Source organism: Lepisosteus platostomus, chromosome 10, assembly GCF_059453375.1.
Source record: "Lepisosteus platostomus isolate fLepPlt1 chromosome 10, fLepPlt1.hap1, whole genome shotgun sequence".
Lineage (NCBI taxonomy): Eukaryota > Metazoa > Chordata > Actinopteri > Semionotiformes > Lepisosteidae > Lepisosteus > Lepisosteus platostomus.
Window position 1 is genome coordinate 48,737,642 of NC_142620.1, and position 288,358 is coordinate 49,025,999.

Below are 288,358 nucleotides of genomic sequence, written 5' to 3' on the forward strand. Positions count from 1 at the left end.
CAAAAAGACTGGTCCAGAGTAGAGCAAATAGATTAACAAGCTAAAATAACAGAATATTTTAAGTGTCTAACAAAAAAGACTATGAGAGGGCCAGATTCAAGGATCCAAAATCCTCACAGGCACTGATGAAGTCAGCCCAATGGCCTTCTTGAGGATCAACTACAGGATTGCATTACAACTGCAAACAATGCATTTACAACTGGGAATAGGAGTCACTTTCCTCTGGGTGCAATGGTTTTCTCCCACAGTCAAAAAAAAATGCCATCCAGGTTAATTGACATTTCTATGCCAGTTCTGGTTATATGTTTGCCCTACAATAAACTGGCATGGTAACTCCATGGTAAAACCTACCGTACTTTATATCTCTGGCTACAAAGCCAGCTTGTCTCACTGCAACCTTCTATGGACAAAGCTCTTACTGAAAATGGCGGGATGGATTGTAAGAAATCCCACCCATCATCCAACTAACACTTGTGTAATGTTTGGAAAAATGTATCCCACATCAGCTATTGAAAAGGCCTCACACAAAACACATCTACTGACTATAATTCTACTAAGCAACAGTTGGAAGATGTACAAATGGAGACAGAATTCTTCACTGCTGATTACACAAACCCTGACAGGTCTATAACATAGTAGTGCTTTCTATTTTGCTTGTATCGGAGAACAACAATATTGCATTGCTGATATGATTATATTATTTAATCCTTCTGCGTTCTGTTTTTTTTCTGTTTAACAAATCACTGTAAATACTATGATAACATGAGGATTAGATAGTTTCATGTATATGTGAGGATGGCACCTCTCAAGATGTCAGTAAAAGAGCACAGTTAACCTTCATAAATTCTATAAATAAATGTAAAGGTTAAAAGATAGGCTGACAATTCCCTGTGGTTTCCCTGAAACCACAAAGCTAGCTTGGGCATTAGACTATAACAGGATACAAATGTTATTCACTCGCCCCTTGTATTAAATAACAAAAAAAAATATCTATTTTTACAATCTACTAATACTTCTGTAGTAATTATGAAGACGTAATTAAGCCATAAAAAAGATAAACTGTTGTTATAATCAGAATTGGTGAAAGCCAGAGGCAATGTCTCTAGAAAGTACATCAAAAGGACCTGCAAAACGTGCAGATCCCATTCTCCTCTCCTTTCTGGAGTTGACTTGTAAATGCTTTAACAGTGCTCTAGCACACATTACCTTGCGTGGGTATGAAAGGAATGTGGACAGCGCAAATCTCCCGTAGGAAGTATGGCTTGAGCATCAAAACAGAATGAGAGAAGTTTTCTCCATGGGCACAAAAATGCTTGGATATGCAGAATTGCTAGGATATGTAATATGTAAGATTTGTAAACATGGGTGTTCTCCAGATGCTATGGAAAAAAAGTTTGTGATACAGTATGGTTGGATAAACTGGTTCAGTTATAACTTCTTTATCCTAAGAAGCCCACATAACACGTTTAAACACAACTACTCTTCAATTTTCATTTTCCTCTTCAAACAATGTGAATTCCCTCCCTAAAGGGTGACACTTTGTAAAGATTCTAAAGAGAATCTACCCACCATCCAGACCTACCCCTTAATTAGATAACGGAGATGACAATAGAGACAAGGTAAATAATTAATAAAATAGCTAGTAATGCGCAGGTAACCCTGAGTTCATTTTGTATTCCTAGGATGTACTCTATTATTACGCTATATAGTTCTGTTGCTGTGACTTCAGTGAGAAACTTCCTTCTTCCTTCTTCATCCTTGCTCAATGTTTAAAGGTATTTTATTTACAGCATTAATATTGCATGACCATAACACCTGAATCTGTCATTTAACAGTATATGTTAAATTCAAAACCTACATACACCAAGAAGACATGCCTACTTTTAATAATCTTTTAACACATAAAATTAATAATTTCTTTCACATCTGCTTTGAGGTCAGGTACATTATCCTTAAGGTTAAATCTTCATAAACTATTAATTTATCAGTAATGCCATGATAGCATTATAATTGGAAATCAGCAATGAAGAAATTGTGCAGAAATTAAATTAAATATATCTGATACACACAGAGACCTACACTGTACTGTAGAAATATGTAAGCTGCATAAAATGCTACCATAAATTTACAACACAGTAAAGTGACTTATAGCATTTGAAATTGCTTTTTGGCATATCTTTTATTTTCACAGAAACTTACATTTATAACTAAACATTTTTACTTAATTTTTCTTGTTTAGGTGTTAATCAGTAGCTTCTTTGGAACTGCTGAAACCAAGAGGGTGAAAAATGATTATTCTTCCACAGTATTCTGTTTCTAAAACAACATATACTCAATGGCTCCTACAAGTCATATACTTTAAAAAGCAAAAGTTGAACTGACAGATTACACCAGTGTTGCAGGGAGCTATCAATACATCTTTGTTACCTTGAACACGCCAAACTAGGGTAGAAAAATAACTTCCTAGTTAGATTCAACTCCATCACATAGTCACGTGAAAGTTTCATAGCCTCTAGGGTACTTAAAAATCATTAGCTCTCAGTTATAGTCTGAGATCAATTAAATTTATTCTCAATGCTTCTCCGAAGGGGGCTCATTTTGCAAAGGCACAAAGCTAACCAGAGCTGCTGGAAGATTAATTGCACTTAAATGCTAAGATCTTTTTTTTCCCCTTTCTGTGTTTATAGTCTTGGAACAGTCCTCATTCTAGCAGAGAGTAAACATTTAACTCATAATTACTTCCCCACAGACAAAATGGGACAGATAGAAAATAAATGATTTTCCCAGTGTTTAGGAAATTCACCATTTTTCACATTTTTACTTCAGAATGTGCATTTTGGCACAATGCAGGACTAATTGTAACTTTTATAAAGCAGATGTCACCTATATTTAAAGTTGTAAATACATCATGTAAAATGCAGGAAAACAAATCGTTAAAAAACTCCCCAAATTACTTTTATATAGTCTCTGTGTACTTTAAACAGATTTATATCACAACTAACTATAAAACAAAGTTTTGAAAGATACACTTTGGCAACCTAGTTTTTTGTTATGTTCAAAAACAGAACAGCAGATTGTGAATGTCATTTAAAATATTTGTTGTATGACATTTGTCAAAATAGATTGTATATGTGATATGTGTCAATAAAAAAAGGTACAAACACTGAGCAATTTCCTGTTTCCCTGCTCCTGGTAGGACTTAATTTGATAAAGACGGCAAACATCAGCAACAAAACTTTATTCATAACTATGTTCCAAAAGGTCCATTCTGCATATCCTCTGTCAATTAATAAGATCTCTTAAAGACAGTCACTCATACTGTAGCATCTGTTTTTGTAGTCTGTAAGGTTGTGTCCACACAGCTTGTGAAGTCTGTTTTAGGCTTTTCATCAACTATTATAAAACAGCCTGGCAAGAGTCCAACTGAGAGAGGAATGTCAGAGCAACCAAATGAAGGTGAGTCTAAAAGAAATATTCCTTGACAATAATTTCTGTATACTATACAGTGTATTTCCTCATTCTCTGTCTGTCAGGTGTGGGGTTTATAAACAGAAACATACTGAAACAAAGGATCTCTCAGCTTCCCAAGGGCTCCAACTTTTTAAGATGACTCTGAATCCACAATTGCCTTTGTGCTACAGATTAGTTATGGTAAGTTGAACACACATTAAATTGCCAGAGGTCGTATGGGCCTGTGGTAAGATTTCTTTCTACAGTATAACTCGTGGTCACATCAAAGCAGAGGAAATACATTGAGAGTTGACATAAGTTAGAATATAAATGTTTTGGTGTGTAACAGCACTGATTCTGCATGTCCATTAGAATAAAAATAATGCATTCTCTAATCACATACTAAACCGGAGATTTTAAATTTTAAATTTGTTGTGAGTTGTGTAGCTAATGAGTTTTTAGTTGTGTGAGTTAGAGTAAAATACAGGGTGAAACATCAATCAGTATGTAGGACTTGTCACTTAATTTTTCCATTTTATGCTGGCTAAGTTCATTACACAGTTATATTAGTACAGTATACTAAGTAATATTTTTCAATTAAAAATTACAGGCCCAAAAATTTCAAGTAAAACTAAAGAATTAAGGGTGTAAGGTTATTAGAAAGGAAATAATTAATCATAGATTACATTTCAAGTACTTAGGCAATATTTTTAATAGCTGAATTTTTTTGACATGACAACTCTTAAAAACAATAACAGAAATGAACAGAAGAGGCAGGAGAGGAAATAATTATAACACCCACTTGAAAAAAGGTCAGAGGTTAAGGTAAGGCTAGAGAGAAAATATCCCCTCCCATCTGTACATATTGAAATTACCTTCTTTTACCAGTTTTTGTTTTTGCTGCCTTTAAAAACTGAATGTCAACAACTAGTTGGGGTAAAATAAAAACTAGCACTTAAATGTTCTGATACAAATAGCAGGTTATCACTTGTAAAAAAAAAACAACACTTTGTTGCTGAGTCTCTCTCTCAGCTTAACTTACATCAAAGGCTATGACTCATATAAAGCTCACCCAAAGAGCTGTGAGCCTCTCCAATTATCTATAAATGTTGTCTGGGCTAAAAATGGTAATAATGTAGGACTTTAATGAAGCTTTGGAGGACCTAGTGATCATCTACACTTCCTAATCCCCTCATAACTGGGCTATGTTCATCAGCTTAAACATGATCACATCAGCAGATCAAATAAAAAAATGTTTATGACTTCTAAAGACCTTACAGTAATTTTCAACAGACTGAAAAAATAATCCTTCTCAAATGATGGCTACCAATCAGTACAGGCAACAAAGTATCACGTTCATCTGCAATAAGAGAAAAACAATTCAACTTGTGAGTCTGCTTCTCACATGAATCTGTTTTTAGAAGATTCTTAATCGAATAAGTATTCAATCATTTGGCTATGGAAACCCTAAATCAGTTCAGTATAATTTGATACCTCACAACATTAGTGCAATGGTATCTGTGGAAGTGCAATCAAAGACTAGGAACAAATTAAACCTTTTGGTCTAAATGTAAAAACGTTATGTCTGGCACGGCACAACATATCACCCAGCCAGCACGATGGTGGCAGCATCAGGTTATGGGGATATTTCTCTCAGCAGGGCTTGGAAAGCGTATTAGGATTGTGGGGGAAAATGTGTGGAGCAAAGAACAGGAGAGCTCTAGAGGAAAACCTGGGTGGAAAACTTATCCAAGAATATAAAAAATTGGGTCAAAAACTAATACTTCAGCAGAACATTGATCAGAAGCACAAGGCCAAAGCCACATTTAAGTGGTCTAAAGAGAAGTGAGTCACTCTAATGTCCTTGAGTCGAAATCCTGACTTGAATCCAACAGAACATTTATGGCAAGGCAGTTGCAGTCCATCAGCTATTCCTAATTAACTTGTCAGAACTGAAGTAGTTTTGCAACGAAGAATGGATGACATTGCACCAGCATTCTGATAATCCTACTTTCAATCAATATTGCCAAATTAAAGAACTTCTTCCTGTTCATCGGCCATCCATCCATTTTTAAACCGGTTTATCCAATGCAGGACTGCGGGGGAGCTGGAGCCTATCCTGGCAAGCAATGAATGCGAAGCAGGATACATCCTGGAGGAGACGCCAGTCTATTGTGACCTACTGTATACATAGACTTCAGATTTTATTTTTTTAATCTCTCCGCTATAAAAAACAGCTTCACAAAAAGACATTTATTTAATCTCGAAGTGTCTTATAGATATTTTTTTATGTCTTAAACAAAAAGCCTCTGTCCAATGCAGAAAAAAAATATATTAACAGGAAACTTTTCATTTGTATGGCACGTGATTGTGTTACAAAGTCCTGTGCAGGTACTTTTATTGCCATGGGTACACTGCTTTTAATTTATTCATTATTTCTGCAGTCTGCGGTCATGGGATATATACTAAAAAAGTAAACATTCTGTCTCGCAGTCTATTCTCTTCAAAAATATTAATGGAAATGGCCTGATCGTATTAGATGCATATTTTCGCAATACAGGAATAGATTACACATTCATACTTTTACAAAATGTATACTACAAGTGTACAGGGTGGGGCAGAAAGCATCAGTGCGTGATCTGTCATCTGCTCAGAAGGTGCCTCTGTCTTTTGAACTTTGGGGTTTACAGGCTGCAAGTCACCCACGATGTGAACCAATCAAACAAGCTTTTCAAATGTTTGTCTTTAAAAATGTACTGAAAGACAGAACCCAGGTTTTTCATATTCTGTCTCTTCTCTACCACCATACTCTAAAGTTTAAAAAATCACGATAAAAGTAAACGATTCTATACAACTATGCTTCGCTACAGAATATTATTTGACAATAATAATACCTGACAGAGCAGCTGGACTCCCTTTATAAAATCCCCAGCTATTACCTGATTATGATTTTGCTGGTCATGTTCATTTTAAGATTAAAAACATATTCTCGTCTTGTAACTTTAGAGTGTTTAAGGAAAAAAAACAATTAGGAATTTAGACGAATTATGGTGTAGTCAACAGTATGGTTTCTTGGTTGTCTACGTTTTGAGTCACAAATTGGCAAACAGAGACCTGCATTTAGCAGCCTCTCAGCAACACAGTTTTGTAGGAGAGGAAAAAAGACGGACATTCAAGTACAGTATATGTTACTAACGTAACACTAGCAAAGTTATTCATTATTTGGATTTACTATTTAGAGATAGCAATACATATTAAAATGAAATATACTCCACACCCCTATTTAGGAAGGGTTATGGGTCTTGAATGAACAGAACAACATTAGTATTCTCAAATGTGCCTGCACAGTGTTACTGTATCTTTCCCAGGACGTTTGAAACAGATACCCTATTTATTTGAATGTTTCTATGGCCTCAGGCATGATATATTCTTTGAGCTTCCTTGCAAATTAATACTCCATCAGGTTGCATGGTACAGACACCTGCAATACAATTCACACACAGCGGCTTTTCCCTTTTTTTCTTGAAAATGAAGTTTCTTTAGGCTTTACTAATACTCATACTTGAACATTTTTACTTTTCATTCAATTCTATGCCACTTCATATTGCATTTCATTCATAGTGTTAATGGTTTATAGTGTAGCAGTCTGATTCTTTGTTGTATTTTCTTGATTTAAAGAGAAAAGTTTTTTGAAGGCAAAAGAGAATTATAATAACAGTTACAGCATTTTTGTGCAACTCCATAAGATTTTACACTGTATGGGGTTACCGCGGGAGAAATTATATTTCCTTAGCCTTACTGAGCCAACAAAATTAACAATAACTTTAGATTTTGCTGGCTAGTATTCTCTGAAAGGATATACTGCATTTTTCAAGCATACATAAATTACTATAAATTGTTCTAAATAAGCCTAAAAGTCTTTTTAGGATTTATGTACTGCAATCACCAATCAACAACACCATTGTTGTGTTCTCAAGTGTTTCAAACTACAAAAGGCAAAAATAAATTAAGCTTAACCAGCACATCAGTAGCCACAGGCTACCAGATTCCTGAGAATTTCAGTGGTAGTGTATAATTGTACCTATGACCCAGGGGTCAGATTAGTCAATTGTCAGGATGTAGGAGTTCAACATGCATAAACAATGTGGAGCTCACAGAAACATAAAACTCTAAAACCAAGCGTATATAAATATGTTTTTTATTGGGTAAGGTAAACAACTATTCAATCTGAAGGTAACATTAACAAATAATAAGGCCAAAGAGCCTTCTTAAAGAATTTTCATTAGATTTCCATGATGATAAATACAGATTTATTTTGTGGATGCAAGACTTTGCAATTTTCCAGATTTTAAAAACAAGTTACTCCAATGAAGGAAACATGCTTCTTTGACAATCTAAACAATACATATAGATACCATATATGAAAATAATATGACATTATATTTGGCCATTTCCTTTAATCACACTCATATGGCAAATGCAATTTTAATTCTGATTTAGGGGTGCAAATCGCCAAAAAAAAAGACTTCAGTTTAAAGTCAAGGAACATATTAAGTGGGACAGAATAAAATAAATACTTGCTCACCCTAAAATATTGACAGTGTTATCAGGGTTGCACATGGATTGCAGGATTTGGCAACAGCTTTTGTTCATACCATTTGCAAACTGCTGCTGGACAAGCAATAGGCGAAAGAACAGAACGTATATGTTTCAAGGTTTCAACACACATGCTTCAACTTCAGTGGGTCTCCCCCAGTTGTTAATGGCAGCAATTCAAGTAACAGCAGGGCAAAAAAGGCAGGCAAGCAGGGAGCATTACATTCAAAGAGCTGAGCGAGTGACCGGTGAACTAATGGAGGAATGGTAAAACCATTATACTTTGAAATGAAAGGCTATTAGCTAAATGCCTTATGTGTCCAATTTTCATTTCATAAGTGAAGGTGAGAGAAAAACAATACACTAAATCACTAGAGAAAGACTTAAGTTGACATCTGTCATGCCATGACACAGATGTCACATGTCAGAAGTTGTAATAGACATTTACCACTGTCACAAAGAGTGCCTCTCAGAATGAGATTGCTTAATTCATAGGACAACATGTGGCACCCCAGGAGATCCCAGCATGCCCTTCCTTCAGAAAGCACAAATCCCACTCACTAGTGTGCAGTTCCATTTAGACAAGACCATCAGTCCACATAAGCAGCAAAATACTGAATGTATTCAACTCAATAACTGCAGAAATAAATTGAGAATACAAGCAATACAAAAACATCAAAGTGTATATGTTTTGCAGTTGGATTGATAACTACAGCACAGCATCTCTACATATTATGCTTTAAAGGATAGATTGTATGATGGACAATGAAAGTACCATTGAAGAGCAAGTAAACAAGGCTGTATATAACAAAGAGGCAAAGCACACAGAAATGTTATGATTTAAAGGTCAAACCAGTAAAATAAGTTCAAAAAGTATTTTTTTATATTGTTGGTTCAATACTTGTCTTTCAACTATTACTGAGTATCATTAAACTACAAAAATACCTTATTGTAAGAAAGAGTAATTATCCAGTTTCCTAGTAAAGAAAATAAATACACTGCAAATGAAAATTAAACTGACTGAAGAACTAAAGGGCGTTTTAAACTAATCTGTTTTAGATTATTTCAAATCCCAGTTATCACAGTCATAAAAAATCTAACTTTTATTGTAATTTGAATCCTTGTAGTATGTCTCCTCCAATAATATAAGAACAGTCTCTTATTTGTCTTATAGGTTTACAATTAAAGAAACGTTTACAATTTCAGTAAAACACACAATGAGGAATTGCAATAAACGTGCACCCAGCAGTTTCTTATTTTCTATTAGTTCAACTAATTCTTACAGTCATAAGTTAAACAAGTTTTCAATTTAAACGTATGATCCACTACAACAGCACATAGGTCACGTCAGTTCAGATAATGGATCTGATTTAACCTTAAGACTTCATTATGCCCATAATGATCACTCAGGCCTAATCCCTCGACGATTGTCCAGGTGACAGCACAACCATACAGATACATATCAATTTATCTGATAACAATAACGGAGAACCTAAATTCCCATTTGATATGCTGTCAAATTATTTCAGGGTTCATGTCTACATGACTAATGGTATCTTTGCGTTAAAAAATAAAACAACTTTAGACATTTAAAAGTCATTTGATAAATCCCACTGAAATTTTAATTCATGTTTACCTGTTAAACAGTGCCACCATGCGGTGATTACGACAGTGTCGAGTAAACAGAATTACATCGGCATATACGCGACTTGCAAAAGTATTAAATTCACCTATTTTAATTGTATTTATCACACGTGTCATTCTTAAAGCCTTCCAGATATGTTTCAGAGAGACTATAGTTATATACTTTTAAAGCAATGCAAATGAACAATTATTACCTTAGCAACAAAAAAGACGAGACGACGTTTTACATTAATACATTTGCTGCTGAATGTGGTTAATCATAGTTATTCTAACACAGCGTCGTGAAACTAATGCGCTAAAAAAACGCTAGTGGAATTCGCATTGCATAAATTCGCTATTAGCATTCATGAAACCTAAACTGAATTGTTGCAACAACATCGTAAAAATGATCCCAAAATACTTTTCTAGACCACTTTACAACAAGCCTACGTGTGGGCGACAGGCGCAGTCGTGGTACAAAGCAAAAATAACTGAACAATTAACGGTCATGAAAAAATAAATGTACATTTTGGTAAAAACACGTGTCCAAGGAATCGTGCACCGTTAAATCACTACCGTGTAGTCTTTACACGAGAGTAAATGGGGAGATTGATACAGGTACAGGTGGCCATTCAAAATCCTAAAAGCTATCACAACATTACAATCAAACGTCAAAATAAGATTAGGTCACTTTATTCGCCATATACAATTTCTTGCATTAGGAATTCGTCTTTTTCGCATACTCCAACTTGCTCTCCATGACAGAGAGAAGCTTGGGGTCAGAGCGCAGGGTCAGCCATTGAACAGCGCCCCTGGAGCAGTTGGGGTAAAGGGTCTTGCACAGGGTCCCAACGGAGTAGGATTCATCTGCCGGCTGTTTCATAACACTAGTGAAAAACCCACTATTGATAACGGTATATCATTCAGTCTTTAAAAATTACCTGAGGAAATAATCTAAAGAGAAAGTGCATTTAAGACTGAAAATAGAAACTGCTCCTTTGCACAAAGGCCGGGTAAACAGACTTGTCTCGAACAGGGAACCAGTCCTGTAATGTTGCAGCTGGCTCTTGGAGAACAGTCAACAGCACACGGACCACCACTTCTGTTCACAGCGCAGCATATACGTCGAAAATTTCCGAAATGATCCGGAGAACACCGACAACCGCTAGAGTTTATGTGCGGTTGTGTCACAAGAACCAGGAGCGTGTCACGCCAATAACAACACACGAAGGGCAAGGCAGACCCGGAAACTACGGCAGCCGAAAGGAGTCGGACCTCAGTGACTCTAGAGGAAAAAAAATGGCAGCTGCAGAAGGGGTCAGTGAAACCCAGAGCTCTGAAACGGAATCTCCGAAACTTTCCGATTTGCTAGATTACGGGTGGAAAGTGTTTGACGACGTGGACACCACGAACGAGCCCACCGGATCCCACCCAATCCAAGTAAAAGTCAAGCGTGGTATTATCCAGCTGGAGGAGGCTACGCGTATGGCCGCTCAACTCGACTTGTTCAGGTAGCTACTGAATTCAGCCCAAACATAAATTTGATCAACCCTGTCTGGTGAAGGCCTACCTATTACATTACAGATACCATTCAGCTATTATTAAAACTGCATAGCTTTAAATACGAATACGGGAACTGACACCACATGGGGATAAAACGTCTAGCCTTTCTGCTCTGATAAAAAAATGAAAATAAAATCCTGCGATGTGTTATGCAGTCTATTGGTTTGAGGTCTTGACATTGTGAGGTCCCGTTATATTATTCGTAACATTTAAAGGCGAAGCAAAGGCACTATCATAACCAGTAAAGACTGTTTTATAGGTGCGTTTAATTTTTAGAAAAGAGTTGACAAATTCCTTACGTGCCACGTTTATCAAACTTAAAAATGTTATTTTTTTGTTAACAGTCGGAATGAAGAGTTAGAAGAAATAGCGACAGCCGATCTAAAATACTTGTTGTTACCTGCGCTTCTTGGAGCTCTGACGATGAAGCAGGTGAATCTGGCAAAGCGACTGGAGCAAGTCCAGAAGGCTAGGGCTTACTTCGTGGATTTTCTCAAACGATGCAAAGAGTATGACATCATGAAGTTCGAGCTCCCGAACTCAGTCGAGAGCCCCGACGGGAATTCCAATGAAACATCCGAAGATTTGGGCAATGGGCCGCCGCCATCTTTTCATCCGCCTGACCTGATCGCCATGGCAACTCAGAGACAAGCCAAGATAGAAAGGTGATCATTGCACCGGGCAAGCTCAAGCATTAAAACTTATCCAATGATTGTTTAATTTGTGATACATTATTTTTCCGATTGTAACAAACTGAGTCTTAACTAGTCCCCATAGGTTTTCAAAGTAATTGCCTGCAACTTTTTCACCCTGCACCTCACAAATAGCAACCCAGTGAAGCTAAGCAGGTGTGTGTCTGGCCAGTACCTGGATTGGAGACCTCCTGGGAAAGCTAAGGTTGGTGCTGGAAGACATGTTAGTGGGGCTAGTAGGGAGCTCTCACCATGTGGTTTGTGTGGGTCCTAATACCCCAGTATATTGATGGGGTCACTATACTGTAAAAAGGTGCTGTCCTATGGATGAGACATAAAACCAAGGTCCCAACTCTCTGTGGTTGTTAAAAATCCCAGGGTATTTCTCGAAAAGAGTAAGGGTGTTAACCCCAGTGTCCTGGCCAAATTTCCCATTGGCCTTTACCAATCATGGCCTTCTAATAATCCCCATATATGAATTGGCTCCATCATTCTGTTCTCCTCCCCACTAATAGCTGGTGTGTGGTGAGCGTACTGGCACACTATGGCTGCCGTCACATCATCCAGGTGGGGATGCACACTGGTGGTGGAGGAGAAAAGAAAAGCGCTATATAAGTGTAAGCAATTATTATGAACTTTTTGGCTGTGGAGCCTTCTTTAGGATGCTGAAATGTGTTTCTTTCGTTCTCTTTTCAGCAAGGAATAAACCTTTACTTGTTCCTTTGCAGCCTACGCATGCTGATGCAACCACCTACTTGAATACAATCATAAACATCCTGTTTTATATATAACGTATAAACATATGGTAGTGTATTATACGAAGGTGGTGTACAAAATACCATAATTTGAGTTGCGTATAATCGTCGTATATTCAGCTATAATAAAATATCTGTACCCTCTGCTTTACCTTGAACATTTTTGAAAAACAGATATAAACAGAAGAAGGCAACTGAAATGAAGCTGTCAGAGATCAAAGCCGCAGTAGAGAGTGGGCAAGCAGAAGATGAAATTGTGCGAGACTTCTACCTCCTGAATGTTCGGAAATGGATTACCATTGCCGTAGAGGAGATTGAAAGCATTGATCAAGAGATGGAAATTTTAAAGAGAATGAATGTACTTAAGAAGGTATGGTTTTGGGATTCCGATTGAGCAACCAGGGGTACAATGGGCCTTCACTTCTGTGTGTTGGATTTTGGTAATATTGAATTAATTGTCTTTGTATGTTTAGCACTCTGCCGAACCACCACAACGACAGCAGCAGAGACCTCCAATGAAACCATTCATTCTTACAAAAGATGTAGCTCAAGCTAGGTAAGTGTATAAATATGATCAGTTTCTCTATTTTAAGTTTTTTCTTCAGGGTTTTCCTTAAAATAAGTAGATTACAAATGTAAAAACAGGCAACGGTATGAAGTTACATGATACAAGGAAGTATCACAGGAGCACATTAAGATTGGACAAGATGCCATTGATTTGGCCAAGAATGTATCCAAAAAAGGGTCTTGAGTTGTTTTTTAAGTGTCATTAATATTGATTTGAAGATTACCGTCAATCCACTGCTTCAGGTGCATTCTGGGTGTATCCATTATGCATTCCTGTTTTGAGAGCATAATGTGATAGAGTAGTTTTGAGATTATGCAGCCCTTAACAACTTGTTGCCAAGATGCTGTCATTCTTCAGATACAAACATCTTTTACCAGCAGGTCTTGCTGTGGCCAAATAATTTATTTTACAAGTTGGTGGACACTGAGCTACCCTTCAATTACACTAGATTGCATCCATTTGTAGAAATTGTACTTTCTGAAATAAGTATAACCAACCTGCATTTTACTAGTACAACAAGTAGTGGGTAGATGCAGTGATTTTATTATTTCACTATTTATTGTCTCTATACCTGCTATATTAGTAGGTTCTTTCTTGTGAGCTCCCATGTATTTTTAGCTTTGTTGTGTTTGTTTTTTCTGAAAAATAAAAGTTAAAAAACATTCTTATTTGATGGATTATTATCAGGATTACTCTTAAATACCTAGTGAGTAAATGTGGTTATGATAAAGACAATTTGCATCTCTATTGTTGCCGTTCATTTTTTATTTTAAGCAGTACTCCACCAAATTAACCGCTAACAAGGGTAATCAAGGAAATATCTTGAATGTTTTTAGAGTCTTTGGTGCGGGATATCCCAGCCTTCCTACCATGACTGTGAGTGACTGGTATGAACAGCATAGGAAACAAGGAATGCTTCCTGACCAGGGAATCCCCAGGAGTGCAGGTAAAGTTTGCTCTGTTGTGGGGACCTGCATTGAAATTCGAAATGAAGTCGAATAATCTAGTTCCCTAAACCTCTAGTCCCCTTGAAATTAAACATTGGATGTGCTAAAAGGTGTTTGACTGAAAGGAGGGTTAATGCTAAAATCGTTTAGAACTGAAAACATCTTTCTTAAATTCAGGCCATATTTTTTTTTAATTGGATCACTCTTTGATTTATACAACGTATCTCTCCAATGTCCGTTTTAAACACAATGAAGGCATTAATGTTTAACAAGACTCCTATATGCAGTCAGTTTTCATGGAGGTACAATATAGAGATCTACATGTATTCAAACGGATTAAAAATCACTTGGTACCAGTGTAAATCGCTCACAGAAGAATCCCCCAAATGGAAGAAGAGAAATGAAAAATCAGTTGTCTTCATCTTTTTAAATATGTTTCCTTGTTCACGAGTGTTAGAGACATGGACTGTCACTGTTGTAGGACATTAAAGCCTTTCTCCCTTCAGCTGACGTTGATAACGAGGAGCGTGAGAAGGAAGAGAAGGAGAGGCAGATTGAAAACGATGATGAGGAGGCGTTGCAGAAGGCACGTGACTGGGACAACTGGAAGGACACGCATAGGAGAGGCTATGGCAACCGTAAAAATATGGGCTGAAGCTCCAGGCCCTGCCACAGTCCACTCCAGTTTTGTGAATTGATGTGCAGTTTTCACTGTATTAACCTTGTGAGACGCAATGATAAACGCTTCAATTGAAATGGCTGACATTTCTCCCTGGCAAAAAGATGTCAAGAAATAGAACTTGCCGTTTCAAGTTGGGTTAGTGAATTGTTGAGAGAGGTTTATGTGGCTTTTTACTTTCTGTCACAGCTTTTACAGTCTGTGTATGAATTGACTATTGACTATGAATTGGAATGTTAACCCTGTTAACAAAGGGATTTTTTTAATGAGTATTCTTCCTCGGGACATCTGTCAACATGAGGAAGATGTGCTCTTTAAGCCAAAATAGCCTTGTTTAAGCAGGTTTACATGCCTTTTGATATTAAACATTTCCTGTTCCTTAATGTTTTGTTTCCTGGTAATCCAGCCCCCAGTAAAAATTCAGTGATTTGTTTTATATAAATGCTTAATTTATGCTACGCCATACCCAGAAACCCACCCGTTTAGTTAAAATTGAAATTGGGTTTGGTTTGTGTGAATTATCAGGTAAGTGTATAGTTAGCTATTGAGGTTGCCATAACAGAAAAAAACAGGATACAAATTATATGAGTCTTAGGAGGTCAAAAGTAGACTGGTAGGTCTACTCTATCTACTGTACAATTAAAACTTAAGATTTGTTTTTAATATTGTAGTGTTATTTCCAAGGAAAATTGGTAAGTGTGCAGTAACGAAACTAACAATCTGTAGGGTATTTTCAAGTTAAATTTCCATTATTTTTACAGTGAAAGAAAACACTACTCAACACTGACAGTGGGTTTAAACATTTAACTTAGTCTTAAAAACAGCAGCCACTGCATTTGACAGATTTTCTCAAGGTTTTGAAAAATGCACCCATCTCCTCTTCCAGTGAAATGCTGAAAGTAAAAAGCTGAAAACAGATTCTAAGCATCTTCCTGTATCTGAATTTTTGAATGACTGCTTAGGTGATTTCAACATATACAATATTTAACATAAAAAGTAAGGAATTGTGCATTTAATAATCGGTTAGTTCCTGCACAGGCAGCTGCTGTATTTTAAGTTTTGCAGGTAAATTTTGTGTAGATAAACTTTGAGAAGTAATTTTCTGCTTTATGTCATGCTGTTGTTCAGGTTTGGTATTTATGTAGGTTCAATCTTAAACACAGAACCAGTGCTATTCCAAGACATCTTGGTATGCAATGTTTTAATTATAGTGAGTGGCCTCTTTTTGTGTTTATATTACCTACCTGCAATATATTTGAGCCAAAAAAAGAAGTCTCTTTATTTTGTGATGAAACAAAAGCTACAGAATTTTGGACATTGTCAAAAGTTCTATAAATTGTTTCCTTTTGCTGAAACTTTTTTTTGGGTGTTTTACATTATATTGCTTAAATAAAGGTGTAAATCATGTCCCATTATTTTGTGGTATTTCAATTACTTTTTTAGAAGCTCATGGTTTGTCATTATTTCCACTAGTTTTGCATAGCAATAATTTTAATTCCAACACAGAAGCAGATCTGTTTTTTAAACTTGCAGTAATGAAAAAAGGTATGTTAATGTAAATTCCTGTAAGCAAAAGCTGAAGCATTTACGGTACCTCAGACTGGAAACCATTATGAAATCATTTTTACAAATGTTTATCAGAATTCTCTAAAAAAGGTTTTACAATATAAAGATTAAAACATTTATCCTTTGGAAAGTTGTAATGGCAATTTTACCAGATAATTTTAGCAGTACTGTATCCACTAGCGTTTCCATACAGATTTTAAGACAAGCTCAATGTTGCCATAAAAGGTGCTTTCTACAGTGTACCACGTCTTAACCAGTCAGATAAGCAGCAGAAAAGATGAATGAGAAAAAATTGCTCATAAATTCTTTTTTTAATAAAAATACACATATGTACAGAAACATTACAAACCAGAACAAACACAAAACTGAAAACTTGTAAAGTACATTTTTCAGGTATGTACTTCAGCGTTTTCAAACTGACTTCCTGAGGTTTCAAATAATAAAAAAAAAACTTCAATTGGAAACAAACTACAAATTACAAACTAAGAGTCCTGAGATAGGAGGTTACAATAGTGGTAAGATTAATTTCTGTGCATTGTGTTTATGGACTGAAACTTTACAATCATAAGTACCATCAAAGACAAGTGGAAGATGAAATACAGCACCTCCTAACAAGCAATTATGGCAAGAAGGAAGAACAGCTAAAGTCATCTACATCAAGCGCTTTTCTCAGTCCCTTTTCAATGCAAAAACATGTTTCTATTACAAGGTGTTCAATGAACTTTCAGCTTTTTGAAAGGCTAGCGTGAATGTATTCTTCTTCTTTCAAAGGATCTTCTTAAGCAATGTGAAACCAGTTCCCAGACCACACTACCTCAAGTGCCTGGAATGTACAAAATGTCTTTTAAAAGTAACAGTATTACTCTTTTATATTTCCTTTGTTATAATTCATCATGGTTTCCATCACCATTTGGTTTGACAAGTCTTCCTATGAGAAGAATGGAATTGGTCTTCTTGTCTTGGATTAAGAAAATGAATGGGTGATCTGCGTAGAACAGCTTGGGTGACCTCATCTCTTCTCGACCATAAATATCCTGGTCAAAGGGGTTGCCATCTGTATCCAGGTCAAAGGCAGTAGCATGAAGAAAGTTGGAGAGGTGCAGGTCTTTCTTCCCAGTCATTCCGGAGAAGTCAGCCTTGCTCTTATCAACAGCTTCAGCCAGACCCAGCTCCTGCAGGTGTTTCTGTTGAGATATAATAATTAAAATCCATTTAATCCCCAGTAAATCAGTCTGAGACACTGCCACCTTCTTACACTAAACGTCTGCTGAATACACACGAAGAGGTCTCTATACAAATCAGTATGGTTACCCTATTGAAAGACATATGGTTTATAACTAGTTTGCACTCAAGTAACAACTCAGTGGTAATTTAAAAAATGAAAAAGTAAATGTGTGTCACTGGCCACCTTCTATTAGATGTGTTCAATGTCAAGCTTACCTTAAGTTCATGGTTGACATCCACGTTTATTTTAGGAAGAGACACAGCCACAGCCCTCTCCTGAAGCTTGTTAGACCAGACACTGAGCTGCTCTTTGGTCAGCATCTTCTCTAGCCTCTCCAGAGGCTCCACGTGGAAAGGCATGATGATCATCATACTAGTTTGCCTGTGGCCAAGTGGCATCTCCACGATTTGCAACTGGTTGACTTCATCTTCGTAATATTTATAGAAGCCTGTATGAGAGAACATGCCGTTGTCAGAATTAAAATTATGTTTTTTTTCCCCCAGTTAAAACAAAAAAGGCAGCTCTTGAATGAAACACGGTGCAAAAATAAGAGGTATCTAGGATTTGCTACAACCAAGCAATACACAGCCACCAAGTTATAGTCAACTCGTAGTGGCAATGCTACTACATTTCACAAAATATTCTCTAATGGATACTTATAATCTAAATAATCTGTACATTACCAGATAATCAAAAAAACAGGCAGAAATTGGTGCGTTTTACATATTTGCATGAATCTCTGCACCGTTGTGGGACCCAAGAATGAAGACATTTATTTTAGTGTATTGATTTTTATTTTACAAATACAACTTTAGCTTTAAAGATGGCAATTTTACCTGTCCGATGCATCATTGGCACAGAAACTGAGTGGGTTTTGGACATCAGGAAACCTCTGTTATCGACCATCTTGTGGTGGAAGGCTTCACCCCAGTGAGCTGTCAAAATTAAAGAGCAAAACAGTAAATAAAGTAATTTCTGTGTCACACTTCTTGTATCTTGGAAGGTTTGTATATTTAACAATGGAAGAATACTTTAATCTATACTAAGCTTCAACTGGAGTAGTTATTTTTTAAAAACTCTTTCGAACAACCATTTACATATGTACTAAGTTCCCAGTGAAACATCCTCAAGTGCTTTGCAACTCAGTTATAGATGCACTTGAAACCTAAACATATGAAAACTGCATCACTACAGCTTCTATGCTACCAACTTTTTCTCCACCTAATATTACTTACGTTTGAAATGCATAGCGTTGACAAACATGGCTCCATCAGACCCAGGTAAATCTCTGGTGATTTCAGACAATCTGCCCCCTGTGTTTTCTGCAGCCCACTCATTGATAGACTTCAGGGCGTTCCTCTTGTCTCTGAAGTTGATCTTGGAGTGGTCATGCCGGTAGTGCTTCCTGCTCTTCTCCACAAACTCCTGTCTGAGTTCGGCCGACGTCGGCCCATAGAGGCGACTGCCGACCTTCCAGGTGGTATTGCGTGCAGTTTCATTGCTGACGTCGTTGAACAGCTCAGAGAAAGCTGGGTGGAGCTTGTCTTCGTGGAGGTTGACGCGCAGGAGAGACTTCACCTGACTGGCCGTTTTGTCCTTAGCACCAAGGCTCATCACCCCGAGGGAAGTGGCCACCACCACAGGCGAGAACAGAATGTTCTCCGACTTCAGAGAGGGGTCTTTCACCATGGTGTGGTACAGGTTCAGGCCGAGGTTGACAGTGCTCTCAGACAAAACCGAAGTGGGAGCTTTCAGGGCCACTGGCTCTGCCACCACTATGCCAATGAGAAAGCTTACTACTGCAGCCTTGAAAGCCATGGCTATTCTTGGAATTTAAGCGCTTACTACCTGTCAATTAAAAAAAGACAACAACAAAAGGATATATTTTACAATTCTGGCACTCCAAATTCAGTACTATTTATAGTAGAAAAATGTTAAAAGTTATTTTCTTACCACACTTTTTAAAATCTGCTCTTTTTCGGTAGCTCATCTTTAATTCAATACTTTGAACTGAATATGTACTTGAGAAGATATTCTGTGTTTTATCAGATTTTTTACTTATTTTCTCAAACTAAATATGTTCCAAATAGCAAAATTAAGTTCAACTTTAATTAGTAAAAACACTTCATATCCTGAAAATGCTTAAACACTTCTGACTAATTCTGTAACATATCCATTTTAACATGTTGACGGAAAATGTGAACTTCTGTGGTGAACAGATAGATGATATGGATGTAATGTGCACTAACGGAAAGAGTCTCCACTGTGGAGCCTTCTTCAGTTCTGTGATCTGCACTAACGTTCACGTGTATTGAATTTAAAATGTCTACTCATTTCCATTTTATCCACTTTATGCAATGAAATCTTTTCAATGCGACGAAAGTCTTAATCAAGTCCATTCTGAAAAACATAATCATTACATATAAAACAGTGGTTCGACAACACTCCATTCCTTCTTTGTAGGAGAACAGTAAGCACGATATACATCTTAGAATTTACATCAGTTCAAACACAGATCTGTTATTACTTTACTTTGTACTTCATTACAGCGTACTGATAAGTAGGTATGAGCCAGAGTATGAAAGCTAAATCCATTGTGTAAAGCAATGTTAAACTGTTTTTCACATCGCCATAATTATGGACCAGCGTCTCCCCATAATTACCAAAATTATGGAGACACTGGAATCGGCGTTATATTCTGAAATAAACAAACCTAGATTGGTACAAATCTGTCAAAATGGCACTACTGACCTCACTTTGCAAAGTGTTTCTAGTATTAAAAATCCTGCAGGCTTGACACTTTGCATTCATAATTGTCATTAAACTTTAAACAGCGACCGTTAGATCAATACTAATTGAAAAAAAATAAAATACTTATTCTGGTATAGCGTCTCTACTCTCAAAACACAACAGCACTTACCGTCCTAAATACGCGTTGTTTTGCGTAGTGTTTTAAACAATACAATACTTAATGTAGGAAAAGAAAGTTTCCGATTACCTTATTCTGAATATTTTGCAGAACCGCTGGTGCGAACTCTTCTGCGCCTCCAACCACACGAATCCTCTCTACACCCAGAGCTCTTCTGTGAGCAGCTCAACATCGGGACCAACTTTATACTGTAGCCCAGAGAAACTTCCAGAAGGAAGCCGGGACTTGGTGGACCACACGATCCGTTTACTTCTGAAATGCGAGCCGGGTGAAGGCAGGCACCTCCCAAAATGTCTTTATTTTGACTACAAGAGCTGATCTGACGCGACTCGTTGGATTATGTAACGGATAAAAGAAATTGTGGGAAGAGATTGCATCAGATTTTGGGTTGTCTGTTTTTTTAGTTATTCTCTTGCAGATATGAACTCTTTGATTTAAATTAAAAAAATCACGATGTGCTTAACCAGCAGATATAAGCACATCAGTGGTGCAATTGAATACTTCTAACACAGCTCCTGCTGTTATTCCATTCTGAAAAGCACGGTTAAAAACAGAGTAAAAAAACTGGTACTTAACTGATTATCAATATAAAAAAATGATTATTTTTTATTACCACCTTTCATACTTCAAGTGTACATCTTTCCATTGAGTATTACAAGGGCAGTTCATTTTAGTCATTAATTTTATTGAAAAACAACCTGGATTGAGGTAGATTTTAAATCCCGGTTTTGTATAATTTCAATCATACACTTACTACACGCTCAGTTATGGCACACTTTAAAGGAATTCTCTGACGAAATTCTCATTTTGAAAATTATTTCCAGGATACTGCATTGTGTGCACATCAATAATAAAAGGGCTAGTGGGCAGCTCTTTCTCAAAAAAATCAATAAAGATTCAAGTCTCGAAATGCACGGAGCATGCAAACATTTGATTACAATTCAGGCATTTAAGAAAAGGGTAAACTGAAAAAGTAGGGGGAAAAGTCGATTTTCTTTCTTAAATCTTAGTAACAAGAATGTATGCTATCTTTAAAGGGAAAACAACAACACTTCCTTTAAATCTCATTTGGAAATTGTCAATGGCAAGACAATCCAGGGTCCTCCTGCAAAACTGAATATGCCACGTCCACACAAGTGGGAGGAACGAGATTCCAGGTCTTTCTATAGAAAGCCTGCAAAATCCCCAAAATACTTCTTTGTGTGTCTTCTGATGGTTACAATTGTAAGTCTAGAAACTTCAGACTTTTACCTTGACGCGCCGTTACAACGGAAAAAAAAGAAAAAAGGAAAAGCGGATTTTTATTGAAAATGGTTGCTCTGATGAAAAATGTTCTTTTCAGATATAGTTCCCCTTAACATTCAAAAGCCAATTTGCAATGTACACTAGTCTCCTAATTTAAACGATAATGTAACGAACTGGAAACTATTTCGTATTAAAAGCCTGATTCTATGCATCCTGGTTTCGATAACCGCTAAGTCGTTAGACTGTCGCGTTTAAAAGCAAGATGCAAAACTGAGTTTTAGGTTAAAGCTCAGAAATAAATACGTTTATTTTAAAGAGAAATTTATTCAGTGAATATTCATTTTTATATGTTGCCAGTGCACCTTAGTTCTCTTCTCTTTGCTACTGATATGTATAATCTAGTTTTCGTGTTGTATAAACTACGAGATGCGCTCGAAAATACCTTTCTGCCTACTAAAAAATAACTTTTTTGTAAGTCTCTCCTGACTGAATAACTGGTTTCATAGGAGCTGGCGACGAAGCCAACTTCAGCCTCGTTCTGCTTTGTAAGTAAAATTTCCTTCCACATGAAGCGAAAATAGTCGCTTTCTTTATGGGGACCTCCGACCAGCCTTGGAGGTTCTCCAAGGTGGTTAAAAAATCCTAATTTAGTGTCTCTATACAAGGGGGCTGGAGGAATGAAATCTAAACTTAGGTGACTAACAACAACAACAACAACAAAAAGCCGTAAAACCGAAAACGGATTCAGGCCCTTTAATTGGTTATGATGTCCGAATGAAAAAAACGTTTTAAAAAAGCTATCAGAAAATGCAGCTGACTTTTTTATGAACAGGTAATCAATACATATCTAGTTTGTGCTGTGCCAAGTTTGGCTTCTTTTGAAGGATATGAAATAGCTTTGCCACGTGCCATTCATTACAGAAAAGCAGTACAGAACTCTTTATGCGATATTAAATTCCATATTAAATCTTGGTAGTTCCGCAAACAAGAAGAATCAGCAAATCTTGTTACTATGAAAGTGCATTGTAACAAGATAGTGCATTACTTCCAGTTTTCAGAAGATCAGGGAACATTTATTAACATGAATGTTATACCAGCTTTCAGTACTATTGTTCTGTATGGTTTATTAACCTAAGCAGAAACCCCACTGTTTTGAAAAGAGTAGTTTTAGCAACAGCCAATGTTAACTGAATCCGTCAGGGTTAAATAGTGGTTGAATAATACTGTAACTACTAAACTACAATAAATCACAGTTAAGCCTATTGAATGAAAGTAATGAAAAGGTTTGTGATGTTCTATACACAAGGAATTGACATACTATTCAACAAAAATCAATCACCGCAGGAAGAAAACACTGGAGTGTAACAATTTAGACCCATCTACTTTTCATTTCCCCCCTAACATTCATATTTGCAGCATTTGTTAGCTTTAAATTTATTTAGCTCAGCATCACATGGTTTATTACCGTCCATCAACTTTCTAACATCTATGTTACATTTTGAGCCGCAGGAGAGTCCCAGCCTATCCTGTTTTATCCTGACTAATTTGTTTTACAAACGAAATCAGAATCCCGCTATTTTTGATATTAGCAGTTCTTAAATCATTCAATTTAATCAATTAAGTGATACAATAATTGATACAAACCTTGAAGACATTCACAATATCAGAATCCAAATTATATCGGCTTTCCAATTGTATCCACCAGCTGTAAAGGGCGAAAAATTACTACTATTTGTTAAAACAGTTTTTAAATTTAAAAAGGGTTTTATTTCCTGTTTAAAATCGTTGTTAGGCTTATAATACAAATAGGCTTGAAAGCACACAGGTTAAATCCTGGTGTTTGAGAAAAGGCATACACAAGAGATAATCAGCTCCAGTCATCAACAGCTGCGTTTCTGTCACAGACCTTAATGATTTAATTGAAACAATTATACGGAAAAGTTTTCCGAGTGTTAATTTATCAAACCACTTACTTTCGGGGCCTATTGCAGAATCTTAAAGGGCAACGTGGAATGTCAGCCTATGGTAGGAAACACACTAAACACATAATAAACCAGTCTTAGAAATACACATTTTGACGATGACAGTACTTGTGAAGTACTGAGATTGTACACAGTTTTGAAGAGCTAGAGACTATCTACATAGAGTAATAATTCTTTGTAAATATATCGTTCTTTGATATAGCTAGCATCTTTTATTTATATGTCTTTTATGTACACTTCCAAAACAATAATAAAAATGTTAATCATCAAGTTTCGAAATAACCTATACAGTTAAAATTCTTAAAAAGATACCAGAAATAATTGTCACAGATCTTAGTATTATGAAGTAGTTAACTGGTTTAAAATACATACTCGCCTACTTTGTATTAAGTGAAGTTATGAGCAATATCGAAAAAGATGTTGACGAGACAATGGGCAGTACATATAGAAGTAACTAAACGCCGAGATGAGCTGAATTAAAATGCATAAATTTTACTTCATATTTGAGCGAAATTATTGGCGGATCGTTACAGAAAGCACGTGATAAACCGGAAGATGTTTTTTTTTACAAACCAGGCGTCGAACTGAACTGAATCCGGAAAAAAAACTCGCAAATTTTCTGAAACGTTAACTTAAGGTCTGAAAATGTTCTTTAAAGTTCACCCAGTCATAATTGGGTAGACTAATGCATTAAAGCACCTATTGCTGATAAACAGAATAACGCGATTTAAAGTGGTAAATTAGTGATCATTTTTGTCCTTGCGTATTTTGATCTTCACGTTTAACGTTACGTGTCTGGACAGGATTTTGCTCTTTGATTAATGATATGATTGTGTGAGGCATGTTTTTTTTTTTATTCTTAGAAATTATAAAATTGTAATTCAGTGTTTCCAGTAACCAGTAATCTCCGTGCTGTTAATAGTGGTCGTTTCATAAGTGAAACGCATATATGATCGGTACGCATATATGATTGATTTCCTTATTTATAATTTATGTATTGGTTTTGAGGAAGATGGCAAAGGGGACGTTTCCAGTGATACCTGTCATCGAGGAAGGAACCCTGTTTAAAAAAATGCTGGTTTTGGAAAATGCCCGAAATTTCCTGGAAACAGAGTTGAAGACTTTCACAGGACAGGTAGGCTATGTTTTATATTTTTATTTGTGTAACTGAAGTTTGTCAATTAATGCTGCTGTTATTTTGTTTTGATATTATTGTTTTTCACCTGCCAACGTCCATATCCTTGCATCTGTACAGTTGGCTTTGTGGGTGCAATCTGAGTAAAGTACTTTATCTTGGGGTACAGCAGTAGCTTCCCAACCAAAGAGTTGAATCCACAACTTTCTGGCCAAGTGTTAAAAGTCCTAAATGCTATATTTATTATTATTATTATTATTATTATTATTATTATTATTGAAAGGAGTCTATATGAGTTTTTAATTACCAATTAATAATATCAATTGACACACCTATGTGGTAAGTGATCACTGAGCTATGCCCTTTCTTGGTTTAACAAATTTCAGGTGAAAAAACACGTGGAAACCTTCCTGAATCTGTCTGAGGAAGATTCACTACAAGAGTATATGCAAATTGTAAAGAACCTAGATGAGGCATGCAACATTATCCAACAGCTTTCTGCTCTTTTTCTGGAACTCAAAGGCGGTAAATATGTAAATGAGATTAAATTGTGTACGGTAAGGTCTTACATAACACCATAACAAACCTTTGTAGACTATTTTCAAACTGTCTTTCAGATAACACTAATAGCAGCAGTGTTTTAAGAGGTACATTATGCCATAGAAATGCATGTGAGTAATGTTTTATTGGATGAATTTATTGAAGTACCATGGAACAGTTTAAATTGTACAATTACTATTACAGTCAAGTTAACAAATGTAATTTTCACCACTTTTGGTTTTCTAGCTATTGACCCAGAAAGTTGCTTGTCATTGATCCCTGCGAATCCAAAGCATCACGTTTTACCTGCATTGAAGGATTCATCTGCTGAGAAAGGCTTCATAATTTCAAATGTTTTGAAGTTTGGTCCCATTTTGAAAAATGCTCTAATGGCTACCTCAGTTGCTAATGCAGTGCAAACTTTAGGATCTACATTAGCTTTACAGCAGATGCAAAAGCTTCTTACTTCCCCCAAAGAGGCATCTTCCAATACATCAGCATACTATAACCTTGAGATAGAAGTCTACAGATCGCTTCCTGGGCACAAGAACCGCACTTACAGTGACAACGGCAATGTAAAACCTCAGGAGCCCCTACCTTTAAAAAAGTGTGACAAGGTAAAAAGCAACATTAAGGATCCCTGTCCGTCATCAAATGAGACAGTCCAATCAAATGTGCCTGCACATTTATTAGGTTGTGCTTTTGGAAATGGTTTCAAAGTACAGCATCAAAAGCAAACCTCATCTCAACTCATTAACTACCTGAGACTGATTTCCAAGAGTGGCAGTGTTTCGGAAGCTGACTCGTTTAACGGAGATAATATGACCAGTGGTACACCGCACTCTGCATCAGCTGCCTTTTGGATGCATGTGAGAGCTGGCCAAAAGGATATCAGTAGTTATCATCATACTCCAGAAGATAGCTATTCAGTGGCAACTGGATTGAAGGACAAAGCCTCTTCCACATTGGATTCTTCTTTCCCTGTCTTTAAGCTAAAAGGAAAAGGCACAGATGGCTTATTGACCTATAGCTGTATGGTTGCAACCCAGTCTGAGTTATGGGATGTTTGTGATATCTTTATTCAAGAAGAAAATGTTCCTGAATGTGTTGTGGAACAAAACCCCTCATTGCCTGCTGGAAGGCACAGTGAATCTCACTGCAAGGAAACTTACAACTCACAGCATTTAGGTTCCTCTGGAGCACTTTTGTCTTCTGTTGGGCTTGAAGCTTCTTCCAGGAACAAGCAGTGTGTTAGAATTCCAGAATTCAGGATCCGAAAGTTTGCTGAAATGGAGGTGACTGTTACTCACTTAGTTGATCCCGGCGACTTCTATATTCAGAATACAGGCACTGAACTGAAAGAACTATCACAAAAGTTAATGTAAGTTGTTTTTAGTTAATTTCATGCTAGGCCACATTATAGATTTAGGAATCGGAAACAAGCCCTGTTAATATGAACATTTAGTATTTTGAATTTAGAAGGTTATAAAACTAATTGTAAGCCAAACTATTTTCTTTTGTGTATCATTGGCATTCTTTCTATTAAGTGGGCCATTTGTTTGATATATGTATGAAAGAATAATCAAAAACCGCAAACTTGATTGAATAAGTGTTTAACTGTTGTTTAGTTTGTAGATTGTGAATGAGAATTTACACAATATTATTTAATCGGACTTGTTTTTAAATAATGTAGACGTATCTGTGCCGTATTTGGTTTGATCTTTCCAGTTAGATTCTATACTTCAGAATGCATCTCCTCTAAGAAAAAGCAGTAAACTCATATGTAATGTGTTGGTTTAAGGTGACCCCTCTTACTACCACTGGTCAAAGCTTTTTTTCAGTAAAAGTCTGCTATAGAATGTAATTTCTGAAGCCTGTATTGTCTTTACAATCAGCAGCAGTAGTATGAAGGGAAATTCATCATACTGACTGGTGTTGCAGTTTGGAAACATTAGGGACATGGCATGTGAAAGTACCCATTATCATCTCAGAACCTTCAGATCAAAGAGTAAATAAAGCCAGAAGCTTCTTGTTCCTGTTTTTATTCTTATAGCAGTCAAGAATGGGGTCAATCCTTTGTTCAGATGAAATGCATCCCAGATATTGGAACCTATGTTGTTGGCTGGTTGCCCAATCTGAAACTATGGTGCCGAGCTCTTGTGGTCAAAATATGTGGAATACAAGAAGGTAGTTTTTTTTTCTACTCATTCCTTTTGTTATTTATTTGCTTATCAGGCAGCACTATCCAGGGAGACTTGCAGTAAACTGATGAATTACAAACAACGCTAGGAAAGGCAAGAATCAAAACATTATATATTGTTTACAGAGTAGTGAAGAGAGCAGTGTGATTGTCGTGTGTAATGTTTATCATTAATAAGAACAATAAGTAAATTGCCTTTTCAGTTTAAGAATTGAACATATGGTGTAAGAGTGGCTGAACAATATAATTGCAAGTGGAAAGATTGTAGGCACTGCCTGAACCGGTGAGTTTTGAACAGGGGCACAAAAAATGTTCGATAATGCATTTCTGATTTCTGGTAGTTAGCTCCACTGCTGATTAATGGGAGTGGACAATAAATGGACTACAGAAGTAGAAGAACACAGAGAGGAAACAGAAAGGAAAAGAAAATGCAGAGAGGGAGAGCATGCAGTGACAGATGAGAAACTGAAATGTCTGGGAGCAGAGCTGTGGGGCAGACAGTTGGCAAGAACTGGGGTTGTGATTCGGATATCTGCTGTGCAGCAGTATAGTGCCAACTGAGGGACTGCAGCGATGGTGTGGCAATGGCAAAGCAAGACAGTGGGATAACAAGACCGCTCTTGAATTCGGGAGGGAGGTTGGCAAAGACATAGTTACAGGAGAATAGGCAGGACCAGTTCTTGGATAATAGATTTGCATCCAGGAGGAGATCTGGGTATCTGAAATGGAAACAAGTAGACGATTTGAATGTCATCAGCATAAAAAATATTAAAAGGTAAGAAAATTGATGAGAGGACCCAGGGGGCAGGTGTATAGAGGAAACCAAAGGGAATCGAGGGTAGTGCCCTGGGGATCACCAGAGGAGAAAGCCAGACCTGGTAAATGCGATAATGGTTAATAGGAGAATCAAGAGACAACAGTGCCCGAAGTTTCAAGGTCAGTAAGTGTTGATAGGAGACTAGAGTGATCAACAGTGCTGAAGGCAGCAGAAAGAGGAGAGGGAGACAGATCAAGCTGCCTGAAGAGAATTGTTAATGGGAGAGCGGTCCAGGTTCAGTCTGCTGAGTGAACAATCGACTGATGAGGTTCAAGCAGCAAGTACAGTAAGAGAAAAGAGAGCTGTTAAGGAGGGAGGAAACGTATGAAAGGAGGTCAGGGGCATCAGCCTAGAAGAGTTGGGTGGGGCCAGTATCCTGAGTGCAGGTGATTGTTTTCTTTGCTCCAGGGTCATGAAGGTATCTGAGTCCGCTAGGTGTGTGGAAGTGGGAGAACTAGTTAGAAACATAGGGATTTATTATAACATGGACAGTGTTTCTGAAATGTCTAATTCTTTGAATTGATTTTAATTAAAGAACCTTGCTTGATATTCTGTGTTTGTTTTGTAGAGGCAGACATTAGTCAGTCTCATGGGTGTCTTCAAAACATCAAAATAGAGCTGGTGAGAATTGATTATGGAGACAAGGTGTGCCTTGCACTCAGTGATATAAGGGAGCTCAGCCCAGAATTAGCTGCTTTCCCTAAGCAGGCCTTGTGTGTCTCCCTGGCAAATGTAAGTATTAAAAAAAAAACATAATATATTCCATAACTTTTCAAAAACTGTACATCAGTACAGTAGTTAGTTGTTTTTTGTGGACTGACGTTCCATCACACACACACAAAAAAAAAGAAAAAGTAGCATATCAGTGAGCATCAGTGTCTTAGATTGTCTGTATTTATATATTATGAGTGGAAAATAGTCTTGGCTACTATAACTGTTGGTCATCTGTTGTTGGGTGCTGTAGGTATCCCCAGTACATGGAGTGCAGTGGTCCTCTGAAGCAATCAGATGGTTTAAGGAGACAGTGGAAGACAAGATACTGTATGCTAGATTGTATCCCCAGGAGGACAAAGTGATGGCAGAGCTGTTTATGGAGAAAGGAAAACTTGAAGCCATGAGGTTTGTGTAAATCCAGCCACCATCACTTCACTTGCACAGGCCAGTGGCAAACAGTACTGATTCCTATTTTTTTCACAATAATGCACACGTTTTTCAGTGTCATCTGGAGCAAACAGTGTTTGTAGTCAACCTTAAATCGGGACTAAAACTGATCAAAAGTAAATGACTAAAAACAACAAAAACCCATTAAATGAAAATGATTTATGTTAAAAACATGCACATTCTTCATATGAGTGATGCATATACGTATTGCCACATAAAACTGAATGAACAAAGAAGACAAGAGCTCTAACTACATGTTTGCATTGAAGGGGTGCTTTTTAGTTAAAACTAATCGCAGGTGTTCAGAAATTAGAAACTTGGACTAAGGCTCTCTAGGCTGCAGGGATTAAAGAGATACTGGCTTTATTTATTATTTTCACCTGGCAGCTTCAAAAACCAAGGCTTCCTGTACATAGGGCTGTAGAAAAACATTGGGAATTTTAGTGTTTAGGAACTCAAATCTTTTGGTTTTTCTGTGGGAGAAGAGTGACACGTATTGGAGTGCTGTATCTTTTAAAGTTTTGAATACATACAAAAATATTAAAATGGACTAAACTGATCAAAAAGGAAAAGTGTGGTGCACACAGGCAATGGTAGCAGTACTAACTAAATGTGTTTATTTTATTTTAAGGTAGTATTCAGGGAAATATTAATGAGAAACATTCTTTGACGCTATGAATAAAAATATACCTCAATAAAATATTTCACTTTCGTTGTGTTTCAGGAGAGGGCCTTCTGTTTCATTGAGACTGGCTCATGCTGGTCATGCAAAACACTGTAAAATGAAAAATGTTCACCTTGGGAGACGTAAGTATTTACTCCCACACACCTCCAAGTAACCTTCCTGGACTTTACTTAGAGTACTCATAGGCTAAAACAGGCGTGTCCAGATTACGGCTCGCCACCGTTATGGAAACGGTCAGCGAGTTAATTTAGAACTATAATTAGATTTGGCCCGATTGTAAGTAAAAGATGCAGTTTCTATTTTGAACACTAGGTGCCGCCATCACGTAAAATCACATCTCAAAACTGATAAGCTACCCCCTCTCCTCCACTTTACCCTTTTCAAAACTTTAATTCTGTACATTAACGTTATCAAGCTTTTCAAAATGGCGGAACCAAAGAAACGAAAAATTAACAGCTAATGCAGGAGATTCCAGCCACGCTGGCAAAATGAATAGTTTTTCAGAGGCAAGATGGCAAGAACAGTGATTCTTCAGTCCAAGGCACAGCATCACTTTTCCCATTAGTAGAGTAGTGCATAAAATTTGTGAAATCTTACGGGTATATTAAAATGAGATAATATCATTATTTATATAGGTCATTTCATGCATACAGTACAAAATGCTTAAAAATCATCTCTTGGGGTAGTCCCCTAAATTTAAAGGCAATTTGGTTATTGGAATGCACTAACATCTGGTATTATTTGTTTATTTTTATTATTAGAGGTAATCTGTGGCCCGCCACTCCATATTTGTTTTCTCCATCTGTCCCCCCAATAAAAAAACTTTGGACACCCCTGGGCTAGATGATCTTTTGTGCTGTCCTTTCAATCTATTCAACACTAGGGGGCATCCTCTTATAATCTGAGTTTTAAGTCCATTACATTCACTTCTGCATGCAAATAATTGTTGTTTTTTTATTTTGCAGGGAGTTCCAATGGCCATAAAACCAAACTCTTGTCAGAATGGAAGAAAAACATAATTTCTGCTTACTTGCAAAATAGAAAGTAATAGATGTCAAGGTTGTAAAATAGTTCAGGGGAGGAACAGGTCATTCTTTTCTGAAGGTTTTACTGCAGTTTTTCATTTGAACATGGGTCTTAATAACCCAAGTCAGCTATTATTGACTTAAATGGACCAATTGAACAACTTCTTATAGCTCTCAAGGTCTGCTGTTTTAAGGAGTTCTAGAACTGCGTTCACACTGTCTCTCCAGGACCAAGACGTCCCATCTCTTTTCTTTTAAAGTTTCAAAGCAAAGTACAATAATTGCAGTCCTACTGTGCTGAAAATAAAGATCGTCTTGATTACTGGATAGCCCTTTACTTGATAGTTCTTATATCAGTAGGTGTGCATATTGCCATTTTCACCACATTCATTTTATCTTCGCTGTACTGACATATAAGTTCTCATAACTCTGTTTTGGCTTTATACTTACAACCCCAGTAGACCTGGAAGTTTATAATACAGGTTGTTGGGAATGAGCTGTAAACTCATTGGTCATGATAGTTTATTGACAGATTGCATGATTGCATTAGTGCCTTGTGTGTAATAACAGTTAACGCACTGTGAAAGTTTACCATTCTGGAAGCTTTGTGTGCTTGGAGAACTAACAGCTGTTATGTCAAATTGTTACTCGCAGCAAGTCTGTGTAAAAGAATAAATGTTAAAAATGTTGTCAGGTGTGTAAAGAAAAGCATTTGTTGTCATTGTTTGTACAGATGTATCAACAGACTTTTGAAGGGGATTAAATAGAGTTCCATGGATGTTTGTCACAATCCATGAATAACCACAGAGCTAAACCTAGGTGGCAGGTTTAGCTACATTGCCAGGGTAGGGTTGAGATACATTAGACAAGGCACTCTTTCCAGCAAACAGTTGTTGTATAATAGTTACTGTACAAATTACTTTTCCTGTCATTTCTAAAGTGCCTGCAGGCTTTTAGTGATGAGAGACATGATGGTCTTCCAGTCCACAGTAATTCTGTTGTTTTGGTTTGACAGAAAAAAATGGTTCTAATAGCAGTTTTCTTTCTGGGATTTTTAAAAAAAAGATCATAGAAAATTTGTATTACGAGTGTTTTAAATTTAGATCTGCCCCCTGTATGATTGTAAGATTTACCGAGTCATGAAATGTATTATGATCAGTTCTGCATTACTGAAAAATGATGGCTTGTTCAACTTTGGCATTTTTAACATCTACTTTTAGGCAGATTGAAGCCATTTAGCCATTTTTAATTTGGTTTCACGTTTTCTTTATTGTATTTTTATTGTACAAATACCTAGGCCTTGCTTTTAGAATGGCTCTATAACTGCGTGACACACCCTTGTAAGATTCCTGCTTTGTCATACTTAACTTACATTATTGCTAGGTAAAAACAGGAAAACAGCCTTTGATGCAGAAGAGTTAGAAATCACTTGGTCCCATATCGGACCTGTGAATTGTGATCCAATGGATGGCCTCTAACAACAGTCCAGTTATTGCTGTAGGCATTCAGCATTTAGAGTCTCATGCTAGAAATCAACAAGAAACGCACCCTGATGTTTTCAAAGCTCAACTGCCAAGGACGTTTTCACTGATGGAGCTGTTCATGGATGATACAGCTACAGTTTTTTGTTTTGGGTGAAAGTCCTTTTTTTCTGTTGAATCATGAACCTGTGTGCAACTCTGTTCTCTAGTTTCTTCACCACCTGATGGATTCAACATCTCCTCTCCTTTGCTCTCAGTGTTCTCCAGTCGGGGAGTGCACAATCATGAGGTCACAAAGTGTTCAGCTTATTGGGATTGATCTATTGTGTGGAAAAGGGTTGGATTCATGTAAATGTATTAATCATTTTGTCTGTATAATCTGACGTTTGGATCTTAAACTGAAATAAACAGCCAGAGGTTAGTTTGCTGGATGTGACATCACATGATTCCCCAGCTCTGCTTTTAGATCTTACAGACGTTTTGACATGAATGTAGAGCACATGCTTTTAATTTTCTTCAGCATGATGCTGTGAAAGTTCATGCTGTCATATGTAAAAATGTTGTTAATGTTTAACCCTGTTATTTTGAATTTGGGCTTGTTAAATGCTGTGCAGTGGCCATTCTCAATCAGATTAAACATATCATGATATATAACAGGTTCCTAATTCCTGACCTTGGGGTCTGGATTCCAGTGATATTTTGTCTTGCAGTGTGTCTAATGTGTATTATGATTGTCTCCTCAACAGTTGAAGCCTGTGGACAAAGGATAGATAGGTCCATTTAAACGTTAACTGGGTTGTTTTAACATTTCTTATTGGTAAAAAGATGTATGTAACATGGGGAGACACATGAGAATTCAAGGCTCAGAAATGTGAAGCCTTAGTGTAAAATATTGCCACGATATGTTTAGCCCAATATATCCTTCCATAGATTAGCATGATTGCTCAGTGGATAGCCCTGTGTTTGGTTCCGGATGTACTGTAAGTTGCTATCTTTGTGAAGCTTGTATGTTCTCCCCTCCATTTGCGTGGGTTTCCTCCATGTGCTCCGGTTTCCTCCCATAGTCCAAAAACATACTGGTAGGTTCATTGGCTTCCGGGAAAAATTGGCCATATGTGTAAGTTTGTGCATGCCCGTGTTTGTGTCTGTGTCTCTGCCCTGCGATGGACTGATGTTCCATTCACCCTGTCACCTTCCTTGCTCCTGTTCCTTGCCGATCACAGGGGAGCCGGAGCCTCTGAATTGGATTAAGTGGTTAAAAATGGATTCATATGAATACTTCCTGACCCACAGATTCCTGACAGAATCTTAAGCATAAATATCCCAACGATGTAAGATAAGATCACTTTATCAGCCATATACGATTTCTTGTATTAGGAATTTGTGTTTTTGCATACCCCAACTTGCTCTCCATGACACACACACACAAACAAACAAGGATAGAAGTTTGGGGTCAGAGCACAGGGTCAGCAATTTATACGGTGCCCTTGGAGAAGTTGGGGTTAAGGGCCTTGCTCAGGGGCCCAACGGAGTAGGATTCCTCTGCCGGTTGCAGGATACTTCCAGGCACAGATCCTCAGCCACAGAGCCACCACACCACACCGTGAACCACTTGAACGGGCATTGATTAAAAAAAGTTTTTTTTTCCTTATTTGAAATAGTTTGAAGATCTCTGTTTGAAATGCAACTTTCAGATAGTAAAGATATGATTCTTAAATTTGAGTTTAAATCTTTTGTTGTCCCTTTTTTGTCAATATTTGCAAGTTAATGTTAAATGTTATTTGACATGGAATGTGATAGATTTCTAGATTGGAAACTGCTTTACTCTGCATTTTGACTTAACCTGTGTGTCACCCTTTCCTGTTGTTGTTACCTGTCTTAGAATTAAGATGTTAAACGTGTTAGTTTGTGGAAACTATGGGCAAGCTGTAACTGAAATCAACTTTAAGCTTTTCCAGCCTACAATCCACATTGGGACATTTTTTTAGTTTTGAACGTTAAAATAGTCATTAGTGTTGTATACGAGAGAAACAGTTCTTAATAATAGAAAGGGAAATAATTTGCACCACAACAGAAAATAATAGTTTCCTTATAGATTCCAAAAAGGCAAATGTATTTCCTATTTCCCTGTCATTATAATGTTAGCAGTTGGTTTTGGAATCTGTTAACTTTATTTTATTATCTTTCCTGTGTGATTCAATCCTGTTTGTCAATAAGGGGTGAAACACCCTGGTACGTGCAAGCGGACCTACAGTATTCGTAACATTTGAGGACTTTAGTCAGATGAATGTGTTAATCAGTAATCTTCTAATAGAGTTTTGTCTGAAGTTTTTTCCTGCCTTGAAAGTATGATCCAGCTGTTTGAAGATTATATAGAGCTTTTTAAAATTAATTGTCACTACCACCTAGAGTTGTTAGTACATCTTTCCACTCAAAGACGTCCAAAATGTAATGCAGAATATACAGAATTCAAAAACGATAAAAATGCAGTTTACGTTGGAATTCTAGGACTGCTTGTATCTCTGTGAAGTCGCTAAACTGTGTTGGTCACAAACCCTTACTGCTGTTTTTTATAGTTAGCAGAAACACTAGTCTTTCGGTCTGCAAATTTAACCGGTACTTAATAGCAGAAGAATAAGGATAGTCCAATACTTTAAAAACTGCCAACTGCGATTAATAATATCCAGCATTTTGTCTAAGTCACGTTTTGCAGTCCGTTAACGAACAGTACTTTTGAAATCTAATATTCAATGTTCGTTTCATCTACACTGTATTTACAATCTTAAATTTCTGGATATTTTTAGAATGTAGTCGGCAATGCACCCATTTTTAAAAGGGAAAGGTAAAGGTTCATAAGCTTTACTTTCAGGGCTTTAGTGAAAATAGATGTTGTCTTCATATAATGGTCACAATATGCAATTCTCAAATCTCCGATTCTGTCGTCAGTGTTTGCGGCAAGGGTGTGTTAAATATAGACTAAAACATTTACAACGCATTCAGTATATGAAATGTATGGAGAAAACAAAGAGTTCAGAAGTAAACTTCATGTGCCGCCGCCAGTGATTTCATCAAGAATAATGTCGGGTACTGTACGGCCAATCAAAGCAACATTGTGATAGCTTTCCTGATCAAACAGCTTTTTGTGATCAAACAGTCTGTGTAAAGAGCTAAACACATTAAGGATAAACATTTGGTATCAAGTATCTAAAAGCTCCCTTTCATTTATACAATTCCTGTGTTGTAGTGGTTAAAGAAGCTGCCAGTATTGGATTAAAAAGTTGTAGTTACCACAATTTAAACCGTTTAAGAAATATCGATTTAAAGTGGGAGTTGATTGACTATTTATCATTAAAAGAATACGTTATCTTAACAAAACCTTATCCTAGTTATCGCAGCCATGCAAATAACTTTAGCTAAAGTTTAAATTGCCAGTCTTTACCAGAAGATGATTGGGTAGTAGCCACGGTTTTTTTTTTAACGAGATATGTCATGAGTTCATAGTCAAGGACAAACCTCTTGATAATAAAATGTGAACTCAGTGTAAGGGATTTCAGAACTCCTGAAGATCCAGCTCCGATTTGTGCTGCGGTGTGTTGTAAGTACAAACTGTATTTTTGTAACTTTTAAGTAGTCTAAGAACTTGGCTGTTTGTTTTCTTGTTACCTAATCCAGATGTTTCTTAACTACATCGTACATTTGTCATATGAACTCAAAATATTTAAGGCAAATTTCTGATCGGTAGGGTGCTTTAAACACTAATTATTTGTAAAGGTATATACGTTTTTAAAAGTGTGGGATGTAAAAAAATACTTGCATTAAATCGGATGTTTGAAACTTGAAATCTCAGCGTCTTCCTTCCTATGAGGGAAACTATTTAGAATATGTATTTTCGGTCAAGAAGGCACCCAAGACAAATATCCAGTCAGGTCAGTTTTTTTAAATAGCCGTCTGGCTAGGTCAACCGGTTGGTGCACTGGTTGCTTTCACGAAAAGATACTATATAAATTGAGCCACCGGTTTGGGCAGCAATACCATGGTATGGTTCTTTATTTTTTCTTGTTCTTATTTCTCTTATTCTTTTAATTTATTTTCACTTTGTTACTTTAGTTGTATTCTCATTTGGCTTTAAGAGTATCCAGAACATAATAGCATAATAGCCAGTAGCATGTAAATGCGAGCGTTATTATATAGGCCCTACGGGTACAGTATATTTTCAAATTGCATGTTTGATAGGAGGTGTTAGTCATGTTTCTTTAATGATCGATAGGCACCTGAATGTAAAACACAGGCCAGTGTTGGTGAATCTCCTTATAAGGTGGAGAAAAAAAATCCAATACTTATACTAAATGTAAATATGAATTGGAATAAACCACTATATAAATATATTTTTTATCTTATACTGTTTCCTTGTATAATAAGCTTTACTCAGTTGGATTCTGTTTTATTTGCAAGACATCATCACAAAACACAAAACCAAAATACCGTAATCGAAGCCAGGTATTCATAACCGATATTCATAGGACAGAATTCATTTATGAAAAATAAGAACATTTTTTTATTAAATAACGATATGCCTGTAGTTTCCACACAATAATATTCAGTATTTATATAATTATTGTTAATGGTGCATAATATATCTTTATTGATACATTTGTAATGGGTGCAGTTTATGATGTAAGCCTCATAAAAAGGAAAAGCATTTTAGAAATACCAATCTAACTTCTTAATGTCTTATCACTATAGAGTAATACAAAAAGATTAAAAGATTTTAGTACATTTTTTCCATTTATCTAAGAGCAAATTGTAACAATTTAAACATATATGTAACATGTCCAAGAAAGAAGGCCAGAAACAAACTAATTAATCAAGTTTAAACTGTTTTCTAGTGTGAGGAAAATTCAATTGGCTGTTTTTCAAACTAAATGAAAGCATAAAGACTGCATTGGGACATTCTCTGTTACAGGCAATAGATGAGTCTGTATTTTGTAATAAGATTATTACTTATTACAAAATAGTGATATTGCAAAATACCACTGCTAATCTAAATCATGTTGAATGCTGTAAAAGAATAATATAATAATGGACAGTATAACAATGTCAGCCTTTCTTTGGAATGTGGAAAAAGTGTAACTCCTGCTCTTGTTTCTTTACTCTGTGAACTAATTTGACTTAAATTGAGTCATCTTTGGTGGGATCACCCAAAGATAAGGGTCAACACAAATTGCAACATTCCTTATTTCCAGCACTGCTACACCTATGTTATCAAATCAGTATGTTGCATTTTTAGATCAAAGGCCAGTACCACAAGCTGACCTAACATGGCAATACAGATGTAGAGTAAGTGGATACCATGCATGAAGGGAATGTTTTTGTGATTTTTTTAATACTGCTAGAATTGAAGGTTTGCTGGTTCTGAGACACTTTTGCTAGACTACACCTATGATGGGTTTCATGATGGCCTTCCAATTAAGCCCTGATACTGTAAAACATGCAGACTTAACTACTAGCTTTTAGAAATAAACCATTAAACAAAATAAACCATTCCCTACAGAAAGAATTGGGACATAATACCCTCTTATAAAGTTCAGAGTGATAGCATAATATTTAATTAGTACTCACAATTAACTCCATCATTTTGAACATATTTCTAACAGACTACGTCAAAATAGCAAAAATGCCTATTTGAGAATGAAATCTGCCTCCGGAGTTTGCGTGATTAGCACCCAAAATCTCACAAAGCAAACTGCTTTCTCCTACTTTTTATTACCGCCTCATTTGTTTTGCGTCGACTGTAAATCTTTGTATTAGCTTCCTCAAATGGGGGTGGTGGAAACAGTCGCTTGAATAAACTCACAAATAGTTTGCAGCCAACGACGCAAGCTGGATGATAGTGATGAGAATAATGTTTATTGTTGCAGACGCACATTTGAAGTCACAAGGAGAAAGGACTTCATTAGAGGCATGAAGATTGTGCTTGTTCCAGGCACTGTACTGTGTTGCCTGGAGGGCTTGTAGTTATACGCTTACTATAACCTTAGACACATATGGCATAATTAAAACATGAATCACTAAGTGTAACAAAACAAATAATTGATGTATGTTTCAGGATTAAAGTGTTAATAGCATAAAATGCAACTTTCTTTTGGAATGCCAGGGGTTCTATTCATTTTCTTTGTCTTCCAAGACAAGTTTTAAAGAATTTAGATTTCATGACATATGGTAACATATGACATATGGTAACTACAGGAAAAGGTTCCTTCTGAGCCATATTAGTGAAATCCTCCATTTCATCTTCCCCTTGACAATTAAGCAACTGGTCAGTTGATTGAAGAAGATTGGATGATGTCTTGCTAATGAAAGAGTTAAGACGTGCACACAAGAAGGAGTGGTAGGTTAAAATGAAGTCATTGGGTTCTGACGTCTTGTTTCAAAGGTTCACTGATTTAATGTGATGGCACTACCTAGTGCTTGTGATAGTTACCCATATTGTATGCCTTTGAATAATTAAAAACTCATGGTACAAGATAAGAAACAAATCTATGAGAACTTTCCAATTTTTTGGCGTGGCTTTTTTGATTCAAGTTTACGTCAGACACACCCTTTATCTCCCTTGTTCCATGAAAAACAATAAATAATAGGGGGAAAGCTTTTTTGTGTCCACACAGATTCTTTCTTTTGCGGAGGGTAGGCGGAAATCAAGGCGTTTGATCTGAATTCTAAAGAGTCTTGTTAGCTTCATAAAGGCCACCATTGTATGTAAATAGTTTATATAAGAGCATATGACTGCTACAGTGCAGGGTAGTGTCTAGTGTCAGGGAATTCATTTGCAATTTCCAAAGACATGGTGTTCTAGTGAACCGATCCTTTCACTGACAAGCTTACACTGATGTTAATCCAACTGTTTAAGGACTTGTTTGTGCACAGACCCACCTGAAGGTAAATGTATTTTTTTCATTTTTAAACAGGAAGAAAAATACTTTTTTTATTAGTTCTAATCCCTTTTGATAAGAAGCTAAGAAATAATATATACTGTTTTAAATAAATTAGATTTGACTCAATTTATATATTTACTTTTCTGTTTGGCAGACAGAGTTTTAGCTAATTAGTCCTGTGTGTAACAAAACTGTGGAAAATTAAATATTACAGTATAAGGTGTATTTTCCAGGCTATCACATCCTGAAGGTTGTAATTGATTTTGATGTGTTGTTCATCTTGTTGTCATAAGCATTTCTACTCATGAGCAATCAATATGTTTTCATATCTGAAGGAACCTAAAGTTCATCTGCAGGATCCTTTGGACTTTATCATTGTGGTGTAATACATATTTGCTTTAACTGTATTGCTTTACCTCTCATCCCCAGCAGGCTGGTATTACCTGCTGATAATGTGTTTTTACAATGGTCATTAACTTTTTTTAATGGAGAAAGGCTACTGTGCTTGAAACAATAAGAGGTTTGGCCCAGGGCGGGAGCACATTTCAGTCTTATTATTCATTCCACCCTAAACTAAACCACCTCATTCATGATTATTCCATCCATGAAAATTCTACGTCTTGAACTGTCAATATTAATTTTCATAAGATCGTTTTTATTCACTTTGAAGCCCAGAGGTTCTATAAGACCAAAAGTGAGGACTCATCTAGAAGACTGACAGTACCAGGAGAACCTCTTAAACACTTTTGGGCCCATGTTTACAATCTAAACTGCAGTGAACCTATAGTCCAATTACAAAACTGCAAACAGTCATCAACTATTCACATTTACTTAGAATTTTGTCTTCTATCCCCCAAGGTGGTTATGATGAGAAGATGAAAGCACAATGTTCGGAATGTAGTTTGGTCCATATATCCAGTTAGGGCACTTTCCAGTCATTCATCCAGAGCCTGGTTGCTTCTCCACTGCATCTGTGATACCCAGAGTGGGGCAACAATATAAAAAATGCTACTCGGTAGTCACGCTGCTTCGCAACACTTTTCTGATTGGGTATGAAAGGTGAAATGTGATCCTTCGCTGTCGAAGGCAGTCTCTTTCCCCAGTGAAGTAGACTTGACGCTACTGGTGAACTCCCATTTCGGTGGACACTCCTATGTGTCCACTAGATTCCAGCAGGTCAACATTGTTCACTGATTTGGATGCTTATGACACCTACTACTGAGCCTGGTAAACTAGGGGGGGAAAATCCTTGGAGGGTGATAAATGGATGATGGAAATAGCTTAAAGTCTGCAATAAGATGTTTTCAAAGTTCTTTAAAATTACAGAAACTCTCATAGAATGCTTCTTTGCAAGGCTGGTAGAGTTTGATAGCTAGTTTTCTAGTACTGGAAATCTTAGCAAAGACTTTTTCTCACTTGTGGGAGGCAAAGCAAAGAATGGAGTTTTTCTAATCAGGTATTGACAAATTTAAAATGGTTTTAATTAACTAATTTATTTATAAATATGTTTAGAAAGTTTCTTGTGATTTTAGTGTTTGTGAATTGTGTATTCTATTTCAACAGTACTGTTGAAAATATCCTCAGGGAAACTATGTTTTAATAATAGCACTGCTACAACATGTGGCACAATTGGCAGTGTGTTTGTTAGGCAGCTGTTGTACGACCATTGCGAAAGGATAGTTGAGAAACGAGGTAATGAGGTAATCTAACTTCATCTAGTTTTGTTAATCTCACAGTATTTAAGGGAACAAAAGAAAAACTGCCACTAGTAAATCCAATCTGGACTAATAATAATAATATATATATTTTCATCTGTACATCGACATCTCATAACCTTCTCCTACCTCTTCATTTTCAGACCTGGAACCAAAAATGAATTGGGCGTCTTTTTATGCCGTTATAAGCGGTGTAAATAGGCATTCCACTGGAATTGGTCGCATCTGGCTCTCCGTCCTTTTCATCTTCCGAATCATGGTCCTTGTGGTAGCCGCAGAAAGCGTCTGGGGAGACGAGAAGTCAGGATTCACCTGCAACACCCAGCAGCCGGGTTGCAACAGCGTCTGCTACGACCAGTTCTTCCCCATATCCCACATCCGTCTCTGGGCGCTTCAGCTCATCCTGGTGTCTACTCCTGCCTTGCTGGTAGCTATGCACGTCGCCCACCGACGGCATATCGATAAGAAGATCCTTAAGCTGTCCGGGCGTGGCAGTAACAAAGAGCTGGAGCAGATCAAATCTCAGAAGATGAAAATCACAGGAGCTCTTTGGTGGACCTACATGATCAGCGTGATTTTCCGAATCCTCTTCGAAGCTGCTTTCATGTACATATTCTACCTGATCTACCCAGGTTACAAGATGTTCCGGCTGGTCAAGTGCGACTCCTACCCCTGTCCCAACACGGTGGACTGTTTTGTGTCCAGACCTACAGAGAAGACCATCTTTACTATCTTCATGCTGGCTGTCTCAGGAGTCTGTATTCTTCTCAACATTGCAGAGGTGTTTTATTTAATTGGAAAGGCCTGCACTAGACATTTTCAGGATCCAGAAACCAGCTCCAAAGGGTCATTTTACGGACATAAGTTCTCTACCTACAAGCAGAATGAGATCAATCAGCTTCTCTCCGATCACTCCATGAGAACAAAAACCAATGGCGTCCGAAGGAATCCTAGTTCAGAGAAAGAAGACAGGTGTTCAGCTTGTTAGGTTGACCTGTTTAATTTCTTTAAACTAATCTCATCCATTTAACTAATCAAGTTTAATCAGGAGCAGGCCAAAGCTTAGCATGGATATATTTTTTTTACTTTGGTATTTAGGTACAGAGCCTAAATCCATTCACTACTGTAGGAATGCTATACAAAGCTGTGAGAGATCAATGCTTCCTATTTTTTGGGGTGAGGGGGGCAGAGGGTTAAATAAAACTTCAAACCTTAACTACTTCACTCCCAACCAGTTTTGCATTTTGCTGCCCATGCAAGAAACTAATACAAGACGTGCTAACCCAAATATCGACTCAAGCAAGTGTTATACAAAGAAAGGACAGTTTACACCTTTTACAGTGGTGTAAAGGGACCAGCATGGAATACATGATTCACAGCACACTCTGGCAGTACATTACAAGACAGCAATGGTTATACAGTGGTTGGATTTTAAGGGACAAATGACTCTCAAAAGCAAAAGCATGTTTTTATAACATGACTTATAGTAAAGAACATCTTGTCTCTTGGAGCTAAAGAAAGCGTGAAAGACTTGGTATACACTTGACATTGTCTGCAGCATGGGAATAAGAATGCATTCAGAAAAAAAAAACATTTGACCATGCTGCATTGAAATCTGTATACCACAAATCAAGAAACAAAGTAGAGAACAAAGTGGGCAGACATTTGCTTTCCCAGCTTAAGATGGAAGTAGTGGAATATCAGGAAAGTAAGAGACCTTTGGACTTTTATGCTTGAAGGATTATTAAGGTTTGTTGAATCCTTAAATGATCCCAAATATGTGCCTGAGTGTATTACATGAGAATCAGACAAAGCTTTTGAATCAGTGGTATTTTACAAAAACATTTTTATACTTAACCATCAGTAACATTTTTATGTGTTTACAGAAAAACATATTTTGAAACATAATTCTGCTTGCTAGAGGTTTATTACTGAGCACATCCACTTGTCAGTTCACTGAACTCATTTAAACCCATTTACTTTTTAATTTACCATTTACCATTTAATGAATACCTCATCCTTAATATCAGCCATTCATTCTGGGAAATAAGTGAGATTGCACTAAGTGGGACTAAATGATCAATCTGAATTGCACTGGGATAAATTGTAAGTTTGCTTCAGCATCTTTTCAGTGTTGAGCCAAGCCAGAGGATGATGGAGATGCAACGTACTGTTACTCAAATTGACAATTAACACAGTGACAGAGGTAGAGAAGAACAATGCAGTTTTGCATTGCAACTCAAACATGGATTATCCCATGATAGAATGTTGGTCATTTAGTCATAAGGCTGCCAAATACCTGTATACTCTTCACTTTATAAAGTTCACATTATATCATGGGTGATTAGAAGCCTTATTATTCACAGTTATTTATATGTCCAATTAAAATTGCCTTTAGAAGTATAAAAAAGACATAGTTAGAAACCATAATAAATGTAATCATTCCTCTTAAAAAATTACTGGATGGGCATGGAATTTATATCCTGCATTAGGTGTTTGTCATGAATAATCATATTTATTGTTACAATTGCCTTTTCCTGTTGGGTCTGTTAAAGGTTAATCATATATCTGTCAGTGGAAATGTATTTGCTTCAGTATTTTTAGTTTATAGTACATTGCGTTTCTGTACATCGAATGAAATACATTTTAGAAACACTTGTAGTCTCATGTAAGGAATAACCGCTATACAGTAGCAGCGCTTTGCATAAAATGGCAGAAAATAATGTAACATAAACAATTTGTGAGTTGGAGTCAGAACACTCTTTGTTTTAAGAATATTCTAAACAGCCAGTTCAACCTAAATAAGAGGAAACTGAAAATGGTTTCACAACCTACTGGGATAAATGATTATTATCCCAAATTACTGTTTTAGAACAAGAATGTTTACTTCTATTTATTTGAAATAGCACATAATTATTTTGTTTTAGTCAGCATTATTCCTGGGATTACAAAATCTAACTGCAAAACAAGCAACACTTTTTTAGTATAAGTATAAATGTATTAATTTCTTTTATTATTTTTGTGTTTTTGTTTCATTCAGTCAGCATTCCTGATTTCTACTGGTACTGTATCTCATTCATAAAGCACAACTAGTGATATTTTTAGATATTTGATATTAACTATTGATATTAGTAGTTTTGAGTTGACTTTAGCTGCATCTCAAATGATAAGGACCTTGTATATATCACTATTGTAAATTAATACCATAAAAATATATGCTTTCTGATGTCTAGGTTTAAATTCTGTGATTAAGGGGCAACTTTGAAAGGGATTTTCTCAAAGTCCCGTCAGATTAAGATCCACATATTTATCCGAGAAGGAAAAAGGAATCATGTCATTTTCTGTTTATATTACAATTTTCAGAATATCTTTTCTCCCCCAAATTGAAAAATTTTCAATGTAAATGTCCTTCCCAGGAAATGATTACTTTCTTTGACAAATACTAATAGAAGGAAATTAGCTTTTTGTATGGTGGTGAAGGTTATGGCGCTGTACAAAATGTTTTAAAAAATGAAGAATTGAAACAGCTTCACTTTAATGTTAATAACAATTATATAACTTAATAAATGTGTCATTTGTGCAAAGTAAATATGAACCTTGCCTCCCTTAAATCTTTAAAGTAATAATAAGTTGTTTTTCCTTGTTCATGACTTTATATGTATACGTAAGAGTAAAGGTGTTAAAAACAGGAAAGGCAGTGGTTTATCTTAAATGTTCTTTTGAAAAGTATAGCTTCTCAAACGTACACTTCTTGAACGTTCAGAAAATGGACTTTACCAAGTGAAGTACTTTACTTTCTTAGGTGAAGTACAATACATGGACACTGTGTAAACAGTTTTTTTGTGTAGAAACTTCTCTGAGAGAGAGAGAAACATGCAGCACGTTTGTGAAACCGATAACACAGCGGACAATTGCAGTCTGTGCATATCAGAAGAAGCCACTAGAGGGAGCCTGACAAGGTCAATGACAAGGCAGTGCCAGTCCCAGGACATTTGTTCTGTGTCTGCTAGCTAAAAAGACCAGGATTGCTTTACTTTTCAGAAACCTAACTAGCCAGGTTTAATCCCTGAAGTGGTCACAAGAGGGCAACAATGCCTCAATTCGAGTGGCTCAGAGATTTAGCCAACTCGAGTATTCCAGTGTATTTAATTGAAACAATTAGTTTAGGGTGATTGTATTTGCAAAAGTATTGCTGTTATTGTTTTAACATTATTTTTAATAGGATATAATATAATAATATTTAATATAATATAAACATTTGTATATACTCATATTCGCTGTAGATATAGTATATTATATGCACATATATTTACATCCACTATCTGAAATCCGCTTCCTGAAAAGGTTTGCAATAACCTAGAACTTATCCTTGAAGCACAGTGTGCAAAAGTAGGACTGTACTCAGGACAGGATATTAGTCCATCATCCACCATAGACACACGATCTAGAGACACCACCTAGTCCTTACCCACTAATTCTCCACCCCTGTCTTTTGTCCTTTGTTATTCCTGGTCATCCCCCATGGTCGTTACTCGGCTGCCATTCATCATCTCATGCTCACTGGATTTTCCAATGTGACTGGACCTGACCACCGTGTAACTCCTACGAGCTGGGGCGGTTTGTAGCTCTTCGGCCTCTAGCTCTCCATACTCTAGAAAGCAAGTGGGCTCCTCACAGGCGCCATGATGCCTGCTCTTCTCTTACAGCTCTTCCTGATGCTGTCTCTTCTCCCCCAGAGCTCTGGCACAACTGCAACCCCAGGGCTGCTTCTTTTTCCTTCACCCCTCCTTCTCTACCACCTCCTCCCTCGTTTCTTTGTCGGGCCAGCTCACCACATGTTCGGCCCCCACCTGACCTCAAGCCATCTTTCTTGCTACCCCTGTAGATGCCCTTCTTGTCCCTGAAGCTCATTCCACAAGCACATATCAGCAATCTGCACTGAGTTTGAGCTCAGAAATGATGACCAGCGGCCACAGCGCAGATGTTCTCAAGAGTATGGCACCTATATGTCCTCACAGACCATCAGTTTAGCCACTGTTTCTTGGGGTTCGCACATTTATTCATGTGTAGCAAATGGACAAGTCAGATCAGGACATGTACTGTACATTCAGAACTTCAAGCTTGATTCCACCATTAGCCTTGCACATCTCTTTATTCTTCTTCTTACTGCCTTATATTGTGTCAGTCATTTCATTTACGCACCGATACGATCAGCACATGGTTATTAATCTACCTCACATGAAGAGTGCCAATCGAACAAAAACTTGTGCACCATAGTAAGCTCTGTCATTAAAGAACTTTGGATCGGTGTTCTTGGGTTCCTTTGATCTTTCCTGAGGTCCAGTCAACCATGATCTTACGGGTCATAGCCATTTCCTCAGCCAGTGTTGCACATCATCACAACGCGTGGTGAGTGCCGCCAACACAGTTTAACTGGCATGTTCTGATATCCTGAGAAAGCCATTGTTACTGAATCAGTATGAGTTTGTTCTGCTGTAGCTTATCACGTGACCCCACAGGAAAAACAGTCCTAGAACGTGATCAATGTTGTTCAACGTCGTCAGATCAACATCAGTTACTACAAGTGGAGCCCCAAGTGAGACTTGACCCTGATGGCCAGACCATCATACATGGACCTCCTCATTGATCTTGGCAAAGAGTCATGACTCATGATCCTACAGCTCGTAACCTATCATTGACACAGTGTCTGTTTGGCTGTAATGTCTCCAACAGTAAAGGTACCCCCTCAAGCACAGTTTGAGTTCTGTGATATTGATATTGAGCCTGAGCCATGGTCCTAGTTAACTTTGACTGGATTTGACTGGATTTACTTTGAGTGACAACATACATTTGACTGAACACCAGTAAAGGAACCAACTGAGACTGAGACTGCTATCAGGATTGGTCTAGTTGTCAGGGCTCTTTTTTCTTCTGGTGATACAGTGACCCCTGCAACATCATGGGTGCTTGCAGCCTTGCAGTACTGTCAGGAGGGACACTGCAAGTTTCCAGTCAGGTGGTGAGCCTTCTGCACAGAGCTGAATAGCCTGCAGCATATTAAAGATTAGTGACTTGAAGGTGGGTGGGTCTGAGTAGTCTGTCTACACTTTCTCACTCTCCTCCTTGTGCCATTTCTAAACTAAGAAAGAGAAACTGTCTGGCTGCGAAACATCAGACTTAGACCAGCCTCAAACCCTCTAGTGGTACGGAGGTGCTGGCCTCACCATTAGTTTCTTTTTTTCCTTTCTTTCTTGATTTTCAACAGACCTGATAATCAATTGATTAAATCACTTCATCACCCGTGCCCAATCAACACTCTCACTAATGAACTTAAGCAACAGTTTAAGGTCCTTACAGTAATTGTACATTGATCACAAAAGATCAACTCATCAAAATGATGACAGTTAATCAATTAAAAAACTCAATACATTTTATTTGCTTAAACTTATACGTGCATAAAAACAGTAATATGCTCAGTATGTATATATAATTATATATTCTGATTTCTATTACAGTTGTGTACTTACAGTATGTGTACGTGCAACATATACTAAGATACATTACACATACGTTATAGATACTATATATGTATCACAAAGCTTGAGTGTCATGATTAAAAAATCCAGTACTGTCAGGGCCTTTACTTAACCTTCCATCCTAGGATCATCATGTAAATATTCTGTTCAGCTTGACCACCTGTGTTAAAATATCATCACCAATGAGTGAAAAGTGAGGTCTCTCAGTGCTAGCCCACACACAGAGTTCCAGGTTATCAATGACCTTTGGTAATAGTCTCATCCTTACAGAATCCTAAATACCCAGGCCTTTGACAGCTGCACTAAGACCCCAAGCTTGGGGCATAGGGGACATTTGCCATTTCAGGGAGTAAATCACACTCTCAGACAAACCATATATAGTGGGCTTCTTTGTCATTAATGACTTTCATGTTCTGAACAAAACTAAACTTGGTTTACTTAACACTTTAGGGTACATATGACCTTAAAGTAGAGTTCCCATATTAACAAAATCTCTGTATTAATGTTTTTCTGTCTTTATTCCCATTTTGTGATACTGATGAAATAACCAACATTCATTGTTGTGATCTGGAAATCAGTTTATTTGTTAGGGCCTTTAATGGTTTTCAGTGATGAGGGAATAATTAAAAGCCAAGCACTCCATCCTGGTTGGTTCAAGGAATACACACACATCTAGTTCCATTCCTGTTCAGTATGATCCGAGTTCAGTTTTTCATCTATATCTAGACACATTTTCTCTAGCTTTACATTTCTCTACAAATTGGGGCTTTCCAATTTCTGTGCCAGACACTGCATTCTGTAGAGAAAGTGTAAGTTAACCCCTATTTTAAAAGAAAAAGCCATGCTTGATCTTTTGGGACACTGAGAAACATGGTCCTGCATTACTGCCTCTGTAAGACTGAGCTGCCTCCCAATAACATTATGACTACCAGCCTGAAATTCCAAGTCAATCCCTAAGTGATAGCAGAGACCCTCCCTGAAACTGGATTATATTTAGAACAGAGGTCGTGCGGGAGAAACACGACATCATTGGACAGCAAAACTGCCAGTCACAAGAACTGAAGAAATTACTACCAAGTGTCCTGCTTTGTGCTCCACAGTGTGGAGAGCGCATATCCAGCCAAAATTATCTGAAGGGGGGGTGATATTTGCAGCGTCTGTACTTCAACTCGGTCAGGTTTAGCACGAGGGTTTAACAGTATTCTAATTGATAAGAAGTAAACTGTATTTAAAATTAATTGCTTTCTCGGCTACTGTAATTGCTTTTTTAACAGTAGCTGTCAACGGTTTTACCCCCATTCAAGAGAATGGCTTCAGAAGTAAGAGCTGTACAAGATCAGTCACAAATGTAAGTGACCTGCGTGGATATATCAATGAGTAAAGACTCCCATTGCTGGAGATGTGTGGATTGAAAAGGTATGTATTCATTAGTACATTACTAATGCATTTAAAGATAATTCTCTGAATTTATATTTGAGCAGTAGTTTCTCACAAAGCAAACGTGGAATGTCACTGTTTTCTCTTTATCTGAACTTTCAATTTAAGGTAAGACCGGATAAGGAATAAACAATACAGATCTGATTTAGCACACTTACAGAGTGTGAAAATGCAGCCACCAATTTTTACTTCTAATACAGACACACTTCTCACACATTAATTTAACCAATTTAAATTTCCTGGTTTTTGTTTCACATTTATGTTTAATGAATTTTATTAATTTCATGTGTAGGTAATACACATACTGTGTACTACGCTATATGTCATACAGTAGATAATATGAATAAGTGAAAAAGTTGTACATTGACTAACTAATATGGATCAATAATAAGTAAAAACATTTCTCAAATCAAAGGAAAGTGCCTTATTTATGAGAATTCCTTTTAAATTTTGATTTTAGCTTTAACAGTTAATGTAAACTGTTTCCAATAAAACTGAATGCAAAATGGTTTACCATATCAAATACAATGAAGTGGAGAAAAACAAATCCATATAAGACCAGATCAGTAAATAAATAATTGAATTCGGAAAACATTATAACAGGAACAACACAGTACAATATATATGTACATATTAGAATTTGTAATGTATTTTTTAAATTCAGTATATGTGTTCTCTCTAAGAACTCTCCTAGAGTTCTCTTTAAGATATGTTGTTCTCTAAAAAGCAATTTCCACTTTACATATTAACATAAACCACATAAATACATAATGTTTGAATGCAACAAAATCATTTATTTGGTTCATTGCAGATTTAGAACCTTTAGAAGATTAAGACTGCATCACATAAAAGGTGCTGTCTATCTACTGCCGTTTTGGATAAAGAAGGCATTTAAAATGTATACAGTATATAGCCATTTGTTTTAGAATATAAAACTCTCTTTCCTTATGACTCGAAAAGACCTGTTAAAAATGTCAATTTTTAAACGAATTAGAAGGTAAAAATCAAGTAGATCTACAAAACAATGGAAGATAAACAGTAATTTGAAAGATATTATAATAGTCAATTAAATGGAATATCTAAAACATTGTGGTAGATAACCATGCATCTTGAAAGTTTCCTCCACAGAACCCAAGGCAAAAGGTAAAACATAAAGGGATTAGTGGGCTGTTAAAGGTTGCGAAAATCATATAATTTTTCCTTCATCATTTATATACTATAAATACAGCATGTAACTGAAAGGAAACTGTCAGCACTCTCTGGAGCCAGAAATACCTAGACACACCTAAATAAACCTCTAAATATAAAGTTAATAATAAAAATGTTATCAAGTTATCAAACTTTATCAAAGCCTTGAGAGGTGGAACTAATATATATTATTTGAAATAGACTACATTTACCTTTGTGATGTTTTGAAACAACAGTTTGTTGATTCACTGTTTTTTCATATTAGAATTTCCTACTTCCTTTCATGAAATAAAATAAACATTGTCATGTGTTCCAAAGACCACGAGAAGCTATGTATGAAGCATTTACCTAATTTCTTTTTAGGGATTTTATTTTATTAATTGGGTAGGTTTGGTGAACAGTTTATAACAAAATTAAGGTCGGTTAAACAGATGATCAGTGAAATAGTGGTGGATGATTTGTATTTATAAAATACTAGAGACTGAAACAAAAATCTAAGGCTTAAAAACACTTGCTAAGTTTCTTTGTTCTTGAAAAAACATAGGTTTTGAAAAAAGCTATAAAAAGCCAGATTCCTTTAATGAAGGCAGCATAAAGGAGCAGTCATTTATTAGTGTACTCACTAACAAATGAGAATGTGTGCCAGTAACCACTTCTAGAGTTACAAGAATTATAACTTTTCCCACAACTTGTGCATTTCTGTTAAAGCGGAAGCAAAGGCTATTTAAAACAATGTTTTAGCTGCGCTAAGCGGACTCTTTCTTATAAACTGAAGGCATTACTACAAAGGTTTTGTTGTGTGGTTTTAATTACTTTGCTTAGTGCCTCAGGTTCTGTAGTTAGAGATGCTGCCACATAACAGGTCCAGTTAATATATCCCTGACTTCCAGAAACCTCATACATCCATGTGCTAGTGACAGGCATCCTAAGAATTAATGGCACGTAGGTTTCTCATGGCCCTGGTGCTCTGACAAAAAGACAATAAATGTAGCACTGATGTTGAAACAATTATTTTTTCTTCAGATCAAGGCACACTACAATTACTGAGGATGTGGGAGTGAAAGTTACATTTGACATGATGCGCTGCTGTTTCCAAATCTGTTTCATGTAAACCAAGAAGAGTTTTCAACTTTTCTGAACTGTTGTGAAAACACATATAAAAACAAAATGCTTCCTAGCCTTCAAACCGTGGAATTCTAGGTCCAATAAATTGTGATGAGTTAGACAGCAAAGGGATCTCAACTTATCTAATTATGTGTTTAGAAGACAAAAATTGTTGAGACTGAAGAAATGCTTTTTTCTGGTATTTAATGTCCTAAAGTTGTCCATCTGAAAGATCCAGCTGAGCTACAAGGAGCTACATTTTTAAGAATAAATGCAATGCTTTGCTGTTTTGCACAAAACTGACTTGTCTTGCAGAAAGTTGTCTTTCTGTTGCTTCTGAAGCCAGTTGCAGACCAACTTCTGAGACTGGCATCATTAGTTAAAATCACATTAACCTGTCTTGCTGTTTATGGAGGAAATTGTTTGCTTAACATCTAAAGAAGTCCTCTCAAGACCCAATTCTATTTTTAGAAAGCACAACATAAATGACCATGCTGTATGCAGAATCTGTTTTTTTCTGTCCTTCTTTGTATACATTATATGGCCTGCTTATTAGTTAAAGGGATTAAAACCTTTGAAGATACAGATAGATTTTAACATTTGGCCAGCCTGGATATTATTATAGCTCTGGTAACTAAGCAATGAGATGAATACAAAAACATATACTTGCTGCCTAGGCTGTAGCTGAGAGAAGTGGACTCTTGTCAGTTTTTATAACAATCCAGACTGTTTATGGATCTGTTTTAAAATAATCTCAAAGCCTAGTTTAATTTTTTTGTAATGACTGAATACAGTGTCAAGGATCTAGGTGTATAAATAAGGCAAGATGTCTCTGATATGTTAGAGTCCAATCACAATTCAGTCTGAGCCATATTTTGTGGAAGGTGATGACCATCTGCTTATATAGTATCTAAATTCTAAACATCAACCCTAAACAAAATGAGAATAAGTTTGCTGAAATTCCCTTACCTGCTGCAACTGTCTCAGAAAAGGGTATAATTCATGAAAGAGTATTTACAGTCTGCAAGAACTTTCAGTTAAGAAACAAAATTAACTTAATTTGTTCAGGCAGTAGAGAAGACATCTGTGATTTCTTTATTTTCTGTTCTCTACTGCATTTTAACAACAGATACAATCCAAACTGAAGAGCCAATTTCTTAAATGCCCACAGCGAGCTTACTAATAAATAGGAAACTTTGAAAGACAAAAGCAATGTTCTGGTGGAGGAAAAAGGTGTTTTGCTGTGAAGAACGTTTCCCGTTTTTGCCAGTAAAAGGTTAGGAAACAAAGATTAAGTGCAGAGGAAAGAAATCATACTCAGCCAGTGAAGCCAAAGCTGAGACAAGACTGTTCCCCAACTGGAGAATGAAAAGCAGTTCTCAATCCCAGACTGAATTAATTGCAGCACAGCTTCAGATGGAAACCAAAGGCAGAAACAGGTCACTCAAGTTGGCTTTACCTTGATGTCTACACCAGGGGGTCTCAGGATCATGAAAAAAACAGCTTGAAGATACAAACGTACAGCGTTTGTACACCAGTTTGTGATTCTGCCTTAGTAGGCTCATCTCAGGTATGTTTGTGCTGCAGACTTTTTCTATCTGACAAAATGTTTCTGTTCTGGACTGAATCATTTAGGCGTTATGGCTGTTGAGCATTGATCATGGAAAAATCTAAACCCACCACATTAAACCTAATGATATCTCCATACAATATCTAAAAATCTATTTATCTACCAGCCTCCATTTAAGGACGTGACAAATACATCACTGACAGAAAATTATTGGTTAAATAAATACCATGTAATGTACAGTATATGCACCATTGACAACTTTTCTGGGGCTTGATCATGTTTTGAGAACTTTTTGTCCTAGTGTCTCTCTCTCTTAGTTTGTAAGATTTAAGTTTTATATATCCCAGGATGTTACATATAAGACTCTTATAACAGTAAAGGGTAGCTGGAGAATGAGTCAGCAAGAAAGTAAAATGCAGAGTGTCCAAAACACCATTTTTCTTAAGAGGGTCAACTGATAACAGAACAAGATAGAAAAATGTAATTTGAAATATAAAACTAGTCCGTCTGACAACCTTTTTTAACCCCCCAAATAAATGTGTTTGATTTAATCAGAAAGGGGCATACAAAACTAAAATTAGGTCAATAAACAACCTTTTTTGTTTGTTAAATATAAGTATTCTTACACATATGGTGCTAATCTTTCATGTCAACCAAAGATCCCTACTCCATACATGGCTCTGCTTCAACCTTCAATTTGCATCACATCAACACCACAAATCTAACAAAAAACAGATACACTGAGCTTTATGGACATTGAAGTAACCCCCCGACATGCATCTTCTTAATATTTTTAATGTGACTTATTTTCCAAGGGTTTCAAAGAGTGCAAACTTTGATGCATTTCTTAGACGATTTTTACAATTACAAGATTGAATACAATGGACCAAACTGGTTGAAGCTTCAGATTTAAACAACACCAGAAGAACTGCTTTATTACAAATGACAATTACTTTTTGCAAACACTGTGCTATGAAATTGAAAATATATTTTTAAAGCCTTCAATGTTTCAGACTCTGAAAAAACTAAATAAAATATTATTTTGTGTTCAGTTTCTGCTTTGTAAATGTGATGATCACAGAAAGCATTCCAGAGTTTAATCAAGCCCATGAACCTACCAAACACAGACAGTCCATAACATCGACAAATATGACTCTCATGAATGTATACGCTAAATATTAAAAATGACACAGTTGATATACTAGAGGAGACAATGTGAAATGTACAATGTATCATAAATGCTATTTTATATAAACACTATTACAGAATAGATGGAATAGACGTATGTACATCTACTGTATTTCAGTGTATTGTCATAATCTAATAGTACTGTCAGCCAACAAACTGCTCGATTGGCTTCATTGGTATCATTTGAAAACCAAATATTTTAATTAAAAAGGGTGAAATTGAGACTGAACATATTAAGACTTTGTTTCACTGTTATTCTCCAATATTTTGAACATTAAATGATTCTCAGATTACTTTTAATACTTTTTTTAAGAAAGAAGGTGTCTTGTGATTCCACTTACTATGGTAAGAAACAGAACTGATGGTATTGAAGCACATGTTGCGAAAAATACTGAAATGTTACCAAACTGGATCAAAACATCTCTGTTTAATTACCAGAGTGAGTATTTTAACATGCACTTTCAAGATTGAACACCTGTTATTTCTGCAAAGAAGTTGTCCAAATTGAGAAAAGCTGCCTTTTAAATGTCTTTGTGGCAATAACCCATCAGCATGTATCTCTCTGTCTCTGCAGGGTTAGCCCCGTGCAGTTGCCACTATGGGAGACTGGAGTTTGCTGGGAAAACTGCTGGAAAGTGCCCAGGAGCACTCGACAGTGGTGGGAAAGGTGTGGCTGACGGTCCTCTTCATCTTCCGGATCCTGGTTCTGGGAGCCGCCGCGGAGAAAGTCTGGGGAGATGAGCAGTCGGGCTTCACCTGTGACACCAAGCAGCCTGGTTGCCAAAGCGTCTGCTATGACAAGACCTTCCCCATCTCGCACATCCGCTTCTGGGTGCTGCAGATCATCTTCGTGTCCACCCCCACTCTCATTTACCTGGGCCACATTCTGCACCTGGTGCGCATGGAGGAGAAGCAAAAGCAGAAGGAGAAAGAGAGGATAACCCAAGCAGCCAATCAAGGAGACAAGCAGCCCCTTCTGGGTGAAACAAAAGCCAAGAAGCCTTCAGTGCGAGACGCACAGGGCCGGATCCAGATGCAAGGTGTTATTTTACGGACCTACGTCTTTAATATCATATTCAAAACCCTTTTTGAGGTGGGGTTCATTGTGGCTCAGTACTTCCTCTATGGCTTTGAACTCAAACCTCTTTACACTTGTGACCGACTTCCGTGCCCCAACATTGTCAACTGCTACATCTCCAGGCCAACAGAAAAGACTATCTTTATTGTATTCATGTTGGCAGTGGCATGCATCTCCTTGTTACTGAACCTGGTTGAGATGTACCACTTGGGTTTCACAAAGTGCCGACAAGGGGTGTCTTCCAAGTCTGAGATTGCATCTGAAATGGGCTCTAAAGACCCCAATGACACAGTGGTACCCTTTGTCCCTAATTACAATTATTTTCCAAAACAGCACTCTCCAACAGGACCTTACCAATCTGGATCGAGGTACAGCCTTTCTCCTTTACCTGAGCCTGACACTGCTTTTCACCCATACAATAGCAAAGCGGCCTATAAGCAAAACAGAGACAACTTAGCTGTAGAGAGGAACAGCAAGCCTGATGAAAGTGATTTGAAAGTGAAGAAAGGGACACCTGTAGAAAAACAGCGCAGGCCTAGCAGATCCAGCAAGCACAGCAACAACAAGACCAGACTGGATGATCTCAAAATTTAACGGCATCTGCGCTTCACTTATCAATACACAAAAGCCTTCCAAATGCACATGCACGCATTCTGGCTGTTCGTCCTTTTGCAAGGAATGTTTGGTTGCGGGTTTTGCAGGAAGTACTTTTGAGTTGCATTGATCATGGTACACTTGGGACATGTGTCTTTAATTACAAACGCTGTGGTTTGAAACCACTGGTAGGCAAGGAACAAACACAGCACATAGCTTTCATCTTTTCTCTAATGGCTGGTTCCATCAAAGGCTCCACCTACAGTACTGTACCCTCATGTGTGGGTATTCTTGTTTGTGCAGCAACGTTGTTTTCCCTCCTTTCTTATTTAACATATGAGAACATTTAAAGCCATTACTTGAAAATAAAGATTTGTTTTTTGTAAGACATAAACATAAACATTCTCAATACAGTCAGCAAGATTAAAAATACATTTAAAGATGTCATAGATGTCAGACTGCTTGTATTTATAGCCAGGTTCTTACGGAGAACACATCTGTCATAGTCAGTATCTGTTGCTGATACTGTTGTAAACACATTAAAGTACTATTGCAAGCCCTTCTTAAAGAATAAAACACTTACATTGATCATGCGGATAGAACTATGTAGAGAAATACTTTGCTGCATTGTTGTTTGGCTTATTTGTTGATTTGGTGCTGTAGAACATTTAATATTCATGTCATGCTAAAATAAAACATGCACTGGAAACAATGCATTACTGACATTTTAGTGAACACTGATGCAATTGTTTTCAGTTTTGTCCACCTTTGATTTTGAACTCCTTGATAGATCACCTCTTACTCCCAGATATAGATTAGGCTCAGCTGGTTTCACTGTACAAACCACTACTGTACCTTTTCACGTGAAAGAACTTTATGACAGTGAAAGTAAAATCATTTGATGATGACCATCAATACTGAAAGAAAATGTAATAATATTAAACCAAAGGGACTACAAATTGAGCTCACCTTTCTCTGAAGTGTAAAAGCAATACACAAAACACAAGCAATAAGTATAACAAAATATTTTTTTTGAAAAAACAAGTTAAAAACTGAAACTTGAACACCAAGTGTATAACAGTGCTGTCAAACCTTCTGTTTGTTGGAACTTATCCATTAAAAATTAAGTAAAGAATATGTGTCATACTTCTGATTTGAAGAATGATGCAGAAATGTATTGATTTGCATATACTCAAAAAATGTCTGTGGAAACTTCAAAGGATATTCAAAAACTAAATAAAATTATATCTGTTACCTAGTGATGGTAAACAATTCTTTTATAAAGAAACCATGTGAAAACATTGCATATAGGAATGGCCAAGGTATGCTTGGATTGAAAGCTGGTGTGGAATTCATTCTCTTAGTACTTATGTTAAAGACAGATGCACATTAAAGCATTTGCTGCAACTGATTAAACTCTGTATCTGTGGTATGTTCTATATTTTGTTCATTTCTCCATGGTGAAATAAAAATTAATTTGCTTCAACTGTAGCATGCCAAAGAATAAATGTAAAAAAATCCCATGTCCCATGTTCCAGTTTCCTCTCAAATTCAGGATAAGAGGCAAATCTTTTCATTTTGCCATATGAAAGCAATTCCCTCAAAAAAAAACATTCAGCATTTAATACACTACAGATCTGCATGTATGTGCAAGAAAACATGGTATTAGGAAAGTCATGCCTTGCTATGGTAAGTAGAGAAGTAGTCAATGGCTTTTAGCCTGACAGTAAATGATCATTTGTCCATGGTAATCTTTAAAAAAGGGTCACATCTCCCTTATTAGCAGCCACTACTTAACTTCTGTGTAAGAAACTGTCAGAATTCAATCTTTTCATCATGGAAGGTTCTACACTTGATTTGTTCCAGTACCGGTTAGTGGTATGGGATACCAAGATTGCTGGATTCAAGTAAGTGCAGCTAAGAGTAAAAACATTTCTAATGGAAAACCTTAGAATGCTTGTAAAAGCCAAAAACCTTTCATGCTCAATGACCAATTACGTCAATACAGGGCTGTGGTCAAATATATTCCCTCACATGAACATGGGGAACAATTAAGAGATGCCAGTTAACGCCCCACAGCAAGGCTTTAAACTCTGGGTGAAAATCCACATTTGTGGGGGGAGACATGAAAATGTTACACAGAAGGCACCCTAGTACCCAAGTGCTCCCCTTAACAAAATAAATTGCCAAGCCAACTTACTGCAAAAGCTAAACAAGTTGTGGAAAAAAATTCCACAACTATCATGTTGCAAGAACTTAATCTTATGTACAGGTACACTTGGGGATAAAATTCACACCAGAAACAAGATTAAGAATAGAATTTTGTGTGTCGTGAGGCTGACATGGCTCGTAATTTGTAACAATAGCAGGGAATCGGATACAAGATTCACAAAAGGCCCCAACAGAAAAGCACTTTCTATTCATTGCACCGAATGATGGAAAACAAAATCAGAAAGGACAAAAGAGCACCCCGTAAAAAACTTATATAGTAACACAGTTTTATTTCAGTTAGGATCTAGAGACGTGGCTAGTTGTAACAGTACTTTCTCACTACAACAGCAGAGTGTTTTTACAGTAAATGGGATTTAGAAATATGCACCAAACAGTTACTAAACATGTCAAAAGCCAAGACAGTTGACAAATACAAATATTTACAGTCGTAAGCACAGAAATATGCCTGCTTAAACAAAATAAAACTATTTTGAGAAACAACATTCCAATCATCAACTGAAAAATCTGAATCTTTCCTAAGCCTCCCTCTTTTTAAAAAAAGAGGGTGTGTATATATATTTATACATATAGTGTATACTTTGAATTTTGTATTTAAAAAAATGCTTCCATGCAAAACTGGACACTAAATCAAATGCTGTTATATGATACTTTCTCAATGAGAAAAACAATATCAGTTAAAAAAGGTGCTACCGTACTTCATGTTTTGGTAGGTTAGACTAAAACGTATAACAAAAGTAATTGCTCTGAAATCATTTAATTACATATGTTCATTACAAAGCTTATTGCCTGCAAGTTCACTTGTCATCTACATTTTATAAGACACTTTGTACACATCTTTTTAAATGAAAGACCTTTTAATCACAAGATGCACATTTTACTACTATAGTATCACAGCAGCTCAAGAGATGCATGGGTAGAAGATCGCACTACTCTGAACCTAGGCTTTACCACAAATGGCAACACTGCCATCCTGTCTTAGACCCTGCTGTTCGTTATGCCATACTGTTGCAACAGTAAAAATGAAATGATGAATAACATTGAAAAAATCCAGTTAAGGCCATTCAAATAAAAAACACAACCCATTTCCTGAACCTTCAGGTATACTACTGAGGTCACGATACAGAGATCAACTTTAGTAAGTTGGGTGGGGAGGGATTCTGGAATGTTGCCTGAATTTTTAAGCAAATTCAAATACTGTAAAGGAACTATTACTGAACATACTGCTTAGCATTGCTTCTTAGTGTTACAGAAGCCCATATTTATATGATGTGAAATCTATCTCATTCTGTCATTCTATCATCATTCATAAGTATATTTATACTTTCCTTTAAGTGTACAATTCCTGAATTTTCATAAAGCTTATTATAATGAGTACATCGGTACCACAGAATTTTAACATGAATGTGCTCTTATGCATGTTTATAGGATTTTGAAATTTACAGCTAGAAACAATAAGAACAGGAATTATAGTGATTTCATAAGATCTGTTTAACACAATCACAACATTTTATTTGAAGTCATTAAGCCAACAACCTGGAACCTGATAATTCACAGGGCCACTGCAGTTCAGAAGAAAGAAAAAGTAACAAGACGTTACTGAACCAGTTTTTGTAGTAATATTGCGTAGGATAATATACTTGCCCCAAACCTCTGGATTTTGCAGGTTTGTTTTGCAAGAATAAAAGCCTTAGTCTGAAACTGAAACAGCATATAATTTTCTCTTCATCTTATCACCATTAGGACTGTACTTACCTAAATAAAAAAAGGGGTTAGGGTTATATAATAGTAAAAAAAAAAAAAAAACAATGTTTTTAAAAGGATATTCTCTACTCTTTTAAAAAAGAAGAGTACATTTAAGCTTCTATAATGTAGAACAACAACATGACTGTGGTAACACAATAAAGCTGTTCTTATGAATAACGTGAAATATACATTCAACCCAAAGAGACATATGATGTCCAAGTTTTTTATGCTGTACAGGTTTCTCAACACATTTCCACACAAATCACAAACTAGATGAGGAATGAAAATCAGAGCAAATCTTTCTGCTTGTCCTCACTTTTTAATTATGAAGGAGAGCTTGGTCTTAAGGCCACCTCCTTATGAATCTTGAGAATATAAAAATCCCCTGTACTTTTCACAAACGTCTATACTGCAGTAATTAAGGCATGCTGTTTCACGTAATTCCAAATCTTGTATTTGTTACCTTTACAGTATAGCTTGTCTGCAGAGAAGCAGATTTACATATAGATGTCATTTTAAGATTAACATATAGCAGGAAGACTTTCTAAGCTTGAGATGAAATTTAAAATGTTGAGCGAGTGCATCAGGTTAGATGGAAAAGGTTTCCTACGTTGCAGCATGAGAAAAATAATTCTTTTTGATCCGAAATCAAAAGCAACTAAATTATAAGGCAAGAGACAAATTATATTTCATTTTGTAACATTCTTAGCAAATTAAAGAAAACTAATTAAGTAAATAAGACGCCACTTTAGCCAGGAAGCTATTAAATTGTAGTGGAGTAGCACAAGTAAATCGCAGGACTCCGAAGTGGCATAGGAAATGGTCACGCCCAGCTGTAGGATGAAGGCTACGATCCAGGCACTGCAGGTCTGAGTCTGTGTCCAGTCAGCAGCTGGCAAGAGTCCCTAAGCAGTAGTGTGCATTAGCAGTGAGTAGAGTGGGATTAGTTTTTGGTTCACAGCAACACAACGATCCTCACAAGCACCTCTGACACTTGTAGGTCTGTGGTGCCGACAATGAAAAAGACACACTTCCTCCCATCAGTGTTAAAACCCTTGCACAGGACCGAGCAGCCCCTGTGTGCTTGCAGTGTTTGTAAACCAGAGTCCAAATGCAATAAACACACAACCGGCAATTCCACTTTGGGACGGTTTATAACAAAAAATACATTTTTAAAAGAGTCTAAAATATTTAGAAAAAAATAGATATAAACTTCACAGAGAGAATCTTCATTTTTTCAGTTCTCAAGATAATTAACTTCTGTTCTAATCCCAGTCCTAGTGATCCCAATTACCAATGTTTTTTTTTTTCTGTCTGGAGACTAACCATTTGAATATTCTGATCAATTCACCTTTTTTCCGATCCTGAAAAGGTGAAGTCTCATAATGAAGAGTTTCACGTAAAATAAAGTAATTGAACATTTCCAGAACTGAAAACTTAAAGAGGGCTAAAGGAAATAATTATCAATTGAATTGTTGCCATGAAATAATCAAGTGCTCAGCTTGAGCAAAACATGTCATAGCCTGGGACTGGGAAGCAATGTAAGAGGATACATCTCTAGTGTTTTAACCCTTCCTGTCACACAACTCAAGAAATCACTTTAAATCATCAAATCGCTTGAAATGTAACCTTTACATAATGTTCTGTTAAACGTTTATTTAATCATTCCATAGGACTTGAATTTTAAACCTAAAGTCAACATACTGTAAAAACTGTGAAGGTGGAAATGAAAGTTAATCCTAAGGCTGTGCAGCTCAAGGTCATAAAGAGTAAAAATGAAAACTTGAAAGGTTCAAGCCTAACAGACTTTTCTTTTAATGCTCAGTGAAACAAGCCTTATTAGATGGCCAAGACCTTTTCAAACTTATGCTGTACAGATCAGGCACACTGCATTAAAAGTGAGAGGGTCAATACAGATACAATACCAATTAAAAACGTGCATTTATGAATAGCATCTTAAATTAAGTGAGGGTGAAACTAAACAGTTAGGAAAGAAAAATGTGCAATTATAAAGTATGTCAGTATGGCCGACAGATAAACAGTAATAAACTGCACCCACCACACCAACAAATAGCCAGCAATGTTCACTATGATACTGTCACTGGAAGATCAAGGCCAATTTAATATATAATATATATATAGTACTTATGTACGTTCCCCTCTAACATAAAGGGTTTTCTTTCTGTTGTTTCCTAAGAGTTCCTGGAGCCCTGCCACAACACAGAGTACAGTAAAACTTTTCCTCCAAATACTGGCCAACTAATTATTTACAGGTTCAGAGTACAGTGCAATTGATATGAAGGGAAAATAAAGGTGATTAGGGCACGTCAATCAGTCAATGTCATCATCAAGTGTCTCTCTGGAATGGTCTTCATAGATCTCCTTCACTGCCAAGATCCTGTTCAGCATGCTCTCCAGCATGCTCCTGTCCATAGGAATGACCGAGTACCACAGAGGACTCTCCGCGATGCAGGAGCGCTCTGGTTGCAAGTAGAACACATCGTTTCTGTTCCTCATGCTATCCGGGCTAGACAGGGCACAAGAAGAAAAGGTGGCAATTATGAAGGTGTTGTTATGAAGACCACTGACTTTCCATCCTCTGCAGGGCACAATTCAGATACTTATGTTTGAAGAAGTGTTTGGGAAATCGTGAACACTCCCTTTGGGGGAAAAAAGTGTCTCATGACTGCCTCGGCATGACTTTGTCACTCTGCTTTCTGTATTATGTTGTTTGATTCCTTTGAAGCAGAATTTCTTAACTTTGCACCACAATGCACAACCATAGCTAATCCCCATGCAAACAAAGTGCAATGACGCATTTTGCTGTAGCTTGAAAGCCTTTTGCAAATCTGTCTCTAATAACTTGATTATCAATGCAGACAGAGAGATTATTTCTCGTCATACAAAGATTCCTTGAGAGCTGACAGTTTTCCACAATTGACAAATGACTTCATTGTCATCCTTCGATAAGTGAAATAACTATTTTAAATACAGAAAGGTTTCATTATAAGGTTAAAAGCACGGCTACAAAAACCCTCTATGTTCCTAGACATTAGTGATTTATTGCTGCCTCTTCTCTGTGACTAAAATCTCCATGCCCAAACCACAGCTGATGTATTATCACAAATAGACAAAACCTATGAATGCAAAAAAAAAATGACAGCTGACCACTGAGTCATGCCCATTTGATTTGTGTCAGTTCTAAGAAAGCACACAGAATGGGCTCTGAGTGATTTCAATATATTATCACATATGTCACAAGAAATCACACCATAACAAAATGCACACCAAAGAACGGAAATAAATACACCACATTCTGTACGTTTCTTAATAATGCAAGTAAAAACAAAAGGCAACACCAGCACCAGGCAAAGACCATTGTGTAGTTAAGAAAATAATTCTTTTTAAACTTCATAGCACATCAACATTCACAGCTCAGTTTCCACCGTGCAGGAAACAAATGTGAGAAACTGCAGGCAAAGAGGTGGGCGAGAGGACAGTCATGCAGGCACATAGATCAACGTCATCCTTGTCCTTTTCCTGGCAACAGCGCATACCGATCTCTTTCTTTCCCATCATCACAAACGGGCGACATTGCCCCACACCTGGCCGTGTCCTTACCATTTTGAAAGGTAGAATTCGAAGAATTTCACAGGGCATCTCAGAGGGTTCATCCTGTTTTCCCGCTGCTCCAGCTCAGAAAGCTCTTCTTCGCGTTTCCTTTTTCCCATGCTGCTCTCTGCGTGAACAAAGGCACATCCAGCCGTCAACGACACTGAAGTGAATATTTTCACTCTTGGCTACATCCCAAACACTGTTAAACAGCTTGCCGTGAAAAACATATTACCTGAGCATGTTTGCAAAATAATGATCAATTCTTCTTTGCCTTTGACCACTACAAAAATAACACAAACCTCTGGTACATGGGTGGATGCAAGGACAAGGTTGAGTCTAGAAGTATTCGTAGTTGTTTAGCAGTATTTTAAAATTAGAGGCACTACATAAACAGAGACTATATACAGCTCCAAGGACACTCTATACGTGTTAAGTTACCACAGTGTACTCTGATGTGCATCTAAGTTTATTTTCTGGAATGCTAATCTACAAAATCTAGAACAACCTGTTCAATATGTTATCTACACATTTTAGACTACAAGCATGACAAATGCAGTTTGTCAAATGTGTAGGCTGAAGTGAAAGATGACTATTAATTAAAAAAAGGCTTTTAAAAGGATGAAAACACCTCTTCAAATACAAACCTCTCTTTCCACTGAAGTTAATTTTCCAAGATTCACTAGCACTTACAAATATTGAATTCACGCCTGATCTTTCATTTTTAAGTTGTGCTACTCATTTCTTGCTCCGATAAAAAATAACCAATCATAACGTTGCTAAGCTCTTTTTAGATCACACCCATCGACTAATAATGCTTCCATGTAGCGCCCAGGGCAGCCAATCACCAAAAGGGTTAAAATTAGCAGCCTTCTCAACCATTCCTAAGTCACATACCATCTTGCACCTCCCTCACTGAGCAGCACTTCACAGATCTCCACACTGGCGTTATAAATAGAATGGAGACATACAGTACTACGAGACAAGCATCATGTCGGAATAGGGGGAAGGGATACAAAATAGTGTGCTACTCAGATAAAAATAGCAAACAAGTCTTTTATATTTCTATTCTTACTTTTACTGAATTTGCTGTGTTTTGCTGACGTGAACACATCAGCCACAGCTATGGCTTGATAGTTCCTCCTATTCAATCCAAAGGATAACTATTGTTTTAATTCATTTTTTAACGACAGCAGTCTTTAAATTTGCGTTAGCAGCTGTAGAAATTCTTTTTTTTTCTGCCCCAGGGAACAACTGAAATACAATAAAAATGGCTCTTACTCCTTGAATCAGAGCAGTAGGTAATCAAGATCTGTGGGTTGTTCCGTGATAAAGACAGAAATTTGAACAGGGTGCAAAAAACTCATGCAAATGGCCTAGCCCTTTTAAATACTAACTGAAGGGAACAAGATGCCAGGATTGAAATGTTAAAGTTTAAACGATACATCGTTACACAATGCCATAAGATAATGCTTAGATATATTATAGCTTCCCCTATAAGTCAGCTACAAATTAATTGTATTAAACCTTTATAAAGTACTTTTTTAGGAAACAACTTTCACAATGTGCAATTTCTTTAAATTTCACTTTAATGTGTCAATAGGCAAATACACTCATTACAGTCTGTAAATGATCTGCTTCGGTTATAAAATACGTTAAGTGAAATTGAAGTTTCTAAACCAACACCTCATTATTTTGAAAAAACGCAGGAACAGGGTCAATGTTTAGGGTAATCAGGTACTCAGTTTCTCTCTTTCATTGCAATCACTAATAAACTAGATATATATTTTGGTATTCAGTAAAAGGAGAACAGCAGATTTAGTGCTTGAATTTTCATTATCACTGTTTTTAACAGTTCATGAATACAATTTAAGGTTTTTATTCATCAAACAAGAAATACTTAAATAGCAGTTACAGAATTTGTCACAATGTAGATTTATATTGGAGGTTTTGCTTTTGATTTCTGAAGTATTGTGAGGCTACTATGGAAACACTTCATTTACCCTTAAAATAAATTTAGAAAGATATAAACAAATACTGGCAGCTTGGCTGTGAAATGGTCAACTGTTCACAGCGCTGGGGGCCTAGGTTCAGTTCTGGACCTGGGGTGCTAACTGTGTGGAGTCTGCATGCTCTCTACATGCACTGTGATGGACTGGCGTCCCATCCAGGGTGTACCCCGACTTCCGCCTGTTGCTTGCTGGTATAGACTTCAGTGCACCCGTGACCTTGAATGGATAAAGGGGTTAGAAGATAATAATTCCCTATACTTATATAGCTTTGCTTTTTTGGACACTCCACTCTTTACAGGTAATGGGGACTCCCCCCCACCACCACCAGTGTGCAGCCCCCACCTGGATGATGTGACAGGAACCAAAGTGCACCAGTATCACCACACATCAGCTATGAGTGGGGAGGAGAACAGAGTGATAAAGCCAATTCATTGATGATGACTATTAGGAGGCCATGATTGGCAAAGGCCAATGGGAAATTTGGCCAGGATGTCGGAGTAACACCCCTACTCTTTTTAAGAAATGCCCTGGGATTTTAATGAGCACAGAGAGTCAGGATCTCAGTTTTTACATCTCAACCAAAGGATGGCGCCTTTTTACAGTATAGTGTCCCCATCACTATACGGGGGCATTAGGACCCACACAGACCATGGGGTGATTGCCCCCTACTGGTCCCACTAACTGCTCTTCCAGTAGGTCTCTTAGCTTTCCCAGGTCTCCCAACCAGGGACTGTGGAACTTCAGTGGGCTGACAGTTGTAAGCTGCAGGGCGATAAAACTGCTGGCTGGAGCTGGATAGATGGAAAAAAAAAAGCACCTCAGCACGTAAGAAATTTCCATTACCTTTAGATTTCTTGTTGCGGGCTGGGGGCCAGTAGCGAACACTGACCACCTTCACGACGCCCCGCGGAGTGGAGCACTTTCTCGACTGCCGCACAACGTTGGTGAAGGACAGCTGGATGTGCTCCTCCACCGTCCTCATTCGGAAGTACTTGGTGTTGAAGAACATCAGGGTATTGAGCAAGACAAAGGGAGAGTACACCCCCAGCTGCTTACAGTCCCATAGGTGCTCTTCTTCCACTCGAGATAATATTGTACCTGCAATGAAAACCCAATGCATACAGCACAGATTTTAATTAAAACAATGAACTGATTTCTGAAAGGAGCCAGCGATTTCTTCAATTATATTTAAAAATGCTGGAATATCAATTTGCTGATATTCTTCTACCACATTATGTAAAACTTTGAATAGTAGATAATTTAATTGTGTTTATTAGGACTGTTAATGAATTTAAACCATTCATGTTGTTTTATCCGAACTTAGAAATGGTGCAGTTAACTAGATTCGGGAATGAGAAAAAGCCATATGAAGTTGCTGTAAATGGGATAGTGGTCATGTTCTGATTTTTATTTTTAATTAATGTAGTAAAATGTCTGGATTTTTTTACGTAGACATTATAGAGTACTTTGTGATGATGACTGACAAAAAATCTCTCTTAAATACATCATGGTTCCATGCAATAAACACAATAAAATGTGAAAAAGTCTAAGGGGGTGAAGACTTTCTATAGGAAATGTAGCTTTAAAATGCATGCTTTTTAAAACTGGATAAACTACACTTGGTATTTTGTTATTTCAGAAAAATGAACAAACATTCAGTTTCATTTCAAACTTCACTAGTGTTGTTTTTGTAGCTGTAGAATGTTATCCAACACCAATGTGTTTCGATATTTATACACATTTCTTTCTGCTTTCTTTGGTACAATTGTAATTAAAATGAACTATAACTTTAAATTGTTAAGGAGAAAATTAGCAGCATACATGCCGTATGTGTAGTTGCTTGTGGTTTAAAATCCTCCTTGGGATCAAAGGTTAGTTCAGAGACAGGTCAGAGGTTGTTTTATAGCAATGTGTGAACTTTCAGTATACCAAAATACTATGTTTTATATAGACTCACTCAGTAGCACCACCCAAGCCCTTATGACCTAAGTATATTTAGGTCTCCTGGGTTTCATATCAGAGGTGACAAAATAACATTGCTGTTGATCTCCTATTTGCAGACTCCTTCCCTTCAACTTTAAAGGCAAATTAGATATTTACAAATATTTAGGTATTGAATTTTAGATACTTTTTACATTCAAATAATATTCTAATATTTACATAAATTATCAAAAAAATTTACAAGTAGTGGACAAAAAAATAAAAACGCCCTGTAAATGAGCGACACCAAGCACACTGAAAGCAAGGGCTTCCACACAGGTGAGGGTCATTAGTTAATTAAGCTACCAACGTCCAAGCATGTTTACGACCATGTATAAAAACACTGGAAAAGCCTGGAAAAGCTTCCTATAATTATGTATGCAAGAGATAACCTCAGTGATTTTGAAAGATGGGTGATTGTTGGGGTGTGTTTGCCAGGAGCATCAGTGACCAAGTCTGCTCAGCTCACAGATCTTTCAAAAGCAATGGTGTCTAAGGTGATGTTGGCATGGAATGGGCAAAGATCTCACCAGCAAAAGGCAACAGTGGGCAGAAGCACAGACTCCAGGGTTGTGATATCTATGCATAAGCTGTTAGCTCAAAATGAGCTACGTATAACATATGCAGTATGTCTGCATTTCTGTGAGAAAGCTGCTCAAATAATATTTGCTAAAATTAAAAGTATAAACATTTTTTTCCATTTGCCAGTCTGCAAACTGCAGGAAACGTAAAACTTTCTGTCTTAAAATTAACCCCCTACCATTAGGCGATATCCCAGGTTGCCATCCACTTAGTATCTTATTTAGTTCCTGTATAAATGTCAGGTAGTACAGATCAGTAAAGATGTTGACCATCCGGTTATTCTCCAGGAGATACTGCAAAAAAGCAACAATTAACAAACACTCATTTTAAGAAACACCTGCCCATTTGTGATTTAACAGGACAGAATTCTTGTGTTCTTTATTTTCCTAGAAATTTTATTGTCATTGTGTTGTGCATTCTCTCACTACACAATATGGCAGCCCGGTTTGCATTATACTGTGTCACTGGCTAGGAAGGTTTTCATGTGTGCGTACAAATACGGCATTCGCAGTGCCTAGATCGAGAATGTACATGAAAGCAACATCATCTAGCCCTTTCATGTCGATCGCTTACCTGCTGAATTCCAAGGCACAGGTAGTATATACTGTCTGGTTCATATCTTTCTCCATTAGGTCGAGCTATTTCCTTTACAAACTGTGCTAGTCCATAATTCAGCTCAGCAGCAGTACAAGACAGAATGTCCTCTTTGATTCGCATTGGTTTTGCTGAAAAAGATAAACATTTAACTTTATGTATGTGATTAAACAGCCTCTACTAACGACAACAGTCTTGGTGTCTGGCAAAAATGTAAGAAAATGTTAACTGAACAATTTGATACGAGTCATAAAATTTATTACTGTGGTTTTATAAAGAATTTCCATTTCTGCTACACAGCAGGCTATTTCCCTGTACTTATACAAATGTAAGCACTGTTTAATAGGAATAATACTTACGTCCAAATCTAAGCTCTTCGCTTTTTCCACTTTCATTTCCAGAATGTTTTGTCTGAACCCAGTACTTCCAGGCATTCACTCCGTAGGTATAATTTAATCCCGTACACCCTGACTGACTGCTCATTGAGTCCCTCGAACAGCTCTCTGACAGCATGATCCTCTTTGACCCCTTGGAACACAAATGAAGGCTTTGAAACCAGCAGAAAGCAATGAAAAAGCATTTCCACAAGATTGTAAAGGCAGTAAAAAGAATTTTAAAACCGAGAAAAACTACCATGAAGAATGCAAGATGTAGATCATAAGGACAATTATATAAAGTCAATCTGAATAAAATAAACACAGATTTTATATATACATTAACTGAGGAAAGCAGTATTTAAAATACCAAAATGGAAAGCTTTTTTTCTTGCTCTAATGGATGACCAGCAGTGACAACAATATCCATGCTATTGCTGGGGGTGACAAGCACTGACCTTCAAATATCTGATTGATTCAAATGATATTTAAAGGGGAAATCGTACTGGAATGAACATTAAAAGAAGCAGAATATTCCCAGAATTAAATCTTTAAGGATGCACTTCCATCAGAACAAGGTAACAGATTAAGAGAAGTTATTCAGTAATTTATGGTACCACCCTTGATTAAGGTCATATTCCAAAAGGGACATTTGCATAGCAGTCTAATTCTTGAACCTAATTTTAGGTGTGCTTAACATGAACATCTGTGTATTTGTATTGAAACACTGTTTACTTTTGGCTATTATGGAACAATAACAAAAGAGAAGTAACCTACGGGAACTGAAGTCTACCAAAGCTGGCAGGTTATTTTAGTATACGCCATACTGCACTCATTATTATGGAACACAAACCCTTATGTGTAAAGTAAAATCTTTAACAGTTTGCAGGGTGCAGATGGTTATCACGAAGTATACTGTACATAGAAAATACAATACAATACATACATAGAAAATGTTCTTATTGGTCATCTTTGATCTCTCTTGCAGGAAAACTGCCTTGCTACTTTTATATTTTGGTGTTAGAATCAGCATTGATGAGTGCATTTCAAACCACAATGAAAGTACAGTTAACACAGAAATGTGTAAAACATCCAATTTACATCACAAAATAGACACAAATGTACAGTTATTTATGGCACCATATTGTCATCATGTTTGCAATTCAGAATGAGGCATTTGTAACATTTTGCAGTACTGTCAACAGAAATAGAGTTTTGGTTACTCTGGAAAAATAATAAAAGTAGGCCTTATATGCTCTAGTAAAAAATAATAACACTCTGGAACCCGTAACTGAACTTAAGGCATCAAATATCCATCTCACAATGATCCCTTTACTTCTATTGCAGACCTGTAACCTTGCTTGTAAAGTGTCCCCTCTGTGTATGGTCAAGTGCATACTGTAACTTAAGTATTATAGTTCCTTAGAGAGTGGGCGATGGCATAGAAAAGCGCATGGGATGGCATAGAAACCACATAAATCACCCTTCTCTGTGAAAAGCCATATACTGTCTTGATGACCAATGATTAGTGCATACAGTTTGTATATACCTACACAGTCATAATGGCTCCAAATACTCCCATCTTCCCTTAACAAATTAATGGTACCTTTGAAAAACATTGTCATGCCGCACTATAGACAAGAAAATGATTCAGAAAAGACTATTTCTACGGAAGATAAAAGCGTTCCGCGATATCAGTTTATAGCTTGTTTCCGTGCTACAAAAGAACTGATAACATTCTTGTATCATGAAAGTCTCAAGGACTTTATAACAGCACGCCTACTATGTACTGAGTCAAGTACAGGAGCCCGACATCTATTTTGGTAGGCTAACTGAACACTCCTTTGCAATACATACAGAACATTTTGAAGAGGATTTCAAAAAATTAAAGCACGAGATGAGCACATCTGTTTAGAAATCATGGTAGGGTACCATTTTATTTTTCGAAAAACAATGCAACATGGCTTTTAATCTTTCTGGCATTTCCTGCATGTGCTATTATAAAGTCTGTCCTCATAACCCCAAACCAGATAGGGTAAACAGTTCAATCACAGTCATAATATAAATCTTATGTTTTTTTTTATAAACTTATAATTATTTAAGATTATGAACAGCTTCCACTTTATGTCGAGAAACATTAAAAATATGCCTGGAATGTTTTCGTCAAACAATGGAGAATATACTTGGATTCAAGAGTGCATGATAGACAGCAAGAATAAAAAGCAGTAAAATGCCAATTTTATGTTATACCTTTCGTACAGCCCTGGGAATCTCGTGTTCTGAATTCACTTCTTCTGGTGTCACAAGTCCACAATCGAAAAGAAAATCGACGCTAGGATTCAGATCTAGAGGGTCTGAAACAGAAATATTTAGAAATAAAAGGAACAGAATTTAATGGTACTTAGATGTTGCCTGAGGCAGATACAGCAGTTCTAAGAACCTAAATGCTATTCAGATGTCTTCAATGACATCTGGACAGGCTCATTTGTACATATAGCGGTTCTTTATTTTAGCGGACCATAAAGAATGCGTTAAAGAAAAGGAAATCGCAAATTCATAAAGAATGCGGGACGTAAGTAGTTCCTCTATTTTTATACTTAAAATGATCTAAATTCAAGACCTATGACAGTTAACGAAAAGAAAACACAAAACTGTTCTAGTCTCTAGAACAGATCTAGCGTAGCTGCTTTCAGTTTTCTGGTAAGAGTTCAGACACGTTACACAAAGCGCAACCTACTTTTGGGGAAATCGGCCTCCAAGTCTTGACCTGGTTCATCCAACACGTTTGCCATTTTGACCGCCATAGCGAGAACGTCGTCTCGGGCCGGCCCAAACAGATCACAGTCCTCCAGCAGCCCTTCTGCGCTGTGATTACTGGCAAGATCTGCTATGAGAAAACCACTATTTCAATTATGCTGACTCCATCTCGGGCAATCCAACAGACAGTGGAGCAGCGCACGGCAAGATCAGTACATTACCACAAAGATCAGATGATGCTTTATCCATCTCTTCAGCCTCAGCGATCATCTCAGCCATAGCGAGAATGTCAGCCTCCAGCGGATTTGACGGTATTTTAACTTTAAGTTCTTCAATTGTTTCTACTATCTTATCTGCACTCTCAAGGGTGGTTGGAAGAAACATGGGGACTGGGACCTGGCAAGTGAAAAAGTGAAACAAGGTTAACGGTTTTCTTTAATCAAAACTTTTTCTTTTTTTTTTTTACAGACTGTAGAACGATAAAGCGATAAAGACTATTTTCAAATGCAACTTTCTGGAATGTTTTATAATACAATTATGAAACAGGGATTTAAGGAAAATCCCTACATATTCCACATGGAGAGCACTACTTTCATTTGTGTAAAACTCTCGCATTCAATTAACAAAAATAGAGTGAATGTTCAGGTTTGTCTGTGTGTTTAAGGATGTTTGCTTGCAGCTTTGTCAGTAGATCCGATACTTGAAGGTTTGGAAACGGCATACACTGGACAGGTAGTGGCAGCACTGATTTCACATGCAGCTGCTGAAAAGACTCCAGCTTGTAACTAGCCATGTCTGGCCCTTAGGGCTCAATTTCCTAAAAACAACTGACTTGGCTAGCATTTGGGAGCCCCTAATAAAAAGGGGCTTAGCTGTTTAAATGTTAAGGCTCACAATCATCTCATCTCTTATCTAGCCCATAGCTTAGCAGTCAAAATCAGTGAATACTTACTGGAATAGGCATGGTGAAAGGCACTGGTGTTTGCTGACAGTACATATGCATAGGCACTGGGATGAAGACAGGAACTGGGACGGGGAGTACAACCAGCTTTGTGTTCAAGAAATCCTCTGAAATGCAAAAGGAAAAACCCATCAAAATGGAAACAACTTAACATCTAAACCTGCATAAACTACTGTATAGAAACAAAAACCTGTTAAAACCCTAAATATTACAGAGAATTCAAAAAGCAATGCAGCAGCTCTATAATAGTTTAGACCACTCAGAAAGAATGCTAACACAATTGTACTTTTTACCTTATGTTCTTTTATGTCAAATCCTTAAATGATTTAAACCAGACAGTAAATCAAGCTAGACAAAAAGAAAAGGTCAACCATCATAAAAGTACAGAACAGTCATTTATTATGCAAAGAAAACAAAACTGTAAAATGATACACAAATAAGAGAAACTGCACAGCACAGACTCATGCTGGTCTAACCGCAGGACACACACAAACTTCAGATCACCCAAAAAGCACAAACAAGGAAGGGAGAAAGCTTTGTTGACACTTTTTTGGGGTCCACACCACAGTGTATAGAGCCAAGAATTTTAAAGGTGGGTACATGAAGATGGCTTCTTTCAATGGGACTGCTCGTATACACACATTCAAAGCCACCTCATAAACAGATGGTAAAGCGCGTCAACCAAAAAGGGCCAAAGTTGGGCAAAATAAGGTTTGCCGCCTTCTTCGTTAACAAAAGATGGAAATGGTTACACAGTACTTCAAGAAAGGAGTCAAACATGTATTCTTTCACCTTACCCGTTTGGCAACCCTTTGACTTCATCTCGGGCCTGCAGGAGGTCCCCCTGTTCTCCATCAGTGGCTTGCACATGGCAGACTTGTTCTTACGGGGTGTGGTGGGCGTGACAGGAGGAGGTGGGGGTGAAGGGGACAGCTGGGGTGCATGTGTGTTTCCTGCAGGCTAGGGACAAATTGAAACCTTTTAGAGACTCATAATGTGCATTTAATGTGATATTTTAAAGGTACTTTTTAAATGAACAAATTTAAAAGAATATGAGGCTTCAGGGAAAATATCTAAACAAGCATATTGTGTAAATATGTAGTCCTTGTCCTGTGTTCAACACGCTTAACTTTTTCTTTTTCGCCTTCTAAACAGCACAATTTCTCACCAAGTAGATAAGCCCTACGAACAACACTGCACCAATAAAATATTATGATAGGTGTCTTAACATAAAACTTATCAACCTCTTCAAGAGTTTAACTTGCTGAACCCACTTTGATTTAAGGGCTGTTTTATTTAAAGGCCTAATTCCTCGAGAACATTGGCAGCACTTCTAGGGCTTTTAAATGTTACTTAGTATCTGTTTAATACAACTTACTTCAAATTTCTTTGCTGTAGGTGAGGGTGTTTTAGACTCTGGTGACTGACCTGAAATATCAATAAAGGCACAGAATTTTAATACGCAATTATGACTAAGAAAGTTCAGGGCACAATTTATAAAAAAACTATTTTACCGGAAGAGCCAATTGTGAACAAATTCAAAAGGGCACTTTCACATAGTTCTTTTAAAAACAATCATGTTCAACAGCTTCACAAAGACATTAAAAGCACTTTACACAAAAACAGCATCTCCCAGGTTATGAACCTACAACTATCCAGCTGTAAACCCAGAATCCTAATGGCTGCCTGAAAGAGTTCTTCCACACTGTCCTAGCTGGGAGCTGAACACACAATGACACAGAAGGCCTTACCTAATAAATATTTAATAGTGGCAATGATATTCAAATGACTTTATATAATAGCTTGTTAAGTTAAAGGTCATTGTGGAGGAGGATTTACAAGTTAGGACACCATATCCAAAAGACCTTGACACTTAGATCCACATCCTATGCGAATTTCAACTGTTCTGAATGGAAGACCCTTCAAACTTAAGTCACAACAAACTGGGACTGAAAAATCAAAGATTGATCATGTTCTTACTTTATCAAGGCAGCCAGCAATAAAAAGATTTTCTAAGAACTCTTCAATGACTGGTACACTCAATTTAACAGTAATACTTCTAGCATTTGCAAGATTACACACTGTTTTCAAAACACAAAACTGGAACACATCTGACATACTATTGAGCAGGCTCTCAGGACCCTTCTGCGTGTCCAGATTGGGCTGATTTTGCTGACTGTAAAAGCGCAGGAGACACTGCTGGTTGCAGTAATGTTTGATCTCTCCACGCCAGTGTATTGTTTCCAAAAGCTTCCCTTGCCGTTTGCAGGCATGGCATCTAGCTGCCTGCAGAGGATGGGGGGTTGTGAAAACAAACTTGGAATCAAGGCTGTCTCTGGGCAGCTATAAGAACAAGCAGTCATGAGTTATGCGGTCCATGGCAAAAAGTCATAGAACAAAAAAAAAACAGAAAAATTAACAACAATGTATCTGCAAAGAAAAATGAAGACAAAAAGTCATGCAACACATTACAATAAGCTGAAATGAACAAGGAACTGGAAACAAACTCAATCTATAGTGTAGCACAGTCCATTTACTTCTATAATAAAAATGCATTGCTTAAATTCTTAATTATTCTTAATTCTTCATTAAGAAAATAATTGAAAGATTAGAAGCTACCCTTACCTTTAAGTACCACAGGAGATATTTACTTTTACAGTCCTCGCTACAAAAATCCCATGTATTGCCATCTAGCTCTTCAGTGACTGCTCTTTTACATGTCTGAGAGCAGTATGTACAAGTTATACAACAAAGCCCCAAATTCTTTGTGAAATCTTGCTTGTACAGTAAAATGCAGCCTTGAAGAAGGAAAAAAAAACCATGTCAAACATCTGATGAACTACAAAGGAACAAGGAGAGAGAAAATGTAGTATACAACAAATAAACCCCAACAACAAAAAGCTGTCATGTTTTCTATCTTTGCATTTTATCATTAAAAAACAACACTCTTTGGATTGCTACTCCTTAAACCACCATGTTCAGCAAAAGGAAATCCACGTGGAATTAAGGGTATTATGGCAAGCAGACCTTCACTACAGAAATTCTTCTCGACTCCCGAAAATTTGATTTTCTCGTGCAGAAGTTTCTCCTGCTTGCAGTGTTCACAGACAGACACGACTCCATGAAGACGCTTGTAATCTTCACAGCACTCCTTACAGCAGAACTGGTAAATAGAATCCTAAGGATCAAGCAGCAACAGAAGATCACTGCACCATTGAAACACAGAAATTAAGTTCTTCTGATTTAGTACAATGGGAGAGATTTTTTTTTCAAATAAGCACATGAAACTACTTCAGTAAGTGTAACAGTTTCAAAGCAAATACACTTGTACAATATAAATTAAGGGTTCAACTGTTCCTTACAAGATCTATTTAACAAATGGACATTAGCAAAAAAAAAAGCTCATTACCTGCCATTCTAGGACTTCAGGCTTCCCATTAAAAAGATTGTGGCAGGAGTGGCAACTTAAATGAATGTCACCTTCAGGACTATTTTTCTGGAAAGAAAGGAAATAAGATTGCCCTTTTACAAGAATGCATCTCATTCGATCTTGATTATTATGTCTCAAAGCCTTTTGATTAAATTAGCGTTATAATCTTTAGCTTTGCTGCGGTGTGACACCTGGTCTGGTGCGATTTATCACAGCTGGTAGAATATGTATTTCACGCAAAAACAACTCTTTTTTTACCTCAATTAGGGAGTCAGAACTGTATAAAAGAACATTAGATCTCAAGAATCACTGTCAATCTGAAATGAATTTGAAATGTGTGGCAATAAATGTCACATCACTAAAGAAAAAGGATTTTTACTTAAAAAAAACATTTATGATTATTATTAACAGCGAATGTCTATTTTTACCACAGAAAAAGAATGGCACTTCAGTAAATTCCCAGCAGGGAACCTGCATAAGTTGCAGGTCATCCCATTCAGAATGTACTGAAAGAAAGAGAAATTAGGTTGATCCAGAGGATAAGATAAAACATAAAACCTGAAAAGAGGTTAAATGTGAAGCTAAACTGCAGCACGTGCATATTATAAAAAACACAGAGCCTCGAGAAACCCAGACAGGATGTTCAATGATCAAAAGATAAAAAAACAACAGTTGAGAGTAACAGTGTTAAATGGGGAGAGAAGAAAGTTAGATAAGAGACATTCTTTATACCTGAGTAACGAGACTGTCCACACATTTATGTAATCAATCACACAACTGATCACCCACTTAGGAAAACAATTAAATGTATATAACTGGTTCTGAAAGCACCTTAACTTTGGCTTTCTTGACAGGAGTTCTAACCATTACAGGTTAAGCCTGTGGAATGAAAGCCAGTAAAATACCTCTTGGACTTGTAATTTTGGCTGCCAAAAAATGTGCTGCACTTCTTCTTTGACTTCTCTCCATGTCAATCTGTCCTACATATATTGATGCTATGGCTTGGATGCCTGAAACCTGCTGTCAGGACTGGCCCTTGTTGTCACATGGAGGTAGGGATGTTTAAAATTTTTTATATATCTAGAATACAAATTCAGAAAAAAACAGTAACAGTAACCTCTGCTTCACAGAAGCACACTGGCAGTTGTGAACTGAGCAGGGAATTGAGGTCTTTAAGAAGGCCAAAGAAGGAACATTTGGAGACGATAGGGAGATTATAGCAAATGAGCTGTTGAGATCCAAAGGAAAGAAAGAAGTTGGCGGAAGAGGCCCCAGTTTTTCCAGGAACAAGAAATAATAAGGCTAAACATTAATAATGGACAAAACGTAAGTACAGAGTGAGATTATGGTACATGCTGAGCATCCTGAAGCTGAAAGAAGACAGCCTGGCTTGAACAGGATTCAGGAAGTGTAAATCAAGGTTTTGGAAACTCACTAAGGCAAAAGAGAAGTCATCAGATATTTACTGGAAGCACCTTTTGGGACTGTATTAGTATGATGGTGTTTAGAAGAGAACAGAAGAGTGAGAAATTAGATTAGTATATGAGAGCAAGCATCTGAAACTATAAGCAGTAGGAAGAATATGCTTTAGCAAGCAGAGAAAAGTATGATATCACAGTGGACTACAGGAAATTAATACAGTTAATACAGCGGTCACCTGCTGCCTTGGCACAGACAATTCTCCTAAGGTTTCATATGAGAAAGTCAATGCTCATATGATAAAGTAACTGTACTAATGAAAATTGTCATGCAGCAAAAATCACAGTAGGTTTCAATGTAACAGTTACAATAAAGAAATAAATATGAACTATGCATGTCCAGCCAGAATTACTAAAACAACAACTACTACAGCATACATTTGCAACCAATCCAGATCAATTCCAACAGGTGGAATTTGGTTTGAGTTGTAGATGCCTTTATTAAAAAAAACTTATGTGAAACAGTAACAGGTTGCACAGCCAACCACCAGACTGATGCAGATGCTAAAAGTATACATTGCAATAAATAAAACGGCATACAAATAAGGGAGAGTGCGGAACTTACTACAAGTAACCTATTCTACTATATCGGCAATAATACATGATATATTACTTTCATTTTATTTACCTATAGTTATCGTGCCCTTTACACAGACCAAGGAAACAAAGTCCTTAATCTTCCTCAGAAACCTTAAACATAAAGGTCTATCTGCATTAATATAGACAGCAGGCATGCTTGTAATGTAGACTTTGTGAGAGAGGGAGCAAAACAGGGATTTTAAACTGCAGCTGGCAGACAAATTTAATGTTAACATTCAACCCACATATTCACCTGCACTGGCAGTCTGTCAAATTCTCTTTCTTCTTCTAATTATTTTTGTTATCCTTTTCCGCAAAACACACAAGAACTTAATGTTTTAACTTAAGGGATTACTTATGTTTTTTTGGAATTTAATGTTTCTTTTATTTTGCAGTATTACACTCACAAAAAGGGTAATACTCTCATAGAAAATACACACAACATTTAACTTATGCTTTCTTGAATGAAACTGAATAACTCGGGTGAAGCAGATCCAGCAGATGGAGATGATGTGCAAATGGGTGGCTGCAATTACTCTCCTACTGCACAAGCGAATCTGGTCCACAAATGAGGAAAACATTGATCACTAATAACTTTATAAGAACAGACAAAATTGCAGATGAAGAACTTGAGGGTTTACTGTATTACAATCCTCAGCAGTGCCATAGGACAGTTACTTTTGTCCCCGGGAACAATCTATACTGTATATACAGTAATTTCTGAGGGAAAATGACTTACTTGCTATTCTTAAGTCTATTCTTAATGACTTACGTCCTGCTAATAATATTCTTGTATTTTACATAGTTGTTGCTTTAGATGACTATATCATATTATACATGTGGTACAGTAGTGGACACAAACGGAACACCAACTTTAAGTTACTCAATACAGTGTTGGGTCACCATGTGCAGCCAATATGCTCCCTAACATGGAGTCAATCAGCACATAGAAATTTCTCCACACCTCGGCAGTCCGCTGCCTGTGCTCTTTGGACCACTGGAACACAATATGTGCACCGCAAGATGTGATGAGTAGTTTATGCACTGAAATCGAACTATAGTATCCTAGGCTGTTGGGTTTGATGAAATTAGCTAGCCTGTTTTGGTTTGCACTTTGAATTAATACAAGGATATCATGATCCCGGAGCATGCACTTCTAGCCACTGTTTTCAATTGCCGATATTGTCTTTCCTTCAGAGTTCCACACTGACATCATCTTGGACATGGCTGTTCTCGAAACATCAGCAAGTTGAGTTGCCTTGGTTAGTGACACTCCTGCCAAATGCGGTCCAATGATCATCCCTTTTTCACATCAGTGAGGTCTTCTCTTCCAGTCACACAAGCCACAATAATAATTAAGGAGGCCTGTGCAGCTTTTTTATACATGAGAACCCTGGGATGCTATTTGCTTAGTTAACAAATGAGGTACATCTGTATGAAAGCCCTTGCTTTTAACATATTTGCTGTCCCTCACTTATGCCGGTGTTTCCATTTTTTTTTAATCCTACTAGCAGGATATCATCATTAATAAATTATTTAAAAATTAATTTACACGTTGAAAAAGAACTGCACAACTGGCATGTACATACAAAGAAAATAAAGAAAAAAACCCTGAAAAGATTAACATGGTCTCATAATGTTTTAAGATATTGAATAAAGTTGCTCTAAAATACATAATAATACACCGGGAAAACCAGAAAAAGGCTTAAGTCAGTTTTTATCGCAAAATGTGGAAACATTATGAAGATGACTCCAAAGGTGCAATTTCTGTGAAGAAAAGTAACGTAAATTGTCTTCCCTCGAATTGCCATGTATCATTTCTTTTCATTGGCAATATGAACTTATAAAATGTTGCTCTGCTCCAGTTCTGGGTATTTGCCAGGCAGAATAGCAGAATATATATAGTTACTTGCAGTCACATATGCAGAGGTTAAGGTTCTTTTAGTATCCTGTATCCTCCTGCTAGTCTCTGCTTTTCTTCTCAGTGTTTAGAAATGATCCCAAAATGCTGGAAGCATTGCTTTATATATTTGTTATGGGTTTGAGTTCCTGCTCAACAGTGAGATACTTTATCCCACTTGCCCCAGTCCACCCAGTCATATAAATGGGGACCAGCACTGTGAGGGGTGTAGTTCCATACTCTCTTGTCCTCTTAACTCCACTGAAACCAAGACAGGCTCTGGCCTAATGAACCAATGTTACTCGAATATGGAAATTAACAGTTTATATTTATATATCTCAAGGTTGGTTAGTATGTCAACTCCTGATGAAAATTCTTTATATACTTGTTGAATTATACAAGATGTTATAGTCTTTATATTGGGTTTTGTTTCTTTAACTGACTTTAGAAGACAATCACCTACCTGAAATTTAGTCCAGCAGGTAGGGCTACAGAACTGATAAATGACCCGATTGATCTTGTTGTAATATGTTGGCTCAGAAAGACTGCGTCTACAGAAGCTACACGGCCTTACAGGACCTAGGAGAAAAAAAAACAGATAATTTATAATTGCACTTGTAAAATTCACATCAGCTTGTTAAGAGTATCTCTAGGGTTATACTGTATGTTTTTATGCAAAAAGAATAAAAGTCTTTGCTATGCATGATTAACTTTGGAATTTTGTCTCTTAAAATAAAACTAAAAAAAAAATAGGCTGAAATCCCTAACATGAAACACACTGGAAGTAATGTCGATTGAAAAATTACAAAGCAGATGAAAAGATCTAAGAAAGCAATGTTCTTACATTCTAATTCTTACATTCTTAAAAACACATGTACTTCATCATACTGGGAAGATGCTAGTAATTCTTTGCAGATCCATTCCTGCATAATGATTATAGCTAATTAACTTGCAAACTAAAAGCAAGTTTATTACTCATATATTGTGTTGACTGTCAGAGCTACATTAAGATTTGCATCCTCCCTGAAAAAAAATCACACCATTGTATGAACAATCACAATGTTTACAACTAAAAATGTTTACATAATGAGAAAATACACTATAAGTAACATAAATACAGTAACTCAATTACAAAATAAACTGAAGGAAATATCAAATGTTAAAATATGGAACAGTTTGAAGTAATCCAAAGACATTCTTATACCTATAGGTCCTGAGGTCTTCACTTTATATGACATTACACAGCAAACAGAACAAAAAAGAACCATCTTCCCATTCCGATCCACATTCGAGAGCATGTCAAAATTCTTACAAAGAGTCTTGCACCATGTACATGGAAAGACTTTGGTATTTTTCTGAAACAAAGTAGACAACACATTATTATGCTTCATTACCAAAAACATGAAAACTGAAACAGTTTTGTATGAAACAAGTAAAAGAACAGTACTGAACAATATTCATAAATTACATTTTTCCTCTAGCTCTCTAATTTTTTTGTAGGACTGAAAAAAAACATCTTACCTTTTTATAAATTGTTAAACATGAGGTATTACAAAATCGTTTTTGCTGTCCCTCATGAAATAGGTACTCCAATCGGGAACCCTTATTATAGATGTAGAGTCCACAGTTGTCACAGCAGCTAGTCTTCAGGCCCTTTGTAGCTCTGAACTTGGTAAAACAGGCATCACTACACAAGTGGTGAACCATGTTACCATTACTCACTTCATGTAGAATCTAAAAGTAAATAAGACAATGATGCTCAAAGTTCCACTCAAACATACTGACCTGCCATGAATGTTAAAAATACACAATTTATGCCTTAAATAAACAAACTAACCAGCTTAGATGTTGACAATCCAAGTGCCTCTGAAGTCCAATATTATTCCACTATTTAACAGTGACACTTAGTGGTAAGAGGTGGAACAGCCAGGAAATTGAAATTAACAATACATCTACATTTTAATATCTGCACACAGGTGAAAAGTAGAAATCAATGTGAAACTAAGATGCACCCTTTTTGCCTATTTTCAATATATATTTCTGGGATTTTACATCACCAGACATGATTCATATTTTGATCATTTGACTACATTATCAATTGCAGAATATAATGATTGTTGAAAAATAAGAAAACCAGTCAGAAAAAACTATAACTGAAGTTAATCATGTGATATAAATCTCTTCTAAATCTGAAATCTTAGATAAAAGCACCCGAAGGAAGTGGCAAAAACACTTCAGGGTTATTTAATTAAATTTGTGATGTTCACCTTTTATCAGTGTTTCACTTAAAACCTCAAACTAAGCTTGTGTAAACTTTAGCACAGCACAGTGAACAGCTGCTGCCGATATACTGAGAATGCGCTTTTGTACAGGTTAAAGGTGTTGACATGCAGTCAGCAACAAATTGTGCGGAGTACAAATGGCTTCAGATATGGGGATGCGTGTTCACTCACTGCTTTTAGGCATAGACAAATGTAAACAAGACCATATGTTAGGTCACACACAAAGAAAGCATACAAGATATAGAGATAATACAGCCAATTAGTCAAAAATGTTCAAAATCATATATTTTGTTCATATAGCAATCAGAGGAACCTCTGGTTGAATCTGTTTTGCGGCTCTTTCACATTTAGCTGAAAAAGCAACATTTTCATGAATTGAAAGTTTTTGATAAAAGCAGCACAAGTTATTTTATCAAATGCCCGGGAAAAGGCAACACTTTTGCATGGAATTGTGATGACATGCAAACCTCGTTTTTACCTCTCCTGCTTTATGACAGATGCTACACCTTGGAGCAGAAGGATCAACTGTCTGTGGGGTGCTCTTTTGAAACTGAGCTTCATAAAGAGAAAGGCAGGCATTGTTACAGAACTCCTGGAAAGAGTTTGTTGGCCCTGTCTGTGCAACAACACAGTCTTTAGTATTCCCGATATCCCTGCAAATACAAAAAAAAAAGAAAAAGCAAAGTTATATTCAACAAAACATGGACATAAGATGGATACTAGATATATAAATGTTGGGGGCGGGGAGTTTATTTGCAACAATCAGCTACCACTGCCTCTGATCTCACATGTACTGAACAATTTCAAATGAAATCCATATTAGAGTGTTTAAAAGGCCACGCAGCTAAGAACTGAGGACACAATGCGCTTACAAATGTAAGTGTGTACAACTTGGGTGTATATTGGGTTTTGTTTAAACCCACACAGAGATTTATTCAGGTACAAATGTGCAGGAAGACAACATTTTATCATTTAAGACGTGAAGAGCTGTGCCAAAAAACAAAGACGTGTCATTCAGAAACAACGCAAGTTATGTGCAACCTGAGCTTATTCTTCCGTTAAACGCACTTATTTCCTGGAATAACACAAAGAAGGAAAAAAAAACATAGACCGGAACTTTAGAAATAAAAAAATAATTACTTTTTACAAAACACGCAAGGCTTTTTCCTCGGGGGTTTCTTGGAGAAGGCTGAGAGACATGCAGAGGAACAGAACAGCTGGGGCATGCCCTTCCTCTGGTAGGCTGTCTGTCCCTTCTGCAGGGGGGCTTTGCAGTTGGCACAGTGCATCTTCGTCTGCGGCCGCGGTGTGCTCTGAGGAGCGCCGGGTGTCTGATTCTGGCACTGGGCATTGCTGTGGGGAGTGCCTTGTGTCTGACCCTGGCTGGGGGTGTTGCTGGGCGGTGCGTTGTGCGACACCCCGCGCGCGGTGTTGGGCGGATGAGACGCCGGCGTGCACTGGGCAGCCGTGTGGACAGTAGGTTGGGCCCTCTGAATCCGAGGGGGCATGACCCTCTGAGTCCGCAGGGGCGTGCGCAGGGAACGTCGGGGGGCTGCGTGTGGATCAAAGTCTTCGTCTTTGGGATCATCCACCATGGCATCCGAGTCATCATCAGATAGCTGGGCTTCAGAAAGACAATTTTCGAATGTAAAGTGACTGATGAACGCACTTCCAAATATATTGTATTTCGTAGATTTTATTTTAAAAACACAATAAAATAACCACTTTCAAGTGGCATGGGAAACTGAATTTCAGAGTATTATAAAATACCCAAACTACTTCACTTAATCAGAATAGAGTGTGCAAGATTTCCATTAAGCACAACAGAGTCCAGAAATTTAGGCTCAAGAGTTTAGAGTTCCAAGTTAGGCACATTCTGTTTCTATAAAGTGAAACTTTCTGTTTCACTTTATAGAAACAGAAAGTATTTTTGTTTCTATAAAGTTTCTGTGTGTTTGTTAATTTTAGGTAACTCATAGCTGCCTGGATGTGCAGATTTCTGAGAAACCAGACAAAGAATTATCATATGGCCTTGTATTCGCACTCAGTGTTAAAGAATCTAGAAGTATATTGTATTGATGAAAATGACCTACCAGTATCTGAAATGATCAGTGGATTCTGAGATGTACTTTTCAATGATTCTACTCTTCTTAGACGTTCTGCTCTTCTAAATTCCTGTAAAAGTAATTCAAGCATTCATAATCATACAGATCTTTACTGTAACAAATTTATAACATGTTATTTTGTATCTGACCTTCACAGATTTAATAACAAACACAAACCTTTAAGGTTCAAATACAATAATGGCCCATAAAACAAAAATGTACCATTTTTCTTTTCTGGTGATTTTTCTGCCTATATTCAAAAACATAAAATTATATTTTTTATATATATAATTAAAACCCTGGCATTGGCAAAACTATTTAGGGAAAAAAACATTTCTGTATTTTACACATCAAAAATATTTTCACAAAGACTACAGCATGAACTAGTAAGCTTCATCATGTTTCGATTTATAGAGGATCAAAAATATAGCATAGTAACACATGGCAATACACAACTGGCTAAAAGAAAAAAATAAATGATTTACCATCTTTTCTTGTGGCTTGTCTGAAACATCACAAGAGTTTTCACTTTGGCTTGAGGCTGCAGGTTCATCTTTTTCCTTAGCTAAAATGAATAAGTAAATAAATATACAAACATACTGCATATCAGTTACAAACAATGCTGCATTAAAGTTTGTGATCCTCCATTGTAGTTCTTTAAATGTTACATTTTTACTATAAAATCCCTCTTTTAAGGATACTTTTCTAAAAGAAAGGGTGTATGTCCACAAATTCTAGAGGAATTGATGCATGCAACAGAAAACAACAGATACACAAGAATTAGGGCATGTGCAAAAATAAGTGAACCATAAGGTTCATTAGCTCAGTTAATGAGATAAGTATAACCAGCTGCCCAGTTACCAAAAATAATTAGGATGCAGGTAAACCAATCAAATCACCAATCACCAGGGCAAAGTCTGGGAGGCCCTCTATGATATATGGGTAAAACTAGGTTTTGTTCCATTATAACTTAGTGTAGTAGTACATCATGTCATGAACTGAAGAGATCTCAGACAACCTCAGGAAGGGTTGTAAGTTCTCATCAGTCTGGAGAGGGTATAAGGGGTTATATGTTTTGGAATTAAGAAATCTACTGTAAGACTAATGGTCTACAAATGGAGACTCTACCTAGATTTAGACGTCCTTCAAAACTATCCCACAGAGCAACAAGAACACTCATACAGGATGTCCAAAAGAACACAAAGACCACATCCAAACATCTCCAGGTCTCTCTTGCTGCAGCTGGTGTCCACAACAGGACGCAAGTTGAATAGCAATGGTATTCACGGGAGGGTAGACAATCTTTTCTCTCAAAAAAGAACAATGCTGCTCGTCTTAAGTATGCAAAAGACCACCTGGAGGATCCTTTTTTTTGGCCTCAATAAAAAATGTCCCATTTTGCAAAAATTTACACTGCCTACTACTGAAATAACCTTAGCTCCACTGCCATCGATTTGGGTCTGCTTTTCCATCCACAGGCCCAGACAACTCGCCATCATTGAGGCAACTATGAATTCAGAGTCACAACCAAATATTCTGGAGGAGAATGTTGGGCCCTCTGCCTGCGAGTTGCAGCTGAGCCGAAAAAAGGGTCCTCCAACATGACAAATAACCCAGAACATTCCAGCAAATCTAGCAAAGATTAAGAGGAAGAAATTTTGTGTTTTGGAAAGGCAAAGACAATATCGCAGCCCAATTGAAATGCTGTGGCAAGACCTGAAGCTGGCTGTTCAAGCAAGATAGTCAACATATCTGTAGCAGTTGAATCAGTTTTGGAAGGAAGAATGGGGAATAATTCCTCAACCCAGATGTGAGAGACTGACTATTAACGATAGGTTTCTGTCTTAGCTGCTAAAGAATCTGCCACTGCTTGCTGAATTAAAAGGTTCACTTTTCTACACAGGAATCACTGAGTTTCTGTAAAGTACATGTTTTATTTAATAAATAATGAAACAATATGCATTTTTTTAAGTGTGCCCATATTCTCCATTAAGTATTGGAGTTCAGATATTTAAGATTTGTCTAATACATATGAAAGATGAAGGGTTCACATATTTTCAAGCAGCACTGTATATAACATAGATAAGATTCCATGATGTAAACAATTTAAAAACCAGCAACACACAACACTTGGTAAACATTACAATCAATGCATTAAAAAGTACCAACAGGGTATACAATATTGTATTGAAGGGGAACTGTAAACAGCAACAAACCTCACTTTTTCCAAAAAAAGTGAGGGTGAACAACTTTTTCCAAAATCTTATTTGTAAACCAGTTAAATCAATTGCCAATAACCTATTCATCCATCCATTCATTTTCTATCTGCTTTATCCAATACAGTGTAGCAGGGGAACCTGAGTCTATTTTGGCAACTAAAGCTTGCAGGGCAGGGTATATGCTGGACAGGACACTAGGCCATCACAGGGCACGCACAGACTCACACCGGAGCCATTTTACCAGAAGCCAAATAACCTATCAGCATGTTTGTGGAAAGAACCACATCCAAACATGGGGAGAACATACCAACTCCACACCGATAATACCCCAGGTCCAGAACCGAACCCAAGGTCCCAGAGCTGTGAGGGAGAAAAGCTAACCACTGCGTCAATGTGCCACCCAATAACTGATTCGATAAAGCCATTAAGACATCAAGAGAAACAAAACTTTGCAGAGCCTTTCGCTCCCTTGAGATCAAGAAGAGAACCTGTGGCGATTTGCGCTGGTAATGGTCCTCCTGAAACCAGAGTCTGCTGGTTTCCATTCCCACTGAATTGCCCTCAGGGTCTTGACTTGACTAAACAAACTCTTCAATTTACTCTAGACTGTTGGTTCGGTTTACTTGTTTTTAGCTCATGGCCACAAATAAGTTTTAGAAGTTTGAGAACTGCAACTGTTCTTAGCAGAAGACAAAAAAATAAAGCAGATTATCTGGATTCAAACGTTAAGTATGAGCTCAGACGGAATAAAAACCACAATGAGAAACCAGCTTTCACTAGCATGCAGCTGAAGTGTTAGCTGATCTGTGCACACTCACCTTCCATCTCTCCTGTTTCTGCTTGGTCTTCCCTAGTTTCCTTGTATTTGCTGCCACCTGCTGCCATATCATCAACTTCAGACTTCACCTTTGCCAGATTCTCAGTTATAGTCGATTTAGTGGTTTGGTTTTCAGCTAAAGTGTCAGGATATGCAACTGCTGCTTCTTCTGGATCCTTTGCTTGGCCAGTTTCTGCCTCTGGGCTCTTCATTTGGACATCCATGTCCTGCTCCTGTTCTTTGGACAGATCGTCCCTCTGCAAAGACTCCTTCTTGGGAGCCAAAGGCATGTCTGCATTACACACAAATGGGGACAAAGATGGAGGAGTTTGACGTCCTTCTTCTGGATTTCCGGGCTCTTTTTTGCATTCCAAGGATGCCTCGGCATCTGCTTCGCCTCCCGTTGGAGGCAAAGGCTCGGACTCCATCGCGCCGCGGTCCGTTTCGGCCTGCACATTTTCCATGTTCACGTCGCCTGGCTCTGCTTCCTTGGGTGTTGCGGGGTCATCGTTGTCCCTTTTCGGCACTTCTATCTGCCAGGGCTCGGAAGATGACCCAGCCTGCTCTGGAAAGACCTTGTTATAAAACTCCTCCACTTGCGTTTTAGACAGCTCGAGTGAGTCGGGCTTCTCCAGTATGCTTAGACTGTCCTGGGTTTTTTGCCTGACCCTTTCAGACTGCGTCAGTGTGGACGTCTCAGGAGTGGGGGATTCAAAACTGTATTCCTCCAGTCCCATTAAGTCGCTTCCGGAGGCCGCCATGCTGGTTGGAGCAGACAGGAGATCCTTTCTCAAGGCTTCATTGGCCAGCTGGAATGAGTTTAGAGGCCCTGGAAGCTCACTGGGATCCATTCTCAGCAACAACTGCGTGAACAGAACAAGACAGGGTCACAAAAATTGACGCCAGTTCCACGCACGATCTTTTATTTAATCCTTCACTCACAATAATCTGTACGATTGCGGTACTGTAAAATGTGTGTCAAAAAAGAAATTAAGGGATTTTAAACTCAAATCGGTCCCCTCCGATACGTTTACACTTTTAACCCGAGAAGATGTTGAAACAGGAGACGTGGAGCACAACTGCAATAATAAACATGATGGAAAGAAAGGGGATGTGCAGAATAAAAAAAAGCTTAACCTGTTTCAAAGAAAATTTACAAGCTCTGACATTTTAGCAACTGCAATGAAAGGCTTTTGCACTGCGTTACAGAACTGAAAGGCATCTACACCTTCAGAGGTAAGACTGAAATATGTAAATGCTACACAGTGCTGATCAGCACCAAAGGTTTTGTAAGGAATCATATCTAGCCTCAGATGTTGTGATCTACTTATATTTAAGAGAACCAAATTGTAATACATAAACAAAATAAACAATCAACCACGAAATTATCAGATGGGTACGTTGAATATGTTTATTTACTACGCACAGCTAGAAAGTATCCTCTACAGCAAAACAGAATACAGAGATCCAAATTGATGCCTTAGTAGAAATGTAAATCACTGGGAGTGTACCGCTTCTACACATAAAATCCCACAGCTGAAGAGTGAATACAGAGGCGATTCCTCGATCAGCCCCAAACGAAGCAGGATATTTATTGCTCGTTAACCCTCGTTTGTAAACACATCATCTGGCTCTCACAATTCTGTGGCAAGGTACAACACACACGTTTGCTTACCTTAAAATGAAAATGGCGAGAATATCAACCCCAACGTGTTCCACGTATATATGTTAAACTATATCAATAACCGATCTATCACTGTATCTAATATCATGCCATTCATACATTATACATAACTCAAACCCTTGGGAAAGGACTTGGATTAACAAAGTAATCGCATCACGCTTCAAGAAGAAAAAAAGCTAGATATACTCCTATATTTATGGAACTAAGAAAAAGCTCCACATACCCAAACAAATACCTGGGTCTGGAACAAAATGTAAAGATCAACTGGGTGCAAATTAAAAAAAAACGTGGGGGAAAGTAACTGAAAGTGCACCAAGAACCGTTTCGTTCTCTAGCACCGCTTCTCCTAGATATTGCAAAAGAACAGGGAAAACGCTATTAGCTACAGGCCCCAACCTGAAAAACGTGGGTTTAGCGCACAGTAACTTTTTCAAAGCCAAAACTCCAACTACATTTCAAACCATCACGACTTACAATCAGTGAAATTTCAAACTTCTTTGCATTTTTCATAGGTAGTCCAAAGAAAGAGTCCATAAACTGAAGAAGACATTTTGGAACTCCATTTTTTTTTTTACAATTTGCTCTTCAAATAAAAAAAACCCTGCTTTAAACAAGGTTCTCTATCAAAATGGCACACGCCGGGCATATACAGCCTCTTGATTACAGTATTTACCTGGCACGACTCGCAAAACAAAAATTGATCCCGTTTATAAATTGGCGAGCGTACATAAAATTTTCACTGATTGCCAAATGATGGTGGAAAACGGTGGGTCTGCGCCTTTAAAAACGAGCACCTTTTGCAGCAATCTCTGCTGTGCTGCAAACAGGCAACTTTCCCAGCCCTCCCCTCTCATTGGCCCGTAATAGGACTAAAGGCAACGAAACCTCGCGATACCCATCGCTCTCTGCTGGCCATCCTCACGTTGAGCGGGTTGGATGGCAACATCGGACTGGATTCAACTGCATTGGGATTTGCAATTATCCTCCCCCCTTCTCCCCCCAGTGCCCAGTCTAATAAATAAGGCAATGTCCCCTAAGCGTTTTGTGTGTGCATCCAAATGCATCAACATAATGTGATTTCCATCAATTTCACACTGCACTCTGATGCATTCTCAGATTCGCGCCAATTGCGTTAGCTATGTAAAAGATCAGTGCTCACTACACGGTGTGTGTGAGGATCAGTTAAAAAATGACATTTTGCTCATTAAGCCCCGTGCAACATGTGATTACCTCTTCGATTTCGCTCCTCGTAATAAACAAAGCATATCTGCACTGACATTCACGAACTGGTCAACTCGCTAGGTCCAATTCTAATGCCACCGGAGTCCAAACTTAAAAATGCATCTTACCCCACAAATACAACACATTGACACTTCAATCAGTAAAAAGCACATACGTTTACTAACAATTTAACGTTCGTGTGGTCGCTTTCAGTATTATTCATTCAATAAGGAGAATAAAATGAAAAGCTTTGGCCCGCGTGTGCACAACGTAGAGATAATCAATTTAGGGAAATAGTGCAAGCAGTATTTAAAACACATTCACCTAGTCGGAATTCAAGCCTAGTTTGCACAAAGTCCGCCATTATTATGCACTGCACAAGAACAGATAAAAATGCATCTGTAGTTATTTGACGAAAACAGAAAACTTGATACACCAGAGGCAGAAATTAAAGTTGACTAAAACTATAGAACAGGCAACACGATAATCTAAAAACGTTTTCAATATTAGTAAGATTACCTACGCCACTTTCGAAAACACCCACCGGCTCCTGATCCTGTCTGTGTCTATTTCCTCAATTTCCAACTTCCACTCGCCGAAGCTTGCTGATTGACAATGCAGGGGAGGATCGAGTCCGTACGGGCTGCTCTAAATGCGAATAGGACTTTTCCGTTGTATTATTTCTTTCCACATGCTTGCAATAGGACGTTCACTTACGAACTAGTCTCACGTTATAACGGGTAGTTAAAATATAAATATAGCAACATTTGACAATAACGCTAGCATATAAGCCCATTTGGCACCAAGTCTACGGATACGTCTCTTCACCTTGCAGCGAGTATAGATTGTTTTATGGTCACTGGACTGTTGTACTCCGCCACCTGTGTTTGTTATCCAGATATTTCAATGTCACTGTTTTTAATGGAAATCCTCTCTGTATTACAGTTTTGGCTATACTACGTTGTGTATGGCTTTGTGATCTGTCTTAAATAAAAAAAAACGTGCCTGCAAGACGAAACGCTGCAGGTTTGTGTTTACTGTTGTGTTTCATCGTCAGAACTCCCTACACTAACATATAACACATTTAACTTAATGGGTCTATTTTAGTAGATATAGGCCTGAAAATAAATCCAGATTACGACCTGATGAATTAGTGAAACAGTTAAAAACACAACCTTTCAGCACATTGGGGACATCAATCCAATTCTAACGTTCAAACAAAAAAAAACATAAAGCCGGTTCCATTATATTAATCGGTTTTCAAAACGTGTTGTTCCTGTATTTTGTAGAAGGTTGCGCCATAACTAATCAATTGTGTTTAATACATTTGTGTTATGACTCCGTAAAAACGCTAAAACTAAGGTTAGTGAAAACAATACTCTTAGGACAGCAACCACCGAGAAAGCCCAAGGTCTCTTTTTCTCAAACAAGCTTGAGATAAACTTCCGGACAGGTTTCATCCAATCAAATTGCCGTCTGAATGTTTAAAAAAACGGCTTTCCGCCAATGGCATCTCTAGAGGGACGGCCATATTATTTACTGTCTTGAATGACACAAATGTACCCAATCGAAACGAGCCATAGCAATGATTGACGTCCATAGTTACCAATCAGATAACCTCCTCGAACTCCGTGAGCCAATCACGAGAAGAGAATCGCTTGGTTTTTCTTCACTGCTGGTTCAGTTCTACCGAAGGAAAGGGGCACGCGTTTCTTTCTTTACTGTTTGCTGTTGTGTAGGCCGGTTGGTTCGATTACTTTCACTACATTTCTACCATAGGAAGATATTTGTGTTAATTACGCGGTAAGGTAAGTCGTAACGGTGTGTGTTGAGCAAATTCCATTAGAATTTGCGGATTCGATTCGGTGGAGTACAAAAGGAAATACCGTGCTGCGTAGGGGGTTGTAGGGGCAAGCTGTGATGGTTAAATCGAGCTTAGGTTTGTGCGTTTTAAAAGGAAATTATATGTGCTTTCCGATTGTAAATCGGATGTCAGGGTTCTCTGATGGTAGTTTTCCACACGAAATTATACGCGGGGGTGTTTCGAAATGTAGCTACCTGCTCGTGTGTATCTGAAGCAACAGTGAACCCTGTGTATTTTTTTGTGGCGCTTTGACGGTATACATATCCAATGAAGTTTCCAACAAAACCACTTTCTGGTATTGAAAAACGGTTTTATACTCCCATACCTTATTTTTTTAGAACAAATGGAGGCTTAAAGCATAGGTAGAAATATATTGTTTTTCACTGCCAATACACCGGAAGAAGTACCTTTGTTCTTTTTTCACCTTACGATAAGATAAAACTTTATTGATTCCGATGGGAAATTGAGGCGTGCCTTACAAAAATCTCAAATCTCAAAGCTTGGTCTGCGTTTGATTACTATAGTTACACGCGTGTCTGGCAGAATCCGTTGTGTCCTATTTCTCCTGTATTTTGGGATGGCTTTCAGAAGGACCCCTTGTAACGGTAGGTCAACACAATATTCGCCTTGGAATGGTTTGCCAGACTGCGGGATAACACGCTTGTGCATGCCGAAAACAAAAGTGATTTCCTGCGAGTAGAAATTGACCTTTTTTTGCTGTGTTTTTTTTTCCTCCTCGAAGGATGCAGGGCAACAGGGGTTCCCGTCCTGACCAGCAGAATCACGGACCGCCGAGACACCAGCATTGGCACGAGCACCAGAAACAGGGAGCGAACGCCAACAGCAATGGACAGCATGCGGAGAGCAGCGAGCAGCACAGTACAAGTCAGGATTTCTTGTATGGATTCAACCTGGAAATGGCCCTTTGTCGGAAGTCTTTAACTTGCTAATCTTTTCCTTTTGCATCCTTTTAGACTCTGCCTTGACGATTGATATCCAGAACTTCAGGAAGCCCGGTGAGAAGAAGGTGTATACCCAGCGTAGCAGACTGTTTGTTGGAAATCTGCCTGTCGGTGTGACCGAAGAGGATGTGGAGAAGCTGTTTTCGAAGTATGGGAAACCATCTGAGATCTTCATAAACAAAGAACGGAGCTTTGGCTTTATAAGACTGGTGGGTAGATACTGAAATTCGCCTTGTGAATTCAAAATGGTGTGGAATTCAAAATTGAGTTGCCTGATATTTCTTTGTGTTTTTCTCTTATTTACTTTTATTAGCTTTTTAGTTTTGACTGGGAGAAATACCAACCTAGAAGGCATCAGTAGTAACTTTGGGCAACCCTTTTAGTGGTATTCTAAAGGAATCTTAGCTTTAAACTTATATTAAGGCTGCTCTTTTTCACCGCCTTGTGTGTGCAGGAAACCCGGACGTTGGCTGAGATCGCTAAAGCAGAGCTCGATGACACTCCATTCAGGGGAAGGCAGCTGCGAGTTCGGTTTGCCACCCACGGCGCCGCGCTCACGGTCAGAAACCTGCCTCAGTTCATTTCGAACGAGCTCCTGGAGGAGGCTTTCTCCATCTTTGGCCAGGTAGAGAGGGCCGTTGTCATAGTCGATGACCGGGGGAGGCCTACTGGAAAAGGGATTGTGGAATTTACAGCCAAGCCGGCTGCAAGGAAGGCTCTGGACAGATGTGCAGATGGAGCATTTCTGCTGACAGCGTAAGTCATTTTCTTTCCCTTTTCAGCTATTTTGTGGCTCAAATTTCAGGTGACTGCCCACAGGCATTCGACTGGCTCTTAAATCCCGTAATTGTATGTAGTTTTGATTTGGTAGGATGTAATGAGAGGACTTGGAAGCAGCGACAGAGGCATAAGATTGTGTTTTAAAAAGTAACTTTCATGTCTTTTGTTTCCATATACTGTACTTCCAGTTTGGAAAGAAAAGCATCCCAGTGTTCCGACGTTGAAACGACTAGGAAGTTTTTCCCCTCCAGCATATGGCTCCCATCCCCTTTTTTAATTGCAGTGCAGACCAGCAGAAACAAAATTTACCCTCAGCGTGGTGTTTTAGAGTTGAGGTGTTGTGCTGAAATGCCACAGTCAGTAGCTAGTGGGTTTTAGACACAGGCTTCAAAGGTCATTGGGGCCTGTAGAGAGTGTTATGTTATGTGAAATAGTTGCCTGCAAATTGCAAAGCTGAAAACAAAGCAAATATGTTGGGTAAAATGATTGCAAAAATACCTTTTTCTAAAGTTTTCACTCTAGATTTAATATCAAATTTGGATGAGTCCCCGATTCAGTTTGGCGAAGTGTTCCAGAGCGCTGGGGATATTACAACCCTGTTATCAAGTGTAGAGAAATAGTGGGAACACGCAGTGAACTGAAATAGGCTAGGAAATGGATACAATAGAGGCTAAATGCTAAGGAGCCAAGCTACATAGACCTGTACCTGTTAGAAAATTCAACCAGAAACCTCACAGTAAGTGATTGCAAGACTCCAAGACAATAATTATGTGATATCTTGTGCATATGACCTAGTGGGGATTTTGTCTGTTGAATTCTCAGCACACAGCTTAAGTGTTGTTTTGGAGACTCTTGCTACCCTTGAAAAAATGAATATGAACTTCAAACAAAAACAACAAGATGCAATAGTTCTGTAGTCTCTGTATTTTTAATTGCCAGAACGGAATTGACTTATGATGTGCTAGTATGATAAGCCCCTTGATGTTTGAAAGAAAGTTGTTTTGGACTGTCAAAGCAGGCTTTGAATTATCTTTGATTAGGTTTCCAAGACCTGTGACAGTGGAACCAATGGAGCAGTGTGATGATGACGAAGGTCTGCCAGAAAAAACGATAAATAAAAATCAGAATTTTCACAAGTGAGTAAATGGTTTTGACTATGAATTGCTTGGCTCGATTTATACCTATAGTGTACAGTGTAGTCAAGAACACAAAATAGGCCTTAATATCGATAGAATAGGGTAGCCAAAGGTACGTCCTAAACGTGTTTGGTCTTGAATTGAGACGTTGATTATATTTTGTGAATTTGTTTGCGTTAACTAACATACAATTCCTTGGAGTGCAAGATAGTAGCAGAAATCCTGAAGTTTTATTTTAAAAAGCATGATGGTCCTTTGCAAGCTTTGTGTAGTTTTCTAAAAAAGAGCAAAAGGGTTATCTGATATTTCTGTTCTGCGTCATGTCCTTAATTTGTGCATCCATCGTTGTCCAGGGAGCGAGAGCAGCCACCAAGATTTGCCCAGCCTGGGACATTTGAATACGAGTATGCAATGCGGTGGAAGGCTCTGATTGATATGGAGAAGCAGCAGAACGATCAGGTGGAAAGGAACATCAAAGATGCCAGGGAAAAGCTGGAGGCCGAGATGGAAGCTGCTCGACACGAACATCAGGTCATGCTGATGAGACAAGGTAAGCCATGGGATGCTGCTGCACGTTTTTTTTTTTTGCTGCTTTGCCTTTTTGAGTTTTTAAAGGGGTCTTATACCTGGATGTTATGTGTGATTGCATTGTGTTTGTGTTGTAAGCTTTTTGCTGCACATGCATCTGGACATTCGTAACGGATTGCCCTTTCTTTAAGTGGCTTCCCCATGTTGGGTGATTTCCCAGACAGATTAGTTTTTTTTTTGCACTTGGGCATTCAGAACACATGCTTGTCTTAAGGGGAAAGAAAATGAAAGGACCCACAATTCCATATCTTCCGTCTTCCACTCTGTCGCGAACAGACCTAATGAGACGCCAGGAAGAGTTGAGGAGAATGGAGGAGCTCCATAACCAAGAGCTCCAGAAGCGCAAGCAGATGGAACTGCGACAGGAGGAGGAGCGGCGCCGGAGGGAGGAGGAGATGAGGATGCAGCAGGAGGAGATGATGAGGAGACAGCAGGAAGGCTTTAAGGGGAATTTTACTGAAAATGTGAGTCTTTGACTTTTGATCAGCTAGCAGGCTGTATACCAGCATCACCTCCTAGAAATCATTTTTTCATTTGTTGAAATTTGAGCCATAGCAGATTGACTACAGATGACAGGAGGCCCATCAGCCAGTATTGCTCGTACTGGAAACCGACCTGCCATATTTGAAATCTCCTTGTAATCCACCAGTAAGGTACTTTTAGAGAAACCAGATGTATGGATAGGGTCTGTTTCATATCAGTATTCCAACACACAATGCATTAGTCCTGAGAGCTAAGTTTGCCGTGAAGCTTTTGACCTACATCTTCCTGTCCTTGCCAGGTGTAGACGCTATATATTGAAGATGAAAACTGGAGCATTACACATGCATACAAATTACTTTTAAGGTCTAGACGATTGCAGTTTCACTTTTGGAACTGGATTTGTGATGGATTTGTTCAAATTTATTTCAATAACATGTATGCTATGGTATAGATCAGGTTGTATAGATCTCTAAAACATCTCAAGAGCTGTAAGTAATTGGTACATTTGTCCAGAGGAGAACAAAATATCTTTTTAAACTGATATTTAATAGTTTAATGTCCTTTTAACCAATATTGTACTTTCATTTTATAGAGAGAACAAGAGATGAGAATGCATATGGGAGGTATGTATCACATTTACTCCAAAACCTTTTAAAGTTTTTATTTCTTCTACTCTCTAGTATCTGTTGCAAAAGTCCTAACTTTTTAATTCTTTTTTTTTTTTTTTTTTTTAGGGCAGGCCATGAGCATGAACAGAAATTTAATGGGTGGGGGTGTTGTGCCACCTGGAGCTGGGAGCATTCCTCCAGAAGGAGCGCCTCTAATGGTAATGTCAGAATAACTTTCGATCCCAGGTCTATATAGGACTTGCATTTACCATTTACTCAAGGAATGCCTTGTATATCCGTATTCTTGAATATAGGCGCTTCCCGGGATATGTAAAAGCTCCACTTATGGAAATTTGACTTTACATCTAGTCGCTATGTCTTACTCAAATTTGAGTAAATGTTCATGACTTCATATGTAAGTGAAAATGTCTTATAGCCACTTAGCGTTTTAGTAAATTGAACTATTTAATGCATGAGATTTTGTTTTTATTCCTACAGCCTATTTAATCCACAGTTTATCATACATTACATTTCAAAATGGTGTATTCACTGTAATACAAAAATGTTTATTTAAGCTACGCAATGCATAGAATGGGATTCTGCTGCCATCTGTGTAAAATGGTAAAAGTAATATTTGACTTGCGGAACAGTTTCTGAAACCAAGGACAGCCTATGTAGGTACATGCATACTGGCTCCCAGTTTGGACAGTCCACTGTGAGCGGCTTTGCTGTCCCATACTGACCTGGCTCTTAGGTTGCTTAGGTAGCCAGTGGATTGCAGACCTCATGCATTTTCTGTGATAAATCCAGCAATTAAAAAAACTAAAGAACATGGCTATATTGTTTCAACACCAGCCCCACTTGGGAGAAAATGTGTAGACATGTCCACCTGTTGATCCATTCATCTTTCAGCAGAGTTAGTACTGATTAAGAGAGCAGCAGTGCATCGCTTGCTAATGTCACTGCAAGCCTGCAAGTTCCTTGAAAACATGCGAGAGACTAATTCCAGCTCAGCCTGTTGTGCATGGAATCTTCATAAATGTCCAGACATGAATCAACAAAAATGTTTTATTGATTTTAGGTATTCAAAATGGGTTTATTTGCAATGTGATTGGTGAGATGCAATTTAAGATTGCCTTCCAATGGTGAACTAAACATAATTGACTTGGTAAAAGCCTTGGAGGTTTTAACAAATCTTAAATTGCTTGCTGGTGAAATTTATAATGGCTTTTTTTTTCTAGTTATATTAGATATGCTAATATGACAGCTGACTTTATACACTTACTTCAAGCCTTTGTTTGATGTTTCAACTAACCGTTCCCTTTTTTCCCCCTCCTCACACCTCCTCTGCTGTGACTGGGATGTGATCCCATGAAAATTCCTTCAGCACAATGAGCGCTTCCCGATGGATGCAGCCGGGAACAGTGCCATGCCTGGCACTCCAGGCATTTTTCCTCGAGGAGCTCCGGGTGCAGCTGATTATGGTCCAAACAAACGTCGGAAATATTGAGGACTGGACAGAATTGCTGTGACAACTTTTTGTATTTAGTTTTTTTATAGATTTTTTTTTTTTTAAGTGTGGGTGTATCATACCTGCGGTGCATCACTTTGCATTTATTAAGTTTTCTACAGTCTTCTGGGAGTTTTCCTTTTTTAATTTTTTATATACTGGAATATATTGTCTGGTGTACGGGTTTGCTGCAAAATATCAGTAAACCTCAAATTTGTAATACAACAGGTATGGACTACAAATTTATTAATTTTTCACTTGGTTTATTTTTTATTTTAATAAAACATGCTATGGAGTAGATCAGGGTTTGTAGGTTGTTCAGATCTCTTAAGGCTGCATATCAGGAGTTGAGACCTAAATTTGTCCAGTCAATCCAGTAGTGAGTTGCATTAGCCCAGGAACTAAGGTTTGATACAGACTTTCCAGCACCAGAGCAAACCCACCCTTATGTAGATTGATATACATGTATTTTCCTGTCGGTTTACTGTAAAATTTGTTGTCCATTGCATTTTTTAAATGAATTAAAACACCTTCCCAATGTCTCTTGCCTTGTTCTACTTGTGATTTTTTTTGAAGAGATGGCATGATCTTTTGATATATTTGACAACTTGATATTTTTGATTGAATCTTCTAGTAATCATACTGGAATATTTTTAATGTTGGATCTCCTTTAGATTGTACATTTCAAGCCCCAGTCCTGGAGAGCTCAAGATTTAAAAGTCTGACTTTTCTAAAAAGTGTGATCACCAGCTATCTGGCATTTAATCTTGGATTTTCTTTCCAGGAAGTAGTTCTGTAATATTGGTGGGTTAAGGCACAGTATATTGTTCTGTCAGTAGATGGTGCTAGGGTGAAATTTCAAATCCATTTTGTAGAAAACTTCCCATTATAAGAAAGCTCCATTGTGAAAACATAAGGTGTAGCCAGTCCATCACAGACAAATGTCAGGGATAATGTACAAATGCAAAATTTAGTCTATAGATAGTGGGAGAAAGCTGGAATACCTGGACATAACCTACTGTATGCAAACTTCATTGTAGAAACAAATGTTTGATCAAAGAACTGAGACAAACGATGTAACTGTGTGAACATGTTACATTTTACAGAAAAATTATGGAGGGAAATCTTTGCCCCGGAACTTTTTCATTATTCCTAGGATATCATAAGTAAGCTTCTACAGTATAGTTCTTAGAGCAGATAATTTTGACATCATGCATATTTGTAAATATTTCTTCACAGTCCTTTGTACACTTCCAAGAATAAGAATGAAAGATTTTCATTTCCTAGTCTCGTGAATGGAGACAAATTTTAAAAACTTTTCTTTATTTTGATTAGCTCACAGTTGAAGTTCATCTGATCTTGTACATGTTTTTACTATACAAAAAGTTTAAAAACAAAACACTTAAAAATGCAAGGCACCCCAGGACCACAAGCTGTAAATGATGTGAGAAAGCAAGTGAAGTCTTTTGTGCAGCAGAGCGAGAGGACCAAACTACCACCTCTTCAAGCCTAGTCATTTGAAGTAATTGAGTAATTGGTATGACGTTCTTGGACCACTGAGCAAATAACCTTCAAAGTGCGATGAATGAGTGGCTTCCCAGGAAACATTTATGTTCTGTTTTGTCATGAGACACATGACTTTGAAGGACTATTATCTAGATTACTGCTGGGACCAAATAATACTGAGCAAAGTTGGTCTTCCACATCTTCTAGTCTTTAACGCCAATTTAGGTTTTGCAGCAGGATCTATGACGAGGTGGTGTTTTTGGAATGTCTTCTATAGTGTTTAAAACCGGTTCATTGGGAACTGTTCTTTTTTCCATTATTGCTTCCAAAATGCATCTGAAAAATAAATAGTCTTAAACTAGCATTCTACATACATTCCTGTATGATGTATCATGTTGAAGACACCAGGCTGATCAACACTAACTTTTATAAAAAAGTTATTATTTTTTAAGCTAATTACATTCACTAAGTTCCTCTGTGATGGAAAATTTCCAAAATTACAAGTGGTTTAGTTACAGTAACAACGAGTATAAGAATAGTTTTCTCACCTGACTGACTCTTCAACATGTCTGTTTTCTTTAACTGATATTTCCTTCCATGCAATGCATTGAAGACTGTTGGATAGATCTGCTACGTCTTTGCTGGTCATGACTCGATTTGTCAAGTCGCACTGCATGGAAAGGAAAATAAAAGCAAATGCTTTAATAGGCTCATTTTTCTGTTGGGTTTAATAGTTATGTCTTTGTCCTTATGCCAAAAGTTTGTTTTGCAGCCTGAGCTTAAAATATTTCTAAAATATGTTGTAAAATATAAGGTTTTAAAGGTATATTATTGTACTTTTGATTAAAAAATAATTTAAAGATTAAAATAACTTGTACTTTTAATCAAGGTCATGGAATTAGAAATGAGTTCTTTTAGTACAATTATCAAAACATTAAATATAGTAAAAGATAATGTGATAAAATCGATTACCTTATTTCCCAGTAGAATGCAAGGAAGTGAATGTCCATCTTTGGTTGGTATTTCGGTGTCTACTGCTTGCTTAAGTAATTTGCAGTATTTGAAGGATTTGTCATTGGTTAGATCAAACATCAAAATACAACCATCTGCATCTTTGTAAAAGGCTCTTGTCATAGGTAAGGTGTCCTCTTGCCCTAAATTATGGAAAACGGTAACAATAATACAGTTACTTGAAAAATTGCACTGGGTGCTGATGTTATCTGAATCACATGAGGTTTTTATCTTTTTAGTTGTAATTACTTGGAATTATGTTGAAGCTGTATCTGATTCAGTAGATCAAGATTAAAAAAAAAAAAAACTATTTTTCTCAGTCCTATAACATAACTTCTCAGCTTCCATATCGTGAGCAGCAATATTTACATTACGTTTTTACCCCAGTTTTAATTATTCCACAAAATAGTCTAAAAGACGTAGTAAAGGGATAAAAAATGAAAATGAGATGGTTTCATTGTTCATTGGATCCATATTCATAGCATTTTATCTAGAGGTATTAAATCATAAAAAAACAGTTGATTAATGACAAGCAGTACACATTTTTAAAATAATATGAATGCTAATTCATTAAAAACTTTAATTATTTAACAAAATTCTTTCCATAATATGTAAATAAAGGTAATGATTATACCTTGTATGTCCCAGAACTGCAGTCTTATTATCTGATCATCAGACCATTCCATTGTTTTCATGGCAAAATCAACTAGGAAAATTGAAATAGGAAGAGATGAAGCTTTGACATTCTGCTTAAAACAGTACTTCACTAACAAAATTAAATGTGTGCTTAAAATGTTTAAACATTAATAATCATAAATGTTGCAAATGTGAGAAGGCCTTTTGACTTGTTTGGTAGTTTAATAGCAAAATGAATTCATAATTTCATCCTTTTTTGAATGAACATAGAACATCTGTGGAATGTAGCATTTCGTAGCTGAGCATGGCTTCCTGCAGCTCAGAATCTTATGCTCCACTGACTGTATTAAGGTTGTTCTACTTAATTTGCCACAATCCCTGTTTTTGTACCATAAGAAAATTTAAATTGTAGACTAGAGTTCAATAGTTGATATGGATGAGGAAGAACGAGCCTAAAGCAGATACCTGCAGTATACCACTGCTTATTTTCTGTTAAATTAGAGGAAATAGCCACTTAAGATTATCAAGTTTCTTGTTCTTGCCCGATCTATATACATAAATTACATGAGATTCCTATACTGTTAAGAATGAACCTTTAATGTGGCTTAAAACCATCTGAATATCTCAATACATCATGTTGTATGCTTAAGCATTATCATGCACTGAAAGAACTCAAGTCAATATCTTCCCTTTCTAAATCCATGTTGGATGTCTCTTTTGTAAACTTAAAATATTGTTTCCATATCTTTACCAGTTAATTCAGTAATTCAGAATTAAGGCCCTACATTTTTAAAAAAATTTAAATTTTGAAATCGCTAGAAATGTCTCAATTAAATGATACTAAAATGGCACATACCTCCAATGGTGACCTTGTAGCCTTCCTTAAAATGTCCACTGACATACTGCTGAACAAATGAAGTTTTGCCAACTTGTGATCTGCCAAGAACAATCACCTTCAACAAGTGATCCAGAGGCATTCTGAAAGTTGATTAACCGTCGTCACCCAGTAGATAATGTTAAGGTTCTTCATATTTTGCTTTGAAAAACACAATTAAAAGCTGCTCATGGATGCAGTGTTCTATGAAAACTTCCAACAGAAAAAAGAACAAATAATGAACTAGTGATGATTCCAAAGGTCACACACACTTACTGTCACTGTAGGGTTTGGTCTTTGGAGAAAACTGTTTGAGCACTTCCTCTGTTAACAATAAAATTGAAACATTATCTTTACAGTTTGGGTCATAATCATTCTTAAACAGGTCTGCAGTCTATCTAGCAGTCCCTTTTGCACCTGCATGCTGCAAAAAAAAAGTGAACTGAAAAACGATCTTTAAGTGCAAGTGTATTTGGAGAAGAGTAATGCACGTCACAGAGATGGTGCTTCCTTTTTTTGGTTAGAACAGAAGATACAAACTTACAGGTGGGTGGGGGGTTGGGCATATGTTTTACCCAGACATGTCTTGGTAGCAGGGAGACACAGTGGCACTGTTGTTGGCATTACTGCATTGCAGTGCTGGGGCCCTATGTTCAGAACCCAGGCTGGTATCTGTGTGGAGTTTGTATGTTCTCCACGTGTGTTTGGGTTTCTGCCTGGTGCACTGGTTTCCTCCAACAGTCCAAAGACACTAACTGGGGGTTGACTGGCTTTGGGTAAACATTGGGCCCCCGGTGTGAGTATGTGCGTGTCTGTGCCTGTGTATGCTCTGTGATGGACTTGCGTCCTATCGTGTCCCATCCAGGGTGTAGGCCTTGTGCCCATTGTTTGCCGGGATAGGCTCCAGCTCTCCTGTGACCCTGTATTGGGTCAGAATATGGATGGATGGTGGTCTTGTTAGTGGCTTTGCATTCTCGAGTGTCCAACCTAGACTATCTGAAAACTTTCAGTGAATAGTAAAGGGTGAGATACAGCATTTCACTACCCCTGATTTTAATGGCTCTTAAAACACTATAGTTTAAAAAAATACCTCAAGATCTAGTAATGAACCAACATAATAAAAGTACACATTATAAACAGAGTGAAAAAGGAGAATTAAGGCAATAATGACATAATGAAGAGCTCTTTTCTTCTCTCACATGGATAAAAAGTGTGCTAAGATACATTTGGGATAATGACTCCAATGAAGTATTCCACAGTGATTTCTGGAGATCAGTATTACCACAGCATGAGTGAGTTTCAACTTTGAGTGTGCCTTGCTGAATTACTCATTCAGAAACTCATTATTTTTACTTAGGAAAAACAGAAACTTTTGATGCAGCCTATGTTAATTTGCTTATAGCCCAACAGTATACAGAAAATATTTCAACACATGACGACAACTATAGAACATGTTGTCAGAAGCATTTTTTATTACTTAAAAAATGTTATTTACAGCAACAGTAACATTTCAAACAATCTTTTTAAATCTTATAAGATGACCTAGTGCTGAATCTTCATTGTTTTGAACTCTCAGTCAATTCCCTGAGGTGTTACCGAGAACATTGGTTATCAACTCCATAAACACAAAACAAAATTCTGCTGACCCCTTACTTGGCATGTCAAAGACTTTAAAAGACTGTTTATTCATTTAATAATGACTTTAAGAGTCCATTAACCTCAAAGACAATTATATGACTAAAGTCACATATATAAACAGTTGAGGTAATGACTTCAGCATTTGGACACCTAAGGCATTCCTTCTTTAAAAAAAAATTACCAAGCAAGAAAGTTATTGGTTTCTCTCAAACCCTCCTCTGTGTATTTCACAATAACTTTTCAATGAATTTCAACAACTTCTCTGAAACTCATATCGAAATCCGTGAAAAGGTTTCTAGTTTTATTTATTTGACATTACAGTAAGGACGTTTGACCTTTGCCTGCTGCTTCTCACGCAGGCTTAACTCTCTTAGCACCTTGCTCGTAGTCATCTTTTGTCAGCCTGTAGGCCCAGTGCTGGAGGGTCTGCCTGACCACGGGCGAGACGGTGGTGTTGTCGAAGCTGCAGCCAGAGCGCACCACCTTCGTAATGAGGTTATTCCTCCAGCGTCCCTTCACTCCTGCACACCTCTCCCACCTCCCGATCTGCCTGTCGTCATCAGCTGTGCGTCGGCCCTGGTAAAACCTGCGCCAGAGAAGATCGACACTTCAGAACTGGGGTGTTCTGAACCAAGGTGGGCTCAAAGACTGTCCCCCTCTGTGGGGAGGACCCCGCAGGGGGGAACACTTCACGCCGTGTAGAAATGGTCAAATTTGAAATGATTCTAAAGCAGGCAGAACAAAACAGAAAACAAAAGAGCAACTCCAAATGCTCTTGTGAGGCAACTGATGCTTACGCATCATTTTTACTAATAACAAATATCTGGATATGTGTTTTTGAGTGAATACGCAAGCTTTCTGTGAGAAAATATGTTTCAGTAAAAGTTTCCAGTCTTCCATCTCAGAAATATTGCCAGACTTTTGTATTATGTTGCTGACTGTAGCAGAAAAGCTGGTGAACCAATCTGTCTGTTGTAGAACTGAATACTGCAATGTCCTACTCACCGGGATATCTAAAAAACTAAAACCTAAATAAACCCCAATGTGATCTCATTTTGGAAGCCAGAATCCTGACCAGGTCAAGTGCAAGCAATCACATTACGCCTGTCTTGGAGTCCTTGCACTGGCTTCCGATCAGGTTTTCAGTCGACTTCAAAATTCTCATGGTCACCCACAAGCCACTACATGGCTCGGTACCTCAGGATCTGTCTAACTTATTAGCTGTCTTTCCAACCTCGCAGCCTTTGTTTGTCTGACTCTGGTCCTTCTATATGTTCCTCAAGTTTTATATTCTATGGGTGACAGGGTCTTCTTTTGCTACACCCCAAAGCTGACCATGTATCTTCTGCTGCACCTCTAACTGCTCATGTTCATTTTAGGCCTCTTTTTTAATTTGTCATCCTTATCATTTTTTTCCACCAACTGTAAACTGCTTTGAGATGCTACTTTTGAAGGTGCTATATAAAATAAAGTTTATTAGTGTTATTAAAGTTGAAGTATCTTTGGTTGAACTTATAGTTTTTCTTGGGAAACATCATGTGTCTGTATTATTCTTTGTAGACATACATTACCACAGGCAACCAGCAGATGTCTGTAGTAGTTTGCTGACTGTACAATCTGCTGAGGCATAAAGCCAAACAGTTCACTAGATAATTGTGGCACCCTTTACTGATTAAGTAGGCCTGATATCTAGGTCAGAATTGATCTTGAATCGATTTATGCTTGTTTGTACCATTTAACAGCAATTACATTTTTAATAGATGATTCATAGTGTTTCTTATTACAACTTGTCCAGTATATCAGCAGCATAATAACCACCTTTCAAAATTCTTTTAAAGCCCAGCAAAATAAAAAATGTAGTCAGGAAATTAGTTAATACATTGCTACTATTAAAGCAGAACTTCTTTCTATTTATGTATGTAGTGAGTCCAGAGTCCAAATGATCTTCTGAATCCCAGCAACACGAGTTTCTCTGTACCTGCAGTACCACTGAAACCAACCATAGGGGTCCTGAGGAACAATCCACCCACTGCTTTCCCACATCTCCAGACTGCCTCCGCACTTCACTTTATAGGTGTTCACATTCTCCCTGTAGGTTGGCGAGGCCACCTGCAAATATCCATTATTATAATTACTTGCAGTGCAAGAGCAGACATGCAACACTGAGGAACAACAATTGCCTACCGTGACTGATCAGACAATTAGTGGTTTTATAGCGGAGCGCTTTGATGAAATTTGTGCATTGTGATGTTATTTTGTAAAACTAAGCTACAAAATTAAATAAATCAGGGACATAGAAATCTATGGCCTCATCAGTGTCTATTGTTAAACATTATGTGGGAAACTGCCTTCTATCCTGAAATGAAATATGACACCTGGCATAAAATGGAATAAATATTTTGTAATATGGTACCTGCTTTGGAATATCAAGACCTTCTAGCCAGTCCTCAGGTAACTCCTTCCAGACATCTTTATAGCTTTGTTCTGAATAAATAAATGAACAAATGAATAAAGATATAAGTAAGCAAGCAAAGCAATGTAAAGAAATGAATTACATGCACCAGAACACTGTTCCTTCATCTTCTAAACATAATACATGAATAAAAACAGCAGGGTGAGATAACGCAAGGGTGTAAATGAATGTCTCAGGAAAGGGCCCAGAATTTGATGTCTCAGTAATGATTATTTTCTGTACCATAAAGTGTCAGTTGTCTTGATATCTGCTAAACTGAGCAGCAATCTATGAGAAAAGCTGAGACTCCATAAAACTAATAAAACAGTACACACGTTTAATCTAAGGTCACTGTTTAATACCAAACTGCCTGTCTAAACTCTACAGCTATTTCATGCGGGCTAAAAAATAACTAATTATTATTTTAATAATCACTTAATGGATTAAAATGCAACCTATGAAAAAAAACACTTATAAATAAAAAAGTTCTGAATTGAATGATTTGAATAGTTACAAGAACATGATATCATGACCCAGAGATAGCTTTTTAATTAAAATAATATCAAGTTAAAGTTTTAAAACACTGTGTTAGAGACCTGAGTCATAATGAAGGTGTGATATTATTAGGATGCAATTAAATCAAGGTTCAGGTTTTTCTGCCCCTTCTAAGGAAGTTATTATTACCTTGAGGTTAATTCTATAATTAGGGGCAGAGACCAGGACAAAAAGCAGTTAGAAGATGACTAAATCTATTTAGTTTTTTTATAGATACCATAATATATTTCAATAACCTTGGCATAACTTTCTTAAATGAAGGTAAGTAAAACTCAGGGGAAAAACAGGCAAGTATGTGCTAACCTTTATTTTTTAAAGCTTACTAATAAATATTTGTCATGCTTAGATAACACAATAATACATCACTGTAAACTACATAGACAAAAGTGGAAGTACACTTAGAACTGAGAACAGTAATGACAAATTATTAGAATTAAACTGTTTCAAATTAAAGTTTCAGTTTCTCATAAATCCTCTCTCATATAATATCTCACAGCCACCAGTGGTGTATTAAAGAACAGTATTTACTTTTGTCTTTTGTTAGACGATTGTGACAAAAACCACAGATAATGCTTGTGCAACACCTTGCATTTTGCTGGATTACACACAGCCTTCTTCAGTTTCTTTGCACAGTGCAAGATGTCTACATATGAAAGATGTTTAACAACTAACAAATAAATCAAATGTAAGTGTGACATGGTTCTATATTGCTCTATAGGTCAGAATGCAGATCAGATGGCAGGAAAATTGTTTTAGGATGTACTGCAAGATTGTCAGATTATTTCCTTGTAGGCAAAGATATTAATCCAATCTCACACATCAATAGCTATCTACAAGCAAGACACATTCTTATAAAATATAGATAAATCACACTAATTTAAGGCACACAAATTAAATTTCAATTAACACACATTTGTCATACCAGGCTTCCATTTTTAAAATGTCAGTCACCATCCTGTTAACTTAATTAATTTGTAGCAGATGACACATTTTTAAAGTTAAAGCACATAATTTGGATTTGCCAAGTCTTCAGGTTTGTAACCAGTAATTATGTTGCTCTTTACTATACAGCACTTTACTTACACACATATAGCATGACGTGCACTTGTCAAATTGTTCCAAAGTGATTAGAATCTAGTTGCATAAAGGGTATTGCACTGGAAAAATCAAAAAGCTATATGTAATACATAAAAATATAATACTATAGTGTTAAGGAACAAGTAATAGGTTTATTCCATGCTGAAAAGAGAAGAAAGAAAACACCTGAAGAAGGCTCCACACCTGAAACGTTGTGTTTTCTTTCTTCTCTTTTCAGGATGGAGTAAACCTATTACTTGTTCCTTTGCAGCCTATGCATGCTGACACAGCTACCCACCTGAAATACTATACTGTATATATGTTATTGTATACAATGGATATATAAAACCTTAATCACAATGGGCTTCATGTTTTCCTGTAAGCAATGCTCTTGATCCAAACTGAATATCTCAAATAAACCGCAATATTCTAATTAGTCATTTCAATTCAGAAACAACTACAGACCCATTTATATAAAATAAATTCTAGGTTTTCAGCTGGCATTGGTATCAATCATACATCACTGTGTAGAGTATGCCGGTTCAGGGACACCAAATATGTAATCATAGTGGCTCTCTGAAGGCACCAGTTCTGTAGGGTTTGGGCATTTACTGAGACAATTATTAATTGTAGCAGTAAATCACAAAGTTGATTCTTTTGATGGCTTTAGAATCCAACCATGCGACATAACTCAAACAACGCGCACACACAGGTACTAATACACGAGGATACATTTATTAATACATAGAATATGCATATAAACCTAACAGATCTTAGCGAGAGGGTTATCAGAATACAAAATATATATATTCAATCAGTTACAAAGAGTTACACATCAAGAGGACATACGTTCAGTATATCATTCATTAAGACCGTTTCGTAAAGTGAACTTGGTTACAACTTCTACATTAGATACTCAAACAAGTACATAACTCTTAGGAATTAAATTGATATCAACTGGTTTGGATAACAATTGAATTCTCGAGCTGTAATGCATTGAAGTTGAATACTCATCCAATCTTTGGGGATTCAGATCTCCTGCGGGCACAAAGAAACAGTTGCAGGCTGTTGCTGTCCAATCCGCGCTCTCTGGCTCCGTGCCAGGCTGTGCTGTGCGGCTTGCGACGGTGCGCTGCTGATGCTCACTGACCGGCTAGTTAGTGTTGGCTTTAACTAGCAAAGTTTGTGCACAGGAGAAAAGATGACTGTGGGTCCCAGCAAGTCAGGAAGAGGACCGGTTTGTTCCTGATGAAGAGCTAGTTCTGAATAGTGATTCAGCTGTCCACAGTTCCGACCTGTTCACGAGGCCTGCTGCTGGTTACTCTCTGGCAACCTCCACTCTAGAGTCTTAGAACAAAGGAAAGTTCTGGCACTCGGACACACTGGCCGTTCCGTGGTTGTCCGGGCTGAGTCTCAGGATGGTCAGGAGGCTCGCTGCGAGAATGTCCTGCCCTTGGGAGCCTTCTGCTCCTGGGCCGTCCTGCCCTGGAATTCTCCTGTTGAATCTTGTTCTGAATCTGAATCTGAATCTGAATCTGAATCTGAATCTGAATCTTGTCTGAATCTCTCAGGCTCTCTGTGTTGCCTGTTTTTACCTGGAGGAACTTCAGCTCATTGATTGGCTGAAAGTTCCATGGGCATCAGAGTCCCACGTGGGTTACTCGGCCCTACCAGTCCCTGATTGGTTGATCAAGGTGAGATATGAGTCACTTAGTCCTGACACTTAGGAATGCAATCCAGATGTCCAACTCGCACTCCCTAGACAGATAGGCACCAATGGATGACCATTGATCATGATAGCCAGGCTTAGCTAAGTGCATCCCCCTTTGGGAGCTGTCCTTATCAAAAGAAAACATCTTGCATGAATGGTTTCTCTGTGGCTGCACCACAGAGATGAACAGAGAAATGAGGCCTAATTTGGGAAAGCTCAGAAACACTTAATTCTGCCTTATTATTAAGCCTCGCCGCTACATATCCCCCCTTTTTGAAGGTCACGAGGTCCTGAGGCGTTGTTGCCTTCAAAACAAAACAGAGTTAAGTGATGTCCCTTGTCATTAGAACATTAATCTTAAATGTCTACATTACTCCTCGAGAATTCATACCGGAACCAGCATTGGATAAAACAGGATGAATAACATCTGGAGTATGTATAAACACGGTAGGAGACATTATCTAAGTCTAGGAATTACACATCAGGAAGCTCACTGTCAATATCTGATACCTCTGTAGTAGATATTTGGGGAGAAATCACTTCCTTTCTTTTGACATGCTACCTTTGACTCATTCATGCTACCCGGAGTACATCTTGATGTGAGAGTACAGCATTCAGAGTACACTGTCAGTCATGATCTAGCTACCCGGCAGTAGTGTTACAATAACACCAGTTCCTGTTCCCAGCCCTCCGATAAACCACAACACCTGTGTTGGGTATCTGCTAGGGTGATTTGGAGGTTTGTTCCATTAAAGCAAACTAACTACCTGTACCTCTTCAGGACTTACTGTTTCTTGGATTTCTATCCAATTGAATAGTGTGGCACCTGAAGGCATCTTAGACCTCAAGTTTGGTCTTATATTGTCTGGTTCCAGACCGTACAGTGTTAAGTTACCATGCTGTACTATGGCCTCCTCGGGAACTTACAGGAAAACTATTGGTTAGGTAGCTGCATTGTGGTAGCTTTATCATGCCTGTCACAAGTCATAGTGTCAGTTAAATGTGGTGTGCTGACCAGCCATTTACTTCCCACCTGCTCTTCGTGGGGTTCATTAACCTCCCTCTGCTCGTTAGTAGCTTTACACCCTTCATTGGTGAATCGTTTAGACACAGCCAATGGATAGCTTTGGTAGCCATACCCATCTCAAGATTTGGAACCAAATTCAATCTTGGATTGCCTTCTGGGTGAGCTATGAGCGATGGGGTTATTGTCACATACTCCTCTACTGAGAAGAGTGGAATCAAGTGGGTTGGGATTCGTGCCGTGGTTAGACTGGCTACAGTGGCACTAAACTCCCTTAACAGGTCTTGTGTCAACATTCTGGCCTGTTGCACACAAGCATAAACCCACTGTATAACACCGGCAATCATGTCCACTGGTTGGGGAATAAGGTTTAACCCTGTTGCATAGGAAGTTGCCTGTAGGGCTTTCCCTAAGCTTTCCAACTTTTGCTGCTGTTGATACAGTCTGTCACTACCCTCTGGCATTTCTGACACCTGCCTTCTTGGGGCAGTCAGGGTGAGAGTGCCAGTAGCACACAAACCTACCAGAAATAGCAAATGCACAACAGTGGTGGCAGCAATCAGTCCTCCCAAAAGTCTTTTCGGGTGGCTGATCCCAGTCATCTCCTTCTGAGTGACTGTTGCCTTTCTAAGCTGGCGCGGCGTGTACATGGTGTCTTTCTCAGTATGCCCTGTGGCATCTTGGGCACCAACATCCTGGAAATCTGGGGAGATCTGACGCAGCGGCTGATGCTGCTCCTCCGTTTCCAGGGCATCTGCTTTTTCGATTTGTTCATGCCTGTGCTCTAGGAACCCTGCAGGGGGTGGTGCAGCGGTGGAGCATGCCTGACCCTCGGCTGAGTGGTCATCTGGAGCACCTGAGTGATCTGGGATTGTTACCCCATTCTCACTATTCCGGTCCACCCTGCACACTTCCTGATTGAGGAATCCCTCTATCGGCATGTTTACAATCGTTCGCTGGGGGTAGGTGTAGGACACCTGCTCGCTCCCCCCTTCCCTCGCTAGGGGTTCAGGGAGCTGCCCCAGCACTGGGATAGCTAGTTCACTGTCTTTGAACTCACTATCACTCACCAGGCCCATGTCAGTGCAGGCGGGGATTCTGACACCTCTCTTTGCGATGTCCTGCACTGGCAGGCGGGTGACTTTACCATCCAGCTCCAGTCTGGCTGAACCACTGTTGGTCAGACTCAGACTGACAGACTGAGCTGGTGGCTGTAAGAAAACCGGCTCGGCTTTCATTCCCTGTCCCTTCTGGGGGACTGGGTGTGTTGGCAACCCTGCCGTTGAGGCAGGAACAATCGGGTCAGTCTCACTCACTACCTGGTAGTTGTGAGAAATAATGTTACCTGACTGCAGGTTCCCTGGGTCAAAGCAGAGGGAATCGGCATCTGGGATCAGGTGTGTCCACAGCGCAGTAGTCTCAGCGTCCAGCTGGACCTCCTGTCTAACCTGTGAATGTTGCACTAGGGGCACCTGGCGGTGGCCCTGTGACAGCTGCTCAAGCAGATCCTCACTAATAGAGGACCTCTCAGGGCTAAGGGTGAGGGCTACATCACCAACCTGCTCTCCTGCCATCTGGATCCCTTCCACCACTGCAGGGTGGTGGTCCTGACCCCTCTTGGGTGCCAGGGTGCACAGGGAAAGCTCCTTTTCATCGCCAGGTGGGGAGATCTGCTCCTCTTTAGGGACGTAAAAGGTGTGTGCTTTACCTGGTGGATCAGGCGGCTGCTTGGAGCACCGCTCCTGTGGCATGGAGGCTGTTGGGACCTCAGCCGGGACACGACTTCCCTGTATATCCGGGGAACAAGGAAATATTTTTATTTCTTGTCCAGAGGGAACAGAGGGAATCTCCGCATAGGCTTCTGTGTTCGGTGGGCACTGTGTGAGGACAGTCTGCCTCTTGGCCCCCCTTTCCTTCTGTACAGAAGGCTTAGGAGCCTTGACCTGTTTCCACACCTTGCCTTTCTGGTGATCCACCAAAGGTTCCTCTCTGAGTCGCATGCCCTTTTCTTTTTCTACCCGTTTGAGCTTGCCGTGTGACATCAAACACCTTTCAACCTCAGTGTCAATCAGTGTCTCACTGGGTAAGACATCTCCCATGGCAGCCTTGAGGTAAAAGCTTCCTGCTTTTCCTCTGTGTTTTACTGCCTGCTCTGTGACTTCAGGGGTGGAGTCAGCACTCACTTGGGAGTGGCTGACCTCATCCAGGCAGGAACCCTTCCGCTCAATCAGATAGACTGAGGGAGGGAGAGGGGGCGGGTCTCCGCCTCCTCCGGTGGAGAGTATCAGCTCATTCACGCTTCCGGCAGCCTTGGGGAGCGGTTGTCCCTGTCCTAATAAAGCTTGTTCAAGCCTGGCCAGGCGGGCGGCTACTGAATCCTTTTGTTCAGCCTTTTCTAGCCCTTTCCCTCCCCCGGTGTTCTTATGGCACTTAGGACGCTGGGTGCGGTCCTGTGTGAGTGCTTTGGAACGGGGCTTAGCCAGCTCAGGAGCCTGTGCTCCTTCGAGCAGGGGGGAATTAACCCTGCTGGCTCTGACGGCGAACGCAGTCGCTTTAGCAACTTTTTGCTCAGAGCGACTTTGGACATCATACTCCCAGGCTTTCTGCACGAATCTCTTAATATCAGTCATTTTCATGGTCTGTGCATCTGTATGCATTAAGATCATCTTTCTGACTGACGGGTGGAGATTCGCAATGAATAAACCCTTGAAATGTGTGTTCTCTTCGCAACCCTCATCATTTCGCCCTGCAAAATAAGTTCGTCTAAGTCTCTCGTAATATTCGCGAGGGGACTCTGCTCTCTCGTGCTTAATGTTAAGTGCGGCGGCTATCGCGGCAGTCGGGTCAATAAACGCACTGTATTCTTCGATAAGTGCTTGACATAGCTGCTCAAAGTCATTGCAGACTTCTTTCATCTGCCTAGCCATCCACTCATGTACAGCTCTGCTGGTAGTTTTCCTGACCAGAAACACTTTCTCCTGTTCTGTGGCGTTTGGCAGGTACTGCAGGGTATACCTGAGGTCTTGAATATAACTCTCGATATTATTCTCTGACACTGCGGGGTCAAATCTCTCTATGTCCTTCGCTAGCTCTCTCAGAGAATGGAGATTTATCCTTCTAGCTTCTCCGCTGACGGAGATATGGAAGAGATCGTGGTCAGACCTGTCGCTGCTAGAGAGAGTGCTTAATAGCGACTCGAATTCAGACCTTTTAGCAACCATCGTTAAACTTAAAGAGTATTACTTTTAAGTACGAAATTACAGTTTTACCACAGAAAACCACAAGATCAAGTATGCAATCAACCCGGTAGATCGCAAAAGATCACAAAACAATCAAGCACTGCTTAAAGAGCAAGGGGAACTTTTTTTCCTTTCGGCTTTCAGCACACTGTATTGTCGTGTATGAAACCCGCGGCGTTTTATATGAATTATTCGCTTGGTTGACTCATTTCAGTCTTGCCACGCCCACCCAGGGACGCCAAATAAATGTAGAGTATGCCGGTTCAGGGACACCAAATATGTAATCATAGTGGCTCTCTGAAGGCACCAGTTCTGTAGGGTTTGGGCATTTACTGAGACAATTATTAATTGTAGCAGTAAATCACAAAGTTGATTCTTTTGATGGCTTTAGAATCCAACCATGCGACATAACTCAAACAACGCGCACACACAGGTACTAATACACGAGGATACATTTATTAATACATAGAATATGCATATAAACCTAACAGATCTTAGCGAGAGGGTTATCAGAATACAAAATATATATATTCAATCAGTTACAAAGAGTTACACATCAAGAGGACATACGTTCAGTATATCATTCATTAAGACCGTTTCGTAAAGTGAACTTGGTTACAACTTCTACATTAGATACTCAAACAAGTACATAACTCTTAGGAATTAAATTGATATCAACTGGTTTGGATAACAATTGAATTCTCGAGCTGTAATGCATTGAAGTTGAATACTCATCCAATCTTTGGGGATTCAGATCTCCTGCGGGCACAAAGAAACAGTTGCAGGCTGTTGCTGTCCAATCCGCGCTCTCTGGCTCCGTGCCAGGCTGTGCTGTGCGGCTTGCGACGGTGCGCTGCTGATGCTCACTGACCGGCTAGTTAGTGTTGGCTTTAACTAGCAAAGTTTGTGCACAGGAGAAAAGATGACTGTGGGTCCCAGCAAGTCAGGAAGAGGACCGGTTTGTTCCTGATGAAGAGCTAGTTCTGAATAGTGATTCAGCTGTCCACAGTTCCGACCTGTTCACGAGGCCTGCTGCTGGTTACTCTCTGGCAACCTCCACTCTAGAGTCTTAGAACAAAGGAAAGTTCTGGCACTCGGACACACTGGCCGTTCCGTGGTTGTCCGGGCTGAGTCTCAGGATGGTCAGGAGGCTCGCTGCGAGAATGTCCTGCCCTTGGGAGCCTTCTGCTCCTGGGCCGTCCTGCCCTGGAATTCTCCTGTTGAATCTTGTTCTGAATCTGAATCTGAATCTGAATCTGAATCTGAATCTGAATCTTGTCTGAATCTCTCAGGCTCTCTGTGTTGCCTGTTTTTACCTGGAGGAACTTCAGCTCATTGATTGGCTGAAAGTTCCATGGGCATCAGAGTCCCACGTGGGTTACTCGGCCCTACCAGTCCCTGATTGGTTGATCAAGGTGAGATATGAGTCACTTAGTCCTGACACTTAGGAATGCAATCCAGATGTCCAACTCGCACTCCCTAGACAGATAGGCACCAATGGATGACCATTGATCATGATAGCCAGGCTTAGCTAAGTGCATCCCCCTTTGGGAGCTGTCCTTATCAAAAGAAAACATCTTGCATGAATGGTTTCTCTGTGGCTGCACCACAGAGATGAACAGAGAAATGAGGCCTAATTTGGGAAAGCTCAGAAACACTTAATTCTGCCTTATTATTAAGCCTCGCCGCTACAACTGTAAAGCTCCATAAAAACACAGAAGTTTTTTTTTAACCACAAAAAATTCTAATCCACAATTTTACTTTCTTTCCAGACTTCAATTCTGGGGAAAAGATTGCCCATTTTGTGTGGTGACTGAATTGAGACTCTCCTTACAGCTCCACCCGGGTGAAAGTTGCATGCATTTGTAATGCTATTTATTGAGAATTTTTCAGAGGAACAGAAAAGATGAAATGAGCACCAGGAACTGAATGTGAGAAGAAATTCCTAAGGCAGTAACTGTACATAAAAACTACAGAATAGCTCATTTCTTTCGAGATGTGAAACGCATAACCTTTGTGCATACACCTGATCCTAATTACATGACTGCCTTTCAAGTCATGCATTTAATCACTGTAAAGTTAAATTATATGTGATTTTTATAGGATATAATAGAAGTGGGAGTCAAGGTCTCCTACCTCTAATGAGAGGGACTGTCTCATGAGCATCAACAGAGTAACTAGGATGGGACTCAATGCAGACGCGTTTGACAGTATAGATGGACCGATGGAGAATATATGATATCATGAATGTCTCAGAGTGAGAGCAAAGCTCCCCTTTGAATCCAAGAAAGCAATCAAAGAATCAAAGAGTCAAAAGAAATACAGTTAAACAAATTAACTGTAGGTACAATTTGAAGCACAGGGATTTCTGGACCAGAAAAGTCACTCAGCTTTGAAGCTATCCCACATTATGTTCCTTTATGTTTACTTTATGTTCCTTTATGATTATGTTCCTTGGTTTGCATCAGCATCAGAATTTTCTGAATTTATTCAGTCCAAACAAAGTCCTGCTGACAAATACCATAGGTGAACAATATATTTATGGGTACAGCAGGAAAAAAAAACAGAATAAGTGACACAAAACTCTTTTTTGAGTAGGCTGTTATAACAAATGTGGGGTCACTTTTACCTCTTTGAAATTATTTATCTCAAACAATTAATTCCGTACAAACATTAACGTACTGTTGTCACCTTATGAAGGAAATATACACTACATAAATACTTTGCATAAAACAAAGGTATGCCCTGGTGTTGTTAAGAGTGGTCTAATAACAATTGCTCAATTCCAAATTAATATAGTAACAGGAACGAAGATTAAATTATTTCACTAAATATTTCAATATAGTATACTTACTGGTGATACTGGAGTAAATTGGTCTGAAATAGGTGCCTCCAAAACTACCTGCTTGGAGAACCTCCTTTGGGGTCATGTTTGGTCCAAAGGTAGGAAAATCTGGATTGCAAATAGAGATAATTCAAAATCTGAAATGTTCAATATTTTTAAATAGTTCATGATAGGGGACAATGCAATATTCATTACATGTCAATGCCACAAAGCCCCAGAAAATGGTCTAAAATTACAGAAAACATTCATGTGTTTTATAGATCCTTACTCCTGGATCCCTGGGTTTGATTCTGGCATTTGTATGTTCTCCCTGTGTTTGCATGGGTTTCCTAAAGGTCCTCTGGTTTGCTTCCGTACTCTGAAGACCTCCTGGTAGGTTTACAAGCTTCTGCCCTGCCTGTGCAATGTGTATCCTGCCTTAAACTCACTGCTTGTTGGGATAGAGTCCAGCTCTCCTGTGAACCTGAAGTGCTTAGAAAATGGATGGACGTAGTCCCTTTCACGTTCAGCCATATTTTACATAAAGACTGGCACTTAATCTTAAGAGCTAAATGCTTTTTTCTGAAATTTTATTTTTCAGATTTTATAACTGAGGCTGTAGAACATACCTCCTTCAAAGGACAGTCCCATGTGATACTTTTGAGGTGTAAGTGAAGGTAAGATTCAGGGGAAGGAATAGACCTATAAACCACCATTTCACAAATCACACGATTAAAGGTGTCTGATTTATAGACTTTTCAACATTTCTGCCTCATTTGAAATAATCTTTATGGACGGCATTACGAACCACTGTGACTTGAAAGGAAAAAAAAGGCAATTTTACCTTTAAACACTAATTGTCCTTTATTATTTTTCTCTGGAAGGAGGGCATTGCTGGAGCACCCCCTGGCTTCGGTTTCTGTTTTTTTCTGCTTCTTACAGTTCTGCGTCTCAGGTTTGTCCTCGGACCGGTTTTTCCGCTTCCGTGCGTCGCTCCTCTTTGTCCGTTCCGTAGATGTGGACTTAATCATTTTAAGTGCTGTTTGCCTGCTAACTACAAATAAGCCAATCAAAGATTATTATACTATGATTATGCAGCTACTCGTATGTATTCATACACGCAAATGCGTATACGCATAAGTACGTTTTGACAACAAATGCTGTCTCACAATGTGAGAGGAGTGAATTCATTGTAGCACATCTTTTTTACAATTAGGATAATAGTAAAAAAAAAATATCAATGGAATACTCAAGGTTTTCCTGTTGATTAGATCTAGTGAGGAACCTTTTGGGATACTTCCACACCACCACTTCGACGCAAATTCACAAAAATAAGGTGAAGGAAATGAAAATGAATACACAAATACACATTTTCATTGTTACACATTTCCTTTTTCGTTTTTTTTCTTACAGACTTTCTCCACCTTTGAAGGTGGCTTTTTTACGAGGAATGTAAAAATTCGTCTATACGAAGAACAGGCATCGCGCGCTGCCGCATCTTAACGCGTGTAGGGAAAAAAATAGCTATTATTTTACGTTGCAGTAGAAAATGATAACTGCATAAAATTCGTTTCACGATTTAAACTACTATATATCATTCGCATTTAAAATGCATGTAGATTAAGGTCATTTTCACCGTCATAAACACTTCCCATGGTGGGTTTGAGGTTAATAAAGCACCAAAAGTTGTATAATGCATCACTGCACATGCAACAAAACGCGTCGGACGTACTTTTCAAGAAAAGAAAGGACATGTTGAGGATAGTTACAGCTGCAGAGCTGTACGGAAATACAATACATTTTGGTGTATTCAGTATATTTATAGAAACAGTGTGCTTGCAGTTGAGCGTTTAAAAAAACTTAGTTTAGAATACCTACCTAAGTCAGCTTTGATTCATTCATTACAGCTTGTTACAAAACAAGACATGTCACATGACTTAAGACTCGGTTATACAAACAGGGTGGAGTTAAAACTGCTCAGCAAAATCACGCGTCTGTGGTCTACGGTACCGGTTGTGGCTGTACAGGTTGGGAAATGTGGAAGTTTTCTTCATTCAGAATATCCCTTCTTTCACTTCAGGTTTAAACCGTACAAAGAGAATAGAAAACAATACTATTTTGTCTTTGCAGGATTTGGATTCTAATTTTAAGTATACTTTAGCATTCTGCTCAGCAAAAGAGTTATCGCCTTTACAAACGAAAATCAGTTTCCAGAAAATGAGCATCTGCAATAATATTAGCAGTACAAGCAATAGGTTTAAGGTTTTAATTCAACATCCATTTTAAGGAAACATTGATTTTTATCGGAGTATAGACAGTTTGAATATTTTCTTATTGTTCATCCAAAGGATGTACCAAAGCAATAATGAACCAAACTTGAACAACTGAATCAATATATTCTGTACAGTATATCATATTGTAAGCATCTAGAGACCATGCTTACTATATCACATACAATTTCTAATTATATTACTATACAAAGTTCATGACTCCTGAGCCTTTTGTTTCTTTTTATTTGAGAGCTTGAGAATCACATCAATCAAGCTGAGTCAAGAATACACTTGATTTGAATTGGGACTTGGCTGCTGAAAATTGAGACTAGACTTCTGGCTTAATAAAAATCCAAAATGAAAAGTACATCTTTTTGCCCCAACCCTCGCTCAGCTTTAGCTATGAGCACTTTCATAAATGGATATGATCAATATCTTTAACAAGACTCCGAAAGTGACCTACTATTAAGGTGGCACTTAATTTATTTTATTTTAATCTTCTTAATAAAATTAATTGTGCTGTTAGTTGCTTGGAGTTGAAGAACATGACACCTTTGCAATAAGAACTGGCCAAAACTCACAAGGTTTTGTAACTGTTGGAAATTTTTGTATTAATACACAAAACAAAATTTCAGTTATTTACATTAAACAACATTAACGTTAAGCATTTATTAATATTTAACATGTAATAATGAGAGCTGTCTATTTGAGCAATCAAGTTCAAATCCACAAATGCGTATTTCCTTTTCTCAGTTTGAAATGCACTTCCTTTTAGTTTTCACTTGTGTCCTCTGGTTCATGTTTCACTGTTGATTATGAAGATGTTGATTGGGTTGACATTGCCTGTTCCCTTCTTCTGGATCCTTGAATCATGTCCTCTCATTGTCTTCTCTGTTCAAAATATTCATTTCCTTTAGCCTGTCAGTGTTAGACATTGCTTTGAACACAGGAAAATATCTGGTTGCTCTTCTTTGGATTAACTATAATATACAGACCATAAAAAACATGATTTTAAAGCATTAAAGCATTTGCATTTGCCACAAATTTACAAAATAATCATCAGGAAATCAGAAAATTGCAGCAGGAACTCTGCCATTTCATTGAACAGAGATGATAGGTAAATTCTTTAGATTGATTGACACAAAAGGGGATTTTACTGTGAAAGCCAAAAACTAACCTGAAGAAATGTAATTTGTACAGTACATACAGTACTGTATGCCACACATGCTTTGCAGCAGGTTGCAGGTGCTGTCTTGTGGGATTCTGAGTCCGTTTATCACTTGCAGAGCCTTCAGGAGCATGTGTCTGCTCAGTGGTTTTTATAGCCATGGATGCTACATGTCATTCTAGCTCATCCCACAAGAGTCCAAGGGGGCTCAAATCTGTCGAGTAGATTTTCATCTTGCAAAATAGCCATTGTTACTTAAGTAACCTGAGGATGTGGTCCTGCTCTAATATCAGATCAGGATTAGCTCACAGGAGGGACAGCAAGTGTCCCAGACCTTATTGAATGAAGTTCTATGAAGTGAAGTCTCAATTGGTCACTATCAGAGGGGATCTGTAGCAGCTATATACTCCTGCTCGGACTGTTACTCCTGCTGAATAGTTATATGGAATTTGCCTTGAAGTCACTTGATGTTCTTAAGGCTTTATCACTTACAGAAAGTAGACAAACTCTTCATTATTTCCTTTCAATTTTATATCTCATGATTTTTTTCTATTTTATTTTTGGATGGGATGGGGATGGGGATAGCATATGAGATTCTTTGTAAATCTCTTAACCATGATCCACAAAATGTTATTTGTTGAAAAATCCATCTGCCAACAACGAGACTCTGTTCTTGAGCTGCTGTCCACAAGTTACCAAATGCAAATACAAAATAACTTTTGTTAATAAACTGACAGAATTGGATTTTCGAAAGGGGGGAAATAAGAACTGAGCATTACACAAGGATTGAGTTAGCTAAATAATTCAAGATATTTCAAATGATTTAAAAATGGATTCTTTTATACAGTTTATTTCAAAACTAATAATATGGTGACTCAAATCAGCCTCTAGATATCCTTATTTTAAACATCAGGATAACAGTGTTAATGTTTTTTTGGGTTCTCCATTTACCTAAGGAAAGAAATTTTGTTTCTTTTTACATGCTGAAGGAAAACCTATTTGATCAGTTTGAGAAAGAATTGCAGCAAGAGTGTTCCTTTGGATTTTGGCATCTTTTCAGCCAAGCCAAGATTAAATCTTTAGCCATCTGTGAACTGCCATGGCGAAAAAATAGAATACATCTATAAGCAGGTGCAGCATGTTCAGTGCTGACAAATTTTTTCCTTAAACCTAGCAGTCATAGTTCCCCACAAGTGAAAAAAGAGCTCTACTTTCAGAACGAAGTTCATTACAGAATCATCAGTGGAAATGCAGTGGAAATCATCATGGGAAATGTTTGAATTTTACTGGATGAGAAACGTGATTATAGGTAACCGTAAAATATCATCTGCCAATCCTCCTATAATACATGCACAAGTGGAAGTTTGCCTTAAAAACACAAGCTTGGTCTAGGGTTGTTCCCTTTGGGTTATTTAATGTACTCCACACTTACCATAGAGGGTTCATTGGCTTGTAGGCTGATCCTGCCTCTCATCCACTCTCATTGCCTAACAGAACAGAAAGCAAAATTAGTATCTACAGAATATTGGTTGTTTTCAGTGTTGGGGCAAATGAAGAAATTAATGGTTGCTGTTTTGGGTGAATATACTGTAGTTGAACACTGAGATAGGGGACAAAACAATGGAGAGTTCAGCTTAATGTGTACTGAAACTATAAATTTGGAGCTCTGATCTCTTGAAGTGCAATACTGAAGCACTTCAAAAATGCCAATATATAAAATACCATGAAGCACTTAAGAAGAATCAGGAATCAGTCACTTTATCTCTTTATCCCTTTTAATGGGCTGATAAATATGACGTCCTTAACACCAAAAGTACAAATACCACCGAAAAGGAAATGTTAACACATTTTAAGTAATGAAGGAATGCATCATAAGATCATTTTGAAAATATTACAGTTCAGGTTAAAAAGCATTAAAATGTACACTCATGTTTTTCTTAATTGAGTCACAATATGTTTATATTGTAGTGCAACGGGGGTTCAGGTGGGCGCCCTTGCATTAGGTCGGCGCCGCACCGATGGGGGCTCGAACCCGGGATTCCCGCGTCACTCAACAGGGACCCAGCCTGGTGAGCTAAAGATAGATCTCTCCACAGCCCAGTAACTGTAGTCCTGCTATCACAGGGAAGGGTGGCGACATCACCGCTCTGGTAAGCCGGCTCTTACACACCCTGATGGCCAAATGCGTTACACTCTCCCCAGCTTAACTCGGCATCCCCGGCGAAGGGCTATCCCATCCCACTCTGACACCAATGTAATGCAACAGGGGTTCAGGTGAGCACCCTTGCCGCATTAGGTCGGCCCCACAACGACGGGGGCTCGAACCCGGGACTCCCGCGTCACTCAACAGGGACCCAGCCTGGTGAGCTAAAGAGAGATCTCTCCACAGCCCAGTAGCTGTAGTCCTGCTATCACTGGGAAGGGGCGGCGACGTCACCGCTCTGGTAAGCCGGCTCTTACACACCCTGATGGCCGTATGCGTTACAATATGTTTACTGACATGTAACCTTAAAGTTTACATCATGAACTGTATGTTTTTGTATTTTGCTTTTATGGACAGCAGAACATTATTATTTGTTACAGCTGTTAAATAGATATTTGAACTCCTAATTGAATGCCAACCAGTAATCGCTTGGATGCCAAAGCATACCTTCAGGGAAGAGAAGTAAAGTTAAATCAACCTTGTCCTAGATGTGCCACTGCCAAGTGACAGCTTTTTAACTGCTTTGTCAGAGCCAACATTTTTTCCTTAAATGACAAGGTTAGATTAAAGCATTTGCAGTATCAGACTTAGTACAAAATGATGTTGCCAATTTGCTGTATAAAAAGGGTATCAGAGCCTCCCAGAATAACCAATTTTTATATTATCTTTCCTGTTCTGTCTTACACCAGATAAATCCCTTCAAAATTGCTTTGCTTTAGATTATTTTAATTTACTCTGCCCAGTTTAAATGGAATTCAAAAACTTTTGTGTGAATGTGTTTAAAGAAGTCATTCTATCCTTGATTCAATTGAACTGATTGTGATACAAGTCCAAAATTAATATAAAAGATTATGCAGAATTACCTATATATCTATGAGATGATTAATTATTTTATGGTTGTGCAATTCTTGCCATTTCAGATATCCAAAATAGTGCTGTATTACTACAGACAAATGTTAGATCTGGCAAGTACAGTACAATAAGCCGTTGAATGTCATACTGTTATAAGTAGGCAGAATAATTTTCCTCCAAATTCTCATTTGATGTATTTGTTAAACATGTGCAATGGTGCCTCAACAAAATCATTAATCATAATACAATTAAAAAATTTGGAAGCCAAAAAAAAGAATATGAAAGATGAGAAAGAAAAAAAGACACTAGTATCCAATGAGGCAATAGTATGTGCTTTTAAAAAAGTCTTATTAAAATGCTTTATTAACTGAAGTTTGGGAAGGACAACAACGACAAGTCAATTTCACGTAGCTGTACCTATTCACCGGCATTACAAAATGAACTGTACTTTATATACCAAACTCAAATGCCTTCCTTCAAACCCCTCCCTTCACATTCATCTTAAGCATCCCTCCCTCCACTCCCTCTCCATTGTGCATTTATGCTTTGGTTCACTACTTCTGAATGGGGTTCAAGCCTTCCCATTCTGTGATCCAGGGGGCTAGCTATTAACCATGCAGGCTAAACCAAACTGATCTCATCATGCATTCAATTCTTGGATGTCGTTGTCCCTAGTGAAATGATAGTTTAGCTGTATGCGTGCACTATGGACTATGGACCAATTGTATGAGAAATTCAGAAACAAATTTCACCTACAAATTGTGTATAGTCTTATATATAGAAATTGAAATCCATAGCTACATGTTATATAAACTGAGAGTATGTTGCTCTTATCCAAATATTATAATTTACAGAGTGACCTTGATTCGCTGTTAAATATATCTTATGTTTAGAATTACTTCCTGAACTGCTATTATAGGTCACTGTTGAGATGTGGAGTAACATTGATGTGGAGAACTGATCTGCTTGCAGACTCCCTTATTTCAAAGAACAAAGGAACAGAGGAAAACTTTTAAGGCTAACAAATATCCCTTTTATCCTTAATTCATTCAAATATATGGTAATCAAGTAGTTTATAGTATAATTCCTATGTATGTGCTACCTTAATGCATTTCTCAGTTTCTAGGAAATCCTATTATTCACTAAACTATGATTGCAATTGTATTATATATCTCTCAGAGAAGTGACTTTCTGTTGACTTTCATAACAATAGAAATTGAATTCCATTTGGAAGAAACTTTTCACACAGTTAAAAATGCTAAATTATATAACAGAAATAGATTGTTAAAAAAAGCAGCTATGACATCTCAAAAATGTTTTTCCAGATCACCTTTTCTCTCGACGTGCAACACAGAATTTGTATTTCAGTAAGAATAGTAAGATATATTGGCCTGCATTGTCCAGCCAAATCATCTTCTCTCATCTGACAAATTATATCAGAAGCTATTGCCGAGCTGTTAACGTGAACTGAAAGTTTTGCATTTGTGTAAGATTTTATAATTGGCTGAAATACATAGCAATGGAAAATCTCGGGCTGAAATCACAACATTACATATTTAATTTTTCCCTATTCCCTTTACTTCAATTCTTCAATTCAACCATTGTCACCAGGGAAAAAATATGATGCAGTCTTTCAGAACTTTGAATATTTTCTGCAAATCTATTATACTTTGAGAGAACAAGTCTGTTTAATGTATCATATGTTTAACATTGAACTAATGTGATGAGTCAGTTCTCCCTGCCCTTGCCAGGGGCAGAAAGAAAATAATGTATTTCTATATGTTATAACATTATACATATTCCATTATTTCAAAAATTTAATATTTGAACTTTATTTTAGCTTAGCATAAACAGGAATACTTATTTTGTTTTACTGATGATCCATTAGTTACAGGGCTAAAGTTCTTCTCAAATTTGTGAGACAGGACAAAGTTTCTTATTGTTGCTTTTGAATTCATGTTTGTATGTTCTAACATTGTGACAACAAAAAGAAGATTGTTATACAGATATAAAGATAACAGTGCTTTGTGCCAAGTGCTGACCAATAGCTATAGAGTCTTTAGTTATGGGTTTTCTCCTGTTACTCCTGTGTCCTGCAGCCTCCCAAAGACTTTGATATATTAATTGGGAATTTAAAATATCAATTTCCATGATGAGCAGGAGAGAGAGACCTTCCAGGCTGTCAGGAACAGATTGAAATGAAGAAGATTAAGAAAATTATGATCCAATAGTATTTAAAGACTTTTATTTTTCATCACAATGCAGGGATGTCTCTAGGACATATCAGCAAGAAAAGAAATATATTGTCTCTTGATTGTTGTCTATATATTAGCAAATAACCAGAGACTGCTTGGCCTGCACTTATAGATTTCAGGAGGTGCTAGCTTTTTTCATCAATATCAGCTTTCCAAAGTATTGAAAATGTCTTCATTCTTCTAACACTCATAATCAATCAGAATTGATGACACAGTGGCATATGTATTTGGAGCATACTGATGCAGAAATGTGGTTTTCTGAATATTGTGTGTAAATCTCCTTCTTCAATGCCTTACTATATATGCTGACAATTCTGTGGAGGTCCATTTTTGGCACAGTATATACTGCATCATCGGCATACTAGTCAGGGTAAAGGTTTTGGTCTGTAGTCATTGAAGATTTAACATACCAGTTTGGGAGGTCATCTGCACTCCAGTAGGACATTTGTCTTATTTCAAACAGGGAGAGCATGGCTCTAAGACGTTTTTATGATAGATGTGGGCTGATAAGACTTACTTACTGACTCCTGTCCAGACTTCAAACTGCTCTGTAATGCATCCATTAGTAAGGATTATTTCACCTACATACAGTAGTCATGATGCAGGTGAAGATTGCTGATGGATTTTGGAGGACATACTGCAGGAGGATCTTTTGACATCTATTGCAATTATGAAAGTAAATTGCAAATTGCAAGCTGGGCGAATAGAGATTTGACTGCAATTCGCTCAGTAAATTTCCTCATTTTCGCCCTCAAGAAAACACCAGTTTCGATGGTGTTAGTGTGTACTTAGTGTTTGTGCCCATAGGTTTTCATATCGTGTCTGGAAATTAAGTACCAGAATTCAAGTCATACTGGAGTGTTTTGTGGGTCTCAGAAGCATGTTGTGCCAGGCCTAACTGAATTTATGTGGTGAGTCAGATTTTATGATGGAAAACCTCAGAGGCATTTTTCATTTCTAAAGGCTTCTATGCTATTACTGAAATGTTATCAAGACTCCCTAGTACACAGCATGCAGATCACTCTGTCAGTTATTTTATAAGAGTGCCCTTTCTTGCTGAAAATCAACTGAATTTGTTTAGCTGCTTTACAATATGAAATACTATGGTAAAAATGGATTATCAATCAGACACCTAAACCTGAGACTATAAAGAAGAGTGAGGCTTGGTATGAAATATGACCAAATGTGCCTTCATACAGTTTGCAACCAGATAGCAGGTTATGAAAATCTTAATGGTCAGGGCATAATCATGAGATGCTTAAATATCTTCCATTTAGCTTTGAACAGGAACTAAAAAATGTGACTCAAAAATATAAATAAAATAGGAAAACTTTGAAAAACCGGTTGCTTTAAGGATGACAATAGAGGTCAAACTTCAGTTTTAACATTTCTTGACTCTTGATATGACTATGGTGATATCTTACTTTTTTCCTGTTCATGCCTAGAAAATAATGCTGTTAACTTAATTTGAATTCAGGTACAATGCATTAACCCATATACTGATATTGAGTAATATGGTAGGTACCCCCTTTTTAAAAATCAAAATCAATATTGAATATGTATTAAATCAACTGAGTTTGATACTTGGAGATAGTCCTACTGTTATAAAATGTTGGTGTATCTAAAATATATAATCTGACAGAGGAAGAAAATCATGAGATTGAACAAAGTTCAGTATGGTTAAACATCCATACTTAACTAATGCTAGAGGCTTTCTGCCAAAAGGATATAAGAAAACTGGGATGTGAGCTCTGAGTTCAAAGTATTGGCTTTCAAAATGAGTAGAACAAGATTAAGACTGCAAATACTGTGATTAAAAATCACGGACAAGGGTGGTACAAATCTGCTTATGGTTCACATGGTGAACAAGTTGTGTTAATTTAAATTACCATAAGTGATGCTTTTTCAATATCATGCTGTTATTAAAAACCTTATTCAAAATGTCTGATATAGTTTTAAAGATTTTCATTTTTTTACCTGTTTGAAGTACTTGGGAATTACTGTAAGTTGGACAATTCAGGGAACTGCATTGTGAAGACTGTCCACTGTGGAATAATAGAATTGGTCAACAATGTGCATACAAAATATATTTAATCTTTTTCCATGGAGAGCAGCAGTCTATAATAATGTGACACTACCATTGCCATTGACCACTTAAGGCATAATGTACATACTGTAAATGGTGGTCATATTGAGCTGACATACAGCCATCAGGTGGGTACCATGCTTATGTTGCTGGTCATATGTATATTTCTCATAATTCAATTTGTACATTGTATTTCTCTATAGTGTATACGTTCCATGATAAAGTTGCAGAATGTAATAGCCAGCAGCAGCATTACCACCCTGTCGTCTGAACTCATCAGATCTCAGAAGCTAAGCAAGTCTGCGCTTGGTAAGGAGGCTGGGATAGGAGACCTCCGAAGAAATTCAGGTCATGGATGCAAGTGAAGTTGGGCCAGTAAATTGAACTCTTCTTTCTGGAACACAATTTCCAAACGAATGCCCTAGTCTGGAGTTAGGGTCGTTAACACTTGTGTCCTGACTACCTTCCACATATTCCATGTCGGTTCAGGTCCTGAATTTTCCCACATCTCAAGCTAATATTGTGGGCCTACTCGCGTATAATAGCAGCCACTCAGGTGGGTGTTACACTTTAGTGATAAAGTGGGTTTCCTCCTATATGTAAAGGTATTTGGGATGAAAAGTACTGATAGAAATTTATATAATTCATATAACCAGACCACGTCGCATGAGAATTTGAACACGAACCCGTTTGTAGAATTGGTTTGTTAATTGTCCTCCTCTCTGTTATTTTTAACGTTTTTTTTTTAATCTCATGTGTGTGCTATGTATCTTGTAAGGAAAATAATTTTTCTTTCCCTTTAACAAATTTTACATTTTGTTAAGTGCATGTCGTGTGATGGCGCTGTTACACAAACAATGGCAAGCGAAAGGCAGTGTAAGTGTCCGAATTGAAACTAGAGAATGAGGCAAAAGACTTGCATTAGCAGTTCCCAAGAGGTTAATGCAATGACACCGAGGACAAAGGTTTGCCGGGTCAGGGGTTTGGAAGTAGTGTCATAGGTACTTGACAGATCGAAGATCATTTGGGAAAGGGAATTTCACCTATAGCTCGATTAAACGGTTAAATCAAGATTTTTGATGAAAAAAGAACGACTTGGTTCATGTGTTGCCTGTTGTAATGTGGTTGCTACTGTACTGCATGTGAAGAAGAGGAAAGGACTTCGCCACCGAATGCAACAAAAAGGATTTCTTCTATAATTCCTTCAAGACTGTTATAGTTTAAATTTAAATACGGTAAGGCGAGTAAAGAAGAAGCAACGCTTTTTTAAAGCTATAAAATCCAAACCGAGGAGTGGTTTAAATTATCTATCAGTTTCAAATTCGAATACCGGTGTCATAATAATTTTAAAAAGTTTACTTCACCGAATGCCAAAAAGAGACTCAAATTAAGGGAAACACGATTGGATTCTTCAGAGGGACTTTAATTACAAGAAAATGAAAAATGTTCTAAATCCTCAAGAATGTTGCTGATACTGTGCTAAAGCACATTTCAGTGCCTTGTCTTCTTAAATATTATGTTTCGTATCTGGAAGGCGTGGGTAATCGCCGTGATGACTTACAGTTTCTCAAGTGACTGACCCGAAAAAAAAAGGCAGTTGCACTAATCAGGTGTCTAAATGAATGACAGGTTAGTCGTTTACTCCCTGCAATGGAAAACAATATTAACTTGAGAACCTGGTGATTATGATTGTTCTTGTGCTGTAGACGGGCTGTAGCCTATATGTAGGTACATTGCTACAGTGTCTGATTTAAAACTTGCAACTTGCGTACAGTTCTATTTGAGACGGGATTCTCGGCTACAGTATGTTCCTGCCTTCAACATCTATGAAGATTTAGCAAACAACCACCCCCAGCGTGCGTCCTCGCCACAAGAGAAGATGATGTGAAAAAAAAACATTTTTTTTTTACGTTTTAGAGCTGACACCATATCAGAAATATGGGAAAATGCGATGTTTTGTTGCTAAGATGTGAGTCTTATTTCAAGATATGCCGATATGCTGTTACGACAAATTCAACAATCTATCCGGACACGCTTCAAAATAAAATGAAGTTATCTCAATAATTAAAAATGTCAAGTAAATTGAAGTCTCGGTCACTTGGAAGTCGCATGTACCGTAGTCTCCTGATAAAAGAAAGTCATTCGTAGTTGCACTTCATGGTACCAATTAGTTGTGGGGCTGGTTACGTGTATTTGTGTTTTTTATGGGGTTTCAAGCTTGTAGCGAATATGGAGTTGTCTGAAGTGAACGTGAGCTGTGTCGATTGCGGGTCCCAAGGTCCAAATCAGAGCAGCCTGCCAGCGCAGAACCCATCCGCTGGAATGACCACAGCGCTAGCCAGCGTGCTGATATTCACCATCGTAGTTGACATCCTGGGAAACCTGCTTGTCATCTTGTCAGTATTTAGGAACAAGAAGCTCAGGAATGCAGGTAAGGAAACACTGCTGTTTGTTCACCGCCACTACCTCCCCACCCTCACTTTTTTTGATAAATATAAAATATCCATCTGTTGTATTAATCGTTCAGTAACCTGTATTTATTATGTACAATCACCTGTATTGTACGGTATTTCTTATTCCACTAGGCCATTGAAATAGTGCCCTTATTAATATCCCGCAACTTGTTGCACTATGTAACTTCGTTAACAGTTTCAGAAATACGTGATAGCTTATTGTACGAATTGTAGTTATTTTATGTAAGATGCCTTAGATAAAGGTGTCTGCTAATTCATGATAATCCAAATAAACGGATTTGTGTATTAATGGTGTAATAAAAGTACCCCAAAAGTTAGTTAATTTTTCTTATTTTTATAAGATGTTTTTATTATCCATTATTTAATGCTAATAATAGTAATTGTGGGCGCAGTGGCAGCTCCGTTAATTATTTTTTAAGATCATTAATGTTAAATGGTTTGGTTGAGCTAAGTTAATGTACGTGTATTATAGCAGACTTATCCATGAAAGTACAAGATGACAACAGGTATGAATAATTTCTACATATAGTGAGTGTTTCATACAAAAAAAACTAATTTCATGTTATCAAATACCACAAAAGAATATAGAATGTTGTAAAGAACTGTACATCAGTTTACAGTAATTAATTAAACACGAAGTGGAATTATACCAATACTTTGTGAATAGAGGGCTACTGACAAGGATTGGCAAATGAAACATATTATCCGACTGGAGTCATAATATTGGAAAGAGTTTAGTGGTGAATCCGAAGTAGTGGCAATCTGTTATGTAATTTCTCGATTCAGTAAATTAAATGTCACCTTTACTTTCGGCTGACCGATCATCTTGAATGTAGGTCAAACATCTTCTGTATATGGTACAGTGTATGCTGTAAAGAATCATGAAATGCTCCGTGACTACATCGTTTTGAAAGCAGAAAGTTCATTAATTTTATCACGCAGTTACAAATTCCAAAATGAATACAATAATTTCTTTCAAAGAACAGGAAATACACTATATAGTAATTTTAAAGGTCTTGCTTATCAGTTATAACTCTTTGAAGCTAAATGTTGTATCGATGAATATGCCAAGTCGCTCGTTCAATTCTGTCTGGAGTGGCCACATTTCATTACTGAGACTTGCAGTGTGAAAATGATTCAAAATTAACTCTAAAGGCCATTTGAGTGACATATTCATTGAAAAGATGACATACTGAACTGTCTGGTTTGGAATGTTTCAAGAACTCCAGGTGTTGATCCAACAAATATTTACTGTATAAATCCTTTTGCAAAGCCTTGGATGTAGAAGGAAAGGAATACATCTAAAAACATATGCACAAATTTAATAAGCTTAATTTACTTTCTAGAAATACATTTTTGATTTTATATGATATAAAATAACATGGACTCTAATTTTAAGTCTAATCTCAATATATTGTACACTTTGGCATATTCATAGGATGGGCAAGATAATGCAAAAATGTATTTCTGTCATTGAATAATTGAATAATTTTCAAATACTTTTTTACTCCTGGTATGTAATCATTAGTGTTTACTGGAGCTGGCAATCAGTCAGTTGTAACTTACACATACGTTGTGAATCTATATTGATTCTAATAGAAGATCTTGAAGATGTTAACTCTAGGTATAGCAAATATGAACCAGCCACACTTATTATGAGATTCCTTATAATCTACCATGTAGGAACCATTCCACTGTGTTTAAAAGTGTTGCTAAAGAAAAAAATAGCTGAAATTGGCATTTTCATTTTAGAAAGGTTTATGGAGAGATTTGGGCTTATTATGAAAGCATGATAAATGGTTGTAATTTTAATCAAACAAATGCAAATGTTCTAGTTTCAGATGTAGTGACTATTAGATTAAGGAATTCTGGGTGCAGCTACTAGGGCTTTGTGTGTGCTGTATTTCAAAGGGCAGAAATATATTTTGAGGAAACTGAATATAATTTATTCCAGTACAATTGTTTTAGATGCAAATATTATGTTTAAAAGAAAATACTAAGGTCCATATTCATAGTTGAATGGGGTTTATTTATTGAAATTATTGATAGGCATGGTACTTAAGAGTCACCAACTTCCATGGAAACAATCCGATGTCACTAAATTGATCACTAAAGTTCAGCTTGATTTAAATAACTATAACCTGAAGCAACTATCTTAAAAATATAGTCTTAAAACTGAAAAAAATCTCGAACTTCAAACAGAATACTCAATTGCAGTTTTAATTTTCTGATTTGCTTATCGCTTTTGAGGTAAACCATTGCGTTGATACATACAAAAGCCCTTTTCTTTCTTGCTGTACAGATACTGCTTTATATTGAGTCTTAAGGAAATATACCCTGATTGGTCATCTTTCTGGGGTTATAAATATGTGTGTAAAAAAGCTATTTAGTCTTCAATTCAACAGTTGTGGTTTGACTAGTGAGACCAGTTTAACTTATAAAAAGAAATTAAAATAAAACAGAAACTAATGTTTTATAATGCAATATCCATCAGCTTGGACTAAGGTACATCTTATCTCCAGTTGTCTCCAGCCTGCAAGAACTTACATATTTGTTTTATGTCAAGAAATAAAATTATCTAGGAAGCAAAATTATATTAACTTATTAAAATTGAGATTTCTCCCAAAGAAATATATCCTGAAAAAGTTGGAGCACAGTATTTTATTTCCATTTCTAAAAACCAACAGAAATGTAACGCAACAATTATCACAAAATTGTCAAGTCCGATTTACTTTATTATAATTACAACCAGCAATAAAAATGGGCTGTAAAGCCTGTTAATTTACAGTTAACTGAGTTTGTATTAATTCAGTTAAATAATTCATTAATACAGTTAATCCTATTATGAAATGTATTAACTGAATTGTAATACTCACTGCCAGGATGTGGTATATGCAGGAGTAAAGAATGAAATAATAATAATTCTTTGTTGAATATTCAATTAGAATCTTGCACAGTTTCCTTTTCAGAATAATATGGCTTTGTATTTAGGTTTTACGCTCTTATTTGGACCAGTTTGGTATAGAAATGTTGAAAACCATCCGAAAACTGTTTTGGAGAGACTTGTGCACACACGCGCCACTTAAAAGCCAGCAAAGTGGATATTGCCCATTAAGCGCAAGGACGATCCTCTTTTGTTTTGCTGTCAAGTTGGAACTTCATTGTCTTAATCTTCAAAGTATTGGATTCTGCCCCTTTCATCTTCTTTATCCTTTTTTCCTCTGTCACGTGAAACCAATTTTTGGGTTTAGGCATGCAAATAAGGAACATTCAACTTGTCAGACTTAATGTTAACTTGAGCAGGAAACTATAAAAATGTACTAATTTAATTTGTGCTCTGCCTCCTTTTAATTAAGCCCGAGCTCTTTTCTCTGTACAGAGCAGTGATTTCATTGAAATGATTTATCCTTTTTAGCACAGCACAGAGTTACCTTCTCAAGATGTAGGATTTGTAGCCTCCTAAAATATTATGACGTTTCAAGAAAATCGTACAAGCTTTTTTTTTCATTTACTTCCTGTAACACGTTAAAGAAATATAAAAATTAAATCTTTGAGTAATAAAAGACAACAGAAAAATGCTTGCCTGAAACTTCGGGTGTACAGATGAAAGTTTCTGTCCAAATTCTGGGCAAGCAAAGCATTGTTTACTAAAATATGTAAGACTTTAAGTAGTTTCATTAGTAGTAATAGTGTAAGGAGTAGCTGTAGATTACATTTTTATTTGTGGTTTATTTAAACTGTCAGGCATACAAATGGTACTTTAAAGTGTAATGCAAAAGAACAAGTAATAGGTTTATTCCATGCTGAAATGTGAGAACACACCTGAAGAAGGCTCCACGGCCAAAATGTTGCATTTTCTTTGTTCTCTTTTAAGCATGGAATAAACCTATTACTTGTTCCTTTGCAACCTACGCATGCTGACACAGCTACCCACCTGAACCTTTAAAGTGTTATGTTGACTGCTTGCAAATATAAACCAAGATGTGATGGCTTTTGAATTCACAGTAAGTAGTTTTGCACATCAAATGTTATCCCGTGTGTAGCTTACCTAAGCTTATTTTTCTGTTCTCTGAATAATATTTTGGATTCAAATCACACTGTATATCAATAAATGGATAATAACACTTAAATGACAGCATTTTTCTTCATCTTTACATCAGTGGCTTGCTTGCTGTTGCTGTGACTGCCCACTTAAGAGTTCTATGACTATATTGAAAGCCTGGAAAAGAGAGCTCCTTTCCTTAGGTTATATTAATTGTATTGTGGAGATAAGGTTCAGGCCAGTTATTAAGTTGATAACCCCCATGAGGAATTACAGTCTTACTGCACCAAAGCGGTTTGCCAGAGCATTCTTATCTAAGAACAAATAATCTCTTTTCCGCCTGTGTTCATCATCTGAGGAAAGAGCAGCAATAAATTATATGAAATTCTTTGATCAAGACTTGTAATGTGACAAACAAACACCCGGGGTTAGACATCTGTTTATCTGAGCTTTCCATTCTGATAAATGTGGCATGTTTTCTTCCAGATAAAAATATAGTATCAAACATATCAGAAACATCCAAAGGAAATACAAATTGGAATTGGTTGATTCGTATGATACTTTGAATTTAAAAAGACAAAGATCAACTACAGCGACTAAAAGTGAAGGATTGTGCTAGGCTACTGCTGCTTTTTAAGCTTTTTTCCTAATTAAGCTATTGTTCGGATTTTCACTTATGTAGTTGTTGGCAATTAATTTTGTTACTGTGACTGAAAAATTCATGTAAGTTTTAAGATAATAAAAATGATGAAAATCTGTGTCTTGACATGTTCAGATAAAGTAAACCAATGTAAAACTAAGGTCATGCAAAACATTCATAAAGCACAACATACTGAGAGGCATTAAAAATGCAACAGACAGAAGTTTTTAAACTAATAGTAGGTATTTGATAGGTATTTGTTGTGTTTTCAATGCCTCTCAATATACAAAAGTAAAATGGAATCTTAGGATATGAGAATGCCAAAGCATTAAATTCCAAGCTTATCATTTATAACTGTGAAAGTTACATGGCATATAGGCATATTTACACTAAGAAATATTACATAAATTAGGGAAATGCTTATTTACAGAGGCTGTATGTATATTCTGTTACTGGATTGAATGAAGTCGAACTTCAGAGTTAAATGCTGTAACAGCATGCTGCAGTATGGCCTTTAAGAGGCAGCTGTGAACCCAGTCAGAAGTAAGTGCCCTTGTGTGTTCTGCATTAATAAAGACATTATGGAGCACCAGAATCTTATGTTAGTGTTGTCAGAATTTAAATCAGAAGGGTTTCATGAGACTGTTTCAAAGTCACAGTTGTACAATTTGTGAAGAATCCCAGCAAGCATGTACAGTAAGTAGTGCACGTGCTTTGAACTGAAAGCTGAAATAGTTTACTGAAGCACAGCTTGCCACGATACATTACTAAATAATGGATGATAGGTTCAAAACTGGCTTTTAAAACTTAAAGCATGTCAGAAGTGAGTTTTTTTTCTTATATATTTTATTTTTAATTTTATCATTATATCTTCCACCCAGTTTGGAACTGCCAATTATGTTTTCAGGTCTGGGCTCACAGCGAAGACTCTAGTACCCTCATGGGGAGAAAGAGGAAGTACAGACAGGCTCCTCCGATGTATCTACCCATCAACTCATCCAGCTTTATGACACTCCACAGCAAGCTCTGCCTACAAGCTCTGTAGTGACATGCCAGAGGTTCAGTGCTGATTGTAGGAAAAGAGCATCTCATACTGATGTCAGCACTATGCTACAGGTGCCGTGGAAGTCAAACGACTCACTCTTCTGTTGAAATTAGAGAGACCATGGTCGACTTTTCCCGGTCAGTTGTTCACTTCTGTTTGAGGAGGGTAGTGGTTTTTCTTTAAAACTCTATTTCTGAAGGAGTGTTCTGAGCATATACAGTAGTTCAAAAAGTTTGAATACTATGTCATTGTGGAGAATGGAACTTCAGTAACTGAATAAAAATGGCATTTTAGCTTTTGGGATACAACGCCTGTTGGAACTTTAATTCTTTATTATAAAACAGCCTGAAATTTTACCAAAGTATACGATTATGGAGCTGACATCATTTGTTTTTCTAGAAACATGCCAAAATAATTTCACATGAATAGCTCAACTGGCAAAGCAGTAGAATAATGACCCCTTCATTCTGAGTTTTGTTTAAAAAAACACCTTTCCTGCCAGGTGGGGTCATTCTTCAGCTGAGAATTTAAGACACATTACAGTATGAATGATACTACACTCAAGGTAAGAAAACAACATTTTCTGAAATAATGCCTAATGAGGTAAAAAACATGAAAAGGTTATGATCAATCGTTTGCATCATTGTTAATGATTGACAATAATCTTCTCTAATATGTGAGAAGACTGTTCTTTAAATGTAGTCTAAATGACTTGTTTTTGGGATGAGATTTCCTTACTGATACAGTGTTACCTTATTTTGTTAGCATTTTTGATTAAAGATTTATTAAGTTAGAAGGTAGCAATCTTTTTTAACACAAATGTAGAAAACAAAAATGTGTTTTTCACCACTCCAAAACAATTAATAGGCATTTTACAGTTTTAACATTTTTATTTTGCATTATTGAGGAATTATGTCTAAGGCTTAAAAAGGGTTATCTACATTTCTTGATGAAAGATGCTAAAAAATGAAAGTGCAATATCGCACATTGCACATCCCCTCAGATATTGAAAACATTCAAAACCTATTTGATGTAAAGAAAAAGATGTGAGTTTCAATCCACCCTTACAGTACATCATTGTGGGTCAGCTATGAAAGCATTTCATAGGAAAAAGTTATAAAGAACATAGTCCATATATAACTTTGGACTTCTTTAGAAGTAGGTCAAATGCTTTATAATTCATAAAACAAAATTCATCTTTTAGGAAAAGATTCTGTATCTGAAAACGTTTCATATAAATACATCTGCAGTGGAATTTGTTTACTAATAGCATTTTGAAATAAGTAATGGCAAATGGTTTAGAAGGAACAAACACAGTTCGTTGAGCACCAGAGTCTGTAACAGAGGACAGCTAGTGTGAAAGCCATGTGCACTGTACAATTGTATCTTTCTTTAAGGAAGGCTTTGTTGCTGCAAAACATTTAGCTATCGGTTTTGCTGTCTGCATAAAATAACAAATACCAACTTTCCTTCTGAGGGATGGCATGGTGGTGCAGTGATTAACATTGCAGCATTACAACACTGGAGCTCTAGATTCAATTCTTTACCTGGGGTGCTATCTGTGTGGAGTTCGTATGTTCTCCCCATGTTTGTCTGGGTTTCCTCTGGATGCTCCTGTTTCCTCCCACAGTTCACAGACGTACTGGAAATAATTAGGAAGTAATTAGCTTCTAGGAAAATTGACCCTAGGTGTGAGTGTGTTTGTGTCTCTGTGTCTGCCCTAGGATGGACTGGCATCTTTGAAACACTGTGTATAGAAAACACCTCCACTTTTAGTATTTATAGGGGAATTTGATTTACAGGGCTATTACAAACATCCCTCCTGAGGTCCTGCAGTCAAAATCTGTGAAACAAAGTTGATTGGTTTTATGTATCACAAAAGTTGACCACTTTACTAGTTGCTAGAAATTTTGTTGACACTCCTTGGTGGTACTATGTGTTGTAATAAAACATTGGTTACTAAAATAAACCAGTTATCCATGTAATGAAAGACCTCAGGCATTACATAGTATGATTTTCTGTTCAAAAAGACCAACCGTGAATGTCAGTGGTAAGGATTGAATTCTCGTATACGTTTTGGGATGGCACTATTGCCTCACAGCTTCAGGGTTCTGGGTTTGAATTCTAACTTAGGCTTTCTGTCTGTGGAGAGAGTATATGCGTTCCTGTGTGTTTTGGGAGTTTTTCTGGGTGCCCCAGTTTCCTTCCAAAGACAAGCAGGTTAGGTTTTAATGAAAACTCTAAACTGCCCTTCTCCAGAAAAAGGATGTTTGAGGGAATTTGATACTTTACACTTACATATCTATACTTTAGGAGTGTTGTTCCTATTATAATTAGTACTGCTACTTGGTTCTAGAGAAATACAGTATAGTAGGACCTAATGAGCACAATAGGTAAGTGGCCTCTGCTCATTTTTAACCATTATGATATATGGGTAGGATAACAGATTTAATTTGAAATGTTTTATATTTTTGTAAAATCAATCTATCATGAATGCCTGCTTTCTTTGGGAGCTTATGCAATAACAATAAACCAAGACGGGAAACTTGCTTCGTGCTAGAAGGCAATGTCAGCTGCTTAGTACTTATTTTGTATTCTGCACATTGCCTTTTGGACACAGTGTGGTTAAGGAGATGTAATTTAGTGAGATTATTTTTAAATGCATTTGAATATAATTCATTTGAGAAGTCCTGATTTACTAATTAGTGACTTAAGTGTCATCATTAGCAGTAAAGTGCAGTAATTAATATAATCCTAACAACACAATATGATGTTATGCATTTAGAAGGTTACTGACAGAGAAACCCCTAATTAAATGATTTAATGTGATTCGTTAATGATTAAAAATATATTTTTCCATATCACAGTAGATAATATGCATTTTTGGGTGCAGAAATACAGTACACTTAGATTGACTGTAGATTGTTTTCTTATGTTCACCAAAACATACAGTGGTAAAAATGTACAAGTAAAAACACAATCAGTTTTGTTACACTACAAATTAGTTATGAGGTAAGCAGATATAGTGGCCTCTAAGTGTATTCATATCCTTGATTAACTCTAACTAACATTGATTTAACGAAGAAAATGTAGGTGTACTTTGATGTTTTTCAACACTTAGGAATTGAAATGTATAAAAATAAATGAATATATTATGGAATATATCAATTGTCCAGCTGTATCAATGGTCCTGCTGTAAAAATATGCATTTAGAAATGAACTTTATTCATATGTATTCAGAGTCAGCATATACTGTATAATGAAAAGAAATGTCAATTTATTGTAATCTTCTGTTGTTTTTTGGTCAAATGGTAGTTTCACAAAACCTTGGGAAGCTTAAGAAGCTTCTGAAAGTCACTTTGATTACCACATTCCAGTTTCATCTGTAGTGTCCATCAAGGTTTAAGTATTATACAAAAGGTTGTCCTTTAGTATCTGAATTTTCTTTTAATTCTATATGTACTCCTCATTTTTCATGCAGAGTTTAATAATAAAAGTTCTTGCATTTTTATAGTGATTTACTTTATAGGTGAAGACCCATTTCATTGAACTAAGTAATGCACAGGAGCTATTATGTGCCACAAGGCTAACTACATAGCAGTTCAGGAAAAGGTAAATTGAGGAAGAAATTAAGGGAGACCAGGTAGTGTAAGATCCAAGTGCAATTTAGCCAGGACACTGGGTAACACCCATCTCTTATAAACAGTGCATTGGGATCTTTAATGGATCCCTTTAATAATCTAATAATCCCCCCTTTAATAATTTAACTAGGAAAATGGATTGGAAATTGTGGTCAAGAAAAAGTTCTTCCTACTGGTCCACCAACACCACTTGCAGGAGCAACGTAATGTTCATTAGAGGTCTTCCATCCTTGTACTAATGCAACCCAATTTCGCTTATCTTTTGAGATGAAGATCTGATGGGGTGAAGCAGTGAAGTTGTAACAGTGTTGCTGTCGACCCCTGCAAGTGGAAAATACAGTGCTGACATCAGCATGTGCATTCTCTCCTGCACTTTTAAAGGCTAATCCATAAACCAAATGGGAGAATGTTTACTTCTAACCTTCGTCCTTTGTGAAATTTAATAGGCTAGGATACCAAATCAATATGATTGTGATGTGTAGGTTGAACACAAGCCAGTGAAGGTCAGCCTTCAGTCACTGTTGCAGTTTTAAAACTTACTTAGCTGGCCACATTTGTGTGCCAGATGTAATGCTTTGCGTTTAGACTAGAAAGTTGGTTCTTGTCTGACTGCAAAACCTTTGTCCTGGCATGACTTACCACATGTTTGCAGTATGAAACTGAGAAGCTTTGTTGCAGACTTCAAGCAGGATTTGAGATGGGTTTGTCAACAGGCCAGTTTTGTGGTGTGACTACGATATTATTGACTGTTTATACATTTTTTCTCATCTCAGGCATTGAACTCTGTCTTTTAAAATTGCCACTGGTCTCGTGATGGCCTCCCTAGCCAGTTTCCTCCTGCTCAGTGCCTGGTTGGAATGATACATCTTCCACTACTCAATGATTGATCTTACCACGCTCAAAGGAGTATTTAGAAGCTTTCTAGAAGCTTTTTTTAGAAGCTAGAAGTTTTGTATGCTCTTCTCCTGAAGTGCAGGAGTGTGCCTTTCTTTAGCTTTATCCCTGAGTTTTTTTTTTAATTCCAAGGTCATGGTAAAATGTTTGCCTGAAATTCAATAGCTGACTTTTAACCTTACAGAGACAGGTGTATTTATTCTGAAAATCATTTGAACCACTATTTTTGCACACACAGAGAGTGGAGTCAACTAACTGTGTTACCTATAAAACTGCATTTGTGCACCTGAACTAATGTAGGTTTGCTATAGCAAAGATAGTGAGTACTTATGATATTAAACATATTTTAGTTTTGAAGAACTTCAAGTAGGTAGCTACGTCAGCATGCTGAAAAGAGAAGAAAAGAAACACAACATTTCGGCTATGGAGCATTCTTCAGGTGTGTCGTGAAACTGTGTTTCTTTTTTTCTCATATTTTAGTTTTTAATGCATTTATATTTTTTCAAAAATGTGTGTATTGTAAATGGTCAAGATGGGACATTATTGAAAGATGGTGAATACTTTAGCAAAGCACTGCATTTTGTACTAAACACAGAGGAAAACAGTCTTCACTACAGCGAGCTTTGTAGACTATTTTTAAAAAGAATTGCTTGCTTCCACCTACAAATTGCATCTCATTATATACATGTAAATCCTCTGCTTTGTCATATGTGGGTTGCACAAAAATAAAGGATTTTATCTCTAAATGTGCGGTACTGGTGACATTTCATTTATAACATGGTGTTTTTATAAAATAACCTAGGTGTACAGTAACTGTCCTAATGGACTTTTTCATTAGTTCAGGTTTTACAATAATTAAAAATATACTTTTTTCTAATTTCCCATTATCTGTGAAAGCAGAATTTATTTGAATATACATAGTGAGCTAAATCATTAAAAGTCAAATAACATCAGCCAACCTAAATCCCTCAAGAGAAACATGAAACTCTTGTTATCTGCTGTGTGTTATAAATAGCAGAAAAATCATATCAAAACAATGAAATGCACCCATTTGTAATCCGTAAAGAGAATGTTATTTTCTTTCTAATGCCTGCTAGTAGTTGAACCCCTGCAGCTACAGTGTCTGTCTTTTAAGCACTTGAAATCTCTATTTATACAAGATGAAGAACAGGAACAGCAGATTAAGAGATGGGTGGGTGGCACAATATTGTTTGTGTAAGTAGCTAAATCATAGCACTTCTATTCATAAGCAAATTGAAGATAAAACTAGAAATAATGGAAACATATTTCACTGTTACAATGGGATTTTGAGTATGATACAGTTAATATCAGTGACTTATTCCAAGATAGAAATCTGCAATGCACATTGATATCATTGTTAAGATAAGGTATTAAAATAAAATGACAGATTAAGACAAAATCAACTCAAACAATGAGGTATATCCATTGATAGATGGATTATACTTTACATATACGAGCAGCTATAGATGTTTTTTAGAGATGAATTAAAAATAGGGTAACAGGGGCATAAGCAAGGCCAATAATAGAATTGCTAGCACAAAAGTGTTTTTTGTGGGTTTTGGTTGTTGTTCTAAGGAAGAGAGAAAAGATCAAATAAGCACAAATGTACTGTGTGAATAATTGTATTCCATTTGGAAAACACGACATCTGTTAATCACATTAACTAACCTGTCCTTTTCAAAGCAGGAGTGACACAGAGATAGGATACAATATGTATGTGTCATTTTCAGAAATCTCATTATAAGGGCCTACCAAATATCATCTCTTTATTAGCTATTCAAAATATTGCTTTCGATAGAGACTTTACAGTTTAAACTTACAATGTAGTGGTTATATTAATAGTAAAATATCACAGTAAAATAATTTTTGCAGAGGTGGCAGAGTATATATGCAGTAGCCAAAGCAATTCCATTGTTGTGCAAAACTGATTAGTTTAAGTGACTGTCACAGCAATGACAAGTAGATCATATCTTCCCAGAACCTTCTGGGCAGCCACTGACCAGGGTCCCTGAAGAACTGTGTGAAAAGTATTGATCTTTAATAAATGTAATTTTGTCATGTAAAAATGTAAATGTTTTAAAGACAGAGAAGAAGCACCCATCTAGGCCCAGTTGCGGGCTTTGGTTTGGCCCTGTGTAAAGATGCCTGCTGAAAAAGTAACTGAAAGCAGACTTTGTATTACACACACCTGAGCTTTGACGTTGGGGCATTCAGAGGATTAATTGGAATTCCATAGGAGGGAAACAAACTGTTCGGATGGGCTCTCTTGGAGTTAGCCTTACCCATGAGCAATTCAGAGCCTTGTAAGAGAATCACCTCAGGAGATAGTAGGAGGCAGAGAGGTAGAAGTCTGCTCCTAGACACAAATGGGAAGGAGCAACATATCAGACTGGCTGCTGCTTTGTCATGGTGCCAGTTTTTAGTATAAAGAGGCACCCATGACCAAATGAGATCAGTGGGGAGAGAGAGAGCTTTAGGGTTAAGCAGATAAGAGCTGGAGCTACACTGGGCAAGCTATCAGCCTGTGGAACTAAGAAAGCAGTGGGCTACATGATAGCTTGAAAAGATACAATGTACTCAGGTTTGTCACAATTATTGGACAAGTGGGATGCATGATAACTCATTGACCAGAGGATGAGTCTGAAGTTACAACATAGCAACAGGCCACTAAACATTAGTTATTGGGAAAATATTGGTGCAGGTACGGTGTCATTAGATCATGGTTGGCTGAAAGTTATAGTTGTCACACCCCGTTCAATTAAATAATTTGCCCTGCAGGATACAGTTTTGCACACTTTTGTTGTAGCACCCCTGTAAATAACCTTTGGATGCACCACATACAAAATTCCCTTTTAGGTTGTTTTGTCAACAATGCCAAGGGGACCCAGTTGTAATGTGACTGTTGTCATGGAAGCTGGAGGCTAAGCCGTGGAGAGACCGGTGGAATGAGAAGACCCTATGTGAAGCGGCAGGAACTGAGCAAAAGCGGGGGGGTTTGCGGGAGGCTCAAGGTATCGGGCGGAGTCGGGGACGAGACCAAAGCCCTCAGGCCACGGACCTGGGGCGACCTGGTGAGGCCAGCCTCACGACATCCGATCCCAATGCCGAGTGAGGAAGACAGGACAGAACGGAAATAAATAGCACACCACCAACAGACGCACCGGAAGCACAAGAAAGAGCACAGGGAGGTTAGGAACAGGACAGAAAGGTGGAGCTCCCTCTAGGGGTAGGAGGAGGGTCATGACAACTAAACTTAATTCAGGGCATTTTTAATTTAAAAAAGATGATCCGACTGTTTTGAATGTATACAGGGGCTCTGCTCGAATTCTCACACTTTCAGGGTGTTTTCTCTCTGAGCTGCATGAAGTTAAATTACTTCCAGATTGAATAATATTGTAAATGGTTCTGTTAAGGAATATACATTTTATATTCCTCACATATGAATTTCTTAGGATGCAAAATCATTAGGCTGCATATTTGCTGAGATTGAGCAGAAAGTAGGATTTAGATATGCTGTTCAAAACTCTTTGTGAATGTTGAATTGCTCTTTATCTACTTGCATTTGCATTCTGTATGCTCTCAAGCAATTTAAAAGAAAGATCTGAGGAATTATCTTGCCACCCTTCGGTGGGTTACTATTTCTTGAGAAAATTGTTGTGGTCTTGTCCAGCAGCATAATGAAGCTGAGAAGCAAAAAAAATGCCCTCTCTTAAGCTTAACTTGAATTCATAATTCTTTATGATTTATTGATCTGAAGCTGCATGACCAGCAAAGTGTAATGTATAAAATATATAATATAAACACTATTTCAAGTTAACCAAGGTTGGTTTCCCATCCAGATAATCTTGGATTTCCATTATTATAAAATACATCAATATAACGTGTTTACAGCTATGCTTCTCTTTCTGTCTGTGTAAGTCATGGAGAGCAAGTTGGGGTATGTGAAAAGACAAATTCCTCATACAAGTAATTTTATATGGCCAATAAAGCAATCTTATCTATCTGTCTTATCTGAAATACAGTGTTTTCATAGATAAAAGAAACATAATTATACCATCTTTAGTAATGAATTTAGTGTTTCATTTTGACTGCAATTTAATGCAGTAATACATGTCTTTCACAAGGTTTCAAACTTACATTGCTGTGTAAACATTTGTATGCTGCGTTTTTCTCTGCCATTTTTTCTTATTTATGCAGAAGCTCAATTCTATGGGAAAGTTTTAATTAAATTCTAGCTGTTTCATTTCAAGATGGCAGTTAATCCGGACTATACTTGAGGCTGAAAGGACTTTAATTTACAACTTTTTGCAAATGTATGTTGTGTGTTATGTTATAAATGTTATGTTATGTTCTTATGTCTGCGTTTTGTAAAGCAGTTCATGTATTTCTTTGGGGTTCAGACTCAGTCAAATGAGTTCCTTCATATCGTGGAAATATACAGGGCATGAACAAGGTGAAGCCCATGAGAATCTTTCTGGTTCCTAGAAACAAGGTATCTCAAAGAGCATTTTCCTGTGAATTTAATGTGCCACGGGAGTAGAACTTTCAGTGGAGGTGTGTGGAATGTGGTCTGGTGAGGTTGCATGTTTAAAGTGGACTTTAAGTTTGTTAAGTTACTTTTCTTACATCGCAGTAGTCAAGTCCTTCCTGAAGCAAAGGAGCCTTTGGATGTAAAAGAAAATCCACTGTAATTTTTATGATTTCATACTTTGTTTATAGTGAAATAATATACTTTATATGACTTATGCACTTTGAAAAATCAACAGTTTGGTGTTCATTAGCTTAAAAACATTTTATGAGCACGAAAGGTGCTCATTTGGTGAAGTGATTGAGCCCTATAGTCTAGACGTGATGAGTCTGAGACTGGCCTGTGTCATTACCTGAATATGACTGGGATCTCATGCAGTAGTGCACATTTGGCCACGAACAGCTAGTATATAGTTTTCCAGAGTGTCCTCAGCTTGTCAAATACCAGTGAATTCAGTCAACTGAAACAATCAAAATGAAATAGTCTTCAAAATACAAAGTTGAAAATTTAAAGTTGGAGTGCAGAGCTGATAAGTCAATCATTAAGGTGGGAGATACAATATAGAATGTAGTCATAAAACAGTCCCATAGGACTGAGACCTACAGTAACTGAGACCTAAGAGAAATAAATTGTTGAAAACTGTATGAGGATTGTGGAGATGTTCGGTCTCGAACAGATGCCAATGAACATCACTGTGAAATAATCAACTAATTTCAGTACGTTCTGACATCTTGGTCATTTTTCTTTCTGAGTCTGGGGGTGGTGAACTTTAAGCCTGTGCAGAAAACATAAAGGACAACTTGATATAATCAGGCCATTTTAGAGTGTATGTTTGTAACAGAAACATGTGCCCTTTGGCTCCCTGGTATTTTGGTATCATTTATTAAGATGTTTTGTTCTTATTGGCTCCTGTAAGTCTGTTATGTATAAATGAACTTATTTCTGTCAGTCAAATGACCAAATGCATTTTTTTTCAGCAATAGCAGTCTGGGATCATTTTGTGTCTCGAATGGCTGCTTCAGATACTGAGATTTAAAGAGTTGATGGGAGAGGAGCTCCCTATCTAAAGATTTCCTATTTCATCTTTTTTTGGATCGTCTTATTTGTGTTATGCCAAAATGGATTTGGTAGTGATTGCAATATGAATGCACACATTCAGAACACACTTGCAATACGTACATAGCAAATAGGTTGGCAAAACTAATTTAATAAGATGCCCTTTTAAAAACTAACTGCAAACTGTCTCATCTAAAATGGTAGTCATGTGAAACCTTTCATATGTTCTGCTTTATGAGTCTATTTCCATAAAATAATTCAGCTTTTCTCAAAATAGCTCTTTTACAACAGTGTTATAATCAGGAAGCACTGTGAAGTATTAGAAAAAATGACCTGCCATCTTACATGGAATTGACAAATGTAAGCCAAATGTATTTTTTCTCAGTAAATCTAAGAAAAAAAGCAGCATCTGTCTTTTGCTCCATCACAATTAATGGCTGGCTTGCACATATCTCACTGTCAGATCCTCGTCTCAAAACCATCCTGTTGGAAAGGAGAATTAATAAGTGGCAATTAAACTATGATTGCCGATGTCATCCTGTAATTAAATTTAACTGCCGTTTTCCTCGTAAGCAGTTCCAAAAATTAATTGTGCTGCTAATTTGCTTTGAAATTAAATTTTAATTCATATTGCGCCTAATGAAGACTTTATTTTATTACGACTCCTAAAAATAATTAAAACCCAGCAGTTTTCTATAAAGTTTAATAAATAGGAATCCTAATACATGCACTTACGATGTTGTTGACATGTATTTATCTGTTCTTTTACTTGAATGGGTAAGGTGTGTCCTCTCATCTAAAATGTGAGGCTATAAAAAAGTAAATTTTCTAGACAGATTAATCCATATGAAAGAAATGTTACAGGAATCACATATGCAGTTGTGCTGTTATCTTTTTATCAGTGGAGTGCTCAACAAAATTCTCTGTGTCAGTTTTTTTGCAAAGTCTGGCTGTTGGTGACAGGTTGAGTCTATTTCTTTGTCGGATTCTTTAGCATCTTCTTATGGGGTCCATTCATCAGGAATCCTAGCTGGAGTTCACTGTACCTGCATCTATCAAAGTGTCAAAACAGACCCAGTTGAGTGTGCTTTGCCTGTAAGACCCCTTTCTGTCCTGTTACCTTCTAAATTCCTAAATTTTATAATGCAAATTGTAACCATGGTCACAGTTTGTCATTTGTTACATATTCTATTGGAAGTGTCATACTTGGCTTTAATTGTTTCTTCTTTCTTTTGCTATCTCACTGTTCCATCAAACTTGTGGAAACTTCACATAATGTTCCACTGGCAGCGTCATCTGCATTAAGTATTTTAGGAGGGAATGTACTAGTATAATATTTATGCAGAGATGCAGTGAAGTCTGTACATTAAAATTAAGCAGTTATGTTAACAAAGGAGTCGAGGTGAGTGTGTATTATGGTATATTATCAGGAAGTAGACAAGTGAACTGTACAGTACTTGGATGAATGTTGCTGAAGTTTATACAGTCTTTATTGTGCTGTTTAAGAGGCAGGTCTCTAGATCCAGCACTTTGATTTAAAATTGTAACTAAATTTGAGGTGACTTAAGCTTTATTATCCCTAAGGGAATTTGTCTTGCACATCAAGAGCTCATAAACATATAACATATAGAACAACAATAATGCAATACAACAGCAGTACAATACCAGAATACAAAACAACATTCAACAACTTCGCTCAATCACTACCATATCATTAAAAATAGTTAGCTTGTAAAGAGTCTAAACACAATAATAATACTTTCAAACAATTTTCTTCATTGTTGAGCAATTTAATGCTCAAGGAAGTAAATGCTCTCTTAGTGTTTATATAGGGGATTTGTTACCTCCTCTTAGGTTACACTGTAGGAGAGTATATGCTAAAAATGATCAGTTTTGTGTACCTTCTGTATACCTTTCCTTGTTCATTCATATGAAACAAGTCACACAACGTTTTTTTAGATAGTTGTGTCTCAGTTAAGGGACATAGTGCTAAATTAGTAAAATTGACATTTGGAGAAATAATAATAATAATTGCTTACACTTATATAGCGCTTTTCTAGACACTTTACAGATAATGGGGACTCCCCTCCACCACCACCAATGTGCGGTGATGCAACCTGGATGATGCAACGGCAGCCATAGTGCGACAGAACGCTCACCACACATCAGCTATCAGTGGGGAGGAGAGCAGAGAAATGAAGCCAATTCATAGATGGAGATTATTAGGAGGCCATGATTGGTAAGGGCCAAGGGGAAATTTGGCCAGGACACCGGGGTTACACCCCTACTCTTTTCGAGAAATGCCCTGGGATTTTTATTAACCACAGAGAGTCAGGACCTCGGTTTTACGTCTCATCCGATGGACAGCGCCTGTTTATAGTATAGTGTCCCCGTCACTATACTGGGGCATTAGGACCCACATGGACCGCAGGGTGAGCGCCCCCTGCTGGCCCCACTAACACCTCTTCCAGCAGCAACCTTAGTTTTTCCCAGGAGGTCTCCCCTCCAGGTACTGACCAGGCTCACACCTGCTGAGCTTCACTGGGTAGCCAGTTGTGGTTTGCAGAGTGAAATGACTTCAGTGCCATGTATCAGACAATTACATAGCACCGTGTTTTCCCAATTGTGGATTAAATATGGCAGCACAGTATGGGTTTTTATAATCTTTGCTCTAAGGCTCCAGCAAATGATCTTTGCCTCTGTTAGTTTCCTGAATACCGCTTTTGATTTCTGGCTTTGTTGAATTAGCTTGTAAAAAAGCTATTGAACTTACATTACTATCTGCTGAAACATTCTGTCCTCTTTCAGATACAGTTATTTAACAATTATTGATAATAGGTTTAAAATTTATTTAAAATCCATAGGAAAATGTATTTTATTAACTGTTTTATTAATTGTACAAAAGGAGACATATTAAACCATATGTCATTCTTTAAGATTAAAAAGAACCTCAAAGGACTCTAATGGACATAAAAAATGGTGTTGTTGGTGAGTGGACTTGAGAAGAAAACTATTGGGAAAACAATGTCAAAAATATTCTGTCCCAGAATTCAGATGCCTTCTTCTTTAAGTATGGGTTAAAAAAAAAACAGAAGTAATGGAAAATGAGTAAACTGTTTTCTGTCTAGTGTGATGTGAGCCAATAGCATAATTTTCAAATTGAATACACCCATGGCTTTAAACGATTAAAATATTAATTCTTAGATAATTATGGTGACAATATTCCCCTTAGCCAAAAATGGGACACATGCATTTTTTTTGGTTTCTGGGGGGCACTCCTACGTTTTTCCTCCTTTTCCATCTCATACATTTTTGAATTTCAGAAGCATAGACCTCTTAGCATTTTTGCTTTCTAAAAAATGGGACAGATAGCTATTTTTTTTTAAGTGAGGACGCTCAGTACAGACCTTAAATACCAGGCTATCCTGGCAAATATGGGACACACAGTCAAGCTACAAATAATTCAAAATGTTATTTTATAGGATGTACAGTAAATGCATCTTGATACTCTCTGCAAATTAAGATGCTGGCCTGAATAGGAAGATTTTGTTGTCTGTGTGATAACTCCTGATCTGGTTGTGTCTAAAAAACATACCGAAATTGTGTTCTTGAATCCAATAGAGGGCATAGAACTTTTGCCACAACTCTACTGGTAATTATATATGGTTAGTTCATGTGTAATGTATTAATCAAGCAAGCAACTGATATAATATTTGTATCCTACACAAATCTCCGGATAAAATTAAATACTACACAGTTTAACTGACTTATTTTTTAGAATGCACTTTCTTGCTAACAGGGACATTTATATCAGCATAATCAATGATACTACAGCCTGTCTGATTCAAGCCTGACAAGATCAATTTCTGAGAACAATAGCATGCTTCTACCAACATCTGTTTCAAACCATTTCTTTTTGAATAGTGTACATCCTTATAGTTCCACTATCATTATAGGTCCACAGCTGATTCCCATAGGTGGGGATATATCTCCTATAGAGTATAAGTCTCCTTTGTCACACGAATTCGTATACTGTATACGCATAGACAGAAAAATCGTTCATGCTGTTAGGAACTGTGTAGCATTAATAAAAATAGGGTGTGCTTCTCAAATATATGAACTCATCCATCAAGAACAAGCCAGTGAGATTTCTGTGCTTTATTCTCCTTGGTGGATGCAGGTCAAGACACTGGATGTGGAAAAGTTGGATTCTTTTCTTCTCCATTCTTAAAAATGCTAGAACTACTAATCAACCTCAGGCACTTGTCAGTTTAATATGAGTTCTTCTCTGAATGCACATATCTACCGTGTATGTATAATAGAACCAGAAAATATTTTTAAAATATGGCAGATGAATGTGAAGTTTTACTTAAACCGTGGTGCGTGCTTATTTATTTTTCCATTTCTTAACCACAGCCAGGGTAAATGTTCAAATTTAGCTAGTCATTTTCCTTTTCAGCTGAGGTAGCTTAATTCATTGAAGTATATAAATAAGCCATCAAAAGACTGTCCTTCTAATGCCTTGGTCTTGTATTTCCCCTGAGCTGATTACAGAAGAAACAGAGCACAGCTGATACAATAGGTGCCAACAAGGCAAAATCTTTGAACAAGGGATAAAAAGCACATTTGTTGCTTAGTCCTAAATTGTACATCTGTCCATCTACCACGTACTGTAGCATTAAACATCAACTAGAAATTAACCATTTAAACACCTTGTAAGTGAAAGCATGGATATGCTACAGTATCACACAATGCCTTATATCTGTGTGAGCATTGTGTTAAATCTGCAAAAACGCAGTATCTGGCGAAGGTTGTAAATGATTAATCAAAGGACTATGTGATACTTTTTGTGATACTTAAACATTGATAAATAGCCATTGCAAGCTAAAATATTTTTGAGCTATTTAAAAAAATGTTTTCTCATCTCTTCAGAGATTGTGGAGTTTATTTCAGGATAAGATAGTGGATGGATGTTAATATTAAATATAATTAAAAATAACAACAAAATCTCTATATGACTGCTGAAAAGTGGTGCTCTGTGGACAAAGATTTTATTAGCCCTTGACCTGGGGATAGACAGGCATGATATGATTTTTAGTTTGATTGCATTTAATAAAACACCTCTCATTTTTAAATTGTAGTGCACAGAAAAAAAAGAAGCCCCATATTTTTAGGATTGAAGTCTTTCTCACTGTGAGTGTGACTCTTTGATGAATACTTTGGAAGACGTTTGCAACCAGCTAACACAAGGCTAATAACTTACAATCATTGATCTAATGGATTTGTCTGTTCTCTTTAAGAATGCATGAACAATTCCATGCCTCAATTTATATTTCTGATCATAGAATTTGGAAGTCATCCAAATTCAGGCTCAAAGGAAATAAAAATGATAAACATTTTAAAGTTGAAGAAAATGTAAGGTAGAAACTAGAAAACTCTGATGCAAAATTATGAATTTCACTGTATACTTTTATTTCTGTAATTTGGATCTGAGGAATTTATGGAGCCTAAGGCCTCAGCATTAAATAATTTTTTAGCAAGCCAACATATCTATGGATTTTAGATAATCAACTCTAACACTTCAAAGCAGTGGTTTGATGGCACATTTTGGATGCTAAAACATTTTAGAAAACTCCAAATATAACACTCTATATCACATAACAAATTATGGTTGTTTTAACATATACAAAGCAAAACATTATATAAAGTAGTTCAGGTAGGTAGCTGTGTCAGCATGCGTAGGCTGCAAAGGAACAAGTAATAGGTTTATTCCATGCTGAAAAGAGAAGAAAGAAAACACAACGTTTCGGCCATGGAGCCTTCTTCAGGTTTGAGCTTACTCGAAAATGGTACCTGAGGAAGTAATATTAAATTTGCATTTACTGACAGTGTTACTTAACGAAAAAGCTCCAGAAATGTACAAATGCAACATTACTTATTCAATAGATTTTGGGAGTCATATACATTGTATGTACAGTACACACTCACTTGGCTTACAAAGAGTATGATAACTCTTTAAGATAAATATGTGGTAACAACATTATAAAAGTATGATTAGAGAGACAGAATAAACTCTAATCTCAGTAACGAAAGTTTTTTATTATGCAAATCAGTACTGTGTAAACTTGCTAAATCTGAAATTAAGGTGCCAAAGATTAATGTTGGTAGGAAACTTGAAAAAGTTGTGTATTGTTTTCTTTCATTTTGTGCTAAATCTTATTGTTTAGAACTTTATAATTGTAATATAAAGTATAATTTATTTACTTATCATGCTTTTCTTCATTACCTCAAATTTAGATAACTGACTCACAAGTGTGCAATGTAAATTAATATTAGAGGCTTTAGGAACAATATTTATATCATGTACATACTGTACATAGTTTTGTCTAAAATCCAAATTGCTTGACTATACATCAAAAATAGCAAGTTTGACTTACCTTAGTTTGACTTACCTCACTGTGTATGAGGCATTTTATTTTTGTGTATTTCTGCACAAACACTCTTTAATGTTTTAGAATAATACCACTTTTTGTGTTCCATTCCCCTATTTATGGTGTGTGCAAGTAGTGGAACAAATTAAATTCAAGCAAATTGATGTAGTATAAAGCTTGGTATTTGGTAGTAAATCCTTTACACAAAATAACTGCATCAAGCCTGTGACCTGCTGACACTAAACTCTTAGTTTGCTCTTTTAAGAAGCTTTGCCAAATCTTTGCTGTAGCCATTTTAAGTTGCTGTTTGTTTTTGGGGTATTTCTGACTTCAGTCTCCTTTTCAGCAAATGAAATTCATTCTCAATTGGATTTAAGTCAGGAGATTGACTTGGCCAGTCTAAGACTTTCCACTTTTCTCCCCCCTGATGAACTCCTTGAATTCATTGGCAGTATGCTTTGGGTCTTTGTCTAGCTGCATGATGAAGCATCAGCCAATGAATTCAGAAGCATTTTCATGTGCAGAGGCAGACAAGGTGTTTCTGTACACTTCTGAAGTCATTTTGCTGCTACAGTGATTTACAATGTCAATAAAGGTGAGTGCGCCAGTTCCAGAGGTGGCCATGCATGCCCAAGCCATGACACTACCTCCACCAGGTTTCCCAGATGAAGTGGTGCTTTGGATCGTCTGCAGTTCATTCCTTTCTCCACACTTTCACCTTGCTATCACTTTTGCACAAGATTATCTTTGTCTCATCTGTCCACTCTGTTCCAGAACTCTCCTGTCTCATCTTCGTCCTTTTTAGGAAACTGTTCTTCGACCTTTCTGCTTTTGGTGCTAATGAGAGGTTTGCACCTTGCGGTGTAGCCTTTATAGTTCTACTGTGTGAAGTCTTCTGCGAACTGTAGATTGTAATACCATCACTCTTGCACTTTAGAGGTTGTTGGTGATTTCACCGACAGTTGTTTTAGAGCTCTTCTTCACAGCTCTGAGAATTTTTCAACTGTAGTTGTTTTCCTCAGCTGACCTGGTCATTGGTGAGTGCTAAGTTCACTAGTGGTTTCTTTCTTTTTCAAGACATTCCAAATTGTTGATTTTGCTATGCTCATTTTCTGCGTATTGGTTCTGATTGAAAGGCCAAAGGGAAGAAAAAAGACTACAACCATCATTACACATTCACAGCTTCTTTATCTCAATCAATGCAACAGTGTGCTCAACCAATGCAACAGGAAACACCTGACCAATCAGAAACACCTGGCAGCTGATTGTCCCAATATTATCTGACCTGAAATTGAGCACAAAAAGTGCTATTAATTTAAAATGGTAAAAAAAAACATAAACACAGAAATACCCAGAAATAAAGTGACATTCTGTAATTTTGCCTCATATTCATCTTTTCATCTCAAATCTGAATTGCCAGAGTACAACAGCAGCCATATCACCCTGCAGCTCACAAATGGCAACCCACTGAAGCTAAGCAGGTGTGAGCCTGGTTAGTACCTGGATGGAAGACCTCCTGGGAAAAGTCTTTCTCTGCTTAGAAGAGGTATTAGATGGGCCAGTAGGGAGAATTCACCCTGTGGTCTGTGTGGGTCCTTATGCCCCAGTATACTGTAAAAAGGCGCCATCCTTCGGATGAGACATAAAACCGAGGTCCTGACTCTTTGGTCATTAAAAGTCCCAGGATGTTTCTCGAATAGAGTAAAGGTGTTACCCCTTTACCAATCATGGCCTCCTAATAATCCCCATCTACAGTATGAATTGGCTTCATCACTCTGTTCTCTTGGATAGCTTGTGTGGATGCTGTTGCATCATCCAGGTGGATGATGCACATTGGTTGTGGTGGAGGGGAGTCCCCATTACCTGTAAAGTTCTTTGAGTGGAGTGTCCAGGAATTATATTATTATATTATATAATCATGCTATATTATTATATAGCAAAAATAGTAATTGTGGGTTAGTTGCCCCAATACTTATGGAGGCCCCCAGTGTGAAAACTGCTTTCATATTTTCGAACTGAGCACCAAATTGACTTAAGAGTTTTCAACTGGGGTTTCTCAGCAGTCCAGGTTTCCAGAAATAAAGGAGAAGACCAGATGTGTCCAAAATCAACATTCTTGATTGCACAGTAATTCCTGTGCAATCTGGTAATTCGTTTTCGTTGTACTAAATAATTAACAGAATAAATTATGACAGTTGTGTGTTTTGATTAGATTGCATGTTTAAACTGTGATTATCCTTATTGAATCTGAGTTCTTAAAAACTGAGTAGATTAAACTTCAATGGATCCTCATCACATTTGAGGAAAATCAACTCTCAATTTGCGTATTTCTAAGAAATGAGTATAATCTTTACCTTCTGGGTGCTAGGAGACTTGTATATAGGTTTGTTCCCTCTACAAATATTCACAGTTCTTCATTAGCAATATTTTTGATGCCAAATGAATTGCATTTACATTATGCATTTTGCACTGACAAGTTAAGTGTGTAGTCTTTTGCTGCCTAGTGTAATTGAGTGTGTAGATCCCCTTTTATTTTGCCTGTGTGGAACTTATCATATATGTTAATAGAAAAAGCTCAGTAAGTCAATCCACTCAAGTGCTTGTTGTTTGTTGCTTGGCACCCACCTTCAAGGCATAAAGATTTTTTTTAATTATAAGCACTTAAATATAATCAAAACATCTACTCCAATTAGTAGAATATTCTGCATTAAGAGAAATGGAAATCATATACTCATCTGAAGAGTGCTGATTTATTGTAGAAATAACAAAAACAGACAAGAACAAATAATTATGTATGTAAAATGAATTGAAGAATTCATGTTTTCCCTTCAGGCACTGGGTCTGCTGACTGAAACGTTTCTGTAAAGCAAATCATGTGTTAAACAAAAGCATCAATTTAAAAACAGCTTTTTTTTCCAAAAGTATTTAAATTAAGTTTTCTGGGTATACAGGAAATAAACTCCTTATAATATTATTAGAATATTTAGTTTTTGGGTCTCTAGCTTCTGAAGCTTAGTAAATAAGAATGGGATACTTCCTGGTGAAATAAAACATTAAAACCTGGTGCAATGGAAAGGTTAAAAGCATCAAAGTTATATAAGAAAAACAGTACTAGATTAATGACAGAACTGTCTTGTCTAGTTCCATTAATCATGTCAGGTTTTTTCCATGCATGCCTGAAGGAGCAACTGAGATCCCTTTCAATATGAATTAGCCATTAGTGGCATTTTATCACTATTAATAAATGAACATGCAAGGAAATTATTAAACTAACCCTGGACTTTGTGGAAATAAACAAGGACAGTGGCAACAATCAGAACATCACAGAGGCCAGAGATGAGAGAAGACTGTATACATTAATCTGCTCAATTTTGTTTCTTTAAAGTTTTTAACTTTATATCTTTATAGTTTTCAGGATAAGGCTTGTCACAAAGTTTCATCTTTGGTAACCATGAGAACTTATGTTTTTTCCTGGTAGAGTTTAATAATAGAGAAAAGATTTACTTTACTGTGGTGTTACCCATAAATATTTTGATCTCATACTTACATGCTGGCTTTGATGGACAACGCAGACTCCTTGAAAACATGACATTCTCACTCTGCTATTTTCTACTTTACTCCTTAAAGGTAATGCCCATTTGCCTCACACTGGAGCCCTGAAAGTATTCACATTCCAGCACATATTTTAATATGCTATTTTAATAAGAAAGGGAGATATCACCAGTGGTGATACCCTGATGGCCAAAGAAAATGAAAGCTTTTAGATGTTTTTCCCCACTTTATTGTTGTCACGATCTGCATTCCTACGAGCACCTCTCATTGCCAACACCCGCACACTAATTAATCAATTGTCATTCCACAAGCTCTTCCCTATTTATACCCTCTCACTCCACTCAGTCCCCGCTCACTATTGAGATTAACCCTTGGCTTTCTCTTGTGCGCGTAAACTACTCTCGACCTGATTTCTGGCTACCCGACCTTGTTTCCTCCTGCTTCGACTTCGCCTGGCTTTTCGTTTTGGATTTGGATACTCTTGGCCTGACTCTTGTGATACCCGACCCAGTTCATTTACCTCGACAACGACTTTATGCCTTTTACCTTTGGGACGCCAATCACTAGCAACAACCTACAGTCTCAGTGCCGCATAAGGTCCAACCAGGTGCTCCTAACGCCCTCGCCGACAATTGTCTGTTAGATTCGTTCAGTTCAAATCAGTTTTATGATTAAGTTGTTTTTATCATTTTATGGTTTAATGGATTAGCCTGTGTGTCAAGTACTGTAACGAAATAATTCCCATTAGGCAGTTATGGTATATAAAACGGCAGTTGTTTTCGTATAGTAGGGAAAGCAAAAGAGTACAAACACCTAGATCACAATTCTTTTGTTTTTGCACTGAAAGTCCTTACAGTTGAGTATCATCCATGTGTTATCAATTTACAGAAGATTTAAACAGTCTCTACAGTAACAGTTGCAGCCATTGCCCTTTTTAGCTCACAGATAAACAAATTCATAATATCACCGATTAATGCAAATTGCCTTTCCCACCTATCACTCCTTTCTGCAGATAAAGTCTGCAGGGGTGTTCTTTTCTAACATTTTTGCATGATGTACATGTTAAAAAAAGACTCATATGTAGGACCTGAAAGAAATTAGATACAAATATATTAAATGTTTTCTCAAGGAAAATTTCCTTGTGGTGGATGGGATATATTAAATTCCTTTGAGAGATACAAAATATTTTGAACAGGATCTGGGCTTTTGAATAGCATTTGAAGTTACATTTCAGGAAATCACCTATATTAGGTGATTGTTTTGGACAATGTGGTCTCTGGACTTGAGGGTTTTGAGTTCAGATTCCAGTTAGGTCCTACACTTGATCAAGGCACTTTTGCTCAAATTGCTTCAGTAAGTCTGGTACAGTGTCGTATAGGTATAGTACTCTGGTATAAGTGTAGTATAATTAAGTTGGTCTGGGTAAGTATAGTACTCTGCTATACTCCATAAATGGGCACTGTAAATTTTTGTAACTGTTTTTTCCTTCATTGTTTATATACACAATTCCATTAAATAAAACAGAATGGTAAAGTAATTCATTTTTTGTCATGTTCAACTAGTGCCATTTCTTGAGATGCTATTAGATTTGAATAATTACTTCCATATGTTGTTAGATGTTAGCAAGATTATAATGATTTTAAAGTAAATCACATTTGAGAAAAAAAACGTAATCACCATCATTTTCATCATCATTATAATAGTTAAAAAATGTAATCTTTATTTTATTTAGCACATTTCATAATGGATCATCGTAAGGTACCTTACAATAAAACAATAAAAGGGATAGATATATATGTACTCTATTAATAGAGCAAACTAAACAGAATTAAAGCCTACTGTGAGGATTTTAGGAAAGAATTTGAAGGTTAAGACTGGAGAGCTTTTTAACCTCTACTATGACATTCAAAAGAATATGGGGAGGTTAATTCCATGCTGACGAGTGAAAAGAAGGAAGAAAAAGCACAATGTTCCATCTGTCGCATACCTGATGAAGGCTCCACAGTCAGAACTTTGTTTTTTCTTCTTTCCTTTTACTTTCCAATGTGGAATTAACCTCTACTTTTTCCTTTGCAGATCTGAAAGTGCTGACTGACTTTCAAGATCTGATATGAGCTGGGAGATCATTCCACAGCATTGGAGCAACTGTACAGAAATCACAGTCTCCCAGGGACCAGAGCCTCATTTTTTTAACTAAAATTAGGCCCAAATCCAAAGAGCACACACAATATAAAGGTGTGTAGTGTTGTGTCAAACAAATGACAGCAATTCGGGTGTCCGTGTAGCAGAAGTCTTCTTTATTACATATGCATATGGGAGCCTAGCTCTTTCTGGACAGACTCAAAGAAGTATTACAAAGAGTGGTCTTTTTAAACAGTAAGGTCTGTAAATCTTTTCCATAAATGGGATTTGACTTTGGCTGTGCACATGAAGACCAGTCAAGCAAGTTCCTCATTGTTTTTGTAACTCTGCAAGGAACATATGGCAGTTATGCCTTGCAACATAACATACTGTACATTGAAAATTCAACAGATATAGACAAAAGCAGAACAACATACTTTCACAACCGTTAAAAAGTTTCAAGACACACGTGTTTAAGACTTATCACGTGTATAAATGACTTATCAGACAAGGAATTAAGAATAATTTCCTCGATAGGGAGTTAACACTTCATTGATGTGGCCATGTGCATGTACATATATAGGGAGTTAACAGCTCACTGATGTGGTCAGAAGTATGCATATTACTTTTCTTGTGAGTTGTTGGATGGTATTTTAAAGTCAAAATAATTTTGTTCATCCTCTAGTCAATCTGCTGGAAAGCAGCGGTGCACAATTTATAAATATCTGAAATTCAAGCTTTATAATTAAGGAATTGTTTGTAAAAATAGTACTTTTTTGCCTAACTTTGTAAATATGATTACTACTGAATTTTATATACAAAGAACTTTTATTTATTCTCTAAATGTTTTAAGTCCACATATTTTCAAAGAATGCCCTAAGGATGTTTTTGCATAAATCATGAAGTATTTGAATTTAGCCAGATTGGACATTTAGGAAGGTATTGTAAGGTACATTCATGCAAGGTACATTGTGCCATATTATGCTAAACTGTCACTCAAAAAGCATAAAAAAGGAACTAACTAAACCTTTTTGTGCATATGTATCAGTCATCATTTGCCTGTCCTTTAAAAACACAAAACATAATGACATCTTATTATTTTACTTAATGTGTTACAGTCTGTACAATATTAGAACATTTTTGTGTGATATTCCAGTAAAGTGTTAAATGAAAAACATGGTCTCCCATGTTGCATTTGCTTTTAGTCGTTAATACTTCTGTCAGCACTTAGACATGACATATTTTCTCATTTTAAAAAAGGTCTGTATTCCCATTGAAGGGTTTGGCAAACTTGTTTACTGAGGAACTGCTGTCACTAACCAGCACATATAATCTATAGCTTGACTGCAGTCTGCAGATCTCCTCAAGGAATCAGTTTATGAGTGTGCAGGGAAATTGATTTTTGAGTGATCAGCCAATGATGACACTTAAATGTGGGGAGAGATTTTTCTATTTTAATCAAAGTAGCTCTATTTTGAAGCCTTGTTTCTCAGTCTAGAAAATACTGCAATTCTAATAACTGATACTAATAAGCATTTTGGGTCCCTTAATCTGCATGTTTTTTAAAGAATGTTGTGATACAAAAACATTTTCCACAATGTGTAATGTGTAAATGTGTGTACATTATATATAGGAGCAAGATAAAATACACTATTTCCTTTCATTTGGCTTCTGTGTTCATTTTTTCTACAGTATGTTTTGTCAGACATGAGTTTCAATCTGCAAGTGCAATTTTAAAGAAATTTTCAGAAATAGATTTCTAAAAATTAAATTCAGTTATACAACATTCCTTGTTTACTAAAATAGCTGAAAAGTTGTAAAGTGATTTATCCCTATCAGTTACTACTTTCTGAATTCACGAGAATTAATGAAAAGTATGCAAGTGTATTTAGTTTAAATTATATCTTGCCATTTAGGGTAAGAATGAAGACCTTTCTGCAAACACCTTGTAGTTCTTACTTGTTCACTTAATTTCTAAAACCAAAGTTGTTTTTGATTTGCTGTTTGCCTAGTACAGTGGATGTCTATACATCTTTTCAATATAGCGTATTATAAGAAAGAGCAGGAAGGATATTGTACTCATTTGGAACTTCTTTAAAAACAAGTATACCTTTGTTTAAGGTCTAGCTAATAACAATTTTATTAAATAAAGTTTTGAAAAATTGCTCCCTAAACCCTGTTGATTTTTTGGAAACAATTGTGTAATTCTAAGAACATTAGTTTGACTATTGTCGTGTCAAACTAAATGTCTTGTAGTGTAGAAAATACTACAATACTAGTGACTAATATTATATGTATTTTGGCTCAACTGGTGAAGGATTTTCATTACTTGCTTCTACTGTACCTCTCTCTTGCCCCACCCATGAACTAGTTAACAATGATGTATTTCATGTTAACTTAATGGGCTCCAGCTCCCCCGTCACCCTGTATTAGATAAAGCACTTAGAAATGTGCTTGATGTTATGTTGTTGATTATGGGTAACTAGCCTGATCCATGCCACTTTTCATACAATGTAACTGAAGGACCCGAGCTGGCAAAATAAATATATAATCTATTTAAGTGATAGCACTATGGCACTATAGTAGGACAGTCAAACAGGGCTCTCGTCTTTGTATATCCTTTGTATGTCCTTGCTTGGTGTGGCCACAAGAGGAAGCTAAATCTCCGTAGGGCACCTCTCACAGTGCAGTTTTTTGGTTAATCCGAGAAAGTGTTAGCAAAACAAGTGGTGCACGCATTACCCACTTTTACTTCTTAAATTTGCTTTCATAACTAGAGGGACTAGAATGAGAATAGAAAATAATATCTATTCAAAATGTTATACAGTAACTGTTTGGCTGTTACCTACATTTGGTTATCATCCACAAAACTTTTTTTTACTAATGCACCTTTTTCCATCCCTTTCACATGCAGTTGTTTTTGTCACTGTTGGAAACCAGTACTGGTAACCAAAGAAAAAAAAAAAAAGCATCCCCTTGTAAAGAGAGATATCTATACCATAGAAGAGATATCAGCTTGTGACGGTATCAGTTACTGATGTATTTTTTTTTCATGGTTGGGTCGTGTTCTGATTCCGTAAAGTTCTTCCTGCTCAGAGTGTCATCATCTTCATTAACATATGACAGGAACTGTATGAAATCCAAGCCTGTGAAAGATAGAGCTGCTGTTTGCATGATTCTTTTTTTATTTTCAAATCAAGATTTGAGGTACTAGCCTGACCTTGCCTGACTTGACAGAGTTAATCAGCCATCACCACTGAAAAATATTACCGAATTCCATTCCCTGAATCTTGTAAGTGTGATTTATCACTACTCTGGGACTGAAGCCAGTACTAGAATTCAGAATACTGTTCTATGAATTATATAATGAAAAAAAGCTGAATTACGTGTTTTGTTTTATAGCTTTGCAGGTTACGAGCAAAGAGATCAAATTCCTCAATTTCAAATGAACTGTTGCTTATAAGCTTCTGCAATTCCTTGTGATGTTTAGGATGCAGTGAATAAATTAGAATGGTTAGACGTACCTCGGGGTGTTCTAAATTTGAAAATGTTAACATATTTTGAGCCTTTCTATTGATGTTACCTAAACCACACCGAAAGGGTGACATTTTCTAGTTACAATTTAGTTACAATCCGGTTTCTTCTTAGAAATGTGTCCATTTCGCTTCATGTGTGTGTTTTATTTGCTGAAGTGATTCAAGTTATTGTGTACACTTGTTATTATGTCTTTTAATTTTTTTAAATGAAAATTATTTAAAAATAAAATATTCCTATTATATTCCTTTGCAGACACAGACACCTAAATAAGTAGACACTGGTATAGGCCTAGTCAAGTCTATTAAATAATTATCTTTATACAGAAGATGAGCTGCATAGAGTAGTGGGTAAGGCTCTGAACTCCTAAATAGGAGGTTAGGAGATGAAGTAACTACCATGGATAAACCTCTTCAAGCAAGATAATTTACCCCAATTTACCCTACATGAGGGAAAAGGAGCTATTGTGTTTAGCTCTGTGTGCGATGGACCATCGTGCTGGGATATGTGTCTTATAAGAGTAGCTGAGAAAAAAGTAATGGTCTAAGTGTAGGCTGCAACCTGAAAAAGAGTTAGTGTCTGAGAGCTGTACTGGGGTCTTGTGAGAATCTGCAGGTCTAGGGTACTTGAGAAAATGCAGCTTACCTTTGTACTGATGTGCCGGACAGGTGGTTGGGTAGTTCTTACTAGGCTTACTGGGGTTGTAGTTTGTTGCAAAGGAATAGGGTGGGACAACTAAACCAAGGCTGCTGGGAAGCATTATTACCTGATGGAGTTGGTACTAACTGAAGATTTCTGGTAAGTGTAGCAGCATGCTTTCTCCTCGTTGATAAACTCCAGGAGTCTAGACAGCACAGGCTTAGTCTTGAGTATTAAGCTTTAATGTCAGCAAAAAATGGGCAGTCTAGGAGTAGAATTAGAAAATGATAAAACAGTCTGCTGCTGTGTCAGGGGGCACAGCTTTTTATATAAGAATGTTCTCCCTGGCCAAACAGGATCAGCCAGTAGAAATTCTAATGAGAGAACTCAGTGGTTACTAATTGAGATCAAGTGGGGTTAAGCGATGTTCAATGCATCAGTGTCTTTGTGTAAAAGTGACTTAATGAATTTTGTAAATGAGCAACCTGGGGAAACTGAGTGGAATTCTGCTTTGCCTGTTGACTTTGGAATGACAGGCTATTGAAAGGAAATTATAGTGACTTGAATGCGTTTAACCAAGTGAACTGCAGCTTAGTGGTAGAGGACCTTGCTTTCTTCATTGAGAGAGAAATGCCTTTAGATTTTTGATTCTGGTCAGGGTCTGAAAGACAAGGACAGACCATTCAAATGTGAAAAACAAAAGTGACATTCTGGTGGTGTCAATTACACTGGTGGTGGTGGTACTGAGTGTGCTGGCACTGTCACACAGGCCACCTAACTGTAAACCATTAATACAAGGTATAATGCTGCGATTGACTAACATCCCATCCACTGGTGATGAGCTCCCAGTTTGATGAATGCTACAGAAATGGAGATAAGCTCTGGCCTGATGAGTCCCTTGAACTGTGAACAGTCTTACTGCTACTTTCTTTCACAGAAAAAGCTGAAGATATCTGATACTTAAGAGGCCTAGCACAATATGTTATCTTCTTCAGCAGAGCACCAGGCTGGGTCGAGTACCACTGATGACATTGTTACTGAACTTGGCAATGTTCTTAACACTACTATCCTACCTTGCAATCTCCTGAACATCTCTACCACTGATTGATTCCTTCTCCCTTAAGTAAAATCCTCTCTCCCATTGTTATGCCTAAATTCTAATTTCCCCAAATCAGCAAAATACCATACATAAAAGTAGTACTATCTGAAAAACAATCCCACAAGATGATACAGCAGTACTTTATTGTCTGACTTCTCAGAAATGTATTTTACATTCAAGCAGCTTTTTTTTTTTAAAAAAAAAGAATGATCTGTGGGGGAACCTTGGTGCATGGTGCTGTAAAATTTAGCTTCATATCACCATTCCATGAAACCTTAGAATTTGGGGGAAAGCCACTTTCATTTCAGCTAATGTAACTAGGTGTATTCAGTCCAGCAATAGTAATATTAAATGAGAGAGTATAGGAACTCTGAAGTGTTATTTTGATTTAAATATGAAGACTAATATGCGAAATATGTTCTGAAAATGAGACTCACACTCTTCAGCCTTTTATTTTTGACTTAGGAAAACTGAGCACAGCACAGTTACCTGGTTTTGAAAGAAGCTGTGGTGTGTAAAGCTCATTTGTTAGAAATCATTAATTTTATGCATAAGGTAAAATATTTTTGTTTTGAAGTAAGCAAAATAATTTTAGTACATAAAAATGGTATTATGACCACATTAGAGAGGGAAGTCATCCTTTAATAATGTTGCATTTGTTTTATATATTTTTTTCTTAGAGTGACATTGAAATGGAACACTTTTAATGCCCTGACCTTGTCTAATATAATAATAATAATTATAATAATTGCTTACACTTATATAGCGCTTTTCTGGACACTCCACTCAAAGCGCTTTACAGGTAATGGGGACTCCCCTCCACCACCACCAATGTGCAGCATCCACCTGGATGATGCGACGGCAGCCATAGTGCGCCAGAACGCTCACCACACATCAGCTATCAGTGGGGAGGAGAGCAGAGTAATGTAGCCAATTCATAGAGGGGGATTATTAGGAGGCCATGATTAGTAAGGGCCAATTGGAAATTTGGCCAGGACACCGGGGTTACACCCCTACTCTTTTCGAGAAGCGCCCTGGGATTTTTAATGACCACAGAGAGTCAGGACCTCGGTTTTACGTCTCATCCGAAGGACGGCGCCTGTTTACAGTATAGTGTCCCCGTCACTATACTGGGGCATTAGGACCCACATGGACTGCAGGGTGAGCGCCCCCTGCTGGCCCCACTAACACCTCTTCCAGCAGCAACCTTAGTTTTTCCCAGGAGGTCTCCCATCCAGGTACTGACCAGGCTCACACCTGCTTAGCTTCAGTGGGTTGCCAGTTGTGAGTTGCAGGGTGATATGGCTGCTGGCATATCACCCTGCCAGCAGCCATATCAGCTTTGCTGATCTGGACAGTGATTTTACACTCTATGGGTGAAGAGTTATTGAAACAGATCCCCCTGGAACCACACTATCTCTTCAAGAGCAACTGCAATGCACCGCACTGTTAGTCTCCCATGTCAAATACACTAGCTACCTTGGGTTTAAAAATCCCCAAGGATATGTTGCTGTGCTGGATATTGTCAGTTTAATAGATATCTCTCCCACCATCTTTGGCAATAAAAGACAGTGCTGTCACATAGAGAAATACACTGTTTCATAATTTCCAAACAAAACCAAAAAGAAATCAAAATATATTTCAGTGATGCCAAGGTACATAGTTTAGAACATCTAAATTTTGAATCTAGTATAATTGTTCAAATACTATGTTACAGGTTGCAAATACAGACAGGTAAATTTTCCTGCCTGTCAATTTTTCAGCCAGGTGTAGGACTAATGAGGTAAGGGGGATGCTATTGGATTCTCCTGATTGATTCCTTCAAGTCTTTTAGTAGCAACTTCAAAATCAAGAAAATACACAGACTCCGCAGACTTCCAGTCCTTGCACTTTTCTGAGAATTACTGTTTTGTTGCGTGATGATCAAAAGAGTGTGACATTTAATTTTTTAGTGAATGACTATTTTTTAACTTGAAAAAGTGACCTATCCTTTAGATGTAGAATAGATACTTTTTTTTTCTCTTGTCCACATCAAAGTGTTTCCATACAAGTGATTTCTAAGTGTGAGTATTGCGGGTATCAGGTGATAATTTTTCTAAAAGTTTCTAGACTTCTCTAAATTGTCCAGAACAAAGTACTCAAGACACAGTGTGCCTGCACATTTTCATTTCATTTAGGCTATAATCACTTAAATTATCTCATTATTGAATAAAGGGATCCAGTTTAAAAACTTCTCTTAGCTCTTCAGGTGCTTCAAATACACCAGCCTTCTGGCAATAGGATTGCCCATCCCTTAGAATATATAAATATTCATACTTATCTTGTTCAGCCTCAGAATGTTTTTTTTGCTTCCAGCAAGTCACACTTTGCACTCCTCTAAATTAAATGTCATCTTCCAGGTGTTTGCTCAGGCTTGAGATTTCTTAACATTATTTAGGAGTTCTTTTGCATCTTCTATAGTGTTCACTAAAACTCCTGTTTTGGTATCATGTGCAAACTTGCCTAGTTAACTAATCATGCCAGAATCTAAGTAATTGATATAAATTAGGAAGAGCAGTCATCCTAATAAAAACACTAATTACTTCAGTCCAATTTGACCATTCACCCATTATCTGTGCCCTCTGTTTCGTGTCCACTAACCAGTTTCTAATCTAAATTCATGCATTACATCAAATACTTATTGCCTTGAATTTGAGAAATAATCTTTTATGAAGAACTTTAACAGAATCCTTCTTAATATACCATATCTTATTGCATACTCTATTTGTTTGTTCCAAGTACTAACAAGTTAAACAAGACCTGCTGTTTTGAAATCCATGCTGACTACCCTGCAGAGTTATTTTCTGTACAAATACTGTTAAGTTCTAATTATAGTTTTACGAAACTTTGCATTTAATATTAGTAAAACATTTAATACATCAGACACTGATCCCGTGTCTTTTCTTTCCTTTTCTATGTCTCTTAACTGTAATTTCTTCATAGTCTGCTTTCCTGGGAATGTATGCATGTTTTGAATTTTACGTGAACAATTTAAAACTATGATACTAAATACACTTGACAATAAACAGATTGCAGCACCATTTCAGATTTTCTGATAGGAATGCTTTCCTGTACAACTCGTACCTGCATCCACACACAGAATGTCAGTCCTAGAAGAAAGCTCTGGAACTCATATACTATGCAACTTCCAGACTGATGCACTTGCAGTTCTTTTATAACAGCACTGCTGTTACATATTAAACAGCTTTTAATCCATCAGTCCATTATCAGAAAGCCAATTATCCTGGTCAAGGTCTTGGCAAGTGCAGCCAATGCTAAAAGCACAGGGCACAAGGTGGAGTCTTGGGCATATTTCTGATCTCTCCCTGTAATAGTTGCTAGTGCATTGCAGGATCACTGAGAAAAAGACAAGTGTAAACTGACTCCAGCCTAGGCAGCTTATACCTTCTGGAGGTGGAAAGACACCAGAGCACTCGGCAGAAGCTCACATCAGTACAGAGAGAACATGAAGATTCAGCACAGTCCCTCACCTGAGGCTGGAATGGACCCCAGGAACCTGGAGCTATGCACTAGCTCTGACTTTTGGAAGATCACCAATGAGAATGCTAAAATGAGAAAATCATTTTATGATTTTCAGTATTTTTGTGCACTTGAAATGCAGTGGTAATGAACATATACAGCATTCACATTTACTGATAAAACACATTTTTAAAAATAATCTATTCTAACTGCTTCTTTCACATTTAGTATTATTTCTCCCTGACTGTAATGTGACTTGTGTAATCTTTCTCTTAAACCATAGTCCCTCACATAATAGTCTACTGCTATTTTCCTGTGTTAAAAAATAATCATACCATACTTTATGACCCAATTAGGGATACAGACAGTACACTAATGCTTTTTAGCAATTTTGTACTGTCTTCTTTCCTGAGCAATATGCCCCATTTTACAAACCACAATACAGCTCTGCAGAAGATGAAAAAGATAATTGAGATGAGCACAGAAATTATGCTATATCTCTTTGATTTGTTTTCTTTTGCTTTAAATGTATCTTGGTAGATTGCTAATAAAAAATGGAAACTGTATCATAGAACTAAGAGAACATCTTTGTGCTGCACTGGTAAAGAACCATAATCAAGGAATATCTTATCTAAAGTCAGTTATAGCTCTGTTGTAAATAAAATGGGACAGGTTAAAAAACAAATGGGAATTTTCATTTGCTATTCTTGTAGTTACTTCAGAAAGTGGCAAGACTTATCAGGACAAGTTCTTAATTTATCCATTGTCATACAACCCTTGAAATCTACCCTGAGTAGGAATGAATGAATTTATCTTGTAGACAAACTGTTCCTTTGCCTTAGCATGAATGTGATATAGTAGTAGAATCAATGATAGAGAATATGACTGTTTTAGGAGAGTAGAAGAACAAACAGAAAAAAGCTTATTTACTGAAACTAATTTTGCAACCTATACATATACTGTACACATACATATACACCAATCCATACATTCAATCTGTAAATATTCAGTTTAGTACAGGGGTCAGCAACCTTTCAGAAAGGGTGTGCTGAGAGTTAGCCCATGCACTTGTTTCTTACAGATGTGCCATCAATAATTTTGTAAGGTCAATAATAGCCATATTTTGATTAATATAAATGTAACATTTAAATATAATAACTTCTAAAAATAATAAATCAATACACAGGATTAATAATTTAGATTATAATAATTAATAATCTGAATTAATCATAGGCTCATAGTTTAACACTTCTTCAGTTGGAAACTGGCCACAGGAGAGACAAAGACAAAGACAAAGAACTGAATTTATGCATGAAGATACCTGGTCGCAGAGGTGTGCGGATCCAAATGCATTGAAAATGCTACTTTCTCCAAAGAGTCAGATTTCACTGGCAGGGACTTCCAACAGACCATGATAGAGACACTGTGAGATAGAGATCACTATAAATAGCCTTAAATGTGTTTTGCAGTTCCATATACCTAAGCACTGTAATTAATTTAGATGCATTTCAAAATCCTCAACACCTTCCCACTGAGCCATCCAATAATGGCACTTGTGTTTGTAGGTTGCCAATCCCTAATTTAGTGCATTGTATTTTCCTAGTAATTTATAAACCATTTTACCCCTGTTATTAACTGAATTTTGGGTGTTTTAGGCTTTGTGTTGTAATGGGACCATTAGGTAGGCCTACTGTAGGTAGACCAATGTATGATACATTAAAAAGATTTCAGTGGTATTATAAATCTTCTTTTTGTAATCAATATTTTAGAATTACATACAATTTGGAATTGGCAAAGTCTTGTCTCTCTAGTGACAACTCCCAGATCTACATGGGAGAGAACAAGACACATGGATTAGACCTTCTAACACCTACTGTACCTGGAGAGTCACTTGTCATTTGACTCTTGTTAGGTGCCTGACAGGAGAATCAGCACTGATTAAAGGAGCAGTGTATCTCCCACTGATACCACTACAAGCCTGCCTTTCTTTCCGGACCCTATGCAGATGACACAATCCGAAGAAGTGGGTAACACTAGGAAAAAAGTCATGCAGGAATACGGGGCTGAAAACAGGGGGGGCGTGTCCAAAGTGCGCTGGTGCACGGGGGAGGTGTGGCCGAGGCAAACAATCCAAAAGTAATCCATTGAGGGAATCCAAAAACGCAAGAAAGTCCATAGGCAGGTGATCCATCCAAACAAGGAATTAAAAACACGAACCGGGTCGGAACCGGCGGACAAGGAACAGGAACAGAGGTTAAAACCTTAACGGGACCAGGCACTTCCAGGTCCCAGACTTGCAAGGTGCGGAAACCAGATGCAGAGCCAGGATGAACGTCAGCGCCTGGCTTTTAAGGTGGGCTGGGAAAAGGGGTCAGGTGCACAGAATTAAGTCTGAAGTGGAAGGGCTGGAGCACCCTTAAGGAGGAGGAACTATAATCATGACACTTCCTGCAAATCATTATAGTAGTTTGCCATAATGCCTAGAGAGCCCTGGCCAGATAAGCCTAGCCCCGTCTTTGTGGGATTCTGCCTAGTGTGTTATCTTGCTTAGGGAATCTCATTCATAGTTAGGACTGATGACCAAGACTCATATTAGTGATGTGGATTGTAGTACTCAGTATGTGCTCTTTATAAGTGCCTTTGGTGGTTCAGCCTTTTGGAAGAATCCTGATTCAATGAAATCTACTGTTACGGCAGTGTAAAGTATCTTAAAAATAAACAGCAAAGCAAATGATCATACTTCTAAGGGTGAAATGCCTTCTAGTCCTAGCGTTATTGAAGATAACTTGTTCAACATTGATATTTCAATGTTCCGTATTGTTGCAAATCTGTTCTAAATATAATTTCACCAGGAATAACAACACCCAAGAATTAAGTGTACTGAAAAGATTGGAGTGTTTTAGTCAAAATGTGGCTTATTCCGCTTGGCTGAGAGCTAGCCTCCTAGCCATAGGATGAGGAGACTAGGGCCCCAATGTTGAATGAGGAGTCACCAAGGGTCAGCTGCAAAGGTGGAGGTGGGATGCAGAGAGACATATGCAAGGAGAGAAGGGGACAACTTATAGTATTTATTATGTTTTCAGTGTGGAAATGACATCAAGAGTGATTACGAATTATTGACAGCTCAGTGCGATTGAACTTGGCTGTTGTCATCCCTCCCAAACTTTCATTATAAACTCCATGTTATGTCTCACAGATGTTATGAAGAGAAAAATAAACATTAAGCCCCCAATATTCATTAACCGGCCTTGACATTTCAGAGGTTTTACCAAAGCAATATCTTAGTACATATTCATCTTGTAGTTCTCAGTAGATGAGCTGAAAAATAGTTTATTCAAGACAGACCTGAATTAAGAGAAAGTACTCAACACAAAAAGAGGAAAAAGAAATTCTTCGATTCACATATGAAACACCTATGAAAGAGTAATTGAGGCTTTGGAGACGTTCTGACATTAAGTGATGAAATCTGCAAAACAAATAATGGTATTTTTATGTTTTTTTTTCACCCCAAATAAGACAATAACATTTAAATGCAATAAAAAGTATTTTATTGCTTTTTATGAAACTCCAGCTTTTATATTTGTGATAAAGAGAGCTGTAATTAACCTGTTTACAGTAAAGAAATGTCTCTTTATCTCTGTACTGAGATCACTATAATGATAATAGTCACAATACACTCCTGGAAAAATATATTTTCTCTCTAAGATATCCTTCCTACATATTAAATAAAATAATTTTGTACAACATATCAGACTCCTTCACACCACAAGAAAAAATCTCCAAAAGTTGTCCCCAGAATTGAAGGATGTTAGCAGGATTCATCACAGGTTTGGCATGCCTACTATTACACATCAAGCCCCACTGAATAGGCTGGATGATTTTCAAGGTTGAACAAGAGATTGGGAATGGCTACTGAATATTGATTTCACATAGGACAGAAATCTGTTTCTGACATCTGTTTTTGAGGAATAAGCTACAGTATGAGGAAAGCTGCAATATTGATGTAGAATTAAAGACAAAAAAATCTACATATTAAAATGACACACAAGTGAATAAGGACGTGTGCTTGAAAATGTGAGGAGATAGATAAATAGATTTTAAAATAATTAAAATAATTAAAAAATATTCAGAATCAGACAGATGCCAGGATGTAATAAGTAACAATATTTAACACAGTAAATGTTCTTTCCTCAATACTGTAAATCAACATTCTTCCGCTGTACAAAAGGGAACAGCACATATGGTGGTTAGTGAGTTGTAACAAGTCTTGTTATGCATATTTTGAACCATCTGTGCCTTAATGTTTTTTTATCAGAGAAATTTTCATTTGTTGGGGAGGACAAAAAGAATATATTATTAAGCTATAAAAAAGCAGCATTTTCCTAAATCTGCACTTCAAACCTAAAGCTATACATTGTTCATAATCCATAGTTTCTGGATTTTGGCTACTGGAGAGCTGTTTTTATTACCAAATATGGGAAAAACTTGGAAAGAAATCTGCTGCAAGTATTCATCTTCACAGGAAGGGAGTGCATGCATTATTAGAACCCTGAGGGGCAGACTAGTGAAACAGTATTATTTTACTAACACTAAGCATAAAGAAATTGATCTATGGAAAATCAGCTTGAAGATGGATGTCCCAAGGAATCTGAAGAAAAGTGAGCAATCGAGGGAATCTAACCAACTTGGAAAACACCTGCTCGGGTATACAAGAGAAGGAGACATATCAGTCTGGGTCTTTAGACTGACCAGCGAGGAGGTGATGAGACACAGAGCGAGACAGAAAAAAATAACTTTTTTTGGAGAAGGAATTTGATCTGGCATTTTTGAACTTGAACTGGCTGAGGAATATCAAGTTCAGGGTCAAGTTCAAGTTTATTTGTCATTCTAGCCATATACAAGTACTATATACAGATGAGCGAGATATCGTTCTCTAGGTCTACGGTAAATATACAGACAAGGCACTGACAAGACAATGCCGTAGATGAGGTAGACATAGACATTTCTGACAAGGTACAGGGTACATAAAGTGCAACATGCATAGATCAATTTGCTTTACAGGATTGTTGTAATAATTGTGCAAAGAATACATCAGACAGTATGCCTGACATTATGCAAAAAAGAACTAAGTTTCAAGATTTAGAGTAGGTGCAGTAGGTACAAGGAGCCTGACAGCCTGTGGAAAAAAGCTGTTTCGGAGCTTGGTGGAGCTGGCCTGTATACTGTGATACCCTTTACCAGATGGTAGGAGGGCAAAAAGGTTGCAGGAGGGGTGGGAGGGATCGTTCACAATACTGGAGGGTTTGTGTGCAGTGTTCGTGGTATATGTCCTGAATGGACGGAAGGGAGGCTCCAATGATGTTTCCTGCTGTATTGACAATTCGTTGCAGGGACTTGCGGTCTGAGACCTTACAATTCCCAAACCAAACAATGATACAGTTTGTCAAGATGATCTCGATGGTACCACTGTAGAATGTGGATAGTATGGGGGGGTGGGGGGGGGAAGGTTTGACCTTCTCAGTCGCTGCAGGAAGTGGAGACATTGTTGTGCTTTTTTAGCTAGGGAGGTGGTGTTGATGGTCTGAGGTCATCTGTGATATGCACACCAAGAAAGTACTTCTAGCTGTCTCCACAGGGGAGCCATTGATGTGCAGTGGGGAGTGATCAGCGCGTGCCATCCTGAAGTCAATTATCATCTCTTTTGTCTTATCTACATTCAGAGACAGATTGCTGTTTAAGCACCTAATTGCTCCACCTCCCCTCTTTATGGTGCCTCCTCGTTGTTACTAATGAGGCCCACCACTCTCATGTCATCAGCAAACTTGATGATGTAATTTGCACTGTGTTTACCAGTATAGTCATGAGTCATCAGAGTGAACAGGAGCAGACTGAGTACACAGCCGGGGAGGGGGGTTTCGGTGTTCAGTATGGTGATACTAGAGATGTTGAATATGATTCTGGGGGAAATGAAAATAGACAGAAAGATAGGGAAAAAAAGTAGTTTTATAAATAAAATAGTACTGTTTTCTCTAAATGCTGCCTATTGATGCCTGCACCCAGTGTGGAACATACTGTATAGCATTAGAACATGGAATTTCAGATACCGTCCACTATTAAGTATAGTGGAGGCTCTGTTAACTGTGGGACAGGCTAATCCTTCTACAGCTGAGCTCGAGGAGTGTCACCTAGCAACAGACAAACTATTCGAGATCTTTAAGTCAACAACCTGTAACATTCTTGAGCCTTCTTGTGAGGTAATAATGATTCTGCAGAAAGAATGAATATGTTTGTGGGAAGGGAAGTCCTGGAGGGACACTATGAACAGCTGGGAAAATGACTCAGAGGAAGGAATGTATCTATAGAAACAGGGACCAGAATCTGCTATCTCTGTGATCTGCCGGAATCTTTGTCTTGGAACTATCCCCAAAATGTTGGATTTGAAGAAAACATGGATGCACAGGAGCCTTCCCAGTGCATTACATTCCAAATTGACTATCTGTTTGACATCTGTCACTAAGCATGCTTAGGGACTCAAGCAAAGTATGATGGATTAACCTAACCTTTGGTGCTGATGAGAAATAAAATGATACAACCATTTTTGACTATTTCTCATCCAGAAATAGGGTTAGTATAGTGTTAAAATACCTACTGCCTGATTAATTCACTGATTAATGATCCAGCACTACTCCATGTTTGAAGTGGCAGAATCAATTTACGTTAAGTGTGTATTCATTACACTTTATGTGTCATCCCATAATTATGGATGATTTCAGTAACATGAATGATCATTTATAAGTTTTTGTTGCCTAACTTTATAACATGAAGGGCAAAAACAATTTAAAACATAGATATAAAGTGATGCTCTGGCAAGGTTACAGTATTTTCTGTTTATCAGACACCTCATGATTTCTCTTAATTTTAACATTTTTAAAACAAAGGTTCTTGATTTAATTACTTGATTTCCTTTAAACGGCCTCTGTATGTAAGATCAGCTGTTTCAGTCTGGTTTGCATTTGTTTAACCTAAATGAACTTGAAACACCATGTCATCTATCATTTCTTTACATATAACACTGCTAAATTAAGTTTGCTAAATGTTTCTTCATTTCAATGCTGGTGAGTGTTTAATAAACTGAAATGCAAAGATAAAATATAATGAGGCTAAGTAACATATTCTTCATAAAGAAGCAACACACAATAACTACTAAAACATAAAGTAGTTGTGAGAGTTGGGAACAAGTCATTTTTACCTACTGCTTTTCTTGAATATAAGTTTCAGCTTAAATGATGAACTCATGAACAGACTAAACCATTTATGATATAAGGTTTTCACCAAAATACCATTTGACCACTCAAGGTATTTTTAAAAGGTAATAAAAATTATAAACAAACTGTAACAAAATCATCTTTTAACTGTGTGCATCAATAAACAGTAAGTAGTATGTACCACAAGGATATGTCTATACTATGCCAAAACAGAAAAAATGAACATTTAAAAAATATATTGTCACAACATAGAGTATGTTACATACAGTGCTTATAAATTGAATTCTTTTTATTATGTTTCATAACAGTTAAAGAATTGCTGTTTAATAAGAACAGGGGGCACCTAAGTTTTAAGAAACAGTATTTTAAATAAAATACAAGGACTAGGACTGGGGCATTACCTTTACAGGTAACATATGGACCAGAGAGTATGCAACTTTATAAAATTGATATTATAATGGTACTATGATATTATGAGTTATGGATACTAATAAAATGTCTAAAATCCTGATTAGCAGGTAGGATAATAATAATAATAATAATAATAATAATAATAATAATAATAATAATAATAATAATAATAATAATAATAATAATAATAATAATAATAATAATAATAATTGCTTACACTTATATAGCGCTTTTCTGGACACTCCACTCAAAGCGCTTTACAGGTAATGGGGACTCCCCTCCACAACCACCAATGTGCAGCATCCACCTGGATGATGCGACGGCAGCCATAGTGTGCCAGAACGCTCACCACACATCAGCTATCAGTGGGGAGGAGAGCAGAGTAATGTAGAGCAGAGTAATGTAGAGGATGGCAGAGAATATACAGTACATCGTATTTTATATAATGATTTATGTGTCATTAAGCCCTATATAAGAGTGATGGAAGTAGATTACTTACTTTTATTTGTTGTGGATTTAAGTTTTATAGGCATTAGATATTGCTTTCATCTTTGTCACATGCCCTGGTGTGGGGTGTCATAAAAAAGGAACTTTGATAAGCCAGCCAAGGTAAAACACACATAAAACAGATGCAAAGTAAAGAAAAAAAAGTGCTATTTTATTTACAGTGAGCAGGAAAATACTCAAAACAAAATAAGCCTTTTGAGCTTCTCAATTGACTTTTTAAAGTCCCCTGACTAACAGTATTCAGGCTAAACTGCATACCAGCCTCAGAACACACAACTCTCAAACTCTGGTCTCTATCTCTGAGACTCTTCCCCCCAGTCTCTCTCTATGATTCTTCAAAACGTCAGTCTCTCTATAAGACTCTTCTCAAAAGAACTATCAAAATTACTCAAACTCACACAATGTTCCTTAGTCTGTGGAGTCACCCAACCAATTGTCTTGTTTCAACAAGTCAGGAGACTGAATGTAGCAGCGCATTCCTCACAGCATTCTGAGGAATTCGATCTTGACAAGAATGACCATTTTGTCTAAACTCAGTCCTCTCACAATTTTTAAAAAATGTCTTGCCAAAGTGTTAATATCATGCTATGGTGTCCTATTTTCTGAAATTACAAAATGATATACACACATTTTAAGATTTTATTCAGAACTTGAAATGTTCAAACTAAGGACTTCTATGGTATAATACATTACAGTAAAGGTCAGCAAAAACACAAGAAATAAAAATTGAAATATGTGGATTGCATAAGTATTCAGATCCATGAACTCAATATTTGGTGCAAACACATTTGTCAGGAATTACAGCCACAAGTCATTTTGGGTAAGTCTCTACTAACTTGCCCATTCGTCTTTGCAGATTTGCTCAATCTCTGTTACTTTACTTGGGAATTGCTTATGGACAACTTTTCAAGCCTTTCCACAGATTGTCAGTAGGATTCAAGTCAGGACTTAGACAGGACCACTTAAGGACATTAACTAACTTATTCCTAAAACAGTCCAGTGTAGATTTGACCTTTTGCTGTGGATCATTGTCCTGCAAAAACGTGCATTTCTGTCATGTTTTAAATCCTCTATGATTCCCAAGACTTTACTCCTTCTACAATATTTTCCCATTAGTGTTGGCAAGCTTCCCAATACCTGCTGATGAGAAGCAAATCTTTTACATAAAGCTAATACCACCATACTTGACAGAGGTGATCGTGCTGACCAAGTGATGCACTCTATTGGGTTAGTGGCAGATGTAATGCTTTGCACTTAGGCCAAAGTTACAATTTGTTCTTTTCTCACCTTTTATCATATCTTTTATCACTTGTTTTCAGTATAACTCAGGTGTTTGCAACAGAGCACCTGAGCCACTGTGTACTGCAAACAGTGTATTTGCAGGATTTAAGATGCTATTTTATTCAGGTCCATACATACAATCTCCTTTGTGTTCTGACCAGGATATAGTTGACCCATGGATATTTTCTCTCATTTCAGCCATTGAACTCTGTGATTCTTTCAAAGTTGTTGTTGGCCTCACAGTGGCATCCATAACCAGTTTCCTCCTTGCCCAGCTGCTCAGTTTTGTGGGACAGCCTGATCTAGGCAGTTTGTGGGAGCCTTCCACTTCTCAATGGTTGACTTCACCAGGATCAAAATTGATCAATTACAGTACAAAAACATTTCAATGTTGATCAGTATCAAAGATATTAAAGGTATTTTGAATATTTCAATGGTCTTTCCTTGAACTGTACCTTATAATTTTATCCCTGAGTTACTCCTTGGTCTTCATGGTTGAATCATTTATTGAAATTCTGTGACTATTCAGAAATCATGTAACCATGTAACCATTATGTGCCTCTTTAAGGTAATTTTGTAAACCTAAATTAATTTAGTTTTGCCATAGCAAGAAGTTTGAATACTGCAATCATGACTTTAGTTTTTATGTTTCATATTAATTAGCTTTTTAATTAACATCTTTCTGTTTTTTTTTACTTTGAAAATGTGGAGTAGGTTGTATATAACACATACTAATTGTTACTTCACAGTATCATGACTGCAAGCGTTAAATCCACAAAATAATAAAATTGCTCAATGGTCTGAATGCTTTTTCAAGGCACTGTTTATTGTCACTCAGTTAGTTAATTAATGGATTCTGCAGAATTAGTGCTTAGAGGGAACAGAATCTGCATTATACCTGTAGTGTGAGGTTGGTGTTAACTTTGTCATTTACTGTATATTAGATTACAGCCACTGTAACTGGAGTATTCTTCATTGTCAGTGTATGACTTCCAGTGTTGCAAAAACAGAGATAAATAGCAGGAATATCTACATAAAAAAATGTTTTAACCTAATAAATCAATTTTCTTATATAAAGCAAAACAGGGAAAGAGAAATACTGGATTTTGATAAATGGCCACATTATGGTCATTATTTGCATATGGTTTCCTTTGGAATCTGAAGCTGTGCCATGTTGTGATATCTCACCCACCTGTGTAGGAATTCTGAAACACTGATCTGAAAGATTGGATGTTTTTAGTTATTTATATTTCCAAATATTATCAGTATTTTCACTGACATGGCTTAAAGAACTCTCTATACAGATATCCAGATACTGTATAGGAACAAGTAATAGGTTTATTCCATGCTGAAAGAAACCGCAACATTTCAGCCGTGGAGCCTTCTTCAGTTGTCACCTGAAGAAGGCTCCACGGCTGAATCGTTGTGTTTTCTTTCTTCTCTTTCTTCTCTTCTTTTCTCCTTTGCAGCCTACGCATGCTGACACAGCTACCCACCTGAACTACTCCAGATACTGTAAATGCAAATCATTTCTTGTACAGCAGACATTTTCATTAGGCTAGATTGTTTAGAGACTTAACAATAATGCATCTAGCCTGAAGTAGTGCATCATGAAATGTCTGAATGCAGTTGGTGTCTTGCTTATAATTAATTTCAGAACGGACATTTTTTAATGTTAGCATTTTTTCATGTTTTATGTTGGTTTTTTTTCAGCATCTTGGTTAGATATGACCCACTTAACCAGGTCATTTGTAATGAAGAATTTGTTCTCATCTTGTTAAATAAGGAACTGATTAATTGGCTGATTTATGCGTTATTTATGTGTTTAATTAAATAACCCTTCAAATGAGGTTGTCAGTGTTTTCTAACATCATGCTTTCCTTTTTCTTCGAATTGACTGTTTTCATGAACACTCATTAGTAATGTTCAATTTGATAGGGCTAGAATAATATGGATGTACAAAAATATATCCTTGCATATTTGTAATGGGGCACAATGACTTTCTGTTTTAATGGGTTCACTACGTAACGCTGTATCCATCCCTAGATAATCTAATTATTCCTCACTGCTATCCTCTGCCTTCTAACATATATGAGGATTTTGGTAGAATGTAAATTTCTTTTTTCACATAAATTGTGTAAAAATGATTGTTCTGGAAGTAAAATTCCACACCAGACCTCTGCCCAGTAATTTTAGTCAAGCGTTATTAGTTGTCAATTTTCTGCTTGCATCTCTTTGGATTCTGTTTCTTCTAGATCAGTGTTTCTAAATCCTTCTCTTAATGGTTATGAGAGCTTGTTGGATAATACATGGACATTACATGTTGAAACAACTCTAAGATGATGCCTTTGAAACCCTTGTCCATGTGACTTGTGGGTCAGACATAAATGCAGTGACATTATTACACTTTTGCAAAGATCTCTGCTATACTGAACAGAGTGCAAACAAGCAGTATTTTGTGTTACAACGTTTATGATCATTTTCAAGGGTGCAACTGCCTAGAATTTGTTAAACAGAACTCCTCTTTATTTTAAGGAGAGATAAGGTTTGATGGCTGTACTGCCAACTAGTTGCTGACTTGCATTCTATAGCCCGGATCTTATGTGCTTCACAATCAATTAGGCTCCATCAGTGTGTTTTGTCGTGCACAGCATCCATTTGGGTTTACAATGCTGTTGTGCTTTTGTTTGGGTGTTACTGCGTTACGGCACTTGGGTGCTTTGGCGGGTTTTTGCCGTTATGGGAGTTATGCACAATAAAGGGCAGACGTCTACGAAGCCTGTCCTCCTCACTCCCTGGTTTTCCGCAGTGCAACACAGTGTTCCTCCAAAATATTACACATATGAATCTACTCAATCAAAGCTCTCACCTGCATCATACATGCTTTTAATTTACTCCTAATGTGGCACGTGTTCTCTGATTTGTTCCTATGAAACTTTCCAACTCACCCCAATATCTCTGCATCCATGTTTTGGGGGATATGGCCTTCTCTGAACTTTGGCCAGGGCTGTCATTTCCTCAGCAAGGCATGTTAACAACAGACACTAATGTATGAAGTACTCTTTCCCTTTATATTTGTCAGCTGGTTTTTAATTAGAATTTGACTGAAGTACTGTAATAGGTATTGATGTGGGATCTATGAAAGAAAGAGATTTTCCCTTCTGGGTACATTCTCTCTGAAACAAGAAATCTAGAGTTAGAAAATTTCTGCAATCTTCAGTATTATGGGTTATTTTATTATTAGCTAACAGCCGATGTTTTGATGACTCAGTCATGCCTTCAGAGTAATAGGAGTGACTTAGGGTCAACAGTTTGTTTCAGCCATCAGCTTATACAAATTCGTTGTGATGCAGCACTGTTATTCATCCAGATAATCAACATGATCATATCACCTACTGTCCTTTAAAGAAATGTACATGAAAACTGAACATATGTCCTCATATGTCCCTCAAACACAAATCTCATTCCATAATCCATCTTTTCTAATTCAAACATTTATACAAATCTAATAGAAAATAGGTTTTATCATTGCACTAGACTGGCAGATGTATGTAAAATAAGAAGTGAGAGAAAACTAAAGCTCAGATTTCATAACTATTCCCATTATAAAAAAAACAGCAAGCATAAAGCATTACACACCACAATATAAATATTCCAGCTGTTTTTTTTCAGTCAGTCTATGTCATTCAGCACATTTTTAGGGTTTTACAACTTTGCTTAAACAAAAAAAGGTGCATTGTATTTTTGAAAAAAAACATTTAATGATTTCAGTAATTTTAATTTTTTATAGGATAGTGTGAAGTGGGATTACAGTTTCTGTATAATATATAATTTTAAATGTGCAATTCATTGAAAACTTAAGTAATTTTGAAAATTCAGCAATTTACTACCCCATCTATTGCCAAGCTACATTATAATTATATGACTACTGAGCCAATCAGCTTAACATTAGTCTCCTGCTAGGGTGTGCATTGGAGCTGTGAAGACTTAATCATTAAAACGAGAAAAAAATATAAAACTGTTCAGATGTGTTTGCCATAATTAAACACTCATTTGCATTAGAAATCATGTAATAGATTTGACCCAAAACTGTGCCAAGGTCAGTTTTTAACAGAACAAACACTCCAAAGTCAGCCAGCTATACAGAGTAGCTTAACACATCTGGTAAGTGGAAATGTTTGCTGTTTTGGAGGTGACTCTGTATCATTTGTACATTATCTTTTAGGAAGAAAATGGCATTGATAGACGATAGATATTATGCGTTGGGCATTGCTTAGTGTAGACCCTGGGGGGTTTACGTTTCAAATCCAGTACACAGTGGTGACTGAGGTGCATGATGTTACCAGAATCTCCAGAATGTTTGTGTATGACAGGAAGGCTTTGAGACAGTGAGGCTACAGGCCCAGGGCAACACATGTGCCTGTGAGCAGATAAAGAGGGAAAGTGCTGCTCCTGCCAATATTTTTATGTAATAAATGAAATGGTATTAAATACTGCCTGGCTGATTCAGGGATTCACTGTGGCCTTCGGCTTTTATTGTCCTTCCACTGTTGTCATGAAGCCAAGGTTCACTTAATTAACTTCATTAACTCCTTTAGACACTTGTAACTACCTGCAAAGAAAGTAAATGGGAAAACATCTAACAGGGATATAGGCGCAAACACTGATTGTAGTATTTACTGCATATTTAACTAAATGGTGATTGCTTAAGTTTCTGATTGTAATTTTAAAGGTGTAGCAGCTGATTCCTTTTCTATAACGGTGACTGGGAAATTTACAATTTATCACTCATCCATAAAAATGAAGGCAAAACCAAATCAGGTAATTATAGACTAATACTATTTGTCTTCTGTTATATGCAAGAATATGCAAACAATAGAACAAGAGTATGACAAGTATGACAAGAGTATTCATATGACAAGAAGATTCTACAGAGTAGTTAACATGGATTTGCAAAGGGTAGGTTCTTTTTAACTAACTTGTCAGAATAAACAACAGCAATAATGCGTACAAGTAGCATAGGATATGGAGTATTTTTAGAAGGCTTTTGATGAAGTTAAGGTTAAGTTAAGGTAAAAAAAAGGTTTAATTGTCAGATTTTAAGAAGTGGGGATTCAAGGTAATGTTTATACAGTACATATATTAAGAATTAGTTAATGGACAGAGAAAGAGGGTACAGATAGGGGTTTAATAATAAAATTGAGGTGATGTATTTAGTGGGGTACTTGTAGTGGGCATTAGGATCACTGCTCTTCCTAATTTAAATCAGTGATCTAGATTCTGCCATAATTAGAAAACTAATTATCTGATAATACCAAGATATAAAGATTAGAAAATACTGTAGAGCATGCAAAAGAAATTAAAAAAGATTTACACTAGGAGTTAGAAATCATCTAGAAAATTATGGAGCTGCTGTTTCTCAGAGCTGTCTGTGTTAGTTCAAGCCAGCAGTGGATGGTTTAGGGACAATTTACAGAATAAATGCAGGTATTCACATAAGATTGTAGGAGAGAGATCTGGTTCAGCTTGTTTCAATTAGATTTCTCTATATATAGGTAAGAAACATGGGAGAAGGTGTCTAGTCTTATGCTGATATCAGATCAGTGCAGCCTCTTAGATTGGTATCTTGTGAGAATTGTCTGTTCATAAAGTAAGTTTAAGAGTCAGCAGCTATGCTGGCATCTGATAAAGGTCTGTGTTTGCCCATGGACTCAGGTAACAGGTAACATGTACAGTGTAAAAGTATTTGTCTTTGGTTAGTCACATAGGTATCTCTCTCCAAGCAGCAAGGGCTCTGTGGGGAAAGGTGAGACAAAGTAAGTTCTACAGCTGGTTCAGGGTGAAGCAACCCCTTTAAGGATTAGATGAAAGGAGGAATTGAATAGGCTAGCAGGTTGTGGAGAAGATAGATATGTGTCGAGCATTGCTAGGATGGGATAGTGATTTTATTACACCGGTTTTGGTAAAGCCTTATCCCCCACCTCCAAGTTTCCTTGTAGTTTGGGTGCTTCATTTAAATAGGTCCTCCTATACCATGCAATTGGGTAAGGGGGAACCCACTATAGTGACCTTTAAACTAGACAAGTGTAGAGTTATTGATATGATAAGGACTTATGTTTTTTGTGGACAAATCCAGGCAAAGTGGAGAAGCAATAAAAAGGCAAACAGAATGTTAGGATATACAGTAGTACACAGTATGTTAAAGAATAGAAATGAAGAGATGCTATGTGAAAATTGTACAATGTGCTATTGCTAAAAATACTGCCTTTAGAATATTGTGTACAGTTCAAATCACCAGATTACAAAAAAGTTATTGCTGCCCTGGGGTCAGTTCAGAGAAAAGCAACCAGATATAAATAACAAAGCCTAACTTTGCCTGATGTTAACCTTGTTTTGCTTTACATTTGCCAGATACAACAAATACATCTGCCATTCATCCAGCGATAGAAGAGGACACACACATCCTTTAAAACGTACTGTATATCAGTAAATAATTGTCCTCTTTTTGCACAATAATGATAGAATGCTAGCATGAGACATATTTCATTTAGTACTTTAGTTCTTTAGTCATTTAGTTCTCAAACAACTTTCACATTTTCACAAAAATATCTTAAAATAAGTGGCTTACATACAAATATTTCCATGGCACTTGTAATAGTTTCTGCTATTTTTTTACTTAGAAAGTTAATTATTTTTGGGAGTCGGCATGTTAAGCAAACCAAGTGAATTGTTCTTTGAAGATAAGCCATCCATGATCTTGGTTATGGATAAAATAAATATGTGGTATTTATTTTGTGGATGATGGATTCATAAAGTCATCAAAAATGAGGATGTGTACTTTGTGAACAGTAAGGAAGGATATCTTCGTGCAGCATGTAAAAATAATTCAAGGAAACTCCACAGATTATATTTGAAGTTCAGTTTATGGTGTTTTAAATTTGGGCATTTGTACTACAGTGTGGCGTAAAACAGTGCCTTCAATTTCCTGAGGTAAGTGTTAGGGAGTCCATTGAGTGAGGATACATACCTGTTGTTGAAAACAGTCATGCTAAAAGCCAAGGCATTGAGTGGAAGATTAATGTGTCTCTCACCGATAATCCTGTAAACTCACAGCAAGCCATCATAATACTACTGTTAAGCATTAGTCACTTGACCTGTTGTTGTTAGATGCACAAAGAATCCTGATCACAGTGAATTAGTGAGATGCTCAGAAATAAAGTAGATATATCAGGGCTGTTGGACTCAAAGTGCACTGCATGCTAGTGGCTCTACTGGCGTATTCACTCAGGAGTCCCAGCTGTATTGTAATTTATTTAGATTGACACATTTGCCCATAAGGCTATTCCCTATTGTATTATGAATCATAACATAATGGAAAGCTAATATGGTGGGATGGTGACATAGAGATTGGTACTGCCATATCAGAGCTCTTGTTCTGATTCCACACTTGGATGACCTTGTGACATTTGCATATTTCCATGGGTTTTCTGTTGGGTGAATCGGTTTCCTCCCACCTGTTGGCTAGGCTGATTGATGTCACTGTATTGTCCCTCTATGTCTGCCACAGATGGACTAGTGCCCTGTATGGGAAATAGTCCATCCTTGTTCCCTGTGCTTGTTGGTTTAGATTCCAATCCGCTATGACCTTCTATAGGATAAAATGGCTATGAATAATGGATAGATGGAATTAAAATAAGAAAACACTTGTCTTCTTTCATAATAAACATGTCAGCTGATTTGGCTTATGCTTTGGTTATGAAAGATACAGCTCACTGGACTCTGGTAGAAAAAGGTAACTCGATTTGTAGAAATCTTAGCAGAAACTGGTAATATAAATTAAATACAATTTAGGTCCACAGATGGGAATGAATGATCTTTAAATTATGCTGATACAGATCTTGCAGTCCTTGGAAAAAAGTGATGAGACATTCTGTTTAATATGCTATGTGAATTTGCATATGATAACTGGAATATTTATACGTATAGATTTGGCCATTAACATTTCAGAATGAAACGTGTTCTGTTGAGGATCAAATGCTAATTTAGAACTATGCAGGGCCTTCAATCAACTTCAAGTGCTGTTTGATGAGCATCTTGAAGAAAGCCATCCAATAATGTTCACATGGTGTGGACAAACCAAGACCAACAAGATTAATCACCTTAGCTGCTCTGGGATGCTTGTCAAACAGAGTAAAAACTGTATCTTAGTTGTGGGTTTCAGCTGTGAGTACAGAGCTAACACACAGAGATAAAATGAAACAGACTGGAGGAAGTGGCTCTGACCAGCTTGACATGGGTAATGCCAATGGCATCACAGCAGTGAAATGTCAAACCCTGTACAAGTCTGAAATAATTAGGAAATTATCAGCAATGCTTTGACTTGTGGTGAGAACTCAGGAGGTCAGCTTTTTTACAATCTACATTACATAAAAAGCAGATTACTAATAATGAGGATTCACTGTCATCGCAGAAGCTGATTTAAAATGTGAAAACGGTTCTAGCCTCAAATAAATATTCATAATGTGAAAAATGAATTAAATTGGGACTTGGATTAAATCAAACATTTGTTTTGTCAATTAAAGTACTTGTGTCATGGGAGCTGGTTCGGACTCTCATGAAATGTGTAGTTAAAGACCCTATGCAAGATCGTATAATCCAGAAGTGACTGGAGTAGGACATCAGGGAAGACACAGCAGGATCAGGTCAGGTAGAAACACAGGGGGTGCTGATGGCAGTGATCTGGTGCATGGGGGGAGCACAGGTGAACGAGTCCAAAAGGAGGTCCATTGGGGGAAACTGGGGCGCAGTCCAAGGTCCAGGTGCTGGGAGATCCATCCAAGACGAACAGGGAACTAGGAATACGGATAGTTAAAACCTTGACAGGACAAGGCGCTTCGAGCTCCGGACTCAGAGGTCAGGACACTGTGATGAAGCCTGTGCCCTTGGGCCATTCCTGTGCCCCGTGGTGGGCAGGCTTCTGGGCGTACATCTTCCAAAGCTGAGCCCAGAACTACGGAGACACTGGGCTTAAATAGGGAAAAGGGGATAAGACACAGCTGGGACAAATAAAACTGGGAACACAAAGAAAAAGATAGGAGTGCCCTTGAGAGGAGGGATGATGACCGTGACACTTGATGACATCTTTCCATTGGGTAGTTGCAAGAATCCTGCCATGAAGTGACACAATTGGAATTTGCTATTGTAGGATGAGGTTAGGATGAGGATGTGGGCTTGTTTTCCCACAACTCAATTGAGTGATTTGGCCTAGACTCAAGAGAGCAAGAGCTTTCTTTTGATGCTTTAACAATTTCCTGAAACATGAGCATGGCAAAATGAGGGAACATGAGGACAGGAGCAGGAGTGATGTCCAATTTAACCGCAAGTACTCTAAAACACGTATATTTGCAAAGCTCAATGAACTTCAACAAGGTATGGAAAAAAGAGACCAGAGAACAGTTTTTAATTTTAAAGAACAATAAGTGCAGAATGTTGGTGGCGGGGTGGTACAGTGGTTAGCATTGTTACCTCACAGCAGTGGGGCTCTGGGTTCATTCTTGGTGCTGTTTGCATGGACGTTGTAATATTCCCTCCATGTTCACACGGGTTTCTTCCAGGTGCTCCAGTTTTCTCCCACAGTCCAAAGACAGATTGTTAAGTTAATTAGCTTCTGGGAGAAATTGTCCCTGGTGTATGTGTTCATTTCTGTGTGCCCTGTGAGAGACTGACATCCTGTCCAGGGTGTATCCTGCCTTGTTGTCTGTTGCTTGCAGGGTTAGGCTCCAGCGTCCCCCGTGATCCTGTACTGGATAAAGCGGATAAAAAATGGATGAATAAAGACAAAAAAGCTTATGTTCGATACTCAATACTCAAGTTCAATTATGTACATTCAGCCATATGCAAATGCTGTTTTCAGGTATGGGTGTGGAAGAGTTGCTTCTAATGTAAAAAAATGGTTTTAGTCTGTTAGTGGCAAAGACCCTTTTAGCCAATGTCCGCCTGGAATTTCCTCCCCTTAAACAGTTTGTTATATCTCTGCAGCAGAACATAGCAGTAGCCAGGCTCAGGTCTTAAATTGAAGCTAACCACCTTGGCTTTGAGTGTGAACAATCAACTTTCTTGTCTTTCTTAATTTGTCCACTCAGTAGACAAACATATGAAAAAACGCCACCCAAAAAACAGTAGGCAGAAATTTTGTTTTGGACTGGAGGTCAGACTTTTTAATTCTAGGCCTGTCAGGTAGCTGGAAATGCTTTGTAGACATTGTCCTAGGTGTCTACTAGCTTGGATGAAAAAATTATACATAATGTTTTGTAAAGACTGGACCCGGAATGAAATTTCTCACATATAATAAATAAATCATAAAAAATATTGAAAGCAATAACAATAAAAACCATTGCAATTGCTATAAAAACCTTTGAAACTGCTAGAGAGCCTTTTTCTGCTGTAAGGCATTGAAAAAAAAACCCAGAGTTGCCTTCTGGTGTGAAAAATGGAGCACTGATAAGAAACTGATTGATTACCCTTTCTGAGTCAATGAGCTAGAAAGCAAGTGGCATGCATCCTGAGGGTTCTAGAGGAAGTCTTACCCTCTAAGGCCTCTGAATGGCTGAAAATACAATGAATGACAGTGTTTTTTACCAATCGCCTTATTTCTTGCGGTTCTGCTTCAAATATCTATTACAAAGTCAATAACCTATCAGTAGCCTCCAGGTCTGGAGGAGGGTTAGTCTTGGCTCTGTGGGTATATATCGTGTTTAAGAATAAGGTAAAAACATGGGATATATATATTTTTTGCCGTTTTTTTCTTTTGCGGTCTTGTTTTGCTGGCTTATTAATTACCTTATCGATGCATTTTGGAAGTTTGGAAGTGCATCATCAGATAAAAAGTGACTTTGTGATCGATTGTCTTGTTTTTTTTTAAAAAAAAACAAATGTTTTTTTAAAGCTCCAGTTGTCCTTTTTCGATTGATTACATGTTTTTGTGTTTTTTTTTGGTAATAAACGATTAAATATGATGCAGGAATCAAAAGTAGGTATTGATTTACACCATGGACGCTTGTGACTACGCCAAGCATGGGACACGTTTGATTTTTGAACGTTTTTTCTTTCGGTTTTGAAACGGTTTTGTGAAGCTCTAGCTGAACCTTTTTTGATTGATAAAAGGTTTTCTGTAAAGGTTTTGTGGTTTTGGTGATGTAAAACGGTGAAGTGAGATGCTCCTTTTGAGTCAAGTTTTTCTTCGAACGTAGGCGCTTGCCTCCATGACCAGCATTAGACCTGTAATTCTTGGGAAATGTAAAAAGTCTTTAACTCTCTGTTATGACTATTCCTGCACTTTTATTTCAATTTACCATTAAAATGCAAATTTGAATAAAAATGTTTTCTTGTTGTTTTGTATCAAGGTGTAGGAGGACAACGCCTTCTTGTATTCCAACATAAAAAAAGTTTAAAAATGATAGCTGGCTATTTGATTCATCTAGCCCATTAGGTAGTTAGAAGTTAATTGATACAAGAATCTCCTCCAGGTTTCTTGAAAAAAAAAACAGGTTATCGGCTTCAACAACATGGCAAGGAAACCTGTTCCATACAACCACAACACTTTTTGTTCTTGGCTTTAAGTGCACTTCAATGTAGCTTTCACTGGTGTCTGCTGGTTTGTGTTTGAATATTCATTTAGAAGAATTCAGCTGGGTTGACTTCAGTGCCTCTGAGAATTTTGAACATTTGTATCAGGTCCCCTTGTAGTCTTCTGTGTTCAAAACTGAAAAGGTTCAGTTCCTTCAGTCTATCAGTCTAGGGCATTCCCTTAAGCATCAGAATGTATCTGGTTCTTTCAGTTGCTTTCCCTGTGTTGAACTGCTGGAGAAGTGGCATCAATGGCTCTTGAATTACATCTGTTGATTTCCTGAGTAAAACTGACAAGATACTATCAAGCCCTTGAGACTTGAGTGCTTGAGTGCTTCTAGTACCTGAAACACTTCTGCATATTCTATACTTTTTATTACAGAATATTTTCCTTCCACTGCCTGAGGCATGTTGCATGTTGTCCGTAGTGAAGATTTGGGGGAAATACTCATTTGATACATTAGTAATTTCCTTTGCATTATCTAGAAGTTTTCCACTATACTAGATATATCATCCATCATCATTGATGTTTTTGTTTGCTGTTGTAGGACTGAGAGAACTTTTTATTTATTTTACCTCCACTGCAATATTCCTTTCAATTTCCTTCTTGCTCTTTCTAATATCCTTTTTTTACCTGTGCTTGCAATTCCCTGTACTCATATTCTTTATCTGAATCCTGATTTGTTTTAAAATAAAATCATTTCATGAAGCAATGCTCCTAATTAATTTGTTCATGCATTTGTGATACCAGTTTTTTAAGCTTTTGATTAGCCTTTAGAATAAATCTGTTCTGTGCTTCAAGCAGAAACAGTTTAATCCACTGCCATCCATGTTCCACTGATTTTATATATAATATATAATTCCATCCTACCTGTCTTAAGCTCAGTCTCTTTCTTGTAAAAGCCTCAGTTCTGGAAATCATAAACCTTTGCTTTGTACTCAATTTGTATAGTTTCATAAGATACTTCAAAGCATGCCATATTATGATTCTGGTTCTCTAATTGTGCATTCATCTCCATTTGCCTGACTCTGTCTTATTTGTTTAAAAGAACTCTGTGCCAGTATAGACATACAAGAAGTCAGTAAAGGCCTGAGATAATTTTTCATTTGTGATGTAAAAGGCTATTTCTGTAGAACACTGTAGAAGAGTGTTTATGAGTGACCATTACCTACATATTAGAACCATAAAAAATATTTCCACTTATGGCACAGTGGCTATTCTTGATGTTATCCCCACCTTTCAGTTATTTCCAAGATGTCACATACAGCAGGTGTGTGTTTACGATGCACTCAAGCCAGGTTAAGAGTAATGATCCCAGGCCAAGGTCAGATTTCTACAGTAGCTGTTGCTGACATTCCCTTAGATTGATTCCCCAGTTTACAGAATTATTGGCACCCTTGATAAACATGAACAAAAAAAAGCCATAAAAATAAACAGCAAAGATAATGAGCTATATTTTAATGCCAAAAATGAACAAACTACAGGAATACTACTTCTATTCTTATACAATTATTTTGATGGAAAAAAAAAAAAGTAATACATTTTTCTCAAAAACACAGGTGTCAAAATTATTGATGGCCTGTAACATACCCCTCAGGATTATACCATTGAAATATTTCTGACCCATAAAGATTCAGAGACATTTACTGCAGGGAAAATTACTGATCCTTTCTTTTGTTTTTAGCTTTGGTTCAGCCTTGGTCTTTCCACTCCATATACTGTATCCTCCTTTTCAGTTCTCGACTGAAATTTTTAATTTCAAGACCCTTGTCAGGGAATCTATCTCTGTTGAATGACCTTCATCTTATGTTACCAAGGTCAGCACAAACGTTAGAAGTGCCAGGCTGAAGAAGAGGCTAAGTAAAAAAAACTTCAAATGCAATTGTAACTCACACATTCTTAAAGCCAAAAAACAGCACAAAAATCATCTTAAAACAAATTAATACATGAAGTCTTCATTGAGAGTCAAACCTCTGTTTTTGTGTGTAAAATAACATTTTCTCTGGTAATCAGAGACATTATAAGAATGTGCACATGGCTTATCACGGGTGTCAGAATAACAGGAGTCTTACCAGTGCAAATCAAACCCATTACACATTGATATTTTCTCCTCTTGACATTTCCTTGACCAAGGTTTAGTTATAATCAGGTACGCACCACTTCCTGTTGTGCTGACTCTTAAGTTTGTTCGCTTTGTTTCACTCTGGTTCTTATACAACATGGCAATGGGACAAGCAGGTCAGAGGTCATGCTATATATTTGCTAAGTACCTAAGCATAGGTGGACAAAGTTTGCAGGAATAAAACTGAAAAAGTTGAAAAAATGAATATTAGACAATGGTGTGTATCAAAATGATATTAAAACAAATCTTTGTAAAAATAAAGACAAAATATGAAAGCTCTTATTGGCAGAGGAATGCTTTATTAGTAGAAGTGATTCCGTTTGCTGACAAGTTTCTTCAATTCCACTAAAGTTGTGTTGTGTGTTGTGCTGTGTTAAACAATATAATGGAGCCAGTAAGAGCAAGAAGATAGTTCAGTAGAGGTCAAACTGTAGTTACACATCCATCAGTACTGACCATTGTCTTGCTACAATTGGTTAAAAACATAGCTAAAACATTTGCTTAAGATTCCCCTAAAGAATACTTACAGTATATCCACTGATTCATATGATCTATTGCTATTAAGAGGGGGACTTTGTAGATTTAATTTTGTCCTATTTATTAAAATGAATGCAAACTTTAACTGAACCATAAAAATCGATCCTGTTACCAAAGCTATTACAGCGGCTGTCAATTGCCCTTCATGTCTTCAACAAATCATCACTGTAGGCAAATCTGGCAGGTTGTGAATGCAGTCATCGGGGATTAATGTTTCCATGCATCTGTCATCATACAAGGCTTAAATTGTCATTGTGACTTCATACTTTTTTGAGGTGGTAATAAAAAGAACTAAAGACTATATAAAACTTTTAGATTAGATAATCAGAATTTTGAGTACTAAAACATGTTTAGTTTGCATTTTTGGGAATAATATAGGGGAGACATCATGTCATAGGCATAATGTGTCTGCTTTACCGTTGCCCCCTTGAAATTATACATGGAAATTGTATTCTGAATGGATCTAGTGCAGTGGTGGAATACTTTTATCCCAGAGGGGCACCAGTCCAGTAGAGTTTGTAGGTCAAACTTATATCATTATTTCTAACACCGGAAAAAATTACATTTTGTTAACCAAACCAGGCACTGTGTTCGACTAAGCAATTTAAAGGTCATTTGAAGTTACAAAATGAATACTCTGCAGCTCCTTCCAAATCCGGGTCTCCAGGGAGCTGGAGCCCACTGTATGTCAGCAAGCAACAGGTGCAAAGCAGAGCACACCCTGGATGGGACACCGATCCACCACAGAGCAGACACAAACACACACTCTCAAAGCAGGGCCAATTTTCCCAGACGCCAATTAACCTACCAGGAGTTTTTTGCACTGGACTGTGGGAGGAAACAGGAGCACTAGGAGGAAACCCATGCAAACACGACAAGAGCATACGAAGTCCACACAGACAGCACCCCAGATCCGTAATTGAACCCAGGGCGTTAGAGTAGAGAGGTAGCAATGCTCACCACAGCACCACTGTGCCATCCAAATGGGTTAACTTACTGTTATTAATCAACAGGATGTATTCAATGTATTATAAAGAAATCAATTTATAAATAATAGGGCATAATAAAGAATATTAAGCATTTTCAATTTTATGTAACTTTTACATTTACAGTTTTTTGAAGATAGGTTATCCAATACATCTTAAATTATTCTCTTGACGGTCGTTTTGTTTGTATTTAATCCAATTAATATTACAACTGATATTTCTAAAAATATTATTTTTGATTTCCATGTATTTGCTATGAATCACAATGTACAGCAGATTACCCTGCTAATTCATTCACGAGTGGCATCACAAGACAAGGTTAATATGGTTTTAGACTTTTTTCGTAAGTTTCATAATAATCACTGCATGTTATTTGCAGAATTTTCTCTATTTAAATTGTGGTAAGACTGAGGCTGTTTTATTTGGGTCCTCCCATCAGTTACATAAAGAAGATGATGTAACCCTGAAGGCACTGTGCTTGAGTTTTAATAAATTAATAATTAGGGGTAGATTTAAACTGGATTTTTGGTCTTAAATGCAGAATTTTGTTGTTTTTCTATCTGAAAAAAACATTGTGAGGCTGCATCCTATGCTGTCTGCATCTATAACTGTAAAACTAATTAATGTGCTTACACTGGTTTTAATGATTGATAATTGTAATGTAAAGTTTAGTGACTCCTACAAATAGGACTTTACAGCTTAGAATATATTGAGAATTTGCCAGCTAGAATTCTGACTATTCTCACCTCAGTACCTCTCTGATTTATCTCCTATTCCTCACCTCTTAACCATTGTTTGTCTGACTCCGGTTCCCCTGTTTGTCCCCCAAGCTCATCTACGTACTATGGGTGATGGGGCCTTCCCTTACTATGTCCCAGAACTTTGGAATTCTATCCCTCGAGATATCAGACAGTCACATTCCCTGTGCGATTTCAAATCCAGGCGCAAAACCTTCTTCTTCAGAAAGACTGTTATTTAACTGATGCCTGTGTCTGCCTCTTACGATCTTCTGCTGGATTCTAAACCCTTGTTTTTAAGTTTTCTGATTCTGTTATTTCCTCACCTTGTTTTCTTTCTTACTGTAAAGTGCTTTGAAAAGCTACTTTTAAAGGGCTATGTAAAATATTTGTACTGGTTATGTTTAGGCATCTACATGGCTTGGATTTCAGCTATTGAAAAACATACATGTTTTGATTGTACTGTCCACCATATGACTTTTGATCAGCTGATTCTGTTTCTATGTGTTCCCACAGTTTGCCTACACTCTGTGGGTGACAGGACCTTTTGTAGCTATGCCCCAGAGGTCTGAAACACTATCCCAGAAGAGACCAGAGACTCAACCACATTGCTTTTTAAGTTACCATGCTTTAAAATCTAGCCTTAATCTGAAATTTTCTGAGGTTTTTGTGATTGTTTTATTTTCTGTATTTACTTTGTTTTCTTGGTATTTGTAATTATACTTAACACGCTTCATGTTTTTATTGTGAAATACTTAGGAGACACTTGATTTTATTTTATTTTTTGTTTGACCACATCATAAAGGTGTTTAACAGATGCAATCTTTAATATCAGGCCAGTTGTGTATCATTTTTAAATTTAAATTTCAAGCATGTGCAAGATTAGTTACTGGAATGGCCCATCATTTATCCTTCTACAGATGTAAATTACTGTAAAACCAAAGGCAAAGTACACTGCACTTATCTTTGAGTCACCCCGAACATGCTCCTTGTGAAGAAAAAGTACATTATGACTCACAATGTACAACTCCATTTAGATTCCATATTAATGCTAGACAAAACCGATATTGACATATGATTGTTCTTCTGTCCTTTAATGAAAACTCAAACATCCACCTATCTATTTTCTAAGCTCTTTATACAGCGCAGGGGAGCCAGAGCCTATCCCGGCAACCACTGGGTGCAAGGTAGGATACCCCTAAACAGGATACCAGTCCTTCCTAGGGCACACAGACATAAAGATGCACACTTTAGTCAGTTTTTCCCAGAAGCCAATTAACCTAGCAGTGTGAGTTTAGAGTGTGGGAGGAAACCAGAGCACCCAGGGAAACCCACACTTACATGAGAACTTCCAAGTAGCAGCCTGAGTCTGGAATTGTACCCAGGGCCCCAGTGCTGAGAAGAAGCAGTGCTAACCACTGCACCACACTGCCAATCCAAACATAATGTTCAGAAATGTGCATACAATTAGACATAAATCTCATTGTTGTTAAGTATAGCTTCTCTATTAGCATCCTCTTAAAACATCAGAAAAAAGGAAAATAATACATATTCTGAAGTTCTATTCTGATCAATTATAACATTTCTGAATGATTTACTGTACGAAGAATTATTCCCTAGGATATTGAATTCTATGACCACTGCACTAAGTCATATGTAAATTTGTAGACAGCCAGGTGACATGAATGTCTGAATCTCATGAAATCAATTAAATTCATTTCTACAGTATATACTGTACAATGTTAATTGAATGCAAAGCAAGGCTCTTAACCTATGTTTCTAATTTTTTGCAGATAAACTTTTACATCTTCTTCACTATAGCCCAATTCAAGTTTAGGTTTAACCAAATCCTAATTGAAGGCACACTTTTTCATCATATAAACTATATATGTTCTTCAAGGGTGCCCATAGCCACTGTAATCCCCAAATATTACTCTAACTTCTGTACCATTCAACAATTTAAAGTAACCAATCAAACCCACACAATCACAGAGAGAATATGCTTACTTATACAGTAAGTCTGGTGTCAGATTAGAAGACATTGAGTTGTGAGATAGATGCATTAATCAATATGCCACCCTGAGGCCAGATTACATATTTATTTTAATCAACTTTCTTAATTTTTTTTTACCTCACAAACAGTAGTGACATTTTTGTGTCTGTTACATTCTACTTTTTATTTAGGATAAACAATATATACAATAACCATTTATACATGATAATTTCCATTTTTCACTCAGAAAACAATACCTCACATCTACAAACATAATTCCCTCAGGAAAAGGATGAAACCTTTAGTGTTACAGTAAGATTTATGTTTCTTACTGCAGAGTTCCAAAATATTTATACAGAACCCCAAATTAGTCGTCATATGACTGAGAAGATGCATGGCATTACTTTTTACAGTAGATTGTTCAGTTTAAACATAGATTATAATCCCTGTACTAGATGTAGTTAAGCAATTTCTTTGTTTCACAAAATGCATTAATATGTACATTTAGCTGAAATGCTCTGTTATTTATGATTTCTGCAGGGAAAACAACACCAAAAATGAATGTTCTTTAGAAAAGCAACTGTGCTTTTGGGAAGTGCTTAGATCTGTCTACAGTGCTATCACATTTCACCATATGGTGCTGTTTAATATCAACCTCTCTGTCTAACACTACATCTGTGGCCCTGCCAGACTCAGTTGTCACTACTGCTTGTCTGGTTTCAACTAGTTGCTCTCACTTAGGGACAACACAAGTCAAGACCAGAAACAACAACATTGTGTGACCTTAATTTACCCACCTTCCTAAGATGCTCTAAATAAAGGCTTTCATGTTAAATGCAATTTTATAGAAGAAGGCTTATTTTTTGTCTTTTGAAAGATAGCAGCTAAGTTTGAGTAACAGAAAATACAGCTACATAAAGGTCTCCTTATTTAATGGAACAATGTGAGGTCAGGACTGGGATAAAAGCACTGCAGGCAAATCACGTTTTCTTTAATCTGGCTGCAAAGCTGAAGTATTTATACAGCTGTTTTAACATTTCCACATACTTTCAATTTTTTAACATTGTACTGATGTGGGGGTTTTAGTTTACTGTAACAATCAGAAATTGTAATGATAAAATGCAAGAGTACTTGATGACTTTTAGGAATCAGTAAAACATAATTTACAGTCTCACCCATGAATTCTAAATCCAATATTTATTGATAAAACACCAATAACATGAATACCAAACAACAAATTTAATAGAATGTCTGTGAAATGAACTGCTGTGATATGATAACTGATTGTTCACTCGGGTATTACAAAGAGAAGAGTTATTAACTTCAGGGTTGAAAACCAATGACTGTAAAATGTGTTCATTTCACAAAGTTACATCCATTCGTATTCTCAGATACAAGTAAATATGCTTTTACTATCATGAATTAAACATGTTGAAACATCAACATGTTTGGAATAACAGTTCAACTCTCAAGAATTATAATGTTAATAAATAATTTTTATACTCAAAAATCTGTTGGCCAAACGTCCCTGATAAATTTAAGCTTCTTGTTGAGAAGATGTAGTTGGTTGCACTTGACAGCTGCTTGGTTTGTGCAGGGATAGTCCCAGGTGCACAGAGGAGAGAGAGAAAGAGGGAGAGCTCTGCAAGAAAGTAGCGTCACACTGACTACTGTCTTCAGAAGTCTGTACACAATTGTCTTCTTGTGTCCGACCCCAAGGTAGACAGGTCAGAGTACTTGGTACTGAATATGCTTGGATATTCAGGATGTCAAAAAAAGAGTAGTACTTCGTGGATCGGGTGAAAATAACAGTGGGTTCACAATCATAAGATTTCTTCTGTTTCAGAAAGAACATCTTGGGCAGAATTCTGTACTTTACTGTCTCACTCTCTCGGTCTGGGAGATTCATCAGAGACGCAGGTGGTTAAAAACAGGAAACTGGGACCAGGAACACAAGAGGTTAAAAGCATAACGGGGTAAGGGGCTCTGAGCCCCGGACTCTGAGGTCAGGACACCCAGATAAGCCTGTACCCTCGGGCCAATCCTGAGCCCGTTGGTAGGTGGGCTTCCGGCCATCTGTCTTCCAAAGCTGAGCCCGGAACTACGGAGACACAGGGCTTAAATGACGGAAAGGGAATGAAACACAGGTGACACTAATAAAACCTAAGAAAAGTACGAGAAAGGTAGGAGTGCACTCTAGAGGAAGGATGACAACTGTGACAATACAGCTTTATGATGTCTCCTATCAGAGGAACTTCTCAACAGCATTCCTCTGCATTTTCACAGAGGCCTAAGCTGGATGGTCAAGGCAACATAAAGATCATTAGAAATCTTTAATAACACTTACTTCTAAGTGTAATAATATTAATTGCTGCTACTTTTTTCATAAAACCTTGAGGTTAAAACCTGTAATGTTATAAACAAATGTTGCTATATGGCACATAGTAATTTCTTTTCTTTACTTGAAAAAACACAAAAGGTTAAACATCAGTAAATTTTATACTAGATCCATTTGTCCTTTATCAGAGAGTTGATTATTCCCAGTAAAGCAACCCAGAATCTATCCTGGAAGCTCAGTGTTGCTACAGAAGCAAGACAAGACTGTATCCTGAACAGGATGCTATTTTAATAAAGGTTATAAGTACATACAAGCAAGTTCTATTTACAGACATCAATTAACCTAATCTGCATTTCCTAGGAATATGAGAGGCAACCAGAACTCGAAAAAGAACAGAAAAAGCTACGCAAACACAAGTGGGACATTGGACCACAATTCAGGATCAAACATGGAACCTCAGTGGTGTGAGGCAGCGATTCTGCCACCCTTATACTATTTCACTTAAAATTAAACATTCAAAGCAAAAAAAAAATTAATTATAATTGATATATTATAGTATAATTCCAGGCATAATTCTGGTTATATGCTTATGCATGTAAGAAATGCATGCTGAAAGACTAGAACTGTGTTCAAATTATAGACATTTTTCAGAAACTTTACTAAGCTGTTATTTCAATTTTTCTGGAGCTACAGTAAATCTTTATTTTTTGCCCACAGCTTTGTTCAGTTAAGTACATAAATCAAAGTGAAACAAAAAATACTTATTACTTAGAAATGTTCAAATTAATTCATATTTCAAAACTCAGAATGCCTGCTGTACATTGTAATTAACTGTACAAGGTAAACATATAGTATTATATATAATACTAATTCTGAAGTATTATGTCTTCAGTCAATTTCAGATTAGAGACTTGTAGACACCCTAGCTTGCACTCCTGAATTGGTTCAGTGGTGCCAAGAGTGTCTGAAGATGTTGGCATGGTAGTCTTTGGCACACAGAAACATTTTCTTAGCTGGCACAGTGTCTGTAAGTTCAAGCATTCCTGACTTCCACTTGGCACCTGAAATTCTGATTTATCTGCTCGTGTTCATAATGTGTTAGTGCGAGTCTGGATGAGCAGTACATCTCAACTGATGGCTTGCTTGCCGTCTGTGTCTGCTGGTAAGTGCAGCAAAGTGGTAATCAGGCAGGAAAGTCTATGAGAGCTTAATTAAAGGAGATTAAAACGCTTGACTTTTCTAACAGTTTAAGAACATAATTTAATAAAGAAGGAGGAAATTGTGTTAGTGTTGCTGGCACATCACAGTTTTCTTTTTAATTTAACATTTAATTTAACCAGGTAAGTCAGATGAGAAGAAATTCTCATTTGCAGTGACGCCATGTGGTATACTCTTTTATTGTGTGATGCTACTAGATGGGATTGCTATTTATTTTTTTCTCTGTCATTGAAATGACCAGCTACAGCCTCCTTACAACTGAATTAAATGTAAATTGGAATGGTGAATGTATTAAATTAATGGAAATAATGGTATTTTTGTAGTTTCTGCTTTAATGTTTTGAATAACTAGTTTGCTGATAGTGTAACCAGTTCTTTACATCTCAAATATTTAAAAAAGTATGCACAAATGAAACATTGTACACACTTAATATGGAAAAATGAATGTGTATGATGTCTTGAGATATTTTACCAAGCAGTAAGTGGCTAATGTGTAATTGTTATAAGGCTTCTATTGTCAATACTAAATGGAGATCTAAAAAATATTTTAGTAATTATTGACTGTGTTTCTAAACATAGCAAAGTTGATTTAGACATAAAGCTAAATTACATTTATAATAACACCATGGAAAAATACCATTTCAGCTTTAAATACTTTGGTGTTTGGTCAAAGTTTCATGACTTGATTTTAAAAAGTGCTAGCAATGAGTATTTGTTAATTAGGAGGTCAATTAGCTTTCACATTTGAATAATGGAATAAATAGTTTTTGCGCCAGGGATATTTTTTTACAATCAAGTTTCCCTAGGAAAGAAATTGAAAAGCTCTTTTGTGGATAAAAAATCCATCATTCCTATAAATATCTTATGTTAGCGCAAGTTAAAAATAAAAAAATCGCTGAAGATTCTATTTCTTGTATTGCTTAGACCTTACAAGGATAACAAAGATGATCATGAGAACATTACTATTTATTTATTGCATTAGGTCTCCATCATAAAACTCCCTGCCTTTAAATCTTGGCTGAAGAGACTGTCAAGCCCTCCTTAATTAAGTCTTGTCATAAAACTTTCAGTATGACCCTAGAAAAACAGCAGAACAGAATCCCAGGTTGCTGACCATCTGCTACATTTAAAGTAATTAGCAAAACGGTACCACTTAGTATTTAATGTATACAGTTTGCTCCTGAGTCTCCTAATTTATATGTCTTTATTATAAGGAAAATCCATTTTCACATAGAAGGAGAGGGTAATTCATTAAGTTCAAGGGGAGAAGCAGGGGTTAGTAAAGTACAGAAAAAAGCGCCCGGACCGTGCTGGCAACCTGAGGGTTTCTAGTGGTTTGGCTGGTTCGGCAGCCTCCGGAGCATAAAAACATAAAAACCCCGGAGTCACCGAGAGTCCCCTGAGAAGCACTGCCTCATGACGGGGAGCTGGCCCCTCAGGCGTAGTGAAGGAAGAGGAAGACTTCCCTGAGTCACTGAGAGTCGCTTTGAGAGGTGCTGCCTCACGACTGGGCTAGGCCCTAAGGGGATACAGAGGAGGAGATACTCGCTGAGGGTCGCTCCGGTGCGCTGCATCATAATTGGAAATGAATCCCTCAAGGGGAAAGAGAAAGAACCCCTTGACTGGAGGAATCGCTTTGAGAGGCGCTGCCCCAGGGGTGAAGAATGAAGAGAAAGAGCTGCTTGAGAAGGAAGTGAAAGAAGAGAAATCCCCTGACTCAATGAGAGTCACTTAGAAGGCTCTGTCTTGCGACTGAGCTGGGCTCTCAGGGAACCGAGAGAAGGAGACTTAGTAGGTTAGAGCTGCTGAGAACAATGTGTCTCTCATGCTGAGAGAACCTCCTCAGGAGGGGTCAAGATGGCCCTGCCAATTTGAGGTCAGAGGAAGTTAGAGGAGGATTGAGGAGGGAGCATGGAGGGAACTCAAACTTTAGATGAGGGAGTGTTAGCATGAATAGGGTTTAAAAGAAACATAAGAAAGCTGAATGATAGAGGAAGGGGAAGAGCACTCCCCATCTTCTGCCCCAGAATCTTCACCTGTTGGTTTCCATTAAAACAGAGTTGTACAATTTAAGCTAGCTTCAAACTGACTGCAAGAAACAATGAGATATGACATTTGAAGCACATTAATTTGACACTGTATTGAAAGGTTGGACATTTGATAAATTTCATTTAGATTTTCAAATCAGTCATTGACCACTTGTATATATTATTCAATTCAATTAGTAACTGTTATTTGACAACTTTTCGTATTTTGTTTTCTGATGCATTGTGCTGTCCCAACTGATTTGAGTCTGAAAAAACACTGGAATTCAATTATACCATTATAATGGGAATGCGGAAGGGATTTGTTGTAATTATAGTGAGCAATATCAAAGCCCTATGAAGTATTAGCATTCTCGACTTCAATTATGTATTAATATTTTTATGTTGGCGAGGCTAAAACAAGGAAGTGTAGCTGTAACAGAATTAACAATAAAATGGAATTTGTCAAATCTAAATGAATTGGCTTTTTAAACATTTGCAATTATAAACTAGGGAGTTAATATCATTTTTTGTCTCCTGCATTTGGTTGTGTAGTTTGTAAGTTGCTCTTAAAACAAAAACAAGATCATGGAAGTGTTGTGGGAGTATGGAACATACCCCCCAGCCATGTTGCTGAAACTGATACTCCAGTTTCTTTCACGAAAGAGCTGGATGAGATCCTTGGATCAATTAATTACTAGGGGCGATCGGTTCTCATTAATTTAGGTGATTATTCACACTGTGATCTGCCACGTTGCAGACAAAGCAAATATTTACTTAGGGGGAAACTTTTCTTCCATGGACTTCTTCCATTTCTTTTCCTTTTACCAATAATGCTGTAATTTTCAACTTTATGTTTTTTTGCTGACCCTTTAAACATGAAATAGAATTAGACTTGAATGTTTTTAGTGCTATTTCTATTGTTGCTCTGAACCTATATGAAGTGAATAGTCCACCATACAGTACATACTGTATCTCAATCATCCATTTTTATTACAACACTTTTGAAGAGTTGCCTTAGGCACTGCATGATATGAGAAGCAAAGTTCCCTTACGCCTACTGACATTTATTTTTGGTACTGTTTCATGCATATACCAAGTGGTCCATTATTGTATACAGTATCATGGCTTTGTACTACATAATTTAAATAATACTTTAGATACAAGCTGAGAAAATTCCTAATAAATAATAGGTATTCTATTATTATTAATTACCTATACCATTATGTATCATTTACTACATCATAAACATTGAGTGTCATGTTTAAAAAGAAAATATACAGACATCTTTCTCTCCTTTCTTTGCAGGGAACATCTTTGTCGTCAGCCTGTCTGTCGCAGACCTGGTGGTGGCAGTGTATCCTTATCCCTTAGTCTTAATGGCCATCTTCCACAATGGTTGGAAAATGGGGGATATGCACTGCCAGGTCAGTGGTTTTATAATGGGGCTCAGTGTCATTGGATCAATTTTCAACATCACAGCTATCGCCATCAACCGGTACTGCTACATCTGCCACAGTCTCCAGTATGACAGGCTCTATAGCATGAAGAACACGTGTTGCTACCTGTGTCTGACATGGGTTCTGACTGCCATTGCCACTGTGCCAAACTTCTTTGTCGGTTCTTTACAGTATGACCCACGTGTATTTTCCTGTACGTTTGCCCAGACTGTCAGCTCGTACTACACAATAGCTGTGGTGGTGATTCATTTCATTGTACCTCTTTTAGTGGTTTCCTTTTGCTACTTAAGGATTTGGGTTTTAGTCATCCAAGTCAAACATCGTGTCAAACCAGACAATAAGCAGAAAATAAAACCCAGTGACCTTCGAAACTTCCTGACTATGTTTGTGGTCTTTGTCTTGTTTGCGGTCTGCTGGGCACCTCTCAACTTTATTGGTCTAGCTGTGGCGATCAACCCCATGAAAGTTGTGCCACAAATCCCAGAGTGGCTCTTTGTCACAAGCTACTTCATGGCCTATTTCAACAGCTGCCTCAATGCTGTCATATATGGGCTTCTCAACCAAAACTTCCGAAAGGAATACAAACGAATACTCTTAACACTGTGCACTCCTCGCATGCTTTTCATGGACACATCCAAATGTGGGACAGAAGGAATGAAGAGCAAGCCATCACCGGCAGTAACAAACAACAACCAAGCAGAGATAAACTTGTAAATAAAAATGAAACAAAATGTACCATCTTGTTATTTTTCTTGACTTGTTCATCTTAAGTGAAATGAGTTATTTTACAAGAACAAATCCTTGAGAAGACTTTTATCATAAATATTGATATCACTGTGTGCCTACAGTATGAGCTTAGGATGAGTGAGTTGGTATGGATCTCTTTATCCTATAAGGTACAATTTGTTTTTACCATACATACAGTTTTGTTTTTACCCTCTTCTGAGAATTTGAAATGTCACAATTTCATTGGATAATTAAAATGAAAAAATAAAGAGGTTAGGTTGTTTTATATTACCCCATATATAGCCACTATATTGTACTTTAAAATAAAACCTGTCACAAGTAAATTTGTCAATATGTATGTTTAATTCCACATGGTGCCATAGAGCCTTGCATGCGCAAATTAGCTTTAATGCATCAGTGAGAGGTTGAGGAACTGATGCGGTATATTTTGCAACTGTTTTGAGTTATTTTTACTTTTTTGGATGCACTTTCATACTTCCTTTTAAAGAAAAAACAGCAGATATATTTATGAATGATGAATTATTTGGTTTGTTGTGTTGAAACATTTTTATCTATTTCGTGGTTAAAAAAACAGGAATAAAATTCATTTTAAGCACAAATTATTAGATTGATTTTTGTTTTACAAGCCTAGACAGCAGAACCTCTTCCCACTGAAACCTTGTTTCCCCTTGTCCAGATGCTGTATAAGAAAATTGTTTATTAATTGATAGCTAGGAAGAGCTGCAGGAGCACAAAAAGAATGGAAGATTAAAGAATCAAACGTAATAGTATAAATCAATGCTTACACTTTGTATTTGGAGCTCTTTCAGGTCAGCCAGTCGATTAACCATCTATCTTTCAACAACCAAGTTGAGAGTTTTTAAAGTGACACACAGACTAAAAAACATTGCTAACTTTTGGTGAAAAACAGAAACCTGATCTGTTCTCTCTCACACAGACATTTTGGACTTTGTTGATGCTCCTCTTCCTCACAGGCTGTTAGGCTGTTGCTGCAAGGAAGAACTAAGGTTAGCAGTCTTAATTAAATGGTCAGCAACATCACTGAGAAAAGTCAATGAGCTTCCAGAGGATGCTTTCGAAGCTTATGAATTCCCCAATATTTTATGCGTTATATTTCCTTGTAATAGGTAAGGTTTAGTTTGTTGCATGTGCTTACCTCAAATTAACCTCCTGACATTATTACACAAGAAATTGTCTTAGGTCATACTGCACCTCAAATTATTTTGCTCAACAGGTGACATTCAGTAATATGCTGATAAGGAAGAGAAATTATTAAGAATGCATCGTTAAAGATGAAGAAGTAATATAGATTTGTAATGTGCTGGTGTGATATCTTGGTATTAAACAGAGGCAAAAAGAGGCAAAAGAGCTTAAAAAAAGACAATTGGTTCCCTTTCCCATTCTAATTGACATCTATTGATAATTAACTGACGAAGAACACTGCCTGGTTTTACCGTTTCATTTCTCTGGAATGATTTTCCACCATTTGACTGGAACAATGACTGGTCTGGACATGGTGCTGTATGGCTTGAGGCTTGTACTCAAAGACAAATATGGAATTTTAAGAAAAATTGAATATTGTTCTTTTTGCTGGAGAAAAATATTTTATCTTGTTCTTAAGACAATGTTTTTTTTAATTTACTCGGATGCACATGAATAAACAACACAGAATCTGAGCATAAGATCATACACAAGATTTTAGAATGACCCCTTTTTAAGTGCAGATACCAAGAGTGGTTTTCTGTTCCTGGTTGTCATTTCCTGAATATTCTTTTCTATAATATAAATAAACGGCATAAGTGACATGCAGTCTTGGTTTTTGTAGAGTTATGCCAAGAGTCAGTCTCTTGTTGTGGTAATGCACTTTGAACTTTGTCCCTGGTATCCTTAAACTAAGTATTTTGTTTGTCATGCATTCTGTGCATTAACCACAGAAATAAGAGTAGGGAGCCTGTCCACGCAGTGAAAAGATAGTCCACTTTTGCATCGAAACTGCACCTAAAATGCTTCCAGACAGGTTGGAATTCACAAATAATACTGTTCCCTTTGCATTGTTCCCTAATGTTGGTTAACATTAAATTATATGGTGGTGTATCCTACATGTCCATGCAGGAGTGAGTTAACTTGCTTTCTTTAAAATGCCCAAAAAGGACTGTTGGGACCCGTTTTTCTTGGTCAGCAGCAAGCTGTTCCATTAAATCCGATATTATGTTTACCACACATTGTGAGCATGGGAAGGCAGCGCCCGGATTTGATTCCAAATGATTTCTTCGGTGCTGTTTACAATCTATATGGAGCCTTGTAAAATTCTGTAACTTTAACTACTCTTCTGAGACGCATACGGTTTTCATGAACCCTGAACTGGGTGACCATATTTTTACAGCTACAGCAAGGATGTCTAAGTTTAGAGTTTGCTCATTGCTTAAGATATGCTGTGTGCTTAAGCCACGGGGCATTATAGGCAAGCTGCACACAATTTAGAAGGAGTCTGCCAAAGGTTTTACAAAGAAATATTTTAATGCATGGAGTTAGTTTTAACTAATTTTTCTAAACCATCTACAACAATATAATATTTCTTAACTCTTGAGACAATGTAAGATAAAGTTTTTTATAAAAGAAATAAACACAACTTTTAATATCTTGGTATGAAATACTGTCTTCACCAGTTACACTGCCGAACATGGAAAATTCCACATTGGTGCGTTCAAGGTAATACTGTATATGTCACATAAATTAAGTACACCTGTCTTGGCTCCCTTTATTGCTGTTGCAGACATTTTCCCTCCCTGAAAGGAACCTTGAACAAAAACAAGACATTTTAATTCAGTTCTTAATAATCCTGATTTAAACAAAATGAAGAAAACGTGCTTTATTTCTAAAAGATGGTTACATTTTCAGAGCTTAAATGTTAAGTGATCTAAGTCAGGTACATGTTGAGCATTCAGATAATGTTGTCTGTCTGTCTTTATGAGAATTTAAAACAAAGAAATAACAAACTTTGAATTTGGCTACAGCGCTGCTGTTTCACGTCAAGGTAATGGGGAATTAAATCAAGATGGGAAATTGTTAGACGAAACAGGATTCTGACTTTAATCATCTTACTTTACAATCTCAGAATATAAAATGACTTGCCAAGAAGCACACTGAAAGTGTAACCAGGTAAAGTCTGATTTATATCAAAGCGTTATCACATCTTGGCAAACTGTCATCCCTGTTATCTCAGGATCACCCTTTATCCTGTCCCCGTTTGGGCTGGTGCTGCTTTGTTTGAAGCACTGTGATCTTCTGTTTATATTGATCCTCGAGACATTTTCCTGTGAGTTGAAAGCTGTTAAGACATCACACCAGATACAGTACATGTCATAGCTAAAGCTTTGTCTCTTATCTGCTCTATATTACAAAGATTTTGACTCATGGATGAATAAAGCTGAACAGAACAAATTCTGTGTTTTTCTAAAAAAAGGAAGGTGAGCATTATAAATACTTTTAATTTTGTCACTATGAATGCAGAAATTTAGTATATCTGACTCAATTTTTATGATAACACAAAACTTATTTTAATCCAGAAAATACTGCCTTGTTATAGATAGATAGTAAAGAGAGGACAATCCCTTGTGTTTCATGACATTATTTCTTGTCTTCAAGGGCAAGTCATACTAGCTAGCTCAGGTCAAAGGTTCAATGAAAGCCTTTCTTGCCCTTCATCTACAGATAAGTATCGTGCTGTGTGAAGGCAAAATGTAATTGCAATCAACATTGATGTTATTTTTTTGATCAAGGAACTTCTCAAATTCTTTTGTGTGTGTATTTCTACTGGTTCCATGGGCTTCAGCTGTACTCAATATTAATGTTTTTTTTATTTACGATTACAAAAGCAGCAATACTGGGGTGCTATATTATCTAGGATACTGTAACAGCTTAGAATTTGTTAAGGTAGCGTGAAGGAATATATATTTCTGTTAGATAGGTCAGCAAAAATATGCAACGATTTTTACTCAGTGGCTGATAATCAGAAATGAACTCCACACACAAAAGATAGTTTCAACATTTGTTATTGTTACACTACTACTTGTAAATATTCCACTGGATTTTTGAACAATCATTTGGATGACAGTCATACTATATTGTGAAGGAACAAGCCATCTTCAGGTGTGAGAAAGACAGGGCAAACAGCAAAGATTAAATAGCACAGAAGAACAACAGCTGGGAGAGGGGAGGAGGCAGGAGGGACAGAGAGGCAGAGAGGCCACTCAGGAAGTGCAAAGTGGAGAGGGGCGAAGAAAGCTATCAGAACCTGCATGAGAATAGAGAAGATTACATGCGGTCATTGAGAGAAGCGGGATGGTGTGAACCTAGTTTCAGGATGAGTTTCGTTTCTGTTGTTTTTCTGCTATGGGAGTTGAGAAACCCTTCTTTGAGAACAGAGACAGATCAGTGTGATAATTGCTGTCAAAGGTGAAATAAGAAATTATGGGCTTGGAGAAATCTTTAATCTTCACAGCCCTTACATGTTCTCTGAAGGCATCTCCTTCTGGTTTTCCCAACATAGATAGCTGGGCATTCGTGGCAGGAGATAAAGTAAATGAAGTTGCTGGAGGTACAAGATTATGTCTGGGTGATCCGGAATTGACCTGGGGGGCCCTGAATGAGCATGTTGTTCGATCTGTATTTGCAGGTGATGCAGCGAGTTCTGTTGCAGGGGAAAGTGCCTGGTGGGGATTATTACCGACTGCGGTCAAGGGAGCTGTAAGCCAGAAGTTTACGTAGACTGGGTGGTTGGCGGTATGAGATGATTGGGCGGTCAGAAAAAAAGGGTACTAATGGAGGGATCACCCTGTAAAATGGAGTATTTGTTAATAATGGTCCTGGGATAGAAAGCGTGTTAGAGTGGTAGGGAAGCACCAAAGGAATGCGGTTGTGAGACTGGAAGTTCCTAGTCGATTTGAAGATCCGAGGGCTGTTTTTGGCTCGGGTGAGGGCTCTATCGATAAAATGGGTGGGGTATGCTCTGTTGACGAAAAAATAATTCATTTTGAGTGCTTGGTCCTGGAAAGAGTGGTGGAAGATATGTGTATCCATACCACACCAATTATTTTATATACATTCAGTACAATATTGTTTTGTTTGCCAAATTTTTAGATTATTAGAACCTAATCATGATTAAAAGAAAATTCTTTCTAGTATGTTATATACTGTATTTTAAATAAAGTAAAGCACGTTTTACTTCATAACTGTTTCCGGTTGTATACTGTGTTCGTACACTTGATTTAAAAAAATGTTTTTTCAAACCTTTACATTTTTTCAGTTCTAAAAAAGAGTTTTGGGAAGATACAAATATAAGATTACTTCCTCATTATGTATTGTGTAAAAATGCATTTTTATGTGAGCTTATTTTAGTATTAAAAATGATTAACGTTGCTCCAATTGAAAGCATTTGCTTTTCCATTGACCCGGTATCTACCGAATGTAAGTGAATGAGAAAGTACTCACTCTAACGGTAAATGGAGCTTGAAGAAATCGAGTTTCTTCTTAAATATCAACATTATTAGAATCAATTTAAATGGGACTCTCTTCTCTTAATCAGGCACTTTCTTTCTTTTATGAAAGAAAATCAGAAAGAAGAAAGCTTGCACATTGCATAAGAAAATGGTATGATCTATTATTTTGGTTAAAAAAAGAGAAACAAATGCAAGATTTTCCCTTATGATTAGTCCCCCACAAATGCAATCTAGCTTTTATTTCAATGGCCACAGGAAAGGAATAACATCATCATGCTAAAAGGTAATCTTATGACAGCTTGAATGTGCCCGAAAGCATATCAGAACAAATAAAGTTATGTGCTTTGACAGCCTCAGTGCACTAATTCATCTTTGAAAAAAAACAAAAGCTGTTCATTAATTAACAGTGGGAGGCAAAACACTGCTGAGGAATTGAAATCAAAAATAGAGTTTTTATGATTTGAAAAGATGCTTCAGGTAAAATCATTGTAACACTTAAAATGCTAAAACTGAATGTGCTGTTTAAATTACTTTAAAATATATTTTATTACAAGCACTCTATATGCTTTTGTAAAAGAAGGTATACATTTTCATTGTTATTAACATTTGATATTTTATCTGGAAATGATTTTTTGGTCATTGTATAAAACAGTCCATCATTTGTATATGCTACCCATTAATAAAAAGAAAAAATACATACTGTATTTGTGACGCAGTTTTGAGTCTGTTTTAAATTTGTGAATGAACTGTAGCGTATTGTATATACTGTATGTATATTTTTAGAAATATTAACTGCCTTTTCCTGAGAGACCCCATTAATAAAATTATAAGCTTTCCCAAGAATATTTAAAACGAAGAAAAAAAACATTCATTGTTTGCAGTAGTGAGAGGTGCATATAATTTAGGAAACACAAGGCAGATTCTTTTTGCCTTGTATAAGTATCAGTTAATATTATTTCATCATATACCCCCAGTCTTGGGGAACTGTACAGTTGAATGTGATACCATTCAGAGCTGTACATCAAATTCTTAGCTGCTGCCTTATTATTGAGCAAGTGGGTGTTTAATCAGGTTTCTTTCTATTTTAATCTTTATCCTAGATATTACTTTATAACATTAAGAAGAGAGAGACATACTGTAGCACAGTGAGCAACGTGAAAACATCTGAAGATGCATTTTTTGTTTATTTTTATGGATTATTTTAAAGATTGCGTATCTACAATAGTTCAAATTAGTTATTGAATTTGCACCAGAAAAATAGTCTCCTGAAACTATTGTCAGGAAATATTTCAAAGTATTATGTTTGAAAATCCATACTGTTTTCCATGTCAGATTTTCTCTCTCTTCTTTATATTATTTATAGTCTTTATATTTTGCTACAGGCTACTGTCTTCATCTCGTATAACTATCATCAGGCACCAGATTTCACCATTATCAAAAACATTATTAATTTTTAAACTATATATATGTACATGTTGTAAATGGCCTGATGGACAGGAAGAAGAAAAAAATTGTCTCCAGAATTCGAGTGAAAATCTCCATAATGACTGTGGATTTTCCAAATACTGTAGGTTGATATACTCTCAAAGTCCTTTGTTGCTGTACCAAAGATTTATGAAGAACTTCAGTATTGTTGTGACATTCTATCTGATTTCCTTAAGGCCATCAGTAAGTTTTATTTGAGAACTTCAGTGCAATAGAGCTCACCACAGCAAAACATTAAAGAACAGTAATCCAAAGTATTTAAAGTATGTCTAGTTAGTTTAGGCACAAATGAGAAACATTGTATAAAATAAAGATAGATAAAGATAAAAGAGCTTTAGAACTTTTCCGGAGACTTTTCTTAAGGTGAAGGTATACATCCATCCATATTCTAACCACTAAAAAATTAGTTGGAACCTATCCTGGCAAGCAACAAGCACAAAGCAAGATATACTGTACCCTGGATGGGACACCAGTGCATATCAGTGCACACATAGACACAAACATGTACTGTATACACTTACACCAGGGCAAGTGAACTGTGGAAGGATGCCAGAGCACCTGGTGGAAAACCACACAAACATAAAGAAACAAAAGAAAATAGAGAGTCCATGCAGGTAGCACACAAGGTCCAGATTTGATCCCAGCCCTCCAGGGCTTCAAGGCAGAAATACTAACCACAGTGCCACCATACCACCTAAATGTGTACAGTATACAGTACCTTATATAACTATAGATACCTGAAGGTATAAGTGCCTTGCAAACTTGTTCAGACTGTTGTAGAGTTTTCACATTTTGTTGCTTTAAAGTTTGCTGTTATTGAACACTTCAAAGTAGCAATTAATATTTGAGATGTACACCAACGTCTTCACACAATCATAGCAATAACCAAGATCAATAACCAAGAAAAACTGAAAAGTCATGACTGCATAAGTATTCAAACCTTTGCTGCAGCAAATCTAAATTAATTAAGACACGCAATATTAGCTGAGTGGTATTTTACTGTGTTGAATAATAATGGTCCACATTATTTCAAAATAAACACACCTGTCTTTGAAAGGTCTCCCAGTCAGGTAGTGAATTCCAAACACGGATTCAACCATGAATACCAAAGAGCTTGAAAAGGAACTCCAGGTTAGAGCTGCATAAAAGTACTGATCAGGAGGAGAGTATAAAAAACATTTCAAAGACCTTTAATATCTCTTTGAGCAGGTGAAGTCAATCATTAAACCTCAATCAGGCTGACCCTCCAAACTGAGCAGCTGGGCAAGGAGAAAACTGGTTAGTGATGCCATGATGCCACTGTAAGGAGAACATTTCCCATTAGCTGATGATACCCCTGTCACTCAACAAAAGGGTCTTGTATAGAATTGAATTAAAAAGATCGCAAATACCACAAATTGCATCAAAACACCTACAGTAAGTGATACTGAAAACGTGGTAAAGAGCTCTGTGGTCAGACAAGAAAAAAACTATTCTAATTTTTGGTCTAAGTGTAAGCATCACATTTTATAAACCCAACATAGTGCTGTAACGGTCAGTTCTTTCCAGACCCTATGCGGACGACACAATCCAAAATAGTGAGGAAACACTGGGGAAAAAGTCATGAAGGAATATGGGGATGAAAACAGGGGGCGTGTCCGAAGTGCGCTGGTGCACGGGGTAGGTGTGGCCGAGGCAAACAGTCCAGTAGAAATCCAAAGGGGAAATCCAAAACGAAAGCAAAGGTCCATGGCCGTGTAATCCATCCAAAAACCAGGGAGCAGGAGCAGGAGCAGGAGCAGGAGCAGGAGCAGGAGCAGGAGCAGGAGCAGGAAGCTAAAAATATAACGGAGCCAGGCGCAACCAGGTCCCGGGCTCGCACGATGCAGAGATCAGATGCAGAGCCTCGAGTGAAGTAAGCGACTGGCTTTTAAAGACGAACTGTAACAGGGTGGAAACAAGGAACAGGTGCGGGGAAAGAGGCAAACGAGGAAGGGCTGGAGCGCCTTTAAGAGGAGGGGTTTGCGATCGTGACAAGTGCTTTGTTCAATCTTCACAGTCCCTATTGTCAAACCCAGTCACTGCAGCATTATGTTATAGTGGTGCTTCTCATCAACGAGGGGACTGGCATGCTTGTCAAGACTGGTGGGAACATAGAGCAAATATTAGAAGCAAACCTGGCTTCAGACCTGGGATGAAATTTGGGAGTGGCTTAAAAATAAGAAAGTGAATGCCTTTGAGCGTCTCAGTCAGTCCTGACTATTGAGCAGATGAGAGAGACTTTGAGTAAATCTGCCAAGAAGAACAGCTTGCAAAGTTGGTAGACACTTACTCAAAAAGACTTGCAGCTGTATTTATTGCCACAGGTGCTTCCACCAAATATTGAGGTCATGGGTCTGAATGCTTATACAATCAACATGTGTATGTTTTTCCTCTTTAGTTTTTGCTGACAGTTACTGTAACCTATTTAACCCATAGAAGCCTTCATTTTTAGCATGTCGGTTAGGAATAAAATATTACTTTTTAAAAGCATGTATGCATCATTCTATAATTTTACAAAATGGGACATAATAGGAAGGTTCTGAATACATTTCCAAGGCTTTGTAATACATTCTGGAGGAAAAGTCTTAGACAATCAGGAATTCCATTATGTGCATGTCACAAGCTAAGAAATTAACTCTAAGCCTCCACTAAAGATTTCTAAAACCTGTCACAGTTATTAAAACTATGTTTGGGTGAAAAGAAACCAAGGTTTGTTATGTTCTTTGCCTACTTTAGCAAACGTTAATTGCATTCATTAAAATATTCATGAGTTTGATCACAGATCCTTTAGATCATCTATACATGAGCAGCCGATATGAAATGTCTTTGGAGCTAGTCCATCCTACCACCTATCATCTAATTAACACATTGGCATTAACCCTTTGTATGTATACAGGGATAATCTACAGAACCTTTCCTTTTTAAGAATTCATTTAAAGTGTTATTATTTCTGTTTGAAAAACATACACACATCTGTAATTCAACTAAAATAATCCCCTTTTTAGTATTTTACAGTTAATCAAAGTGTTATAGAGCTCATTTTTCCAATGAAACATTAATCTATAAAGATAAAACCAGCCACTAAATGTCACGTAATATGTATGTTCAATATGGCCTCAATTAGCATCAAACTAATGGTCTCATTTTAAAGTAATTCAGTAAACGTGTTAATCCTACAATCAAAAATATGCTAGACACATTTTCAGAGGATGTGAGATGTTTCATTCATAATGTTGTACCAATATCAAATTCAATCTCAATTTCTGACTTTGTTGTTACTTGGGGTGAACAGAGCTTATGTATAATTTAATTATTACGAATATTGAATGTACTCATCAGCTCAATATGTGCCAGTCAGGAATGAAGTTTTGTCTACCCCTTTATCATACGTGTCAACAGGACATCTGCGACATTTAGGGGGAGCAATACTCACTGACTTTGGAGTCTGTGGAATGCCCTGCCTACACTCTTGAAAATCAGGAAAGAGTTCAACACAAGAAAATGTAGGGTGGAGTGAAATTTTCCCCTGGCTGCAAAGAACGATTTCTTTGGATTTGAAGCCTACAGGTCTTCCTTAACTTCTTTGAATATGTTGATTATTTTTGAGTCTTTTCCTCTCTGTTTTGGCCGTGCAGTTGGAAGGGGAAATTCGAGTGAGAGTAAATGAGCCCGCATGATTAGAAGAAAACTTGTCCATATCACCTTGACTTTTATCATCTGATTGTGGTAGAGCCTTCTCTTCACAGTTCATTATCATTACTGATAGGAATGATAAATCAGGTGACATTTGATGGATCACATATGCATCACCCCCTCCCACTTTTAGTGGTTTCTTTCAAATACACCTCTGATTTACATACACATAAGGCCTTAAGTGCAAAGAGAAGTTATTTCAGCAAATTGTGCCTTAAAGGCTCATTTATACTATTCATTTTTGATTTGAGGATCACGTCTAAAATTACACAACCAGTTGTAAAGCAATTATTTTAGCAGTCTCCCCTGGAGCTTTTTACAGAAGTGATATCACCTCCTAGGAAGCTTGATAGTGTTGCATTTTCCAGAAGAAAGAATGTCCAGCCCTTTAGCCTATAAGAGTTCTATACTGCCTGGGGAGTAGCACTGTGTGGCTCTGAACCTGTAAGTGCCCACCAGAGGTTGTGATTGAATCTTACTGGAGGAAGAGCTAAAGTACACTCATTAAGTATGGATTTTAGCTTGTTCTTAATTTATTTTTTAATGAGGTTAATCTGTTTTATATGTGCTTATAATAGTGAGCACAAGGTGCTTTCCACCTGTTTTACTGCAGTAGCTAAATAAGAGCTTCTGACTCTGAGTCCAGGTTCTGGATGTGTTAAACAAGAGTTTCTCAATTGGACTTCCAATCTTCCTGTTCACTCCAGAGAATTCTGTGCTGGAGTTTGTTTCGCAGAAGAGATTTTTAAAGAGATTGTCTGGAGTGTAAGGTGGTGCACTAAACAACGTGGTAAGTGTCCAAAGCATTTAAAGAAAAGTCAGAGATGGGGCCTATCGATCTGGAGGTCTTGGTGACCCTGGGAGGTTAGTGTGAACTGTTTTCTGTTTTTGCAGGCTGGTCCAAAGTAATTGGTTAGTTTAAAATTTTAGGTGGATTTACAAGGCTCATTGATGTGACGTTCTTATTTGCTCTTCAATTAGTTCAATGGGCTTGTTCTGGAGGACAATTGGATGTTTGTTTTCTAGGTAATTGCTAATTCAAACTGGTGCCCTTGAGGTGAGAATACCCAGCCAAGGTGAGAAACAACCCCCGCCTCTATGAGTGTTGGTGTTATTATCCTCATTCCTATGTGGTCTTTCAATATGAAGATGGTCTGTAGAGGTATAGAAATCCACCCTTCATTTTGCAACTTGGGCTGGTTAACAATTCGTTGCTAATTCATCTGAATGACATTTTCCTACATTCATTTTAAAAACCCTTGTACTGTAGTAGTAGATGATTAACGGCATGGCAGATTCGTGACTTCATGCAGGAGGATCCTAAAATCGTGATGACATTAGTACTGATCACTAAGACAGAGTGTAGTTGGGCAGCTGAAGTAGAACACTGTATTTAGTCATATGCCCTCCTAAGAGGTACTTTATTTCTCTGCACTAATTTGGCAGCTTACTGTATGTTGGAGGTAAAAAATCAAATGTGTTTTTAAGACAGAGATCATGTGCTCATGATAAAATCATTTCTCCTCCTTTTTCACAGACATGGACATTTCATAGGCAGTGCCAAGGATTACTGAGAGTCACCATTTCCTCAATCATTGCAAATCCAGATGTTTTATTCTCTGTTTTTTATTTTCTTTATTCACTGTTGTTTTCTTTATTCACTGCTGTTTTATTATCTCAAAACAGCAGTACATTCACATTGATTAATTTGAAAGACCTTGGTTTAAACTTCAGCGTAGCCTTAAATTGCTACAAAGAAAAGATAACCTATTTTGATTACCAGTAAAGAATGAGCTGCTAGTAGAGATGATTATATTAAAATATATTTCATTCAGAATGAATGCAACTTGATTTTCTTGTCACTTGAATGCTTTGTGCTACATTTAAAGGCTGGAATTATATTAATAACATTTAATACTGTAGTAAGTTTTTGGTAGTGATTATATACAGAAGAAGACCAGTTCATCTCCTTTCAAGTAGGAACTCATTACAGACTTTACATCTAGGTTTTTAAACGACATAATCATCATAATTTACACCAATTAAACCACATCAACCATAAATGACAGGGCTACTCTATATATTTATTATTGATCCACTACTGGGTGAAGGCATGTTTGTGATTTTTCCAACTCTCATGGGTCTTAGCTGCTCTGGATGGTTTGATGGTTTTGTTCATTCACTTTGTGAGGGATCATAAAAATATAAGAAAGTAAGATGTTACAAATGAGAAAAGTCAATTTGGTATATCTATTTTGTTTGGTAGTTTATATCTAAGTGATCCATGGGTGACAGAAACCTGGGTATCAGCTTCAACAATAAGGCTGGGCAGGTTGTTCCATAGTCATGCAACCCTTTGGGTAAAGACTTTCTGTGTGTTCTTGGTTTTAAAAGCAGTTCCACTTGTGTCCTCTGGTTCAGGTTTCACTGACCATTCTGAAGAAATCCACTTGTTTGACTTTGTCAAAGCCTGTGAGAATTTTGATATTTGTATCAGGTCCCCTCATATTCTTCCCGGTTCAGGACTAACACGGTTTAGATCTTTCAGTCTGTCAGAGTAAGATGTTATCTTAAGCATCAGAATGTAGTCTATCTGGTTACTCTTCTCTGGACTGATTCCAGAGCAGCAGAATCTTTTCTGAAACATGGTGACCAAAACTATAGTCTAAATGAGTTTTTACTACTGCATTATACAGTTTTAACTTGATTGATGTAAGCTGATGTTACATTTGAACTAATTATCATTCATGCAAATAAGGTCTTAATTAAGTATGAAATACCTTTAAGAGGAAGAAACCATAATTCATATTTTCACAAGACAAGTGATGTAATTAATATACTTTGCAAATAAGGTTAATTTGAATTAAGTTTTATTTGTTATACCAAAGGATAATGGGATTCAGGCATTCCTGTAAAATATTTGTAGTTGTATATAATTCAGTTAAGGACAAACCAATCAAAGTAAACAACAAATATAATCATTTGAGTTTGTTCCACAAACTATTGATATTTGTGTAATCTCTTAATTAAACTGTGTAAATAATGGGCAATTCAAGAGAAAGCCCATAAACACAAGGGAAATCTATTTTACTAAACACAACAGACTCAAGGTTTACAGGTTAGATTAAGATACTGAAATTAACAATTAATTTTACATAATAAAACATAATCTTGTTTAAATAAAAACATTTACATACTTTTACTGTTTCCAGACAAGTCATGTGTTGCTTCTCGTCTTGTTGCGTGATGGAAATGACCATCAGTTTGGTTTGGCATCTAGACTAGGCACGTTGGTGAACATTTTGATATAAGCCAGATCCATATCAAGACATTACTTAATGATTAAGAAATTAACAGTACATTATGTGCTGCCAACTGTACTTATTGTGGTGCATTGCTTCACACAGACCAAACCATAAAGACGTGGTCTTAGTCCTTTCAAATATAATTCAGTTAAGAAGTTGACTGTTGTTAGAAAAGGGGTGCTGTGGTTACATTTGTTTTACAAAATGACTGGTATGAGCTAGAAAGCAGACCTCAAAGTTTCTAGGTTTAGTATGAAAGACAATGACAATGATCAGACAACCTAATCTCCTTCTGAAAGAAAGGAAAACACTGTATTATGAAATGACAGAATGTGTGTTTAGGAGGATTTAGTAGTCCAGGTGGGTAGCTGCGTCAGCATGCGTAGGCTGAAGAAGGCTCCACACCTGAAGAAGGCTCCACGGCCGAAACGTTGTATTTTATTCTTTTTTTCAGCATGGAATAAACCTATTACTTGTTCCTATTTGGGAGGATTTTCTGCTAACCCCTACACATTCATGTTGACAGGAAAAAATGAACAGCTCATATCTGACAGCACATACTGTTTTCAAAATGTAACTCATTGATTGGTCCTCATCGTCGGTACTGCCCGAAGCAATCTCAAAGTGGTGCTTTAATGTTTATGTTGTAGTTTCCGTCTTTATTAACACAATTAAGCTGTTAACTTGAGAAAGTCTGTATCATCTTCAGCAGCTGAACAAACAAATCAACCACTGTTTGGGGCACAAATGTACTGTTTACTGAGCAAATTTCTGGGAGCTGTTATTTAATCAGCCCTCCTGCCTTTTAACGTATTTTCCTCTAGTTCCTGTTTCACACATCGATTATGTACAGTATACTGATTTTTCTGAATTGAAACATCTGTGCATATCCATTTGTTCTGCTTTAATGGAGAATTGATGTGCATTTTGTACGTGCAGGTGATGCTGCTTCCTTGTAGCAGTGCCATGTTAGCCAAAGCCCTCAATGTACTGTATTATAAAAAACATACACAAAATCAGCTGGGAATTAGGATGTATTATTCCGCAAAACTGGATAAATCTCAAGCGGAAGCAGAGATTTGGGATCATTTCCTATTTTTTTCTTATCTTTCCATGAGGAGTACTTCCCATGCCCTTTGCGTGCTCAAAGCAACCTTGAATGTAAAAGCAATTAATAAAGCCTTGGGGTTTTTATCCCATTCCAAGCCCTCAAGTTATGAATGACATGGGCCATTAGTGGTATTATTGTGCAAACAAAGGATTTCTGCAGTTACAGCCCCTATGAGTTCTGTCTCATTGGGTTTGATGTTTTGGTACACTTCAGGCACACTGCGAATTGAAAACCAATGGACTGGCTGATAAAGCACAGGGATTTAGAACAATACCCAAATGTTATAGTGTATATACAGAACCACACACTGTATGCTTCTTGTAACACTGATAAATAGACTGACATTTTCTTATCTCAAAAGAAGGCTTAGCCAATTTTAAATGTGCCTTTTAGTAACCGAAAAGCAGGCTTATCTAATATTAAATACATATTTTAGATTGCAAAATGGAAACCCTTTCCTTTTAGTCACAATAATTTATTAAATGCATAAAATAATTCAGACGGTTGAATGTATGTTCCCTTGTGGCAAAGAGCATGTGAGGAAAGCAGTGGGAGTAGGCAGGACTGGTATAGTGGAATCAACTGAAAATAATTCAGAATTGATCTTCTTTATTTTTATTTCTATGGGAAACAAACTGCACATCATCTAAAAGATACAGTATAAGTAGACAAGGACTTAATGTATGGAAGTACTCCTCTGCATACTGGACATTTGAAGATGACATTCTTCAGCATCTAAGTTGTTATGTCTTCTAAAGATTGAATGTGACTCTGAAAAAATATTTTCAATATGCAGTGGAATTATGTGTTTTGTATGCTCTGCTTGGTGTACCCAATTGTATAATCCACAGACCACTGGCTTTGAAGCAGTGGGACAGCTTGTGAGGTATCATGAGAAAAATGTGTATACTGTATATTCCAACTCCTTTCTTGAAAACAGTCTCATTATAAAATCAGTTGAAAGGTATAATTGAAAATTGTGCTCCTTGCTAATTGAAAATATATACACAATTAATTTTCCTGTTGATCAGCAGGAATAACTACTAAGAGAAGAATATTGTCTCCATGTCTTGTATTATACAGATCACAGCAGGGGATATAATATTTTTTGGAGTCTGATTAACGTAACACTTTTAAAAGGAAGCATTGTTAAACAGTGCATCAGCAAAAAAAACATTTGTAGAGTCAATGGTTCTGCTCAATAAGAATTAGCAAGAATAACTGGAGACTACTGTATAACCTGCATCTGAAATCCAAATAAAAAAACAAAGGAAAAACAAATTTTTCCCTCATTAGACAGGATTAAAACACATTTCTGATGATTCTAACTGCTTAATTCAAAGGGTTGTGGAGGAGTGAGTCAGTCTATCCCAGCAAGCAATGGGTGTATGGTTGGTTACACCCTGAATAGGATTTCAGTCCACTGCAGGAAACACACAGACACAAACACAGACATGTACACATTTGCACCAGGGCCAGTTTCCCAGAAGCGAATTAGCTTACCAATATGTCTTCGGACTATGGGTAGAAACTGAAGCACCCAGATGAAAACACGAACACGAGAATGTACAAACTCCTTACAATGATAGGGAGAGCACACAGACAGCACCTTAGGGATTGAATCCTAGGCCCCAGTGCTGCAAGACAACAATGCCAACCAGTGCACCACTGTGCCGCCAAGCAGCTTTTATATTAACACAAAGTACTAAGTCATATTGGTTTAGTGTTTTTTTTAAAAGCAGGAGAGGAAAGAACAAACAGGTCTGTTGAACAAACTGTCTGATTGTAAATCTCTTTTCACTAAGCCCACAGTCTAAAAATGATGAACATTTCAAAGCCAGGTGGGATGTACTCTCTGGCAGACTGCACTCCCATTTTTTCCATGATTGTATCCACAAGTCGAAATTAATCTACACATTTGTCAGTGGAAATAGAACACTTAAGCAGAAGGGAAAGAAGTAAGCTGTTAAACACATATGCTGTTGCCAGTATAACTGTTAATATAGACACACGCAGAATAGATTTCTGTGAAATCAAAAGTACTTGAGGTGCTCAAAGTAACATGGGATTTAAAATATGATTGTAAATTTAGAAATACACATAACATTCCTGAAGGGAATTTTCAATTCAATTTAATTTATTTTTTGATAGATAATACTTTTATATAGCGCCTTATACAACAAGATTGCCCCAAGGCACTTAACAAAGTTGTGTGACACTATATGATATTACAATACAGAAATAGAAAAGGCCAGAAGACAACGGAGGATTAAGCATCAAAAATACATCATCAGAAGCAGCATACTGTGGACATACTCTGAGCTTGCAGTCAAGTTTTGTAAGTTAAAGATTCTGAACAAAACAGAAAAACAATTGGATTTTTAAACCTTTTTACCATATTATTATTAATTATTTTGCCTATTTTTCCAGCTTTTGAAAAGATATCAATATTCTTGAATGGCAAAGGGTTTTGACCCTTGTTTTGGAGATCTGTCTCTCTTCTGGTTTCAGAAACAGCTTTTACTTAATTGTCACATTAATTGGCTTAACCAGTTCTTTTTTAGATTTATTTCTCACCTTGGAAGCAATTTAAAAGGTTGCATTAAGTCCATTATTATTTTAATTACAGTATTACTCTTGAATGATTGACAGCTTGTTGAAAGAAGCGATTCAGATTCTCTAGAATAAAACAACTGGTTCATAGGTTTCTTCCATGTCATCACCTATTTAAGATCATGGAAACTTCTTCAATTTGTGTTAGGTATTTAAGTAGTAAATTAAGAAATAAAATTGAACAAAAGATTCCAAGGGATTTCTTTAAATCTGTTCCGAATTCTTCAAAATATTTTCATTTCTTTCCAAGAAGAGCTTCCAATTTAGGACACAGAGCAAAACATCGGGAGGGAGATTTATTTTTGATTGTAAGAGGGAAATAACATAATTCTTCTCCATGTGTCTGCTGTGTAATAGCAGGTCTTGTGAGCTGGGAAAATAAATGTTCTGCTAAAATGAATGTAGATATACATCTACATTCAGAATGTACATACAGAATGTCCTTTGACTTTCTTTTCTCTTATTGTATTTTCCTGTGTGAATGTGCTGAATAGGAATTCAATATTGTTTACCAGCAAAAGATTTTGTAGCTCTTTAACATTAGCTTGGAATACTAAGAGATCCAAAAGAACTACATGCTCCATTTACTGACAACAGAAGACAATAATAAATTCAGCAATTCCTATTCAAACTCATTACACATTGTGACGACAGTTTCTCTGCCTTTGGCTGAAAGTTATTCCACCAGTACATTGTTTTAAATTGTATATTTATGATTTCAGCTTGTGAGAGAAAGAAAAACAGAAAAAATGCAATGCAAATGTTGACTTCTAACATTACAGTAACATCAGACATTTCTCAAACAAATTAAACATATTTTATACTCTCCTACAAAACATTTAAAAAATACCCCTAATAGCAAGGTGCTTCACATTTCATTAGCAATAATAGCACATTTGAAATATTTTGTGGTAATCATTCCATTAGATGCTCAGAAATGTCTGTGAAAATACAGTATGGGACCAGTCTGGGATGTGAAATCAAAATCAAACCAAATCAAATCAAATCAAATCAAATCAAATCAAATCAAATCAAATCAAATCAAATCAAATCAAATCAAAGTTTATTTATCAAATGCACAACAACACTTACCACTGCACGTTCTGGCTGACAAACTAGCCAAGTCTACTGGTGCCTTCAGCACTGCACTAGAAGCAAATGCACCAATAATTATACCACTTGTGAGTCCACTTCCAATACTCCACTAATCCTGCAACTGTTTGACAGTCTTCAGGAATCACGGGACATACCTCTACTTAATTTAGAGCTCATCTCTGAAGAATATATAGCAAACGTTTTATATATAGTATCCGTTAAAAGTGCTTCTGCATTAATTTGCAGCATTAGCAAGTTGATTCATGAGTGCACTCAGACCCCACTGGGAAAACAATGTCAAGTGCAATTTAAATGACTTAAGTGCATTCTGAAGGATCACCTGTATTACCTAGCTATTCATTATGAATTATTGTCTGTTGTTGTCTTCCAAAAATCAATCATGTGGAATTCACCTGTGATTCTGTGGGGCAATAGCAATAACATGCATCACACTTTATATAGTACTTTATAGAAGGACTTTCTAGTCGTAGCAGTCATTAAGAGTTACGCATCATGGATCTTCCATTACACCTAAGAAGTTTTAGATTGAATTCTCCTGTACAATGAATCACTTCCAACACTATAATGATAGTTCAATAAATTTGAAAGTTAAAACAGATCATTTGTAAGGGACCAAAATGTAAAAAAAAAGAATTTCGATTAGCACAAATGAAAACTTTTACTTGGAGGTGCCACAAAGCCTGTTCAAGCATCAAAATTATTTTTTCTATTTAATTATTCTGCCGATTTAGGTTAAATTTTGGTAGCATGTCAAAGTGCAGTGTTGCATTTGCTTCACAAAGAAAGGATATAATTGAATAATAATAAAAAATAAAGTTAATAATTACATTCCTAGCTGGTACCAATAAGGTTTGCAATGATGTAAGTTTATTTCTTCTTCCATAACACCTTTCATTATGGAAAATGACCAAGGATTATTTCTTAACTTGTATTTTATAGAATTTGTTGATTTGTTCCTTTCATGTAATACAAGTGGATTAGAAGTAAGAAGATTAATTTCTTATAGGTCTGGAGGTTATTTCACAATGGTTAAACAAATTGGACATCAAAATATTCATTTAAAGAAGTGATTTGCTTCAGGTTCAGTAACAATTACCTTCCTTTTAAAATTTTACACTTAAAACAGAGAAAAAGCATGTCAAACCTTTACATTATAACAGTTGTTTATAAAAGAGAGCCTATTAATTTTCCTCGAAATTAAGTTCTGCTTTTAGAAACTAAGAAGGAAAAGGAACAATATACCATAAAATTAAGGGTAAAAGAAAAAAAATATTCTTTTGCAATAAACATGAACTATTGCTGATCTTGGTAACATTAATAATAATTCATACAATGACTTGCTTTAAAGCATGCTGTCATGCCACTTTGAAGCAGCAACACATGTGTAACGGAACAGTTCTTTCCAGACCCTATGCTGACGACACGATCCAGGGAAAAGTGAAGAAACACGGGGAAAAGATCATGCAGGATACGGGGATGAAAACAGGGGGCGTGTCCTTGGTGCGCTGGTGTTCGGGGGAGGTGTGGCCGAGGGAAACAATCTGGGAGAAAATCCAAAGGGGAATCCAAACGAAAGCAAAAGTCCAAAACCGGGCAGTCCATCCAAGACAAACAAGATTTAAAAATGGGAACCGGATGAGAACCGGTGGGAGACAGGAACAGAGAATAAAACCTTAACGGGACCAGGCGCTTCCAGGTCCCAGACTCGCACGATATGGAGATCAAATGCAGAGCCTCGAATAAAGTGAGCGCCTGGCTTTTAAAGAGAACTGAAAGGGGGTTAGAACAGGGAGCAGGTGCGGGTGATGAGTGGAAAACAAGGAAGGGCTGGAGCGTCCTTAAGAGGAGGGGTCTATGAACATACACAACCTACTCCACACATTCAAAGCATATACTGTAAGACAGAAGTACTGTAAATAGACAATGTGAAAAAAGAAAAAGTAATGATTGCTTACATATTCAAAGCTTATACTGTGGCAAACCTAAATTCATTTAGGTGGAACAATTTACCTAACTAAGTCACTAAATTAACCTGAGTGTCCTCTGTGTGCAACAATAGAGATTAAATTCCGTTAGTCCAGGATAAAAATATTATTCTGAAATATTATATTATTACTCTGTGAAGTTGCTTGGTCAGGTAGTGAATTTTGAACAGAACCTGAAGAAAAATTTTTCCATAGCAAATCAAGTTAAGAAAAATGATCAGAGTCTGTGAATATCCCTCTGTATACAGTCTACTCTATGGTGTACTGTACCATGCAGACACTGCCTAGATTGGGCTGTCCCTGCAAACCGAGCAGCCAGTAAAGAGAAAACCTGTGAGGTGTGAGGTGGCAACAACAACTTTGAAAAAGCTACCTGTACAGAGTTCAATGGCTGAGATGGAAGAAAATGTCAGACAGCAACATCCCAGTGTTTCTACAAAGCTAACCTGTATGGCAAAATGGAAAATTCATTTTAAATCCTGCTTGGAGTTTACAGCAAAGCATTTAATTGAAGCTGCACAAAAAAGGGTTACGTGGTTTGACGACAATTGAAATTTTTGGGTCTAAATGTAAAGTGTTGCATCTGATGCAAACTTAGCATAGTGCATCTATCAAGGAACCAGCAGGTAGTTTTTCGAAGATCCTGTGCGTAGCCATGAATTCTGCGGGATGCAGAGGCAAACAATCTAAAATCGTAATCCAGAAGCAAGGTCGATAGGAGAAGCTAGAGATCAGGTACAGGAGTGAGACTCTGTGGAATCTGGTGCCTGTGAGAATGTAATGGGTTCAGTTAGGAATGAGATCGTGAAACAGTGGGTTTAGGAATGTAATGGCATTTGCGAGGGAGAGTGGGGGGCGTGACAGCATCACTCAGTCAACACTTTCCCTAATGACAAACATATTGATGGAAGCATTATGTCTTAGTTTTGCCTATAGTTTTTAACTACTACTGTGTCTTTGCATCTGAGCTTTTTGTCCAGGGAGAATGGGGTTAAAGCAACAATGCAGCCTTTGGTCTTAAGAAAAAATGTTTCGGTTGTATTTTTGTATTTAATGAGCTATCCATTAAGCTACATTTAAAACACTCCCTGAGAAAGACTAATCCAGTTAGATTAATAGGAGCAACACTTTACAATTTGATTTATCGTTGTATTGAAAATGAGATTTCATCATTAAAATATTATGGTAACAGACAAAAATGTACTTTGTTCTTTAGCCAGCATGTATTGGATTATATAATGGCATAGGCAAGCTGCCAGAGGACGATTTTCTTTGGGACTTTTTCAGATGTATTCCTAATTAAAAAGTGAATTACGAAATTGAATTTTATACAGCTATGCTGATGAGAAAGCATATAGACGTTTTATATAAGGCGTATCAACAATATAATTTTGTTATATGTTTACAATGAAATTTAGGTATGTGAAACTACTCCCTTCTGGGTGTTGGAACAACCTTGAACGTCCTTCCAGGTCCGGAAGTTTCCAACCACCACCTGGCTGGAAGGATTGTTGAGGCCATTTACAGTGCATAGCCTTTCTTAGCCCTCTGCTATTCAGCGAACTCACTTGACTAGGGTCCTGCCAACATCTTTGGCTCTCTATGATTGGATCCTTGAGTATCTTTGTCTTTGTCGGGTTGGGTTGGGCTTTGAGCTCTGTGTGTTCTTCCATAGTATACATGTTATTATTCATTAGTGTAGCAGATGTCATTATGTTTTGGATGCAGCATACAGTAGCTCTCTGTGAGCTTCCCTGAAAAGGAATGCGGTAATTATCCTTTAAAGAAAGGGGTCCTAATTTTTCAGATGGTGACAATGAGATACACCGTTAAACCTTGCAACGGAAGAAGGACAAGGTGAAATGTGAGACTCTGGTTGTATGACTTATACAGTATGTACTAAGAGGAAGACCAGTGACATACAGTAGCACTACTCCAAGAGCTAACAGCAGCGTTCCTATGAAGAGAACCAAGGTTATGACAACAAACCAACATTGCTCTTGTTTGTGAACCCTAAGGTAATTGCTTTCCCTCTGCATGGTATCAATGGAAGAACCATACGAGAGTGCCGCTCAATTAAGATTAAAAAGTAAAATAAAGTTTGCAATTTTATGGATAATGTCATTAATATTTATAAGTTTTAACGTCAAAGTTGAATTTGGTATTCAGAATCATAAAAATAAATTGTTGGGAGACATTTCTTGTGTGTTTTTCATTTATTACCTTTAAAATGGGATGGGATATATCAATATTTCATGCATAATTTTCTGCTCACTGATGTGTAACTAGTATGGCATATTTCATACACTTTGCTTGATTTATTTTGAATATATTGTAATATGTTTTCACTCCAATTACAGCATATTCCATTTTTATACTTCTGGGACCAAAAGCTGATGTTTTTCTTTGTAACGATACACCTGATTTCTACTTCTCTTGTATTGAATCAAAATTCAATGAAATTAAATATAGAACAATCCTGAATTAATGCTTTTCCTATCGCACTTGCTCATTGACTTAAACTATCTGGAAATGTATGCCCTGAGAATGTATGCATTACTTCAATTTTTATTCCCACAGACTGTCATAATTAAACACACACTAATTGATCCCTTATTTACTATTATGGCACAAATAATTCCCTTGCTAAAACTGAATTTGAGATGCGGAAGACAAACTAACAAAGCTCAGACCTCTAGACAGACTAGACACATTCTAACGATACTTACACAGTACAGTTTATAAATGTTAGTCTTTAAAGCAGACAGAAATGTTTTAGACCTAACTAGGCAAGAGTAACACTAAATGTTTTACCATTTCCACCTTTTCTCCTGGCTCATCCCTCTGTAATTGCTAAAAGAGGTTGTATGTGTTTAGCCACCTGATACTTAAGCCACCGTGCGTAGGGGTGTTGAAATAGTTCTGTGAATTCAATGGGGGCACAGATATATTTAAAACACAGCAAAGTTTTCTACTTTCCCATGAGGCTCTGTCTCATAATTCATGGGAATTCACGGCCTGCCAAAATGTTTTATAGACCCCAATTATGATTTAAAAAAATGCATTGTGTGCTCTGTTGATTAAACCTTCTTTGACCATTTACTGGTAATGCTAATTACTTGGTACTATGATCATGAAGAACCAGAAGGAGCCAATCTATTTATTTATGCCAGTTTTTAAAATTATATACGTAATGGAAAATTTTGAAAATGTTTTTTTTATTGTTATGCTAGAACAACACTGGTTTTAAAAGATGCCAAGAGCATTATTTGATATATTGTGCCGTTGATAAAGATAAAAGAGATAATATTAGTAACACAGCTGACCATTAAAAACTGGACAGAACTGAATTCTCCCACGGCAAAAAACACCATTGAGGCAAAATTCACCACTATCTGGGGAGTGCCATGTAGCTCGGGAGAAAAATGCTTCTGGCGAAATTGCAGTAGAGGCAGTGCTACACTCATCATACAGTATTGGTGAGATGTCTCAAACCATAGATACTGATGTCTATCACTTGCTGTGGTTGCTGAGAAGGAGCCAGGTGAGTTCAGCAGGGAGTGTTTCATAGTGCCCAGAGATGCAAAAGTGTTCGATCACCCACTTTGGTACCTATATTACACTGTATTCTCCTGTACAGGAGACTTTCAGTCATTTGTCTTGCCACTGCCTGGGGAGTGGTACTGTGTGGCCTGAGACACTATGCAAATTTGAGGCAAATCTGAGTTTGAAAGCCCCTTCTTCTCAATATCTGGCTGAACATCAGCTGTTTAACTTGTTGGAGAAAAACATGTCATGTTGCCAATGCAAATACAAAGGAAGAGACTAATTTTCACAAAGTATTTTTTTCCCAGGCTAATTACTGTACATATGAGCATAGACAACAATTCAGTGAAGTACAAAATATTAAACTTCTCTTTGTTATCAAACCTTTGTATATATGATTATATTAAATATCAAATCAATTAACTAAAAATGAAGACATATATAACAAAATTATTCTTGCCGAGATCTTAATTTATCGGCTAAAAATATTGTGAATTTAAGATTGGAAATTTGCATTGTGTTCCTGAAAACCAGTCATAATCCAATTCATAATTTATGAGGGGTGTTTCACAAAACACATATGTTGTGCTTACTAGAGTGACCTTATTTGTGACTGTTATTGGTAGCATAATTGTAATACTGTGACATTAATGGAAGTAGATTTCTGTTTGTTGATTATAAAACAATTACAAGTTTTTTATCATCCTCTGTCTAACATCACCTGTTACAACCATATACTGTATCTCTTGTAACAGAAGAAGGGCAAGGTAAAGTGGGAGACTCTGATTGGATGACTCAATATTCTTTTTTTTTATTGAAGTCTTTAAAAGTTAAATCTCATTTTATATTTGTATACATGCCTTCAATGAGTATGATGGGTGGAAAAAAAAATAACCTGGAAGGAAACTACTGAGGGGCTCCAACTGTAAAGGCACCGAATGCAGGTTAGGTCTTAAATCCCACATTAATTCAGGTCTAAACTCATACTTTTTGTCATGGGATCCCAAAGTACAAAAAAGAACGTGCATAGCAAATCTTCACCAACTGAATTAAGGGGGAAATTTAGGGAGAACATTTCAGTTTGATTGGACATTAAGGAAAGAAAGAATTTAATTGAAAACAAAAAATGTAAATGCACTAATATTTAAATTATAACAGGGTGTTCTTATTTCTCTTTAAAAAAATCAAAATGCACACAGTAGTGTAATATTCTTTGGCAAAGTTCACTTCAACATATGGTTAGACAGATGGCTTCAGACATAAAAGAAACTTTTAAACTGGAAGACTTCATCAGGTGAGCTCAAAGAATAATTATCATGATTGAGAGATGCATCATTAAGTAAGCAAGAAGTGTGATAGACTAAGGTAACATACAAATTGGTCTTTTAATGCTACTACATTTTTTGCTAATTATAATAATTACACAGACTGAATACAGTTCCTTTTTTGTGTGAAAATGATTAAAGTAAGTGAAACTTTTTTTTTATTTATGGTCTGTCTAAAAACATTTAAGGGTTCTCTATACACTACCTGCACTCATATGTAGAAATAATGTGTGGTACAGTTAAAACCTAGAAAAAAATGTTTTGCTCTCTTCCTGGTTTAACAGTGACTTCATTATTTTTACATTTATTTGCATTATCGTATCTTCTATCTTTTATTTATTTACCATGTGAATGTTTAACGGCAACAAATGAGAAAATAGTTCCATTGTTCACCATAAAATTCAAATCATACTTCTCATTATACAGTATAGAGGTTACATTGCTTTCTCAGAACAATAAAATATTTAGATTCACAGGTTATTTCCTCATTTGCTCCTGCATAGTTGCCAGAAAAGTCTATCAGTTTATGATTTCAATAAGCAAGGTGACACAGTGATTAGTATTTCTGTGTTGCCCTGGGCTCAATTTCTAGGGTGCTATCTGTGTGGAGTTTGTATGTTCTCATGGGTTTCCTCTGGGTGCTCCAGTTTTCTCTCACAGGCCAAAGATACACAGTACTGTTAGGTTAATTGGCTGTGAGTGTATGTGTGTTTGTGGTGTAGCGGCAATGCTTGTTAATAAGACAGAATTAAGCGTTGGTATGCTCCTAAAGGAGGCCCCATCTCACCCTCCATCTCTGTGGTGCAGCCACAGAGAAAGAATTCATGCAGGCTGATTTAAGATGTTTTCTTTTGATAAGAAACAAGCTCCCAGACGGGGATGCAATTAGCTAAGCCTGGCTATCATGATCAATGGTCATCCATTGGCGCCTATCAGTCTAGGGAGTGCTGAATGGACATCTGGACTGCATTCCTAAGTGTCAAGAGTAAGTGACTTATATCTCACCTTGACCAACCAATCAGGGACTGGCAGGGCGTGGTAATACCACGTGGGTCTCCAATGCCCGCCAAACTCTCAACCAATCAGCACACATCTGGGTCTTGATCAAAAAGGGAGCGCAAGCTCAGATCGGGGCTCTCCTTGGCCATTTTCGCGCATCCTCAGAGACAATCACGTGACAACTGCTGTTGTCTCCAAAGGGACTTGGACTTTGTTCTAAGCGCGAGGCCGAGGATCCCGTACGGACTCAGAATTCTACCAACGTGAATGCTCCGCTTGATCAACGGCAGCCTACAGTTGGACCCTCGTCGACAACCTGAATAGCTTATTCAGAAGCAGCGCTTGACCGGGAACGAACCAGCTTCTTCCCAGGCAAAAGAGTGACTTGTGAGGACTCGCGGTCATACTCTGTGCATAGAGACTTTCTACTAGCCAGCCGGACTGCTGGTAGATCCCCTCGGAGCAACGACTGCCCTGTGCGCCGCAGTCAGATTCCTCCGCCCGTCCTACTCCGAGCTGCACCTTGACTGGTTGGCCGGTAGCCAGAGGACGCCGGGACAACGCCCATTGGACAACCGCTGGAACAGAGGCTGCAACAGAGCCTGTCAGCTGGTTTGGTGTTCGTGCCGGGAATTCCAAATCCATACACAGTGGATAAGTAAACCCCATGTTCTACATTGCGTCTCGAGAATTCAATTGTACCTCAACACAAGTTGTTATCAATTTAATTCATGAGTAATGTATTTACTTCCGAGTTTAGAGTAACAGTGGGTAATAACACTGATTAGCGATTTGGTAACCGAACGATATATATTGAAATATATTCTCTGTTGTGTATCTCTTTGTGTTTGCATCTCTTCGAGATTATATACCTTGTATATTGATAACCCTCACAGTAAGGTCTGCCGCTCATATCCAGGCAGACTAGTATATGTTTGGTGCACAGTTTATATTAATAAATGTATCTCGTGTATTGAACCCGTGTGTGTGCGTTGTTAGTTGTTCTGACGATTGATTTTCTAAAAGCCCCAACGAACAACCTCGTGATTACTGCTACAATTAATAATTGTCTCAGTAAACCCATCAAACCACTACAGTGGCCTTGCAGTGGACTGGCACCCCACTGCAGTGACAAAGTACATTTGTTTTAGTAGGTCAGCAGGAATTGGATGAGATTCACTCAAAGATTTTGAAAGCTACGGATAATATTCAGGCTTCCTAGTTAACAGGCATCTTCGGTTTTGTGTATTGCAGGTGTTTTGCCAGTCCTTAACGGTGAAAGAGGAGCCTTGGTCTCATGCAAAACACCCAGTTTACAGATCAATCTACAGTACAGTATGTCCCCATCCTTATCAATGGTCATGAACTTCGGATGTGAATGAAAGTAGAAGATTGCTGGTGTAAGTGGAGAAAATGCATTTCTTTAGAGGGTCTTGTTAATTTTACTCAACGTGACAGGGTGAGCGTTGCTTTTTGGGAAAGACTCAGAGCACTCACTCACTGCTCCTCTGGATAAAAAGGTTGGTTCTGCACCCGGGGGCTCCACTGGGTGTGTCCTACTGGATGGAGACCTTATTGCCAACCCAAAACACACTAGAAGGACTGTTTCTTTTAGTTGGCCTGTGACAGTTTAGGCATTTCCTATTGCAGAGAAAAAACATCATGTCCCCTGTACATACTGTAGCATTCAAGCAGATCGAAACTGAACGCATGTATTGATGGACATTTAGTCTATATATATTCACATGCATATTACAGTCACTGTATGGTCACAGGTTTTCTCTTTATTTGATTAGGTTTTAGAATAGATTTTTTAGATTTAGGACTGACTGATCCTTTTTTCTTTCTATTTTTCAATGTGCAATTAACGTTTAATTTTCTAAGCGAAGCTTGCATACTGACATAGATTTCTGCTCCAGCCTGCTTTATCAGATTCTGATTATCACAACTCTAATGTCCCCTTTCCAGACATAATGTGCTGTACATTAGGCCATGCCAAGATCACCAATGGTTTGATCTGCTGCAAGAATTCGATTATGTGATGTGAACTACTTTTGTCAATTTTAAGCATTGTAGATTCTTTGTGCGGTTACTTTGTCACACATTTTCTTATTACTTATCTGTAATCTTTGCTCTCCGATTAGCTGCTTACTGTATGTTTCATCACTGGAAATAGTTCAATTTTGCATTACATTTAGCCGAGACATTAATCAAGGCTAGGCTGGATTCACTTTCCAAAGTTTGTCTGTTTGATCTATTTTTTTGGAAATTCTATTCTAAAACCAATATACAATCATGCAGATATAAACAAATCTCATAAAGAAAGGTTGACTAAAAACTACAGAAACTAGATAGCATGACATCTTTTGGTCTTCTTGAATAGATACTGTATAGTACAGTATATCCATGTTGCCAATGACTACAAAAATATTTACTCTGAAGTATTTTTCATCTTTATTTTAATGAAACAGTGCAGTGAGCTCATTAAAACTACATACCAAAGTCCACTTTGTTGATGCTCATTAGAGAATTAATTATCTTCCTTTCTTGCCTCTGAGCAGATATTCTGCCTTTTCTAATCTCCTTCTAAAGAGATTTTATAAGACAACATTTATGCTTTAAGGGTGCATAAAGTGCTTCTTTATATTTATTGTGTCCTAAGGTATACAAAATTCAAGATATGTTTTGGAATACATTATCCAGTTTCCACAACAACACAAGTAGAGCTGCCAGATCTAAAATTAAAAGGGTTTTCACAGGTGGGAAAGTGAATTACCAGGAAATGAATTAAAGGTTATGGAAGATATGTTTCATCATATTGCAATTGTGATGAGCACGCTTCCTGGTACAGATCCAGAGTGCCAGTGCCAGTTGCTCAAACCATATTGACAAAGTGGTGACAAGCTTGTCTCCGGCGCCTGCAGTCCATGTCTGAGTCCTGTCCTTGGCTGACTCTAGTCACTTAGCACTACAATGTTCTACGATGTCAACATTTCTAATAATAGATATCATAAAAAGAAATGCTTCTGTACTATGAAGTTACAAAAGGCCTCTGTTTTAATAAATGACTGTGGTAATTTCAGCCTTAAACACATTAACATTTCTTTCCCCTTGCGTCTGCAACGACTTTCTTTCAGCTTGCTTCTGGCTTCTGGTCGTTTTTATTTCCCCTTTTTTCCTTAACACATCATTTGTTAATGTGTTGATTGTTGTGAAAAGTCTCAGCAACCAGATTTTTAGAGTGTAAATAACTTTGGCAGGATCAAATCTTTGTAGAAGAATTAATTTAGAACAAAAGCCTACTGTGTCAATGAGCAGGGCTCTAATGTTAATATATTTTCAGGAAACCTGCAAGCTTAAGAAACTGTCATTTCCTCTGCTGAGTGGTACAGCAAATATTACTAACCTTTCACATCTGCTGTTGAATGTAAAACTATATACCATTTTTATGGTTTGTATTGTTGTAGCCTTCTGGCAACTTCCACAGAAAACAGCAGAAAATGATTACTGGTAATGACAAGTTACAAGAAGCAGAAACATAAGAAGTCTGATAATGAGACTACTATAGAATTTTGTATTCCTTGGTCCTTTACAGCACTTGAAAAGTTCAATTATCATTCTATGTATGGCATGTAAGTGGATACTTAATGTAACTATACTCCAGATTTCGTTTTTCAGTGTTTACATGTGCAGTTCAATTCTTTATTTGTAACACATCAAAACAACTGCAAAGTCACCTCCAGCAATGAAGAAATAACACGGTTTCTATAATTTACTGTCAGGCATTTCTTGCACAAATAGCTTCAATCTCAAGGAAAGATTTTTTTTCTGTTGGAAAGAAAACATGTTTGAAATAGAATCATGAGAGAAACGATTTGAAAAAGACTAAGACAAAAAGAAAACACTTCTATAAAATGCAAAGTCTTATTTGTCAACAAATTCTTATTTGTAAGCAGGCATGCAAATATCTATAATATTCATATAATTAGAATATTACAGCCAATATATAAAAGACTATAATATAGTGTTTCGCATAATCATTGTTTTTTGAAGACCTTTTAATTTTCTTAATTACAGACTGCTTCTTACAAGCCAATAAGAAATCAATTGCATTACATTTTGTAAATCCATACCAGGTCCAAACATTTTCTGACATCTAATTATTTTTATAACTCATCAGTTTGCAGGGAAAAGTTCAGGTTTCAACAATCTTTTTACGTAGAAAAGAATTTCTTTAATCAAAGATTAGAAAAGATCAGGTGAGGCATAGCTTGGCAGGTATTTATTGCTGTAGATTAGTAGATAGTATGAAATGATTTTAAAAGAATGATTGGCTTCCATCTTTGAATGGTGGCTCAAACTCCCATGTGTATGATCAGACTTTGGCAGTTATTTGTATGATATTTTTTATGTGTTATGGGATAGCCAAATGTGATTCAGTCAAGGAAATAGTATATGTAGGAACAATCAATAAAATCAGTGCATGCTTCTCTTTAGTTTAAACTGCTGATTAAAAAAACTTTACTCATTGACAGGTTATAACTCACTTGTGTCCACCCATTAAAATGCATGTAACATCAATCTTAACAGCATTTCTACTGTATCTGAAAATAACGGGCTTCTACCAGAATACATTCAGGTTACTATCCCTTTGTGAATTAGAATGCTAAGGTGTTTTAACCTTTAAATGCCCTCTAGATTACAAATATACTATAATGGAGCATATACATGTATTCTGAATTACACAGCGTGGTTGATTATTTAAAAATCTTTAAATATTTTATGACATTTGCTAATTAACCAATTTTTAAAATGTTAGCTTGTCACAGTAATGCAGCAAACATGACATTGCCTGTCAGTCAGTCAAGCAATTATAAAACGTGCATCTTACTGGGATTTAGGTACCTAAAGGTTTTGAATATAGAATCCATATTAATAAATTTAGCCATGTGCTGTGATTACTGAGTATGCAATAACTGTTACCCCTTTCAAGTCAGAAGGATTACTGGGTTCTGAGAAAATAATGTCCTTGCCAAGTGAAATCATATTTTACTGTTTCTTAGGTTAAAATCTTTATTTTGTTTAAATTGTACAGTTATCTTATTTTTTATTCTGCTTTTTTAGCATCACTATTCATAAGACTACTGCATTGTCAACTAGAAATAACATTCTTACCATTTATAGCCTGAGAAAGATAACATTTAATATCAGATTTCAGACAGAAGTCTAAGTCTGTCTTGATTAAAATGACCGAGCAAGCTAAATGTAGATTGCAAAATCTATAAGTGATCTTTTTCCAAGAAAGAGCATTTAATACAGTATGTACAAAACCTGTAAGTCCACAGAATTCAAAAATTGATTTTCCCTGGTGCATTTAAATGTTTTTGTCTGAGGTGAAACTACGTTACAGGGGTATGCATTAAATTTGAATTTGAGAACTGTTGTTAGAAAATAAGATTTATTTATACAGTAAAAGTCACATTGCTGAGATTTATCTTCTTTTTTCTATTTCTTTGAAAAGGCTAATCTGAGTTATTAAAGTGAAAGAAGCTCTTTACCTAAAACAGACATCAGGTTAGGGGAAAAGGTTTTGTAAAAAAATATAATTTTCTGGAACTTTACTGTAGGTGGCTTCTAATTTCCTCATATCTTAAAAATCAAACAATACGGATATTATTAGTAGGAAATGTAGTTACAGTATTCATCAATTTTGAATGCTGCCTTAACTCATCAGTTTTTTAATGCTGCATTAATACTTTGAACTTATTGGTTCAAAGCGTCTTGTTTTTGTTACAGCCAGAAATGCTCCTTAAAACATGCTCTATACAATGGCATTACAAATAAACAGAAATAGGCAATGAGTGTGTAGGATTAACTTCACAATACCATTTTCATAGCAATTCCTACTGGATCTGCCCCTACTTTTTTCACTATGTTAAGACCTAGTGTGATTTCTATGTTTCTCTTTGGGGAAGCTCATTTACTGTAACACAATTCATTTGGACTGAACCTGCAAATGTAGTTTATGTAACAAAATTAATTAAAACTAAGCAAAATTGCAATCAATACAACATTTAGATGGATCTTGAATGATTAGTGCTTTTGTTATATACTATGTACAGTATATACACACTATATTATAGACCCAGATCCCACCACATTAGGCCTTTGATATTAAAGTCAGGTTAAGGTCACTGACATTTTCACACGAGAAACAGATAAACAATAATTAACATAGAAAGAAAAGACTTAATTCAAGATCTATGAAGCCCTTAATATTTAAAGCATTCTTGTTTAGTCTAAATGCTTTCATCCTTAGAGCAATATGCTGATCAGTCATCACTTTTATTATGAGAGACAGCTAGTAGACTAGATTAAAAACTGCTTAGTGACTCATAATGAGAAAAATCCTAGAGGGCCTTTTAAATATAACCAATAAGCCTTCAAGAGGTGGTGTTAGGAACACTGAGATGCATAAGATCTTTAAGATCAAATGCCACCAATTCACTGGGAGGCTAACATGAACAGTAGAAAACATCAAAGCAGAGACAGAGTGTTATCACATGCCAGTAAAAGGCCATGAAAATTAAGGTCAACTAGCTCAGGATGCTTGTGTCTCTCTTGCAATTTTTCAGGCAACAACATTATAAACTTATTCTTTATGGTTGAGATTCCTCTGAATCATCACTGTCCCTGTTACTATGCTAACCTGTGCATAGTGCAATAAGCTTTTCATATACAGTCTATGGGGATAGAGGCATGGTCCTGACTATGATTTTGGCAAAAAAGACTTTGTCAAAGAGTTTAGGTGCAATTAATTGTGTATTGCTTTTTGTGTTGTTATAACCACAAGGTAATTTTTATAGAATTGCTAGTATAAATGAAAAATAAAAAAAGGCTTAATGTAGAACATGCCCACAGTCCTGTGCCGGTCACAGACATTTTATGACAACGGCATATTATGACTATTATTACTAATAAGCATATTATAAGTATTATGCTAGGCAGTGAGAGGTGGCTTTATGAGAGTGCCACCTTTTAATGAAACAGAAAAATTCCTACACTGCACACTTGGTCTGATTAAGTAATTAACACTCAAAGGAGTGAAATTCCATATGAGGCACAGGAACTCTGGGGACAGACATTGCATGGATTAGCCACTCCTCTGGGATGTTAAAGAGGCTTATAGAACAGCCAGGAGGAAAAGGTTTTAAGTCTGTATCTAGGGTTGGGTAGGTGAACCAGATTACATGAGGCATTAGCTCCTGGAGAAGTGAGGCAAGGAAGAAACAAACCTTCTCCCCGGAGCTGAGAGAGAAATCTAAATTGCATAGATTGAGCTCTGAGTATTCCCTGTCTATCAGTAGACAGACGTGACTTCTTTGAGTGTGAAAAGTGAAATAGAACCACAAACCGGCTGCTGCTCTGTCAGTGACACATCTTAATTAGAGAGGTGTCCCTGGCCAAACAGGATTAGCTGGGATAGTTGGTGATAGAAAAATTGTAATGGGTATAAACAGTAAGAATGAAAACTTGAGCTAAAGTAATCATTGTGACGATTGTAATATTGTGTAAATTGGGTTAAATACTCTGGTGCATGGCGATGAATAAAGAAGAATTAATGTAAAATGTAGTAGATGTAATATTCAGTCTTTAGTGACTAATGAAGACAGAAAGTTCAGAGTATGTATAAAAAAGTAGAGATCTGTGCACAGAGCTTTTTGAAGACCAACCTTCAAGGAAAAGTAAAGAAGACCATGTGTGTGCCATCAGTTGTTGTGTATTGGTATTAGATACTAACTGTGCATTTATGAGTTTCATATGTTCTTCTATGGGATGGGTTAATGTTTAACATTCTCATGCACATCTTTGAACGTTTCAAATACACTTTCTCTATATTATAAAATGCAAAACAATAGTCAATCTTGCCATGGATTTAATGGAATGTAACCCTAATTCATAACTTCCTACACACAACTGAGTATTTATAGGACTGCTAAAGCTAGTTTGCAATCTAATGTGATAGGTCAAGTACAATTTGAAACTGTGTGCGTGATGTTAGCCACACAGACCACTTACAGTATGTTCTTCCAGTTCCAAATAGATTTTCTATCTATTGTTAGAATTAAATGCAGTTTAAAATGTAAGCTTTTCATAAAACCTTATAAAACAGAGATTCTAAATACAGTTAGATTCATGGTATGCAATTAATTACAGAAATCACATCCAAAGTCACCTTCCAGAGCAAAAAGAGGTATGTGTTACAGGAAGGTAGGAATTAAATAGGAGAGAGGAGGTGGGAGCCCTACCTGGAGCAAACTTGATTATATCACATTATTGAATGAGACATATTTTCAGAAACATAAGGAATTTCTGAAAATGAAACTTTGTTAAAGTTGAAGTCTTTTAGGAAATGTATCAGGTTTTATTCAAAATGTTACAGTACTTTTTAAAAGTACAAACAGAAGCGGAACGTTTCATATAAATCACTTGAGCATTTCTGCATCCTGGTGTATTACGACAAATACAAAGTTTCATTAACTGTGTAACACATGAAGGCCATTTTATATTTTTAAAGTTATAATTTATTCTATTATATATTAATATTCAAATACCTGACATACAAGCATGTTATAATGAAAAAAAGAATTCACAGCCAAGTGCTGCTAAAACAAAATTGTTTTAGAAATGTGGTGTGCACATTTCAAATGACTGAATTCATCCCCCTAGATATATCCGGTACTCTAAATAAATTATGGCTAAATTGCTCCAAAACAAAGTTGACATTAAGCACCTATCCTCTGAGGAATTGTTGTATCATGGGCAGTAATTTAATCTGTTTAGAATTATTGGCAAATACACAAACAAATCCAAGTGGGATTCCAATAACTTATCATTCAGCTTGCTGTCCTGGCATTATAACAGTTTTTGTTTCTAGGAGCAATAAAGCGTAAGGCAAGGTACTGATTAATTGTATAGTAAGTGCTCTGTTGTATTCAAATTAAACACAAGCAGATGTCTAAGAAATAGTTTACTGTTGTACTTTATTGAAGCATTATATTAAGCCTTATTAAAAAAGTAGCCTGCACAATACTGCAATACATATTCAATATATATACTTGCTTTGTTAAGCGCCTTAGGGCAACCTTGTTGTGAAAGGCACTATATAAAAATAAATTGAATTGTAACCCATTTTCACTTCTGGATAGATGTGAATATTCGTATCTGCTTTTTTCCAGGCAAAATAAAACACCCATTCTTTAATACACTTTAGACAACAGCAACAATTTTGTTAGTAAGTGTTTGTGGTCTTTTTCAATCTTCCAATGCTGTTGACAGCACTGTATTTTGGTACCGTTTATACTGCACTTTAATTTGAGTTGCATGCTTATTCACATATCCAATTTGTGCAGGAATAAAATCTATTTTTGGTACTACGTTATTTGAAAAAACACGACACTATAATAACTCATTCATAAACACAACACAATATAATGTGTAATCCTTTATGCAGGTACAGAGAACTCTGAAAATGATGGAAGATACCATGGAGGACTTCAGAGCTGGCAAGGCCTTTCTGTAAAAGCAGCTCGCTCAGTAATAGTAGTGCTGGTATGTTTATGTAAAATTACAGTTTGGTGTATGGTTTTGATGAGTGTTTTACTGTGTTGAGTAGCGTGGAGTTATGACTGTTTTTTTTACTCCAGTAAAACACTACTGAATCGTTAGCACTAAATATTCCTCAAGTTATTGCAAACCACAGCAAGAAAGGCTACTCTGTTTATTAGGAACTCCATTCACCCTGAGTATTTTTGCTCAAGGAATATATAAATTGTTTTATGAGAATGATGGTGAAGCTAAGCAATGCCAAAAACAAGTAACAATTAATCAGGCACCATAAAAACTGTATTTACAAGTATACTGGTGGCTTCACAATAGCATTATTGTGACTTAATTCTTTAAGTTTGTTTTTTCATTCTGTGGAGCCCTTGTTCATACCTCCAGAACTACAGAATTATTGTATTTCTATTAAAAGATACCCTCAGTAAATTGACCTATTAAAAATAAAGCTTAATAAATTGTCAGTTTCTTGTCCCTAGAACTCTGTTTTATGACTCTGAGGCTGGAGATGTACAGTACTGTACTTCAATATACTTTAAATTATTATTAATAGATTGGAATTAAGTCTTTTTTATTCTAACAAGAATTTTCATTGTAAATCATCTTTATCTATAAAGTAGTTCAAGTAGGTAGCTGTGTCAGCATTAATAGGCTGCAAAGGAACAAGTAAAGGTTTATCCCATGCGAGAAGAAAAAAACCACAAAGTTTCAGCTGTGGAGCCTTATTTGGGTGTGACGCACACCCGAAGAAGGCTCCACAGCCAAAACATTATGTTTCTTTTCTTCACTTTTCAGCATGGGATAAACCTTTCCTTGTTCCTTTATGTATAAAGCATGTGTGATACCTTTAATTTGTGAAATTTGTTCAAGGTTTTTTAACTTGGGTGCAAATTAATCTAAATACCACTAAACACAAAAACCCAGACTCCCCTGATACACTGTATATATAAATAAAAAGTATTCAGACACTTGGAAATCCTTCTATGGCAAATATTCCAGAATACATCTAATGAGATTGACAACAGTTGACTAGGCTCAAGGATCCACAGCAAAATTTAAAAACAATAGCTACACCGGAATGGAAAATGGGGAATCCAAATAAAATCCTCAAGGGAGATACACAGGCAGTGGACACCCAAGAAAACCCAAGGGAAAAAAATAACATAAGGGTCTGGTAATTAAGTTATTAGATAGATAATACTTTATTAATCCCGTAGGGAAATTGGTGAATTTACCTAAATGCCAAGAGTATTAGCAGCCTAATGAAACCTACTGTAGCAAATACTGCATTAGCATGTGATTAAGGTTAAAAGACAGTAACAGAGAACAAAACGACATTAATGAATGCACAACATTCTAGAGAGACAGGAATGATGGAAGAGGGGAAGACGTGGCACAATACATCAAAAAGAGCACTCGGACAGGAACTCAGAAACCACAGGGGGTTAGACGGAAATCACTCAAAGTTTTAAAACCGTGTTATGCCTATGCTACAGACATCCAATTCTGATGTAAATTATAATTCAACCTTATATACTGAGCTTCACAAGAAATGCATGTACTGTATGATTTTAGAAAATAAGGATCCAGATTGTTTTTATATTGATCTATGCTTTTTCACTTTGTGATTAATTGATTGTGACTGACAGTGACGCCTTCAGGTGTCTTTGACTTTTGCATAAGCCATAAATCACTTCATTAGTGAGAGGTGATGGGAATCGGTTTGTAGAGGTCATTTAATCTGTTGAATGTGAATCATTTACTGCATTCTCAGACCAAAAGATAAGATATTCTACTTTTAGTTAAAACTGCAGTGCCAATTTCTCAGACCAGTTATTAAATCTCAGTAACAAAATAAAAGAATTGATGGTACAAGAAAAAATTGATACATTTTAAATTAGGCACAAAATCGTGAACATCGTGAAAATCCTGAAAGTTGCCATGTTGTCGTAAACCACTGGTCACACCACTGGCGAGAGTGAGATTCATGCAAATAGTGATCTGATGAGGCCTCTTCCTGCTCGCTAGTCACTGTAATAAATTATGTAATGCGATGTCCAAGAGAATAAATTCAGGTTGTGCAACAGATAAGGCAGAAAGTTTCCAATGTGATCTACATGCAGAGTTAATAAGTAAGTTCCATTTATCGGGAAAACTGTCTTGAAGTCAAGAGCAAATATTTCTGTTGGATTAACCTACTGTTAACCTAAGAAGCGTGTCACATTCATCATGTTATATCAACAAAACCACAAAACCTTTACAGAAAACCTTTTATCAATCAAAAAGGGACAACTGGAGCCTCACAAACCCGTTTTCAGAACCGAAAAACAACCAAGGTAATAAAAAAATGATTGTGCGCTGCGTTACAATATTTACTTTTGAGATCTGCGTCATATTTCATCGTTTTTCACCAACAAATCCATAAAACCTTTACAGATAACCTGTTGTCATGAGAGCTTTACCAAACCGTTTACAGAACTGAAAAAAACCAGGGCAAGCAATCACAAGGTCAGTTTTTATCTGATGATGCACTTCATCAAACTTCCAAAGTGCATCGATAAGGTAATCAGTAAGCCAGCAAAAAAAAGAATATATCCCATATTTTTACCTTATTCGGAAGTATGATATATATTCACAAAAGGCTGGACTAACCCACCTCCAGACATGATGGAAACTGAACGTTATTGGGTTTGGAATAGATATTCTACTTGTTTTCTAGCTGTCAATCAGTGACCCGGAATGGGTAATCAATCAGTTTCTTATCAGTGGTCCCTTTTTTCACACCAGAAGGCAACTCTACCAGCAGAAAAAGGCTCTCTAGCAGTGTCTAAAGGTTTTTATAGTAATTGCAATGGTTTTTATTGTTATTGCTTTCAATAATTGTTATAATTTATTTTAGGATGCGAGAAATTTCATTCCAGGTCCAGTCTTTACAAACCATTATGTAGATTTTTTTCAAATTGATCAATCTGTCCCAGATTTGTATCCAAGTTAGTAGACACCTAGAACAAGGCCTACAAGCATTTTCAGCTACCTGTCAGGCCTAGAATTGAAATAGTGAAAATAGTGTTGCATTTGCCCTTTAAGATGCTTCACCAGTTGCCTCCTTTTTTCTAGCTTTTGCTTCGTCCTCCACCTGATTTCCCAAGTAAGCACATACAAGCAGCGGTCCTGCTGGCATAGATAATTCATAAGGAGAGGTAGGCGTATCAGTCCTTAGAAGTAACCATGTAAAGTACCATTACCAACTTTTTTATTTTATTATTTATTCGTTCATACTAATTTCAGCTTGTTTGGGATTTTTATAGTTAATCACCCATCACAGTTCTTGATTAAAATACATAGCTCTAAAAAAAAAAAAAAATTCCTTACACTTATATAACTTTTCTGGAAACTCCACTCAAAGCACTTTGCAGGTAATGGGGACTCTCCTTCACCACCAATGTGTAGCATCCACCTGGATGATGCTAAGGTCACAGTTTACTAAAATACCAGCTTGATGTCGGCTGGTGTGTGTCAAATTTAGAAATTCTATTATATTCTGTTTTTATGTTTCATTTTTATTGGATATTTGACTGTTGGTTCTAAGCTCTGGATATTTTAAACAAGTCTAATAGCATCTTCATTGATACTTACTGGCCTAGGCAATATACCACTATGTAATTTACAAGTACTGTAAAAACCCTGCTTGGCTATAATTCAGCTTTTATTTGCATAACCCCAAGAATTTACAGTTGTTTGTGTGTTTTAAATGCCTCTCAGTATGTTTAATATGTATTGAAAAACTTTAGACTAAGCAATTACATATTATTGTTCCAATATTTTTTTTTTTAAAGCTGTTAACACTGTTAAAGAATTTTCACTATTCTTTGCGGTCATAATGAAATTTGTTTGGGTGACTTTTTTGTTCCAAAGTTATTATAAACCTCAGGATTTACTTCTATAAAAATAATTGGTTCACCATAGAAGAATTCAGAAAATGTGTGCTTTTTGGTGGTGAGGTCAATATATTGGAGATGTGGTTAATATTCCTTTGAAATAACAGGACACTGTGGCGAGTGCAGTTCTTCAAATTCTCAAGGGTGTCACATCACCTCGTTGAACTTCCTCCATTTTTTGCAGTACAACAAATGTAACATTAAGGTCTCAAGAAAGTATTTTACATCTTGTTGTCTTTTGCAAATTGTTCCAGATATACTATGATGTCATTAACAGGTGAGAACACTGTGGGTGCTGGAATGTTGCACTCTCTCCAATCAGCACACAAATCCTTGCATGACAGCTGTCATTGCCTCCCTAATCATTTTTAAAATGACAATGTTTGAGAAAGTAGTTTCCAAGGTTTTGGAAACCAGATATTCACGTTAAACGGTCCCAGAACATATAGTAGATACCACAGAGAAAGGCATGATGCTTTAGTCTCCTCTTTGATCCTTATTACAATTCCAGTAGAGTTTTTACGACTTGAGATGTGTGATTTCAGCTTTTAGGTGATTTCTTCTGCTTATCTTTGCCTATATGGTGATTGAAAGCTATTGTGTTGTGAGTAAAGGATGGAGATAAAAGAGAATTTACTAAAGAAAATGGTCCAAAGTACTGCACATTAAAACATATCTACAATCTACTGTTACATAACCCGTCCCCCTAAAAAGAACTCAAGTGAAATTTAATTACCAGTCAAAGAGTTCACTATTCTCCTGAGGATCCTAATTGTCCTTGTATTTTGTTTTTTAGTATTGATAGACATATAGTGAATATAGTATATTATAAAAAGTATGATTAAAACTCAGAAATTCAATGTACATGCTTGTGACTGTCTAAGCAACTGTAGAAATTAAGGCTTATCTGGGTTTTAAATGCTTTTCCATGCACAGAGCTATTTCTTAACCAATTTTCCCTTTTAGTAGACAGTACTAAAAGCAAAACTGGCTCAAATATTGTTCATTTACTATATTTTTGTAACCCGTAATTACTCCTTTTGTGACTGTTTTCACTTTTTCATGGAGCAATTAACAGCTATGCCAATTTTAACTGTGTTGATTTTTTTTCCAATTGCCTATGCCATTGTTTCTCAAACTACAATGATGCCTCAAGCAGAAGAACAATGAAGCACATTAATCTAATAGGATCGTCTTAGAAACAGCGGCAAACAATTTGGTATTTGAGGGTGAAAAAAGCTGAGGCTTTCTCAGCTAGTGTCTGTCTCTTTCATCAAAAGTTTAAAGCCTTTTTCATATTTCACATCTAAACCAGTGTTTCTCAGCCTTTCTGATTCCAGGGATTACTTCTGAAACTGTAACAGATCGCTTAGTCCTTTGTAGGTCCAGGTAATTTTGCCTATTTGTTTACTGTTGAAATTAGCTGAATGTAGCTTTAGGGCCTACATATGACCTGTATGGCCCAAATAATGTAGTACTAAAACAGTTCACACTGTTGTGAATTTTGCACAGTACTTTGCTACCAGATAGGAGTTTAATTTCCTGAAATGTATTTGATGATCTTATTAGTACGATGTGCTACATATTGCATGCAAGACAGTCAAAATACTGCATGGTCAAAATGTGTCATTCTATATACTGTACTCCCAGTGCATAGTTGCTTGTTGCATGCATACTACAATGTCACATAATATACAGTACCTGAAAGAAAAGAGGATTATTCTGACAGTTTAAAATAGACAATCATAATGTCGCAGTGGAGCTGGAGCCTATCCCAGCAAGCAGCAGGCACCAGTTCATGCAGGGCACACACAGACACAAACACACAGGCGCTAACACCAGGACCAATTTTCCCAAACCCAGTTAACGTACCTATACCGTATGTCTTTGGACTGTGGGAGTAAACTGGAACACACGGAGGAGGCCTTAACACATACAGAGAAAATACAGCATACTGCTCAAATCCCAGGAATTGAACCCAGGGTTACAGCACTGTGAGGCAGCAATGCTATCCACTGTGCCATCCTGGTGCCCTCTTTAAATTTATATTTCACAGATATTGCTCACACTCTAAAACGTGAAGAAAATCTGTTACTGTTGAGCATCATTAAGTTGGATCCTGTTCCTTCAATTACTTATCTTTTATAACAGAAACTATGGAACTAGATAAAACAATCCAAGCAATTACTTACAATACATATTGTTACAAATGAAGGGTTATGAAAATGGAAAAAATGAAGAACTGACCAAGCTGATAAATCAATAAGTAAAAGAAATAAATACATTTTGCAAGTATACACCCAAGTGGTTGGCATAGTTGGAGGTACATGAGGTCTTTGTTCTCTGGCACAGGTGAAAAGAACAATAATTCACAAACATGTATTAACAATGACAATGACACACACTGCCTTGCACACAAAAGCATACAACTCACAAGATTCCCTCTGTACAGTTTAAAGACATGGCATCCCAGGGGCCTAATGTCTTTCCAAGTATTCAACTCTTAAGTAATGCGTACAGAGGCCAAAAGAAGACATAAAGCTGCCTTATACATTAATTAACTACAACCTATGGTTAAATATCTATCTCTGCAAACCTGGATGCCGCAAAATAAATGCGAATATATCTCCTTATTCTAATATAAGATCACTTTATTGGCCATATACAATTTCTTGTATTAGGAATTTGTCTTTTCGCATGCCCCCACTCACTAAGAAGGAGAGGCCATTTTTAACTGAGGGATTCTCTATTTAGGAAATCCAAGTTCCCTTAAAACTACAGAATAGCAGGCTTTCTTAGCAAGGTTCACATACTTACAGTAGCTCTTTTCAGATGATCTATTCTAGACCAAGAACTCTCACCTGCCACATGCTTTATGTTCTGTCTCCTCTCTCAATTCATGTCCTTTCTCCTCCCTCTATTCTGTCTTAATCTGATTTTATATGGTGTCTTTCTGTACTCTTGACTGACACTTAAACACTTACCCAGAACTTTATGAACTTAAGTAAACTTTACAATTGCTTTGATAATTGAATTTGCACCCCTATACATCTCAGTAAACATCCCCTTTGCTTTGAACCTGGAATTTATGATACTAGGTAGATTTCCCATTATTTCTAGGTTCTCTTGAGACAGATCCATAGTCACTTACAGCTGTAACAATATTAAAGAAAAAACACTCCAGTTAGCCATTCCATATTTCCATAATACTTTTCTATGAAAGCTTCGACAGATACTAAATTATTCCATGCTATTTTTTTACTTAACTCTTGACCCACTCTACTGAGTTCTCACTATTTACCTGCTGTCTTGGTGGTTTTTCAGGTGATTATACAGTAGCAGTTGGAAAGGTTATAAAGCAGTTGACTCTTATATTGGATGTTCTCACTTATAGCAAAGCCAATGATTAAACACTGACTCACCGTATAATAAGTACTCAAAAGATTCTAATCAACAGCTAGATATTCAATCTATTATTTGTACATGGGAATTGCTACAATATCCTAATTTTAATATGTGGAAATGAGAAGTAATTCAACAAATTATATTTTCCCAAATGGACATATATCAATTGAGACATTTGTTGTTTTGAAAAGCAAAATTCTCAACACTTGGTGAATCTCAAGGAAGATTCACTTTCTGTGGCTATTGGAATTGGAAAGTCAGAAGCACAATAATCTTACCTTTGAAATGTAAACTTTTTATAGAAGCTTACAGAACACATTTCCACAATACAGTATGTCTATCATAACAGGTGGGAGATACAGCTTTTATAGTGTTTCCTGCCAGGCATCAGTCTCCATGCTTCTGAGTCAGTGGCTATTTTTAAATTTCTGTTGTTATGGCTTTTCAATGACCAGTTATATGATTATGGAAAGTTGTATGTAAATCAGTTTTAACATTTAATAGTTTTATTGTAGTTTACGATTGTAGTTTGCGATTTACATTTCACAGTGCCCTGTATAGGCTGTTATGGAAAGGCACTTCATAAATTAAAAGTTTATTGATGGAATAATGAAGACATTTTCTGAAGGGGTTAATAGTATAGAACCAATGGCAAAAACCTACATTAAGAATTCTAGACCTTTGTGGTTTGAACCCACAGCTTCAATAATTTTTGTCGTTTTAAAAATAAAACCAATGCACATACTGTACAGTATATTTATCATAGGCCCACTTCTAAGAAATCCTTTTGTTAGTTTTTACGTATACTTGAATCTCTATGAAGGCTGACACTCCTCAGGATGTTTGCCCCAGCCTGGTTTATTAGGACATCAGTCAAACTGCCTATTGCTGCCTTTATACCACATTTTTAATAGTCACATATTTTGATTTATGTATCTGAAATTATTATACAGTAATAGCCATCTGATGCGAAAAGAGTGCTGAATTTAAAAGTAAACTGGAATTATTATCAGAATTGTTTAACATTCTAAAAGCAGATAATTAATTTAAAACAGAAATACTGAATAATGATTTCTGCGATTATGTGATATCCTGAAAAAAGAACATGTTTTTATGTTTTTAAATTTGTGTGTGAGCTTAAAATCGTATAGTATACACCTGTGAAGTTCCTGAAGAAAATCTATTGTTTCAATGGTTGTAATTGTCTGCAGATTCCATACTCTTTTCTGAGTAGGTGTTTCCCATGAGTCACTTTCATTGATTACAATTTGGGATCTACTTCTTTTCATTGTCAGTTGTGGGTGTTCAGCACTCACAAAGAAAGGTTAGAGCTCCCATTCTACATGAATTCTGGTTATATCCTGGATCATAACTCCTTGCTATTTTCTGATGTGTTTTATACCTACTCTGCTCTCCACTCACTCAGTAATGTATTAAATTCTGGAGACAAACAACATAGCTCCTGCCAATATCAAGAGTGCTAAAGCCGCTTTGAAATAAATGACATAGGAGTATAAAATAAGGACTGTCAGGAGAATTATTCATGCATTTCCGTAAAGTATGAAAGTGTGTTGAGACAAAAGATATGAAGTCTGTGTCTATGCTTTTTAAAATTTTTGAAATTTCAGGAATTGTATATGTTTCTGCCCAGAATGCAATTTTCCAGCTGGGTTCCAGCAACTACTATTAGGACTACCAAGTAGTAAAATTATTAGTCCCTGTTTAATGATGTCAGAAGTCAAGTTTGACAGGGGGGTGTTTTTGGTCACAAAACAGTGGGTCTTGGTCACCCCATGACCTGTACACTTCCATCATGTCAACTGTTCCAGAGTCTGAAGTAATTTCATCACTGAACCAGTGAAGTAGTTTCACCGAAGCTGTTTTCATGTGTAAAGGATGTTTCTGAACTTCGTTATAATGCCTTGTAATTATGCTATTGAAGAAAAGAACAATAATGTGTGGTAAAAAAGAGGTGGAGAAATGTATATTTCTTCGTAGAATTCATAGGAAAGCTGACGCCTGATTTTTACAACAGTTTGCTGTTGCTGCAGAGCAATAGCAGTAGATATACAGTAGAAGTCAAATGCTTGCTATTGCGGATATCTAGAGAAGTAATGTTCTGCATTTTCTATGTTTGTTTTCTCTCATGTAACAAAAATATGCAAAGATTTTTCTGCCAGTTATAATGAAACATTGCAAACTACTTTTCATTTGTCACCCTAAGTACTGTTAATCTTATCAGTTCCTCAAACAGATTTGACATGATTCTGGTCATTAATGCCAGAGCCTGTATAATTTGCATTTCAATCCTACAGTTTACCAATTAACATATGTATACACACAGAGGTGAGTTAAGCCTCTATTATTACTCAAAAACTGTTTGAAAACTGAAATTTAGTATGAGAGACATATAGATGCTTACCACTTGTTCTGCTTTAGGTATATGTCTGGAAAATCAAAATTATTGCATGTTCACGATAATTAACCCATTTAACTGGGTGAACCAATTAACACAGCTTCACAATTTTTCTAAAAAAATGTATACTCTTGAATTTAGGCCAGCTTTCATTATTTTATTTTATTTTGTAACACATGAAACATTGGCAAATGTTTGGGCAACAATCATATTAGAAATAAGGAGGATAGAAAATTACTAAGTATGCAAGATCACAATGGAAGTGGCTACAATGTAAAGTGCATTTCTGAGTGTATAGGAAGGGAGATTGTACTGTCACTGGTCATTTATTTTCACAAGTTATTGAACAAGATGTCCCAGCAACAATCTTTTAAACAGTTTGCATTGTAAGAAAACATTGGGTATTAAAATCAACCTGACTGGACTTTACCTTGACTTCTATTACTTTTTAAAATTTAATCTAGTTTTTATAAAATTAGAAAGTGTGATATATTTTCTTCAGTCTACATTTAGCAACACAATTATTGTCAATAGTCATGTTGTAATTTCCCAGACTGATATTCAGCAAGGCCCTTGATTGGCTAGATGTACTTCAGGAAAATATCTAAATTTGTGATTACTGTTTGTTACGCTTTTCGTATGATTAGTCAAATACCGTATCTTTAAAGGTGAACCAAAAAAAGCCATATTTAGTAAGAGGTTATTTTCTGTTATTTTTATTCTAGAATTATGTGTTTAGGAACTAAATGTAAAAACAGGTATGTATTCATTCTGCAGATGGCTTTCTTCCTCTAAAAGGTAATTTCACAGTCTGTAGACAGAATCCAGCTAATAACTGGAATCTTCAAAATTGTAAACAGCTTTCTTAATACATTTTGATGTAATTCTATTGTGTTTGTTCATTTTTGTTTTTGATAATGTTGATTTCCTCTTAAAATAACCATCCCCCAAAAAACAATATTATGTAGGCTTCTATTGTTAAATGAACAAAAGGAGCACCTGGGTCTAACTGTTGTGATTAGTTTTTTCTTGAGGATATTAGAGTGTTCCGTGCTATTCAAAGACACTGCCCCCTCTTTAAAAAATGCAACTTTAAGGAAATTAGTGTGAATAAACTTTGAATTTACAAAACATTCAGCTCAGATCCAAAATCTTAGTTGCAGTGAAGCACTCACATGAATGTTTTTCAATTATTTCCTGGCATTTCCAACAGCAATTGGCATTCTCTAGATATGCATACAGTAGGAGGTATTCAATTCATTATGCTAAGTTGTAAGGGCTTCTGCTTTTCAGAAAGTATATATTTTGGGTGGTTCAGCAAGACATGAATGGCATACTACTGTTATTTACCACCAGGGTAAAAAAAAAACACAATAAATTGTCATTTTGGACATAATTTTAAATTTGATTACTTTTAATTTCTGTATTTTACCCATGCCTATAATTTACACATGCTTTTGTGGTTTAATGCTTTCTTGAAATAGAAGTTTGTTAGTATCAGAACATGTGTGCAATGTAGAGCTATAAATGGGTATAAATTAATCTTAAACATGCACTGTATGTACAGTAAATACCTCGTACTAACAAGCTATCCTGGAAGCAGTAGGACAACTATCTGAACTCCATGTGAGCAAACTGGAGATAATCCAGTGAATTCTGTCCTTCTGGCATTCAGGCCTGTGTATAGCCACTGGGAATTCTTGTACACAATCAGAGATGGTCACAGTCTGGATTCCAACCATCAATATCTAGGAAACAGGCTTGCAGTCAACTGATCCGAAGAACCTATTCTTAGTACCAGCCTGGAAGTATGTAAGCTCTGTTAAAATGTTTCATGCTGTTCAAGCTACAGTAAATGCTATATATTTGTGTTCTACAACATATTCATTGAGCACTTCAAGCTGGATAAGTTTCTGAATTACCATTAACAGATCAGTGACCATGAACTAATGAATAAATCTCATTTGTAACATGTATCATGTGCTTTCTACTGTATATGACTACAATCCAGAATTAATCTTAGACATAGAAAAGTAAAGGGATTTTATATTCTAATACATTAACAAAGTAATGTTTTTGTCAGAATGTGTTATTTTTAATTGAAATAACTAGGAACATTTTACCATGTCAGAAGTTACTAAGAACAATCTTTTTTCATCAGAGTTTTTAAGGAAAAAACAGCATTATTTAGCCATTAAGTAATTACAAAATGATATATATATAAAAACCTATTTCAAACCAATAAGTTAATTATTTTTCTAACTATGTTGTGGTGTATGAATGTGTCAATAATGTGTATGTATATGCTTTTAAGGGAGGTGTGTTGAGGTAGGGTGATGTATAGTAGTGAATATCTAAAAATATATATAATTTCAAAATACTTTTATTTTTCAGTCTATAGCTGATAAATGCTGTCACTTTGTTAAATGATTCAGAACTGTTTTCATTAAATAGAATCACTTTATCCTTCCTTTTTTTTCTGTTCATTCAACCACATAATTTATTTGTTTCTTTGCTTCCTTTGGTTTTCGTAAGTGATGTGTAACGCTGCTCTGTAGAGGTGAAAAGGATCCGATGCAGATGCAGGAGTCGTAGGGAGGTAAGTAAGCGTACTGAGCAAAACCAGGAGCTGAGTCATAGTCCGAAGGCGAAGGTAGGTCGAGATCCGATTAAGGCACTGGTGGTGAACAATCCAAAATGTGAGACAGAATCGTGGTCGAAAAGAGGGCTGCAGGGTCAAATCCGAACAGGCAAAGATAGCAAACAATCCAAGGGGCGAGACGAGATCCGAAGTCCGAAGGCAAAAGGTGTAGACAGAATTCCAGGAAGGCAAAAGGGGGTAAGAAACGCTAGGCAGAGCAACAAGTAGTGAACTCAATACCGAGCAACGGGAAGTAGGTAAGAATAGTATAAATAACCCGGCGTGCCGCACGGTAGAGCAATTGCAGGTGTGTTAACTCGTGCGGCGGCGCTTGTTAATAGTAATCCGCTGCTGGTACTGATTAGCTCGCTTACGCGTTGATCTCTGCTGGCTGGTGGTCATGACAGTACCCCCCCCCTCACGGGCGGCTCCCGACGTCCGAGACGGCCGATCAGGATAGTCCCTGTGAAAGTCGCTGATTAGTGTAGAGTCCAAAATATCCTTCTCTTGAACCCAAGATCTCTCCTCAGCACCAAAACCCTCCCAGTCAACTAGATACTGAAGGGTACCGCGGTTCCATCTGGAGTCGATGATCTTGTGGACCTTATAAGCCGGGCGCCCCTGAATGCGACGAGGAGGTGGCGGGCTACATTGGGGAGCCGCAAGGGGCGAGCGGTAAAAGGGTTTTAGGAGGGAGACATGGAATGAGGAGTGGATTCTGAGGGTAGGGGGGAGAGCAAGGCGGAAGGTAACCGGGGTGATCCGGGAGAGAATCCAGAAGGGACCGATATACCTAGGCCCAAGCTTTTTGGAAGGCTGATGTAGAGGTAGGTTCCGTGTAGATAACCAAACAAACTGTCCTTTCTGAAAACGAGGGGCTGGTCTGCGGTGTCGGTTGGCGAATTTGGCGTGGCGCTGGGTTGACTTAATTAGAGCTGTCCTCGCCATTCTCCAGGTCCTTCGCAGTTTGGAAATATATTGTTGCACTGACGGCACTGCCGTGTCTGGAGGTGTGACAGGGATGAGAGTGGGCTGATAACCTAATGAACAAAGGAAGGGAGAGAGACCTGTGGAGGAGGAGGTAAGAGAATTGTGGGCATATTCTGCCCAGGGAAGTAGTGATGACCAATCATCCTGTGAGCTGGAGGTGAAGGCTCTCAAAAAGGTCAGGAGGCTTTGGTTGGTCCTTTCCACCTGACCATTGGCCTCAGGATGATAACCAGAAGTCAAAGATACATGGGTCCCTAGAGCTTGACAGAAAGCCTTCCAAAAGGCCGAGATAAATTGAGGTCCCCTGTCCGAGACAACATCGTCAGGCAAACCATGTATCCTAAAGACCTGTTGTACAAACAAAGATGCCATTTCCTGGGCTGTGGGCAATGCTGGGAGGGGGACAAAATGGACTGCTTTGGAAAAACAATCGGAGACCACCATGATTACCGTATGACCCTGACTGTTAGGAAGGTCCGTAATGAAGTCAACAGCTATGTGGGACCAAGGGCGGTGTGGGATTGGAAGGGGGTGAAGGAGGCCAGGTGGGTAAAGGCATGAGCACCAGGTGGTCCTTTAGATCCTCCGAGAGACCCTTAGAGACGAGGCAAACCAAAGCTTCAGGGTTCCAGGCAGACTCCGTGGCGAGGGCTTGGAATTCAGCCACATAATCTTGCAGTGGTCTGTCGCCCTGGCGAAGAGAGGAAAGCCGAAGGCAAGTCAAATCCGGGTTGCTTTGAGAAAAACGCGCCTGGAGACGGTCAGCAAAAAGCTGAAAGTCAGAGAACAGCTGATCTCCTCTAGCAAGCAATACTGCTGCCCAATCCAATGCTTTGCCTGTGAGCAAGAAAAGTGCGAATCCGATCTGCTCCCGAGAAGTAGAAAAACGCTCAGGCTGCAGCTGAAAAGCCAGGGAGCACTGGCCAATAAAGCCACTGCAGCCTGCAGGATTGCCATCATACTTCTCCGGGAGGACAAATGGTAAGGTTGAGGGAGTGGTGGGCGGGGCCGCGGGGGTTGGAGCAGGTGTTTGCAAAAAAGGCGTTACAGGAATCGGTGCGGGAGCCGGCGAAACAGGGGAAGAAAAAAGCCAGGCGACCTGGTTAGTGAGCAGTTGGAGAGAAGATTGAAGCTGGGCGATGATTTGGGAATGCTGCGGGAGAAGGGAACGAAGGGTCTGTGCGTCTGCGGGATCCATAATCTGGCTCGGTATTCTGTAAAGCTGCTCTGTAGAGGTGAAAAGGATCCGATGCAGATGCAGGAGTCGTAGGGAGGTAAGTAAGCGTACTGAGCAAAACCAGGAGCTGAGTCGTAGTCCGAAGGCGAAGGTAGGTCGAGATCCGGTAAAGGCACTGGTGGCGAACAATCCAAAATGTGAGACAGAATCGTGGTTGAAAAGAGGGCTGCAGGGTCAAATCCGAAACAGGCAAAGATAGCAAACAATCCAAGGGGCGAGACGAGATCCGAAGTCCGAAGGCAAAAGGTGTAGACAGAATTCCAGGAAGGCAAAAGGGGGTAAGAAACGCTAGGCAGAGCAACGAGTAGTGAACTCAATACCGAGCAACGGGAAGTAGGTAAGAATAGTATAAATAACCTGGCGTGCTGCACGGTAGAGCAATTGCAGGTGTGTTAACTCGTGCGGCGGCGCTTGTTAATAGTAATCAGCTGCTGGTACTGATTAGCTCACTTACGCGTTGATCTCTGCTGGCTGGTGGTCGTGACATGATGTGAACATTATTGCAGACAGTGTTATGGATTCTGTGTCACTTAAACCCAAGAGATTATTTCATGTTTAAATCTTTCCTCTGCCAAAAGCCTAGGTCTTTTAAATAGACTGTAATAACCTTTCTTCTACTATTATATTTACAGAAGTAGTACTGTAGTTCAGGTGGGTAGCTGCGTCAGCATGCGTAGGCTGCAAAGGAACAAGTAATAGGTTTATTCCATGCTGAAAAAAAGAAGAACGAAAACACAACGTTTCAGCCATGGAGCCTTCTTCAGGTGTGAGCCACCTCACAGAAGTGGTACTTCATCCCCCTTACTTGATGTATTGATTACTAGGTGTATCCATCTAAACGAAAACAGTTGTGGGGTGGCTTCCCTATAATTTAGATAGACACAATTTATGCCACAGTAGTGTTAGGTTTTAAATTTGCATGGACTACTGCTGTGCTGAACAAGATCTATAAAAATAATGGTAACAAGTAATACAACATACAGTATGTGTTGTCATATAGTTACTACTTCGGAAATACAGCAAATGGTACAGGGAGGCCAAGAAGTATAAGGAAAACAGAAGAGAAGAATGCATGACACCACTAATCCTGGAAGATGAATGAACTTCCTTTCTACGCTCACAGCTTAAAAGTGATCATAGGTGGAATGTGTGTGTCTATATATACACATATTTCCTGCTGCCTGTTATATCATTAGTAATTATGTCACCACAAAACACTTCACCATCTGTGGGATTAGTTACTGCCTGGGAAGCAATGTAGATCAGAGACAGGGAAGGGGATCTTTAATGATTTTGAAAATTCAAAAACCATTCTAATGCTACTGGGACAGCAAGTGTAGATATAGCCCCATATCACCAATCACACATTATTGCAAGCATTTTTACAAGACTGTTGTCCTTGCATTCTCGTGGTTTGTACCTCACCACACAATTTATTCTTTGATTTTCAAATTGAGAAAGAGATGGTTACACCTTATGCATGCTGTCTGATCACAGCTGAGTATATTGCAGACTCAGGCATATGTCAGATAGCTGAGGATTTGACCCAACGAGTGCTAGCCTACGTTCTGCTGGGCTGTACCACTGATGTGGATCTAGCAAGACGTCCTGGACTTGAGCCAGGGCAGGGGGGATAAAGTAGGAATTTTCAAACTAAGAACTTTGGATTTTCTGGGAATTAATTCTGTATTGTATTATTATATGACATTGACAGTAGAATTGATTGAAAAACAAGTTTACTTTTCTTTTTGCTGAGCTTAAGTAAGGGTTTTGCCAGGAACATTCTCTACAAAATAATTTTAAGCCTTTAAACTTTTGTGTACTTCAGAAAAAATGTTTTTCTTTCCACTCTTTCATTTTTTAACATTGGAATCTAGCCTCCCCAGAAACCTTTCTCTTATCTCACATATTTATCATATAAAGGGACTGAAAACTGACCACAGAATACCTTCCTTTGGAGACTACTGTATTGTTTTATGTAATAGCCTCTAATCATTTGTGTACCTGGGATACTAAACAGCATCCTGTAAATAGATTTGACAGAATGCTTACTACTGCACAAAGGTATCATAGTCTATCATATTTATTTATTGACACTTAATGTTTTAGATTCTATAATGGTGACAGAAATGTCACTGTCATTCATAGCACCTAGAATTGTATCAGTGATTTCTGGAGCTCCTGACTAATGAAATCTACACTCAACACCAATCAATTCCAAATCTGCATCAAGAGACACTCACTGAGCAGTAACAAGGACTGCTTCATGAAATCAGGGTGTATTAAGCCAGTCATTTGGAAGATAGAGCTTCGTCAAAGCTGGCACAAGTCCAGGCTGATGCACATAAACATGCTTCATTCACAACAGTCTGTTCTGCAAAATCCTTCAGAGAAGCTTAATACAAAGAACTGTTTCATTTTTTGGAATTTACAAACTGGCACTTCATAACTGAATTTATATTTTTAAGAATATCATTATAAAATCATCTATAACCACTTATCCAATTTAGGGACCTGGTAGACGAGAGCCTATCCCAGGAAGCTTTGGGCGCAAGGTAGGACACACCCAGGACAGGATGCCATTACATTACATGACACACACAGACACACACACTCATTCACACTACAGCCAATTTTCCCAAAACCCAACTAACCTACCAACATATTTTTGGACCATAGGAGGAACCTGAAGGAAACCCATACAAACGTGGTGAGAACATGCAAACTTCACACAAATAGCACCCTAGGAATTGAACCAAGGACCCTATCACAGCAAAGCTGCAGTGCTAATCACTGCACCATTATACTGCTCTTTTTAAGAACATAAAATATTAAGGACTTAAAAATAAATCCTCTATAGGTTTATAGTATACTGTAATATGTTTTATTTTCATAGTAGTAATGCATCTAAATTATAGTCCGTAGCTATTACACACAATGATCATGATCTAAAAAACACTAATATAAAAATAAGTACATGTCTGTTATGCACTTTCCAGTAAAATGTTATTATATTCAGGTTATCTAGATAAATATGTAATACAAGGAGATGCATGTTATTGAGTCTATATACAGTATTTGAAAATATTGTAAAAGAAATCTGAAAAAATGATGAATTATTAGAATAATAGCACTTTCGAGTTTTTAATTCTTCCTAATTGTTGGCGTTACATTCTCACCATCTAACCCAGGTGATACTCATTCCAGGTAATTGGTTTTGATGACATAGTTCTTCAATCTCACCTGCCCTAAAGCTGGCTTGCAGGTTGCCCTCTTGTGGTTTATTTTGTGTGATTTACAGGGAAGGGAAGAAATAAGAATGAGCACAACTTGCACTCTAAGAAAGAGTGATATGTGCCTACAGGATTTTAGTGTGTCTGTGTTTTAATGAAGAATCAGCTTAATGTACTGTAAAACATTAGTAGAGAAATGTCAGCTTCTCTACTAGTCCCTTGCAGTCCTGTATTGTTTCTTCTGATTTGAATTCCTTTGAGGTGTTTGGTTCTGATGTGTTTTGCTGAAGAGACTATAAAAATGCTAATTAAATGTTGATTTAAGATGTCAGATACAACAAAGAAGCTTTGGTTTTGTTTTAGTTTGTTGCTGTTGCTTTCACTTTCCTGAGAATACAAAATCTGTCATTCTCAGAAGCCTTTAGCATTGCAGCATTTTTAACAGTTCCATTTTTTAATTACAAGAGCATTAAATGAAAAAATGAGGTTAAGAACAAATGCTATACTTGCCCCTCGGTATGCACCATAAAATCAGTATATAATTGTATATTTTAAACACATTTTCAACAATACAGGACAAGGCATTGCTGCTGTATTTTTATAATGAATAACCTATAATAAACACAGTATGTTATTTAACAGTATGGGTACTGTATGTATGGGTGGAGGACAAATTCTAATGTTCTGCTTCCACTTCTCTGAATCTTCCCTAGCTGCACACAACTCTGTATGCATCTTTTCTAGCTCCCCTCCCTTCACCCCAACTTCACCCTTTACCGCATTCTCCCTGGTTCATTCCTCATGACTGTCCTTACTTACAAGGCAAGTGCCATCATTTCCTTAGCCTGGGGAGTTAAAGCCAAAATATTAATTGCCTATCCTTCTATATTTGTCAGCTTATGTCATTGTTAGTAGAATTTGACAAAACAATTGAAATGGCCTTTTCTGACCACACATTCTTCTCTTGCCTCTTTTGAAATCTCTTTACTTATTTTTCACAGATTCTTCTTGAGGTGAACATAAACACTCATAGTTTATCACAATATGTACAGCACTACAACATACAGTAGACTGACTTAGCAAGGGAGAGAGAGATGAAGGTAAAGTAGGCTTGTTGGAAGAAAATATTTTGTTGGAAACATAGTATTTACAAGCAATGAAAAGAGTATGACTGAACAGTTACATGAAAGCATGATGCAGAGACATTTAAAATGAATTAATAAGAATTTTTAAATACATATTGAATTAGAATTAGAATAAAAATGAGTCCATATTCTCAATGTCAATGTTTTATGATAAATGAAATGTACTGTAGTTTTAGCTTTTGTTTTGGCTTAAGACCTGATACAGGGCCCATCAATAAGTTAGCTGCCATTAACATTCTCTGTAAGAAAGATTCTGATCTACTTCTTTCTCTTCTCAGGTCTTTGGCTCAAGAGGGGGAGATACAAGACCTGATATTCCAATTGTTTGGAGTCCTGCTCAATGGAACTGTTCTCTTTGCCCATTCTAAGGCACATTATTATGTCTCACAATATGTCTTAAGAGCTCATGACACGAGGAAACATGAGATCAGCTCAAAAAGAGCTCCCGGGAGCAAATCTTATACAGTGCCATGAGGCAGTGGGCTTGGCCAGGTCAGCAGACACAAAACAATAAGAGAGGAAGTGATCATCTATGCAGTATGAGCAATTCTGACACAATGAGTAGGGACAGCATGCCCACAGAGAAAATTAAACATCCCCTGACTGACCCTTCTCTTGTGCTAGATTCATGCAAGCTGCGGTAACAACGAGCAGTTTTCTATTATGATTTCTAACCACAGCCAACAGAGAAAGGCTTTGTATTTCATTTTGCATTGTGTAATATGAGAACCTGATTTCTAAGTAAACTACCTAGCTGAGAACTCATGATGTTCACAAGTCAAAAAGTGACTTTGAAAAGCACTATGTGAAATAACAATAATACGAACAGTACAGCCATAAAAACATCTCCACAATATTTTAAAGCCCAGTCTTTCATTTCAACTGTTTGCACTAGGACAGAACCTTGCAAAAATTACATTTACTCAATGAAAATGAGAAGCTTTCTGCCAAGAAAACAGTGTTTTTCCCTGTATCCTAAATGATCAACATTTACAATTGGTTTGTCTAGTTTGCTTCGTTAAATCTCTTTTTGCTTTCAGTAAGATGGACCAAACGTTTTCCTGAAAACAATACAATATGTGGTTTTGCTTCAAATTCTCTACAAGACTTTGAAAACAATTTCATTTTGCTTACTAATGCATCAGATAACTACACAGCCTTTAAAAGAGGGTAGAAGTAACTAGAAATCCCCATGGCATTATAGAAGGGAATTTTATAATTTCATAAAAGATTGCAAATACTGACAGAAATGTATTTTTCTGAGCAACTCAGTTTTCTTTTGTGAAAAGAAAAAATATATTTTTTCTGTTAAAGTCATTTACAGAAAGTTATTCAGATTGAAAAGCTTGTAAATGGTGACAGAAAACATGGAGTTAATTTTATAGGAAATATGTACAGTACTTTTGCTGCCCTAGGTGACCGTTAGTGCATAAAATTAATTTAATCTATGAATTAGTCCAATAAATATGCATACTTTGAGTAGATGTGGGATAAATATCTGGCTGTGAGGCAGAAACCTGCAAATCAACATTCAAAATCTGCATGTGTTGGTATAGTTATTAATAATTAAGAATGAAGAGAGAACACTGAGGTCAGGGTCTTTAAGTTGCAAAAAACAAATGATATGGCATTTACAATTCATTCACTCTAATGAGGCGCTTCAAAAACAGTCATTTTAATACTGTTCACTCACAGTCTGGAAAATCAGATTGTTCTTACAGTGCAGTGGCATTTGATTAATCCATCACATGGCAGAATGAACACCCTAGAGTAATGTCAGGAAAACTAGGAAGGACCATAGCACAGAGACATGCACCATTTGTTTAGAGGGGTGAGGGGAAAGGTATTTGAGTACATTCAGGCTCAGGGTCTTAAAAAGTGCAATGCACATGACTAACAAATCACACTTCAATCAAATAAAAGTCCCAATAACATTCCTTTAAACTTCATAGGTAAATATTTATTCTGACCGTCATTATTTTTATAGGTTACTTTAAAACTTCAGATAATCTGATATACTGTACAAACCATGGGTCAACACTTTGAAAACTTAAGATGTTTTTACAAGAACATTTTTAAATTATTATTACTGTTATTGATGTTGTCATTAATTGAAATATATTAACTAAGAACATTGATCAATCACTGAAATTTGAATGATCAAATTAGTGTCCAGTCAACAGTGCATCAAAGTTATTCAATTTTGTCTTGTTATGATCAAGGATAGTGCATCAAAATGTTGCATAATGTGATGCATTACTATAGGTGGGTTTTTTCAGTAATCAAAAATAGATATGTTAATATACTGTATGCTTTACTTTATCAAATCGCAATGACAAATGATTAAATATCTGTGAAATACATTTAGTCTTGTTAAGTCTGGTGTTCCTCAAGGCTCAATACTGGGCCCCTTGCTTTTCAGCATTTACATGTTTCCACTTGGTCAGCTTTTAAGGTCGCATGGCCTCAGCTATCATTTCTATGCTGATGATACTCAAATATACATCCATACCAAACCTGACACTGATGTGGCTGTCTCTATTCTATCTGATTGCATCTCTGACATAAAAACTTGGATGACTCAAAATTCCCTTCATCTTAATTGTGAGAAGACTGAAGTGCTTATTGGCACCCCCCATCAACTTTGTAAAGCCAATCCTGTAACCCTATCTATAGATGGCTCTGTACTTCAGTCTAAATTGAAAAACCTTGGGGTGACATTCAATTCTGGCTTAACATTCAACCCACATGTGCAGCATATTGTCAAAACATCTTTTTTTCACCTAAGAAATATCGCAAAACTATGCCCTATGTTATTACTAACTGTGGCTGAAAAGCTGATCAACACATTTGTGTTCTCTCGAATTGACTACTGTAATGCTCTACTCGCTGGGGTATCAAAATCTACATTGGCCAAACTGCAGTATGTTCAAAATTCGGCAGCCAGAATCCTGACCAGGTCTAGTGCAAGTGATCACATTATTCCTATCATGAAGTCCTTGCACTGGCTTCCTGTCAAATTCCATGTGGACTTTAAAATCTTCATGCTCACCTAAAGTATAAGGCTCTGCATGGCTTGGCACCTCAGTACCTGTCTGAACTATTATCTCCCTACTCCGAACCTCGCAACCTTCGCTCTTTTAATTCTGGTCTCCTAACTGTCCCCCAAGCCCGTCTACATACTATGGGTGACAGGGGCTTCTCCTGTTATGTCCTCAAGCTCTGGAATTCTCTCCACAAGGATATCAGAGAGTCACCTTCTCTAAACTCCTTCAAATCCAGACTCAAAAACTTCTTATTTAGAAGAGCCTTTACTTAACTGGTTCCATTCTTTACCCCTCTGCTCCTACTATACTTAGGACCACCATCCATGGTCTCCTCTGTGTATTGTAATTGTGTTTTATCTTGTGTATTCTTTTTATTTATTGTTGTTGTCATTCTGTAAAGCACTTTGAGAAGTGCTATATAAAATAAAGTTTATTATTATTATTTACCTAAACTAAATTGTCATTTTTTAATATTGAGCTTAGTACTCATTAAACAGGAAGACACCACTGCAAATCTTTAACATACCATCGCATATAAAATTTCCACCAACAAAAATTCCGGAAATTATATTTAAGATTTGAAGTGACACATTTGGATGTAACCTACTATCTGCATTTCCCAAACATTAATATATTATAAAGGTAAAGTACACAAGAGTGATTGGATTCTGTATATACAGTATGCAGACAGGATATTAAATACTGTATACCTTTATACTTTACATTCAGTCAATGTACCACTCTTATAGGTACAGAAAGGTATTTTACTACTAAGGTCTTTTACTACTATCTTATAAACTAAACATAAAATCAGATCCAAAGAAAACATTATTTTCTACTCCCATGCTGACAAATTACAAATGGTGTTTTCTTCCATACTCATTTATACGCTAAACATTCCAGTTTTCTTATTTGTGTTATGAATATCATATTTTTGTTTCTAAGGGTGCAGCTTCCATTTACACGAATAATGTGCTTTCTTCAGGTTGGGTTGGTAATTTCTATATCCAGACCACATTGGCTCATCAGTCCAGAGTTTATCCTGTTTTTCATGAAGTAAAGCAGACAAGAGAGTACGTGACTCCTTCTGATCCGGGGGACTGGAGAAAATGGGGTAATGTACCTCACTCAAGGTACAACAGGGACCTGAAACCTCAATAAACAAAATTATGAGACCAAAGACTTATTTGCTATATTATATGGCTCTCTCAATCCAGATTATCCCACCTGAATTTCTCCTCTAACTTGATTTTTAGACATTCTGGGACATTTTCTGGATTACAGAGAAAACATACAGACAAACCAGTCCTCCTGAGTCCCCCTGCTGCAGAGTAAAACATTTAAACTCCTGTTTCCTGCATTTTTGGTATCCTTTCTCACTTCTGCAGATTTTTGTAGTTAGTAGGTTTGTAGTTTGAAATGCAGTTGTGAATTGTTCGTACATGTGTAAATATGGCCATCTCATCATCTCCACTACACCTCTGATCCGATCTGCTGACAAGGTGTATCTTCATCTCTTGATCACAGGTGATTAATCATGTTCTATACAAGACATTAAATTCAAAATATTAAAGAAAAAGAAGTTGTTAAGAAGTCATTACATGTAACAAAATAGTTTATTTAACCAAACAATGTGGCAGCATCATAGAAAATATGCAATATAGTACAGACATGTTGTGGCAATTCATATTTGTAGATCCCAGGGGATATTGTCAAAAGCAAGAATGTTCTTTACAGTGTTGTCACAGCAAGAATATAATGCCAACACAATGCTGCTGCAGGGCTAAATTGTCATTTTATGATTTTGTAACATTCTGACATTTAGTAATCTGTATAGAATAACCCCAAGTAATGTCTCTTAAAACATGTACAGAATAGATCTTTAAGTATTTGCATTGTGACTACAATCTTATGTCTGAAGGCCAGGCATAACCAAACTCCACCCTTCCAGCAACTTTGTAAAAACCTTGCTAAAACATTTTGCCTAATATAAATAAACCAACACCTTCCAGCCACAACTGGAAATGTTGTTGTAATATTTGTTTTTAGTTGGATAGTGGCTATTTAACCCGCACAATGCATATGATGTATGCTTTCTTGAGCATGCTTTCCATAATTTGCATTTTAAAACCTAATTGTCTGTTTGATTTAATGTGGACACTTAAAGACGTACCTACTGTACTCTGACAGTTCTTCTAAATCTATAGTGATAGTGTCTGGTTTGCCGTTTCCATTAGAATAAACTGGATAAATTAGAACAGTGTAAAGATAATAATCATGCCTTCAACCTCTTGTTAGGGGCTATCAATCTGACACAAAAGGGCAGAATACAGAAATGTCAGAATATGTGTGCCTATTTAAAAACCTCAAATTTACAATAAATGTACATTTAAAATAGCGTATATGTAAATAGGAGTACCTGTTCACAATCACTAATATTTACATACCTTTAAATATGTATCTTTTTAGATCTTTAGGTATTTTCACCATTTAATGTTGCACACATTTTAACGACTAACTGAATGTATATTCTAGACTGCCTATATGTTTAAAGATTAAACTGAAACTCCAAATCCTTAGACACTATGTTCCCAGAGACAACATATCCACTGACTCAATAACTGCCTTTAGACACCTGCCTGACATTTATATGTGTAAGCAGTTCGTTTTCTGTACTGAATACATTATTCAGAGTTAAATGGTCACGGTAAAGTACTTTTGGAATCTGTGTTGCTAAAAACATTTAACAAAATCTTCTCTATCAATGTAAAGTTTTATTTATGAAAAAGACTTAGGAGTTAATGTTGACACATTGAATATATTTTCTAGCCAAGATGAGGAAGCAATTATGCAGCAATAACAAATCCTAGGATATTTAAATATACATAAAAAAGTAGAATGCAAATAAAAGATGTTATGTTAAAATTGTATAGTGCACTAATAAGGCATGATTTCGATTTTTGTGTACAATCGTGTTTACCATGTGAAAGAAAAAAATAGTGTTGCTTTTGAATCAGTGCAGGGAAGAGCAATGTGATACTGTCTAGAGCTTAAGGAAATGTCCAACACTTACAGGCTATTGGAACGTAATCTATTAACCAAAGACTATGAAAGGACAGAATATACTGAAAGTATTCAAAATCCTCAGACATTAGCAAAGTTGACCCAACAGATTTTTTCAGAAAGAACAGTGAAACACAAACCAGAAGGCAAAACTACATGGGACTGCATTTAAAACTGTGAACAGAAGGTATTTATTTACCCAGATCATTGTGGGAGTATGGAACAATATACATAGCCATGTTGTTGAAGCTGCTACCCTGGTTTTGTTCAAGAAATGAATAGATCAGATTCTTTGATCAATTAACTACTCACTTCCAAAACCGGACAGATGAGCCAAATGGATTCCATTTCTTTGTAACTAAATGAAATGCATATGAATGTTTTATCATTCATGTGCATTTAATTTAGCTATGAACTGCCCTCAAAAATCTTTTCTTGGGGTGTGTGGGGGGTATTTTTTTACAGATGAAATACCTTTAGAGTGGTAGTTCTCTAAGGGTAGTTCATTCTCCCTCTAGGTTCTAGTGCCCTATCTGGAGTTTGCATGTTCTCTTCCATGTCCTTTCTTAGCTGGGTCAATTGAACTCTTTAAATTATCCCTAAATTAAACCAGACCTGTACTGGTCTGATGTTATTTACAATGTGTCCTCCTACCTTGCACCCTGCTCTTCCCAGATTGGCTTTGGGATTACATTGTCATTTTAGAATTTTGTAACATTCTGACATTCAATAATCTGGATGAATAGATGACTACTTTAAGGTGATATAAGATAAGATCACTTCGTTGGCCATATACAATTTCTTGTATTAGGAATTTGTCTTTTCACATACCCCAGCTTGCTCTCCATGAGACACACAGACAGGGAGAAAAGCTTGGGGTCAGAGCGCAGGGTCAGCCATTTACTGTATACAGCACCCCTGGAGCAGTTAGGGTTAAGGGCCTTGCTCAAGGGCCCAAAGGTGTAGGATTCCTTTGCCAGCCACAGGTATGAACCGGCAATCTTCCAGCCACAAGCACAGATCCTTAGCCATAGAGCCACCGCACTGTGGAGGTATATATTTACCAGTTTATTATCTTGCCTTAGTGTAAAAAAACAAGTATTTTTCTTTTCCCATTCATTAAATTATATCATTTTTTTGCATGATGTTAAGAGATAATCATTCTAAGTAATCAAGGCTGTGCTGATTTGTGAAATCATTATCAGTGCACATCTGCCAGATTATATGTCACCATAAGAGCAGAGCTCAGAGTGGAAGGCATTTTGCTTTGCAGTAAGTGTATTGGACCCATATTGACATACTCCCTTCACTCCAGACCGTTTTTCATTTCTTTAGTTGTTATGGTCTAATAAGCCTTTTTGAGTCTAGGGATGCCTCCTGAATTTTTAATGTCCCTGCTGTTTTCATTAGGGAGTTTTGTCTAGATTGTTCTCTGGCCTTTCAGTGACCTGTTGTCAACCTGAAGGTGGTCTTCTAGTAAAGCTCATAGAAGTTAGAGTTTAAGTTCTGAAGATGAATTGACTTCACCTGGGGTTATGTTTATTGTAGAAGAAGGCTTTGTATACATTTTTAAAATGACAACGTGTTAAAAGATTTTTAGCCAGTTTAGTGACAGCTGTACTGAGTCAGATAATGTCTGCAGTTCTGTCAAACTCCAGCTTTTTCTGCGGGAAATATGAGAGACTAAAATATATTTTTTCTATATCACTACATAGGTGGAACTCACTAAGATTAAGAAGTGTTGCTTATGGTAATTACATTTAACACAAGCCCATATAAACTGAAAATAAACTGAAAGACTGAAAAATCCATTGCACTTCAAGATATTTTAAAGATTTATAAGCCCACAGGGTAGAAAATGCTTGAAAAAAATTCTAACATCAGGAATATATATGGACTGACAGGATCTCTTATCACAAAAATAATGATTTTTCTTCATGTGTGCATGTGATAGGGGGCTGTTTCATGTTACATGACCTCGTATGAGATCTTTCACATCTCATTTTCTTTATTCCATTACCTGTTTCATCTTTGTCGTCATTCTGAACGATCTAAAAAAATATATTATTTATTTACTGACTTCTGTCATTGTTGTCATTATGAATATTATTGATTTCTTTGATGTATTGGTTGCTGTTATTTGTATTTGTGACTTACCTCTTTCAGATCCTCAGTGTTGTACTTGGTTCCTGTCTGTTATGCCATTTTGTGCCTCAGCTCTGGTTTAAATGTAAAGTCTTACCTGTCCATTGAGGAGAGCTGGGGATGTAACTTAGGGTATTTAACTCAGCAATCGTAGTGTATCAGTCAATTAGGTTCTGTTTTTCCCTAGTTAGTATAACCTCAATCACACCTGGGTTTCTAGTAGACCTGCAATTCTTTAATTGTGTTAGTTAGTGTTAGTAGGGGATTCTCTGGAAATCTATAGCATTTATTTGTTCTTCTACAGCTCTACAGACCTTTACTGTGGTTCATTCCATTGTAATATCTGGCATATATATAATATATATTTATCTTACAAGGAACACCACTCAGGGTTGTGTGTTTCAAGACCAAGCAATTGGTATGAATTATGTGAATAAATATTCATTAGCACTCACTTATATGCCTAGAAAAGGCAAACAACCTGCCTCTGATGATTGTGAACTTATAAATTCAAAAATCTCTTCAGATGTTTGTGTCCCCCTCACTTTGAGGACCAAAGAATGCTAATCAGTTGTTTCCTAAAAAAATATATAGATCATTCAACACAGACAGGATGAAGTGTCAGAATAAGTATTGTTTTAACAATATTGTTATTGTTTTAAGCAAAGACTGAATAAATAAAGCTAAACAGTGAGAGTGAAATACCCCATAAGAAGTCTGAAGTAGCATTAATTTGAATTAGGAACCAGTTTTAGGCTTAAACCAGTTCTGTATCATTTATTTGAATCTTTTTGATATTGCTGAAGAAAACATTAGAAAACTGTGTGAATGTTAATCAAAAAAGATTCCAGATTTCACGTGTTACTTCCACATAGAGAAAAATGAATATTGCTGTTGAATACCAACTTTCTAGTTAATAGGCTATTTAAAAAAAAGTAGGGGTGATAAATGCAGATTAATGCAATTTTGCCTTTTTTTGGTTTGGTACTTTATTTTAACTCTATTTAGTAAGAAGTAAAACTGGCGTTTGTGTATTTGAAGGAGCATTGATATACAAGTGAAGAATCGGATAAGTAATATTATGAGATAATAACAATAACCAACTGTATTACTTCAGGAAAAGATACATTAGATTTAGAAATTACATACTGTGTGAAGAAAGTGTGCCTGCCCGGTGAAAATACGTGACATGACATGACGTGACGTGATGTGACGTGACGTGACGTGACGGGGGGGGGGGGAAGAATAACACCTTACGCGGGTACAGTTCCCTCGGGACTGTCCGTGTAAACAACACAGTGTGCATTTTATAGGACCTGCACAGCTGTGGCTCATCCTCTAGGAGCTGGAACAGCTGTGACTACAAAGGCGAGGCATTGCCCTTCATCCAGGGCTTTGTGATTTCTGAGTCGTGGGGAAGAATGCGCGAAGGTACATCAGGGACAGGGAGTTTTCCTCGGCATTCTGCTGCTGGAACCGGGAAGAGCAGGGCGCATCTTGTTCGGGTGTTCAGTAGGGGGGGGCGGGCGCCAGGAGCCAAACTGAACTGAGTGCGCACTGTCCGGGTGGCGTGCTCTTGTGGCAGGTGCGAGAGAGGAACTGCAGACGACGTGCCAGGGACCGGAGCAGAGCTGTAGTGTTATGCCCTCAGGGCGGTCGGCTCTTGACTCCAGGGTGTCAGGGTAGCTGGGTCAGCTGAGCTAAGCAAGTGCTGTCAGGACGGAACTGCAACAGAAAATAGCATAATGGTACTGAAAAAACAGGAAAATAAAAATGATGGTAGTAAATAAAGATGTCGTAAAAATTTGTATAACTTTAAATATCAAGCCTTTATCAAGTCACTGTTCCTGAGAGTGTGCAGTACGATTCATGTAGGTGGGTATAACCATCTATTCTAAACAGGAATAATGCCATGCTCTTATTTTATTCATATTTAAAATTGAAAAACAAATAACTGTCTACACGCTAAAGATTTAATATTATATTAAGTGACACAGAACAGTGTGAACAATGTAAGATAGAATAGTAGCTTGAATATTTTAAGGCAGGACATTTAATAAATGATTGCTGTACAGCTACAGTAAATCCCTAAGAGTAGATATTTTTCAGCTACATGTTCTTGAGCAAATCCATCCACTGCCAAGATGTACAGTACTGTATACAGGATTGCACAAATATTTGTAACTCCAGGAATATTCCTACTTTGCAAGTATTTTCAGAGTCACACAGAGAATCAGGTACAAAACTAAGGTCACTTAGATAAAGGTTTTATAGATAAATGCTTCAATCATTTTATTTTCTATCCAAATGAACTGCACTATCCAAAAATATTATTTGTGAAAATATACTTTATATATACTATATATCAGGTCCTGTCACCATCTAAGCTAGCAAACAAAATTCTATAAATTAAATTAATAAGGGGGGATTGGGGTTGGTAATACTAGAGGAAAACCTAGCACTGCCACTAATATGCACATGTCTTTTTGTTCTATGGCATTTTGAGGCAGCACAGTAACTGATTCATGTATTGGCTTTTATGCTGATTTAGGACATACAAGTCCTATGTCCCATTCTCATGAAGACTGGTAAATATTGGTTAATATTATTAAAACTAAGCCTGGACTTGTGGATTGTTACTGCTCATTACAATCACAAAAGTCACAGCAGACCAGGTGGTCTAGCCATCTTGCTTGCATGGTCACTACCCAATTGGTGTGCAGTATGGAGCATATACTGTAAGAGTAGGATGTCGGGGCGAGAAGGCGAGAAGTTGAACAAGAAAAATCTGGATTGAGGGAGTTGACCAGATATTGAGAACACATGACTTTCCCCTTAACAGGGCCTTGTGGTTGGCAGAAGACTGACAGTTGTTTCTCTCTACAACACCTCATGGTTTAAGTGGATGGATGATGCTCAGATGGCAAGGTACTGTATGTGACAGCTGGGCAAATACTCAAAAAATGTCCATTGTCTTACGTTAAAGAATAGGGTACACCAACAGGGGAAATTTAAACATGATGATACTGCCACACACAACAATGGTTTATCATCTTGAAAAACACATACAGTATAACCTATTCCCAGAGTGAGAGAAGTTTTAATTTGATAAATTAACTAAGAATACATTACATTAAACCAAGACTACACAAAGTATGGCCAGCAGTGCTATCTGACAAAACATTTTGAATGTCAGGATTTCGAAGGAAAGGCTGTTCAACATTGTCAGATCACCAAATTATTTCTGTTGGTCAGCTGTTATAATATAAACCTCATTAATTTCTGCATGTTGCAGAAGTTGCCGAAACAAAGCAAAGCAGCATTTCTTTGAAAACATTGATTGTTGTATTTTTTGTAACATTATATGGCTATATCTACTATCAGTGTAGAACAGCATTTTCAGTGGATTTAGTAGTCAAGATAAATCATCAACCAAAAATGGAAAAAGTTTTAAATTGGGATTGTAGTGTAGCTTCATTATCTTCATTCACTTTTATGGGATAAAGAAACACACAATTCTAGACTCTAGACTCTCATTGAATATTTTTCTCTAGGAAATATGGGATTGCGAATACAAAGTGAATGGAAAGCTCTGTAGTTATAAATCTGTAGTAATAAAAAGGTTGAATTAAAGTCATTTCTGTTCTACATTTTTCCACAGACCACTAGTTTCATGGTTTTAAAAAGGACTGTGAGGGTGCCAGAGTACATTAAAATTGTATTTATGATTCAGTGTCTTTTTTTCCTAATGACACAAATCTGAAATTTGATGCTCATGAGACATGTTTATAAGGGCCAAAGGGAAGTCTGTCCTCAGAGTGCAGAAATGCAATTTCATGGTGGCTCCAATAAATATTTGTAAACCTAACCTGAAGCCAAGTATAAAGAGGCCATAAAACTAAAATGATTTTGAGAATAGTGAATGAGTGCATAGAAGTGCATACAGTGATTCTGATTTATATCTGCACACTCTGCAAAAAGCAGGAGCGCATTTGTATAACTTTCTTATCCTTTGTGCATTATAAAAAAATGTTTAGAGCTTTATTTCTCACTTGTGAATTTGCAGAGGATTGTAAATATAGCTGTGGAGGACTCATACATTCTCTGAGCCTGGGGTGGTGTATCATTTTTTTGTCAGTCTTACAGAGAAACATTAATTAGGTGCTCCTCTGGATGTTTTTTAAAGCTTTAATAAGATGAAATGCATTGCCGTCTCAAAGCATTGTATTTTTAGTAAAGCAAACACACTCTTTACTCTCAGGAAGTGCAACACAAATGTTTATTTCTAAGAATTTATCTTCATCCACTGGGACTAGATCTATGATACTGCTGTCATTAGTTTTAGAAGTTATTTTTGCCATCTTTTTTAAGACTAATTTTTAAAGTAAAGAAGAAATGTGGAGGCTTCAATAATTTACACCAAAATATGTCTTAAAAAATATATCTGATATATGATTAATCAGTCATTAAACATTGAAACTCTTGCCAACAAAGTCCTCTGAGAGATGGAAAGAACAAGAGATTGTGTGCCATTTCATGCTGCTGCAAAAGAAAAAGGGAAAAAAAAACGACCTTGTCTGTTTGTGAAAAATGTATGCAGAGATCGAAGCAAAAAAACATAATCTTTTAGGTAAAGGAATTTTTGCTTCAGATATATCTGGCTGAATAAAATGACAATATAATTCAGTGCAATTAAAATTGCTGCTTTTAGTTTTTTTGAGAAACTGTTTTGAATGGAAGTGGCACTTCTCTAAGACACTAGCATTTTTATCGTTTTCTGCAAGTGCCTCTAAGACAGGTGTTAGTATTTTTTGTAACTTTGTAAATGTCAGTCTTCTATCAATGATGATCTGACCTGAAATAAAATAGTGTGTGGAATGGAAAGACTGTGGAGTACTGGCTGTGTTTTTCATCGAATGGGGAAAAATACTAACAATTCCATTAATATAGAACTTTTCATTCCAAAAGATCCCAAATAATTCATCCTTTTAGCAGTCCACAGTAAACAGACCTAAATTGCAAGTAGTTTGAGATGCTTATCGAAATGCAACATAAATCAGTGGGGAAATTGTTTTATCTAGAGTTCTCTGTGGGTGTTATGAGTCGATACTTCTGTGTGATCCCTGCTGTTAGAAGATTTAGTCTTTGTAGATAATGAGCAGACATGGGGTGAGGTTCTGCTTTGAGTATTCTCTGCTGCATACTTGTTCTTCTTTTTACAATATTCCACTAACGGTTATAGAAAACATTTGGACTCTGAATGCAGATCATTTTAACTTAGTTGAGAGACATACAAGTGTATTCATGCAAAGTGTAAAATAAACAATTATCATATGTTGTGGTTAGCTAAATTTTCATATAACATACCAGAGCCTTATGTTTGCCTTATGTAGTCTTGTGAAAAATTATCAGGGGAACTTCTCTTTAATGCATTTTAACAAGATGTACTTTTTATGTGTTACATGTAACTAAGTACTGTGTACAGCAGTGATTCTCAACTGTGGTTCTCAGGGTCTCGTGCAGGACCAGAAGTTTAATGTGTGATAATGTGCGCTTAGGTTGAATTGTGCAAAACTTAAGGCGAGTATAATAAAATGTTTCACACTAAGAGATTTTTAAAGTTTAAGAAAAGCTGTCAGATTTTTCCTGATATCAAATCCCATGCTATAAGGTTTGAAAAGTTACTTAATTTTTGTCAAAACAAAGACAAAATGAGGAAGCATCTACCAAGGGACAGCAGCACTTGTAACAGCAGTGTTACCACCTGCCATCTGTCAGTTTGGTTTAGTAGTTTCTTGCAGCCATAGAGATGCTTTTGGGTAGTGTCCTTTGATGTCTGAATTGTTGCCTTAACCAGGGTTGCATGTTGCCTTTAGTGTTACACCTGAGTCACAACAGTCTTGCCTTGTGGGATGTCACTGACATCAGCCCTCTTGCCTGTAGTTCAACACATTAAGGCACACACAATAACTCTGTGTGCCACTAATTTACAGGTTTAAAGGAGTCCTGGGATAAACTGAGCCACTCCCATTAAACCGGACAATAAGGAGCAGTCTCTCTAGTAATTTGGTTGTTTATATATATGTTTTATATATGTTTATGTGCACTAGAACCTTCTATAGGGTGAAGACAACATTCTTGTCTTACAAGTCATTTATTTCTCGTTTCATGTAAGTTTGGTTTTGAAGGGCAGATAATGCCATTAAACAAGTTAAGTGGTAAAAAAAAATCCATAAAGCGAATGTATTGTCAAGAACATAAATTGCTTAATGAATAAAAATATATTGCCGTTGAAGACTCAGACTGCACTAATGGGGAGAGGGGGGTAGATATCACGACAGCCTTATGTAAATGTCATTTTATTCTGTACATGTAGTTTAAAAGAAAGGTACAAGGTCTGATAATTTATGGCAATAGAGGAAAGGTCTGATAATTTATGGCAATAGAGAAAAGGAACAGCAGCTCCAGCAGCTCAGACTAATTTTTGTTTTTCAAGGTCAATTAGGGGTGAAAATTGATGTAAACATTCTTCCTTAGTGAACTCCCATTATTAACCAGAATGCTGACACACACTGTTGCATAAGCTACTGCTCAAAGAGTAATCAAACACGATAAGGCCATCATAATGGCATCAGTGTTTTTCCTCAGCACGTAATAAACTAGCAGGACACTATTAAAACGGGAAACACAAGCTAGCTGAATTAAGATTTTATGGTCTTTAACAAAACATCTCTCTCTCTGGGTGCCCTTGGTAATTGAAATTTCTAAAGGTTTGTTGCACATGTGCAAAAACACAATTGACTTTCTCTGTCTACTCTCACAATATATTACAGTCTCATAGTTCTTCACTCCAGTGTGAGACACCAAAGAATAACTAAATGAAAAATGTCATTAAAAGGTTGCACTCCTTGATTAAGACCTAAATCACAAAGTGCTTAATTTATGGCTTAAGTCTCTAAGTATGTTATTTAGAATAATGGACTATTTTCCGTTAGCTTTCAACTATCCAAATAGCTTCCTAGGAGTATAAAGATTTAAATACAGTGACAAAGCTTCTGTAAGCTCAAGGTTTTATGCATGGATAAGTACAGAAATTTCTAATCAGTGAGGTATTATTTTCTTTTCCCATTTTCCGTTTCCGTTTCAAAGAAAGTGCATCATCTTCAGCGGATCTCTCCTCTGGCGATGAGAAAGCCCTGTGTTTATCAGACGTGTGGATGAATGAAGACTCATTCAAAGAGGGCATATTTGCATACAACTAAAGTATATATTCAGCAAACCAATTAAAAGGTGTATTTATGAAGTGTCAGATTAGCTCTTATTCAACTCTGCATGTCAACCTCTCTGACGTGAGGTGAGGACTACTGGGGTATAATGTTCTGCTGACAGTCTGCCTACTTTCGAAGACATCTTACTTCCCTTTCACTGTCAACAACAAAAATGTAACTTTTCTTTACAATTGTGGAGTTATGAAGTGGTCTACAAAGAAACTGACTTATATTTACTGTAAAAAAAAAACTGCCCAGTCCTAGGAGCCAATTTAGTATACTGTTTGGTTATATTTAGCAGATGTCTTAACTAAGGTTTGGCAGTGCTCTCTGTTGGTAGAATGCGAGGTTTATCCCAGGGGTCCTAAGATGCCATGCACAGCCAGAACTCATATTAAATTTAATTGTCTTCAGCTCCTGCCTGAGAAATGTTTTACTATGGCAGAAAACCACATTGTTAGTGGTAGGTTTTGACAACCAGTATGAGTCTGTGAAAACAAGTGCATGGACAATTGATCTACTTAATTTAAGCAAACAGTTACCTAGTAACCCAAACTGAAACGACAGCAATGCCTGCTACAGCAAATTGGACACTACACTGTAAATTATACCATTTTATTAAACGGGCCCTTATTAAATGTTTATAAAACTATGATAAGTTAAGATACAATTTATTTTTTCTTGATTGTTCCAATGCAGGTATAAATTGGTACACCAAATTAAGTTGTGTAAGTCTAAGTTTAATAGACATTGCATTAATCATCATTTTACTGGAAACTGAGTATCGATAGAACGTTAATGTACAGTTCAGATATATTCGGTAACAATGGTTAAAAGGAAAAAGGAACTGTTTCACACTAAGAAACTATATCAGCAGAGCAACAATAAAAAGTATAGTCTTGTGTTGCTGTGCATTGTATGTTGCAAATGCACTTAAAAATTCTGTCCCGTGATGTCACTGGTTGGTGCACTTGTAGGAAGTGTCTATGTATAAAACATGGTCAGTGCCAGAACAGATAAAGTATCAAATTAATTTGATGATTTAAGGAGTGAAAGCTATGTGTCTGATACTCAGAACACGCATGAAGAACTGAGAACTGTACAGACTTTCGGTGCTGATACTTACGACAGAACTGTAATAGATACATTTTGGTGTACCTGCAGGAATATCCAGGTCATAACAACTAAACAGGAGTGAATATGTTGCAATGAAATTGGCAGTGTTCAGCACTGACTGCCAGAAATTTCGCACACTCCAATGTGCATTATTAGCAATGCACTTTAAAGGTGTATGCTTGGATATGGATTTGTTAGATGGCTTCCTTCTACTAATATTCAAGCAGAAACTTTAATCAGCTACTGCTAGCAGCAGGTATAATTTTAGTTTATACAGTGCTTAATTGCTGAAAACAATGATGAAACGGTCTGTTTCAGAGGGTTATCACGATGCTTGAGACATAAAAGAGCAAGCAGCGTTTCCCTATTTCTAGACATACATTAGTATGGAAGGAGAGCGAAAATGGAATGCTAGCAGATGTGCAGTGGTAACCAGTCATTCTGACAAGACTTATTACAGATATAGCCCACACAGGGGCTAGATAGATTTATAGACCCTCCTGTGGATGCTGGCAAAAGATAGCATGAGGGTGTCTTCTGGAAGGAGTCAGATCAGAGGTTCTTACTGTAGGTCTTGTCTATGGGGACTGCTGTCTCTTCTGGGTTTTGCTCCAGCTGATGTTTTAATCACAGCCTAATTACAGTATTTCAGTTTCTGTTTTCTTTTTTACTGTATGCTGTTCCCTGAAATGTACCCACATGGACCCATGTAGAAAGAAAAGAAACATTCATTGAGATCATACATTTGTGATAATCTGTGCCTGCCCATCAACAATTCATCTGCTGTTAATAGCTGTTTTGTTAGATGGGGTAAGTTAGGGAGTGTCTCCTTAGACGTTTATATGCAAAGGTGTTGGAAAGCAGTATTTTTTTAACTCGGTGCAAAAGAGGCAAAGGCAGACTGCATACAGGCAAGCAGGTCATTTAAAGGCATTGATTAGCACTGGTAATTTAGAGCTCAGCTGGAATGAGTACCAGCTGGCACAGCAGTCCCCCAGGAGTTGTCACGGACGTCCAAAAGGACTAACCGTGGGGAGTAGGAGAGCAGAAAAAGACCCATATGCGTAGCGGCGAGACGGGAAAAAGGCCAGGGCTCATTAGTGCAAAGAGTTCAGGAATGCAGTATAGAAACCAATGCCCTCAGGGAGCGGACGTGGGGCGCCCTGGTGCTAGGCGGGTCTCAGGACATCCGAACGTCAATGCTGAGCGAGGACAGAGTGCAAGACCTGGAAATATATAGCCCAAGGGAAAGAGAGTGACCGGAAGGACAGCAGACTGGAAACTAGGGACAGGACAGAGAAGGAGCGCCCTCTGGCTGCAGAGGGCGTGACAGGAGTGGCAGCCAGGGGCAATGTCTTTTACTTCTGCAAAGTAGCATCTCTCACATCATCTTGTACAGCACTTGACCCATAATTAGTGGTTATCCCCAACTGAAAAGTCTCACTGCGCCATGGCCTGGAGTGTTATAATACCAAACACTTGACAAGAGACATACAGTATATTTCTTTTTTTTTTTGGCTTACCTGTTGATTCATGGGGTTGGTTCTTTTCATTAATGTCATTAAGGGCGCTCCTACTCTGTCCTGTCCCTAGTTTCCTGTCCTTTGCTCTCCTTCCAGTGTCTCTCTCTCCCTGGGGCTATATATTTCCGGGTCACTTATTCTGCTTCGCTTAGCATTGACGTTCGGATGTCCTGAGACCCCCCTAGCACCAGGTTGCCACTCCGTCCATGACCTGAGGGCATAGGTTTCTATACGGCACTCCAGAACTCTTTGCACTGCTGAGCCCGGGCTAACTCCCCGTTCCGCCGCTTCGCATAGGGTCTTTATCGCTCTCCTGCCTCTCCATGGTTTGTCCCTTCCGACATCCGTGACAATTACATATTGCATTATTTGACAAAATTGTTTGTTTTGTTTCTTAATGATAGATTTCTGCCAAATCCATCATGTTTTGGCAGCTATGATAAATGCAAATAAAACGATCACATAAAAATGAGCAGTTCAAAGTTAAGTAACAAGTTTAAAATCCTTCCCTGAGCACCAGCTCCTCTTTTCTTAGTGATTGATCATGGCTTAATTGTAATCCTTCTTCAGGCCACACACCTGAAGAAGGTTGCAGAGCTAAACCTTGTGAGTATTGTGCTTATTTGTTTTACATACGTACAATTGTTCCATCACATGGCCTAGTGTCCCATCCAGGGTGTACAGTATCTCGACTTGTGTCCTGTTGTTTTCTAGATTTGAACGTTTCGCCACCGGGAACATTGCACTGGATAAATGGGTTAGAAAATGAATAGATGTTCCATCACAGCAGTATATAAAACAATGATTCAGTTATATGTGTTCTGAGATTCAGGATCGGGCAAAAGAGTTTTCCAGGAACTCCAGAAATGTCTTTCTTGCATGAGAATTTTTTTTTCACATAACTGTAAACACATTTTGCGTCATGCCCATTTTGCTGCCTGTGTTTCTGCGTTATTCTCTCCCTAGGTCACAAACAAGTGCACTGGATGTTTTATCCAGTGAGCCTGACATGAGATGTTAAATCTCCGTTAGATCAGATACTCTGTGTAGATTCTTCAACAAGTGATGTCACAGAAGGAATTTCCTGTAATGCCAGAATGCAAACAGGGAATACATAACTTTTAAACAGCCATTTAAATCATGTTTGTCATACAAAGAATAGAGGATTACACTTTTGTTTCACTGTTAACTGATACATCAGATAAGTACAAAGTACAGAACCCCTTCCTTTTTAACATTGGGTTTGTACTGTAGTTAATGTTGGGTTATGATTAGTATGATAATTGCTGCCTGTGGATTGATAAAAATTCTACAAAATGATTTTTTTACTAACAGTGATACCAGATGAATACGGTGTAATGTTCCTGGGTATTGTCCATCTGAAATTAGCGATGAGAGTCTACTGTAGATGCCAAAGTTGTTAGTACTGTATGAACTGAAAGTGCTTGGATTCACAGATAATACCCCCTTTCTCCAATAGATTGAATCATCTTGATGTGGACTGAAAAATAGTCTTCCAGTATTGAATACAGTCTATCTCATGAAAGATTTTGCTACTGTACATTTCAAATTTCAAAACCAAATAGGTTTTCTGTCTTCAAAAGCCTCATCCTTCTAAAGCTATTACATTCCTAAGAGATTTGACAGTATTTAAGACATAAGTAAGTGGCGAGCATTACAAATATAGTGTAAAACATATTATTCAAATGAATGGTGAGTGGACAGTTTATTGAACTGAATAAAGACTGTATGTTTTTATTTTAAAGAATATAGTTGCAAATGTATATAATCCAATTCTTTTTGAACAAAGAAAATCCCAAAATAAATGGAAAATGCTGAATACCAAGAAAGAACTGTTAAACGTTAGCTCAAAATAAAGCATAATGACAAAGATAAGGTGTTGTGAGCATGCATTCTGTACTTAGAAGATCAGGTTTTCAACCGTTTTAAATTAATCTATTTAGAATTCCTTTGAATTTCTTTATCTTTGGCATTATAGCATTGAAATGAAAATGTACAGCTTCAATATAAAAGTGACTTCAGCTGGTCTACCAGGCTGAGGAAAAATGCCTTTTTTTCTTGATGAATGTGTGGGTACTTGTACTGTATATCCGGTGGGTGTGCATCCTAGTTGGAAATCCCTCTAATCATAGTTTAATCAAAATAATAGGAAGCTACTAGGAAAGCTGTGTTGCTTTCATTGACAATATGGCTGGGAAAACGTAAGCCTTATAATAAGCTAAGCAGGACTGAATATTTTAAACAAAGCTGAGGGGAATGCATCCTCACCATTTCATAAATTAGAAGCTACGACACAACAGTAATTCCCATTGGTAATACATTAACATTTACATTACTGTCAAGCCAATTTGCAACCCATGTTTAGAATATGTATTAATTCACAAATGGCACAAGCTTGTTAGTTTCTGGCATAGAACTGAATGCTATTTTTGCCATACACCAACACAAAAGACCATCTCTGGGGACAATTGGCTCACTCTGTATAGTATGTTCTTTTTAAACAGAACAGAACTGGTTAGCCATTTTACCTGTTCAAGGTATTCCAATTTCTGGAAGACCATCTGCTATTAAAACTGTTATTCATGCACTAGTCTTTTAAAATTGCTGCCATACATGAAGTGCATTTGGCTAATTAAATAAAAACTTTTACAAGACTGCGGATTTAAAAAGCAAGCACATTTTTTAGAGCTGCTAAGAAATATTTGTTGCACAAACATCGCATTAAGAGTTGCTCTTGTACAGATCAAAGTAAAATCAATACAGAAAAAATATCAATATCAAAAAATAATGAAATTGTGTATAATTGTGTTTATTTTCTTCTCTTTTCAGCATGGAATAAACCTTAACTTGTTCCTTGCTGTCTACACATGCTGACGCACTAACTGCTTGAAATACTATTCCAAAATGATCTGTAATTTTGCTAGTTTATAGTTTGTTTTCAAGTGGAAAATGAATATTATACAAAGAATGTTATCGTAACATTTTCAGGTGTAGGACTTCATTTCAGTTTTTATCCAAAAGATTTATTGAAGTGATAGTCGGCAAAAAATAGCATTTATAAGAATACTGTATAAAAAAGGTTACTAATGATAGACGGGCTTCTGGCTCATCAGTCCCATTTGGTTAATAGTAGCTAGATTCTATTATTATTTCTTGGATGAAGCCAGGCTATTGCCTTCAAAAAGATAGGGGGGTAATGTGTCTCACACTCCCACAACTCATTGTGTAAAGACAATGTCTGTTCTTAATGTCCTTCTGTGAAGTTATAGCCAGGCTATATACAGGTACCTTGTATATACTGTATGTATTTGTCTATCGTAAGAGGAAATTGGTCATTGTAACAGTAAATTAAAACCCTCACATTGCTAAAACAGTGTTCTTATAATGATTCAACCTTGCTGGGCTCCTCTCTTAACTTCAGAGGGGCTTGTAAGAGATTTCATATTGAGAAGCAATATGTGTCAGCATTCAAATATTGTTATGAAGGACGTGAATGATGGTGACACATTTACTGGGGCCCCTATTCATCAGAATGAAGGGAATCCCACCTGCAGCAGATGCCTTCCTCACCTCATCAAGAGCTGGATGGTCTTCCAAGCTATCTCTGACATGTTGTTGCACACTATCTTTGAAAGCCAAGTCTTGATTAATGAGGTCCTTAAAGTGTTCCTTCTGCTTCTCTCTCCTTGATCAAATCTCGTATTTTCTTAGGTCTCAGTAGGGCCTGTGTATTCAGTGGTCCCTGAGTATTCAGACCATAGATGGTTTTGTTGGCACTGACAATAATTTACATTGTGGATGTTGGCAAAATACTGGACAATCAAGTAGTGTTAGAGCTACTGAAATGCAAGTGAGAAACCGTTGTTGTAGCCTTGAGTATCACCTTAGATTGTTTTAATAAAATTTTCAATGGTATAAATAAGTACAAAATATGGTGCTTTGAATAAAATAATCAGTCAAATAATTAATGGTGTAATGAAAACGCCCCTGCGCAAAACAGGGATGTTGGCCGCCCAGGCTGAGGAAGGTATTCTTTAGCTCAGCCAGCAAGACCCTTGTTGAGTGACGCTGGAGACCTGGGTTCATGCCCATGCGGTGAGGGATGAACAGGGGTAGGAGTGGTAAGGGCATAAGCCAGAGAACCCGAATTCACCCGAGGAGCGGGGTGGGATAGCCCTTCACCGAGGATGGTGAATTAAATGGGGGAGTGTGTAACAAATGCATTTATTTTTAATATATTTTTTAAAAAATACTGAAATATGGTTAGATAGCCTCTTAAGACCTCACTTGGAGCAACGATGCTATATGTCTCTACATCAATTTTTTTCAATCCAATCAATGTGCTGTTCACAGATGTACGTGATGATAGATCTGGAGAGACTGGATTTTCTTCTTTGACCATTTCTATTGTAGTATCAAGTTTATGAGCCGAGTCTTACGGCTGAAATGTGAAGCTGGGTTATAGTCTGTTGGTAGGAGAAACTTCATGAGCTATAACTATGATTTCTATGCTCTTGTCATACAGTATGATATTTTCTTCTCCAGAACTATATAATTCACCACATACTTTAAATTTAACAATGGTTTCATTTCCTTTACTTAAATAGACCTTCTGTGTCAGAGTGTTCCCTGTGATTGGCTATCATCCTGTCCAGAATGTAGACCCACCTTGTGCCCTGTGTTACTGGGACAGCTAATTTGATATGATCCTTTTCGGAATCAGCAGCTTTCTTACATGGGACATTCCGACGGATATGTCTTAATTGCTTGGATTAAGTAGCTTTGCATGCTTAAAAAAATAAGAATTTTGAATTAATTTACTACACTAGAACTTTATCTATTCTTTTCAATATGAAGTTCATTATATTTTTAGATCTAGTACTTATATTCCGTATTTATATTTCAGTATTAAAAGTCTAAATCATTTATCTGATAGGCCATGTTCCTTATGCGAATCTGCAATAACAGTTTATTAGGGAGCTAAAGAAGCAATCGTGGAAGGAAAGCAATCTGAGAATCACTCATGTCCGCACCATCCAGTATTGTCATTTAATTTACTCAACATAAAATTTATTTTCTTCAATGTAATAAGTAATTTGCCCTCCAAATGTTTCACTGAAATAGAGGAATATTATTGATGAAGACTGTAGGATTGGTGTATGAAATGTCAATATTTTCTAGCGACTTCCAGCTGACGTATTGTGGAAATTCTGGTTTTAAACTTTTAATAGCTAAATAATTTGATCCACTCCAGGGTTGGGTCCTAGTGTCTCTAATCTGGGCAGGGTTCTCTTTTTAGTTTTAAAACCTTTTGGGGGGCTGAGGCAAAGAGGTTTGCTTTTTATGTAACTTCATACTCAAATGTATGAAGTGGCAAATGTTGTTTCATTCTAGTGGGCCAAACTTCTATCCAGGGACTGCCAAAGTTGTTTCTATCTTCCCCAGCTCAAATACTTGGCAAATCCTGATGGCAGAAGGTTAGTTCCTGGATCATAGACAAGATGATGGGATAAGAGGGCAGTCAGTTTTTCTTATACTTCCTGCCTAATTTCAGCTTTCGAGTGCTACTCAATGGTATCTATAATTATTCTTCTTATACTGTGTAATGGTATACATAAATTGTTTTGAAGTACTTTTTTCAGAATCTGATTTGCTTTTCAAGCTGCATCTGTCATATAAGCTGTGACAGTGTATGCTTCCAGATAATTAAGCAATAAAAAAAGCAAAGCCCCATTCATAATCCTAGTTTGCAGTGTCATCTTTGAACTACCTTTTGAGGAGTTATTCACTGTACTTAGCTCAGTCCTCCTGAATTTCTTTCAGATGACTAAAGATTTTATGCCAGTGTTTAGATGAATTGATTACTTAATTCTAGGAAAAGCTCAATAACACATTATTTAAAGGTTCATCCTGCATTTCAACATTGTCAAAGTGAACCGTTGAAGGGCTATGTATCAATTATTTTCTTCTCGATACACATTTACTTTTTAGTATGGTGTTTATTTAAGTCTTTTAAGATACTTCACGCAAGAACACCTTTCTATTTCCCTATGTTTTTGACAGTGTAAGCATATTAACATGAGAATATGAGCATTTTTGGGGGCTTTCAACTATTTCCAAAAGTTCATAATATTTTTTTCAGTTGTTTGAGAATAATCATAATAATAAATATCCCTTGAACAGACAAGAAACTTCACGTACCCGAATGATTATCTGGAAAGTTTTATTGGTACAACATGGTTGAAAATCTGTTAAAGATTTGCATGTGCACAACAGGCAATAAGATCATGATAAAAGACAGTTACAGGCAATGTGATTGAATGTTAACCACAAGAACATTTGTGAAACACATCAATCTTTAAGCATGGGCTAACACTAATACAGGCCTTCTGTTACCACTTCAAGGCTGTCTTTAAATCCATTCATAACATATATGGGCATTACCTCACAATATTTCATTCCCAGAAGAGAGAGTACGAAGATAACTGAGAGGAGAATAGATAACCTGTCTTTGCACTTTACTTTTATCCAGCCCTTTCTTATTCTGAGTACCCTAAATGTAAATATCTGACAGTTGGGATACACTGTCTTTAATTTATTGCTTATTTTCTAGAACAAACTGAGTAAACTTGCTTTTTATTTGCAATTTCTAACTGCAACATAAAAGAAGCTTATTAATACCCATACATTTCCATTTCTAACCACTTCTTCTAATTCAGTGTTGGGGGATCTTATTAATATATGGCATTTAATAGTGTTATTTAGTTTCACAAGCAGAAACAAAGCGTTCTTAAGGAAATCAGATGGATTTACGAAGTTTAAGAAGTGTCACCTTCTCCAAAGCACGGTCTGGACTTGGACCGCTTAAGGACTTACTTATTATTAAGGCACTCCAGTGTAGCTTTGGCCCTGTGCTTTGGATCATTGTGCCAAAAGATACATTTTCACTCCCATTTTAATTACTCAGAAGACAGAGACATGTTTTCCTCTTCTAACTGAACTTTGTTCTGTCCATTTTTTCTTCAGTCTTAACAAGAGTTTCAGTTGCTGCTGATGAGACACACCCACATAGCATAATGCTGCCACGACTGTGCTTTACTGTAGAAATTGTGAGGTGTTGACAGAAGATGGATACTGTTGGTTTTCTCCTCAGCACGGAGCATGGTGACATTTGATTTTGGGGAAACTGAGAATCCAGAAATGGAGCAGTGTTAATACACTGTACAGAGTATCAAATTAGCAAATGACATCCCTTACAAAGTAGCATATACTGTATGGTTTATTATTTATTGAACAGTGAATTCACAAAATTCCTTTTCTCAAATGTTGGTTTGCTGTAGAGAGTGGAATTCAGCTTTCAGAAAATTATTTTTTTATCATTATTAACATTGCTTGTACAAAATTCTTGTATGTATTTTGTTGAAAATTCATACAAGAGATTGGTGACCATCTTAGTATAGTGGAAAATTTGGAGAATTCATTTTTCAGAAAATAACACAGGTTACTAGAGCTTAGATGTAACCCACACTCAAGATGATTTGTATTGCTCCTGTTTTCCAGGATACAGATTAAAATGTAAATCTCAGTAGTCTTTCATTTGAAATGTTTTTTTTACCAATGTCCTCTAAATGTTACCCAACGTTATGCTAAACTTGGCCTCTACTTGCAATAAGGGAACATTTATTCAGGCAGAATTGAGATTGTACTTGCATGACATCTGCAATTTTGTAACAACCTCAACACCAGTAATGTTGCCACAAATTAGTCAATGTGATGCTTTGTGAGAGATTTAAGGCTTAAAACAAGTTTTAACTGCGTGAAATATTGAGAGTTTGGTTATTTCATTCAAACAAAAAATGGCAGGGATTTGCTTTTCCAGGGGACAGATGAGTCGCCATTTTTTGTATTGGTCCCATATGATTTGACAGTCTATGTAAAACCTATCCACTTCATCACAGTACTTTCAGACAATGTCTGCTTATATTACATTACTTAGTTCAAAAGGGGGTAAAGACTGAAAATCCATTTAATTATTTTGCATTGGAAGACAAAGAAAAATCAGCCGCATTTCATTAACCTAGTTGTGACCTTTTGTCCTTAAATCTGCATGTTTGAATGAAAATACCTTATTGGACTAAGGATAAAATGTTTACTGGTACATGCAAAGTGATTGTTCAAATCTGTCCCTTTGCTCCAGTCCCTTTTCATTGATGAACATAAGAGGAACATTGAGAATTGTGAAGTCCAGTAGATTTAAATGTATTTAACCTCAAGGTATCAATACCACTAGTGTGCTTGGAAAAGAAATATGTAGATATAATGTGCTTAGGGATCAATTACAAAAGCATACAACAAAACAAAGAGCCAAAATGCACAAATCAAAGTCCATTCTCTGTGGAGATCTTTTTTGATATTACAATAGAATAGAATAGCTTTGCTCATAGTTTCCTTTCCCTGCCAATATGACCACTTAATGACCATAGGCTTTATTTTTAATAGCCAGTTAGACCATCTGCATTTAGAGTTCAAACAACACAACAGCAGAAAATTATGACTGGGGTATGAATCTCTTGATCTTTGATTAATCATAACTTTGATCTTTGCACTTCCATTGCAAACAGTTTCTTTAGCAAATGATAATCTCTTCTTTTACTCCTACAGTAGTCTGTTTTTTATCTATTAAAAAAGATTTCCTAGAGGTAAAGTGCTGTTTTCCTCTCTGTGAGCATATCATTTGGTTTGCAGTTCAATGCTGCCTGGAGAAAGGCTTCTTAATTATATCTGCAATGATCTGGGAATATTGGACTGCTTGGGGGCAATTATACTGTATATTAAGGCTCAGCATGTTAAACAAGCAGTCCTTCTGAGAAGCACTGACTGCTCAGAGAAGAAATTCCAGAAGTGCTCCTGAATCCAGTAGGTTTTAGAGGTCTGTATTAATGTAAAAATAATGCTGACATTTGTGGTGGAAAGCAAACTGTTGGGCCTTTTGAACAGGGTTTGTCTTGTTTCCATTTCAAAGATTTAAACTCATGATTCAAAACATGCATTTCATTACTTTAACTCTTTCCCTTCTGGATTCAAAAACAACACTTGTACTTTTCAATCCCTTTGTTTGCTAAATCCTTAAGTTTTAATCATAGAGTACACACCTTCCCAGTCACATCACTTACATTTCACCAAGATGAACCCATGAGTGTGCAGATTTCAATACTTTGAATGTTAATGTTTTTTTTTAAATACTATCTCTTTTGGACAATCAAAAATCTGGTTTCTTAGAATATCCAAACAATACTCAAGGACGACAAAAATGTTTTTTTCTTATTAATATTAGTAGGTATTAAGGTATCCAAGATACTTTCACTTAAAAGGTCATTTTTGTATTAAATAAGTTGGAGTTAGAGGCCATAAATAGAGGTGCTGATACAGTGTATACAGTATGTACAGACCCATACAAAGAGAAGAAACAACCATTATAGGGGGGAAAAATGTGTTAATGTATCCTCAGTAAAATAAATGTTTTATATGTATTAAAAACAGGGTGTCACTGTGGTGCAGTGGTTGGCAGTGCTGCCTCTCAGAGCTGTGACCCAGGCTTCAATTCCTGGGGTACTATCTATGTGGAGTTTGTATTTTCTCCCTGTGTTCGTATGAGTTTTCACCAGGTTCTCCAGTTTCCTCCCACAGTCTTAGACATGTGGGAAAGGTGAAAGCTTCTGGGAAAATAGGCCCTGGTGTAAGAGCGTGCGTATGCCCTGCAATGGACTGGCATCCAGTCCAGGGTGTATCCGGTCTTGTCCCCAGTACTTGGAGAGATGGGCTCCAACTTCCTCTTAACCCTGTATTGTATAAAGCAGTTAGAAAATGGATATATTAAAAATGTTTTTACAGCACAAACAAAGGGGTTTGCATGAATACACCACATGCTAATGTGTTTTTTTCAGAAGTGGCTTTCACTGCTCTACAGATAATGCTTGTACTCATTCTGATTGCTAAGGGTTTGAGGAATCAGATATGAAAAACTAAAACGCTACCAGAAGATTGAAATGGATGTCAGTTTCTTTTTATTGCCTTCTTTAGCCTTATCACAATAATTCGATTTATTCCTGTGATGCGAGCTGTAAAAGGAAGAAACTCGCACTCTTCAATAAAAGCCTGGGGTGTGTCACTGCCAAAATATTAAAAGCCTGTCTCAGTAGGTGAAAGACTATAGCAACATAATAATAGTGAATGAGCATTTTCCAGCTTCAGATATAGAGTTGACTGCCTTATTTCATAAGCCCTCAAAGGTTTTTTCTGTTTTGCTTTTGTTTTACATTAAGTTATACAATCATGAGCTCCTTAGCCAATTAGGAAAATGTTCATTTTTCATCTTTTTTACAAACATTTTGTAACAATGCGGGAGTAGGAGGAGCCACGGTGTGAACCGGTAAAGGTCGACGCCCCAACTTAGGTTTGCGAGAACTGCAAAGAACACATAAAATGTGAGAAAAACAAACAAACCACAAACCAGGAAAAAAAAATGCGCCGCTGTACACTGTGACATCCAGGCTGGACGTACCCTATTTCACGGGGTCCAGTCTGGAAGAGAAGGGAGCGCAAGGCCAAAACCAAATAAAAACTCAATGTGTGCAAAAGGTCAGCCTGCCCCAGTAGAGATGCATGACAGGACATAGAAAAAAGAAAAAGAAAATGCGAAAACACGATCCCCCTCCGGGACTGCCTGTACAAGTTCCTCCCCTTCCGGGGATTGCCCTGCTCATCCCGGTGGTGGGGGGGGGGGGTGTTCAGTCTGTTTTTAAAGAGCCCTCGAGCCCTCACAGTTGTGGCTCTTCCTCAAACTGCCAGTACAGCTGTGGCTACTAAGGTAACGTGTTGCCCTTCCTCCATGGCTCCGCCTCCACACTGAACACGCCCCCATGTAAAGCCACATTTTTAAGTGGGTAATTTTTGGAATCACCCATTGTACCCATTACTTTCCCTCTTGAACCACAGGACAGCAAATTACTTGATCTTGGTCAGTGAGCATCAACAAAATTTCATATGAATTACTGTACTATACAGTGCTGGAGTATTACTCAAAACATTTGCACTTTTCTGCTGATGTTAAGTCTCTTTTTACTGCTACTGCCCACCCACAGTGTAGCAGAGATGTACACTACATGATATCTTAGCCAACCTAAGGTTCCATATGGGAATTTCAAATTGGATTAATAGAGAGTAGGAGTGAGACAATAAGACTTTAATAATGAAATAGCTCATCATTACCATTCCATTCGCTTTTGTTTAACCGCCTGAAAACATATTACTCAAAATTAAAAATTAACAATCATGTTTCAGTCAGGTATACTTTTTAATTTAGAGGGCAACAAGTTTTAAAACCACAAGCCTCCTGAGAGCTAAACATTTCCATTCAAACTTGAAGAGCAAATCAGAAGTTTCAATTTTACATTCAATTTTTGTTTATTAATTTTTCATCAGGATCATGAGAATAATAAATACAAAGAGATAGTTTAATATGGACATTTGTAAATCCTAAGAGCAAAGGGTGATATATCCTAAAGCTAAATGCTAAACAATGGAATTATTTACTGTATAGGTATTATTAATATAAATTGTTTAAGCCCTAAACTTTTATTGAAATAATGAGACATGGTGTCTGATATAGAGACATTTTCATTTTAATCATTTTAAATTTAACTTCTAATTAAAAAAACCCACATCAGCAAAGAATCTGAAAAGGAGATTACTGATTTATTGTGTTGTGTATTTCTATCAAAAGGAAAAAGGATAACTTCTTTATCTAATTATATAAGCAACGAAAGCATAAAAGTGTTGTTTCTACTAAAAGCACTTAAATTACATAAATACATTTTGGCTAATAAGTTATATTTCAAGGTTATGGAAAATGTTATTAGAACTAACTAAATTCCCTGTATGGAAACGTGATTTTAGATGATTGTCAATGTGTGTTTTGCGTTTGCTAATTTCTTAGAATTCTGTGAAGAAGTGTAGAAACATATCATGTGATATAGTACAGTTATTTTAAAGATCACATTTGATAAAGTTCTTCATCAAGAGCTTCACGTCCAAACTGCAGGTGCAAAGCAAGCAAGGAAATGCATGTGTTTTCATAAAAAGTGGTTAATGAGAGATCCAAGATAATCCTAATTTATTGAGTATTCACATCTTAATTGAAATCCAGTTTAAGGTCTGAACATCCAATAAATTGGTGTGATGTGATTAGTGGAGTATCACAGAGCTCTAAAGTATATTAGGTCCACT

At 37.0% G+C, this 288,358-nt stretch overlaps 9 protein-coding genes across 19 annotated transcripts; 5 read left to right on the top strand and 4 right to left on the bottom strand.

Moving 5' to 3' along the window:
- Positions 1 to 10,930: 10,930 nt before the first annotated feature.
- igbp1 (immunoglobulin (CD79A) binding protein 1) lies at positions 10,931 to 16,288 on the top strand. The gene is made up of 6 exons (XM_088596811.1): positions 10,931 to 11,180; positions 11,577 to 11,897; positions 12,854 to 13,049; positions 13,153 to 13,235; positions 14,084 to 14,193; positions 14,701 to 16,288. The coding sequence occupies exons 1-6, from the start codon at positions 10,969 to 10,971 to the stop codon at positions 14,847 to 14,849; spliced, it is 1,071 nt and encodes a 356-aa protein (XP_088452937.1). The 5' UTR covers positions 10,931 to 10,968; the 3' UTR covers positions 14,850 to 16,288.
- Positions 16,289 to 16,731: 443 nt separating this feature from the next.
- Positions 16,732 to 20,906, bottom strand: LOC148653846 (serpin H1-like). Of its 2 annotated transcripts, XM_088596812.1 has the most exons (6): positions 20,663 to 20,905; positions 19,618 to 20,064; positions 18,900 to 19,512; positions 18,501 to 18,599; positions 17,880 to 18,112; positions 16,732 to 17,623 (listed from the first exon to the last, which is right to left on the bottom strand). In XM_088596812.1, exons 3-6 carry the CDS (start codon positions 19,480 to 19,482, stop codon positions 17,321 to 17,323), a joined length of 1,218 nt encoding a protein of 405 aa, XP_088452938.1. In that variant the 5' UTR covers positions 19,483 to 19,512; positions 19,618 to 20,064; positions 20,663 to 20,905; the 3' UTR covers positions 16,732 to 17,320. The 2 variants fall into 2 exon arrangements, with proteins under 2 accessions (XP_088452938.1, XP_088452939.1); XM_088596813.1 differs by lacking the exon at positions 19,618 to 20,064 and having other exon boundaries at positions 20,663 to 20,906.
- A 3,439-nt stretch (positions 20,907 to 24,345) lies between these two features.
- On the top strand, positions 24,346 to 45,106 carry LOC148653847 (uncharacterized). Its single transcript, XM_088597514.1, has 12 exons — positions 24,346 to 24,457; positions 24,833 to 24,955; positions 25,342 to 25,480; positions 25,573 to 25,626; positions 25,742 to 26,876; positions 27,549 to 27,682; positions 29,081 to 29,244; positions 29,477 to 29,631; positions 30,398 to 30,480; positions 31,324 to 31,402; positions 36,743 to 36,900; positions 41,655 to 45,106. Exons 2-12 carry the CDS (start codon positions 24,833 to 24,835, stop codon positions 42,497 to 42,499), a joined length of 3,069 nt encoding a protein of 1,022 aa, XP_088453640.1. The 5' UTR covers positions 24,346 to 24,457; the 3' UTR covers positions 42,500 to 45,106.
- A 3,967-nt stretch (positions 45,107 to 49,073) lies between these two features.
- Positions 49,074 to 57,238, top strand: gja2 (gap junction protein, alpha 2). 2 transcript variants are annotated; one of them, XM_088596814.1, is made up of 2 exons: positions 49,074 to 49,463; positions 55,109 to 57,238. In XM_088596814.1, exon 2 carries the CDS (start codon positions 55,133 to 55,135, stop codon positions 56,204 to 56,206), a length of 1,074 nt encoding a protein of 357 aa, XP_088452940.1. In that variant the 5' UTR covers positions 49,074 to 49,463; positions 55,109 to 55,132; the 3' UTR covers positions 56,207 to 57,238. The 2 variants fall into 2 exon arrangements, with proteins under 2 accessions (XP_088452940.1, XP_088452941.1); XM_088596815.1 differs by lacking the exon at positions 49,074 to 49,463 and adding an exon at positions 52,918 to 53,346.
- A 1,449-nt stretch (positions 57,239 to 58,687) lies between these two features.
- Positions 58,688 to 91,766, bottom strand: LOC148653849 (zinc finger MYM-type protein 3-like). 9 transcript variants are annotated; one of them, XM_088596824.1, is made up of 25 exons: positions 91,313 to 91,766; positions 87,865 to 88,726; positions 85,313 to 85,392; positions 84,816 to 84,897; positions 83,863 to 84,346; positions 83,201 to 83,375; positions 81,962 to 82,174; positions 81,645 to 81,795; positions 80,904 to 81,019; positions 76,463 to 76,549; positions 76,081 to 76,231; positions 75,679 to 75,851; positions 75,174 to 75,396; positions 74,432 to 74,481; positions 73,851 to 74,013; positions 73,045 to 73,160; positions 72,314 to 72,488; positions 72,073 to 72,222; positions 71,586 to 71,689; positions 69,321 to 69,489; positions 68,941 to 69,092; positions 68,546 to 68,660; positions 66,649 to 66,903; positions 63,803 to 63,920; positions 58,688 to 62,708 (listed from the first exon to the last, which is right to left on the bottom strand). In XM_088596824.1, exons 2-25 carry the CDS (start codon positions 88,712 to 88,714, stop codon positions 62,513 to 62,515), a joined length of 4,548 nt encoding a protein of 1,515 aa, XP_088452950.1. In that variant the 5' UTR covers positions 88,715 to 88,726; positions 91,313 to 91,766; the 3' UTR covers positions 58,688 to 62,512. The 9 variants fall into 9 exon arrangements, with proteins under 9 accessions (XP_088452950.1, XP_088452947.1, XP_088452948.1 ...); XM_088596821.1 differs by having other exon boundaries at positions 91,292 to 91,766; XM_088596822.1 differs by having other exon boundaries at positions 91,288 to 91,766.
- A 650-nt stretch (positions 91,767 to 92,416) lies between these two features.
- nono (non-POU domain containing, octamer-binding) lies at positions 92,417 to 99,241 on the top strand. Its single transcript, XM_088596826.1, has 10 exons — positions 92,417 to 92,576; positions 93,375 to 93,517; positions 93,607 to 93,803; positions 94,049 to 94,350; positions 95,415 to 95,510; positions 95,864 to 96,060; positions 96,375 to 96,562; positions 97,174 to 97,204; positions 97,316 to 97,407; positions 98,577 to 99,241. Exons 2-10 carry the CDS (start codon positions 93,376 to 93,378, stop codon positions 98,697 to 98,699), a joined length of 1,368 nt encoding a protein of 455 aa, XP_088452952.1. The 5' UTR covers positions 92,417 to 92,576; position 93,375; the 3' UTR covers positions 98,700 to 99,241.
- A 764-nt stretch (positions 99,242 to 100,005) lies between these two features.
- On the bottom strand, positions 100,006 to 103,156 carry LOC148653851 (ras-related protein Rab-29-like). Its single transcript, XM_088596827.1, has 5 exons — positions 102,709 to 103,156; positions 101,851 to 101,922; positions 101,178 to 101,359; positions 100,754 to 100,875; positions 100,006 to 100,541 (listed from the first exon to the last, which is right to left on the bottom strand). Exons 1-5 carry the CDS (start codon positions 102,827 to 102,829, stop codon positions 100,427 to 100,429), a joined length of 612 nt encoding a protein of 203 aa, XP_088452953.1. The 5' UTR covers positions 102,830 to 103,156; the 3' UTR covers positions 100,006 to 100,426.
- Positions 103,157 to 104,178: 1,022 nt separating this feature from the next.
- LOC148653852 (uncharacterized) lies at positions 104,179 to 119,276 on the bottom strand. Its single transcript, XM_088596828.1, has 6 exons — positions 119,125 to 119,276; positions 118,091 to 118,300; positions 117,277 to 117,375; positions 106,778 to 106,848; positions 106,343 to 106,473; positions 104,179 to 104,950 (listed from the first exon to the last, which is right to left on the bottom strand). Exons 2-6 carry the CDS (start codon positions 118,275 to 118,277, stop codon positions 104,716 to 104,718), a joined length of 723 nt encoding a protein of 240 aa, XP_088452954.1. The 5' UTR covers positions 118,278 to 118,300; positions 119,125 to 119,276; the 3' UTR covers positions 104,179 to 104,715.
- Positions 119,277 to 128,968: 9,692 nt separating this feature from the next.
- On the top strand, positions 128,969 to 205,190 carry mtnr1c (melatonin receptor 1C). Its single transcript, XM_088596829.1, has 2 exons — positions 128,969 to 130,511; positions 201,669 to 205,190. Exons 1-2 carry the CDS (start codon positions 130,238 to 130,240, stop codon positions 202,532 to 202,534), a joined length of 1,140 nt encoding a protein of 379 aa, XP_088452955.1. The 5' UTR covers positions 128,969 to 130,237; the 3' UTR covers positions 202,535 to 205,190.
- The last annotated feature ends 83,168 nt before the right edge of the window (positions 205,191 to 288,358 follow it).

What these genes read in the sequence shown, in the direction of transcription:
- mtnr1c (XM_088596829.1), top strand. Translation starts at nt 130,238, where the DNA reads ATGGTACCAATTAGTTGTGGGGCTGGTTACGTGTATTTGTGTTTTTTA. An exon ending in CAAGAAGCTCAGGAATGCAG is followed by an intron (nt 130,512 to 201,668) that starts GTAAGGAAACAC and finishes CTTTCTTTGCAG; the next exon opens with GGAACATCTTTGTCGTCAGC.
- LOC148653847 (XM_088597514.1), top strand. Translation starts at nt 24,833, where the DNA reads ATGGCAAAGGGGACGTTTCCAGTGATACCTGTCATCGAGGAAGGAACC. An exon ending in ATTATGCCATAGAAATGCAT is followed by an intron (nt 25,627 to 25,741) that starts GTGAGTAATGTT and finishes TTGGTTTTCTAG; the next exon opens with CTATTGACCCAGAAAGTTGC. An exon ending in GAACTATCACAAAAGTTAAT is followed by an intron (nt 26,877 to 27,548) that starts GTAAGTTGTTTT and finishes TTATTCTTATAG; the next exon opens with CAGTCAAGAATGGGGTCAAT.
- gja2 (XM_088596814.1), top strand. Translation starts at nt 55,133, where the DNA reads ATGGGAGACTGGAGTTTGCTGGGAAAACTGCTGGAAAGTGCCCAGGAG.
- LOC148653846 (XM_088596813.1), bottom strand. Translation starts at nt 19,482, where the DNA reads ATGGCTTTCAAGGCTGCAGTAGTAAGCTTTCTCATTGGCATAGTGGTG. An exon ending in CAACGCTATGCATTTCAAAC is followed by an intron (nt 18,600 to 18,899) that starts GTAAGTAATATT and finishes TAATTTTGACAG; the next exon opens with CTCACTGGGGTGAAGCCTTC. An exon ending in ATGTCAACCATGAACTTAAG is followed by an intron (nt 17,624 to 17,879) that starts GTAAGCTTGACA and finishes ATATCTCAACAG; the next exon opens with AAACACCTGCAGGAGCTGGG.
- LOC148653849 (XM_088596816.1), bottom strand. Translation starts at nt 90,081, where the DNA reads ATGGACTCTTTCTTTGGACTACCTATGAAAAATGCAAAGAAGTTTGAA. An exon ending in TCTGTCATAAAGCAGGAGAG is followed by an intron (nt 82,175 to 83,200) that starts GTAAAAACGAGG and finishes ATTTACTTTTAG; the next exon opens with ATTCTACATGAAGTGAGTAA. An exon ending in GTCAAAGGGTTGCCAAACGG is followed by an intron (nt 73,161 to 73,850) that starts GTAAGGTGAAAG and finishes TTTGCATTTCAG; the next exon opens with AGGATTTCTTGAACACAAAG.
- nono (XM_088596826.1), top strand. Translation starts at nt 93,376, where the DNA reads ATGCAGGGCAACAGGGGTTCCCGTCCTGACCAGCAGAATCACGGACCG. An exon ending in GGAGCATTTCTGCTGACAGC is followed by an intron (nt 94,351 to 95,414) that starts GTAAGTCATTTT and finishes ATCTTTGATTAG; the next exon opens with GTTTCCAAGACCTGTGACAG. An exon ending in AAAAATCAGAATTTTCACAA is followed by an intron (nt 95,511 to 95,863) that starts GTGAGTAAATGG and finishes ATCGTTGTCCAG; the next exon opens with GGAGCGAGAGCAGCCACCAA.
- LOC148653851 (XM_088596827.1), bottom strand. Translation starts at nt 102,829, where the DNA reads ATGCCTCTGGATCACTTGTTGAAGGTGATTGTTCTTGGCAGATCACAA. An exon ending in GCAGTTCTGGGACATACAAG is followed by an intron (nt 101,360 to 101,850) that starts GTATAATCATTA and finishes TCCATAATTTAG; the next exon opens with GGCAAGAGGACACCTTACCT. An exon ending in GCATTCTACTGGGAAATAAG is followed by an intron (nt 100,876 to 101,177) that starts GTAATCGATTTT and finishes CTTTCCATGCAG; the next exon opens with TGCGACTTGACAAATCGAGT.
- LOC148653852 (XM_088596828.1), bottom strand. Translation starts at nt 118,277, where the DNA reads ATGATTAAGTCCACATCTACGGAACGGACAAAGAGGAGCGACGCACGG. An exon ending in AGGACAATTAGTGTTTAAAG is followed by an intron (nt 117,376 to 118,090) that starts GTAAAATTGCCT and finishes TTTGCAATCCAG; the next exon opens with ATTTTCCTACCTTTGGACCA. An exon ending in GTCTTGATATTCCAAAGCAG is followed by an intron (nt 106,474 to 106,777) that starts GTACCATATTAC and finishes GGATATTTGCAG; the next exon opens with GTGGCCTCGCCAACCTACAG.
- igbp1 (XM_088596811.1), top strand. Translation starts at nt 10,969, where the DNA reads ATGGCAGCTGCAGAAGGGGTCAGTGAAACCCAGAGCTCTGAAACGGAA. An exon ending in AGACAAGCCAAGATAGAAAG is followed by an intron (nt 11,898 to 12,853) that starts GTGATCATTGCA and finishes TTTGAAAAACAG; the next exon opens with ATATAAACAGAAGAAGGCAA. An exon ending in AAAGATGTAGCTCAAGCTAG is followed by an intron (nt 13,236 to 14,083) that starts GTAAGTGTATAA and finishes GAATGTTTTTAG; the next exon opens with AGTCTTTGGTGCGGGATATC.